We start from the raw sequence: 288358 nt of genomic DNA, 5'->3' as shown, positions 1-288358 counted from the left end.
ACTTACTATGTGTCAGAAATTATACTAACTACTTCACAGTATAGTATTTAATTCTCATGCTGAAGGGAATAGGTACTATTATTATCCCCATTTTACAATTAAAACAAAGACCCAGGAAGGTTAGTAACTTCCTCAAGATCACACAGATATTCAGTGGTAAGGACGGGATTCAGACTTTGCTTAACCACAGCCGAGCCCACAGTCCGCCAGGAGGTAAGGACAAGCACTGTCCAGAGCTCTGTGGAGTCCAGCACGCGGCGTAGCCTTCTTCCCCACTGAAACAGTCTGAAGAACAAAGGACTCTGAGTGCCTCATTGGCCAGCCCATCACAATGGTGATGGAAGACATGTGAAAGTGACTAGTAACAAAAAGTAAGTTATAGGACAACAGAGAATATACTGATCTCATTTGTGAAAAAAACAAGAACAGGTGTTTATAAGGTAAAGATATATATATAACAGATCAATATATGGCACATACATGCAATGTGACTATTAATAGATATTTCCACAGTAACAATTTCTGAAAAGATAAAAGAAAAATCTGTAGGTGCATAGAGTTGCCACAGAAGAGTGTTCAAAAGAGATGAGGGAGTGTTTGTTTTCTACTACACCTTCTGAGTTATTTAAGAATTATTTAATTCTTAAATAAGTCACCATACTGATTACACTAATATTTCAAAAGGAGGCCAAGGCTGAGATGATAGTAACTCCAGTAACTTTATCACAAAAGGGCACTGCTGGTGGTCCCCAAGGTACCCTGTTGGGAATCGCTTCCAAAGTAATTAGTTTTAAACTCTGTTTCCTTTATCTTGTTAGCCATTTATATCAATAAATATTAGCAAAAAAAATGAATAATTAGAAGCCATTAAATATCTATTTCAACTTGACTTCATTAATACCTTTCAAAGATTAAATGCATCCAATTAAAAAGATATACACAAATTGTCCCACCATAGGCTTTAAAATCTGTGAGCTTTTTAGCAGCCGACAGACAGCAAATACTTAACCAGTGAAAACTGATAAAGCTGTAATTTAATGGCTGATTCAAAAGGGAGAAGTTTTAAGATAATAACTTGATTCTTCTCTTTTCTCCGGTTATGCTAATTCCAGCAGGCTGTCTACGTGCTTAGGTGCCAACATTTCAGCACCAGGGCAGGCACAGGATTGTGAGGCACAGACAGTGCCTAGAAGAGGCTCAACTACAGATCTCGGCTCCTCTCTTGTTAACCGGCCATGTACTGAGATGGACCATCACAGAAGACCCTGTTTGCCAAAGAAGAGGTACTTGGACTGAATTTTTTACAAATGTAATATACCACGACTAATGTGACACCAAAATCTAGAATCTAAATGGAGGTCTATAGATGGTGAGTTTCAAATCGAAATGACTTGTAAGGCCACAACTTGTCGGAGAATGAAATATGCAGACGTTGAATTCTCAGTATCTTAGAATAGTGAAGTGGTTAAATAAATTAAGGAGCATTCGCAGATTAAAACACAAAGCAGGCATTCAATTCACGCAAAACAGGACATAAATCAATATTCCACCTCATCACAAAACCTGACATTGTGTGTTCCAGTGGTCATTCAACATCAGTGTCACAGACTGCTAAAGGCATGAGGTTCTCATGCATTATACACCCTGAGATTACTAGTCAAGCAAGGTGAGTTTGTTGCCCTTGTTAGCATGTCTAGAACCTATTTCTCCACCAGTCCTCGGAAGTATGTGGCATTTATTGCCCTGCTAATTATGACCAGTGTGCCCTGCTTTGCTGCATAACTTATATCATCGTAATTGCACAGAGTAATCTTTATGTCTCATGTCAACTAGTTCTGCTTGTTCTGTTCCAGGACCCCGAAGCAGTGGATACAACCCCTTCTTCGAGGAAGATGCTATATAATGTGGTGGTACTCGAGGATCAAATAAACCTGAGTTTGAATCCAAGCTCCACCACTTATTAGCCTTGGCAAGGTGTTGGATCTTCCTGAGACTCAGTTTTCTCATCTTTAAAGTAGGGCTGACTGTACACATGGTTTAATGGATTAAATGAGAATGTAAGATGACTGTAAAGTGCTTAATACAGTGTGTAGCAAATAGTAAGTGCTTAGCTTGATTTTGTTTTGAGAGAGAGTCAAGAAGGGGAAGAGAAAGAGAGAGGGGGAGAGTGAGAGAGAGAGAAAGAGAGAGAGAGAAACATCAATGTGAGAGCAGAACATCCATCAGCTGCCTCCTGCAGGATCCCCACCAAGGATGGAGCCCACAACGCAGGCATGTGCTCTGACTGGGAATAGAACCCGTAGCCCTTCAGTGTATAGGATGATACCCAACCAACTGAGCCACACTGCCCAGGGCCATAGCATGCTTTTCACAATAAAACAATCTCAGAATGGTGTTTCCTTTTACAGGGGGCATATAACCGTGACATAGTCACTTTGCACCAGATTGGGTTAAAATTCAAAAATCTTTAAATTAAATAAAATACACATGAGATTGAATCTGGGAAAATTTAATCAAATTAGTTTTCAATTTTCTGTGTTTACAGGGACGGAAACTGAATAAAGAAAAATCCATAGATCACACAAACAAAAGAAATCTGGTTTAAAACAACAACTTTGCCCCCTTCCAAAGCCTTTAGTCTGAGAAGTTTGCAAGCGATACTGATTTCAGTTTCATCATCAGCTGAAAGTGAATTCCCCAAGGAGAGGAAGGAATGAAGAGAAGAAAAGATATTTTAAAATGCACACAGCTCACTGTTGGCGTATGGGCAATGCTAGAGAGCGGATGCTCGGTGGTCAGCCCCTAATCACGAACAAGTCTTCCTTATTTTAGATAATTCTGCAAGAAGAAGGCAGTCCAAAATAGCCCACACTGAGGCACCTGGAAATTCACAGTGGAGCTCCCGGCTTTGCTCAGAATTCCTGGCTTCAGGAAAAGTAAACTATAGTCTGAGTAAATGATGCTGCCTTTCCCTCATTCATTCATTCCTTCTCTGTATGTACATTAAAAAAAATCCCATGTCCTAAACTGGCAGTCATGGGCTGAATCCACCTGAGAGATGTGTTTTGTTTGGCTTACAGAGCTGAAAAGAAAAAAAAATATTTTTAATTTGCCAACACTTAAAATGGAAAGATTTTACATAAAAGTTAGATCTCCGGCTCCTCTTAGAAATATCAGAGATTTGGCAATGCCAGGCCACCTGCCCAGTGGAGACCAATAAGGGCACTCTCCTGGGAGTGGGGCGTGTGCTCTCCAGTTCAACACACACACACACACACACACACACACACCCCGTTCTGACACCAGCCCATCACACTCATCTACGTTAGCCCCTGGCACTGGGAGATGTTTGTGTGCCCAGAGCCTTACTGGAACATCGAGAACATCAAGCTGGATGTGACAATCTCTTGTGAATAGCAACCAAGATGCCTATTAACCAAAACTGAAGTCATCACAGCAGAGAAACAAATTGCTTAGTAGGAAAACCCTAGACTGGCTGTTAAAATATATGGGTTTCCTTCCTAGGTTCAGTACTGTGTGAAATTAGGCAAATTACTATCTTTTCTAAATTTCTGTAGCCTCAACAAAAAGTGGAGAGGATAATGCCAGTGTCACAGTATGTTGTAGAACATAATTTCTGCTATTTTAAAGTCCTATGTAAAGGACAATAAGGTAGCTACAGAATACAGGGTGGGGCAAAGTAGGCTTACAATTGTCAGTATGCAAAACACAGAGTTTCTTCTTGAATTATTGTTTATTAATTATTGTATTATTTTCTATGCAAACAACTGTAAACTTACTTTTGCCCCACCCTATATAATACAAAAATACTCTAAGCAATAGTTCTCATAAGGATAAATGGAAAAGTTTTACTATAGTTGTTTTTAATGTTCTCACAAAAAGATTCTAATACATCAACCTGCTGATAATTTCACATTATTCTCTACATTTTGCCCATTCAAAATGCACACATTTAAGTGCCATAGCCACGGTTTAAAAGTATTTGCTAGTAAGAGAAATAAAAATTAAAGAAAAAAGTATATGCTTTTGTTTCTCATTATATTTCGTTTAATTATAGTTTGGGTCACAGATTGTAGTTTTCTGAAGGCTAATGGGAATCGGAGAAACTTAGCTCGGGTTTGGGATAAGGTGTGGATCAGTCACGTATATACTGCCTAGAATGTCACTAAGCCGTGTATGGATCTGATTGCACCCGTGAAATGCCTGTGCCCAAGTGGATTTCAAATAAAGCTTCCTAAAGGGACCAGAGCCTAGTAAACCTCTTCCTCCTGAAACCAGGCAGGATGGGGGATATGGCACTGAACAAGCTCCTCATACTGGCTTCCCTTAGTAAACCAAATAATTTCAAACACTGAGAGACACATACCTTAGCAGAGGCAAGGAGACAGCCAGATCAGAAAACTAAAGTTCCGAAGCAAACGAAATTCCTTACAGGTTTCCCTCATCAGGCCAAGAACCACAGTGCTAAACAGAGGGCTCGCTTCAGTAAATGGTTCACTAACCCTGTCAATCTTGGCACCTGCTCCACAAACAGCCAGTGTTGTAGGGTTAACCCCTAAGAAGCCGTGATATGACCTGGGGCCTAGAACGTGGCCTATTCACACTCCCCTCAAAAACAAATGGAAAAGGAGATTTTTATTCTTTGAGACTATGAACTAAGAAATACCAAGATCAAAGGTATTATCGTATCTCATTGGTAGCACTTACTACATCCTGCAAAGATGTGGTTGTTGTACTGTCTGTCTTCTAGCTGGACGACAAGGCCCAGGGCCTGGTATGTAATGAGAGCCTAACACATGGCTCTTACGTTGAACTAAACTGTCTCATTTTCTATTTTCTATCTTAGCAACACAAAAGAGCTACAAACCTCAAGGTACTTGATCTATCTAGGACCTTCTCTATTTTGACCTTGTGGTATGGTGGTAATATGCCTACCACAGCTGGGCAAAATGATAAATCCATTTGAAATATAAGACTTAGGGCAAGCTGTACACGGTGGAATATCCTAGATTCTGTAGACATATCAATAATGCAGTCATGGTATTCCACCACTGACAGAGCTCGGCCCTCAGAATTCAGTGCTGATTGGGAGGGGTTTCCCCAGTTCCACTCCTTGTCCCGCACTTCCTTCTCTTCACCCCAGGGGGCAGCCTAGTCTGCCTTCCCACAGGGTTGGAGGGGAAAGCACATTGGGGAGCTCAGCAGAGGAAGTGCTTAGTTTCTGCCTCTGGCACAACCTGACTCAAGTAACTAAAATCCCGTGTCTTGGTTTTCTCATCTGTAAAATGGGATAACAGTTCTTACTTTATAAGATTCTCGTGAAGACTAAATGAAGTAATGTATGTCCAGGGCTTGGCGCAGTGCCTGACCAGTGACCCAGTGAGTCTGAGGAAGGTGACGGTGTAAGCTGTCCAAGGTCGGCGTCCAGGCTCTGCAAGCGCAGGTCAGTGTTTCTCAGACCATTTCACTGAAGTCAGCCTACCTGTGGAGAGAAGTGAGAGTATGCCCTGGGGCCCGTGGGAGGCTTCAAAACCCATTCTCACATTTTATGTTAAAAATTCGTGTCTTTTTCATTTGTTCTCAAGCAAGTTTGTTTTTGCTTTAATGTAAAAATAATATGGCCCCTCCTAAATCTCTGAGAAAATTAAATCTCTAAGGAAATGTGCCATGATTAAATTGTGGCTTTGCCTTCACCTTGGCGCCTTCCCCAGACATTTGAAGGCAAGTGTGCCTCAACTTGCTACCCATGTGGAGCATCTTTCCATTAGCACAAATGATAGTGTGGGTCCAACTTGAGATATTGCAGCATCTCATTACAAATACATAAATCTCTGAGGCCCGGAGATGCTAAAGGACCAAATCACAGTGTGGGGAAGGATGTACCGAACCAGGGACCAGCCCTCTGGGCTCAGCCACCTTCCTCGTGAACATCATAAAATAGAGAACAATGCATTTGGGCATAAAGTTAGAACAGCCAGAGTTCTAAAATGGTCTTAAAGGAATTATAAGTGTTGTTGGCATCCGAAGGGGAAAGCATCTCTTAATGTCATAACATTTGGGAGAAGGGCCTGCCATCCCCTAAACCTAGGTAAGTAAATGAGGTAAGGCTTCCATGGTTTAGCCTGGGAAGGCAGAGAAGGAGTTTGCATCTGACGACTTCATAGAAGTCACATTAGCCAAATTTGTGTTTAAGTAAAACATAGTATATACAGACTGATCATCTGTGCAGACTGTATATGATACAGATTCGGACCGGTTGGCAGCCCTTGGATAGGAGTAGCTATTGCATAAACACTGCCTTTGTAAAACATCATCTAAATTCACACAAGCACTATATTAAAGGATAACTACTCTGTTTACTTTTTAAGTAAAATATTAGAGTGATTCTTAAGTAGAACTTTAAATAATATCCATGATATACAAAACTAAAAAAAAAAAAATGTATTTTCTAGTTTCTTTCCACAAGTGATGACCAGATACTGAACCTCTAGGGGGAGCTCCAGGCTTTTTCTCTATTCAACCTCATCTGTGTCTTCACTGACAGTCCTTGGGCCTCTCCACTTAGGAGAAGATGCTCCACCCTGCTCATCCCCAAAAAAAGGGTGTAAAGCTGTGGGCAGGTCTCCAGAGAAAAAGAGGCTCTGGGCAGACCATGGGGCCAATCTCTAATCCACAGCCCTATCCATGCACCAGGTGGCTATTCTTCTCTTTGGGGATAAAGCAGAGTTATTATCAAACCCAGTGCTTTCCTGGAGGATCCCCGCGGCGACTCCCTCAGACCCGTGGCAGCAGCAGTATGAGGATGGACTATGCATGTCCCAGCCAGCACTGGCTCCTCCTCCGACACATGACTATCGACGAGGACTTTCAACTCCAGTATTTGTGATTGTAGATTTATATAAATGTATATGACATTTTTTTACGTATTTATTTTACATATTTACACTAGTATTTCCCAAAGTGCATTTCCAAGAATACCGGTTTTATATTAAATTAACAAATGTTATGTAAATGAAGGGTTCCCTGTCAAAAAAAGTTTAGGAAACACTGGGCTAAACTAAGTTCAGAAGTGTTCTTTCCTGCAGGACCTCTCACAGTCGCTGATGCGGGGCGACTCTCCAAAAGAAGGGACAAGAAGTTTCCCAAACTTATTTGACCACAGAATCTTTTCTCCGGGCTTCTTCTTAGGACTACTGTCAGAACATTCTCTCAGAAACATCGCGGGTTGCTAGGACTGTCGTCAAGAAAAGAAACACAGATTTGAGTCTTCTTTTTAACAATTCATCCCAGTATATTTCAAACAAAAAGAGGGAGTTTGGTGTGAATTATCTGGATATTTACTTCAATCAGTCATTCTAATTGGTGTGTCTGAGTCTCTCTGGGGATCCTCTCTGCCTAACAGTTTCTGTCCTGGAGAACCTCAGTAGGCCAACAGCATACAACCCCAAAAGCAAATGACTATACCACTAACTGAGATTCCCCATGAAACCCTTCCATCGTAGATTCTCCCAGCACATTTAAAAATGATTCCACTCACAAAATAAAACAAGCATATTTGCCACTTTTCAGGAACACTGGCCTCCAGTAGGACACAGTCGCACACGGTTCTGCAGCACGAGCCTTGCTTTGACTTTCGCAGGCGTGTCTATAAAATTCACAGGAGGTTCGTTTTCAGTAGGACTCCAAACATCGGTTTCACTACTCCACCTTGCTGCTGTCACATTTATCCAAGAACAAGCTGCAAGAAATACAAACTGCAAGTCACGCCATCGTTCCCTGGGTGAGGAGTTCCGAGGCCAGGCCGCTCCTCCCAGACACCGTTTTCTGGAGCTGAGGTGGAAGGACAGGGGGCTGGGGCCACAGCACCAGGGTCTCCGGGGCCTTCTCCACATCATGGTCCTCAGGAGTCTCCCCTCAGATTCTCCCACAGGTGAGAGTCACTGCCCACCAGTGTTAACATAACAGAAGTAAAATATACCCCAAGAAATAGTAGAGTGTAAAAACCATTAAGAATGAGAAGTATAAGACTGTAGTTTCCCAAATAAGGTTATATACCCCCCAAAATATGTTTGAAAATAACAGAATTTCTGTTTATATTTTTATCTCAAAAATTAGATTTTCTTAATATTTAATATATTAAGAGCATAGGTCATTCGTCAGGATGAGACTAGTACATGTATACACTTCAGACAAAGAATATGCACACACGTTGTGCAGAGAGACATTTTCAAGATATTTTGCTGAAGGGGGCACAATTTAAAAGTTGGGAGACCACTGATACAGAGGAAAAGATGCCTCGGAAAGCATACGCCAGGGTAATTAGAAGGAAACATAGACAGATGTGAGCCCGCAGCCCAACGATGGTCGCCCACTGTCAGATACATGCCCAGATGAAACCAGACGTATTTCTGAAGCAGTTCCACACTGTTCTAAAGACAAATCTTCACATTCTGCTAAACTGTCATTGAGTAGCAAATAAACATTTGGACTAGGATAGCAGCTAAGGAAGAAACAAAACTTTAAAAAGTAAGTTTTTAATACTATTAGGATCGAGATCTGGGTTCTCTGCTCAAAAATATCAGCAACACATGAATTTTTGGTAGTTTTCCATCAAAACAAATATTAATCATGAGTAGCCTAAACATATTCACTTTTCACATTTAAAAGATAATGTGAATAAGTTATTTTTGAGTATCCAAACATTATGGACATGTGGCCAAACTTGGAACTTTGGTAATAATCCTTGTCTTTGTTTTGCCTGTTTTGGTATCAAGTAAATGTCTCCAGAGTCTTTTTTTTTTTTTTTTTTTTTTAATCCTCACCCAAGGACATTATTCCTCTATCTTCAGATAGAGAGGGAGGGAGAAAGCGAGAGAGAGAGAGAAACATCGATGTGATTGGTTGCCTCCTGCACAACCCCGACCAGGGCCAGGGACCGAACCACAGCCAAGGTACATGCCCTTGACAGGAATTGAACCCACGACGCTTTGGCCCATAGGACGATGCTCTAACCACTGAGAACACCGGTCAGGGCGTCTCCAGAGTCTTACATGCTGCCGAGCAGTCACTGCCACGTCAGATGGTTCAGCAGCTCGTCCTGCCACGAAGGAAACGTGAGGGCCTGGCTCTACTTCAACAGCAGACAACGTTCTCTGAACACCCTTCTGATCAGCAGGCCCAGGCCAGGAGCACAGCTCCAGCCTGATCATGTCCCAGACATCATGGCCTCTCCTTCTGTTTACACTGAAGAAAGACCAGGAGAGAGTACCTGGGAACTGAAACAGGACTCGGGGCTTGCAAAATTGCACCATGACCCACAAGATAAACAAACTGAGCCACACGGTGGCCTGCAGGACGAATGACCTACGCTCACTCAGACCACATCTTCTAAGCTAAAGCCACGGAATCACCCAGAAATACGTTACTGAAGATAATTAATGACCCTGGAGTTACTCTTATTTTAGAGACAAAGTCTCAGAGGATCAAGGTAACTAAATCAGTGTCAAACAACTTAAAAAGTGGGACCAGAACACAAATTCAGTTACTAACGACCATGATAAATCCCTTTCCATTTTTTTTCACAGACTTTAAAAAATAAGAACCTATGTCATGCTGTCTATCTAGAATGCTATAAAATACATTAGGAGCTAAGTCATTGTTCTGTGTACAGAAAACTAGAATTGCATTGAACTTGCCTTTTAAGAAAACGCTGTGGAGTTCTTTGGCCTGTGACACGTGACAACAGTGCCATTTCAGGATCTTCTGAACTCGCCGGGGTGTTGGCGCTGCTGGCGCTGCCGTCCCGCCTCCGCCTTGGGTCATTTGCAATGTCAGGCTTTGATAACTTAAACACAAAGTTCGCCAGACAAGTCTCAGCACTGATGACCAATCACAACGGTGCTGACTATGGAGGAAGGGGAGGGCCCTTCGTCGCACAGTCTGCTGGCCACGGACCCCTCGCAGCACGGCCCACCTGTCCCTCCAGGCACAATGCAGCCACAACAGCCATGCCCCGGGCAGATTTTCCACCAACTCAGACCTTTATTGCAACAACACTTCGGCATTCTACGGAAGTGACTGTGAGGGATGAGCCACCTTTAGTAGAAGAATTAGGTATCAATTCTCACCACATCTGGCCAAACACACTACCAGTGTTAATCCCTTCAAAGTAGCACTGGCGGCACTGAGAGACTGATCAGGCAGGACCCATGGATTCTTGCCCTGCCTTTGGATCCACACTGTTACTGGCCAGCGAAGTCCAGTCTGGCGGTGTGTGTGGGATCAGTGCAATGATATGTGTATGAGTGTTTTATTAACCTTAATGAGTGTGACAGGTGTTTTGTTTGGTTGCTTGGAGAGTATCCTCGGATATCGTCTTCTTCCCATGACCCTACTTTCTAGCTTTGCGGTGATATTTTCTTTGCAAGGAATGGTAGGAATCATTCCCACCGCTGGAATTACTGGATGGTGTAGTTGCTCTGCTTCCAACATTTTTATTTCTGCATCAGCCATGGAAGGACAGTGACTTCTGGTGGCATACCCTTGCGCTTTGTTTTATTTATGAAGCCTTTGCCCTTACATCTGTTTTTTGAACTGAATTTATCTGGGATGTGGACATCATTGGGCCAAATACACAAAAAAGGACTTTGAACTTTTAATTCGGACCAGCAAACTGCTCCAGTGCAACTCTAAAACAGATCTGGTGCTTGATATTGGAGCAGGGAAAGAAACACGTATCCTTTGTTTGTTTTTACAGAACTTTGGAATACGACAATGGATTTGTCTGCAGTATGATTAGCTGTTAGTATTTGTGCTTATACAAATAAGAAGTGCTACTCTTTCCTATTCCTTCAGCCTTTGAAAAATAACTTTTTCCCTTAAATTATATTACGGTGTTTTTAATTTATCAACTGTGGGAAAATAACCTCAGAACTGACAATCTTTCTTAAAAACAACGCAGTCATAGTAAAGAAGACATAAGACTTACTACAGAAATATTTTTCCAAGGAATTGGGAAAGAAAAATTGCCTGTATTCTCAACTCAGATGCACTTCAAGCAAAAAAAGTGATCCCAATGTTGAGTTTCTGAGTTTGCACTTCAAAAATTTGACATTACTTTAACGATTTCATCTAATGTTTGCTAAAATTCAATGATACAGAAGCTCACAACCTGCCTTACTATAGATGTGAAATGTGAACACCTGTTTGGATATTAGCATTGACTAAACTTTAGTGACCTAGACTGGCCACATTAATGTTCATAGTTGGATCTCCATTATCCCCAGAAAAAAAGAAAATCAGTAACTTTCTTTGAAAAAAAAATATTTAAAATGCCACAGTTTCAGTAGCGTAGTTACCATTATAAAATGCATTTGATGCTTATTAAAATTTTCCCAATTACTTTAAAAAATGTGGACAGAAGTCAACCTTTTAATCATCATTTTCATAGACCACAGTCTTTATTCAGTCAGAAGTGGTTTTAATGGGGCACTAACCAAAACCAGAAGCTTTCATTAGAGTTAACACTCTCAGTAACACCAAAGTTTTAACCTCACCTTACCAAGAGGTCAGATTCAATCAAATGCTTAAAAAGGCCTCCCCATACTATCACTTTACTAAAATAGTCACCTTTTCGATGGCTGGAGGTATTTGAAATGTGTGCCAGCGCTCAGGCAGAAGCAATGGCTCATGGAGAAACTCAGAGCATTTTGTTATACTGGACTATTAAGCACATTCATAGTTCATGAAATTTAATGATCTGTCTGTAATGATTTCTTTTTAAGTCAGCCAGAGGCTTTTAGGAGATCAAAACATGACCAAACGGCATCAACTAGTCTGTAAAGCTTAATGTTCGCGTTTAAAGTCTTACCACAAACATACAAATTCACTACAGACCTTCCCCAGCATGAACTGAAAGTCCCCCCTTAAATAAATTAAAATGCTTCCTGACCTACCAGGGATTTCTCTGAGGGGAAAGGATATATTCTTTCCAGGGGTACAAGATCAAAAATGTCACGGAAGAAGTCAGAATCGCTAACAGTATTCGTACAGAGGGCAGATACAAGACAGCACCCCTGAACATCGGGGCAATCATTTTTACCGGTGGGAGGAGAGAATTTCTTTTTTAAGGAAGGTTAACAGGAACTAGCTCTTTACTGCAGAGGCTAAGTGTGAGGGTCTAACACTGATGACTGATCACCACAGAAAGTGCAGAGTCAGTCCTGTCATCGCAGGCTTCCGTGCTTCCGTGTAAAGTGCTAGCTGGGGGGAAGCAGCCATCTACACTGCCAGCTGTCTGTTAACCAATAAATCCTCTAGTGCACACTTACACATTCCTTCCCCAAATGAGCAGCTAACCTGTCAAGGGACTACTGCAGTTTCTCTGCACGAAGCTCACTGGATCAGCATGTGACTACATCGATGACTCTTAATTTTATATGTGCACCCTCTCACATACCCACACACTTTAAAAAATGGACTAATGAGAAATAAAATGATCAAAAGGACAATAAAACAGAAGAGAAATAAAGCCCTCAACCACAAACTGAGAGAAATTCCTCGGTAAAATCTGATACCATTTAAATCTGATAGCATTTAAAGCAAGACTAAGCAGAGTCGTTACTCCAGAAATATAATTAATAAATGTAGGAAAGAAAAATATGGCAAGGAGAATTAATAGAAGAAGAAATGAAGGTCTGCTTCTGGCAAAGACCTACATCTGATTTTTTGGGAAACATTTTCTCTGAACTCAAGAAATGCTGAGTTTGCATCAAGCAATTCTAATTAAAAACTGTTACTTTATTTAAATGTCTTTGACACAAAACTTTTAATTCATAGCTCTTGATATCTTGTGTCTATGTCTCACTTTTCACCATAGTCTTTTTTTTCTCTTGTCCTTAATTGTGGTAGTTTTATTACCCTTCTGATTACAAAAGTAATGCAGGCTCAGTACAAAAAAAAATCAGAAAATATGAAAGATTATAAAAAGAAAATAAAGGTTGATACTACTCTCACAACCCAGAGTTAACCTGAAACACACAATATATAACATGTTATAGCTTTTTGTTTGTTTTTGTTTTGTTTTTTGTTCTTCAAAATCATTTTTGACCTAATACTAGGAAATGAGCCTGTGGCTCCCAATTGATTACTGTGGTCAAAACACTTTAGCCCAGCCCTGGCCGGTTTGGCTCAGCGGTTAGAGCGTCGACCTGCGGTCCTGAGAGACCCGGGTTCGGTTCCCGCTAAGGGCACATACTTTGGTTGCAGTTTGTCCCCGGCCCTGGTTGGTTGTGTGGGTGGCAGCCACTCGATGTGTCCCTTTCACATCGATGTTTCTCTCTCTCTCTCTGTTTCTCTCTCTCCCTCCCGCTCTACCTGAACAAAAAATGGAAAAATGTCCTCGGGTGAGGATTAAAAAAAAAAAAAAAAACACTTTAGCCCAGGTGTGAGAATATTTTTTATTTTAGTTTATAGTTATATCCTATTAATCCACCAAGGTATTTATATAAGATTTACTGTAACATTACATTAGTTAAAAACTGAAACTGTTGATGGAATTGTGCTTAAATTATAAACTTCCATACAATGGAATCATAGATAGTCATTAAAAAGACTAGCTATTCTAATATCTTTCTCAGCAGTTGCTAAAAGTTTAATCTTTTGATAAGTTTGGCTTAGAAAGAGGTTAAAGTTATTGTGAGTGATGTTCACCTTTAAAGAAATTTTTTCTTCATGCACCCATGACAAAACAAGTTACAGAATAGAGTGTATTCTAGAAATAGGTCTTGGTAACAATTTTTCCTTTTCCATCTTTATACCCTTCACTGTATATACTTTAAATTTTTTTAAAGCATTGATAAAAAGAAAAATTTTAATTAGGAAAAGGGTAAGTCAAGAACTGTGAAGGGTCTGACATTTTACACTACAAGCTAACAAGTTATTATGGCAGTTTCATGAATACTAACAGGAGACACAGGACTCCTGGGTCAGAGATAAAGAACTAGTACTCACAAAAATAGAAATAGCCAGAGTGTCAGCATTTTCTTATACCCATTCTCCAACCCCAATTCCCACAGGGCATTGCAAAGTAGGCTAGATGATACCCATACACCCTGGGTTGTTACAAGAGAATAAGCCTGAGCTTTAAGAATCTGAATTTCTTATACGAGGCAGTAGCATACCTATTATTTGCTCTGGAGGAAGACATCTCTATTTCCCAAGGCTGTTATGCAAACATGCTTAAAAACATAGACTGGAACGAAGGCAATCAGTTCCTCTGCTTTCCAGACATGCAGAAATGCAAGAAACTCATGGAAAATCAGTTCCCAGCAAAATATAGTTCACGCTTCCTCGTGGCTGCACATTGAATTGTATCAGTGTTCTAGGATACATTTAACTAAGGTCTTAGAACTTCTAGGTGTTTCTAAACCCTCCATTAACATTCTTGGACTTGTCCTACTATTTCTTTGAGATGAATCTAGAAATGGGATTGCTGAGTCAGACTGTCATATGCTTGTTGACAGCTTTTCTTATGTGTACCTCACACTGCCCTCCAGAAAGCTTTGTCACACCCTGCTCACATAGTAAAGGTTTGGTTTCCCCTAGCTTTCACTAGCATGGGATATTACCAATCTGGTCGATCTCTTCAAATCCAACAGGGGTAGTGACATCTTACTTTGTGTGTATTTGTTGATTACTAATAAAATGAAACATTTGTTTTATATTTATTAACCACGAATCTTTCTTCTTCTATAACTACTGACATCCATCAACTCATCATTTTTTAATGACTCATTTATCTCTGCCTTACTGGCTGGTAAGAATTCCAATGTATATATTAAGACCACTAGCTCCTTGTCTGTGGTAGCCCACTTCTTCTCATGGTACACTCCATTAATATTAAGAATTTTTATACAACAGAATAAATGTAGTGCATTAGCCACCCAAAGACATTTACCCTATACTTAAGGACAACCTGCTAGCCTGTAGATTACTCTGGGGGAAAGCTGGTGTAATTCCACAGCGATAGCATAAATACAAATCTGTTTATTTCTTCATTTGGGCAGCTCTGCCTTAATATATCATCAAAGGTCTGTGTTAAATAGCTTTAAAATAGTCCAGTGCAAATGCGAATTTTCACAGAAGTCCTTTTTTCTCTGCCTTGGAAAATTTTATAGGATTAAATTTGAAACTAATGATAAAAACAAAACACTGAGAAATGTTACAGTGAAAGTCATTATGCACTAACACCTAATTTCCCAGGCTATGTCATACAAAAGGTTGATAAATCTATATAATCAAACACTCTTGCTGTAAATATTATAAAACTTAAAGAAGTTACATAATGTGTTAAACTTGCTAGTGGTCTGCCTGGAAACTACTTTTAATTACCTTCCAAAATCTTGTCCATCAAGAAAAAATCATTTTTTGCACATCATAGCCAGAAAGTAGAGGACTATAACAGGAAAAATATATTCACATTTAAAGTACTTTTTAAAAAGTGGTTGCAACAATAAAATAAAGTTTTTTTAACTTGCTTTGTAACTGAAAGGAAAAAAAAGTTGTCAGGCAGCTGTATTCAAACAATTTATGAGAACAAATTTGGAAAGGTTTTTCTGTGAAGTGAAGGAACATGTTAAATCAGAACTCGGTTATGCATGTCAAATCTCAGATTTCTCAAGGACACCTTTGCACTGATTTCTGGTAGCTGGTGTGCATTAGGTTGTAGATATTTAAATATAATTTTTCAAAATAATTTCAAGGTCAGAATAAAAACTAAAATAACATAAGAGAGCCTTTCTCCAGGCTGCTGGTGTTTGGGGAAATCAGAGTTGAACTCAGTCCCTAGAGGGCTGAGAAACCAGCAGTCCCCGGTGCTCCAAGCTCATGAGGCACAAAGAGCACCTCACAGCACAGTGAGCGATGTCCATGGGCTCACGTCTACACTGTGCCCAAGGACCCAGCCCTGCCGGTGGCACCGAAAAGTGAAAGGTATTTTCACAACCAGATGTTGTCAATATTGTCTCCTCTCCAGGTCATAAAGACTCCAAGTGGCCAGTATTTGCACGATTTTTCTTCTTGACAATTATGTACTTATGTGGGGTCTGCTGATAACTACATATGATGTATCTGTGTATATATACATATATACAGGGTGGGGCAAAAGTAGGCTCACAGTTGTTCATATGGAAAATAATGCAATAATAAATAATAATACACAAATAAACTCTGTGAGAAATATTTTGTGGGGAAATGCTTCCAGGACTAACATAGTGGGTGGGAAAGGTGACTAGCCTCTCCCACTTAGAGGACTCTCTCTGACTTGGTCTTTGGGCTGCACTAACAAAATACCACAGATTGGATAGCTTACAAACAACAGACATTCCTGCTCACAGCTCTGGAGGCTGGAAGCCTGAGCTCAGGGAGCTGGCATGGTCAGGTAAGGGCTCTCCTCTGGGTGTAGACTTCTTGTGTCCTCGCCTGGTGGAAGGGGCGAGGGAGCTCTCTGGAGCCTCCTTCATAAGGGCACTAATCCCATTCATGAGAGCTCCACACCCAGGACTTAGGCACTTCCCATAGGCCCCACCATTAGAGGTTAGGATCTCAACATATGAGTTCTGGGTGAGGGGGACACAAACATTCATACTATCGCACTTTCTGGCACAGAAGAGGCATTTGTTGATGTGCTGTCTGGGCAGAGTGGCATGCGTGGCATGGCAGACCATAAGAGCCCGGCTGGTGTGACTCAATGGTTGAGCATTGACCCATGCACCAAGAGGTCGCCGGTTCGATTCCTGGTCAGGGCACATGCCCAGGTTGTGGGCCCAATCTCCAGTGGGGGGGCATGCAGGAGGTGGCCAATCGATGTTCTCTCTCATCGATGTTTTTATCTCTCTCTCTCTCTCTCTCTCCTCCTCCTCCTCTCTCTAAAATCAATAAAGAAAAAATATTAAAAAACTAAAAAGACAGATCATAAGAAGCCACTGCTAGCTCTTCTTGGGGTCCAGACCTTGGAAGCCCAACCGTGTGAAGTAGGATAAAGGTGAACTCTAAGGCACCCAGAATGTTGGTACCCCTTCTCCACTGTCACCAGGTACATGTGAGAGAGAAGAAATGTCAGAATGGAAGAAACAGGAAAGAATAAAGGGTCCTGGGAAGAATGTACCTCCAAAGTCACCGGAAATGATCCTCTGCTGTGCAACCCCCACACCCCCAGACCAGGTGTCCAGAAATCCCAGGCTGCCAACTCACACCGGCACCCACCCACAGCAGGATTCCTGGGTTGCACCTGCCCAGAAGAAAGACTAAAGTATGTTCCTAGCACAATTTCTTTTATTTGCAAAACTGGGATTTCTAGTAGCTAGGAGTGCCCTGGGTCCCTGTCGATGCGTAATGTCACACTTGCACTATTGTTCTGTTGTCAAAACGTACTTCTGTGAACTCACACCTCTACTAAAGGTAAGATGAAGAGTCCAGCCAGAAAGGCCTGGTGCTTTAAATCACTGAATTATTCATTTTACTTTACACTCATGACTTTTCATTGATGCATTAACTCACTGGCTCCTCATTTATGAGCAAGTTGTGGCCCACGGCCTAAAGAAACTTCTAACATAAGAAACTTTGAATTATGGAACAAACTGCCAGTTGATCAGGTGTTGTGAGCTTAGACAATTTAATTAGTTCAAAATAGTACAAATCACAAACAATGGCAAACAAAGTGGCTGCCAAGATCACTGCTACAGTTATGATGAATCTAAGAGCATAACACAGAAAGTTCCAAAACACGTCTGAAGTCAGCCCGTAAGAAACAGATCTCAGTAACATAATTGGCAACATGTTCAACACGCACACACACAGTTATCTTGCCAAAACGTGTGTGCATTGTGTTTTACTGTTGCATCCACCTCACCGAAGAACGCTGAACCCACCTGAAGTGGCTGCAGTCCTGAAAACGACCGTCACTCTGGTTGATTTGCTGGCAGAGCGAAGTAGAAGTGAGACCACTGAAAACTCTTAAGAACATTTGCTTCGTGCTTCCAACATTGTAACAATGTAATGTCATTATAAAATAGAAAGAGAAAAAGAATCAGGACACCTACTGAAAGTCAACAATGATGAATAATAAAAAATCCTCTCATAGGATCCAAATCACAAAGCAAGAAATTTGTATCACAAATATTTGGTGGGTTCCATTGACTAGTTATCCTCACAAAAACATAACAGGTACTTGCATTAGGGAAAGAAAAACCAACAGCAGCCCTAAATCCTTTGTCTTCCAAATAGCCTTTCGCGTTTAGTGGCTTGTTTCTGAAGATTTCAGAACACTCTGCAAACAGTCATGAGCTCCCTCGTCCAGGGCCGTCAGGGAAGGGCTCTGAGAGAGCAAAGCCTGGGCAAGGTGACCAGCAGGCGATGGTGCATCCGGACTGAAACCCTCACATCTGAGTTCCTGTCCTCCTGTTTCAACGTTCTCACTTAGGGAAAAATGTGTGCCTTGTTTCCATATTGTTTCCAAATGCACTCCCCCAAGAATTTTAAACATGAAATAAAAAGCCTCTTGTCACCAACTAAAAATCCAAGGACACACACACATACCAGAAAAGAAGGACTGTGGCCTAATTACTGCTGTGCCCACAGCCTCCACCACAGCGCCGGGCATACCATAGATATTCAGGAAATGCTTTTAAAAGAGATTAATCCAATTATGTGTGCACACAAAAATGCTATTCCTCTCATATCTAAATACATAATCAAATTGACCCACATCCATAAATCACACACTTGATTGCTTCAGATGAGAACTTTTGAGGTTTTCTTCCCAGAAGAATATTGAAAGTTTTCCCCTGCCTTAAATAGATGTCCAAACAGAGTAGCATCCTACGTAAGCTCACAGGGCTCCAATAACATTGCAGAATATGGGCCCTGAACTCTAAGTATTGACATATTATTTCACATCAATGTCTCTCAAAGACTGAAAAGAAATTTGTCACTGAAATCAGTCTAAAACATCACCTGGCACTTGAAGCATGAACAGAAAAGTCAAGGATTTGATCCCCAAGTTGGTGTAGACACTAGAAATTACTTTTTTTAAATAATGCAAATATCTCCAGACCATATTCAGAAGAGGAGACAGGGCCGAATAAAGGGAACGTGAAAGAAGCTGACTGGATCTTACACAAAGTAAAAGAGCATTTCTACCCCAGGCCAAGGAGCCTGGAGAACCGATTTCCAGTTAAACTAAAATTTGATCTCTGATTCTGTTTACAGAATGACATATATGTTTCTGTTCGGGTTCTCACCTCTGGGAAGTACAGAGTCAGTGAAACTGCTCACTGAGGTTCCCTTTGCCTGTCCTCTCCACACTCACACAGTCGCTTCCACGGTTGCCCATGTGACAAGGGCTCAGATGCCCTTGGATTTCTGGCACATTCTGCCCATCAGTCTCTTCCTGAGGAGAACTATGAGTCCTGGTTTCCTGAGCAGGGCTGCCAACCCCTCCACCTTGAGGACTGGAGGGGCATCCTGTTTGGAAACCGCATCACTCTGCATCTACGGAGGAAACGTGTGCACACCAGGTTGCAGGAGTGGGGTCCCGGCCTTCGAAAGAAAGGCCTATTTTTTAAAAACTGTTGTTAATAAATTTATTGAGATACAATTGACAATAAATTGCATGTATGTAAAGTATATAATTTGATCAATTTGAGCCATTTTAGATTTCTATCACTAGCGTATGAGAGTTCAAGTTCCTCCATGTCCATCCCAAAACATGGTATGTTTTGCCATTCAATACGTGTGTGGTGGCTTCTCACTGAAGTTTTAATTTGCATTTCCATAATAACTAATGATGTTGAGCACCTGTTCATGTGCTTATTTGCTATCCACATATCTTCTTTGATGAAGTTCAAATCTTTCACCCATTTTTTAAAATTGGGTGGGTTGCTACGAAGAAAGAAAACTACAGGCCAATATCCCTGATGAACATAGACGCCAAAATCCTGAACAAAATACTAGCAAATCGGATCCAGAAATACATCAAAAAAATTATTCACCATGACCAAGTGGGATTCATTCCAGGGATGCAAGGCTGGTACAATATTCGCAAATCAATAAACGTGATACACCACATAAACAAAATGAAGAATAAAAACCACATGATCATATCATAGATGCTGAAAAAGCATTCGACAAAATCCAGCATCCATTTCTGATAAAAACGCTCAGCAATGTAGGAATAGAGAGATCATATCTCAACATAATAAAGGCCATATATGAAAGACCTACAGCCAACATCATACTCAATGGACAGAAACTAAAAACATTTCCATTAAGAACAGGAACAAGACAGGGATGTCCACTTTCAGCCACTCTTATTTAACATTGTACTGGAAGTCTTAGCCACAGCAATCAGACATGAAGAAAAAATAAAAGGGATCCAAATTGGAAAGGAGGAAGTGAAACTGTCATTATTTGCAGATGACATGATATTGTACATAGAAAACCCTAAAGACTCCATCAAAAATCTATTAGACTTAATAAATGAATTTGGCAAAGTAGCAGGATACAAAATTAACGTCAAGAAATCGACGGCATTCTTGTACATCAATGATGAACTCACAGAAAGAGAAACTGAAAAAACAATCCCATTTACCATCTCGCCAAAAAAATTACGATACTTAGGAATAAACTTAACCAAAGAAGTAAAAGACCTATTTGCAGAAAACTACAGGTCATTGAAAAAAGAAATAGAGGAAGATATAAAAAAGTGGAAGCACATACCCTGTTCATGGATTGGAAGAATTAACATAATTAAAATGTCCATACTACCCAAAGCAATCTATAGATTCAATGCAATCCCCATCAAAATACCAATGACATATTTCATAGAACTAGAACAAATACTTCAAAAGTTCATATGGAACCAAAAAAGACCCCGAATAGCCACAGCAATCTTGAAAAAGAACAAAGTTGGAGGGATCACAATACCAGATATCAGGTTATACTACAAAGCGACTGTAACCAAAACAGCCTGGTACTGGCACAAGAACAGGCATATAGACCAGTGGAACAGAACTGAAAACCCAGAAATGGACCCAAGGCAATACGCTCAATTAATATTTGACAAAGGTGGCAAGAGCATACAGTGGAGTAAAGACAGCCTCTTTAATAAATGGTGTTGGGAAAATTGGACAGCTACATGCAAAAAAATGAAACTAGACCATCAACTTACACCATACACAAAAATAAACTCGAAATGGATAAAAGACTTAAATGTGACCCGTGAATCCATAAAAATTCTAGAAGAAAATGTAGGCAACAAAATTTCGGACATCATACGGAGCAGAATTTTCACTGATACATCACCTAAGGCAACAGAAATAAAGGAGAAAATGAACACATGGGACTACATCAAACTAAAAAGCTTCTGCACAGCAAAAGAAACAATCATCAAAATGGAAAGGCAACCCACTGTATGGGAGAACATCATTGCCAATGATGTATCAGATAAGGGGTTAATTTCCAATATATACAGGGTGCTCATACAACTCCACAAAAGGAAGACAAAGAACCCAATTAAAAAATGGGCAGAGGAGCTGAATAGACACCTCTCCAAACAGGACATACAAATGGCCAAGAGACATATGAAGAAATGCTCAACATCACTAATCATCAGAGAGATGCAAATTAAAACAACTATGAGGTATCACCTCACACCTGTCAGAATGGCCGCCATCAACAAATCATCAAACAACAAGTGTTGGCGAGGGTGTGGAGAAAAGGGGACTCTAATATACTGCTGGTGGGAATGCAGACTGGTGCAGCCGCTATGGAAAACAATATGGTGCTACCTCAAAAAATTAAAAATTGAACTTCCATTTGACCCAGTGATCCCACTGCTGGGAATATACCCTAAGAAGCCTGAAACACCAATCAGGAAGAATATATGTACCCCCATGTTCATAGCAGCACTATTTACAATAGCTAAGATCTGGAAACAGCCCAAGTGTCCACCAGTAGACGAATGGATCAAAAAGCTGTGGTACATATACACAATGGAATACTATGCAGCGGTAAGAAAGAAAGATCTCTTATCCTTTGAGACGACATGGAGGGACCTGGAAAGTATTATCCTAAGTGAAAGAAGCCAAGCAGAAAAAGACAAATACCACATGATCTCACTTATATACGGAATATAATGAACATAACAGTCTGAGGAATACAGTAGACCCAGACATATGGAAGTAGGGCACAGACTGACATCCCTCAGAAGAGGGGATGGGGGGTGGGGGGGTGGGAAGAGATAAACCACAGAACTTATATGCATGTATGCATGACCAATGGACATGGACAACTAAGCCGGTGACAGGGTGGGGGGGGGGTGGTGGGGGGGGGTGCCAATAGGGTAAAAAGGTAAAATATCTGTAACAAAAAAATAAATAAATAAAATTTAAAAAAAATAAAAAATAAAAAAATAAAAATAAAATAAAATAAAATTGGGTGGGTTGGTGGCTTATTGATGAGTTTTGAGAGTTCTTTCTATGTTCTGAATACACGTTCTTTATAAGACATATGCTCTGTGAATATTCTTTTCCAGTGCATAGATTTTTTTTTTTTGATTTTTTTTTAGTATCTTAATAGACATTAAATATACTGGTCAGAAGCAGCATCTTGGAGTCATCCATTTCCTGGAGACTTACCTACTGCAACTGCTAGAGTAACTGGTGGCATAACCACCAGAATGGAAGCTAGACTTTCAACTCAGCCTCTGAAACCTGAAGGAAATAGAGAGCTGAGGTCCACTCACAGCGGATCACTCCATGGCTGTGGGTTGCCGCCACTCCTGCTATCCAGCTGTGCTTTACTGTCATCAGAGCTGACTCTCTTTCCTATTCACATTCTGGTCATGCTTTGCACAAGTGAGAGATAAGGAAAAGTCATGGAGACCTACACCCAGCTACAAAGAGTAGAGGCATCACTCAGCTCCCTGGAAAAGGTGCTGTCTCTAAGTAGAAGGCTGTTTTGGCAAGCACAAAACCGATGGCTTAACTGATGGCACAGACTAACATTTCTTTACATAATACATCAGACAATAGAAGAAGGAGAAAAGAAAAATCTCTCTCCCTAGGCAAGTCCAAAGACCACAGGATGTTGACTGACAGGTACCTCAGCAGCCTGCCGTTTAGATTCTTTGCCATCAACCAATGACATCACTTCATAATCACTAACTGGTAAAACCCTAAAAGGATAGACATCATCTCTTGAAGACCCAAAATAAACTATATATTTCTTAAGATTGATTATGTTCCATTAGAGCAGTATGTGCTAAGTGAATCTATACATTGGGAAGATGGATAGATGGGTGAATGTGTGAAGTGAAGAACAAATGAACAGAAAGCATCCATGTTCAAGTCAGGGCACACCTAGAGCAGTGCTGTGCTGCAGGTGGGGTCAAAGGGAAGTCAAAAAAGGAAAGAGACACTATAGGGGAATGATATCTAGAAACAAAATTTACATCATAACTTTGTACAGAAATATGCTATTAATAATTACTGAAACACATTTCGGTGTCTTTCCTTCAAAATGAGTCCATTTCAACAGTCTCTTTGCTTACCGATCCAAAGCCTAAGTAGCCTTGGCTGGCCTTGAAAGATGACCTAGGCTTGGTCTTCCCATTGAAAGCTGTGAGGCATTTTTTCCCCTCAATCCACAGCTGGCAAATTGCAGTGTCTCAATATTTGAACCAGACATGAACAACTTTATACAGAATGAAATTTCAACTAAGCAAGTTCTCTGAACCCAAAGATTTCTTGCAAATTAGGCATATCCTACAAACCCACTCTTGATAAAGTTAATGGTGAGTTGTCTTAGACAGTCAAGACTGCGCATTTGAGGGCTGTGACAATGCTGAGTGCTGAATTTGTTATTTTAAACACGAGTTCTGGTTATTTTAAGCTGCTCCTGTCTTCTTGATGGCACTGTCTGGAAAGAACCTCAGAGCAAGTTTTCATTCTCTCATCAGTGTTTCTAGCAAAAATATTACTCACTTTATTTGTAAAAAAAATCCATTACCTAGAGTACTCTTAAATACATAGAGTGGAAGCCAACTACCCAACTTAAGTCATCAGTAATCAAAAGTTACTTAGGTTCTCCAGTATCTAGAGAAGTTAACATATAATTCATCTGTTGATGGATATGCAGCCACAAACCATTCAATAAACTGTGAATCTCTGCAATCAGATGAGGGCTCATCAGTCCTCAGTGAGATGCAGCAAACAGGAAAGGGCATTCTCACTGGGTGTCTCTGGCACTGGGGACCTATTTGGATGACTTAACAAGTTCCCCCAAAATCCAGGATCCTAAAATATGTTTTCTGCTAGGTGGAAAAGCTACATTTGAGCCATTCTGTTGGATTAAGTAAAGGCTTTGGAAGGAGGCAGAATTGGAATTTACACAGTTAGGGAAAACTTTTCCTGCATTTCTCATAAGGGGGGATTTCCCTATAATGACACACACCTACCTCACCCCATACCCTCACTCACTTGTCCATTCTTCTCTATTGCATTTCAGCAATAAACCTTCTAAAAGATGGAAACCCTAGTCATATTTTTTACATTATTTAAGTAAATTTTTGTTGGAGTATAACATATATACAGAGGCACACATGACACGTATATAGATAAATGAATTTGTATTGAGTAAACACATTCATGAAACCACCAGCCAGGTCAAGAAATTAAACATTACTGACACCCCTAAAGAATCCTTTGTGTCCTCTCTCACTCACCTCCCAAAAGCGACTTTAAATACCAGAGATGAGTTTTGCCTGTTCCCAAAATGCATGTGGATGGAATCAGTACTGCACTCCTACTGTGTCTGGTTTCTCTGGCTCCACACCGTGTCTGAGAGAGGACACGTGTTGTTGCTCGTGGCCTCAATGTGTTTAGTCTCTGCTGTGTACTATTTCCCTGTGTGAATACATCACAACTCATCCAACAGACTGCCGAGGGACATTCGAGACATTTCGAGCTTAGGGCTATGACAAATAATGCTACCATGAATGCATTTGTACAAGGTTTTGGGCACACATACACTCATTTCTGTAGGCTATATTCCTAACTAATTGCATTTTGACTACTTTTAAAGATAAATCAATGGAGTTCCCTGCCAGGAGACTGTTTATTTGTTAAGATCCCATCTATGAAATGATACAATGCAGCATCTTTTGTTCCTATTGATTGGTTCCAAAAATGGAACGAGGAAACATTGCTGCCCACAGAGAACTTGATCAGAACTGAGCTCAGCTGGAGGAGAAACGACATGGCCAGCCCAGTGGGCTCATTTAGCTAAGATGAGATTTTTGTGAAAGAGAACAGCACCTATTAGGAATAGAAATGAGCTGTGTGATGAGGCTAGATTTTATGGAAGGGACCAGACTTTCTGAGGGATACCTAGAGCATGAAATGAAAGCTTGGGTCCCACCTGCTGTCTGCCCAGTTAAACAATGAACCTGGGACAAGTGTGCAAGGCCAGAGGCCTATACAAGACAGAAACACCAGCCACACTGTTTTGTGCTGTGTTGGTTGTGTTGTTTTATTACCTTTTTCTTTTCTTTTTTTCTTCAGAAAGTCAGTAGGGAAAGGGAAAACTACCCCCAAGATGCCACTCTCGGAACACAGAGCCACTGCTGGCCAAAGCTGCCTGCAGAGTGATCGGGTGGGGGCTGCCCCATCCAGCAAACTAGTTTGAAGACAGACCATCACAGCAGAAGCCTCTGTGGTGGGTGTCAATGGCAGGTCACAGAAACATAAATTATTATCTATGTTAGGAAAAGAACGGCCCTCTCTGGATAAACTCAGAGAATGCACACATGCCTCCTCACGGCCACAGATGGGGTCCAGTGCCCACTCACGGACGGGAACACCTGTCCTGATTCTGGGGCCGGGCACAGAAGAGGCCTAAATTCCAGAGTTTTTCATTCAACAAAATATCATGCTAAAGTATTTATTGGGAATCTAATGTTTACCAAGCAGTTATGAGATTACCAGCACAGAGAGGCGCTTTTTCTGGGTAGAGGTCTCTCCTCTGAGAAACTTTCTATAGAACCTCACTTTTCAGAACACTTAGCCTTCAAGATTCTCTGCTGCAAAATGGGAAGGTTTCAAACCCTGCCTGTCACATCCCTTCCTGGAGATTCACAGTGTGTGTTAATAGATTAAAGGCTCTGAGGATTCTGCAATAAATAAGCATGTCTGATTTTCTTTAGCCTAACATTTGCCAAACTTCTCTGATTTTGGAATCCTTCTTCATGTAACACTGTGTTCCTGGACCACAAATAAGAAATTACATCAGTAAGAGCCATTTATTAAAAATACAATTACATTGAGTAAATCCAAATGCATGAAAGGAAGGCCTGGGTTGGCAGTTGTTTCCAAAGACTCACTGGGTAGCCTTTGCCTCATTTGTAAATAAGCAAGTCACCTTATGTTCCATTAAACTCAGTTTCCTTGCCTGTAAATTGTAGAGTACATGTTAACATACCTACTTTTAAGAGTCATTGCATCAGGTTAAGTTCTATAAATTTTTGAAAAATAAATACAAAAGCTACAGTCTCCCTTCATAAGAACTACTTCCCTAAAATAAGGCTCCATCGCCCTGGCCGGTTTGGCTCAGCGGTTAGAGCGTCGGCCTGCGGTCCAGAGAGACCCAGGTTTGGTTCCCGCTAAGGGCATGTACCTCGGTTGCAGTTTGTCCCTGGCCCTGGTTGGTCGTGCGGGGGGCAGCCACTCGATGTGTCCCTTTCACGTCGATGTTTCTCTCTGTCTCTTCCTCTCTCTCCCTCCTGCTCTATCTGAACAAAAAAATGAAAAAATGTTCTCAGGTGAGGATAAAAAATAAATAAATAAATAAATACGCCTCCATCATAATGATGTATGTACTTTTTTCCCATTAGAGATCATAATCCTTCAGTCTTACCAGCAAGTGAGGGAGATCTTGGCACTCAAAGCAGAATTGGCTTATTGAGAAGGATCACCTTCCCCACTGCCCTTTTTCTTGAATTAAAATGCCTTTATAGATGGGCTATAAAGCAAGACTTTATATGATGATGGGAATGTGGCTAGTGGCTTCCAACCTGGACAGTATAGTTCTAGACACTTCCCACTGTCAGGTCTTTTCTCTCTCTCTTCCCCAATTTGGATCCTTCTCAGATCATACAAAGCCCTGAGTCACCTAACTGTGGCATGTCAATCTGTAAAGGTGGCTTTGTAATTAGGGTTGATGAGAAAGTTGTTCAATTGATCTGAAGAGTGCTGAAGGGGGTTCTAACGAAGGAAAACCCCTGGTACAGGCACAGTGCTCCATTTCCTCATCATTGTTAACTTTGTTGGATTATATCCCTGCAGGCCGCTGCTAGAATGCAACTGTCATGGATGAGATGGTATAGAAAGACAGTCAGTGAAGAAAACCTTTGCTCTCCTAAATCATCAACTTCATGGCAGAGAACAGGGCTGTCAGGGAATGGCACATAAGATAGGTATGTTTTGTTGGACACAAATTATCAAGAGTATGGACCCTGGCCAGGATGGCTCAGTTGGTTGAGCTTCGTTCTGTGTACCAAAAGGTTGTTGGTTCGATTCCCAGTCTGGGCACATGCGGGCTCAATCCCCAGTGGGGAGCACACTGCAACCAGCCAGTCACAGTCCCACTCTCACATCTGTGTCTCTCTTTCTCTCTCTCTCTCTCTAAAACTCATTAAAAATAAAAATTAAGAAAGTATGGAGAACATATCACACAAAAAGGTAATGCAGTGGGAATGGTCAAGCAGCTAGGCAAGGGCCGAGGGCTGAGTGTGAGGTATTTGGGGAAAAACCAAATGAGAAGAGATAGAATGTTCTGGGGACAATTTTCGAACCACTTTGAAAATGTTTTCATATGATTTCATATACTTTTGCTTTATTGTCTCCACTAAGTAGTTTGGGGATCTCTAAATCTATTCACTTTTGTTCTCTCATCCCCAACCCCTAGTGGAGGGCATTAATCTCTTCCTTTCAATCACACTGCTTCCCAGGGCCAAGCGGTGAGGACATTCCCAGAGAATTGAAAACAATCTCTGTGTCAGGTGAGACCAAAACCTTAGGGAAGAAGGTGGTTTTAAGTCCCTTTAAACGGTGTGCAGTTCCACCAGAGTTTCATATTTGAAGAAGAAAAAAAAAATCTTTCTTTCTTAGGAATATTGTTCGTTTTTTTAAAATAAGTTGCTCCTTTTGATGACTAAAAATGATTACAGCTTTGGGAGAGTATCTTTGGAGTTAACGGTTTCTATATCAGGTTTTATGGCAGTTTTAACCTAACAATGCCAAGATAGTAATGTAGCTAGCTCACTTTTATAGTTCTTTGTATTTCAAGCAAACAGTCTAGGGAGAAGAAGAGAGACAGACGTATGTATGTATCAGAACAATAATCTCGAGTTCAAGACTTTTAAAACAGGCTTTGCATCAAAGTATATAAAGGATGCAGAATACATAGATGATCAGGGGAAATGAGATTTCATCCCACATTATAGCAAAATCTCACACTCAACTTTTTTTTAAAAACTGAAATCATTTAAAAGTCACTTTTCTTAACCAAGAGTTAAACCCACGAAACTTACACCACTGAAGCCAAAGCAGAAGGAAACAGCCAGAAAACAGCGCACACAGAATTTGGGCCAGTGTTCCAAGTCCTCCCTGACGGGCTGCATGTGGACTAATCAGGGAAGCCAGGAGGGCTCCTTTTTAGGAGAATTTTTAGAACATGATAAACTCCTTTGAAACCATCCAGCAAATCTCCTTAGAAGTCAAGGGACAACCCAAAGAACAGCAAAGCTGTCTCAGGCCTTTCTGTCGCATATGAACTGACACCAGACTGGAAAACATTTCCAGGATTGAGCGTTTACGTGGCAGAGTCAACCTTGGGCAAAAGCTGCGTCTCAAGCCCCCCATGGGCCAGTTCGGGGTTTGGTTCCTGTTCCCTCTCACTGTGTAGATTTATTACAGGCAGGTTACCAAGACACAGAAGTTTAATGTTCCTCTTGCCCTCCTCAACTTGCACCTGGGTTTGGTTTGATGAATCACTTTAATATACAAAAGGGTTGAAAAATCAAAATCAATGCATGCCAATCAATAGAGCTTTAGAAAGAATCCCTGTTGCTCAGCTTTGTTTGACTACAAAGGGAAATTCACTTGTGGTCCAGAAATGCACTAAGCAGAAAGACTAATAACCTAGATGCTAAGCTCTGATGGAACTAAAGTCGTTGCCAACTGGTCTTATCTCAAAGCAGAGTGAGCCAAGTGTCCCTGGGTGTTCTTTGTCTTCTAATTCCACATGGTGAAGTGCCAAGGAAGTGGGCAGTCAGACAGCTGACCCAGCCCACAGAGATGCTCATGGCTGGAAGACATTTGGAACTCAACTCTCCCGGCTCTAATCCCCTCTGTCTATCTTATTCCTATTCCAAGCTATCCCTGGGGGCATTTGGATATGAAGGAACATCTCGGAAGGGGGTCCGCCTGTTGTTCTGACTTGAGAGGCACAGCTAACAGATGGCCAGACCAGAAACATCATCCCCTGACTCTGACCACCACAGAGATGGAAACCCCCTAAGGGAACCCCTTATTGAAACAAGTCCTAGAAGACTTCTTTTTGAAAACAGGCAGTGTGTTATATGCTAGTTGCAGATATTGACAATTAGTGTGGCCACAAATATCAGATTATCTGGTAGCTATATCTAAGAGCATTTGTCAAGAGAAGGATAAAGGTTGACTTGGGGAGGGGAACATGGAAGTTAAAGGCCTAAAGCAAACAGAGCTCACCTCAGAGCATACCTGCATTCATCTGTTGGGAATAACAATAAAAAATTAAGCCAGTTTTGAGTTTTCCTGATAGCCACTGCCCTCTGACAGCCTGCCCCCAGGCATTTGGCTGCATAAGGAGGAAAGAAGAGTGACAAGTCTTCATTACATTAATTACGTTATTAATTATGGCAAGTTCTTATCCACACAGCTGTACATCCAGAGGGAAACATTGTTTATGAAAGTTAAGATCTGTGCTCTCTGTCTGGGCTATCCATGGCAAGAACCACTCACTGAGGAGAAACCAAATGTCATCATCTCTCTCTCAACGTTCTGCATGTCCCAAGAATGGCACAGGGACTTTGACCGACCTGTACACACCTGAAGTCCTCACTCTACTGCTCTCTGCTTCTTCTTCCTTCATGAGTTAGATCCTCCTTCTTTCCAGTTCCCTATGTCATTTCTTTATTTTTCTTTCCAATCGCTTTCTAAAATACTTCTCTAGTTAGAAGATGGGTAATTAGTACATGTGAATGTCTCCTATAAACAAAATGCTCATAATGCTCCCTGATTCCAGCTACACATCTGCTGCCACATCTGGACTCCCGAGGCTTGTAACCTGCCATCATGGACACGCTCCCAGCTGTGTGTCTGCTCTCCTTCCTCATGCTGACTCAGCGTTCCATTTCAGACCCCAAGGCAGGCATTCCCATTCCCGACTTCCTTGGTATCAGTAGCACTGACCAATAGAAAAATGATGTGAGCCGCATCTAAGTTTAAATTTTCTAATAGTCACATTCAAAAGGTAAAAAGAAATGGGTGAGATGAGCTTTAATAACATTTCATTTAGCCCAATCTATGCAAATATGAACATGTAATCAAGATAAGAAAATTATTAATGAGCTGCTTACTTTCCTTTTTCTATTAACTTTTCAGAATCTAATACATATTTTATGTTTACAGCACATCTCAATTTAGATGCTTATATTTTCGTTAGGAGAACTTGGTCTATATCTAGGTTTCATAAAATTTACAATGGAAAAGTAGATTCACATGCTCAAGCTGTTCCAAACAGCGTTAAAAGTTTTCTAATAACTGAATCAGTATCCATTTTTAAATTTAGGTTCATTCGAATTTTAAAAATCAGTTCTACCTGTAGCCATCCTCAGTGAGAGGCTGCTCCCATTAACTTCCAAATCAAATGGTGGTATTACATGTCTCCTTGTTCAAGAAGGATACTTCAATACACTTATAAAAGGCCCTTCTTCAAGGAAGCTCACAGCATCCTCTCCCTTCACCATCACCTCCTGACCTCCTAGCCATTCCCCTACATCTGCCAGCCCCTGGCTTCTGGTCCCTCACTGCCTGTCCACCTCAAGTCATTCCAGTCTCTGGATAATCTCAGTGTGGGGTGATGTCCCAACCAACACAAGGCCTTAGAGTTTGCTGACCCCTGAATTTCAATGACCTTCAATTCCTTTCCATTCTGGCAACCCACATCGGCAACAACCTTCTCGATTTTGTCATGGCCCCAAACCACTCTGTGCCTCAAAGCAAATGCTCACCCCAGTCCACATCCATGCTCCCCTAACCTCCTGGACCTTTCATTCCTGACTATACTGAAACACTCAGTTCCTGGAAACTTCCCTTTCCTCCCAGTCCACTGGCCAAACCCAGATCAAGGTTGCTGTCTGCCTTATCATCTACACCAGCATTTTCAATTGTGTGCCACAAGATTCTTCTAAACATGTGATACCTGACTATTTAGTCAGGCCACTGACCTCTTTGCCCTTAGACTGTCAAATTAAAAAATGACAACAGCCAGCACAACAATAGCTGTCCAGTGTGAATGAATCAAAATCATACATATTTTTTGTCAAATCGGCCAAAATTATATTTTTGGGTGTGCCGTAGAATTTTAGCAATTAGTTTGTGTGTGCCATGAGACGAGAAAGGTTGGAAATGGCTGATTCATAGGCAACGAAGTCCTCCTGGAGAAATCTGACGGGGCGGAGCTTACTGGTGGGAACACCAGGGCGAGGCGTGCCTGCGTCCGCGTGAGCCTGCCCTCCCCGAGTGGCGCCCAGAGGTTTTCCTAAACAAGACATCTGGTGCCAGTGATTAAGCTGTCCACCCAAACACTATTCAGGTCTGGTTTAAACAGTTTCCTTAATTGTGTTGTTGTTGTTTTAATCTGCTTTTTTCCTTCTTTTTAATAACCAATTAGTATGATTTGTTCTATTTTTTAGTTTACTGATGCATTTGGCTGATGTTTCTGCTTGTAAATAAACCTACTGTGATTCACCTACAGTATGCATTTTTGCTTTATCCCGTGTTTTGACAAATCCTGACAAAGTTAAAAAGGAATGTGAAGCCACCAACTGCCTCCACTTCAAACTTATCTTAAGAAGTTATCTTAAGAAGTCACTCTTGCTAATAACAACCCAAGAAAGGGGTACTTATAAAAATTAGTACATCTTTTTCGACAAAACTGTGTATAACATAGTGGAGAAAGTTACCCAAGGCCACAGGACTAGTAAGTGTCAGAGCTGTGGAGCAAACCCTTTAAGGATGGTAAGGGACCTACATGCCTGCGACTTGCTAGAAGCCTTTCTCTTCCTTTTCTACGACCTTGGAAGCACCAGGGCCCAGCTGTCCTTAACACATGGCCTATGATGAGAAAGTGGTAGTTAACAATCCATTGCCAGCCAAGCGTTTGCTGAGAGTCAGTAGATTACCTGAGTGGGGCCACCGCCCCTCCAGCCATTCTCCCAGTCAAACCCTCCCCTCCACCCAACCCGCATGGTGTTCAGCTCCAGATCACCTCCTCCAGGTATCACTCCAGTCTCCAGGGATGCTCCCTCCTCTGAACGCTGACAGTGGCCTTGAAGAAGTTAAATAGACAGATGGAGACTGCTAATTATTTTGGCCAGTACCAGGATCCCCATTTGAAACAGCTGGATCCTTTGTGGACGGCTGGTAACTTAAAAGAAGACATGGAGAAGTCTGGAGATTTTCTGGATGTCATGGTTCTCAGAGAAGAAGTCTCAGTTACAGTTCAAAAACTGGTTGTTCTGAACCAAGCTTAGATGAAGAAAGGGTGATAGAAAAGACAACAATCCTTTCCACATGCAGACCATCATAACCACCCACATCGCAGGAAAGAAGCGCTAGAACATGGCCTGGCAAGACAGAGAAATCAGCAGGTCCTGGTAACCTCAGCTTTTACTGAGTCAGCTTTCTGGGAGAACATTTCTATTATCTCTTTGTAGCCTGTTGTCCTTATGCACTGAAGTATCCCGGTCTTTCTATAAGTCTTGATACCAGGCTTCCTCCCCTGCACTCAGCATCAAAGGTCTGGGAGGTAACCATGACTACAGGACTTCTGCATATCACCTGAGGGAGATCCCACACTAAGTCAGGAGCTCCCAGTTGTAGCCACAGACCCTCCGGGGTCCCTGAGACCCTGTCAGCTGGCCCATGAGGTTAAAATGTTGCCATAATAATATTAAGACATCATTTGTTTCTGGGTCTTTGTTCTACATCTATGGGCTAGTACAACATACTTGTCACAAAGACCCAACACTCAGGGCCAGGGCTGAAACAACCTCCTTGAATCAGATTGGAAAAAAAAAATGGCGAGAGAGACAGTATCTTTGTCAAGTCTCTCTATTCATCTGGTCGAGACAGAAACACAGAAACCATGTCATATCACACAAAGAGGATTTAATATATATATATTATATCATATATATCATTTGTCTTCTTCACTGCTTTTGACATTTGCAAAAGCAATGGTGGGTCAAACTACTGGCATTCTAACACAGACCAAGGCCATGGCACTACACTGTACAGTGGTCAGTGCAGTCTTCCCCAGCGTGGACTCCCAGTTAAAAGAAAAAAAGAGTCAGTTTCACTTTAAAACCTCCTGGATGAATGGAATAGAACACAGAACCCAGAAATTGACCCAAAACATTATGCTCAGTTAATATTCGACAAAGGTGGCAAGAGCATACAATGGAGTAAAGACAGCCTCTTTAATAAATGGTGTTGGTAAAATTGTACAGCTACATGCAAAAATAAATAAAACTAGACCATCAACTTACACCATACAGAAGAATAAACTCAAAATGGATAAAAGACATAAATATGACCCGTGAATCCATAAAAATCCCAGAAGAAAATGTAGGCAACAAAATCTCAGACATCATACGCAGCAGAATTTTCACTGATACATCACCTAAGGCAACAGAAACAAAGGAGAAAATGAACACATGGCACTACATCAAACTCAAAAGCTTCTGCACAGCAAAAGAAACAATCATCAAAATGGAAAGGCAATCCACTGTATGGGAGAACATCATTGCCAATGATACATCAGATAAGGGGTTAATTTCCAAAGTATATAGAGTACTCATACAACTCAACAAAAGGAAGACAAAGAACCCAATTAAAAAATGGGCAGAGGAGCTGAATAGACACCTTTCCAAACCAAAAGACAGATGAAGAAATGCTCAACATCACTAATCAGAGAGATGCAAATTAAAACAACAATGAGGTATCACCTCACACCTGTCAGAATGGCCGTCATCAACAAATCATCAAACAAGTGTTGGCGAGGGTGTGGAGAAAAGGGGACTCTAGTACACTGCTGGTGGGAATGCAGACTGGTGCAGCCACTAAGGAAAACACTATGGTGTTACCTCAAAAAATTAAAAATTGAACTGTCATTTGACCCAGTGATCCCACTTCTAGGAATATACCCTAAGAAGCCTGAAACACCAATCAGAAAGAATATATGTATCCCCATGTTTGTAGCAGCACTATTTACAATAGCTAAGGTCTGGAAACAGCCCAAGTGTCCATCAGAAGACAAATGGATAAAAAAAGCTGTGGTACACATACACAATGGAGTACTATGCAGCTATAAGAAAGAAAAATCTCTTAGCCTTTGAGACGACATGAAGGGACCTGGAAAGTATTCTAAGCAAAACAAGCCAAGCAGAGAAAGACAAATATCACATGATCTCACTTATTTGTGGAATATAATGAACATAACAGTCTGAGGAATAGGGTAGCCCCAGAGACATGGAAGTAGGGTACAGACTGACAATACCAGAAGAGGGGAGGGGGAGAAACCACAGAACTTATATGCATGTTTGCATAAACAATGGACATGGACAACAAAGCTGGGGATGGGGTGGAGGGTGTCAATGGGGGAAAAAGGAGAAACATCTGTAATAAAAATAAATGAATAAAATTTAAAAAATAAAAATGAAACCTCCTGGATGAGTCAGTAAAAAATAGCCATTTTAGTAAATCTCAACCCTAAGTACACACCTATTTATTAAGCTCTGTGTCAAAGCCACACGTGCACCGAAGGCAGTTGGCTGTGCGAGGTCACCTCCAGGAAAGCACCTGTGCGGCTGTTCTCTCCGAACTACTGGTCTCGTCATGGTACACTGAACCACTCCTCTCACGAACTCTTTGTTATTTCATAAACATGTTATTTATGTTAAAATGTAATGGGTTTTGTCCTGGCCAGTTTGACTGAGTGGTTAGAGTGTCAGCCAGCAGAGAAGAGTTGCGGGCTCGAATCTGGTCAAGGACATGTACCTGGGTTGAGGTTTGGTCCCTGGCCCCAGTTGGGGTCCTGCAGGAGGCAGCCAATCAATATGTCTCCCTTGCATCGATGTTTCTCTCTCTCTCTCTCTTTTTCCCCCTCTCACTCTATCTGGAGATAAATGGAAGAGTGTCCTCGGGTGAGGATAAAAAAAATGTAATGGGTTTTATTATTGTTATTCTTAAAGAAGCAAATATTTCTCCATGTCTATTTGAATTTCTAATATAATAGAGATTGACAGAGAAAATAAAAGCTCTTTAGAACCCTCAATAACATTACTAGTATGAAGGGCACTGAGCCCAATGAGACCTGCTCTGTAAGGACAGGGTTCTGGTTAGCAGAGATGGCTTTGTCTGTTCATGAGGAAGGCCTGGGCAGGTTAGAAGACAGCACAAGCTGGAGCCACGCTGCAGGCCCGTCTTTAAACGAGGACACACTGTGCTTCACATTCGTATGGAAGCCTCCCGAGCACAAGGCCTTCGTGCCTCTCACCTGTCCTCTCAGCCAAGCACGAGCATCGTGTGGATAACCATAACTCCCATTCGTCTTTGTCCACTGAGTACCTAACAAATGGTCAAGACTTCAGATCACAGGTTGATTTGGATTAGAAAAATTTACCTCCTAAGGAGCTATGTTCCCCGGGAGATGGACCGCAGGGATCTGTTGTTTGCAGCAGCCCTTACATTGGCTGGGATAAAGCTTATTCTGCCTCTTTCTGAAAGGGCCACCTTCTTCGACCAAAAGGGATATGAGAAAAGGGGAGGACTCCCATCTAGTGGGCCAGACCAACCCAGTTTGACATTTGTATTCTAGTGCTGCAAGCAGACTCCCCACATCCCGAGGGCACTGTCAGTCCACCGCACACCGAAACAACTTAACATGTGCACAGCTGAGCTCAATCCTCTCACACTCACACGGCACCATCCTGTTTCAGTCATGTGGAACTCTCACGGGATTCTCACGACGCTACGGCAGAGAGGGTGGCCGTTGTCCCTTCCCATGAACCAGTGAGCAGACAGGAAAGAGAGATGAATTCACCCAGCTACTCGGCAAAACACTGGGAGCACGTCAGACCGGAGCCAGGTCTCCCACCCGCTCACACGTGCTCTTTCTGCTTCCCCATGGGCCCCAGACTCCTGCCGTCATTCTGGTTTTGAAAGGGTCAAGGAGAGGACCAGCAGCCATCTTTGCTCTCACATTTTTGTTTCTTGCTCTAATTCTTTGATTCAGAAGCAAGAGTACTTTGTTTTTAAATAAATTGCATCCCTACCTGGAATATTTTCATCTTTAAAAATGCTCATTAAGTCTGTGAGAGTCCTTATTGATAGCCCCATAAATCACAACTCTAGACAACTTGTCCAGAAGCCAGGGAAGGTCACTCTGTGGAACAGCAATGTAATTGCCTAGTGACATGTGTCAAAGTGCTTACGTCGTAACATACAGACACATATATTCAGGAAGGACATGTTCCGATATTTTCCAGATGGTTAGATACAGATCAAGTCTGGAGAGCATGTTCCAAAAATACTTTGCTGTTAGAAACTATGTAGGAGCTAAAAAACAAAGTACCCCACTATTTCAGGGCTTCGGGCCTGGGTTCACTCGTTTCGGAGTCTGGAGGAACCCGCCGGCCCAGAATAGCTGCGCGCAGAGCAGGAGGAAAGCCATCTGTGGGCGTCAGGGACGGGGTGCTTAGAGCTGCTTCACTTGACCTTGCTCCCAGACGGTGGTTGCACAGGGTATATTCTTACGAGGCCTCAGACAGTTGGGGTGCATAGCTTCAAGACTTCACGGGGATTTCAAGCAGGGTCAGATCTGCACCCGGATTTGAGAGCCCACTCTCAGGGCAGCCAGGTTGTGACTGGGGGGCCAGTGCTTTCCTCACTACAAACACGACTGCGCCTGTGCAGTGACTCGCCTGAGATGAACGCCCTGCGGCGCTCAGGACCCCCGAGACGCAGCCTAGCCGAGGTCCTCTGAAATCTGTGGTGCTTTCACTTCGTGAATGTTAGGAAGAGCCGGACTTGGGGCAGGGCTGGTTCTGCAAGTCCCAAGGTGGACAGAGTTTCCAGTGATCCCTTCGAGTCTTCACTTCTTGCTCATTTCCCCGCTCTAGGTTTTCTCTTCCAACCGTGCCCAAGGTCCATCAGACCAGGGCCTCCAACGAAGCCGATGCTGAGTTCCCGAGCCTCCGCGGCTGACGGCCCACGCTGGGCTGACAGGCGGGGCCCGGGAGGGCCACACTAGTTATGCCCCTATCGCACCATTCTCCCCAGCTGCAGGAAGCAGGGGCCCGCTCGGTAGTCTTAACATTTCCCAGAAGCTTTTAGAGATTGTTGATGCTGAGCTTTGCCTAAGCACAATTAGTATACAGACCTAGGTTAAAATTTCAACTACAGCCTCTGTCCGGAATTTGCACGGGCTACTTAACTCCCCAGAGCCTTGGCTTCCTCATCCGCAAATGGGGAATAAAACTACTCATTTGTGAAGATTAAGAGAGATGTTTTATGCAAAGTTCCCAGAACAGTCTAGTACATAAATGTATTTCCTTTGCCTCCTACACTCCCATCGAAAGGAAGGAAAGTCAGTCGATGTGGGAAAGCGGCAGGCTCTCCTAATGCTCTCTCTGGTCGTTTTGGTATGGACTATCCACACGACATTCACTTATCCAGAAAAAAGCTATTACACGTGGGCTCCTAAAAGTCAAGACTTACAGCCCCAGATATACCCCTTTCCTTGGGAAGGAGGAGGACAATGGCAGAAATCTGGAAAGATTCGCTCTCAACCACAGTTACACCAACGGCTCTGAGGCTGGCTGCACACTGAAGTCGTCTGGAGAGCCAGGGCAACATACCACAGTCGCTCCCAGATATTCTGATTCAATTGGTTGCGGTCTGGGCATCTGCATTTTAAAGACTATACACATGATTCAAGTATGTAAAGGACTGAGAGCCACTGGGATCCAACTGAAAAGCACCTAAGTTACCCCACAGGGAAATTCAACTTTAGCCTCTTCTCTGGGTGCCCATCACCTGTCAGAAGTTGACACATGACATTGATATGTTTGTCTCCTTGGGGCTGGCATTAACCCTAGCCAGCAATCACTAGAGGGAGCCTTGCTCTAGTCACTTATTCACATTTTGAATTTTAAATCCAGTCCCAAAGCCTCAACCACCTTCTGATCTTGTGTCAACAAATACAGCCTCCTCACTGTTCGTGGTGGACTGAGGCTGTGTGCATCTGACTTGTTCTTTCTGTTATGTTTGTCTTGGGAAATTTGGGGCTTCTACTATATGATCCTTCTTTTACCTGTAATTTATCTACTTGTCAATCCTGATTCTGAGAACAATAATTGGTTAAACTCTAAAACATGCAAGCAAAGAAGAAAGCATCTTTTATATTACTCTCACCTTGAGTGAGAATTAGGTTGCTTAAGGAAGGGTAAAGAATTTCCAGTTTTATTTTCTAGACTCCTGTTCAGAGATCCAGGCCAGGGCGATGGGGAGAAGGGTAGGGGGGCGGGGGCTTGTGGAAGGGCAGGAACAGCTGAAGGAAGAGAGCCTGTTAGGAAAAGAGTTTTCTGACATCCACGGTCTGTGTTTGCTCCTAGAGCCCAGGCTGGACCACCGCCCCTGGGTGAGAAGTGAGGAGGCAGCAGTGGGGTGAATGTCCCGGCTTCCGGAAGACGTGTCTCAGGAGATCCTGGTTACGTGAAATGACGAGGCTGTGCCCTCTCGCGTGCGGCCACCTTCTGGAGGAGGCACTTTTCCAGTCCCTCCTCGCTCCTTTGGGGAGCACGCATCACAACCCAGTGTACAGGTGAGGACACGGAGCCTCTGAGAGGAAGCCACGCACCCTCAACCGAGGTCCAATGCCAACCCATGTCTTCTAGTTGAGTGTTTTCCAGGCCCCACGCATGACTAAGAGGATGCTTTTTCCTTGGAAACACAAACCTCATTCACAGAAGGATCACAGCAGAAGCAAATGGAAATGGCTTCTATAAAATCACAGTAGAGAGCTGTCCCAGACTGCTGGGCTGGATTTCCAGGGTCTGGCTGAGTTCTCCAATCAGCTGACAGCCTCGCTAATCCCACTGGGCTTGCATGAGCTCGCTTCTACCCCAGCGAAATATACTCACTGTTTGCTCTCAGACTTAGTCAATAGACTTGCACGTGGGCTTCCTTCTCCTTCAGGCCCAGCTCACGTCTCTTACTGTTAGACACACACTCGGTCTTTCTAGCTGCGTCTGGCAGCATGGAGGCCCCTCTTCACCTGTTTATCTTTTTCTCCTGAATTCTCCTTCAACTGGCCTGCAACAGCTCTCTGCCTCTGCAGATAGCAAAGCTGTGTCATCCTGCCAGAGGGGGACAATGCGCCCACTTCTCTCATACCCGCTCTTGGATGTTAGACTGAGAGACAGAAAGGCCCCAGCAGGGCCCCCCAGGCCAACGAGCCTTCAGAGAAGTTACAGCTCTACTTTCTGGATGAGCCCTTCACCCACATCGATGGAGAGACTCGAGGAAGTAGAGACTCCATCACACTACCACCACCATCTCCACCTCTAGGAGGAAGAGAGAGGGTTGAAGCCAATAGTTCTTGGCCCTCATAGTGCATCAGAATCACTGGGCCCCACCCACAGAGATGCTGATTCAGTTGGTCTGGGACGGGACTCAGCCATCAGTACTTGTTTAAGGGTAACAGGGGTTTCTAATGTGAAGCCAGGCTTCAGGTCCACTGAACCAAACAATGGCAACCAAAGAAAACATACTCACTTGTAAGAAGGTGCCTCTGTGCTGCTGCCTCTAGAGGGCGCTAAACTAAAGTGGGCAGTTGTACAAGGGCAGAGGGTGCGGGGATTACATTACAGGAGAGCTGTTGAGAGACAAGTTGGCAACATCTGGGTAAAGGGGCCCTGAGGGTGTGCACAGGAGGAAATGGCCTGTGCAGTCTTGCCCAGGGGAGTGAGCTGTGTGCTGCAGACAGACAAGACACACACCTGGGTCTGAGAGCACAGGGCTCATGGTAGCCCGGAGACCTCTTATTTGGAGTTGTTATAAGCTGACTCAGGAGACAGATGTGAGCTAGCTATTCCAAAATAAGTCCTTTTCGACCACTGTTTTATTGACCTGAGGTTTTTCTAGAGTAGCAGCTATAACTACCATCCCTGAATTATTAAATCACAGTCAGTGGGACAATGCTTTTTCACCATTTTGTTCAAACTTGTTAGGTATAATGGCTCAGTTTTTGGTGGGAACTCAGTATCCCTGAATCATCAAGTGGCCTTCTCCTGTGGCTTTCGCTCCAGAGCTCAACACAGTGTCCTGGTGAGCTAGGCTGAGCGGCTCCTGGTGAGCTAGGGTGAGCACCTCCTGGGGAGCTGGGCCGAGCGGCTCCTGGTGAGCTGGGCTGAGCACCTCCTGGTGAGCTAGGCTGAGCGGCTCCTGGTGAGCTAGGGTGAGCACCTCCTGGGGAGCTGGGCTGAGCACCTCCTGGTGAGCTGGTGCGAAGCGGCTTCCTTGTGGATGTCTGGGCCAGAGGCACCTCCTGGTGAGCTAAGCTGAGCATCTCCTGGTGAGCTAGGCTGAGCACCTCCTGGTGAGCTAGGGTGAGCACCTCCTGGTGAGCTGGGCTGAGCACCTCCTGGTGAGCTAGGCTGAGCACCTCCTGGTGAGCTAGGGTGAGCAGCTCCGGGTGAGCAGCTCCTGGGGAGCTAGGGTGAGCACCTCCTGGGGAGCTAGGCTGAGCATCTCCTGGTGAGCTAGGCCGAGCGGCTCCTGGTGAGCTAGGCCGAGCGGCTCCTGGTGAGCTAGGCTGAGCACCTCCTGGGGAGCTAGGCTGAGCATCTCCTGGTGAGCTAGGGTGAGCGGCTCCTGGTGGGCTAGGCCGAGCACCTCCTGGTGAGCTAGGCCGAGCACCTCCTGGTGAGCTAGGCCGAGCACCTCCTGGTGAGCTAGGCTGAGCGGCATACCATTGAGCATTACAGGCCGAACAAACACAGGCCTAAGACCTGGGACAGAAGCAGGCCTAACAGCCACCAGGCTTCGTCCCCTCATCCCCACCTCAGCAGTCTAGATGTTATCATTCTGATGATAAACTCAAGGAAATGCTTTCCTAGGAAAAGAAGGGGAAAGAGAGGGTTTCTCCCAAAGGCCTAGGGTAGAGCTGGCCAAGTTCCCCACACGAGTCTTCCCAGCCTGGGGGCACTCCTAGGCTCACTGAGCCCTGACCCAAACAGCAACAAAAAGGAAGAGGAACTGCTTCATCGTCCTGAGGGAGAAGGAACAGAAGAGGTCCTGCCCTGGGGAGAAAGCAGTTCAGCCTCTTTGTATCTAAAGAAGAGCTCGACCATGAAACCAGGACCCAATTAATGTCCTGGTACCTGCCCCCAACACACACACTTCAAAATGCTCCTCCTGGTTGGGGGTAGGGGTGGGGGTGGTGGAGATAAGTCAGACAGGTGCCTGAGGTCTCTCTACGGAGGCCACAAACCCAAGTCGCCCAGCATCTGCCCTAAGGATCAAGGTACTTCTTGGCTTTCCTTATTCATAGGAGCAGTTCTGAAGCCTCTCATATTTCTTTACACAAATAAACTTTAGGTGATGGCTTCAGATTAGCCTATGGGTGTCCATAGGCTCTCAACCTCTTATTTCTATGCCTGTCTGCCCCACTGGACTACAAATACTGTGACTTTCATTCCTTTCACTTTTGGTATCCCTACTGCCTAGTGTGTAGGCCCTCACACACGAAAAGAGCTTAATACATGTGGAATACAAAAATAAATGAATGTGCCCTGGCCGGTTTGGCTCAGCGGTTAGAGCGTCGGCCTGCGGTACAGAGAGACCCGGGTTCGGTTCCCGCTAAGGGCATGTACCTTGGTTGCGGTTTGTCCCCGGCCCTGGTTGGTCGTGCGGGTGGCAGCCACTCGATGTGTCCCTTCACGTCGATGTTTCTCTCTCTCTCTCTCTCTTCCTCTCTCTCCCTCCCGCTCTATCTGAACAAAAAATGGAAAAATGTCCTCGAGTGAGGATAAAAAAAAACAAAACAAACAAAAAATAAATAAATAAATGAATGTTTCTCTGTTGCACCCCAAGTCCTGAAGTTACTCAGCTGGCCCACTTCTTCAGCCTCTGAATACTTGGACAAAGGTAAATCTTTCTCCAGCTTCCCTCACTCCAACGCTTTCCACATTTCATCCTCGGACCTGCTCTCTAAACCCTTCACTGTGCACCCATCAGATCCGGGCCTCATGGGGTAACCCCCAGATATTCATAAAGTCCTTTAGGCAAATTTGCTCCTGACCCTAAACATTAAATTATAAAATATTAGTCCTTTATTTATTTTCAAGAGAAATACAAATTAAAAGTATATAGTCTGGCCAGTATTGCTGGGTGGTTGAGTGTTGACCCATGCACCAAAAGGTCGCCGGTTCGATTCCCGGTCAGGGCGCATGCCCAGGTTGTGGGCCCGATCCCCAGGGGAGGCATGCAGGGGGCGGCCAATTGATGTTCTCTCTTATCGATGTTTCTATTTCTCTCTCCCTGTTCCTCTCTCTCTAAAATCGGTAAAGAAAAAACATTTTTTTTAAGTATATAAAAAATATATATCCTTGGTACATAAAGTTCTGTACTTCAAGCTCTTCAGAGAAGGGATTCTATAAAAGTTAAACAATTAGTCTCCTTCAAAGAACTGAGAAGGGTCTCTCCATGGTGTGTGACTTTGAGAAGTACTATAGCAATTCTCTGAAGTTTTTCTAGGAGCCTCAAAATCAAGAGAACCTCATTTTCTCTTTGTATGAAACAAGGCTCTCACCATTTCAGAAGTGGAAATAAATGACTCCTCCTTTACCAGCTGCCTCCTTCCTGTTTCACATGGGAGTCAGTGAACTAGTATTTCCTGAACACCTGTTAGGTACATACGGTATTTCTCTTTACCCACAATTCAACACTTAGCTCATATTATCTCCCAGTGAACATCAAATTCTTTGAGAAGAGCTGGGTTTTTCTCATAGTTCTCTCTGACTTTCCAAAGCTCAAGGCTAACTCTGAGTGGTTGTAAGATACATATTGAGGAATGCTGAGTCCTCCCCAAGCCTTAAATAAAAGACCCTCAACTTCCCAATTAATAATTTAATCACAAATAGCAAAATCGAAGGATATTAATTACATATGCTTGCAAGTATCATTAAAACATATTTGTGAGGCCAGGTTTATCACAGTCAAATTATACCAAAAAAATTATAAAATAGCCCTGGCCAGTTTTGCTCAGAGGTTAGAGCATCAGCTCGCGGACCAATGAGTCACAGGTTCAATTCTGATCAAGGGCACGTACCTCGGTTGTGGTTCATCCCCAGCCCTGGGATCGTGCGGGAGGCAACAGATCGATGTTTCTCTCTCACATCGACATTTCTCTCCCTCTCTTTCTTTCTTTCTCCCTCCCTCTCTCTGCCTCCCTCCCACTCTATCTGAAGATAAATAGAAAAATATCCTTGGTTGAGGATATTTTTTAAATTAAATTAAATTCAAATTTTAAATTTATAAAATAAATCAAAATAAACAGAATAATGCCAGCCCCTAGAATGTTTCAAATCAGTAATCACCCATTGGGGTCTATTAGATGTCAGATACACAGCTCAAGGTCTGGAGTGGAAGACTTAAAAAATTAATTTTAAAACAGTGTAGAAAGGGCTAATAAAGAGGTATGTGCAAGGTTTGTGAGGGACCCAACAAGAGAGACACATGGATCCTGAAAGAGCTGAGGAAGCCTCCATGAGGAACAGACCCCTGAGCCTGAGCACTTACTAGGCCAGATCTGGGGAGAAGGCACCTGTGTCAGACGGGGGATGGGGCTCTGCCAGGACCAGGATGCGTCCCTCACAGCTGGAGGAGGGAGCCTGGTAAGAGGTGAGGCTTCTGAGGTTTGGAATTCATCTTATAGCCAATAGAGAAGGGAACCTGTGGGGGCTTTAAGACAAGATGTCGTATAACAAGATTTGGTATCTTGGAAGATATATCTGGCAGAACTGAGGAGGATGAATCGAGAGGGAAGAATCAGGAGGAAACAGGCAGGAACAGCTCCTCCCTCCTTTCCTTCCTCCAGAACACAAGCACATTGTTCCCACGGGTGTCATAGTGTCACCGGGAAGCAGCACTGATGCCTTCTGAGAAACTCAGGCCCCACATGAACGTCCGCATTTCAACCCCCAGCACCTGGACCTTGACTTGGGACAACTGATACTGCGGAGGCAGCTGTCCTGCTTCCGTCCGGCTATGACTCGTGCATGAAACATTCTGGAACGGCATGACGGTTCTACTGGCTAACACCCGTGTTGAGTTCTCCCGTATCTCAACACCCCGAGGTTCTGATGTCTCCCCCAATTGTTTTAAAGTGATAATTTCTGTAGCAGCTCTCTTCATATTATCTGACAAGGTCAGAATTTAACTTCTTCCAGTGACAGAAAAGACATCTAAGGGCATTTGTCTCTGATCCTATAAACTGCGGCTCTGGACACTGGGGTGTGATGAAATATAATGACCAAAGTCATCCCCTGAAATGAATTCCGGAAGAGCTAGAACTCTGCTCCCCACTCCCTTCCAAGTGTGGAATGCCCTCCTTATCTTTTCTCTTGCATTCCTTTTATTTTCAGGAAGAGTGACTGAATTGATCTGCCATTTCTCCACACTCCCTGAAAGAAACCCAACTGCTCAAAGGCATTTTGAACCTTTTCCTATGTTAAATAATATCTCCCTGTGAAGCCAAAATAGATCCATCCCATTTCTAAGTTTAACTTCAAATGGGAAAAAAAGTAAGTCAGAATCAGGTCTTGCTGGAGAAAGGACGCTGAGTTTTCTACTCATGCAGCTGGAAAACGAGATGATGTGTCTCCTGTCGGACAGTGAGCATACGCAAGAGACAGCAGTGTCCCGTCTCAGAGCGCCAGGGTGCCTCGTCCTGCGGCTGGCTCCTCGTGACCCATCAGGCCTGTTGTTTCTGGTCTTCTCATCTGTCTTCCCCTCCACATCCCAAGCAGGGTTAAGTCACGCTCACCCCTGCATGGCACTGGCATAGTGATGGTCCACCACCATAAGGCCCCACATGGCAGGTACACTCAGTTAAATGAGGCCTATGGGCATTGTGCCAGCTGCTTCAGTTAGATATTACATAACTTACTCAACAACTCATTTTACATATGGAAAGGATATGATTCCCCTTTTGCATATAGAAAACTAAAATTCAAAAGGTTTATTCAAGTTACTCAAAGTTACCTATCCAAAAAGAGGCAGCAGCGATTTGAGCTCAGTGCTTATGACCCCAAACCCACATCCTTCCCACTCACCACGCTACCTCTCCAAAGGGATAAGCGGGCCAAGCCAGGGCTTCACGCTTGAGCTAGTTCTCCGAAGTCCAAGTAGTGTGTGTGGACTGATTCATTTGGCAAAAATACATTTTAAAGGAAATGTCTGTAGGCAAATTCAAACTTCCTGCACCATAAAATTTAAAAATAGATCTTTCCATTGGCAAAACAGTCTCCCATAAGACCAAGGTGGGAACTTTTCTGTTTTTTAGCAGAACTATAACTGACTCCTGGAGCATGTTACCTAACAGATGGTCCACAGACCAGCAGCAGCAGCTGGGAGCTTTTTAAAATTTCAGAATCTTGGGGTCACTCCACTGGAATTGACATTTTCAATGAAATCAGGTGATTTGTCTGTGAATTACAGTCAGAGAAGCTCCGCCCTACCCTTCTGAAACCTTTATAGCACGTCCCCCAACTGCCTCTACGTTATTTGTCCTACCACCCCACCTTCTCTCCTGGACTCCAGACAATCTTTCCATGCACAGGGTGTCTGTGACTTAGTATGAGTAGATTCTGTGGTGTCACACCTACGGTAGGTCTCCCTAAATGTGATCGACAGAATGAATACTTACACCAAGCTCAGAGCCACAATCGATCCATGATGTACTTTAGTAAACTGGTCCCCACCGTTTGAATCAGTAATTGAATCCAGTGGTCCAAAACCTGATGCACACTAGAATCACCTGAAAACTTTGAGAAAATACCGGTGCCCAGGCTCTACCTGAGCCCAACAGAATCAGATTGTAATGTGCAACAGGGCTGAGAGCTGGCCTAGCCCATCAGCTGTCGTGTCCTGTGCTTAGCAGGTGTTCAGTAAGTGCCTGTGGAATAAATGCATCCATTACCTTTGAAATCACATTATTTACTTATAGTAACATTTAATTTCACTGAGAATCCAGGGTTTTCAATGAAGTGACGTATCCCTCTGGAATTTTGTTCTCCCTAACCTAATCATAAAATGAATCCTCTTGTCTCTTATTAGAATATTGGGCATTCAGTAATGTTTAGAGACCTCACAGACCAAAAAAATAAAATATGGGATTTCTTCTCTGGAAGGAGAAGAGCTGGAGATGTAATAAAACGCCATCAAATGGTGGCCAGGGAGTCAAGCAGCACAGAAAGTGCTCAGTGAGCGCCTATTTTGAGCAGAACTACATCCAGTCACTTGCTGGGAAATTGCAAAGTGGAAGGGCCAGGAGGTGATTGTTTCCAGTGTGCCCTGTCATGTAAGCATAGACAAGGCAGTGCTAAGTATGGGTCCTTGTGCCTTGGATGTGTGAGCCGTAGTTTGGACTGAAAGAAGCAGGCAGGACTAGCCCAGCGCTGGTGAAGGATGAGGACAAGCATCAACCTTTGAGGAAGTCCCAAAAGTAGTACCTCACCAAAACCTTTACGGGGCTGGAACTTTCTACCTGTGTGTCTCAACAAGCCCTGAGCTAACACGCCAGGGAGGTGTGGCACAGGAGTCCAAGAAAACGGAACATCGGCATCAGCGCCCATGAGGGCGAGAGGGGGAAAGACTGAGAGAAGAGGCGGGACCACAGAGGAGCTGCGAGGTGAGGGCTGGCTCTCTGGAAACAAGGGGACAGCATGAGAAAATGGATAACCGGGGACGGAGGGAGAGTCACAGAGTGTTGCAGAGATTAGTGCAGCAAAACGAGAGTGAGCCGCTTACTTCCCCTGACAGTCTCCAAAGGGCAACTGTAAGCAAAAGCCAAAGGCTGCTTAGTTGGCCTGGAAACCTCTTATCTTAGACGTCACGAGACCAGTAGGCTTTGCAATCTGTACTTATTTTAAAATCAGTGGCTGTCCACATGCTAAATGCTAAAAATATGTCCACTCCCCCTTCTGCATTTTATAGACCTGAAAATATTGAAGTTATAAGGGTGTTTCCACCTCTGCCACCCACTTAGTGTCCATTCAGAGGTGAAATCGTTATAATTAATCCAAATGATCTTGACTTTCTCCTATCGTCTTCCAAATTCAGGAATGCAGAATATCCCCTTAAAAACACTTGTCAATTAATTATATCCTTGAGTTGAGCAAATCTTGGTTTCTTTTCTCTTCTTGAAATCGGAAAAAATCACTCCTTCCCTCCCTGAGGTGCATGCAGATGGGGTTCATTCCTCTTCCTGGATTTTCCACTCAACTCTACGTCTGAGGTCTCCAGATTGACTCAGTAACAAAAAAGGGAAACTTTTGTTTTTCTTGATTTTGTACAGCTCCAGCCTGGCACAGGGGACCTGACCTTTGCACAACCAAACGCGCTTGTTTGGCAGTAGCAATAGAAAAGCTTATTCCTCTTACACGGATGCCCCTCGACGTACAATGGGCTTCCATTCCTATGAATCCATCATAAGTTGGGAATGTCGTACATCAAAAATGCATTTAATACACTCAGCCTACCTGAAATGTGCTGAGAACCCTTACATTATCAGGATGTGACCCCCCTAGAAGTCTGGGAGCATCTATAATTGCCTGTCTCTTCTTCCCACCAGAAGCAGGAGACATAGACACAAAACAGCATCCAGAAAGTGCGGCAACACGGCACACTAGAGCATCGGTCATTTACCTTCACATTACCTTCACGGTGGGGGTAGTTCCTCTTCCTGGATTTGGAAACGATCAAATCCAAAACTCTAAGTTCAGTTTCCACTGGATGCATATAGCTTTCACACCCTCGTAAAGTCAAAAAAATCACAAGTTGAACCATTGTAAGTCAGGGACCATCGGTAGTAGCTACGAAGTCCTGTTCGTTAGAGGCCCTTGTTTCTTTACTGACCTGTCTCATATTATCCCGTTTTCCATGTCTGTTTCCAGCACAAAGTCCAATGGCGGCAGAACGATGTCACCTTTCGCCAGCCACATGGGGACTTTGATGCAGACACTTCAGGCAGAAGACAAGGCCTCCTTAGCATTGTAGCCCAATTTTGGATCCCAAATGGCAACGAGGAGCCTGTTTGCCAGCGCGAATTGAGATGGTGGGCTGTCGCGCACCGCTGGGCAGACAGGCTGCAGACGAGCGGGAAGAAATGCCGCGACCCGGCGGCCAGGCCTGCAGCACCCAGGGCCGTGTGTTTGCCAATCCCGTTCAAGAGGGAGCGCACGAAAGTCAACATCACCTGACAAAGTGTGCACTGGCCTGGTCTGCACACTCTGGATGCATGTCCCAGATCCGCTGCTGACCTCCTGGGAATTCCACAGTCTCTCTTTGCTTTGCTTCCTCCTGCAGGAGAACATTCTCTTGACAGCAGTGCTCCCGGGGAAGCCTGAGGATGAATGGGTTCATTTAAAAGCACTTAGGGCTCTTTGAAGGAAATGCACTCCATAAATCCCAAGCAATAGCGCCGTTATTGTCTGCATTACCTATGTACAGAAATAAAGTCTCTTAGATTATTGGATTTCTTGGACTGGATTTCAGTCCCTGCGAGGTATAAGTAAATTGCTATTAGTATGGCCAAGAAAACTGACCAATGCGGATATGCTATAGGTTGAATCTATCACTGAAGAGTTTGATGTGCTTTGTTAACATCATCTGATCAAATCTCTGGCATGGTGACAAAACACAATACAGTCGTCCCTCGTTTATCACGGTTAATCTGTTCCAGGCTCCAGCGGTGGCACCTGGAGTTGAAGGGTTCCTGGGGTGCTCGAATACATAGGCCTACAGTCCATACGTACAGTGATTTTAATTTTAATTGTAATACAGGGGTGTATAATTGACTCAGACAACGGAGTGCACGCTGTATCATTTTCACTGTCTCGATCAACTTTTTAAAGAATATATTTGGGAGAAAACGCAATGGAGTGAAGCCGCGAACGTCGAAGCGCGAAGTGGCGAGGGACGGCTGTGATGGTGGACGACCCCTCAGTGCAGACCAGACGGGGCCTCTTACTCTCATGCTGTGAGGCTAGTGGAGTCTGGAGCTCCGCCGCATGCCTCACTGGACCTTGTTCCTGGGCCCATCATTGTCCCCAGACACCTGAGTTAGTCCTGCGGCCAATGGACTCACCAAAAAATAACCTGACGGCTCAACATGAGCCCCACAGCAGCAGATACAGGACTTGTGTACCCTGGGCAGCAGGCAGCTACTGCAATGGCCTACAACACGTACATTCCCGGGTATGGAGGAGAATAAGAAACAAGAACAGACCTGTCTTTAACATGCTGTGTTGTTAACACAGTGCCAACAGTGGAACATGAACGTGTATGATGCAGTGTTGGCTGGGTAAGGACCGAGAATCCTGCAACCAGAGCGAGAAGCCCAGGTTCCGGCCCTGGCTCTGCTCACTGCCGGCTGGCAGCCTGGACGGGTCGCTTGACCTCTCGGTCTCCTCTCTGGTACAGGAAGGACGTGGACTGGACCATCTTCTCAGGTTCTTCCAGTTCTGACATTCTGTGGATTCATGACTCTAGTTTTAGAATTAGCACAACCTTTAGCCTTCTGAAATCCATATAACTTGTTGTCCTGAAGGTATTCAGCCACAGTAGTTGGGCATTTCTAGGGGTCGGGGCCACCTCGGGGGAAAGGATCAATGCAGCCTCCTGGGGGTGGGGAGGAGTCTACTCTGTCCTCTCTCCCACCTGGACCCAGGAAGGCAGGAGGGAAAACCCATCCAGGCACCATCTAGCATGAGGGTGCACAAGAGATCAACCTTTACAGCTTCCAATGGGACCCCACACTGAAGAGACCGAAGATACCAAGAGTTATGAACATGAACACAAAATCTGGGGGCCGAGTACACCGGAACCACAGGACACTTTCTGTTAGACAAAAGGAATGGAGTAGGACGCATTCTCCCATGGATTTGCCCTCTCAAAGTCTGGAGCTGCAGGAAGGAGGGCAGCCTCTCTGGGTGGGCAGAGGCTCTTTCACCCTCTGCTGGGGGAGTGGTGTGAGCAGGACAGACACCAGGACTCGGAGGGACCAGGGAAGACTGCTTTCTGAGGCAAGGCTCCCTTTTGGCCATGTTTGGTGTCAGGACGCAGGCCCTGGCCATCAGCCCCAGATTGGCATTGCTCAGGTTAGCTCCTGGTACACAGTGGTGTCAGCAAATGACACGTGACTCAGCAAAGCCTTAGTGTAGCGCTTCAGCATGACGCCTCCACAAAGTGAAACAACCATGGGGTCAAAACCCTCTAGTAAAAGCCCCGAGTCAGCTGGCCTCCTGCAAACTTTAGACTTGTAGTGGCTTTTCACCGTTCCTTCTCATTCTGAAAATGCTCCTGGACTTTTTATTTCAATCCAGAACGGAGGCCCTTTCTCATTGTTTCAGCATTTTGATTTTTTTAAGTTTTGTTTTAAATATTTTCACATTTAATTTTTTTTTTTAAATTTTTTTTCTCATGATCTTCCAAAGGGTATTCCCCTACTAATCCACCTGCACGTGGATGTGGATACATACCGCCTGTGGGTGAGTGAGCCCACGGGACTCAGAAGGACCAGATCCCTCCACCATCGCCACATGCCAGTGCAGAATCTGCCTCCAGCCCAGCCAACTACTTATTTTGCTCTAAGGATAACATTGTAAAACTTCAACCATCTTCCTTTCCCGAGGACACCCTGGATGGCTTTTCCAGAAAGTCCCAACCCAGCATTTATTTTCATTTCTGGGAGCTACAGGCTGAAGGGAAGAGCTGCGCTCACCATCAATTTCCCTTTGGAAACTCAACTCAACCTGATACAAGCTCATGATAATAACATGGACTTGACTGGCCAAAGTTATCCCTACACTGTTTTCTGGGGATGAATTGGGGTCAGCAGCACTTACCGAAATGTTGGTGCTCTGGGCTGGTCAGGCCAGCTCTCAGCCCGCCGGGCCTCCATGCCCTTCCGTCTTTCGGGGACTTTCAGCTCCCATCTCTCAAGTACTGGGGCCCCACCTGTCCGCGGAGGCCTCCACAGAGGCCTTCCCACATCCCAGCCACATCTGAACAAGGACCGAGAGAACCTGCCACTGACCTCGTGGTGTGAGGATGCTGCTCCCTTTCCGACTTCTCCTGGGTGTATTTTATAATTCAAACCTATTTCTAATATGGAATGAAAGGAAGGCTCTGTTGCTAATAAAAGTTTAGGCATTAGTAGCCACTGGAGTACTTGGAGTGGGCAGGAGAAGGGGCAGAGAAGCTTCCCAGGAGGAGGGGCCCAGGGTGTTCCCCGCTCATTTCTGTAGCTCAGTGCACACACGCAGACTGACCAGCAGCTGAATGGGGGCCCGGTTCTGAATGGTTCCCAAAAAGAACAACATGCAGTCATCACAGTTATTACGTTACTGACTTTAGTGTTCCACCCTCCAAAATGTGTCTTTGAACTCCTCTGTAAGATTTCTTGATGTGTAAATCCACGTATGTGTGTGTGTAGTACCGTGTGTGTGTGTGTAGTACCATGTGTATGTGTGCATGTGTAGTACCATGTGTGTGTGTGTGTGTGTAGTACCATGTGTGTGTGTGTGCCTGTGTGAGTATATATATGCATGGAGATGCAGAATTTCGCAATGTATAAAACTTAAGCTAAATTATTGTTGGGAATGATAACTAATTTACAGGTGAAGAAACGAGAGGCAAAAAATGCAAAGTGGCATCTTCAAGTTTTGAGGATGAGTCCCCGTGAAGGTGAGGTGGGTCCCCAATCCACACCCTCCAAGGCACGTTTGCACCCCCCCCCCACTCCTGACTCCTGCCCAGATGCTCAGTGTTTCTCAGAGGCTCACCAACATGCTTCAGTTTTGTTTGTTTTTTCACATGGGTCACAACTGGGATAGATTATTATTCGATTTGCAAATTATAAGATTAGAAATTATTAGTTTACTGAATTAGCTTACTCTCCATCGGTCCCTAAGGAAGGACAAGGAATACATTTAGACCTTTCAGCACCTGCTCAGGCTCCTTTATCCCCTACGCCTTAGTGGAGGCCCCAATGTGATGGCTTGTTTGATGTGTCAACTTGGGTGGGTCACAGTCCTAGTTATTCAAAGATTAATCCAGGTGTTGCTGTGAAGGCATTTTGGAGATGGAATTGAAGTCTCTAATCAACTGACTTTCAGTAAGGGAGGTTCTCCTGGTGAATCTGAGTGGGCTTGATCAACCAGTTGAAAGGTCTTCAAAGCAGGGCTGAGATTTTTCCCTCAACAAGAGAAATCCTGTGTACAGTAGTCTCAGCCCACGTCTGTGAATTCCAGCTCGCCCATGAACTTCCAGTCCTGGGGTTCTGCCCTACAGATTTCAGACTTGCTTTGCCAGCCCTATATTGGCCAATTCATTGTAATCAGTAGTGGATGGATGGATAGGCCGATACGGATAAGGATATAGATATATAGGTAGGTATACAAATATGTAAAGATCTCCTACTTGTTCTGCTTCTCTGGTTGAACTCTGACTAACATAGATTTGGGTACCAGGAGTGAGGTTTGAACACAGAAGACAAGGTTAAACTCTGACTGGCATACGCAGGTTTCCCTAACATCCACAGCTGTAAAACTTGAGACAAAACAAAAGCAAAGTTGAGAACAAAGGAGAGGAAAATAGCCTCATTATCATTCTCTGGGCTTGAAGCAAGGTTAGGATTGATTTGAATAAAAGCTAAGTGACATTGAAAGAAAAGGCAATTACAAATCCAACAGCTATTTTTTTCTAAGTCTCCAAATCCTAAAAATGTAGAGTGCCCTACCCCCAGGAAAAGAGTCTACCTCCATTAGAATGCCAGAGAATCCTATAATAACAAGTTGATGCCTAACAAGTTGAAACATCTCTCAACTGAAAAGAGAGGTGGTCACAATCTAGAAGTCTCCACCACCTGACAACTAGAGATCTGGGACTGAGTCACCCTGGCATCCATGCCTTTCCTACTATACTTCCATCCCTACAGCCTCCGGCCACGAGGTGTCAGGGCGAGAGTTCCTTATGTCTCTTCATGGTTCTCTCCTCCATTCCCATGAAGATGACCAAACCCACTGTCCCGAAAGTCACTCGGCTGACAGATTTTTATTGACACTTTCTCTATCCAGGCACTTCTCTGGGGCCAATGTTAAGTTCCTTTCCTTAAAAGCTAGCTTTGTGGTTACAGAAGAAAATATTTTTCTTTACTTTTATATATGTTTTACTTTGTTTCCTTGTCTTATCTTAATACATAAATAAGTAAATAATTTCTGAATCTTGTAAGGATTATGACTGAATGAAACTGGGTCATCGGGTGGAGGCGATGACAGGAGGTGAGAGAGCAGGACTCTGAGGGGCGTGGGCCTGGAGGGGCTGGAAGGAGCCAGCACGGAGCTGGAGTGTGGAGGGCCTGGGTGGACTGTGAAAGGAGACGCACATTTTTCTCCTCGCTCAAGAGGAGGACTCTCTCTGCCCTCCAGTCGGGGTTGGCCGTACCACCTGCTTTTCCGGGCAGGGCACAGGCAAGCCTGAGGCGGAGGCCTGAGGAGTGTGCCCGCGGGGCTCCCTCTCTCGCTTCTCCTGGACACCCCGGGACTGCCAGCGCGTAAACACGCAGGCCAGCCTGTGGGTGACAAGAGACACTTAGCCAGCTTCCCTCGTCCTGGTCAACAGTCCGACAACCACCAGAACCAGCAGCCCCGACCCATGAACCCACCTGAAGCCAGCGGAGCCCGCCAGACCCGGCGGAACCACCCCGCCCGTCCGCGGACTCATGAGCTCAGTGAGCGGTCGTTGTTTTGCAGCTGTCAAGCTGTGGAGTGTCCGGTAGACCCAAACACACCGATGCGTGGGGAAGGGTCCTCGCGTGTCCCATCTGAGGTGGGCCCGGGAACCGGGTAAACCCACTGTCTCTGTGGGCGCCCGGCTTCGCCCGCCCTCGGGGAGCGCCGCGTGGCTGCCGGCTCCCCCGGGAGGCGGGTCTCCGCGGGCGCTGGGTCCCCGGGTCTTGCCAGCAGAGGCCCTGGCGGTCTTTGGTCCCGAGGATCTTTTTAAGGGCTTTCGTTTCCCGAACAGCCTTGGGAGCTAGAGCCGGCGCTGCCCCTCGGGGCACAGGGTAGGCGTGCTCACTGCCCCGGGGAAAGAACCGAGCTCCCGGCACGACCCGGTGCCCGCGCGGCTGTCACCTGTCCCGTGTGTCACCTGCGAGAAGGGGGCTTGGGGAATGGGCGCGGGAAGCCGCGGATGATCTGGCCACCGCGGGTGCTGAGTCCTCCCGTCTTTCCTCTCACCCGAGCCGCGGTGCTAGGCTACCTTGTCACACTGCAAGAGGGCGAAATCTGAAACCTTTCACAGTTCTTGACACCAATTAATCATAACTCCTGTGTGTAAAACTATCAGCCAAACTCACGCAGGGGATGCTGCTGGGCGTCCGGGAAGGTCCACTCCTCTGCAAACCCCCAGAAAAGTACGCCGTGTGCCTGTTCCCAGGAGCTGCAGGGCAGTGACATCCTTCTGTGTCCTTCAAAGGACACAGGATACAGGCGGGAGCCAAATCCATTTTTTAAATCGTCAAAGAAAAAGGGCTAGATACAGCTAAATGAACACAGAGCTTTAAAAGCAAAGGAGAAATACACCTGGCCTCCACGTCCTGCCTTCTCCCCACCCCCAGCCCTGCGCATAAAGGAAGCCGACCTGGGCACCTGAGCGTCCGTGACAAACGCCATCCCAGGAGCACACCCATCAGAAATCAGTGAAGCCAGAGAACTGTTTTAGTCTTTATACAACAGCTCGAGAAGAACAAGCATAGTTCTTGCGCCACCGACTACGGACAGAACTTCCCAGGCGTCCTAGCATGTTCACACAGTTAACAGCTCCAATTTCATGGCTAGAGAGACTTATGTATTTGCTCCTAACCCCAGTGCCTTCAATTCAGCATTTCCACCAGGAAGCTGTGTCTGTAATTTAGCTCGTCCTCGTGGGTGTCAGATGAGCCATTGGTCTTAGACTAGAACGCGGGGAGGAGAAGCCGACACGGGAAAGATGCCGAAGCTCTCAGAGGAAGCACTGCAAGACCTCAAGGAGAGGCTGCCGAGATGTCCTTCGGATGAGCACTTACTTAACCAGAGCACCTCAGCCACGCTGAGCCCCTGAGCCGAGCTTCCAGAAAATGTTCTTGTCTTCTGTCTTTGGGTAAATATTTTGGGTCAAAATATCTTTTCCCCACAAGTCTCAGATTCTGCAAGATACAACCCATCTTCATGCTATACATTAGCCACAAGGTACTTGTTCCTCCAAGAATAGGCAGAATGGTGGTTTTCAACCCTAACTGCTCAATAGAAACACCTAGAAAGCTTTTTGTTTTTTTTTTTGTTTGTTTTTTTTTGTTTTTGTTTTTTTATCCTCACCCGAGGACATTTTTCCATTTTTTGTACAGACAGAGTGGGAGGGAGAGAGAGAGAGGGAAACATCGATGTGAAAGGGACACATCGAGTGGCTGCCACCCGCACGACCAACCAGGGCCGGGGACAAACTGCAACCAAGGTACATGCCCTTAGCGGGAACCGAACCCAGGTCTCTCCGGACCGCAGGCGGGCGCTCTAACCACTGAGCCAAACCGGCCAGGGTTATTTTTATTTTTTAATACAGATTTCCATAGGCCCACCACAGGCCAATTAAGTTAGCACCTCAGGGGGAGCCAGGAATAAAAACCTTGTTAAAGAGTAACATAAAGGTACCACTTTGGGCATATAAATGTAAATCAAATGGTCTTATCCTCAGATCTGTTCCATTATAGAGGGAGGATTAGGAGAGTTCTGAGATATTTACTTACTTAGCCAGAATTGGAGGTCAGAACTCATTCATTCACCCATTCTTCAATCACTATTAGTTGACCACCTGATAAATGCCAGGTGCTACCCTCAAGGAGTCGCAATTTACAGGGGAAGACAGACCAGAGAACCAACAAGTTTAGTCCTGGGAGGGGAAAGCGCAGAATGCCCCAAGAGCACCGTGGAGGGGCATCCCCCCTTCACCTGGGCAGCACGTGTCTTTCTTCCTCCGCCCGCCTCAGTCCGTGGCCTCCTCATCCTCAGCCTTGCACCCCAATCACGATGCACTGTGAACGTGGGGTCCAGGTTCCAAGGGGAACTTCATCATTTGCAACCATTTACCAAAGCCAGGGGGTGCCTTTAATAAATCTTACGAGCACCTGAATAACTTTTTCCTCTCTGATTTAAAACAGACAGTTCCAGAAAGAACAGGAAAAAACAACGGACATTCCTCAACCCCAAGGTTACATGGAAACTCGGACGTGACGCACTCCGAGTGCGTTTCAAGCTACAGCACAGGCTGATGAGTGGTCCTGGCACCAGGAACCCGGGGAAGCCAGTTCCACGGCAGAAGCTTCTGTGGAAAAATATCTGCCCGGAGCAGGGCCCCAAGGACCCCATGACCAGCCAGAGCCGGGGAAACAGGACCTCGCACACCTTGCACTACCCACACGGGGTGTGTTATTTGTTCTTAGGAGACAGGTAGTAACTGTCTTCAGCCACATTATCAGAAGTACACTTTCCCTTTTTGTTTTTCATGTGCTATTAAGCATCTTCACAAAAGACAGATGTCTTTTCTGGGAGTGCTGAATCCTACAGCATCTTTTTTTGATTTTCTGGACTAAACACGGCCATGTGAGCCCTTCAACCTGCACTGTGACAAGAAGGGGGCACTGGGTCAGCGCCAGGACTCGACGGCTGATGATTTTAGGAAAGTTATTTAACCTCTCTGGATGCTTCCATCCCTGCTCTGTAAGTCAGGGTGATGGTCACAGGGTTGTCACAGAGAGTGAATAAAATGATACAGGCAAAGCTCTTAGCTCAGGAAGAAGAGCTAGCAGTAACCCCACAACCCAAATCCACAGCTGGGAGGAGACATCATATAGCAACTTTGAATGTCTGGCTTCCTGCAGCAATGCCCTACATGTTTCTCCTCATCTAGTAAATAAATAACAAAGAAGCTTGCATTTAATAAACAGTATCTCCCAGATCGGCCCTGTGTGACGGACAGAGAAGAGACGCCGCGATCAGGACTCTCTCACACCGAGCCCAGCCTTCTCACACAAGCCGACCTGCACAATGTCTCTAATATCCTGTTGCTGCGGATCTATTGATACGCTTCCACGTTATCGCCTTTAAGCCAAGTTTTCTGAAAACTCTGGTAGACAAATGGAGAAAAATGTGACTTCCTCTCAAGTTACACAATGTTCTTTTTAAAAAAAATTTCAAAACCTTTTTGTAGAGTCAGGCCCACCAACATGAGCCGAGGGAGATGAGCAGGGAGGCGGGGGAAAGGTTGAGGTGATTCGCTAAGGACTCTTTAAGAAGCATCAGAGACAAGGAGAAGAGTCTGAATCAGGTACATCTGGGCACATGAATTGTCTGGGCTCAGGGGCAAGCCAAAGGGAACTGCCCCGAAATGTGGCAGTTTTAAACCATACGTGTTCGATGAGCCCCGATAGATGTTTGTGGATTACCATGGCCTTTTGTAAGTCCTGCACTGAGAACAGACTCCATGGTATTTGGAATAAGAGGAAAGGGCAGATAAACAAGATCAAGCACCCTTCAGGGTGGGCCATCCCAGGACACATGCTCGAATAATAAAACCCTTCCCAACACTGAAGAGCCATCCCTGGTCCCACCCGGGTCACCAAGTTTCCCTGCCACGTCTAGTCCTTGGTGCTCATTCTCCCCTCTGAACCCAGAGGGAGGGAGTCAGCAAATACTTGTAGTAAATATATGAACACTGGAACAACACATCCCACGAAGACAGAATTTGGTATAGCATCTGTTTACCTGGTTTTGCTCAATCTTAACAACAGAACCCTTTTGAAAAATAAGCTTTCCTTTTCTGATTATAATAGCAATACATGTTCGTTTTAGATGTTTAAAATAATATAGAAAATATATATAAAGAAGAAAAGAATTATCTACAATAGAATCACCGATGTTAACCTTATGGAACATATCTGCTGATCTTTTTTCTATGCATCTTTGCATTTTTAACATAAAACTGGGATGTTATTCAATAGCCTGCTTTTTTCACTAAACAACAGGGCATCAGCTATAATGGCTATATGGAATTGTATATGGGTAGCAGAAGGCAAAAATACACATGCAATGAACAAACCTGGCAGTGGGTACTTTGCCTTCTAAGTATGAGAATTACCTACTTTCTGCCAGTGGAGAAATTATACTATGGCCTTGTATTTGCAGAGACTGGTTGGAGAACTAGAAAGTCAAATCTAACTCTCCCAATCATGTTACCAAAGGGCATGAGCCAGAGGACACAAATCCTGTGTGAGTCGTTGGGTCTACCAGCAGGGGCGAAGGGCTTGGAGTGGAGAGGGAGAGCACTATGGTGGAGGCCCGGAGTGAGTAGGAGACATTGTCAGGAGTTGGCAATGCTGCTAACAGAACAGTAGCAGCCTCCCTAACCTCGGTCCAGGCTGCTGTACATCCAGGTGCCTCACAGAGTGGCCTGAAGAGACTCCAAGAAAAGAGGACGGGTGATGTGTCGGGCTGTCTAGCATGCTGGGAAATGGAACCTGAGGCTGAAGGGCCACAGCTCAGCACTGGAAGTGCCAAGTGGGTCTCAGCCCCTGGAAATTCATAAGAATCCCAGAGAGGATATGGGATTTTCCATAGACGGTCAGAGAGCTTGAGACAATTTCCCTTCAGTCTCAATGGATAGGGAAGCTCGGATGCCTTGAAGATTATATTAATGTCCTGTACTTTGTTTATCCGGTCTTCAACTATTGTTCATTTAGACTATATTTTTTTCAGTTTTACCAATGAAATAATGATAAACACTGTAGCAGAGACTGCTAACTAGTCACCAAAATTCACGTCCTCCTCCTCTTCCTGGGCACACGACTAGACTACACTTCTCAGCCTCCCTTGCCATTAGATGTGGTCACGTGACAGAGTTACAGCCAATAAAATGTGAGTGGCCCTGCCGTGATTTTAAGTTGTGGTGTGTTTCATACTTTCCCTTTCTGCTTCTGCCCCTTAGATGCAAAAAATTAGAAGGCCCTCGGGAATGATGGAGCCACAGATGGAAGGAGGCTGGATCCCTGAATTACATCATGGAGGAGAGCCTTCTGCCAGCCCTGAATCCCACTTTGAACAGTTTCATGAGGGACAAAGAGCCATTTTACATTTTTTGGCTTGTCTGGCACTGCATTATTAGTTTATCATAACTCTACAAACATCTTTAAACACAAATGCTTACACATCTATCTAATACTAGTCAGGACAGTACTAGTTCATGTTTAAGTTTGGAACATTTTAAGGCATTTGATAAAATATTGCCAAAATGAACCCAGAATTTTTCCTCTGATAATAATTTGAGGTCTATTCAATTCCTATAATGTAAATATATGTTTACATTGTTATATATATACTATATTATTTCTAGATGAATGGATCATTAGGGTCGCTGCTTCTTTACCCCTTTATTTTCCAATGTTTCAATAATGAACATTACTGTTATAATCAGGAACAAAGATAGAGCACACACACACACACACACACACACACACACACACACACACACAGAGTATCCAGGGACCCTCAGATCCCTGTGAGGTTGGATGCTGTCTGAACGGAGCACACTGGCTGGCCTCATCTCTGGAGGTCAATGCACAGCATGCAGGCACAGCTAAGCAGCAAGAAATATAGATTATAATGTCAATGCCTAACAGCTTCAAAAATGTGCTTGGCTGATTCCAGATGTTTTCAAAATCCAAACTGCATTTAGAAACCTTGATGGAGCATCAGAAGGGAACAGAACAGATGGAGTGGCAGTCCCCCTGAGCATTACTTGTTTTAGTTTCATTACACTTAAAAGAAATTTCTACCAACTCAGTATTTACCCAAAATACTTTATCTTTCATTTTATTACTTATCTGGTAAGTCTTCTTGTTCTTGAAGGACAAGCAACTTTCCTCCCAAGTCTGCAAAAGGGAGGCTGGGACAAGGGCACACGTTTTGCCCTGTGTCCCTCCATATGGAGCTGCCTCTGTGTGTGCTGTTCTTTTTTTGAAGTAAACTGTAGTTGGCATTCAATATTATATAAGTTTCAGGTGTACAACATAGTGATTTGACATTTCTATATCTTATGAAGTTCTCGCTATAGTAAGTCTGCTAAGCACCTGTCACTGTGCAAAGTGATCACACTACTATTGACTATATTCCCCTGCACCTTTTTCACCCATCCCTCTACCCAGCTCCCCTCTGGTAACCATCAGGTTGTTGTTTCTGAAACTGTTTTTGTTTTGTTTGTTCATTTGTTTTGATTTTTTAAAATTCCACGTATAAGTGAGATCATGGGGTATTTGTCTGTCTGACTTATTTCACTTGACATAATACTCTCTTAGTCCATCTATGTTGTCACAAATGGCAGGATTTCATTCTTTTTTATCACTGAGTAATATTCCATTGCATGTATGTACCACAGTTTTTTTATCCATCTATCAATGGACACCTAAGTTGCTTCCATATCTTGGCTATTGCAAATAATGCTGCAATGAACACAGGAGTGTGAATAGCTTTTCAAATTAGTGATTTGGATTTCTTCAGATAAATATCTAGAAGTGGGATTGCTGGATCATTCCATAGTTCTATTTTTAGCTTTCTGAGGAATCTCCATATTGTTTTCCACCATGGCTGCACCAATTTGCAGTCCCACCAATAGTGCACAAGGGTTCCCTTTTGTCCACAACATCACCAACACTTGTTATTTGTTGACTTTTTGATAACAGCCATTCTGACTAGTGTTTTTGAGGAACTCTCATGAATCAAATGTCCGAACAATGCAATACCACCAACAACACAAGGGCAAGAACCACTATTTATCAGATGACTGCTATGTGCCAAGCAATGCTCTAAATACTTTCCAGAATAGCTCATTTAATCTTCACAAGAATCCTACAAGGGAAATCCTCCAAGAACCACACATTTAACAGACGTGCAGAGAAGTAAAGCAACTTTGCCAGAACCACATAGCCAGTATGTGGCGGAGCTGGAGTTTGAACACAAGAAGTCACAGAGGAGGAATTAAGATCCAGAACAAAATGTAAGCATGCCGCTCAGGTACATGGTGGCTGTCCAGGACAGGAAGGAAGGTTGGCCAATGCCAGATAAACAGACAGGGAAGTGCAGTTCCACTGAGGAGGAAATCAGTCAGAACAGACAAGAGGATACGAACTTAAAAAAAAAACAACCACCAAGGAAGTCAAGCAAAGGCCACTAAATACACACTGAGGACAAACAAGTAGATAAAGTGACACAGACATGTATGAAGTCACAGGGCTGGGGGGCATAGTCAAGTCAGTCCAAGAAGCCATTCTGTGGTGAAAAGGGCCATGGAGAGGAAGGACGTGAGCATGTGAAGACCGGATGTAAGGGAGGTGAAAAGACAGAGACATCAATAACGGAGAGGTGGGACTGTCAGCCAAGAAGGAATGAAAATGCAGGGCTACAAATACCTCCACTCTGAAAAAAACAGCAGGCAAAGAAGCAGGAAGAGAATAATCTGCGAGGAAATTGCATCATTTCCTTTCCGCTGTTATTTTGACTTTGCATGATGCCCTCCTCAGCTACCCTGACAAACTGAGAAAGATGAACTCCTCCCTTAGGGCTCAACACTTTGGAGAATGAAACGGCCACTCGCCAGCCACCACTGTCCACTTGCACTGAGCTAGGTCAGGTGGTTGGTTTTCCACGTGTCCTCTGTTTTTTTCGGGATTCTTGCCAAGAATGAGGTGTTATTTCAGGTTAGTAGGTGCCATTTGAAAGGGCATTCTCCTCTTGCAGAACTACTGTGAATGCAAAATGAGGTCACAAATGTAAAGGACACATGGTCAGGGCTTGACACGTTGTATGTGCTCAATGAATGGTGGTCAAGAGGAGGACGCTGTCTCTCCTACTCAGTCAGTGGTTTTCCACTGTCAACAAGTCCAGGCAGCCTCGCTTGGCCCCAAAGCCCTCCACTCGCTCCCCTGCCCCTATCTTTTTATAATCTTAGTCGCAGAATTGATTCACTATATTTATATCTTGGCAGTGTTAGTCCTACTCAGAAATGTCACCAAGTCTCTGTAAAAGGACTTGAGTTAAATTACACGGGTCGCCCTCATCCCAGAGCTTAGTTGCGGATCCTGGAAGCTTGTCTACCGGCTCCCCTCTCAGGTCCAGGGGGGCGAGTGAGGAAACCTCGTCAGCTGCACCCTGAAACGTAGGTCAAGTTTGGAGGCGATGACAGTGCTGGTCCTTGAGAACAGCTTTCTGTCCAGACAGTGGCAGAACAGGAGACACCAGTGAATTCAAGATCAAAGGAATAAGAAAAAGAGCCAATGTCCTATGATGTCAACGAAGCTGGAATATTGTGTTTTAAAACAAATACCCGCAAGTAGTCAGGCTTAAAAATAAGCCAACAGCAGTGTGCACAGGGCCCTCCTGGAAAAACCTAAGGGGTCCTAGAGCAAACAAGAGGGAGACTGAGCCACCAGGAGCAGTCACTGCTCTAGCTCCAAGCCACAGCCAGCCAGCAGCAGAGAGTAACATTGGGTCATGTGTGCAGTCAGCCCTGGTCTCTGCAGTAAAACCAGATTGTCTCTACAGCACATGTGGTTTGCTTAAATGTTTCTGACTGGTGTATTCTGGGGGAGGGCAGTCTTAACGAAAGAATAGGTTTCCTACATACAGGGCAGGGCAAAAGTAGGTTTACAGTTGTGAGTACCCAAAACAGGGTTTATTCTCGTATTATTATTAATTACTGTATTATTTTCCATAGGAAAAACTGCAAGCCTACTTTTGCCTACCTGTATTTCAGGGCTCCGAAAGAAGTGTAGAACGAGGTATGTCTTTTTCTAACAACGATGGACAATTGTAATTTCAATAATGAGAAGCTGACATGGAGTTCTGTGCCCCGTGAGGTGGAGACACCAGGAGGGCTGCCAAGCCTGCCTTAGCAGACCCCAAAGGCCCCGCCAGGAAGCACACCGTCAGGCTTGGGCGGATGTGCTGGCCGGTGGGGCCTCAGGAGACCATGTCCAGAGCTGCGAAAGCCTGGGGAGAGGGTGGTTGTCTGTGGCCCTTGTGAATGTCCAGGGCTGCCCAGCCCCACTGGCTATCAGGGTGAGTTTTCTCTGATCCCTGACCCCCTGGTTGGGCCTAGGACCCAACTCACTCTGCTCTTCACGGTGGAAGCTTTGAGGGGACAGTGCCCATGTCCCAGCCCTAAGGGCAGCCGGTGCACCTGCATCACACCTTGCAGCCTAATAAAGAAGAGCCGCAAGTTCCTCAAAGCTGTTTGTGGCAGCGGTCAGGGAACTGCACTCCTTCCTGACCTGCGGCCCTGGTGTGCACTCCTTCTTGATTTTGGCTCTTGTCGATAGCCCTACCTGGCTGTTTGGACTTGGACCTCGGTAAGAGTCGGAATCCAAGCACCCTCTCCTGACGCTGGGTCCTCTCCCCTGGGCACGACGCAGAGAAGCACACTAGTTTGGGTTCTGGGAATACAACTCTGTGCTCTGGGTCAAGGCCACCTGGAAGTGCGGCTGGGCTGCCCTCGGCGAAACTGCGGGGCTCCCTCTGCATGCTTCTCTGGGGAGGACGACATGCACGGCCTCCCAGGAGGGCGTGCTCCAAACACTCGTCTGCCTTCTGATCATTACAATAAGCAGCTAGATCTCTCTCGCTAAAGAGAAAACAGCCAAGAGCTTTCAATGCCAAGTTCCATCCATAGAGCTGTCTAAGTATTGCTTTTACAAGAAGCAGAGCTGGGCGCATCTAACGAGGGTCCAATCAAGTGCATGTGATAAACCCAGCACGGGAACCAGACAGGAACTAGTGAAGAAGTGTCTCTGCTGTTCTTTGTTTATTCCTTAGAGTATCTTTTTAAATTGCAGCACTCAGTAATACTTACATAGCACAGCTGTTTTCCTTAGAGAAAAAATATTAATTGAAAAATATACAATTTTAATTTGAATCTCACATATTACAGTGCATTTCTAAGTATGCCAGTGGTAATAAACCTCTGTGTACTAGGAAGAACTGGGAAGCATATTAACAATACAGATGCTGAAGCCCAGGTGCTTGTTTTGTCAGCATCAATGACGTTTGAGAACCACGAGTCTGGTGTCTCAAAGTTTGAAGTGCATGCGAATCACCTGGAGATCTTATGTAAAAAGAGAGATTCTGGCAGTCCATCTGGGGTGAGGCCTGAGGCAGTGAGTCTAAGCTTTCAGGTGAGGCTGATGCTGCTGGCACATGTCACACCTTGAACAGAAGCTGGGACCACGGGACCAGACACACCCACGCACCTGTTGGCAGCTGGGCCGAAACTGGAGGTTAGGCACCTGAGATGAAATAACCAAACTCCTCAGGACTGGACCCCAAAGTCATGAAGTGATTAACAAAGATAATTTACATACTTCACCTCAGTAAGTCCACACATGAACTACACAAGATTGGTATTATTATATTAATTATTGAGGAGGAAACCAAGACTCAGAAAGTCATACAGTAACAAGTGGGTGTATTGGTTTTCTATTGCTGCTTTACAAATGACCACAAACTTAGTAGCTTAAAACATGACAACTTGATTACCTTTTGGCTCTAAAGGTCAGAAGTCCTACACTCAAGGCACAGGCCGGGCTGGGTTCCTTCAGGAACCCTAGGGCAGAATCTACTTTCTACTATGTGGGGTTGGGGGTTAGAAGATGGACAGTTTTTAACCTTGTGTTAAGCACTCTCAACCTTGTGTTAATGCATTCTCAGAATCTGGGGGGGGGGGGGGGGGGGGTGTAGCTGGCCCGCCCAGGTGTATTGGGTGCTTCATTTGCATGTGAATAAGGGTTTGTTATCTTTTGGCTTCAAGGTCTCTTCTCATAAAAAGTAAGAGACAAAGCTAGGGTGTATGCAGTAATGCCATCTCAAAAAAATAATTCACAGAAATCCATCTGTGACCTGGGGGTACCAATCTGCAAATAAATGGGACTGTGTCCAGAGACCTGGAGCATTTGCTACCTTGCAAAGCTCCCCCTCACTCCAAGCAGCATGTGCTTGTAGTTCCATGGCATTGCACCGATCCCTGCAGGCTGAGAGACGGCACTACTACAGCTTCCAGAGGCCACCTGCACTCCTCGGCCCACGGTCCTCAAAGCCAACATCTCTGACCCTTTTTCCTTATTACATGTCCAGGCACAGCTGGGAAAGCATCTCTGCTTTTATGGACTCATGTAATTACACTGGACCCCTCTGAATGATACAGGACACTCTCCTGTCTCAATATCTGTACCTTAATCAGACCAGCAAAGTCCCTTTTGCCATGAAAGGTGAGATAGTCCCCGTTTTCAGGGATTAGGATACAGTCACCTTTGAGGAGCCATTATTCTGCCTGCCACCATGGGAAAACCAAGATTTGGAGCCTGGCTTCATATTCAGAGCTGAGTCCAGAGCCCATGCTCCTCCCAGCACACACATCAGAACAGCAGCTAAATGGAATGTTGTTGCTGATGTTTTCTGGAGGCCAAACGAGGAATGGAGCATAAGCTTGGTGCAGCTGTGAGCAACCTGGACTCCATGATGACTTTATTTTATTTTTTTTATCCTCACCTGAGGGCATTTTTCCATTTTTTGTTCAGATAGAGTGGGAACGAGAGAGAGAGAGAGAGGGAGAGGGAGAGGGAGAGGGAGAGGGAGAGAGAGAGAGAGAGAGAGAGAGAGAGAGAAACATTGACGTGAAAGGGACACATCAAGTACTGGTGACAAACTGCAACCAAGGTATGCGCCCTTAGCAGGAACCAAACCCAGGTCTCTCTGGACCACAGGCTGATGCTCTAACCGCTGAGCCAAACTGGCCAGGACACTCCATGATCACTTTAAATGGAACGAATGGTGAAGTGGATTTTGTTCATTGCCATTTAGGCTGCATTCTCTTAGGCAGCGAAACGCAGTCCTGTGTTAACTACAGCGCCCTGGGATGATGCACGGACATCTAGCTGTGGCTCCTGGTCGCTCTTTAACCTGACTCATAAAGAAAATGGAAACCAAGGACCCTCCTTAAGATGCAGCAACAAATTCCTTACACTTCCAGCCAACCATTTTGAGGCAAGACTGGTAAGGGCGCCTTGACTGGCAGCCCCCATGCAGGGAGCCCTGAGGATGCCTGAGGGGCTATGACCACCACTCTCTGACACTCCCGTCGCCTGTCGCTGGGCACGTCTGTCTGCAGATTTAGCCTCAAGTTGAGGCAAAACTCATCCCACACTTTGTGAGTGCATTCAAACTAGGTTTTATTTTTAGGGTCACAATTCTATCCACAGAACTGGGACTTATAGTTATTAGACACATTGTCATCAGGACAGTGTGAGCAGAGAAATAGTCCGTATAGGGTTTTTAAACCCCTCTGTTACAGTTGAACTGTGTCCCCACAAAAAGAAATTGAAGTTCTAACCCACAGTACCTCGGAATATGTCCGTATTTGGAAATGGCCTCATTGCAGATATAATCAGTTAAGAGACGCATCTACAAACCTAGGAACCCCGAGAGTGCAGCAAACCCCAGAAGGCAGAATGGGCAGGGAAGGATTCACCACTACAGGTTCCAGAAGCCAACCCTGCTGGTACCTCAATGTGGGACTTCTGGCCTTCAGAACCATGAGAATAAATGGTGTTTTAAGCCCCCCTCCCACCCCCATGTGCGGTGCTTTGTCAGGGCAGCCCCAAGCACACTGAACCCATTCCTCAGAGTGTTGCTACAACTTCTATTCCTCATTGTACAGAACGGATGTATTTCTGAAACGGTGGATGAATATAGATTAAGCAAAGATTAGAATATGACTTGAACACTGGAGACGTAGTCCCAGAGAATGATTTTTTCAGGAAGTTTGAAAATGACTTTACAGACAGCATGGGCCCAGGAGACAGAGCGGCAGTTGCGGCGACACTCCAATGAGGACCCATTCGGGAGAGGACTGATCCAGTCTCTCCCATGGTCCCACACTGACCTTATCACAGAAACTACTTCCGAAGCAGTAACCTCAGAATGTCATGTCACTGCTGCACCCACTACACTGCTGATCGACCACTTCTGTAACCACGGTTTTAACCGCATTGAGACCTGCAATCCATCCACTCACCTGTCCACCCCATCCTTCACCTCCCACTCTCTCTGCTTCCTGGTGTTCTTAGGGAAATGACAAGTTGGCCGTGCCCAACAAGACCCTACTGGAGGCACGCTGCTTCCCTGCCCTTCCCGCACCAGCCACAGGGGAGCCCTCAGTGTCTCTGCTCCCCCCTCAGGCCTGCACAGAGCCTTTTACGCTGCTCCCTCTAAGACCACTCACCACCACCCCTGCATGCCCAGTCCCCTCTTCGTTGTCGCCTGCCCTCCGTCAGTACCTGCACAGACTGCCTAGCCCTCTCCCACTCCCTGGCAGGTCTGCCTATCACACACCTGTAGAGCTCCAGGCCACGGCTCACTTTTACTGCAGACGCAGGTGATGGATGTCCCTGCGGTATACTGAAAGCTCAAAACAAAAACGTCTTGTGTACTTTTGCTTATCACTGTATCCTTAGCACCCAGCGTAGTGCCTGTCACATGTAGGCACTCAAGGTTCAATGAAAGTTATTTTCACAACCACCTGCAAAGCAAATAATTCTTCTCATTTTACAAATGAGAAAAATGAAGCTCGGGTAAGTTAAATTACTTAAGTTGTAGATCATCAGAGACTCACCTGGTTGTCTGTACTATATTTCTCATAATACTGTCACAAAACATTCTGTAACACCATAAGATGTGGGGGCAGAGGTGGCATCCCCACGCCGCTAAACGCGGGTGAGTGGAGGAGTCCTGTGGGATGCCAGGGCGCCGAGGGCACCTCTACTGAGACTCACCACTCAGAAGTCCACTGACATACATCAAAAGCATAAGAATATTACTACCTTCTCAATATTAACAATTCATCACTTAGTAACTCTGGGTCTAGTAATTTTAATGAAATTTTAAGAAATGTAGAGATGAATTTATGATCAAGGATGTTCATCACAGAAATATGTTCAAACAGGTAACAAATTATGATATATCCTTATAATGAATTTGTATGCAGATGCTAAATATATATATTTTAAGAATATATATTTAAATGACATGAGGAAATAGTTAAATATAATGCTCAGTGAATAAAATGGCAGTAGACTAATAAAAAGAAACCAGTATGATCCCAGTTTTTTGTTTTGTTTTTTTTTTTATCCTCACCCGAGGACATTTTTCCATTTTTTGTTCAGGTAGAGTGGGAGGGGAGGAGAGGAACAGAGAAAGACAGAGAGAGAGAGAGAGAGAGAGAGAGAGAGAGAGAGAGAGAGAGAGAAACATCGACGTGAAAGGGACACATCGTGTGGCTGCCACCCACACAACCAACCAGGGCCGGGGACAAACTGCAACTGAGGTACATGCCCTTAGCGGGAACCGAACCCGGGTCTCTCGGGACCGCAGGCCGATGCTCTAATCGCTGAGCCAAACCAGCCAGGGTTGATCCCAGTTTTTATGGCAATGTTTCTGTCTACACTCAGTGAAGAAAAATAAAATAAAATACTGCAAAATTTAACCGGTTATCTCTGAGTACTATTACTATTATGGGCAATTTATATTTCCTTCCTTACACCTCATTGTAATTTTAACTGTTTACCATGAACATGTTGCTTCTATAATGAGGAAACATGTTATTAAAAAGTAACTATGTAATTTGCTTGAAAGGTTTTTCCTGTTTTATCAGTTTTTCAATTGCTACTTCTAAATTATTTCAGAAACAAAACTGCTAGTCTTGTGAAGAGTTTTCCTTCTTCAGGGTTAGATAGAGGAAGGCCGATGGAGAGTACATGGGACTGTTTCAGCTCCAACACAGAAAGGGCTTGCAAATCACCACTCCAGTCTCTGCAGTAAAAACAACTGGACAAATGGAAAATCAGTGACTTTTCTTGAACTCATCAGAGAACTGAGTTTGCAGGGCAAACTGTCCCCCGAAATGTGGGGAAACAGGCAGACCCAGAGCCACTTACCTGGAGCAGGGGTGCTGCAGCCCTAAGCTGGCAGGCCGCCCCTGGGGACCACACTTGTTTTTGGGAACTACCAGGAGCCCCACCAATTTCTCATGGTGAAGTTCACAGAAAAGACTCCTCCATGGCTCTGACAGGTGGAGAGAAGAGTAATGTTTGTGAAATGTGCCCAGGGCTTTTTCCATAACAGAGTCCTGCCTACTCCCCAGGGAAAAGACTTTACCAGAGCCTGCTCCTGAGCCATGGGAGAAAGGAGTAACTCTCACCCCTGCCCCTTCTAGCCTTCCTGTCCCACCTCAGAGGAATGGGAAAGCTATCCAAGAAGAAACATATGTGAAGGTCACAGGCGAGACCAGGCCCACTAAGAGACTTGAGATTTAGCCATAAAATTAAAGAATGCTTCCCTCCCACACACTTGACCACCACACCACCAGGGCCCCAGTGAAGTAGTGGATTGCCCCTGAAAGGGCTACAGGACACAGCTCTCTCTAAGAAGTACTAAGGGAAGGCCATCAAGAGAGGAAACAGAAACTAGGAGCCCAGAAGAATTTGAAACCTCTAGCACCAACCTCAGCTACAGCAAACATTAAGCACACACAGCCTAACTCCGAACCAGATTAACATGCATACTCACACTACAAGATTATCTAGCTCCTATTACCCAATTCAGCATGTCCAGTGTTTAGTTACATGGCATGCTAAAAGGCAAGCAAAACATATAGGTCAAGATCTGTAATCAAACAAGAAATCAGAGATGTCAAACAAATAGATCGAGACTCATGTATGATACAGATGTTACAATGCTCAGATACAGATTTTAAAATAACCTTATTAATATGTCAAGGGCTCTAATGAATAAAGCAGACAATACGCAAGAACAGATGGGTGAATATTCTAGGAAAGAAACAAAAGTAAATGCTAAAAATAAAAAACACTAAAACAGAAATAAACTGAAAACATGACACCTACATATATACATATTCAATCTGCACAAAACCAAACACAAAGAGAAGTATCTTGGAAGAAGTCAGAGGAGGGAGGAAAAATCATTTTACCTATAAAGGAACAAGAATAAGAGTAACCGTGGGCTTCTCTTCAGAACCATGCAAGCAAGACAGAGTGAAAGACTCAGGTGTGGAAAGAAAAAGCCCACCCAACTAGAATTCTGTATCTAGCAAAAGTATCCTTCAAAAGTGAAGGATAGAGACTTTCTCAGACAAGTAAAAACTGAGGGAATTCACTGCCAGAAGACTTACCTGCAAGGAAATATTAAAATGAAAACTATATAGGTCAGAAATTTGGATCTACATAAAATCAAGAAAGGATGAGTGTTGGAGAACACACAAATGAAGGTAAAATAAAATCTTTGATTTTTTAAAAAGCCTTAGCTGATCTCTTTAAAGTAACAGTAACAGTGTAGTAAGTGATTATAGCATATGGATAAGTGAAATGAGTGGCAGTAGTATCATAAGGAACGAGAGGGAAGAAGGGGGAATATTGTTGTAAGGTACCTTCACTACACATAAAGAAGTGTTATTTTGAAGATGGACTTACATTAGTTTACAATCTATATTGTAAACCTAGGCAATTGTTCACATTTTTAAAAGATAAATATAATTGAAAGTACATTGAGGCACCAGGGACCCAAGGTTGTAGGCCTCACCTTTCTGGGTCTGTTTCCTCATGTATGGAATGGCATGGTTAGATGAGATCATCTCTGATTCCCTTCCTGCTCTGAAATTATAAGACTAAAAAATATAAAATAAATAGAAAGCCTACCTTGTTCCTTTAAGAAAATCTACAAGAAGTGATATCTAAGAGCCTTCTGACAGGTATAAGGACTTTTACAATAACCCATTCTCTAACCTATTACTTCAGTGAGTTTGGGTTTCCATATTTCCATTCCAAGCTGCCGTTAGCCGGTTGATCTAGTAAGTATAATAAAATATTGGATCTGCTCATCTGGTTCAGCATTTCTCGATGCATTGTGCTGTAGTAAAAAACACACGAGGCTGAAAAGGCCATTTCACAGTATTGATTTCACTGCCAGACACAGCACAAGACATGTGCCTTTCAATCCAAAAGAGAAATCAACGGGGCTGCCTTCCTGCCTAAATAGAGCTCATGATTAGTTTGTGATTACCTCCCGATCTGTCAATAGACCTTCCTTCCCTGGCTTGCTGTCAATACACTTCTGATGTCAGTGCGCACATTTATGAACTATGACTTCCCTGTCAATCAACAAAGTTTTGCTTCTACATTACTGCTTACCTTGCACTGTTCAAAAAAGAAAAAGCCACTTTGGGCTTAGCCCAGAGAGCACTGTGGATATGATCTACCCCTTCTGAAATGAGATACCGATCTTGTTTCAGGTAAAGCTATTGAGAAAATATTCAGCCTCATCTCGACTACTGCTCTAATTCTTTGCAATAAAAATCCCCAATAAGCAGTATTCTACTCATAAGGCCAATTTCCAACTTTAAAACCATCTGCCTAGGGGCAGGCAGACACAAATGTTTTAGGCTTCACTGGATCCATACCTGTTCCAGCAGTTACTTGCGTTCTATTTTTGTCCTCCTGGGAAACAAAAGTGGCATGAAAATCAGTGTTTCATTCTGAAGGAAAAAAGGGCCGGATGACCAGACATCGATACATTCCTGAATTAGACCGTTCTCCAAAGCACACCTGGCTAAACAAATGCCAACAGGGACAAATGAGCTGAAGGAGGAGCAAATCACGCTGGTTAAAGACGTTTGGCTGAAGGGCAGCTCTACTTGTTAGAGTAAGAAAGAAGTCAGGAAAAATGTAGTCAATGACTCGGTTTTGAATTTTATCCAAGGGCTTCAGACAATGAGGAGTCCCTCAGGCCAGTTCAACTGACCAGAAGTAAAAACGAAGAGATTCAGACCAACAGCTATAGTCCTTTTCTAGGGCATTAGGATCCCCACCCCAAGGACTCAACCTCAGATGACAGCATGGGACTGTGGGACAGTTCAAGATCTAGAACTGATGGACTGGCTTGCATCACTCCATGGACATCAGGTTCTGTATAATTCAGATGCATTTGGGACAGAATGTAGTTTCTTAAGGGGAGAAATGTGACTTAAAACTGCTGTTCCTCATGTCAGAGGCCAATGGAGATACCAAGATCAAAGGTTCACATTTAAGAAAATGATTATTTTATTTTCTCTCATTTTGCCAGCTGATTGATGCCTACTGCCTCTCATCGCAAACCACACTTTAAAATGTTATTGTTGGCCACCTGGGTCTTTGTCAGAGGGTGAGAGAACTGGAAAATAAAACAAATAGAAAAGGAGTGTGTTTGTGGAACAGGAATGATCATTACCTTCCATCAGGAGCCACGGTTCAACCAGAGGCCTGGCTGAGCTGTTTGTCAGAATCCTACATGTTCGCCAGAGGCTGCATTAATAAAGAGAATTCTGTAAATCAATAGTTACATTTTCTCTTGATTGAGCACTTGAAAATTCAAGATACAGGGATTTTATTTTTTTTTAGATATTTTTTGAGATATTCTAACCTTTAATTTAAAAATAAACAAACTCTTTCCCAGAGATAACTTTTTTACCTTTTTTTCAAAGTAGCTCTTTAGTAAGATTTGCTGCAACACTGTAACGCATCTGCCGGGCACTGGAAAGGCGAGCGCACCACTGCTGAAAAACTGGAGCGTGGGGGGTCGACTCTGACAGTACTAATGGGAGTAGTGCCTCAAACGAAAATAATTAAGTCAACAAAAGAAATTATTCTCCTTAGATCAGTCTTGCAGACTGTGTAACGATGACAAAGAAAGAGCATAAAGAAGCTTCCGGTCTGTAAATGAAGAGAAACTAAGGGTAACTAGGCTTTGCTGCCTATAGCACTGCCACCTACTAGGACAGTGCCCACACCAGGGCATGAAAGAAAACTCCCCTTTAAAAGTCAGGGGGCAATTTTTATGAACTCTTTTGTGTATATGTGTGTGTATTTTGTGTATTTTGTGTGTGTGTGGGGGGGGGGAATAAACAGACAAATCAAAAGTAAAGTATCTTTGGAAAATTTAATTTGGACGTTTTCTTTCTCTTGCGGAAAACACTGAATGCCTCTACACATTTCGGGTCTGGCTCACAGAGGGCAGCAGTTTCCTGCAGTTATATGCTGTACCCAACTCTCTATAGAAAGATCAGACATTTTCCAACAGTGCTTTTGAGTGTTTCCATACAAATGCTTTAAAGTTTCCTTATAGTAAGTGGCAAGTAAAACCAAGTAAGGCTTTGTCTTCTCCTTTTCCTCCTTTTGGTACTGCCTTTTGGAGGAACAAGGAAGGCAGGCTTGTCACATCAGTGTTGGCACCCTGGGGACTGCTGCCGGGTCCTCGAAGGGGCACCCATGCCGCTGCGGCCGAGGCAGCCCTGCAGTGCGGAGCCCGAGATGGGTGAGTGCCAAGCAGCCGCGTCCCAGCGCGGGCTGTGGGCAACCTGGCCCTTCTTGGTGGCCCAGGGCCCTGCCTCCAGACGAACAAAGGAACTAGGACCCGATCGTGGCCAGAGGCCTCCCCTGCACTGCAGTACCACATTCACTTCTGCGGGCCTTACGTGTACACTAAAGGCGAAATGTAATTATTGAACAGAAAATGAGAAAAAAAACCTTTACTAATTCCCGTATCAAATCACTAGAATGAAAATAAAAGCATTTCTCTGATAAAACACATTTTCTATGTCAGATGAAAGCAATTCCCTTGCAAGATAATCTCAGTGATGTGTACTTGCCACTATTTATACAGCTTTGCCTGGTACACAAATTTCTTTAATTGCATCTGAGCAGCTTTGTCATTTTTCAAACTAGTAGTTACATTAGCTTAAAAAAGGGATAAGGCAGCCAAATTTAACTAATTTTGGTTGCAGAAAAACATCTCAGACATTAACCTTCATCTTCTCAAATGTTAAGAGCACATGATTAAAAGGTAATCAAACAGTTTCTTCTCTTAACAGGAAACTAAGCAGCTATAGTCATCAAATCTATCTCTAGTAAACACAGGGCTCTCATAAATATAAAATTAAATTCTTTTGAGGAATAGGTTTATGATTTTCGTTATGTGGGATTTACATTTAGTCACTGTATTCTGTAGTAAAAAAGTGTGGTCTTTGCTTCTCTATTTCCATACACAGGACTTTGTCGTCTCAGCAGGCTCTCACGCAGATGGCAGGCTGGGTTCCTGGTTTGGGACAGGGGAGGCAGCCAGAGGCCTGTGCTCTCAGAAGCCCTGCAGAAACTCCTGGAGCTGGGTGACGATCTCCGTGTCCACCGTTTCCATGAGGGACTGGAAGCCTTGCTCTCCCAGGAGCTCCTGCTGTGCCTTGAGCTTCTCGTAGGTGAACTGCTGCAGGGACACCGTGTGCACCGGGTCCTTCAGGGCCAGCTGTGGACAGAGAAGACCACACTGTGTCAAAGGCAAAACGAGTCCCTCTTACATGTGACTGTCTGAAATTCTTTATAATCTCTTCCACAGCCACACAAATGCCTCTGCCTGCCTTCTTACAAGAGACTAAAACAGCTTCACTGTGGAAAAGTTTGTCAAAGAAAATTCATTCAATTTGTCTAACCTCAATAACTAGGTCCTCTGACCATAAATTGCCTGATTAGCCCAATCTCCCAAGAGTGGAGGGCTCATCCATGTAAAGAATCAAAACCTGGTAGAAAGTACCCTAAAAGGAACAGAACGTGCCGAACAGCATTAAGCACAATTGTCCAGGGTTCCTCTTAGGAAAAGCAGGCGCTTACTGTGGTAGTGAGGCCCTCAGGACCATAGAAAATGCACCCTATCCCAGATTACTATGCTAGTCACATTCACGTATGTGCTTCTGGTTTAAAAAGAGAAAGAGAGAAAAAAATAATGAATAAAATAAACTAAAAAAAAAAACAAGCATGCAGTCCTCCTCTCCATTGGGATATTTGTAAAGCAAAATAAATACAATTAAATTTAAAATAGCCCATCATTCCACTCCTTAAAGATAACAATCAACAGAAAACATTCTGGCCTCTTTTTCCTGTGCCTGTGAGATGCACACACATACTTACACATCAGTACTGCTCTTTGCATTTATGTTACCACCACAACAATCTACTTCAATACATGAAAAGAATTTTAAATCTGTATCAATGTTTTTGTGTAGGCATGTTGAAATAATCATGGTATAGTTTAAACACAACTTTAAATATGACTCTGCTGAATAATCAATCACAAACATGTATCCATGTATCCATATTCCTATGTATACATCCTTTGCTCTACATTTCAGGGTATTTCTGTAGCATCTCTATCTCTATCTCTATCTCTATCTCAGCATTACTAGATTAAAGGGCATATACAACTTTATAACTATGACTTATATCAATTTTAAAAGGTATAAGAGTTTTCAGCATGTGGCACTGTTGTTACTATTAGTATTATCATTATTTAAGATCTTCGTAATTCAAGAATTAAAAAGTAACACACCAGCCCCAACTGGTTTTGCTCAATGGTCAGAGCATTGGCCTGAGGACCGAGGGGTCACAGGTTCAATTCCTGGTCAAGGACACATACCTGGGTTGCAGGTTTGACACCTAGTCCCAGTCAGAGTGGTGCGGGAGGCAACCAATTGATGTGTCTCTATCACATCAATGGCGTCCCCCCCACACACTTTGCACTCTATCTACAAAAATCAATGGAAAAATATCCTTGGGGAAGTGTTAACAACAACAACAAAAAAGCAATACACCACCATGGCTGGTTTGGCTCAGTGGTTGGAGCATTGGCCCACGGACCAGAGAGGCCTTGGTTTGGTTCCCACTAAGGGCACATACCTTGGTTGCAATTTGTCCCTAGCTAACAGTTGGGATCATGTGGGTGGTGGCCACTCGATGTCTCTCTCTCACATCAATGTTTCTCTCTCTCTTCCTTCTTCCTTCTCTCCCTCCCGCTCTATCTGAAGATAAATGCAAAAATGCCCTCAGGTGAAAAAAAAAGGCAATATACCATTGCTTTAAGCTGTACATTTTCTCATTATCAGTAAAGGCTTTATGTAAAGTGCCCAACATGGCTGGGTGGAAATTCTCTTTCCTACTGATACTCAATTTGATTCTAAACTGTACAGTTAATTTATCACATCTCCGCACTTTTATTTCCAACAGATTAATAAATAGGAAAAGTATCACTATACTGAACCCACAAGGTATGGCATAACGACACACCAGTATAGTATTTTTAAAAAGTGTACTGATCAGTCATATAAAGATTAAAAGCATTAATCTCTTAGAAGGAGAGTTGCAGGGAGGAAAAGAAAAAAACACACATAATCTCCAACTGCACACCTTGAAAAAGCTTAAAAACAAACTTTTTTTAAGTTTAAAAAAACCACATTAGCAAATAAATGTCTATTCTGGCTTGTGGTAGACATTGATTAATCACAGCTTTTAATACCATTTTGTGAAGAAATATCCTATGAAATAGGATTCTCTAGAGAAGAATCATTGTTACACATCCACTAAAAATCCAGATATCACCTATCACTGCCTACATCAATGCTGTCTTATACGATACAAAATACTGTAGATGTTAAACATGTTACTAACACTAGGACATCAAAAATAAAAAGATGTGCAAAAGAAAATCATTTATTTATAGGTATAAAAATTCATGCATTGATAATGGAGAAGCAGCAATATGATTAACCTTGTGGAATCAATACCATTGCTTCACAGTAAACTAGCTTATACATTAATGAATGAATCATTATAAAATTTTTATGTCATACAGTATTATAGTTACATTCATAATACACTGGAAACATTATTGTGTTTTTTAAAAGAACCACTCACCTGTGATGACAGGTCAGCTACTGCCTGTGCCCAGCCCAGGGTCACCTGGTAAAGGCTATAACGTGACCTGCAGTTGCTAGCTGCCCGTGCTGGGCTTGGGGGTGCCTGGGAGTGGTTATGATATTAATCGAGCTGGCTGCCACTAGTGCCGGGTTTGTGGACCTTTGAGAGATTTCAGGAGTCTGCAGGTGGGCTCAGGCCAGTGGCTTTTGTGCACTAGCTTCCAAAAGAGGCTCAGACTGGAGTGTGGATTGGATGTGGTACGGTCTCAGAGAATAACCAGGGTGAGGAGAGGGCAGAGCTAGCCAGATTGATTGTGACTCATTTGGCACCTGCTTACACCTGCAGACCATGTAGGGAAATTGCTCAACAACAACAAAAACAATGGTTCCTACAGGCACTTTATCCCAGAGAGAGCTGCTTCCAGTCTTCACCCTGAAGTCAGACAATTCAGTTTCTCTCCACATGGCCCTGGCACTTTTTGAGCAGCTGTCCCTTCTCTGGAGCTTAGATCAAGGGCTTGTGAGTGAGCCTGTGCTGAGGCCCTTTGAGAGGATGTTTAGATGTACAGCAGCCCTCTGTCTCACCAAGACTGTCCCAGCTGATTTTCACAGCCAGCTCAGCTGTTGTGGGCACTGGTGTTCTGGCCTAGGAGCCTGGTGTGCAGCTGGGACCCTTTGTTCCCCAGTGGCTCCACCACAACTGAGATATCCTACTGATTCTTAACCGCCATAAGTGAGTGTGGGACCAGCTCATTTTACATCTGCGACCCTCCTATCAGTTTTGACATGGCTTCTTTATATCCCTTAGTTATAGGACTTCTATTCAGCCAGTCTTCAGTTGGCTCTCAAGGGTGGTGGTTCTATAATTTAGTTGTAATTTTGATGTAGTCATGGGAAGAGGCAAGCACAGCATTTACCTACTCTGTCATCTGGATTTTAAGTCGCCAAAATTTAATGCCCTTTTGATTTTTTTTTTTTTTAAATCCTCACCCGAGGATATTTTTCCATTTTTTGTACAGATAGAGTGGGAGGGAGAGAGAGGAAGGGAGAGAGAGAGAGAAACATCGACGTGAAGGGTCACATCGAGTGGCTGCCACCCGCACGACCAACCAGGGCCGGGGACAAACTGCAACCGAAGTACGTGCCCTTAGCAGGAACCGAACCCGGGTCTCTCCGGACCGCAGGCCGACACTCTAACCGCTGAGCCAAACTGGCCAGGGCTGCCCTTTTGATTTCTGACTCCAGAATTCCAAATGTTTCTCTTAACAACAGAGTAAATAAAATCCAATTCTATAAATGACCTTTTTATTTTAGCCTGTTTTTCCTAACAGGTTATTGCTACAATATAACAGCAACATACATTTACACATTTGTCATTTAATTGGCACGTTATTAAATTCTCTTCAAAGCTGATCTGTTGATTTTCTTGGACTTTCTGGCTTAAATCATCATTCAATGACCACATGCTGACCCTTGAACAACACGGATTTGAACTGCGCAGTTCCACTTATACGCATATTTTCCCACAATGAATAGGTAGTACTGTATTTTTCTTCCTTATGATTTTATTATTTTCTTTTCTTTAGCTTACTTTATTGTAAGAATTCAGTATATAATACATATAACATACAAAATATGTGTTTATGTTATTGGTAAGGTGATCAGTAGTTAAGTTTTGGGATACTCAAAAGTTATACACAGATTTTCAACTGCACAGGGGCTGGCATTCCTAACCCTCACGTTGTTCAAGGGTCAACTGCAGTGACTTTTCTTTTTTGGCCAACATTTAAACCTGTGTTCACTTGTATGCACCCTGGCTATCTCTTTCTTCTTGTCCATGTGGCAGACTATCACCACACCTTTTGCTTTTCTTCCTAGGTATAGATCAGGGGTGGGGAATGTCCAGCCCACAGGCCGTGTGAGGCCCGCGAAATCAGTACCAGCTAACATCACACACCTCACAGTTCCAGCCATCACATTAGGGGTGAGTTAATTAACTGTTTGACCAAATATAGCAGGCTAATTTTTAAGTTGATAATTTTATGACCTGTGAATGATGTTATAAATATCCAAATAGCCCTTGGCAGAAAAAAGGTTTCCCATCCCTGGTATAGACAGACCACATTTTCCAGCAATGAAATATGAGTAGAAAACGATGTATCATTACCCAGACAGGTTCTTAAATCACTCCTACCCAATTCTTTCCCCCCCATCTTCCAGTTAGACAGAAACCAAAATAGCAGCATCTCAATATATCTGGGTCACCCTGAAAAACTGTTAGACACCCACTCCTAACCCTCTCTTTTTTGTGATTTTCCTGAGTAAGAGAAACTATTACATTAACCTTTGGTTCCAGGGGTCTGTTACAGAAAACGGTGCTCTCTGGCAGTCAGTTCCTTCACTGTCCAGTGGTATGTTTGTGTTTCATTTCAAATGGCTATTTAAAAATCATGTTAAAGACATTCTATTCTTATTTCAATAAGAAAATTTACCAGGAATAATGATAAATGCTGAATTTAGTGCTGGATTAAATTTGCTAATGGTAATTTACATCTTTCACATATGTAAGAGGGGGCAAAAGTAGGTTTACAGTTGTTCATATGGAAAATACAATAGTTAACAAATAATAATACAAGAATAAACTCTGGCCCTGGCCGGTTTGGCTCAGCAGTTAGAGCATTAGCCCGCAGACCACTGAGTCGCAGTTCCAACTCTGGTAAAGGTCACGTGTCTCGGTTGTGATTCATTCCTGGTCCTGGTTGGGGTCGTGTGGGAGGCAGCCACTTGATGTGTCCCTTTCACATCAATGTTTCTCTCTCTCTCTCTCTTTTCCTCTCTCTCCTTCCCACTCTATCTGAACAAAAGTAGAAAAATGTCCTTGGGTGAGGATAAGAAAAAGAATAAACTCTGTGTTTCACGTCCTCACGAGTGAAAACCTACTTTTGCCCCATCCTGTATTTTTATAAATTAAAAAATTTCCTATATTCTGTTTCCGTTTTATTCTTTTCCTGACAACTTCCACAGTTTTCTAGGTTCTAAAATAATGCTTGCATAGCATTATCTGTTCCTTAAAATTTAACAGTGCAAAGGGAGGAAAGGAAAAAGGGAGAAAGAAAAAGGAAAAAAGGGGGGAGTGTGGGAGAAAGATAAGTTGCTGGCAAAAGGATGTCATTAGTAAAATGAAATGAATACATAGTTTTAAAAACTGATAGTACATTGAAGTAAAACCACTTACAAAATGAGCAAATAAGACACATTACTAAGGGAGGATTTTCCCCCCATGGTTATAAATCTATTTCTGTGGGCCTAAGTTGTTTTTTATTTATTTTTTGGTATATTATATTTTATTTTAAAAAATCCATTCTGAGAATAAGTTTCCATTAGCTGAGAGCTGCATGTATAATCCCTGATGTTATGTTGTACGTGTTCTTATCACTAATGTTGCATATTTACTCCCCTGCCCCTTGATTGTGGAGGTCAGGGGAGCAGTAGAGTTTTGGCTCAGGTCCACCCCACAGTGGGCCCACTGGGATGCCCATCCTGTAGTTATTTCCCAGGTCCAGAATGCATAATTGGAATAGACATACTTAGCATCTGGCAGAATGTTTGCACTGAGTTCTAGGTTTCCTAAGATTGATGTTTTTCTTTTATTCACATCTTGAAATGACTTCTGAGTTTATTTAATTTTCATTCTTTCTTGTTTAATAATAAAATTACTTAAAGCTATGAATAATGTAGCTGTACCAATGTATTTTTATGTATAATACTTTCACTATATGGAGTATTTCACCTAATTCAAAATTGCAAACTTCTCCTTTAAAATATTATTTTAAAAACTTTACATGACCACCCTGGCCAGTTTGGCTCAGCAGTTAGAGCGTCGACCCACGGACCAATGACTTGTGGGTTCGATTCCTATCAAGGGCATGTACCTCGGTTGCCGTTTGTCCCCGACCCTGGTTGGGTCGGGTCATGTGACACGGAGGCAACCAGTCAATGTGGCTCGATCACATCGATGTTTCTCTCTGTCTCTCTCTCCCCCTCCCTCCCACTCTACCTGATGATAAATGGAAAAATATCCTTGGGTGAGGAATTAAAAAAGAAAAAAAAAAAAAAAACTTTACGTGACCAATATTTTTCTCAACTTTTGTTTAATTTCTAGTTTTACTTCACTTTAGTCAGAAATGATGACCTGTACTAATCCTACTCTGAAAAATGAGAGGTTTTCTCTGTAGGCCTAGAATATGCTCAGTTTTAATACATGTTTGTGAACATTTAAAAATGTATGTTATATTTATAGGGTAGAATTTTTATTAAATTTAATTTACTGATTATATTATTCAGATATGACATCACACACCCAACTAGGAGATCATCTTAGGGTCAACTAAGACTACCATAAAATATACTTAGCATCAGTTTATTCAGAAGGTCACTGGATGACATGGTATCACAAAACAGAAATGTATAGGAAAAGAGGATACATTTTGCACCATGAAGAATTTTATGATCACAGGTGCATTTTTAAATCCCTATTAAAATATGCTGCCTTTAGAAATTACCCTTTCAATGATTTATGAAAGCATTTCTACTACAAATTTTAGCGGTAAATTAAGGTCAATTTCCAGCAGTAGAATTATCTCCTTACATAAAATAATAAACTTTTTAATATATAACTAATTCATAAACAAGAAAAAGATACCCTCTTTTCATTCATCTTATCATCACCAAAGTAAAATTACTATGTAACATAGTGTAATAGGATATTTAAGAGTGTGTTATCAATGTTATTGAAATAGACAACAGTCTGCTAGTTATCTAAAGATGCTACTATTAGCAATTCCTTTGATCCTACAACTTTCTTCTCAGAAATACTATTCATATGTACCCATTCTGTGAGAAAATGTACCATAAAACCAAATACATGCCATAGTACACTAATCCATTTATATGTAGTTTACAGGTGATATAGAGAATGTTAGGACGATGAAGAGAAACAGCAAGAAAAAAATCAGATGAGATTTCTATTTGTAGTCTAAATGTCATCTTTGGATATGCTGAGTTTTGTGAATATCATTTACTTCTGCCTATAGCCTTCTTAAAGGGACTGAGACCTCTATACATCATAAGGGTGAGCCACTGATAGGAAATTCTTGTTTCTTTCTATCTCATTATTGTTCCAATTGCCTCTGTGATTTCAAGTGAAATCACTGAGCAAATCTTATGAGAATCTCAAGTTCTTGATAAAAGGCTCTAACAAGGTCAAGCTAGCAGGTAAAGGACTGAAAAGTATAAGTGCTATAAATAGAAAATGCTGAAAGAGAATTTATAAAGGCAAGAAAGGTAAATAATGATTCAGTCAGTGATCTCAATTTATTTCAAAAACTGGGATTATCATTTCATCAAACTGTAAACTATCAATAATTTATATATATGATAGAACATGAGAATGAAAACTTTCCATCATGACCATCTGCTGATAGAGCAAAATTATTAAGGAAATTACTATATTTTAAGACATGCACTAAGACTCACTATTTCTGGGAAGAGAAATACTGTTCTATGGCTGTTTAACCTAAATTTACTAGAGTACTTGGAATGATCTCAAACATGATTTAATAAACTACACTGTGCATTTACTTTAATAGGCAACTTGGCACAAAACAAAGGAACAACTCCCCAGCATTGCCTCCAATTCTAAATTACCAGTGGAAGTCAAATGGAAACTCTCAAAGAACAAAGCATTGTGATTAACAAAGATGGAACACTATGACAAGTATTTAGAAAACAACACAGTTAAAGCATTTCAAAATATCTGTCCATTTATTTACCTTTCATTGTTGGAGTTACTTAAGTCTCAGAAAACTAAGCCTATCAACATTTAGTTCACATAAAAATGGAGTAACCACAATCACCATGCCTACAATACCCTTGGGATTTAAGACCATAAGTGAGTTTGTACTAATCTCTGAAAATTACATTTGTCTTTTGTTCCAGGACTAAATTCAGTGAAATGAGAACAAGCAGTTTTAGAACCAATTACAAAACAATTAGTTAATACCGGTAAAGGCCAGCTCTTTCCTGAACAAAGGTCCCCTAAATCTCCAGTAGATAGCTTTTGTTAAACTAACTTACGGTTTTAAGAAATTTGTTACCACTAGCATCTAATTCTTCCTCATATTTTCTTCATTTGACTCTGAATCATGGTAGTACACTTCAGCTTTTGATGTAATGCCAGGTCTTTACTCATATCACACAGTTAGGCCGAGAGCACAAAGAAGCAATTGCTTTCAATGCACTGCTCCAAAAACAAGCTGGGATGTTATCCGATTGTCCTAAGACCTATTCTAAAGAAAAATAAACTTGCAATTCTTAGCATTAAGAGAGCTACAGTCTTATGCCTCTGACTTTCAAACAATACTGTTTTCCAATATGAATAACTCTTTCCCATGTTAGACTGAGATTTTTTAATAATTCTTTAATAAGTGTTCAGTTTATTTTAAAAATTATATAATGCTAAATTTTTAAGTAAAATATCTTCAGAAACATCAGTATTACAATGCATTGCTACAACTAAACTACAGAACAACCATCATTAAAAAACACCTGAAATCAAACTGAATGGAAGTCCTACAACAGAACTAAATAGAAGCCACATCAAGACTGGTAGGAGGGGCGGAGGCTCGAACGGGCTGGCCCCACACCCACATGTGGTGGATAAAAATCAGGAGGGATGCCCTGGCCGGTTTGGCTCAGCGGTTAGAGCGTCGGCCTGCGGTCCTGAGAGACCCGGGTTCGGTTCCCGCTAAGGGCGCGTACCTTGGTTGCAGTTTGTCCCCCGCCCTGGTCGGTTGCGCGGGTGGCAGCCACTCGATGTGTTCCTTTCACGTCGATGTTTCTCTCTCTCTCTCTGTTCCTCTCTCTCCCTCCCACTCTACCTGAAGGAATGTCCTCGGGTGAGGATAAAAAAATAAAAAAATAAAAAAATCAGGAGGGACACCTTGGCTGGGAAGATCCTTCCTGAGAATTGAGGGCTTACCGTCCCACACCAGGCCCCTCAGCTCAGGGTTCCAGTGCCAGGAAGAGAAGTCCCCATAACTTCTGGCTGTAAAAACCAGCGGGAATTGAGGCTGAGGCTGCAGAAGGCCCAGGCAGTTCTTACTCGACCCGCTCCAGCATGGGGGAGGCAGCTTGAAAGGCACCAGAGACATACGGGGAAGAACTGAGCTGTTTGGCATCCAGGCAAGGGCTGGAGAGGCAGCTTTCTCCTGAACAGCCCTGCTGGCAGAAGCCTTTGTTCCTTTGGTGAGCCTTCCCCTAGGAAGCCAGCAGACAGGTGCCATATCTGGACTCCAGTGACCAGGCTCACACTGTTTGCCCTGCCCTGGTCATTCCCTGAGGCCCTGCCCCACCCCACTTTTGGGCCCACCCCAGCTGTTTCCAGTGGCTTTACCACAGGAATAGCCTGTCTTGGATCCTGCTTTGGATTTTCCTAAATTCTTTCAAACAAGCAGCATCCGGCCTCAGCAAGCTCCATACCTCTCACTAAGTGACCCCAGACCCAGAACTAGGAGCCACCAGCCTTGGTTCACAAGTTAGTTTTGCCTGGTACCTCCAAGCCCAGCACAAGAAGCAGCCATTGGCAGATCACTTTGTAGCTTATGCCGGGTGGCCCAGAATAGAACACAGGCAGTGGCTGACCTTGCCCCAGAGCCAGGACACCCAGTGGACAGTGTCAGACCACAGCAAAACACCACCACCCTACCACCTCCACAAGTGACACACTCAAGGAGTGGACTCAGTGTGTACCAGAGCCTTGCTGAAGTAAGTCTTGCTCTGTGTGGTGTCCCCTGCACACCTGGTCCTCCAAGGCAGTCAGAGATCAGTGGTCAGTGAGCACAGCCGGTCCTTGCAGCTGAACAACCTGAGTAAATCCCTCCCGTTGACATGCCAACAGCAATCAAGGCTCAATTACAACAGAAGGGTATAAAGTCCACATGAGGGGTGTACCTCAAGGGCCCAGCTGGGTGACCAAGGAGGCTGTGCCACTGGACCTAACAAAACACCTACTATAATACGCCACCCTAGGAAGAAGCCCAGGAGACATAGCAACTCTACCTTATACATAGAAGCAATCACAGAGAAGCAGCCAAAATGAGAAGACAAATAAACATGCCCCAGATGAAAGAACAGAACAAACTCCAGGAAAAGAACTAAACGAAATGGAGATAAGCAATTTAACAGATGCGGAGTTCAAAACACTGGTTATAAGAATACTCAATGAGCTTAGTGAGGGCCTCAAGAGAATAAAAAAGGACCAGTCAGAAATTAAGGATGCTCAGTCAGAAATGAAGCAGGCACTAACTAAAATAAAGAATAATTTACAGGGAATCAATAGTAGAATAGGTAAAGCCAAGAAGCAAACCATTGCTTGATTTGGAATATAAGGAAGCAACAGCAAAAAGAAAAAAGAATCTGAAAAATGAGGATAGTGTAAGGAGCCTCTGGGACAACTTCAAGGGTACCAACATTCATAATATGGGGGTACCAGAAGGAGAAGAGAGAGAAGAAGAAATTGAAAACCTATTTGAAAAAATAATGACAGAAAAATTCCCTAACTTGGTGAAGGAAACAGACATACAAGTCCAGAAAGCACAGTCTCAAACAAGATAAACCCAAAGGGGTCCACACCAGAACACATCATAATCAAAATGCCAAAGGTTAAAGACAAAGAGAGAATCTCAAAAGGAGCAAGAGAAAAGCAGTTCATTACCTACAAAGGAGCTTCCATAAGGCTGTCAGTTGATTTCTCAAAAGAAACTTTGCAGGCCAGAAGGGAGTGTAAGAAATATTCAAAGTGATGAAAAGCAACAACCTACAACCAAGATTACTCTATCCTGCAAAGCTATCATTTAGAATTGATGGCCATATAAAGAGTTTCCCAGACAAGAAAAAGCTAAAGGAGTTCATCGCCACCAAACCAGTATTATATAAAATGTTGAAGGGTTTTCTTGAAGAAAAAGATAAAAAATATGAACAATAAAAAGGCAATAAACACATGTCTATCAACAATTGAATAAGCAGAACTCATAGATACAGAAACTTTTTGTTGATTGTCAGATGGGAGAAGAGTTGGGGGAATGGGTGAAAAGGTGAAGGAATTAAGAAGTATAAATTGGTTATTAGACTGATGAACCTCAAAGGGGACGGGAAGAGATAAACCAAAGAACTTACATATATATGCATAACCAATGGACACAGAAAATAGTGTGGGGAAGGCAGGAGGAGGGCTGGAGCAGGGAGGGGGGATCAATAGGGGAAAAAGGAGGAACATCTGTAATACATTCAACAACAAAGATAGCTATAAATAAATAAATAAATAAATAAATAAATAAATAAATAAATAGTTAATGGTTTTCCTTGACAGGTTTGCTTTTGAGAAGATGTACGCCAAATGCCCATATTTGAATAAACACATTTATCTGTCAGTGGTTCTTCTACAGTGTTGCATGAAAAAGGTAGCTAACTCAGCCCCCAACGCAATCACAAAAGTACTTTTCCTCAAGATAACCATTGTCATTGACTATTACCATTTTGAAACAGAAAACATTTTAGAAATGTGTACTCAAGAGCAGAGATTTAATCAAATCAATAATTTGTACTACTTTATCAAGGACATCCTTAAATTAAAATGGCTTTAAAAAACAAAAAACTAGCTCTTGCCAGTTTGGTTTGATCCCCAGCCCTGGTAGGTAGGGGTCACGCGGGAGGCAACCAATCAATGTGTCTCTCTCACATCAATGTCTCTCTCTCTCTCTCTCTCTCTCCCTCCCTCCCTCCCTCTCACGCTTTCTGAAGATAAATGAAAAAAATATCCTCTAGTGAGGATTAAACAAACGAAGAAAACCAGGTGTATGGCAGTGAAGAATATGCCAACTACCAGTACAGCTTGCTGCTGGCTGTCTTCACTGAGGCCCAAGGGTCAGCAGTTATACCCACCACAGGTACCAAACGTCGTTCTGGCACCACAGTGTAAATGTCCACACAATGAAAAACAGCTTAGCATTATTATGAAATAACAACAGTCGGGGAACACCTAGTTATTTGTGGACTACCCTTCAAAAACTGCTCTCAAGGGAAAAATAGGATGGTATGCCCTTTAATGGAATGTCATCAAGTGTGGCTATTTTTTTTAATCTCTTCAAAATAGGAATTTACTTATGTAGAACAATACTTTGAAAGAAGCAGAAGGGAGCCCAGCCGGTGTGGCTCAGTGGACTGGACATCGTTCCATGGACTGAGAGGTCCGAGTCTGATTCCCCGTCAGGACACATGCCCAGGTTGCGGGCTTGATTCCCTGTAGGGGGCGTGCAGGAGGCAGTTGATCAATGTTTCTTTCTCATATGTTTCTATTTCTCTCTCCCTTCCTCTCTCTCTAAAAAATCAATAAAAACATATTTTTAAAAACTAAAGAAGCAGAAAGGAAAAGAAGGAATGAAAGTAAGACAACCCGCCAAGAAGACAGTCTAAGGGTCACTGAAATGTTACCTAAGTTACTGAAAATAAGTTCTCCCAAACTAGGCCACATTCTTCATCTATAAACATGAGGACTTTATTTACTCTGAATCAATGCCGCATTGCTAAGGTTTCCATGTAAACACTGGCAAAGTTACTGAACTCTTTCTGATTAAGGTTTTTAGTAACAATGCAAGTAAATAATGAAGAAATAATGAGGCTGCCTGTTTTGTAATACTCAAGAACAATACTAAAGTCAGTAGGCAATTACTCTGAAAACTCAACTAAAAACAAAAACTCAGAAGCCATTGCTTTATTTGGGTCCAAGGGCATTTTCAATAGATTTTTCCTTTCAGTGTCTTTTGATTACTATTATGTAGCCTACTGTGAAAGATCTTAACCTCTAGATTTTAAACAATTTTTTGATTAATATTTTAGCTCTGGCTGCTTCGTAATCAATTGGAGTCTTCATTATACCTCAGTTGACTTATCTCAATTCATTATTTCCTATCCTCTTGGATTGTTTTAATGTCACTTGCATGCCACTCTGCAGGTTGTAAGAGCTGAATTACTCACTGCAACTGTGTATTTCTAAGATCTGGGGAAGTTTAACATTAATTTTGAGGGTTTCACTTGTAAGGGAAGCCATGTTAAATCTACAACTTGAGATATTTACTACGTTTTTACACCGCCAGCCTTAGGTAAAGTTATATGTCCTATGACAGTCTTTTGTATGTTTCAGCATCACCTAAAAGTGAAGATAAGGATGTATATTAACAGCAGTAAACAACAGAACTTAGAGAAGAAGGTAGAATCTGAGCAAAGCATAAATAGAAAAATAAATTAACCTTCCCATTTTAAGAAACTGGCTTTGTGATAAGCTAATAGTATTCAATAATTTTAAAAATACGTATTATTGATCAACATGCACCAGAAGACAGGTTCTGTGGGCAGATATTCAAGCTCACAGAAGAAATATTAATTACAAAGATCAATGCTCTGCACCCGGTAAGCATTCAAAAATGTATATGGAACAAATACAAAAGAAAAATTGTTAGTTTTTAAGATGCTACTCTACTGCCGTTGTGTGAGGTCAAAAGAAGGAGTTGTGTACATAAGGCAGGTAGGATTATAAAGTTCCTGACTAAGAGTAAACAGAGAACTGTTTTTAAAGCAACAAAGGAGTGTGAGGATTTGCACACATTTTTAATGAAATGGGCCTTAAGGTAATCAGATTTGGCTGAAAATATGTGACAACCAACATATAAATGACAGCAAATAGGTGATATGAATAACAGTACAATTGCGTCTTTGTAAAATGAGAAGCAATCATTTATAATTACTATTTTTCAAACTATTATTTAATAATATTTAAGAATTAAATTTTTTTTTTATCCTCACCCAAGGACATTTTTCCATTTTTTGTTCACATAGAGTAGAAAGGAGAGGGAGAGAGGGAGAGAGAGAGAGAGAGAGAGAGAGAGAGAGAGAGAAATATCAACGTGAAAGGGACACATCGAGTGGCTGCCACCCGCACAACCTAACCAGGGCCTAGGACAAACTGCAACTAAGGTACATGCCCTTAGCGGGAACTGAACCTGGGTCTCTTTGGACCGCAGGCCAACACTCTAACCTCTGAGCCAAACCTGTCAAGGCAAGAATTAAGTTTTAAAGATCTAGGAGGCAGAGGAACAAAAACAAATTACTATTTACAATGGTTTTATTAGATATCAATAAAAATATTCATGCCCTGTCCGGGTGCCTCAGTTGGAGCGTCATTCTGTGTACCAAAAGGTTGTGGGTTTGATTCCCGGTCAGGGCACATACCTAGGTTGCTGTTTGACCCCCCAGTATGGGTGTGTACAGGAGGCAATTAATCGATGTTTCTCTCTCTCATATTGATGGTTTTTTTTCTTTCTCTCTCCCTTCCTCTCTCTCTAAAATCAATAAAAAAATATGTCCTTGGGTGAGGATTAAAATAATAATAAAAATAAAGTATTCATAACAAACAATTTAGAACTATCCGATTTTCTTGTTAACAAATCAGCGTCTGAATAGGTTGGCTTTTTCCTATTACCTATCTGCAAACTTTAAAGATCACTATGTATGAAAGGCAGATGAGAACAATAAAATCATTTCAGCAATTCTAAAGGGGAAAAAATCAGAGAGCAAACCATAAAGTAAAAAATGTGAATACTTTTTTTGTTAATGACTATAAAGCGTTCAAGCCTATACTTTTGTAGTTTCATTGAAGCAGTAGCATAAAAAGTATCCATTAATATTATAAGAAAGTAAATCTGACAATCAGTATAATAGATTTTCAGGAGTCACCCATGATACTGTTATGAATTGAATATGTGAATATTTCACATTGTCCTTGAAGAAAGAACAGAAAAAGATGTTATCTGCTATTGTCATCAAAATAAAATTTGAACACTTTACAAATTAAGGATTAAATAAAAACAATTTTTATTTTCAATAAAAATTTGTCCCAATAAATTATTTTAGTAATGTGAAAATAATAGTTCTCTTTCAGAACTTTATTTTATTATTATTTTTAAAATATTTTTTCTTTATTGATTTTGGAGAGAAAAGAAAAGAGAGGGAGAGAGAGATAGAAACACTGATGAGAGATAACATCAATTGGTCACCTCCTGCAGGCCCCCCACTGGGAATGGGGCCCACAACGTGGGCATGTGTCCTGACTGGGAATCGAACCAGAGACCTCTTGGTGCTCAAACACTGAGCCACACCAGCTGGGCTCTTTCAGAATTTTAAAGAGGCTGCTCTGCTATAGCTTTTGCTTGCATTGTTTCTAAAGACAAGCTTGCTATCATTTTTCTCTCCTTTCCTCTCTACATAAATGAGTCTTTTCCCCCACTGACTACTCAGAAGATTTTCTCTTACACTGGATTTAAGTGGCAATGTGAATCTGGTATGCCTTGGTACAGTCTTCTTGTTTTCTGTGCTGGGAGTTCTCTGAGCTTCTTGGATCTGCGAGTCCATAGTTTGCACTAAATTTGGAGAATTATTTTTACTATTATTTCTTCACATATTTCTTTTAGTTCCCTCTTCTCTCATTTGGGAACTTCAATTACCTAAAGCTATCCTACAGTTCTTTTTTTCTTCCCAGTCTTTTTTCTCTTTTATTTTGCAGTTTCTACTGCTATGTGTTCAAGTTCACTACTCTTCCTTTTGGAATACCTAATCTACATCAATCCCACCAGATATTGTAGGAAATTAACATCTCTTGTCTAAAGTATGTATGATATGGGGATATTATAGTTTTTAATCTCTAGAAATCTTAGTCTTTCTTAAATACCTTCCAAGTGTCTACTTGACATACTCTTTTTCCTCTAGCTTCTTAACATCGAGAACACAATTATAAAAACAAAGATTTTTTCCCCTACCAATTCTATCCTGTGAGTCTTTTCTTGAGTAGTTACAATTAATTTCTCCCCCTCAGTCTAGATGATACAATCACTACTGCTATCCACTACCAAAGCAGCTACTAAAATGCAGGCACCAACTCTTAGGGACCACTTTAAGACAACAATAAGAGTGAGTAAATCAAACTTTCAATTATTTAACCTTGGAACCAAGCAGCTATATAGCTGCTAGGGAGATGATATCTAGCATATAAGCAAAGTGAAATGGATCAAACTTAAACACAGTTCTAAAGAAGGCAGTGTAGTATTAGCTGCATGCTGAGGAGCGACTATCATGAGCAGACCGAAAGAACAGTAACAGCTAGCACTCACATGATTACTAGGTACTCAGCATTATCCTATGACCGTTTACATATTAATTCTATTGTAAGGCAGATACTGTTTTTCTCATCTGCAAATGAGGAAAAAAGGCAAAGGAGACTAGAAGAGATTCCAAAAAAAGGGGGAGGGAGCTTATTTATGTATCTATTTTATATCCATGTGTCAAAATAGGTATTTAAAAATTCAAGATTATAAATACTTTAAAGGAAAGATATTGTACATGTTTCCTATTTTCTGTTCTTTTTTCTTACCAGATTCCTATAGTGAGAAGTAATGGTTTTCAAAACACTTTAGCAGTTAATTTAAAGGCATTTTTATGAAAGACTAATGCATCTCCAAAAACATTCACTGCAAAGTTCCAGGAAATAACCTGGAATGAAGTACCTCCAGTAAGTCTCCTCAAAACAGAAGAATAAGCATTACAACTTAAATAAGATTTGAAGGTCACATGATTTCTATGAGTAAAAGAACAAACCCTCTGCTCTGCTAAGACAAGAAACAATTAATGACTTCATATCAAAGAATAAAATTAATCTGTTTCAGGAATAAACTCCCAATTTCAAAACTCAGTTAGCTTACCTTAATTTTGCAGCAGGAACTAATGAATGGACTAACAGATATTTTCAAGTCTAGGACTATGATGATATATGGTTTCTCAAATTTTTAGCAGCTACTTTTGTAACTCACCACTTTTTTCCTCTTATCCTGTTCTGTGGGTGGTTCTTCATCTTCTGTTGCTTTTGGTTCTTCAAGATGAGACATCAACATACAGCTACAGTTAAAACAATGTATTAAACACAATTTTAAGTCTTTAACATACTAAAAACAAACCCTCAAAATCAATGAGAACATTAATGTGTCTATGAACCAAAATGTGAGGAACAGCTAAACGAATCAGATTTATAAGTGTAAAAAAAAACCAAAACTATTTACAAAAAGGGCGGCACCAAAGAAAATTAGAGTATTTTACTTGAACATTTAAGGTAGTAAACTCTAAGATAATTATTTATAAGTAACTTTTCAAAAATTAATTATTTATTTTTAATATTTTTTCTTTATTGATTTTAGAGAGAGGAAGGGAAAGGGAGAGAGAGATTGAAACAATGAGAGAGAACACTGATTAGCCTCCTCCTGTATGCTCCCCACTGGGGATCGGGCCCACAACCTGGGCATGTGCCCTGACCGGGAATCCAAACGGCGACCTCCTGGTGGATGGGTCGACACTTAACCACTGACCCACACCAGCCGGGCTATAGGCAACTTTGAACCAGATACCACTTGGCAAAGCAAGGTGTATGTACCCTTTATATCTTCCTAAAAAAAAATACCTACAAAAACTTGAAAGTAATACCTTCACCACTAAACTTCATCTGTAGATTATGTATGTTTCATAACAGTAGCAATAATTTAAAATATAACATCATTAAAGCACTATTGATTATATAACATCAACTCTGTGCTCCAAATAACATTATCATTAGGCTATGAGGAACTTGTCCCTGATTGCACCTCTACCTGGAGGGCAGTTATAAATCATTTCATTCTGATTATCTGCATCACTGCTCTTCATTAGCAGAGGTAACAGAATACAGTTTCCTCTTTAGTCAACACTGGTGCCAGGGAGACAAGAAGTGAATAGCGTGTAGGTGAATCAAGTTGATGGGAATGAGCCTCACTGTTCCCTAGTTTAGAATAATGGACTTCAGTAATTAATCAGAGTCATAGGTTCCTAATCAATAAACTGTGGCAAAGAAAGTTTGGTTTCCATTATATTTTGTAACAAGTACAGGGAAAGGACAATTCCTGACTCAGTGGTGTACATAACTTTTAATTCAGGATTAAGGACTGATGTTGACACAAGAAACCTGATCAGGTTCACTCTTACAGGGGATACGAATGTCCTATTTGTCCTATAACCCATGATTAAAAATAGTTCTGGACAACTGCCTATAACCTAGTCAGTGCATACTGGTGGATTAATTCAATTAAAAATGAGCAGAAGATCTTAATAGACATTTTCCAAAGAATACATACAGATAGCCTACAATTACATTAAAAGATGTTTAACATCACTAATCAACAGGGAAATGAAAATCAAAACCACAATGAAGTGTTGCTTCATGCCTGTTAGAACAGCTATTATCAAAGAGACAAGAAATAAGAAACATTGGCAGGATGTGGAGAAAGGGGAACCTGTGTACACTGCTGATGAGAATGTAAGTTGGTGAAACCCCTATGAAAACAGTATGGAGGTTCTTTAAAAAATTAAAAATAGAACTACCATATGATCTAGCAATTCTACTTCTGGGTATTTATAAAAAGAAAACAAAAATTGGTTTGTAATCATTAAAGTTTGAGGTTTCTGCTTCATCTGAATTCCCATGTTATCAAGAGATGTTACAAGCCACACATTTTATTTATATATGTTTAATAAGATTCAACAACGTTTTATCTGCTTTCTATATTTTTCAACAAAATATGATTCGAACAGCAATCTTTCCCATTTGCTATAGATGAAAAAGCAGGCTCAATACATTACTGAGGAAAACTCAAGGCAGTCTGGAATCTCATGAAGGCCTGCCTATCATTATATGAAACATGCCCGTTATCAATTGTAATAATAAAAGGAAAGTTGAAGCAATTCTACTAACTATAAAAGGACACAATGATTGATTAAAAAAAGAATTTCAAATTAATAGTTATATATGAAATTATCAACATTCCTGATAATATGATTTTAACTAGTCTCCCAAAGAATATAATTTTAACTATTCTCTTTGGAACCAGTCAAGTACCACGTGATCCTCTAATATCTTAAAGGTGCCAGCGAAGCTAAAACTGACAAATACAAAAACAGGATGCTTACCCAACCCCCTTTCCCCATAACTGGTCTGAAAAGCGAAGACACTGTTAGTTGAAAAAATAATATATAAAATTATCTTTAAAAAGGAATTCATAGCCCTGACCAGTTTGGCTCAGTGGTTAGAGTGTCAGCCCATGGACCAGAGAGGCCTGGGTTTGGTTCCCACTAAGTGCATGTACCTCGGTTGCAGTTTGTCCCTGGCCCCGGTTGGGGTCATGTGGGTGGCAACCAATCTCTCTCTCACATCGATGTTTCTCTCTCTCTCTTCTCCCCCTTCTCCCTTCCGCTCTATCTGAAGATAAATGCAAAAATATCCTCGGGTGAGGATTAAAAAAAAAGGAATTCATATGTTAAAAGACACTAGAATTTTTTTAAAAACATCAAATCATAAAATGACAATTTAGAACAAAGAAGCCCGATTTAGAATTTCACTATAACAAAATAAAATTGATCTTAAAATCAAACAATATCATAAGCAAAATAAAAAAATCTTTTTCTTTATAGAAGACAAAATGAAAACCATTGGTATACTGTTTTTATATGGTGATAGTGAACAAAATGCATGCAGGATATAATTAACCCCAAGTATTGTCCAAGTGCAATTAATTAAATGATCCACCTACTCTTTATAAGTTCCTGTTTCAGGATCTTCTGTCATGACATCATGAAGGCCCTCCACTGAGATGTTTATAATCCCACAGAATTTATCTTGGATAACACTAGAAGAAAAGAAGGGCAAAACAGTTTAAACTGGAGTATTTCAACAGGTTTTTTTGTCCCCCCCCCCCAATTATCCTCTTGACCACAAAGAGAAATTTTAGTTCTAAAATACAAAAGAAAACTTTGAAAATATATTTCTTAAAGCAGAAATTTTACCTTGCACATAACATAAAAATATCTTTCACTGATTATCAGTGTGCTTAAATACTAGAAGGGTAGATTAGATAGGAAGGAGATGCTTTAATATTCTTTAATTTATTGCAATAGTCTTGTGCTGATTTTATAACTAAAAAGGTAAAGATACAAAAGTGTTAAAGATTAAAAATCTATACTCTCCTAAAAACACTATCACGAAAAAGAAAAGATAAGCCACACACTAGAAAAAACATTTGTAAAACATGTACCTGACAAAGGACTTGGATCCTGAATACATAAAAACTGAAAATTCAGCAGGACAACTCAATTTAAAACGGGCAAATAGCCCTGGCCGGTTTGGCTCAGCGGTTAGAGGGTCGGCCTGCGGTCCTGAGAGACCCGGGTTCGGTTCCCGCTAAGGGCACGTACCTCGGTTGCAGTTTGTCCCCGGCCCTGGTCGGTTGTGCAGGTGGCAGCCACTCGATGTGTTCCTTTCACATCGATGTTTCTCTCTCTCTGTTCCTCTCTCTCCCTCCCACTCTACCTGAACAAAAAATGGAAAAATGTCCTCGGGTGAGGATAAAAAAAAAAACAAAAAACGGGGCAAATATTTTAACAAAGATTCCACCAAAGAATATATATAGATACTGTGTATCAGTACCTAAAAAGATGCTCTGTATCATTAGTTATCTGAGAAATACAAATCAAAACCACAATGAGAATTTAATTAAAAGTAAAATTAAGCCCTGGCCAGTTTTGCTCAGTGGTTAGAGCATCGGCTCGCGGACCAATGACTCATTGGTTCAATTCCAGTCACGGGCATATACCTTGGTTGCAGTTTGTCCCCAGCCCTGGTCAGGGTTGTGGGGGAGGCAACCAGTCGATGTGTCCCTCTCACATTGATGTTTCTCTCTCTCTCCCTCTCACCCACTCTGTCTGAAGATAAATGGAAAAAATACCCCTGGGTAAGGATTAAAAACAAAGTAAAATCAAGATAACTGATGAGACCAAGTGCTGGTGAGAATGAGAAACAACAGGACCTCCTATACATTGGTGGTAAGAATAAAAAATGGCATATCCATTTAGGAAAACATACAGGCAATTTTTATGAAGTTAAGCACTCTCCATATAACAAAGCAATCCCATTCCTAGATATTTACCCAAGACCAAAACAAGTATCCTCAGGTCTATATGTGAATATTTATGGTAGCTTTATTCATAAAAATCCAAAACTGCAAATGATCCAAATGTCTATCAACTAGTGAATGGATAAACAAACTGTGGGACACTTACTCGATGGAATAGTAGTCAGCAATAAAAAGGAACAAACTACAGACACATGAACCAATCTGGATAAATCTCATAAACATTACTCTAAGAAATAAAATAGACTCAAAAGGCTACATATTGTATGACTCTATTTATGTGACTTTCTGGAAAGGCAAAATTATTTATTTCATCAGTGGTTGCCAGGGAAAAAACACAGGGGAACTTTTTGGTGTGATGGGAATAGTCTATATCTTGAGTGTGGTAGTGATTACACACTGTACATTTGTCAAAACTGCACGCTTAAAAGGTTTTACCATATGTAAACTATACCTTAATAGACCTAACTTTAAAAAAGTGAAAGTATATACCCATCCACTGGCACACTAAAGTATACTATTTGATTTTAAAACTAACTGAATAAATGATAACTTTTGTCTCCAGGGAACTTATTATATCTATCAGAGACACAGTGTGTTTCTTATACTACATTAACATTCATAACTAATTTTTAAATGTTCAGTAAAGCGGTTCCCAAGGTCATCGCACTATGGGCCACATTCCCACCTTTATAAAGTCAAAACTCTTTGTACATTCAAGTGTGATCAGATTTTAGAAAACTAAATCACATGAGCAAATAATTACCAGTTGATAACATTTTAATATGTTTTAATCTGCATATAACACTCTAAGGTAGGAGTATATATTCTTGATCTTACTATATTTCCTTTATAAAAAACAAACAAACAAACAAACAAAAAACACTAAAAAAAACTTTAAAGAAACATGCATATGGTCTACCTTATTAGATCTTATTGAGAAACACCCTGAAATAAACATTTAAAAACCAAAAGTTGACACTGGAAGTTCAGCTGCTAACTGTGCAATCCTACCAACGCTAATGCATTCCTCTAGGCATCGGTCTCTGTCAGTGAAACGAAGGCTGCATCAGGAAGGGCAAACGAAGCCATCTCCCCTCCTCACTGCAGTGATTCACCACTGACCCAGCACAGCGTGCTGCGCAGGCAAGGCCCGGGCTGCTGTTGGGCGGAGCACATTCTGGACGGCTATCAGCCACTAATCTCAATTAGCTGAAAAAGACAAAAGCCCTCTAGACTACAGCTTCCAAGGCTCTTTACAGGGTTTTGTGTCAATATTATTTAGGAAGAATCCACTCAGGTGGCTGCCTTCTCTAACTGACATCACCTCCAAGCACCAAGAAATTTCTTAAGAAATCAATGGAATTTCTGAATGCTGTATATTTTCTCAAAAGACTGACTGAATTTTCCTAACAAATACCTAACAACCTGAGAGTGACCATGTTCTACACTATGTGGGTGAATGTTAATTACAAGGGAAAAGTGTTTTAGAAATAAAAATGGGTATAATTTGACAGCCAGCTTATTATTTTTTTTTTTTTTATCCTCACCCGAGGATATTTTTCCATTTTTTGTACAGATAGAGTGGGAGGGAGAGAGAGGAAGGGAGAGAGAGTGAGAAACATCGACGTGAAAGGGACACATCGAGTGGCTGCCACCCGCACGACCAACCAGGGCCGGGGACAAACTGCAACCGAGGTACATGCCCTTAGCGGGAACCGAACCCGGGTCTCTCCGGACCGCAGGCCAACGCTCTAACCGCTGAGCCAAACCGGCCAGGGCGACAGCCAGCTTATTTGATTATAGGTTTTACATAAAATTATCATACTGACCAATGTTGGTGCTATCCGCACAGGCACATATGTTTCTGAGGAGCAGGTAAGAAGTTATATCTTTGTTATATGTAATTATTAAAAAGTAATTAGCAATATGCTAAATTAACTAATTATACAGCAATTCTAGAACATTAGGCCTCAATTCAGACATGTTCATTCACAAGACACAGTCTTCAATGCTAAAAACAGATTTTGATAATCAGACTGCCTCACAAATAAAATAAACGTTGCACAATTCCTGACAAAAGCAGTAACTTTGCCCCTTTCTCATAAATAATAAGACTGTTTAGATGACACTGCCAGAACCAGAATAAATCTTAAAAAGTTCTGAAGAAAATTTAATGAGTTCAGGAACTTGAGATTTATATAAAGGCAAAAGACAGAATTAGTGAATGACTGACAAAAAAAGGTGTTAAAAAGTTAGAATAAAAAATAGATAATGACATTCACAGAAGCAGACTGAACACAGGCCAGAGGACATTGGTCCAACCTCTGCTCAGCCTGCCTACGCTAGTCAGGAAGACTATAGCCCTGAATAGTCCATGCTTATTCAGACTTGGAGAACTCAGTCATGTGATCACTGGAGTTCACCCGCCCCCTTCCCTCCTCTGCCTCCAGCTGTATTTCTAGCTCTACCAAGTGAAAAGCTTGGACAGAGGACTGTCTAGTAGGATAGAGGAAGGGAAATGAGGCAACCTTAGTCAGCTGTCAGTCATTCTTTTCACTGGAATGTGATATGCTGCACAGAAAAGGTCACAAGAGACAGAGTTCTACCTGGAGTCTGGGGGAGGGGGTTTACGTCCAGTAGACAGGAAAAGCCATGCTTACCCTGGAGTACCTATTAACCTGTTAACCGAGCAGCACGTATCAATACGTCAAACGTTGCATACAGTAAAAAGGGAATTCCCAGGGAATTCCCTGGTTAACAGGTTAAGTGCCAGAAGGGATGAGGCACAGACTGCAAATTCAGACAAGGGGAGAATAACTCCAGCCTAGAGTGGAAAGAATGCAAGCTGGCTTTGTATGGGAAGACTTGATTCTAGAGAAGGAGAAGGACTGAAGAAAAAGAGTGCAAAGGGATTCTGGGAATAGTAAAAGAAGTTATACAATGCTTACAAAGCATTCAAGTTCAAAAAGCACCAAAATTATGCACCTCAATTACCACTCATTAAGCAGTTTGGGAAAAGTATCCCCTAAAAAGCCACAAGAGGCTTGTACTTTCCTGGCATATAGAATGAATATTTAAAGAAAATAAGCATTAAGAAGTTATATATTCTTTTTCTCCTTTTACGAGTACTACAGATATGTTCCCTCCAAATGTATAAATGTAACATTTAAAAATGAAGCCTTTAAAAATCTATTTCATCCAGCTGGTATGGCTCAGTAGTTGAGCATCGACCCATGTACCAAGAGGTCGCCAGTTTAATTCCCAGTCAGGGCACATGCCCAGGTTGTGGGCCTGATCCCCGGTGGGGGGCATGCAGGAGGCGGTCTGTCAATGCTCCGTCTCATCGATGTTTCTACCTTCCTGTCCCTTACTCTCTCTTTAAAAATCAGTAAAAAAAAAAAAAAATTTTTTAATATATTTCTTTTACACATTAATTATGAAGTGTTGAATATTGAGCCTTTGCTCCACTTAGTCACAATACTCTCAACCATGTCTTTAACAATCTTGTTTTTTATAATATGTAATTTTTCTAAATAAAATACTTTAAAATGTGATCAGGCATTTAAAATGAAACAGAAGAAAGCTATAAACCTTCAGAAGAATGAAAATGAAAATGGGTTTGGAGGAAAAAGGATAAATAATAAAAGGTATGTACTTACATAATCTGATATATACTTTCCCTTTAAATATAACTAAGTATTACTTTCTGTTTCGTTTGTTTTTTTTAATTAAAAACACTGCAAGCATTTTGTTTTATATGTTATTGGAGTTATAAATAATACTTTGTTAGAATTCTTCTCTGTGTATCATTTTCTAATTGTCTTCTTATGTACATTCATTCAAATCTGGTGTCAGGTATAATGTGAAAAAGTGAAGGTAGCAAGAGAAACAATGTAATTTTAGATCTCATTCACACCAATGCTTACTACATGATATTATTTCACATTAACATAGCAATCTAGAGTCCTGAAAAGATTAGCTAAATTCCATGCTAGCTTCTGTAGTCCAGTAAAAAAACAAACAAACAAAAATACTCCAGAGCTAAACAAAACAAAAAATGTGATTACTGAATATTATAGACAAAACTTTACATCTTGGTGGAGTCCCATGAGCAGACTTCAAAAGACTAGCTCACAGATTAGTGATTAATAGGAGGTGTACTTACACCAGAATACCAATTAACTTATAAGGAAATGATTCGAAAAAGTGGTTACATTACCCAGGCCAACCAAACCTTCCTAATGAATAGATCACCATAGTTAAGTTCATTCATTTCAATCAACATTTTATGAGCCCATAAAGTGTGTCAGCCATCATTCCAGGCCTTGGGGATAAAAAGATGTCCACCCCCAGGGAACTCAAGAGTGGAAAGAAAGCTTCCAGTGTAGTGCACATGATTTTAAATGCACATAGGGAAGTGTGTTGCACTTTTGACCATTACCTGTTCCATGATTTAGAGGGTGAGGAACCTAAGAAACTCTGTGCTGCAAGCTTAGAAGCTCATTATGAACTAAAAGTCTGCAGGAAGGAAAAAGAAATTAAACAAATGGGATTTTTTTTTTTTGGTTTTAAATCAAGTTATGATATTCTGAATAGGTCACTGTCATTATCAGTTTCACAGGTATTTCAGACTCAATAAGTGGCACTCTAAAGTCAGAGTACTCTGCCACCTGGATGGAGCTAAAGAAGCACTGGCAGCCCTGGCCGGTTTGGCTCAGCGGTTAGAGCGTCGGCCTGCGGTCCTGAGAGAGCCGGGTTCGGTTCCCGCTAAGGGCACGTACCTCGGTTGCAGTTTGTCCCCGGCCCTGGTTGGGTTGTGCGGGTGGCAGCCACTCGATGTGCTCCTTTCACATCGATGTTTCTCTCTCTCTCTGTTCCTCTCTCTCCCTCCCACTCTACCTGAACAAAAAATGGAAAAATGTCCTCGGGTGAGGAAAAAAAAAGAAGTACTGGCAACTCCCGTCCTACTTCTCATCACTGGCCCCAGAGCCTTGACCATTCCACCTCCACTTGAAATCTTAGAATTTTCAAGTTAACTCATCTTTCACTGACTGCCCTAGGATAGATGCTTCTCCTTAAGGAAATCCCAATTTTGATAAGAACGTATTTTCATTTCACAATGTTAAATGGGATCCAACTGATTCTGTTTCTATATTACTGAGGGCTTCAAGGAAGCAAATGGGTGCTTTTTATTCCAGTCTCTTAAATTTCATTCTTTCTCCTTGATTTAAGAACTCTCAAGGGCTATCGTTCCTAACTCCTGTATCTGCTTAATCCCTTCCTGCTCTTCCAATGTTCTTCTCCATTTTCTGTTCACCTCCATTCACACTTCCTTAGTGAAGCCTTCCCGACTCACTCTTTAACCCCCTGTATGCAGTACTCTGTCCTTTGAATGTCCAGGACCTAAAACCTCTGCACTACTCATGTAGCATCTTTTACATAACCTTCTCCTAATGTCCCTTCATTTGTCATACCTGCTCTCCCCAAAATTGTAGGTAACTTGAGGCAGAGCCCATATGTTATGTAAACATTTTTATGTCCCACAGGTTACCATTATACATAATTTAAACATTCAATAAATAATCATGGGAATTAACGATCCCCAAAGTCCTTTATCATTTTCTTTCCACAATATTTTTACGTATTTCTTTTTATAATCCTTACTTAAAGATTATTTTTTTTAATTTACATTTATCTTCAGTCAGAGTGGAAGAGGGAGGGAGGGAGGGAGGGAGGGAGGGAGGGAGGGAGGGAGGGAGGGAAAGAGGGGGGGGAGAGAGAGAGAGAGAGAGAGAGAGAGAGAGAGAGAGAGACATCGATGTGAGAGAGACACATTAATTCGTTGCCATCCACACAACACCAACTGGGGCCAGGGGCAAACCACAACTGAAATACGTGCCTCTTGGCTGGAATGAAACCTGGGACTCTTCGGTCCACAGGCCGACACTCTAACCGCTGAGCCTCAGGGCTCCAGTCTTGTCTGCCTTTGTGTGTGTTTCTGTTTTTTGTTCATTTCGCAGACTCTCACCGCAACATGAAAGAACAAGAGACCTCTACCGAAGATGAGATAAATGAGGTACAGTTAAGCAAGTTAACAGAACTAGAATTCAGAGCCATGATCTTGAGGAAGCTCAACTGCATGTGTAAGGACATGAGCACCATGAGTAAAGACATAGAAATGTTGAAAATCAACCAGTTGGAAATTAAAAACCACCAAGAAGAAATGAAGAATGACACATCAGAAATAAAAAACACATTGGAAAGTCTAAATAGCAGAGTAGAGGAAGCTGAGGACCGGATCAGTGAATTAGAAGATAGGGTAGAAAAAAATCAACCAATCAGAAAACCAAAAGGAAAAAATAATTTAAAAAAAACAGGAAAACAGCTTAAGAGAACTGTGGGACAACTGGAAACGTAATAACATTTGCATCATAGGAGTCCCCGAAGAACAAGAAAATGAGCAAGGGTTAGAGAATATCTTTGAAGAAATAGTGACAGAAAACTTCCCTAAATTGGTGAAGGAGGAAGATATTCAAGTTCAAGAAGCACAGACAGCCTCAGGTAAGAAGAATCCAAACAAGCCCACACCAAGACACATAGTAATCAAAGTGCCAAAAATTCAAGACAAAGAGAGAACCTAAAAGCAGCAAGAGATAAGCAATAGGTTACCTACAAGGAAACCCCATAAGGCTTTCAGCTGACTTCTCAACAGAAACACTACAGGCCAGAAGGGAATGTCATGAGGTAATCAAGGTCATGAAAAACAAGAATCTGAATCCAAGACTACTCTACCCAGCAAGGCTATCATTCAAAATGGAAGGTCAAATAAAGAGCTTCTCAGAGAAAAAAGGCTAAGGGAATACATTAGCACAAAACCAACACTGCAAGAAATGTTAAAAGAACTGCTGTAATTAGCAGGAGAAATAGAAAGAAAAATATAACCACAACTAAACAAAAATGGTAATAAATAAGTACATATCAATAATCACCTTAAATGTAAATGGATTGAATGCTCCCATAAAAAGACACAGAGTAGCTGATTGGATAAGAAAACATGACTCATCTATATGTTGTTTACAAGAGACCACCTCACAACAAAAGACTCACATAGGTTGAAAGGGAAGGGATGGAAAAAAATCTTCCAAGCAAACAAAAAGGAAAAAACACCGGGGGTGTTAATACTCATATCTGATAAAATACATTTCAAAATGAAGGCCATAACTAGAGACAAAGAAGGCCACTACATAATATTGAAAGGATCTATCCACAGGAAGATATAACCTTGATAAACATATATGCACCCAATATAGGAGCACCAAAATATACTAAAATTCTTCTGGAGGACTTCAAAGGAGAAATCGATAGCAATACAATCATAGCAGGGGACTTCAACACCCCGCTGACATCACTGGATAGATCCTCTAGACAAAAAATTCGCACACACTCTAAATGAAGCACTAGACCAAATGGATTTAATAGATATGTACAGAGAATTACACCCACAAACTACAGAATTCACATTCTTCTCAAGTGCACATGGGACATTCTCAAAGATAGACCACATAATAGGACACAAACTAAGTCTCTACAAGTTCAAGAAGACTGAAATCATATCAAGCATCTTCTCAGATCACAATGGCATGAAACTAGAACTCAATTGCAACAAGAACATACAAAGACATTTGAACACATGTAAGCTAAATAGCATGTTATTAAATAACGAATGGGTTACCGAGAAGATCAAGGAAGAAATTAAAAACTGCCTGGAAACCAATAAAAATGAAGACACGTCAACATAAAGTCTATGGGATGTAGCGAAAGCAGTTCTGAGGGGGAAGTTCACAGCACTACAGGCCTACCTCAAAGAACAAGAAAAATCTCTAATAGACTATCTAATCTCACAACTTAAAGAACTAAAGAGCAAACAAAAAGAAAACCCCAGAGCAAGTAGAAGGAAGGAAATAGTAAAGATCAGAGCAGAAATAAACGACATAGAGTCCAAAAAAAACAATTCAAAGGATCGATGAAACAAAGAGCTGGTTTTTTGAAAAGATAAACAAGATTGATGGACCATTGGCTAGACTCACCAAGAAACAGAGAGAGAGAACCCAAATACACAAAATCAGAAATGAAAAAGGAGAAGTAACAACTGACACCACAGAAATACAAAAGATCGTTAACAACTACTATGAACAATTATATGGCAACAAATTCGACAATCTAAGCAAAATGGACAAATTTCTAGAAACACATAGTCTCCCAAAACTGGACCAGGAAGAGACAGAAAACTTGAACAGACCAATAACAACAGAAGAAATTGAAGATGTAATCAAGCCTCTCCCAGCAAACAAAAGCCCTGGCCCAGATAGCTTCACGGGGGAGTTTTACCAAACATTCAAAGAAGAACTAACACCCATTCTCCTCAAACTATTTCAAAAAATTCAAGAAGAAGGAAGCCTTCCAAACTCGTTTTATGAAGCCAGCATAATTCTAATTCCAAAACGAAAAAAAGACATTACAAAGAAAGAAAACTACAGGCCAATATCCCTGATGAACATAGACGCCAAAATCCTGAACAAAATACTAGCAAATCGGATTCAACAATACACCAAAAAAAACTATCCACCATGACCAAGTGGGATTCATCCCTGAGATGCAAGGCTGGTACAATATTTGCAAATCAATAAACGTGATACACCACATAAATAAAATGAAGAATAAAAACCACATGATCATATCAATGGATGCCAAAAAAGCCTTGAACAAAATCCAGCATCCATCTGATAAAAACGCTCAGCAATGTGGCAATAGAGGGATCATATCTCAACATAATAAAGGCCATATATGAAAGACCTACAGCAGACATCATACTCAATGGGCAAAAACTAAAAGGATTTCCCTTAAGAACAGGAACAAGGCAAGGATGTCCACTTTAGCCACTCTTATTTAACATAGTACTGGAAGTCTTAGCCACAGCAATCAGATAGGAAGAAAAAATAAAAGGGATCAAAATTGGAAAGGAGGAAGTGAAACTGTCATTATTTGCAGATGACATGGTACTATAAGTAGAAAACCCCAAAGACTCCATCAAAAATTTACTAGACTTAATAAATGAATTTGGCAAAGTAGCAGGATACAAAATTAACGTCAAGAAATCGATGGCATTCTTTTTTTTTTTTTTTTTTTTTTTTTTATCCTCACCCGAGGATATTTTTTCCATTTTTGGTACAGATAGAATGGGAGGGAGAGAGAGGAAGGGAGAGAGAGTGAGAAACATCGACGTGAAGGGACACATCGAGTGGCTGCCACCCGCACGACCAACCAGGGCCGGGGACAAACTGCAACCGAGGTACATGCCCTTAGCGGGAACCGAACCCGGGTCTCTCCAGACCGCAGGCCGACGCTCTAACCGCTGAGCCAAACCGGCCAGGGCCGATGGCATTCTTATACACCAAGGATGAACTCACAACAAGAGAAACTAAGAAAACAATCCCACTTACCATTGCGGCAAAAAAATTAAGATACCTAGGAATACACTTAACCAAAGCAATAAAAAACCTATTTGCAGAAAACTACAGGTCATTGAAAAAAGAAATAGAGGAAGATATAAAAAAGTGGAAGTACATACCCTGTTCATGGATTGGGAGAATTAACATCATTAAAATGTCCATACTACCCAAAGCAATCTATAGATTCAATGCAATCCCCATCAAAATACCAACAGCATACTTCACAGAATTAGAACAAGTACTTCAAAAGTTCATATGGAACCAAAAAAGACCTCAAATAGCCACAGCAATCTTGAAAAAGAACAACAAAGTTGGATGGATCACATTACCAGATTTCAGGTTATATTAGAAAGCCACTGTAATCAAAACAGCCTGGTACTGGCACAAGAACAGCATATAGACCAGTCGAACAGAACAGAAAACCCAGAAATGGACCCAAGGCAATATCCTCAATTAATATTTGACAAAGGTGGCAAGAGCAAACAGTGGAGTAAGTACAGCCTCTTTAATAAATGGTGTTGGAAAAATTGGACAGGTACATGCAGAAAAAATGAAACTAGACCATCAACTACACAAGAATAAACTCAAAATGAATAAAAGACTTAAATGTGACTCATGAATCCATAAAAATCCTAGAAGAAACTGTAGGCAACAAAATTTCAGACATCATACGCAGCAGAATTTTCATTGGTACATCACCTAAGGCAATAGAAACAAAGGAGAAAATGAACACATGGGACCACATCAAACTCAAAAGTTTCTGCACAGCGAAAGATAGAATCATCAAAACAGAAAGGCTACCCACTGTATGGGAGAGCATAATTGCCAATGATATAACAGATAAGGGGTTAATTTCCAATAATATATAGAATGCTCATACATCTCAACAAATGGAAGACAAAGAACCCAATTAAAAAATGGGCAGAGGAACTAAATAGACACCTCTCCAAACAGGACGTACAAATGGCTAAGAGACATATGAAGAAATGCTCAACATCACTAATCATCAGAGAGATGCAAATTAAAACAACAATGAGGTATCACCTCACAACTGTCAGAATGGCCGCCATCAACAAATCATCAAACAACAAGTATAGGTGAGGGTGTGGAGAAAAGGGGATTCTAGTACACTGCTGGTGGGAATGCAGACTGGTACAGCCACTATGGAAAACAATATGGTGTTACCTCAAGAAATTAAAAATTGAACTGCCATTTGACCCAGTGATCCCACTTCTAGGAATATACCCTAAGAAGCCTGAAACACCAATCAGGAAGAATATATGTACCCCCATGTTTGTAGCAGCACTATTTACAATAGCTAAGATGTGGAAACAGCCCAAGTGTCCACCAGTAGACGAATGGATAAAAAAACTGTGGTACATATACACAATGGAGTACTATGCAACTGTAAGAAAGAAAGACCTCTTATCCTTTGAGGCTCATGGAGGGACCTGGAAAGTATCATCCTAAGTGAAACAAGCCAAACAGAGAAAGACAAGTATCATATGATCTCACTATTTGTGGAATATAATGAACATAATAGTCTGAGCAATGGGGTAGTCCCAGCGACATGGAAGTGGGGTACAGACTAACAATCCCCAGAAGAGGGAGTGGTGGGGGAGAGATAAACCACAGAACTTATATGCATGTGTGCATGAACAATGGACATGGACAACAAAACTGGCGACAGGGCAGGGAGGGAGAGGGAGGGGGCATTAGTGGGGGAAAAAGGAAAAACATCTGTAACAAAAATTAATTAATAAAAAAAACAAATAAAAATAATAAAAATAATTTAAAAAAATAATAAAAAGCCAGGGGAAAAAAAGAAAAAAGAAAGAAAATAGCAACAGAAGACTTGATTGCCCTGGCCGGTTTGGCTCAGCGGTTGGAGCATCAACCTGCGGACCACAGAGTCCTGGGTTCGGTTCCCACTAGGGGCACATACTAAAAGAAAAAAAAAAAAAAGACTTAATTTAGCAATCTTATTACAAAATTTCTACCACATCAGAGGCTACAAAAGTGGTGACATTTACACTAAAATTAGTTTGTGTTTTTTCCCCCTCTAGATATTTTCCAGGACCAAGGCTTCAAAAACTTTTGTCACTTAAATGGAAAGATATATACTTTCTACATGGCAATTCTTTGCATGGTCATGGAAAAGTGTATTAATAAATCTAGCTCCCCTGACCAATACTGGCAGGGAAATGGAATAAAGAAAATTCATAGTGGAAATTCACTAAGTTACTTTAAAATGGAAGTTAAATTTTTTATACCCAACAATGATCCTTACAAAGGCTTTTATATTATAAACCATTCCCCTAAATAACTTTTTTGAATGCACATGCACAAGGGGAAAAACCCGTTATTAAGACAATAAAAATAACTGCAATGATTTCTGAGAAGAAACTACCATCTTATGTAATTTTCAAGAGAAAGACTATGCCTGAAGAAACAATGCCCAAAGAAGACATACCAAGGTTCCATTAAAAAAGGAGATGATCAAAGACTGGTACAGAACTCTTTGGAAAAGGCATTCAGCTAAAAAAGCCCAATCAATGCTTGTTTTGTATGCTTACAGAAGTCACTTGACAGATTGGTTCTTGTTTTGTAAAAAGATATAAGAATTTAGTAACCTCACCACTGTATATATTAGACATTGTTGAAAACAAAGCGATGCAATAAATAATTACAAGGTAATCGTGAATATATACCTTTGGGACAAAATTTTTAAAGCCAACTGTGCTCATATTAGTTATATGAAAAGGTTCTTGTGGCTTGGAGTTAAATTCCTAGGAAGTGCTATGTGTCACAAAGCGCAGACCAAAATGAAAATAATGTGCTCTGGAAAAGTGTTATGTGATCAAAAGGGGACTTGGTTGATGATAAACATACTGATGTCAAAAATTTATATGAAGCCCAGCCAGTGTGGCTCAGTGGATTGAGCATGATCTCATGGACTGAGAGGTCCCGGTGTGATACCCCTGGTCAGGGTTGTGGACTCCAGTCCCAGTGGGGGCATGCGGGAGGAAGCCAATCGATGTTTCTCACAATGATGTTGCTCTCGCTCTCTCTCTTAAAAAAAAATCAATAAAAACATTTAATACATTTATACGAAGAATTTGAATAAAACTGCATCATGAAATAAACGGGAAAAATCTGTCTAAATATTTTGAAGGGGTTTGGAAAGTCAGAACATGAAGAAGAAACTACACTAGAACTTAAAAAAATTTTGCTCTGCCCTGGCCGGTTTGGCTCAGCAGTTAGAGCATCGGCCTGCGGTCCAGAGAGACCCAGGTTCAGTTCCCGCTAAGGGCACGTACCTCGGTTGCAGTTTGCCCCGGTCCTGGTTGGGTTGTGCAGGTGGAAGCCACTTGATGTATCCCTTTCACGTTGAAGTTTCTCTCCCCCCCCCCCCCATCTAAACAGAAAAATGGAAAAATGTCCTTGGGTGAGGATAAAAAAAAATTTTTTTGCTCCATGGGATCACAAACAAAATATAAAGAAAATATAAACTTACTTATTAAGGCTAGAATTAGGGCTAGGAAATGGATATTATAGAAGGTATCGGGCAAAAAATATTAACTTTTCCCAAAGTCAATGACCCAAACTAACAACAAAGGGTTTATGTACATGTGCTGGAAACTCAAGAATATGAGAAGACATGGAGTGAAAAGGAAGGTAACATATGCACATATCCACACCATTCAGGATCAGAAAATGACTTCCTACTGAAATTTCCTACTATATCATCACATTGATGTCTCGAGAGTCAGGAGCAATGAAACAATGCCCATCTGAGCCAGCAGCAGGAATTCTGCACATTCCTCTCTTTCATGCTGTTTTCCCCATGATATGTCTCTTTAATCCACATAGCTTTCCATATTAAAAGCGTGTAGCCACAAGCGCCTACTAACTTCAGTAGTGATGACTAGAGGCAGAGGGCACTTAAAAAGAGCCCATCACCTTGTTAGTATTGTTCCATAACTAAACCTTAAGCATTAAGAAACTAGACAATAAACAATATGAGAAAATTGATACATATGCCTCCCACTTACTTACTTACTAAGGGATCATCAGTCAATCCAGTAACAGAAAAAAATAAAATAAAAATAAAATAAAGTTTTAATGAGAAATAAAATGGGTCTTATCAGGAGAAAAAAAAATTAAGTTCCTATTGAGTGGTAGATGCGTATAAATAAAGTCCAATCAGTAAGTAGAGCAGTTCTTTGTCTGGTTTCACATACTCCACTCTTTCCCCTGAGTCCAAAGCGGCGTGTTACAAGTCCACACATATGTTTTCTATTGTTTGGCTCAGTAATGGAAGAAAAGTAAAGGAGTGGGATCCTTAGAACAAGAAGTCCAACAGAACATGGGAAAGTGCATGTAGCACCCACTTGGTAGAAAGGCCCGGCATTAAGGCTGTTTTTCAGTCTTGCAAAAGATTCTCTGTTTTCTTCTACCATTTGTTACAACCCTTAAAAACAAATATGACAGATTTTACTATTATTGTTGTGGTGCAAGATAATTAAATAAAGCCCTAATTACATGTGGGCCCCGCTCCACCTTAAAGCTTAAACACCTGGATGCTTATATAACTCATAAGTTCAAGAAATGTGCATATACATGTTATGTTTGAATATTCTAATTTTTTGATTTGAGTGGTGGCTACACAGATGTATCTACGTCTATATGTGGTTTATACATTAATAAAAGTTTTTAAAGAATATCGTGCGTGGTCTTAAGGGTAAATATTTACCATGTATTAATATTGGTGTAGGTGATATCTGAATAAATTCTACTAAAACTACGAGGCTCTCTAAAAATTAAATATGTGAGGCAATAGGAAAAGAAGAGAATAAAAATCAGACTAACTTGCTGGTGGCCATGAGGCAGAGTAAAGGAACAAAGTAACCCTGGAACATAATGTATGAGAGAGTCAAGGACTCCACTGAGAGTAAGAAGTTGATGAAAAACGAAGAGGTATACAGAGATCCTCCTTCCCTACTTCTAAGTTTAAGACAATTCCCTCACTCGCCCGCAATATCTCCCCTTACCTCCTTCCAGCACTTAGCTCCCAGCCATCAATACAATGGCAGTCCCTCTCTTCCAGGAGACCACAAGACACTTCTGTCTTCCTTTGCCTCAAACTCCCACTGTATCACCTGTGACCTTCTATTTCCTGCTCACTCCTGTTGAAGTCTCTGTCCCATATACCACTGAAGTTCTCAGTAATAATCTGACACCAAATATCCCTGCTTCATTGCTTGGGGTTGGGAACACATTCCTAGTTATCTCAGAAGTAAGAGGTGCGTTTCTGAAATTCCATGATGGAATTCTAAATGTATTTAAAAGTTGTTAATATTATAAATAAATAGTAGTTGAGTTCTATACTTCTCATTTGTTAAAGGTGACATGGGGTATGAGGGTATGTGGAGGGACAACTTTTTGTGGGTATACCCTGTAACCTTAAACCACTTTTTATAAAATTCAATAGAAAAAAACAGAAACATGTTTAATACTGTCCTTCTGAAACAAAATCATTTTAAGTTGAACCCTACCTATTTTTGAATGCTTCTATCAAGCACCTTTAGGAAATGGTAAAGAAATACAGATATCTAAATAATAAGCTTCTTTAGTTATATTAACATTATTGGTGTCAACTTCACTGTGGAGCTGTTCAAAATGTGAAATAATGAAATACAAAAATTATAGCAGAAAATGTCTATGCACATATCACTTCAAATTAATTTTAATTTATTTAAAAACTGTAAATATCAAACAGTGAAATGCGACCTAGCTAACATTTATAAAAGAAATGGCTACTGACAAAAGCTGAAATGAGCACTTACTGAACACCACTGTGTACAACTATCGCTCCACAAAAAAATTGATATGAACAAGATTAAAGTTTTCTAGTTGAGCCTAAATGCATTAGAAATAATATAAAAACAAAACATTTTTGATAACATTTTTAAGTTACCTTCTTTAAATTGGGGGAAATTGACTTTAAGATCAAGATAAATACTTTGTTATATGGATTTTTTCCCAACTTCAAAAAGTCCTCTGTGCTGCTTCTAATCATCTTTAAGAAGATGTGATTTCGGTGGTGGGGAAGGGGGACATGGAGGCATTTTCAACTTATACTGTAAGTGTTTCTGTATTGTATGAATTCTTTTTTCCAATGAATATGTACTTTTAGTAATTAAAGAAAAACATAACTGAAGTGGTGGGGGGTTGGGAGGACACACAAAAAAAGGATATATATATTTTTATTTTTTTATCTTCACCCGAGGACATTTTTCCATTTTTTGTTCAGGTAGAGTGGGAGGGAGAGAGAGGAACAGAGAGAGAGAGAAACATCGATGTGAAAGGAACACATCGAGTGGCTGCCACCCACACAACCGACCAGGGCCGGGGACAAACTGCAACTGAGGTACGCGCCCTTAGCGGGAACCGAACCCGGGTCTCTCAGGACCGCAGGCCGACGCTCTAACCGCTGAGCCAAACCGGCCAGGGCAAAAAATGTATATTATTAAAAATGTCTTTTACAGTGAAACAAACACCACATGCTCTTCCACAATGAAACAATTTATGTAAGAACACATTTTTTAGAAATATATTCATGTTTTCTATTAAAATCACAATCAAGGACAAAGCTTTAAGCTACTCAGGAAAAATCAGAACACTGAAAACTCTCGGAGGGAGAGGGTTGCAGCTTTAATTTCTCTGCAACTTCTAGTATATTTCAAAACCACTTCTAAGCTCCTTTCTGCTTTCCTCTCAAGTATCTATGGCAGTGGTTCTCAAAGTATGGTCCCCAGACCAGCAGCAGCAGCAAAATTGTTAACATGCAAATTCACAGGTCCCATTCCAGACCTACTGAATCAAGAATTCTGGAAGCAGTGGAGACAGCAATCTCTGTTTTAACAAGGCTTCCATGTGATTGAGTTTGAGAAACACTGTATGTATAATGGGTTACATAGCACCTTCTTAAAATTATTTCAGTTTCACAATACAAACTCAATAATGATCACTTGCTTTAAATACTCACAGATTAACAGACTTATAGATACAGAGAACTTTTTGTTGGTTGCCAGATGGGGAGGTGGGGGGTTGGGGGCAAAAGAGAAAAGGTGAAGGGATTAAGAAGTATAAATTGGTTTTTATACTGATGAACCTTAAAAGGAAGGGGGGAGGGGGACAGGAAGCGATAAACCAAAAAACATATATGCATATATGCGTAACCAATGGACAAAGACAATAGTGTGGGGAAGGCAGGAGGGGAGCGGAAGCAGGGAGAAGGGGTCAATGGAGGGGCGGGGGAGTGAGAACATCTGTAAAACATTCAACAATAAAGATAAGTTTAAAAAATAAAAATAAAATAAATAAATACATTGTTTCAGTCTAATTTCATAGGGACAGTATTAACTTTTAATGACTTAAAAAACCCAGAAGTTTTGTAGGGAGAGAAAGAATAGTACACACATGAAATACATAATGTGTAAGAGGAAATTTTTAATACATATTTGTGGGTCAGGCCACTATTAACAGATTGAGTATGGGCACTTACTATACCTAACAGTCTGGAGAGTGCTACACAAGTATAAATTTATGCTAACAGAGATAAACATCACATCATCTCCATGACTTCAATTTTCATCTATCTATAATAAAGATTCTTAGTCAAGGCTACTAACATCTCCTGGGGGCTCCTTTTTATTTTCTAATTTTTTATCTTCACCCGAGGACATTTTTCCATTTTTTGTTCAGATAGAGTGGGAGGGAGAGAGAAACACTGACATGAAAGGGACACATCGAGTGGCTGCCACCCACACAACCCAACCAGGACCTGGGACAAATTGCAACCGAGGTACGTGCCCTTAGTGGGAACCGAACCTGGGTCTCTCTGGACCGCACGCCTACGCTCTGACCACTGAACCAATTTGGCCAGGGCCCTGAGGGCTCTTTAATCTTACTCTTCCTCACTTACCTGTCTTCCAAAATCACTGGCCCAAATGGTTATTGTTACTGTTCAGAGTGCATCATATATTTCCAGTGTACTGGACAGATGAAAGGTTGAAATTCACCTTTACCAGACAGATCTCTTTCCTTACCTTCTGCTTGTTGGATATTTCCACTTGGAGATCCAATAAGAATCTCAAATTCAATATATCTAAAACTGAACTCATAATTTTGTCTCCACTCAGAGCCCTGCCCCTCTTGCTTCCTTTGCTCAGTGGATGCAACATAAAGCAGCCTAGCAAAGCACCTAACATTTTTATTTTTTATTTTTCCCTCACCTACTGCCCCTCAGCCAATCGCCAAGGCAGTTCATCTCACTTCCAAATTAGCTCTAGAATCCATCCTCTCTGCCCTGCATTAGTGATGCAGATTCTTGACCAATTACTCCTTCCCTAGTCTTGTTGCTCCTTTCAGAAAGAGCATTTTCTAAAAAATAAATTTGATTATGTCACTTCATTGCTTAAAATCCTGCCATGGCTCCCTGCTGCCCTAGGAAAAACATAAAATTACATCCTTCATCATCGGGTCTCTTTCTGATATGATGTTACCTCTACCTACTACTCCACTCTCTTCATTGGCCTACTTCCTATTTGTCCTTCATGGTCCAGTTTCAGTGTTGCTTCTCTCATAAAGCCACCTCTCACCTCCGTATATGTTTTGCCCTATAGCACTCCAAGTGTAGTACTTACAATTCTGTGCAGTAATCATGTGTTCCCCCCTCTAGATTTTAAGCTCTACCTAGAATAGAAACCACTTTTATATTGTTCATAATTATAACCCTAGCACCTAGGCAGCAGTGTAGCATGAAATTAAGAACATGGGCTTTGAAGTCAGACAGACTTAAAAAGTATCATAAGCTGTGAGCATGTGGGAGTTTCTCAAACTCACTCTGCCTAGGTTTCCTTACCTGTCTGTCAAACAGATAGAACTACCTTATAAGGCTTTTTAAAGTTTAAAGGTGATATCTGAAGTATTTAGCAGAATGCTTTGTACACAGAAATGTCAGTTATTATTATTATTACTTAATACAGTGCCTATCAAAGAAAATATTTGCTGAATAAATACAATATTCACAAGTTATTAAAATGTTATTTATTAATGCTAAGCTTATATAATTCATTATATTTCCAAATAAAGCTTACAATTCTAAAAGGAGGCTTCAGTTTTATTTATGTCTGTGGCACTGAAGTTTTCTTACAGCCACTATTCAGTTGAATTATAAAGCAGAGTGTTCAAAGAGAATGACCTGTGCCTCACTTTCGGGAGCAATTTGCTTATGAAGTTGAATCTGCTCCAAACCAGGGCTTTCAAGAGAATTTGGGCAAGTTACATTATACCTTGCAGACTGATAAAAGCTGTAGTATTCAAGTCTATTTTCCCCTGAGTTTTCTGGTGTCTTTAGTTTTTGTTTAAATTGAACAACTTTGTAGATCAAAAACACGATTAAAACACAAGCTAAGATAAAAAAAGCTAGCAAAATGTCAAAAGCCTCATTTAACCTTTCAACTTCTTGTGTGCAAATTAGAGATGTTTTCCCTGACACTGACGCAGCATCGATTGGTAGAGCGCTGTTTTTTTCCAAGTTCAAGTTAACGGAAGAAGTAAGCCGTATCTGCACAGGCAACACTGCAGTAGTCTCTAGTGGATTAGCAAGGGTATTCTCTTGAAAAAATCTACTGGAAGGTGAAGTATGAATTTGTTCCCCGAAAGTAATGCTCTCAGTATTTTCCAAATGTTTCCCATTTGTGGTTACTTTATGCCAGGCCATCATTAACGCAGTGGTCTTGTGATGAATAGGAAGAGATTTTATAGCCCAAGCTCTGGATACGTTTGTCGAAGAGGTAACGCAATCTGTCAAGTCAGTCCACTTAATATAATGCAATGCTCTGCCGCGTATGGATGGGGGTTTTGACAATAGATGTTTAGGGTAATGGCTGAAGATGCTAGCCAGTCACGAAGGCCCAATAGTTTGCAGTTACATTCCCAAGGATTAGAATTTGCCTGAAGATGAGTCAATGAAGACAATGGCTTAAGGACCTTTGGATGTAAGTCTGTAAGATTATTAAATGACAGATTAAGGATCTTCATAGATGCTCCTATATTCTCAAATGTATCATCATCAATGCTGATTATTCTGTCTAACTTAAGGTAAATTAAATTCTTTAACAAGCTAAATGTGTCGGATTTAAATTTTCTAAATCACTATCACTTAAGATCAAATGTTTAACATTATTAAATCCACTAAACCCATCCCTAGTAATGTTTTTAATTCTTGAATTATTTAGAAGCAAATATTCCAAGTTGAAGAGTCCTTTAAATGCAAAGGGCTGACCCTAGCCAGTTTGACTCAGCAGTTAGAGCGACAGCCTGCAGTCCAGAGAGACCCAGGTTCGGTTCCCGCTAAGGGCACGTATCTCGGTTGCAGTTTGTCCCCAGCCCTAGTTGGATTGTGCGGGTGGCAACCACCCGATGTGTCCCTTTCATGTAGATGTTTCTCTCTCTCTCTACCTCTCACTCTATCTGAACAAAAAGAAAAGGAAAAATGTACTCGGGTGAGGATTAAAAAGAAAAAAATGCAAAGGGCTGTATTGATTCAATACAATTTTGAGACAAAGAAAGTCTTTAAAGATTCTCAAGTACTTCAAAAGCATCTGATGGTACTTTTGTTAAATTCTTAACTTCTAGATACAAACAATCCAAATTTCCAAGATATTGAAAGCCTGCGTCTGATATCCTCGAAATTTTATTGTTTGATAAATCAAGTATCCGAACAGCAAACGTACCAACAAAGGTACCACTCACAAGGACAGTGAGGTGATTTCTTTGTAACTTTAAGTACTGAACTGAAATTAGATCATTAAATACTCCTCTTGGAAAAAAGGATACTTGACTAGACAGTAAATAAAAATTACAAAGATTGGAAAGCCCCTCAAATATTCCAGGATCCATTTCATATAATTATTACTTATAGAAAATAGAGGTGCCTCAAATGAACAAAAGCTTTTGGATATACATATACAATGCCAGCATTATCCAAATATAATGGTATAAGAGAATAAAGTCCTGTTAATTCACTTTCATTTACAGGAGATAAATTATTTCCAGTCAGATACAGAAAAACTGTACTTTCACAAAAATTCCTAGGAATACTTATAAGGCCTAAGTTATGGTACTTAGTATGTCTCCCAGTGCAGAGCTGGCAAACGGACAAACGTCCAAGTATCTCTTTATGGAATAATTAATACAAGATTACAGGTAACAAGAAGTAAGAGTAGTAGGCAAGGCAGAGAAAAACGCAATCCACACATAGCCCTGTTATTGTTTTTTCTGTTCATATCAGAATGGGCGATAAAAAGAAAAGATAAAACTTTAAATCATCAAAAAGTTCTTAAAATGAAAGTTTTATAATACCAGAAATTCTGTATTCTATTTCATATTTATTAGAATCAGCCAATAATACTAAGTACTGATAAATCATACTATGATAGCATAAAATAATGAGTTTGGAATATACTCTAGAATTATTAGCACCTCCAGGCCATTAACCCACTGTTTCACAAAATAATAACTCAAATTTCATGAACTGTAAAATAATATGTTTGCTAAGTTCATTTAAAATATTACAACTGACCATAACAAAGGTGATATATGATGATGCAAGAATACTGGTCTTTGGATATAATATGTCTCTTTATCAACTTAAAGTCTAATATTAATGAAATAACATTATAACTTATAAAACTACAAATTCATTAGAAAACAAACTCTACTGAAAATACAGTTTTTCACAAATCAAAGTATTTTCTGTTTCAGCAAAAAGTTCATATTTAAATAAACAGTCTTACCAAGAACAGGAAATTTATATTATTAACACTCAGCCGATTCAAGTAAAGGTTTTCTTTCTAAATCTGAGGAGAGAAATTTCTAAACTCCATTTCTTTCTGTGGCACAGTTGATCTCTACTCCTCCACCTTTATTTTTTTTTTTTAAGTCACAGTTTGCTCAGGAAACACCACTTTTTACATTGGTTCCTCACAGTGTATAAAACAGAGGTTGCCATGGATACAGGAAACAGAGAGACAGGAAGTAATTTTATCTGTGTTTCAAAAGTATTGTTGAAAGGAAATCTCAGGAACTTATTTTTCAAAATGCAGTTAATTTGAATTTTCCTAATGCACACACCTAAATACGGCATAATTTTAAAAATCAGTGTTTTTTTAAAGAGGAAAAAAACCTGAAAATTTTAAATGTTCAGAATGAACAAACACTCTATACATCAATGAAAGATAGCTACTGAGTGAAAAAAGCAAGTTGAAATAAGATGTAAATAGAGTAATAATATTTTTGTGAATTTTTAAATGCATAAAATACTTATTTGTTCTGAATGCATATTAGAAACGTCCATTCTGTTTTATTCCTGTAAAAAACAGGTAGCAAAATACACAAACAATTTAGAATAGTGAACGCAAATGTTACACTATCCTCTATGCTCTTCTATTTTAATTTTTCAAAATAAAATTGGGGAGTATAAAAATAATTAAAAATTACTAATTAGTGCCTTAATACAAGTTGCAGCAAAATAGATTTACAGTTTTAAGTATGCAAAACACAGTTTATTCTTGTATTATTATTTAGAAATTATTGTATTATTTTCCATACAAATAACTGTAAACCTTTTGCCCCACCCTATATGTTAAGGTATATGCCTTTAGGTGTATAATGATATCAAGCTGCATACAAAATTACTAACAAAAGTTATCTTTTGCCAAGAAAAGTTCAGGAGAGTGAAAGAGGCCCCTGAATAACATTTTACTATATATGCATCTGAGTACGTTTTGAATCTTTTAGGATAAATGTGTATAAGTTAGTATAGTATAATATAATATAATATAATATAATATAATATAATATAATATAATATAATATAATATAATATAATATAATATAATATAATTTTTTAATCCTCCCTGGAGGTCACAGTTTCACTGATTTTAGAGAAAGAGGAAGTGAAGGAGGGAGAAGGAGAAGAAGAGAAGGGGAGAGGGAGAGCGAGAGAGAAACATTGATGTGAGAGAGTAACATCAACTGGTTGCCTCCCATATGCACCCCAACCAGGATGGAATCTGAAACCTAGTTATGTGCCCTGAGTGGAAATCAAACCCACGACCTTCTGGTACACAGGACAATGCTCCAACTGAGCCACACGGGCCAGGACTGATCTTATGGATCTTAAAAGTTACTTATGGACCCAAATACCAACATTTAAAATGGGGTTTACAATTAAAAATAGTCCAGCCCTGGACGATTTGGCTCAGCAGTTAGAGTGTCAGCCTGCAGACCAAAGAGTCATGGGTTCAATTCCAGTCAAGGGCACATACCTTGGTTGTGTTTGGTCCCCGGCCCTGGTCAGAGTGGTGCAGGAGGCAATTAGTCGATGTGTTTCTTTTATATCGATGTTTGTTTCTCTCTCTCTCTCTCTCTCTCTCTCTCTCTCTCTCTCTCTCTCTTTCTCTCCCTTCCTCCCTCCCATTCTGTCTGAAAATAAATGGAAAAATATCCTTAGGTAAGGAATAAAAATTTTTTAAAAAGTCCATTAACAGTAAATAAATATTATCATTTTGCTCAATGTAGGGTGAAATTTTACTAAGAAGCAGCATCTCGGTACGGATTTCTATTCAGTTTCAAGGAAAAAAATATTAACTGCACAGTGGAGAAATCAGACATCTTGACCAGGAGTAGCATCACTAGTGAGAAGCAGGTGGACACCATATGCTACCCCAGATGTGATATTTCAAGGAGGACAGAAGACACTGATGTAATATTCCAACCAGAAATGTATAATAATCTAATGTATTATAATCTAATAATGAGGAAACACCCCGATGAGGAACATTTTATTCTGTTGTGACAGAAGGAGTGAGGGATGAATGCAGGGAAGGAAGGGGAAAGGAAGAGAAGGATACAGAGAAAAGGACTGTATTCTTTAAAAATGTTACCCATTACAGAGAAGGACTCAGAAAATGACATTACAGAGTAAAGCACCACCAGATCCTAGACTGAAATTAGGGGGAAAGGCCATGATTTATGCAACTTACATGCAAATGGTTCAGAAAATAAAGAATGGCTTGATCATCTTGTCTATCAACTGCACACATGAAGTAGAGGGAAAAATGTTTTCCCGTGGCTTCTGCTGTCTGGACTGCAGGGGACATAAGACCTTGATACACATTCATAATTTTTCAGTGGTAACAGGAATAGGGCAACTTTAGTTGGTAATGTGACTTCTAATACCAGCTCAATCTACTAACAAAAACCCATTTATAAAATGAGACCTACACAATGTATGAGAATCTGTTATTTGAAATTATCAATTACCCGCCCTGGCCGGTTTGGCTCAGCGGTTAGAGCGTTGGCCTGCGGTCTGGAGAGACCCGGGTTCAGTTCCCGCTAAGGGCGCGGACCTCGGTTGCAGTTTGTCCCCGGCCCTGGTTGGTCGTGCGGGTGGCAGCCACTCGATGTGTTCCTTTCACATTGATGTCTCTCTCTCTCTCTCTCTCTGTTCCTCTCTCTCCCTCCCACTCTACCTGAACAAAAAAAAAAAAAATGGAAAAATGTCCTCGGGTGAGGATAAAAAAAAAAAAAGAAAGAAATTATCCATTACCCTAATCGATTCCATTAGAAGAGGTACTTCTAATAATAACTGAGGCTGATTAATCACTTAGAAATAATGTCTTAAAGTCTCCCTTTCGTTTTTTTAGAGAGAGAAGAAGAAAGAGAGAGAGAGAGAGAGATGGAAATGTCAGTGAGAGAGAACACTAACTGGCCGGCTCCTACGTGCCTCCCACTGGGGATCAGGCCCACAGGCTGGGCATGTGCCCTGAACAGGAATCGAACTGGCAGCTTTTTGGTGCATGGATTAAGGCTCAACCACTTAGCCACACTGGCCAGGCTCTCATCCTTATTTTTAATCATGGCAGATAATAAGTATAAAAAAATCTGTCCACTAATGACTTTCATTCCAAAATTAACCATCATTATAATAGAAACAATAAATGACACAAAATTTTTTTTTATCATTTATTGAATGCTTACTATTAAATGCTTTGGAAAGTTTAAAAATTATACTCTATTTGAAAGGCTGGTGCATATCATATTTTTTAAATTGTGGAATTATAGAATACTATAAATTGTTTATTATTTATTACAGTAAACTAATATTTATAAAGACAAAGTAACTTCCTAAGTATATAAATAAAAATAAATTCCAAATTCCACAGTCTCACATTACCTCTTTTCTAAATTTATAAAAATATATTTAATGCTCAAATAACTAACAAATTTAAATGACACATCCTTTTCACTGTAATACATTTAAATTCATTCCACACTTTTTTTTTTGGAAAGGGTATTAACAGGAAGGTATACAGAATTCACATATAAAATGAATTTAATAAACAGATTAAAAGTATGCCTAAAGTAGGCCCATTCAAAGAGCTCCTAATTTGCGACAATACTACAGATCACAGTATATACAAACACTCCCCTCTTTAGGACTGCTAAATGTGAACATGTTTTTATGGTATGCTAATATGGCAAAACTGAAGAATAAGGTATCCCAAATAGCACTCTAAAGAGTAACCAAAAACTACAGGACACTGAAAAAAGAAACAGAGGAAGATACAAAAAAGTGGAAGCAGCCCAGCCCATGAGGCTCAGTGGTTGAGTGTCAACCCATGCACCAAGAGGTCGCCAGATTCAATTCCCTCAGGGCATATGCCCAAGTTGTGGGCCCAATCCCCAGAGCGGGGCATGCAGGAAGCAGCCAATCGACGTTCTCTCTCATCCATGTTTCCATCTCTCTCTGCCTCTCCCTCTCCCTTCATCTCTCTAAAATCCATAAAGAAAAAAAAGTAGAAACATATAACATGTTCATGGATTGGAAGAATCAACACCATTAAAATGTCCATACTACCCAAAACAATCTATAGAGTCAATGCAATCCCTATTAAAGTACCAATAGCATATTTCACAGATCTAGAACAAATACACCAAAAGTATATATGGAACCAAAATAGACCCTAAATAGCCACAGTAATCTTGAAAATGAAAAACAAAGTGGGAGGGATCACAATACCAGATATCAAGTTATACTACAATGCCATTGTAATCAAAACAACCTGGTACTGACACAAGAGCAGGCATATAGATCAATGGAACAGAACAGAGAACATAGAAATCAACCCAAGACTTATGCACAATTAATATTCGACAACAGAGGCAAGAGCATACAATGGAGAAAAGATAGTCTCTTCAATAAATGGTGTTGGGAAAATTGAACAGGTACATGCAAAAAAAAAAAAAAAATGAAACTAGACCACCAACTTACACTATACACAAGAATAAACTCAAAATGGACTTAAATGTAACTCGTGAAACAACTTACACTATACACAAGAATAAACTCAAAATGGACTTAAATGTAACTCGTGAAACCATAAAAATCCTAGAAGAAAATATAAGAAGCAAAATCTCAGACATTACATGTAGCAGAATTTTCACTGCTACATTGCCCAGGGCAAGAAAAACAAAGAAAAAAAATAATATGTGGACTACATAAAACTACAAAGCTTCTGCATGACTAAAGAAAACAGCATCAGCCCTGGCCGGTTTTGCTCAGTGGTTAGAGCGTCCGCCTGCGGTCCGGAGAGACCCGGGTTCGGTTCCCGCTAAGGGCACGTACCTCGGTTGCAGTTTGTCCCCGGCCCTGGTTGGTCGTGCGGGTGGCAGCCATTCGATGTGTCCCTTTCACATCGATGTTTCCCTCTCTCTCTCTTCCTCTCTCTCCCTCCCACTCTGTCTGTACAAAAAATGGAAAAATGTCCTCGGATGAGGATAAAAAAAAAAAAAGAAAACAGCATCAAAAGGAAAAGGAGCCCACTCTCTAGAAGCATACATTTGCCAATGATACATCGAATAAGGGGTTAATATGCAAAAAATCCAATTAAAATGGGCAGAGGACCTGAATAGACACTTCTCCAAATAGAACATGCAAATGGCCAAGAGACATATGAAAAAATGCCCAACATCTCTAATCATCAGAGAGATGCAAATTAAAATGACTATGAGATATCACCTTACACCTGCCAGAATGGCTGCCATCAACAAATCTTCAAACAAGTGCTGGCGAGGGTGTGGAGAAAAGGGGACTCTAGTACACTGCTAGTGGGAATACAGACTGGTGCAGCCACTATGGAAAACAATATGGTGTTTCCATTAAAAATGGAACTGCCATTTGATCCAGTGATCCCACTTCTAGGAATATATCCTAAGAAGCCTGAAACACCAATCAGAAAGAATATATGCACCCCTCTGTTCATAGCAGAGCTATTTACAACAGCTAAGATCTGGAAACAACCCAAGTGTCTATCAGTAGATGAGTGGATATAAAAGCTGTTGTACATTTACACAATGGAGTACTATGCAGCTGTAAGAAAGAAAGATCTCTTACCCTTTGAGACAAGGAGGGACCTGGAAAGTATTATGCTGAGTGAATTAAGCCAGTCAGAGAAAGACAAGTACCACATGATCTCACTTATTTATGGAATATCACGAACATAATAAGCTGTGGATCAAAATAGATCCAGAGACATGTAAGTAGAGAACAGACTGACAAACCTTAGAGGGAAGGGGAATGGGGGGATGAGAAGAGATAAACCAAAGAACTTCTATGCATATAAGCACAACCAATGAACACAGAAAATAGTCTGGGGAAAGCAGGAGGGAGGTGGAATCAGGGAAGAGGAGGTCAATGGGGGAAAAGGCAGGGGGACATCTGTAATACTTTCAACAATAAAGATAAAAACAAAAATTAAAAAAAAAAGAAGTTAGCTATATAAGAATACTTATTGTAGGATTCTATTCATATAAAACTCTAAAATGCAAACTAATCTACAGTAACAAAAAGCAGATGGGTGTTTGCTTGAGGAAGCCAGCAGTGGGAAGGAGAGAGATTACAAAGAAGCGCGAGGAGACGTTTGAGGTCTTGCATATTTTCACTGTCTTGATTGTGATCGTTTCATGGGTATATACATATATCAGAATTCATTAAGTTGTACCGTACAAGTATGTGTATTTTAGGTATGCCAATTATACCTTCATAAAGCTATTTAAAACAAACAAAAAAGGACAGCCAAAAAGTATGCTATATTTCCTACCAAAACTGACAAATTGAAAGATTAAATTAGCTTAATTTTTTAGATATAAACATTCTTTAGAAGTTGAGAAAATGTTGTTTAGTTGGGAGAAAAAGCAACACACAATTATTACAGCATAGGTATTTATTAAATTCATGTAATTCTTCATTTAATAAAGTTACTGTGTACCTAGTATGGGTTAGACATGGTATAAGAACAAGAGATGGTTAATACACAATGTATTAATTATGCTTTTTATTTTCTGTATGCTGATACTTTAACAAATGGAACCTTGCTAACCCTGAAAAGACTACCCCTCTTAAGGTTACTCAATACCTAGTGATAGTAAATAACTGATTTTTGAGCACATATTTCATATGCAAGTCAACTGATCCAGATCCCAAACCCCAACTACCTCTTTTATAAGGCTTTTATACTCCAGGCCACAATCTCCCTGTACTAACCACCTTAGAGCCAGGCATCAGACAACGTATGATAGCCCTTACACCCTCGAACCTGCTGAAATTATTCAAACTAGCCAATCCTACACCTGTGTGCCCAAGCTTTCCTATTCCTTCTCATGGAAACCACAATAAAGGCTCTTGCCCACATTTTCCCTTCACTCACTCTGGCCCCTGACCAACCCTGATGTTTCTGTGTGGTTCTGACTGGTGTGGTATGCTCCCTCTTCTTCGGAATTATAAGCAACAAACTACTTTCAATATCAACTGTCCCTTGATCTGCTGGCTTCACCATATCTGAAAAATAATAAAACCTACATTTTAAAGCACTCAGAACCTATTATTGAGGCATTCACAGCCCAGCTGGTGTGGCTCAGTAGCTCAGCGTCGACCCACACACCAAGAGGCATTCACATTTAGTAATATTTACTGAACAGAAAATTGAACGAATAAGCAAAGAATGAATGTGGACAGCAAACAAGCAAACACTAGATTCAAAATTAAAGACCTGAATCCTAGCATTTTTCAATATGTAACCAGTTGGGCAAAATGGATTTGCTCATTCTATTTCTACAGACAAAAATGCTTAACATCTGTACTGGGATCAAGTCCCTTCAAAATCAAGGTCAAATGCCAAATGCAAAGTTTCTGCTGCCAGAAAGTACCCAATCTTTACCATTAAGCTCTACCGGTCCATGTATATACGTAACCCTTGCTTTGTACTTTTCTAATACTGTGACTTCATCCACCATCCACCATCCTTTCAAGTATACAACACTTTTGTGCACTCTGCTAATGAGAACTATGAATTTCCCAAGAGCAATGTCCATGCCTAATAGTTCTCTGTATCCACACAATACTTACTTGGTACAACTTTTTATACACAGCAGGTTCTCAATATATATATATTTTAATGGAACCACATATAATTGAAACCAAATTTACCAATCACATGTAAAAACTGATATAACAGTAGTTACAATAACATGAATGCCTCTGCTGTCTCCCAACACTTACCTATATGACCATAGCAATTATCTTTGCAAAATCACTATGGACAGCTCTCAAGACCAGATCAACCAAATATATCAATAGGGGAAATATCAATATCAACAGGAGGAAAAATGCCACAAAGAGTAAGTAAAAGTATGTCTATGTTTTTTTAAAGATTCTATTATCATTGCACCATATTTATCCTCAGGGAATTTAGATGAGCTATTCCTAATTCAAACAAACTAGGATGATGTCAACCACCATGAAGGTAAAAAGATTCTCCAAAGACACTAAGACATTAAGAAAAAAAATTCTCCAAAGACACTAGTGAGTACTGTGATTGCCTGCTCTACAAATTTTTCCCCTATAGTTGTTATCTGACAATCCAAAGTAACATTTACATTACAATAACTCTGTTGAGTAAAAGCATCCAAAGAAAGTCCACAGAGATCTAAAAGTAGTCATTCCCTTTGAGACAATGGCCTTGATCTATGGGATCTTTTCTGTGGGAATACCAATCAGGAGAAAGTCCTTTTCTGTCTCTGCCACCAAACCTATTTTCTCTTCCTCTCTACTACTAAAAATGGGACAGACATACTTAGACCTAAAATGTTTGGGATCCAGAATCTGCAAAGCTGGCTTTTATAGAGTGCCTTCACAGAATTCCTTTCGGCTTTTCCAAATAGAAATATGCAACATTACTTAAAAAGAATATTCTTAAATGAAAACTTAAAACAACCACCAGAGAAAAATAACTAAGTCTGTGTCTAAGCACAAATTTACTTAACTGAAAAATTCAGCTAGAATAACAGAGAGACCGGTAACATACCAGAAATTCAATTCTCCAGAGCAACAGATTACTTACTACCTTTATAACTGTTAAATCCCAGGAAAGAAACTCTATTTGTCAGTATATGTACAGAGAATTTCAGTGTCTCTATGAAAATGACAGTGACACGTGGCAGAATCAGCCTGATAGTGAAAAAATAATGCCGGGTAATAATTTAAGAACAAGTTTCCTTTGCTAAATACATCATTTTTTTTTTTCAAACATAAAATGTATTTTCTTCATACAGTATAAAAGGTGATCTAGTAATACCAACTGTAGCAGCTTCTAGAGCAGTAATAAAAGTAGTATGTACTGAGTTCTTAAAATGAATTATTTAAAAGCAACTAACACATGGGTCTATTAGTTAGAGCTAATATTAATAATAGGAAGAAAGCAAATAGGAGGCCAGACGTTATAAGCATGGTCATCTGGACAATTTCACCAGGAAGCTGCAACTTCACAATCCCAGGGAACCAGTGGTCCATTCACTGCAAATCACAGGGGAAGGGATAGAACGAAAGAAAGATGGGTGCATGCACAGTGAGCTGGGGTAATGTAGGGAAGGTGCTTGCCTGTCAGTCTAACCTGGAGAAAAGATCATTGGCTAGGCAGGTAGAGCCACTGTAAGCTCCTGAAATCCTGAAGGGTTAATTGCTTAAGTTCCTAGTTATAACCCCCTAGCAAAGAGTTCTCTCTCTCTTGTCTCCTTGCCCACTGTTGTGCTCTCATGCTGGGTGACCCACACTTGCCCGTGTGCTAGCCTGCATGTGGCCTTAAGCAGTCGCATGACCCATGGCCATGCAGACTTCACACTCAATGGACTGCAGCTGGAAACACAAGCTAAGCTAGCCAGATGCTGGACTGGATTGCGCTTTAATATGGAACAGAGACTCTGGGCAGTGGCCTTAATCCTAGCCCTGCTGAAGACAATACTGGACTTTTTCCATGTTGAGATGGAGGGGGATGGGATCTTGGAAGGGAATCCCGTTTATTTTGCATAAGTTTTCCACAATACATCATCCTCCTGTGGAAGCCTCAGAAAATTCTCTTCCCCGCAGCACCACAAGAACTCCACTTCCACCAGTAATAGGTTGGGACACAGAAGGCACCCCACTGATAACATTATATAAAAGAAACTAACATTCATTGAGTTCTTAGCTTGAATTATCTTCATAACAATCCTATTTTTATAGGTACTATTATTAACCTCATTTTAAAGTTGAGTAAACAGATGTAAAGAAATTAAAAACAGATGTAATCACTGTTAAAAAGTAATAGAACCTGGTAGTAAAATTCTTAAAACATTAGGTGGTATATATTTACTGATTATTGTCAGGGGCTCCCAAATAGGCACAGGGTAATCAATTAACTAATAGTCAAAAGTCTTTGTGTCAAGTTAAGAGTATCAAAGGTCAGTAAGGGTAGGGCAGAACCAGTTAAAAGCTGTATCTACCACAATAAGATACCATTTCACAACCACTAGCATAGCTATAGTAAAAAAATAATAATACAAGTGTTGACAAGGACATGGAAAAATTAGAACGATTATGCCTGGCCAGTGTGGCTCAGTGGTTGAGCGTAAACCCAGGCACCCAGAAGTCACCAGTTCTATTCCTGGTCAGGGCACATGCCCAAGTTGTGGGCCCGATCCCCAGTGAGGGGCATGCAGGAGATAGCCGATCTATGTTCTCTCTCATCAATGTTTCTCTCTCTTTCTCCCTTCCTCTCTCTAAAAATCAATAAAGAAAAAAAAATTTAAACATATTTGTGTCTCATGAAAAAAGAAAAGAAAAATTAGAACCATTATACACTACTGGTAGAAATGTGAAATGGTATAACCACTTTGAAAAACAGTCTGGCACTTGCTCAAAAGGTAAAATAGAGTCACCATATGACCCAGCAATACCCAAGAGAAAGGAAAACACACATCTACATGAAAACTTAATACACAAATAATAGCAGCATTACTAATAACAGCCAAAAAGTAGAAAAAACTCAAATGTCCATCATCTGATGAATGGATAAACAAAATGTGATATATCTGTACAAGAGAACATTATTCAGCAACAAAAATAAAATACTGATACATGGTACAAAATGGATGAACCTTGAAAACATGTTAAATGAGAGAAGCCAGTCACAAAAGACCACATATTGTCTGACTGCATTTGTAGGAAAAGTCTGGAACAGGCACATCTACAGAAAATGAAGTAGATTCGTGACTGCCTAGGGCTAGGGGAGAATTAGAGAATGATGACTATCATATGGTTTTTGGGTGGATAACAAAATGTTCTAAAACTGACTATGGTGATAGATGCACAACTCTGTGGATATACTAAAAACTACTGTGTACACTTTAAATGAGTAGATTGTGGGGGTCTGTGAATTATATCTCAATAAGGCTGTTTAGCACACATGCACACAAAGATATTTCAAAAATATTTTTCTTGTGAAAGACAAGAAATTGAGAACTAATTTTACTGTACAAAACTACTAAAATATTAGGTTAAGAATTTACAGATAAAAGACAAAACCATAAGTGTTAAATAAGAAAACATGACCTACGTGTAAAAGACACATACTCTAAAAGGATGAAAACAAAATTATATCATGAGAATTATGAAGAGGTACTAAGTGTCCAATCCAAGATGGTTTAGTAAATCTGATACCCAAGAGATTTTATTAAAAGGCAATTTTTCTTGGAAAGCAAGGTATTATACCGCCAAAAACTCTGCTGTTTTGTCAATCTCTTTTTGAATTATTAAACTAGCTTATGTTAAATATTACACATTGGTGACTTCTTTAAATCTAAAAAAAAAAAGAAAAATTTTAAATTCTTAAAACATTTGATACCAGAAAATACTTATTCATATCTGAAATTCTTGAAACTACATTATTTAAAAAATGTGTCTTTGAAGATGGAGGAGGAATTGCTATTTTAGAGAACAGATCAAAGGAAAGTATGATTATTCTCATCTACAAGTAATAATTTTTGCTTACTCTATACCTTTGGGGAAAAACTCTTTGGAAAACATTAAAAGAGGTATATGTAAGTAAATAATGTTCTTTTAATATAAAAATTAGCTGAAGAAAACTTTACTCCCTCAATGTGGAAATAGCATAGACCATAAAAAAGGAAGAAAATTCAAGCTTGGTATTATAGATAAAAAAATAAAAATCAGTCCAGCCAGTGTGGCTCAGTGGTTGAACATCAACCCATGCACCAAGAGGTTGCTGGTTCAATTCCCAGTCAGGACACATGCCCAGGTTGTGGGCCCGACTCCTAGTGGGGGGCATGCAGGATGCGGCCAATTAACGTTCTCTCTCATCAATGTTTCTATCTCTCTCTTCCTCTCTAAAATCAATAAAGGAAAAAAAAAGAAAAAGAAAAAGAAATAATAAAACAAAAGAACACAAGACAGCTGTACTGCACAATTAAAAAAAAAAAAAAAGATTGCACTATGTTCAGAAAGTGACCAAGAAGATATAACAAGACCATATAGAGTAGACATAAGCTAACTCATGTATCATTAAGTTGATGATAATGCACAATACTATAAAGCATCATCAAACAGAATGTGACATTCCTTAAAACATACATGGTTAAAACATTTTTTAAAATGAATTAATAAATAGGTATACAGATACTCAAAATGTACTGAATTTAAATTGAATGCACGTACAAAGACTTAAGCTTTTAGAACTTTGCACTAAAGTAACTGAATGATAGATGGATGAAAGAGAGAAGAAGTAAGGAAGAAAACAATAAAATAAAAACAGCTAACCTCATCTATCCAGACAGTTTGACATTATATATCGTAAACTCATTTAATCTTTACAATATCCTCATCAGAAAGATACTATCAGTATCCCCATTTTAAAAACAAGGAAACTTAGGAACAGGGAAGTTAAGTTACTTGGCCACAGTCATTCACAAGTGAATGGCACTAGGATTGGAGTGTGGTTATACAGTCTACAATCTTTTATCAAATTTCTGAACCAGAAGTAGTGGATGAGGGTAAAAGAGTTTAACAGTTTCCCAAATGGTGATTCTTTAGAGCAATGATTCTAAACTAGAGGTGGGAGGTCCTACTGACACATCTAGAGGGTGGAGGCCAGCGGAAGCTGCTAAGTATCCTACAATGCACAGGATCACCAGACAACAAATAATCATTTGGCCCCAAATTTCACTACTCTTAGGGTTGAGCAATCCTTCTGTAAAACAGTGTATTTCTGCATTTAAAAATCCATTAGAATGATAGGAGAAGAAAATAACATTTCCCAATTTAGCCTAATTAAGAAAATCATTATCAACATTACTCTCTAGACCTGCTTATTATAGGCAAGGGAAATGTTATACTGAGAAGTCTAAAAGAAACACAGAAACAGGAAATTACTGCTACATGAGATATTAACCAGGAAACATCACTGGGGATGTGGAAGGGAGAACTTTCCCCAAATTCCAACAACTATGTAGTTGTAAGTAGAAGGATAATAACAGGAAATGATAAAACTTCTGACTTCAATGTCAACATTACTTTCCACTAAAGTATGTAAATATAAATTTTCCTAAGTTATATCATGAGCCAGTGACTATATGGCAAACTTCTATAGCAATTAACTTTTTTTTAATGATTGTTATAGTTTCTGTATCTATCAATACTACTTTAGTCAGCAATCCAATAAGAACATTATTAAATCATTATTAAATCATTATTCTTTAAAATTCTATAACCACATTATTCAGGCCTTTCTTGGTACCCTTAAAATGACATGAATTCACTATTGTTCAATAGATTTTTAATACTTACTTCATTTTAAAAACAAAAATAAGATCTATTCTTCCTAATACAAAATTATATCCTCACAACCTTTAAAGATTTAAAGAGAATGTCAAGTCTTAATAAAGTCTGCCCATCAATTTATATAGGTTGACATGCCTCAGTCTAAGTATTCCTTAGACTTGCAGAAGCCTTATATTTTCCTTATAAAAGCTATTTCCACAACTAATATATATAAAATACTTTTGAACCACATTTACATAAAATCAAATAATGAAGCAAATAGTATTCTCATAAAAAATGTAAGCAAATGCTTTAGTTATAATAGATCTTCCTATACTTCTTAACCTATATCATTTCTAGTTTACCTTCAATAATCTCTACTTTATATTAGAGAATACTATGCTTTATTAATTTTAACATTTTTTCATTCATTAATTTATTCAAGAGATATTTACAGAGTGTTGACTACCATCAAAGACCAAGTTCTTTAACATATCCATTTTAAATGCCTGAATAATTCTCAAGTCACTGTTTTTCCACTAAGAAAAAGAGAAATAGCAAGAAGTTAAAATGCAGGTAGCTCAGGTTTGGTTTCCAAAATAAATAAGATGCCACTCAATTTCACAGTGAGGAAATATGCAAGTCACATGCAAGTCCACCTGAGAAGTAGCACCACTTGGTAGGTAAAAGAGCGGGCACTGGCTTCACACTGCCTAAGGTCAGAATTTGCTATATGCCATACCACATGCCAGACCCTAGGCAATTTCCTTAATAGTTGTAAGCTATTTATTTGCTCTATAAAAAAAGAAGATAATCATGCCTATACCTTGGGACTGTCTTAAAATCAAATGATACAAATTCCTTAGTAAAATATAAAGAAGTGCTCAATAATTATTAATTATTGTCATGGTATGAGGACAAAACAATCGCCTATGTTCTTAATCCAAATCACCATACTAGAAATAAATAATACATACATTTTTATAAAGAATTTCTGAAGCTAACTGGATTCATTTTCATTGACCGCCAGGATGCATGTGCTGCAAAAATTCCCTCAGACATCAAGATCTAACATATTATCATTATTCTTCTCAGTGTCAAGCTTAAGGCTACAACCTTTATGCCTTTAAAAACAAAGGCACCAAAATGGGGGCACATAATGCTAACTCCACAAAGACAGGAATAAAAACAAAAACAGGTTCTTTCTTAAATTTCCAAATCAAAGAATTTTGTATTTGCTTTATAATAATGAGAATTTTAACAAAGTTCATAAAGTATAATGACTTCATCTATGTCAGAAAGAAAAATAAACTTGCAAGCTTCTTTATATATAAAACCCCAAAAAATTAAAACTAGGTAACATAATTTTGAATTACCAGCAGGATGATATATCTTATAAAATGCTACTGACATTGAAAATATTTTATATATAATATATCTATATAAGAAGAGGACCTAAAGCAAGTGTAAAAAAATCTAGTTATTATTTTAAAAATGGAAATTCAGACAAGAATAAAATAAACTGGTAAAATGAATATGACCATTAAACTGCAGTGCCTATCACTCCCATTCACATAGTTTGAGATCTAGACTAACACTTGCGACATCATTATCTACTAACAAAATTAGCATACATATACATTAAACAATGCCGAGAAACACACAGAAATACCAAATGGCCAAAACAGTGGTAATATTCTAATGCTTTAAAGAAACAAATTAAAACAACAACGACGAAACAAGTCTCCTCACCTATTATCAGATGGCAGAAGAGAAAGCAAAGCCAAAGCTGAAAGTTTTCTTCTTTCAGGCTGAGTAATGTTGTCCATGCGATCAACCCACATTTCAATCATATTTCCCAAAAGCTGGTCCATCTGAAAGGAAGACCAAGAGGCATCTCAAAATATGTGAAACACTATTCACTTTTGGATAAGTATATTATAGGCTAAATCCTCAAGAGGCATGGTTAAAATTCAATTGCAGCAAGCACAGAATTAGAATACCAGAATTTGGGGCAAGCCTTGAGCTGAAAAGGAATAATTTAAGCAAATCAGAATTTGACTTCGATTAATCTTCAGAGCCAATTAATTCTGAGAACTAAATTGACTTGTTCAATTCAGTTAGGCTAAGGTGTCGAGTTGTTTGTTCAAATATCAGTCTAGATGCTGTTGTAAAAGTATGTTATAGGTCTGACTAACATTTACAATGTGTTGACTTCAAGGAAGTAAGCCTCCATAATGTGGATTGGACTTCATTCAATCAGCTGAAAGTCTTCAGAGCAAAAACTAAGGTTTGCTAGAAAAAAAGAAATCCTGCTTTAAGACTATCCATCAATAGATGAACAGACAAAGAAAATATGGTGTGTGTACACACACACACAGGAATATTATTCAGATATAAAAAAGAATGACATCATGCCATTTGCGACAATATGGATGAACCTAGAGTATTATGTTAAATGAAAAGTTGGACAGAGAAAAACAAATACCATAGGATTTCAATCATATGTAGACTCTAAAAAACAAAACAAATGAACAAAATGAAACAAACGCATAGATACAAAATTATGATTGCAGGGGGGAAGAACGTGGGGGCTGGGGCAGAAAGGGGATTAAGAAGTACAAACTCCGCCCTGGCCAGTTTGGCTCAGCGGTTAGAGCGTCGGCCTGCGGTCCAGAGAGACCCGGGTTTGGTTCCCGCTAAGGGCACATACTTCGGTTGCAGTTTGTCCCCGGCCCTGGTTGGTCGTGCGGGTGGCAGCCACTCGATGTGTCCCTTCAAGTCGATGTTTCTCTCTCTCTCTCCCTCTCACTCTCTCTCTCCCTCCCACTCTATCTGTACAAAAAATGGAAAAATATCCTCGGGTGAGGATAAAAAAAAAGAAGTACAAACTCCTAGTTAAAACAATAAGTCACAGGACCCTGGCCAGTTTGGCGCCACAGTTAGAGCGTTGGCCTGCGGTCCAGAAAGACCTGGGTTCAGTTCCCGCCAAGAGCACTTACCTTGGTAGCAGTTTGTCCCCGGCCCTGGTTGGGTCGTGTGGGTGGCAACCACTCGATGTGTTCCTTTCATGTCAATATTTTTCTCTCTCTCTCTCCCTCCCACTCTATCTGAACAAAAAAATATCGAAAAATGTCCTCAGGGAGGGAGGGAGGGAGGGAGGGAAGGAAGGAAGGAAGGAAGGAAGGAAGGAAGGAAGGAAGGAAGGAAATAAGTCACAGGGATATAATGTACAGCACAGGAAATACAGTCAATATCATAATAACTGTATGGTGACGGATAGTTACTAGACTTATTGTGGTGATCACTTTGTAAGGTATATAAATAATGAATCACTATGTTGTACACCTAAAACTAATATAATATTTCAACTATAATAAAAATAAAATTTTAAAAAGAATATTATATAGAAATCCTGAGTTTTCAGTCTGCTCTACAAAATTAGAATTTGCCAATCCCTACAATTATATAAGCCAATTCCTTAAAATCTCTCTCGTATACATGAACACACACACATATTCTCATTCTCATTCTCATTCTCTCTCTCTCTCTCTACCTACCTACCTATCTATATACACAAACACAACCACAGCTCTATTGTTCTGGAGAACCCTGACTGATAGAGTTAAAATATATAAAGTAAGATACAACCAACTGTACTGATCATGCAGATTGAAAGTGGACCTCAGGATTTATTTATAAACACTTATCCACTTCTAATTCATTTTAAAAATTGCATTTAATATCAAAATCTCTATCTTATGGATTTGATAACATAAAAATCAACCTTAATTCCTCACACTTGTTTACTTCTGTGCTTCTATATTTTTTCTAAAAAATGCACATTTTTTAAAATAATAAAAAGTCAAGAAAACACTAATTAACTCAAGACAATTATTTACACTTAAGTTCCCCAAACTGTATACTGTGTCATAAGATGCCACAGTGAACTCACAGAATATTTAAAACTGAGAGAAATTTAAAACTGTCAGATACTGCAAGAATTACTAGCCCAAGACAGTTCCCAGTTTTAACATTATACTTCTTTCAATGCTTTCTTATCTCTGCAAAGTACTACCCTCAAATCAAATAGAACAGAAAATGACAGTGGAGGTGTCCAATCTGATTCCAAAGTTTGAGAATTTAGGCTAGTGCCCAATAAACATACATATTCCATTAGTCAGCAATTGTGGGTATTTAAGAATAAAATAAAGATATGATTCTTTATTATTTTTGTGTATTATTTTTCAATAGTTATTGAATTATTAGAACATAAATAAACATTAACTGGTTTGGACCTAACCTCTAAATAAAAGAAACTGTTAGATACTTTTTTTTTGGCCTATAAGCACTTTGAAAATGTTATTAAGGGCACAACCATAAACCACGACAGTTTTGTAACTTCAGATTTATACCATGATGTCTTCAATTCATATTTAATTTGGAAACAAATGGTACAGATTCTCTGTAGATTTACTGCATGCAACTAATATCTAGAAGGCCAGACTTACAAAAACAAATCATAACCACTATGAAAATAAATATCAAGTTATTAAAGTGTAATATATACAACTGAAGCTACAGTAATATTGCTGGTTGAAAAAAGATACAATCACACCTCACACCTGTCAGAATGGCCGTCATCAACAAATCATCAAACAACAAGTATAGGTGAGGGTGTGGAGAAAAGGGGACTCTTGTACACTGCTGGTGGGAATGTAGACTGGTGCAGCCACTATGGAAAACAATATGGTGTTACCTCAAGAAATTAAAAATTCAACTGCCATTTGACCCAGTGATCCCACTTCTAGGAATATACCCTAAGAAGCCTGAAACACCAATCAGGAAGAATATATGTACCCCCATGTTTATAGCAGCACTATTTACAATAGCTAAGATGTGGAAACAGCCCAAGTGTCCACCAGTAGACGAATGGATAAAAAAGCTGTGGTACATATACACAATGGAGTACTATGCAGCTGTAAGAAAGATCTCTTATCCTTTGAGACTACATGGAGGGACCTAGAAAGTATTATCCTAAGCGAAACAAGCCAAACAGAGAAAGACAAGTGTCATATGATCTCACTTATTTGTGGAATATAATGAACATAACAGTCTGAGGAATGGGGTAGTCCCAGAGACGTGGAAGTGGGGTACAGACTGACAATCCCCAGAAGAGGGAGTGGTGGGGGAGAGATAAACCACAGAACTTATATGCATGTATGCATGAACAATGGACATGGACAACAAAGCTGGGGACAGGGCAGGGAGGGAGGGGGAGGGGAAATCAGTGGGGGGAAAAGGAGAAACATCTGTAACAAAAATAAATTAATTAATAAAAAAAAGAAAAAAGATACAATCAGTAAAAATAGATTATCTCTATAGTCTAATTTTATTTATAACTTACATTTATTTACTATAAAAATATTTAAAGCATATAACAACAGTAAGTTTGAGGGGACTTAATTAAATAAGCAATTAGAATACAAGGTGTTAGCAATCTTTTTCTGTAAAAGACCAGATAAAATATGTAAGTCTGTGTGGGCCAATAAGGTCTCAGTTGCAACTATTTAATTCCCCAGATCAGTCATAAATAATATGCAAACAAACGGGCATGAATTTGTTCCAATATAAAATTTCATACAACTTTCACATGTCCTAAAATATTAGTTATTTCAATTTTTTTCAATCACTAGAAAATGTAAAAACCGTTCTTAACTCATAGGCTTTATAAAAACAAGCAGCAGGCTGAATCTGACCCATAGGCCACAGTCTGCTGACCCTGGGAATACATGAGCAGGGCCAGAGCTAGGATACAGCAAATACCCCTGATGATAAATGCATAGTTCCCAATATTATAAGAACACCTGAAAAAGATCTTAGGGCGTTAGGACTAAATTACCCAGGAGTTTCTTTTTAAGGTAGAATCGAAAAAGATTAGGAACCAAGTAAAGAAAAGTAAGAGGCCAGGAGGAAGAGTTCTAGGTAGAGGGAATAGCCTATATATGAGGGCTCTGAAGCAAGAGGGAAAAAGGTGTTTCTAAGAAAGTGAACAATGTTCTGAGCACTGAAAGGCTCAGAGAGTTTTAAAAGGAGGCAAAGAGATAAGGATAAAGAATAATAAATCAGATTATGGTAGACCTGTGTAAACAAATCTGTATTAGACAGTTTCGGCTTAATCCCAAATCTAAAAGAAAGACACCAAGAGATCTGAAACAAGAAAATGATAAAAAAAACTCAACTTGGTTTCTCTGAAGTAAATAGTAAGGGTGCAAAAACAGAAACAGGACAACTGTAACAAATGTTGATGAGCATTTACAGCAAATCATGAAGCAACAAAAAATTCTGCATTATTTTCAGATAACTAATTTCTAAAATCAAAATATTCCTTAAGCACGTAATGAAAAGATGGTGGGATTTCAGTATTTTGATAATGTCGCCAAATTCTACCCAGGCAGGTGCAGATACAAACTAATCATGCTGATAGCAATTAAATAATTACCTACTATAGCCCTGGCCGGTTTGGCTCAGCGGTTAGAGCATCGGCCTGCGGTCCCGAGAGACCCGGGTTCGGTTCCCGCTAAGGGCATGTGCCTCGGTTGCAGTTTGTCCCCGGCCCTGGTTGGTCGTGTGGGTGGCAGCCACTCGATGTGTCCCTTTCACATCGATGTTTCTCTCTCTCTCTCTCTTCCTCGCTCTCCCTCCCACTCTACCTGAACAAATGTCCTCGGGTGAGGATAAAAAAAAAATAAAATAAAATAATAATTACCTACTATAGAAAGAAAGAACTTTATTTCCAACTGGTTCTATCACTTTGTAAATTATAAAAACATCTTTTATAAGAATAAAGTAATTTTTTAGCATTATATCCCCTGTAAAGCAGAATAAAATGTTTAGGTAACTGCTATTCAAAAACTAAAATCTTTTTCTTTTTCTTTATTGATTTTAGAGAGAGAGGAATAGAGAAGGAGAGAGACAGAAACATCGATGACAGAGAACATCGATTGGCTGCCTCCTGCACGCCCCCCACTGGGGATCAGGCCCACAACCTGGGCATGTGCCCCAACCGGAAATTGAACTGGTGACCTCTTGATGTATGGGTTGACACTCAACCACTAAGCCACACCAGCTGGGTTAAAATGTTATTTTTATGTAAGATTTCATGAAACAGTTGATTCATTGTGTAGAAACAAAAAAGGACCTTCAATCTCTCTAGAATTTGAAAGATGTATACAGTTGTTAAGTCAAATACTTAGGACTGATTATGAAAACAATCTTATGGTCTAAGAGGCATGTCTTCAGGACAGTCATCTTCTTAGGGTGCAGAATTTGAAAAATTTGGAGTAAGCTACCAAAGTGTTTCACTGTCCCCCAAATGTATAAAGTCTAATTTAAAGAATATTGTCAGAAAGAATAAGATGACAATGTTTCTGGAAAACAAGGACTTACTTAAGCAATAGTGGAATTCAGTCTTAGTTTTGTAGAAAGATAAATATTACTCAAATTCAGCAGCAAACACTTGATTGCACCTTTATAATAAAGTTATTTACCCTAGAAGCATAATGACATGGTGAAAACAACTTTAGTACTGAACATATGCATTTGCTGGCTCCCTCTGAAATCCAACTAAAGGGGAATAAACAAATAACCCCAAAAGGTCTATAAAGAGAAGGTATTACAATGGGTAATGATGGCCGCAAGTTTTCAGATGATGAAAGAGTGGTAAGTGACTTGGCAGAATAGAAAAGCCTGAAACCAAACTGCCTGCCAGGGGAGTAACAATCTAAAGCAAGCAGATTTAGTTCTCAGAACCCTATAATCATCAAGCAGCAAAGACAGAGGTGTGGCAGAAATCAAAACAGAAAAACTGGCCTAGCTGGTGTGGCTCAGTGGTTGAGCATTGACCCATGCACCAAGAGGTCGCCAGTTCGATTCCAGGTCAGGGCACATGCCCAGGTTGTGGGCCAAATCCTCGGGGGGGACATGCAGGAAGCGGCCAACTAATGTTCTCTCTCATGGATGTTTCTCTCTCTCTCTACCTCTCCCTTCTTCTACCTCTAAAATCAATTTTTAAAAAATTATAAAAGAAAAACTGTCTGAAAGTCTGTATAAGGAACAATCAGAGCCTTCTAGATCCCCTTCCCACTCCTGAAGGAATCCAAAGAAACAGTATCTGGAAAAATGAAATCACAACAGCTCCCACTCAAGACACCAAGAAGAGAGAAAGGCAAGGTGAGGTACAAATTAAAACCAGATGCTTTCAATGAAAACCTGGCTCCTAATGGCAAAACACCATCATCCCAAAAGTGCTTTTTTTCCCCATCCTGAGTTCCACAATACTTGTTTATACCAAGGAAAAGGCTACCCCTCAGAAGAAAAGGGAACACCAAGAAGAAAAAAAGTGTCTACAAATACTGTCATTTTCCTGTAAGTTTCCCTCACAGCTCTAAATTATAAATTAGGTGATCAACATAAAATCTTCTTCATTCATTCAATATAAACAAATGACTGCAAGACATTGGCTAGTAAATGCTTAGCGGAAAAACTATTCTAATGGTGACTTCTGAATGAAGTCCTGAATGAATCCAGGTCCTTTTCTGAAGATATAAAATCAATCTATTAACTTGGCTTCCTCTACTACCTCCCAACTGTTTCCAAGTATTTAAGAGAGACAAACCTTTACCCCAAAATACTTGCTTGCTTCAAAGCTATCTGGATACACTGGAACTCATTTATCTAGAGACCTATTTAATTCCTGCACATACTTTTGATGTTCTTTAACTGTACTCACAGTTAAAAGTAGCCATTTGAACTCAAATAATATTTCATTCACTTTCATTCCCCTAGTCTCTACACTCAAACATGATGGCTTGACAATTTTTGTCAAATTCTTTGTGGAAAACACTTCCTCTTCACAATGAAAAGTGAAAAAAGAAAAGGTAAGACATATTCCATGAAAAGCCTGTGGTCTAAATACAGTGTCAGAAACAGGTCTGAACCAATGATAACAGCTCTCTCCTCAATCCTTCAGAGTGCCAATGGACTTGGAGTAGTACTAGCATCTAACAGTCATCATTTCGTTATATTATGATATTTAGCCCAATGGAGGTGGCCTATTCTCAAGTATTCTTTTAAATGATTACCTGAGATAAGAAAATAATTCCCCCAAATTTTCCATATGATGACTTTCAAATGCACAGCACCTAAAGAACTATCCATTAGTTACTCAGTCCTGTAAGTTTATTATTTTGGGTAAAAAGTTGATGTTAGGTATAGGACTGCACAGAAGCAAATTTCCTTTAAAATTGTATAAACGGTAAGGCTATATTTTACTATCTTTTCCATTCATGTAAATATACACTTTGCTAGGTGACCCATTTCCAGACTCAATTCATGCTGTTACTAACAATTACTTGACGTAAAAGGATATTTAAAATATTTAAAAATCAAAAGTAAATATAAATTTTTAAATGTAAGGTCTTATTTTTATATAAATAGATATTGAAACACAGCTTATCAAGCTATATAAATGGTAAAACAAATCATTATCAAATCATTTTAATAATTTCTGCTTTTCCAACATGTGAGGATATAGTAAGAAGTCTACAACTTAGGAAAGAGCCTCTACCAAAATACAACCATGCTGGCACCCTGATCCTGGACTTCCCAGCCTCCAGAGCTTGCATCATCAACTACAGTACCCACCCCTGAAGATACATGAAACCAACGGAGAAATATGGTGCATTTCCCCAACTCCACCATCTCCTAGCTTTGTGACCTGGAGATCATAGCAAAACGGAGAAGACAGGCAAGTTAAGCAATTCTGCAGTTCAGTCTGGAGGACTACTCAGTTGACCAGTGGATGAAAGACTGCAAGTGATGGTAATCCAGTGAGAGGACGTGGGCTAGTCAGTAGCAATGGAGATAAAGAGGAGAAGATTTAGTGTGCTAGTTTACAAATACACAGGAGATGAAGGAATAAGTTAAATAACACCAAGACATACCTCAGACAAAGCTCTTTGGTATAACTGGACAAATATATGAAAACTGAGAAGCAGAAACATGATGTGTTGACCGGTAGTGAAAACTACTCTTTGATTTTTCAAATCTTAGAAATGAATCAACATTTCCACAATAATTTTGGGCACATCATCAGATCTCTTGCAAAAGTACTTCATGTTTTGAAAATAACTGTACACCAAAAGGCTGTGGGTTCAATTCCTGGTCAAGGCACATGCCTAGGTTACAGGTGCAGTCCCCAGTCAGGGAACCTGCAGAAGGCAACCAATTAATGTGTCTCTCTTACACTGATGTTTCTCTCTCTCCCCATTCCCCTCTCTCTAAATATTAATGAAAAATGGTCCTTGGGTGAGGATTAGAAAAACAATTAACTTATTTCACACTCACAAAAAATAATTTCTAAATCATTTGTTGATATTTAAAAATTAAAAGTATGATCTTTTATTTAATGCTGCTAACACTAATTGAATAACAGTATAGATTTTACAATTTAAAAAGACATCAAATATTTTCAACAATTTCCTCCCTAAGTATATAGTCACTAGGCAACCTGTAGTCTCAATAAGAAGTAATGTCTCTTAAGGTTCTCATAAATCACCTCTTATCTTCCACTGAACTTACCGCAATTACATTAAAAGCTTTCCTAGCCCTTCTAAACACTGTTTGGAATATTTATTGTCCATAAAAATCATCCAAGTCATTTAATTGTTCATCTAAAGGTCATATTTAGTTGGTTTAATTTTACTTCACTTTCAATAAACTGAGTTTTAAAACCATCATTGCCCAAATTCAGGATACAACAAAATGAATCAACCTAAAAACTCAATGTACTTTTCATTTGTCTTCAAAAAGAGTTCACCATAACTGCACAATTTTTCCTGTAATTAATTTGTTTTAGTTGAGTATGCTACATTTCATAATTTGTAATATCTTCCTATTGTTTCATAATTTTCTTTCTTATGTTTTATATGCCTGATTACTTTTTTGTGATTTATTAAAATAATAATACTTTGCAATACAATAGGCAAATTCTAACAGACCTAATATGTCAACACTGGTAGACCTAACCATTAAACAAAGAACAACAAATAAATAAAAGTATATAGATTGAAAAGTCGTAAGCAAAACTGTCTCACCTTGCATACAATATAAATGTATATGACAAAATTCTAAGGACACTAAAATAAAACTACTAGTAAGTTTACTAATAAGGTCACAGGATACTTGCTCAATATAGAAAAATCAATTTCATTTCTCTTTACTACCAATGAACAACTGGAAACTGAAATTCTCAAAACACCATTTATAATAGCATTAAAACCTAGAACTATCTAGGATAAATTTAACAAAATATGTGCAAGACACATAATGAAAACTATAAAACATTACTGAGAACACTAAAACACCACCTCAATAAATGTATATCCATGTTTACAGATTAGACAACTCAATCTTACTAAGATAAAAATTCTCCCTAAATTAATCTATAATATAAATATAAACTCATTAAAAATCCCAACAGAAATTTTCCAGTTTTTTCCATAGATGTTGGCAGGCTAATTCTAACATTGCTACGGAAATGTAATGGACCAAAGTAGAATAGCCAAACCTATTTTAAACAGAAACAAAGGTAGAGGACCTATTTCAAGACCTACTATAACCAAAAAAGACAGTGTGATAGTATAAAAATAAACATCCAGATCAATGAAAAAGAGAAGAGTTGGAAAAAAAGATCCACACATATAGGGGTGGGCAAAAGTAGGTTTACAGTTGTGAGTAAATGAAACATTTTATTCTTGTATTATTTATTATTGTATTATTTGTATGATTACTATTATTTCATATCCTTACTTATGATTTACCTTTTAAGTAATAATGGCTGGTAATTTAACATCTTTTGCTTACCCCTTATAAATGGTCTATTTATTTTTGACAAAAGTGTCAAGGACAGTCAATGGGGAAAAAGTTTTTCATATAAATCATGCTAGAATAACCTATAATATACAAACAAATGTATGTGTATGAGCATACATATGTATTTATATATGTGTATATGTATATATGTTATATATATGTACAAAAAATACATAATAACCATTGAATCTTATCTCTCATCATATACAAAAAATTAACTCAAAATGAACCAGTGACCACAAAAGCTAAAACTATAAAAACTTCCAGAAAGCAGGAGAAAACCTTCATAACCTTTGGGTAGGCAGACTTCTTAGATCAGACACAAATGTATGAACCATAAAAGACAAAAAGTGCCCTGGCCGGTTTGGCTCAGCGGTTAGAGCATCAGCCTGCGGTCCCTGAGAGACGCGGGTTTGGTTCCCGCTAAGGGCATGTACCTTGGTTGCAGTTTGTCCCTGGCCCTGGTCGGTCGTGCAGGTGGCAGCCACTCGATGTGTCCCTTTCACATCGATGTTTCTCTCTCTCTCTCTCTCTCTCTCTCTCTTCCTCTCTCTCCCTCCCACTCTACCTGAACAACAAAAAAATGTCCTCGGGTGAGGATAAAAAAAAAAAGACAAAAAGTGATAATCTAGTAAACTGATAAACAGCTTCTGATCTCAAATATACATTAATAAAAAAAAAAATGAAAAGGGAAGTTGAAGATGGGGAAATAGTCACAAAACATATACTAACAAAGTCTTGAATCGAGAAGACTGTTCTAGAAGACTGTGTAAGGAACTTGAACAACTCAAGAGAAAGACACATAAACTTTAAAAATTGGCAAAAGATTTTATTTTATTTTATTTTATTTTGTGGTACGTGCCCCTAATGGGAACCAAACCCAGGACTCTCGGGTCCGCAGGCCGACGCTCAACCACTGAGCCAAACTGGCCAGGGCGGCAAAAGATTTTAAACACACAGAAACTACACATATGACTAATAAACACAAAAAAAGATATGGAAAGTCTTTAGTAATCAAGAGAGTTCCAATTAAACCACAATGAGATTTCCATCAGAAATTCATTAGAATGGTAAAATAAAAAAGACTGACACTGACAATCAGGTGCTAGTGAGGATTAAGGAACAACTAAAACTGACACATTAATGATAGGAGAAAAATTCTATCACCACTTTTAAAAACTCTAACCATAACAAGCATTGGCAACAATGTGGAGAAACTGGAACCCTTTCCACACTGGAGGAGGAAATTTAAAATGGTATAGCTGCTGTGGAAAACACTATAACGTTTCCTCAAAAAATTAAAAATAGAATCATCATATGATCCAGCAATTCCACTTTTGGATATATACCCAGAAGAAGTGAAAGCAGGTCTCAAAGAGATATCTTTATATCCATGTTCATAGCAGCTTTACTCAAATGTGGGAACAACCCAAGTGTCCACTGTCTGAAGAATGGATAAGCAGAATGTGGTGCATACATATAATATATACAAACAACATCATTCATTCTTAAAAAGGAAGGAAATTCTGACGTATTTCTACTGACATGGGTGAACTTTCAACACATAATGCTAAGTAATATTAGTCCCCCAAAAAACAAAAGAAATAACAAGAAAAACTAACTACTGTATGATTGCTCTTATCTCAGGTAGTTAGAGTAATCGAAATCAGACAGAAAGTAGAATGGTGGTTACCAGAAGCTGGGGAAACAGAAGAATGGGGAAGTTACTGCTTAATGGGTACATAGGTTAAAGTTTTATAAAAGTGAGTTGTGAAGATGGAAGGTAGTGATGATTATACATTATGAATATATTTAATACCACTGATCTGTATACTTAAAAATGGCTAAGAGGAAGAAGAAAAAAGATTTTCAAAAATGATTATGAGGATAAATTTTATGTTATATGCATTTTATCACAATAAAAAAAAATACTCAGGAAAATTTTTAACATAGTTGATAGCTTTTGTTTTTCTTTCCACAGCACTCTGGACATATCTTAACATAGTACTTATATTAATTTGAAATTGCCTGTTTAAGTGCACCCTCCCTTAAAAGAGTACTATTAGCTTGTCAAAGCCAGGATTTGCAGGGTCAGGTGGAGAAGTGCTTGTTATATATAGGCTAAGTAGAAGGTAGTAGAATGTGGTCACTGAGATACCAGGCTCTGAGTTAGGCTGCTGGGGTTGTATACCAGCTTTATCATTCACCAGCTGTGCAAACTTAAGCAAGTCACTAAAGCTCTCTAACCCTCACATTTCCCATGAGATGAAAATATAAATAATCTCATTGTGTGGATTTAAAATAAGACACAAAATGTATACTACTGTTAAATATATTATTATAAAATCACTCAACAAATTTTGTTGAACTCATTTGAATAAATTCTTAACCGTTTTAACATTAACCCATCACAGTTAAATTTAATAAAGCTAATGAAAAGTCTCTCCTGTGAGGAGGAAAAATGGTGGCAGACTGAATGGATGCTACACAGACCGTATCCCAGGATCAATCTGGAATTACAACCACAATAAAGACAAATCATCAGGAAAAAAACAACTGAAAAGCAGCTGGAGAGAACCCATATATCCAGGGACAGAAAGAGGACACCAAATCGAGCCTGGCAGAGACTGAGGAGGCATGAGAGGGTGGGCTGGGAGCCCATGGAGAGCAGCAGAGGGCTGTTTTAGATGACAGTGGTTCCCACTCAGAAAGTGAGGGTTTTCAAAAGCACCAAATCAGCTACAGCCACTCACCTTGGGTTCTAACAGAAGGAGAGTGGACTGGACTAGAACTGCGTGGACAGAGCCCGGGTTTCCTGGCCCAGGAGGGAGTTGGAGGGGAGAACACCAGGAGTTTTGTGCTGAATCACTCCATGACAGGACAGTAGCCATCTTACTTAACAAGCCCCTTCCCAGAGCCCAGGGGGAAAGCAACAGCCCCTCCTTCAGGAATTCAACACCCCCAGGCCAGCCACAGAAATGCAAATAAGGGTGCATTAACATACGCTCTTATAAGAGTCTGATAGCAAGCAAGTGCCCCACCCTCTGGACATCCTCTTACACCTGAGGGATTTTATTCATTCAGCTGAGGGCTACAAATCTAGGCTCATCAAGTAACTGCGACTAATAACCCAGGCAAAAGCTGTAGAATAACTGAACCTTTCCTTGGCCTGCAAATATACCCAGGAAAGTAAGACAGTGGTGTTTAACGTGGATCCTCCCACACTCATTCAAACCCAGTAGAGGAAGCCACAACCAGCAGAACACCAACACCCACAGGAAAAATTTGGCAGGCTCCAAAATGCACTATGTCAGCCAAAATGGTGAAAATAAAGAAAAAAATCCTAAATGAAAGAACAAGAACATTCTACAGGAGAAGAGACCAAAGAAATGAAATTAAGCAAGATATCAGAGGTAGAGTTCAAAATAATAATTATGAGGAAACAACATCATGAGTAAACAGCTTGACAGCATGAGTAAAGATATAGAAACATTGAAAAGCAACAAATTAGAAATGAAGAATGACATAACAGAAAAAAGAGAACACATTGGAAGCAGAGTAGAGGAAGTCGAGGATCGGATCAGTGAATTAGAAGACAGAGTATAAAAAAAAAAATCACACAATCAGAGAACAAAAAAGAAAAAACAATTAAAAAACAGGAAGACAGCTTAAAAGAACTGTGGGAACACATGAAACATGACAATATCCACATCATAGGAGTGCCAGATGAAGAAAATGAGCAAGGGTTACAAAATATATTTGAAGAAATAGTGACAGAAAACTTCCCTAACTTGGTGAAGAAAAAAGGCATAAAAGTTCAAGAAGCACAGAGAGCTCTAAGTAAGAGGAACCCAAAGAAGCCCACACCAAGACACATAATAATTAAAATGCCAAAAATTAAAGACAGAGAGAATCCTAAAGGCAGCAAGAGATAAGCAACAGATTACCGACAAAGGAACCTCCATAAGGAGGTCAGCTGAATTCTAAATAGAAATACTACAGGCCAGAAGGGAATGGCATGAAGTAAACAAGGTCATGAAAAACAAGAATCTGAAGCCACTACTATTCTATCTAGCAAGGCTATCATTCAAAATAGAAGATGAAAAAAAGAGCTTCCCAGACAAACAGAAAAAGAAAGGCTAAGGGAATATATTAGCACCAAATCAGCACTCCAAAAATGTTAAAAGGACTGCTATAATAAGGAGAAGAAATAGGAAGAGACACATAACCATAATAAACAAAAATGGCAACAAATAAGTACACATCAATAATAACCTTAAATGTAAATGGATTAAACATTCCAATCAAAAGACACAGACTACCAGAATGGTTAAGAAAACATAAATCATATAATATGTTGTTTACAAGAGACCCACCTTACACAAAAAGACTCACATAGGTTGAAACTGAAGGGATGGAAAAAAATTTTCCAAGCAAACGAAAAGGAAAAAAAAGCTGGGATAGCAATATTCGTATCCAATAAAACAGACTGCAAAATGAAGGCCATAACTAGAGACAAAGAAGGCCATTACATAATATTGAAAGGTCTACCCAACAGGAGGATATAACCTTGGTAAACATATATGCACCCAATATAGGAACACGAAAATACATTAAAAAACTTCTGGAGGACTTCAAAGGAGAAATCAACAGCAATACATTCATAACAGAGGACTTCAACACCCCACTGACATCACTGGATAGATCCTCTAGATAAAATTTAATAAGGCAACATATACTATAAATGATGCACTACATCAAATGGGTTTAATAGCTATCTATAGAGAATTATATCCCCAAATTGTATAATTCACATTCTTTTCAAGTGCACATGAAACATTCTCAAAGACAGACCACATGTTAGGACACAAACTAAGTCTCTACAAGTTCAAGAAGACTGAAATCATATCAAACATCTTCTCAGAACACAATGGCATAAACCTAGAAATCAATTACAGTAAAAACATTCAAACACATGGAAGCTAAATAGCATATTATTAAACAGCAAATGGGTTACCAAGGAGATCAAGGAAGAAATTAAAAACTTCCTGGAAACCAATGAAAATGAACACAAAAATCTATAGAACACAGCTAAAACAGTCCTGAGAGGGAAGTTCATAGCACTATAGGCCTACCTCAAGAAACAAGAAACATTTCTAATTGACTTTCTAACCCTACAACTTAAAGAACTAGAAAGTAAACAAACAGAAAAACCCAGAGCATGTAGAAGGAAAGAAATAATAAAGGTCAGAGCAGAAGTAAACAACATAGAAACTAAAAAAAAAAACAATTCTAAAGATAAAACAAAGAGGTGGTTGTTTGAAAAGATAAACAAGATTGATGGACCCTTGGCCAGACTCATCAAGAAACAAAGAGAGGACCCAAATAAACAAAATCAGAATCGAAAACGAAGAAGTAAAAACTGACACCACAGAAGTACAAAGGATTGTTTAAAAATACTATGAATAAGCCCTGGCAGGTACTGCTCAACTGTTACAGCATCGGCCCGTGGACCAGAGACTCCTGGGTTCGGTTCCCGCTAAGGGCATGTACCTCGGTTGCAGTTTGTCCCCAGACCTGGTTGGGGTTGTGTGGGTGGCAACCAATTGATGTGTCCCTCTCACATGGATGTTTCTCTCTATCTCTTCCTCCTTCTCTCCCTCCCACTCTATCTGAAGATAAATGCAAAAATGCCCTCGGGTGAGGATTAAAAAAAATACTATAAATAATTATACACCAACAAATTGGACAATTGAAGCAAAATGGGCAAATTTCTACAATCACAGTCTTCCAAAACTGAACCGAGAAAAGACAGAAAACTTGAACAGACCTATAACAACTAAGGAAATTGAAGATGTAATCAAGAGACTCCCAGAAAACAAAAGCCCAGGCCCAGACACCTTCATGAGAGAGTTTTATCAAACACTGAAAGAAGATCTAACGTCCATTCTCCTCAAACAATTCCAAAAAATTCAAGAGTAAGGAAGACTTCCAAACTCATTTTATGAGGCCAGCATAATTCTAATTCCAAAACCAGATAAAGACACTACAAAGAAAGAAAACTACAAGCCAATATCCCTGATGAACATAGATGCCAAAATCCTTAACAAAATATTAGGAAATTGGATCTGGTAATTAATTAAAAAAATTATTCACCATGACTTTAGTGGGATTCAATACAGGGATGCAAGGCTGGTACAATATTCGCAAATCAATAAATCTGATACACCACATAAAGAAATGAAAGATAGCCCTGGTCGGTTTGGCTCAGCGGTTAGAGCGTCGGCCTGTGGTCTGGAGAGACCCGGGTTCGGTTCCCGCTAAGGGCACGTACTTCGGTTGCAGTTTGTCCCCGGCCCTGGTTGGTCGTGAGGGTGGCAGCCACTCGATGTGTCCCTTTCACGTCGATGTTTCTCTCTCTGTTCCTCTCTCTCCCTCCCACTCTACCTGAACAAAAAATGGAAAAATGTCCTCGGGTGAGGATAAAAAAAATAAATTAAAAAAAAAGAAAAAAAAAGAAAAAAAAGAAATGAAAGATAAAAACCATATGATCATATCAATAGATGCTGAAAAAACATTTGATAAAATCCAGCACCCATTTCTGAAAAAAACACTAAGCAATGTGTGAACGGAGTAACCATATCTCAATATAATAAAGGCTATATATGAAAAACCTACAGCCAACATCATAGTCAATGGCAGAAACTACAAGTATTTCCCTTAAGAACAGGAACAAGAGAGAAATGCCCACTTTTGCCAATCTTATTTAACATAGTACTAGAAGCAATCAGACATGAAGAAAAAATAAAAAGGGAACCATACTGGAAAGGACAAAGTAAACTGTCATTATTTGCACATGACATGATATTGTACACAGAAAATCCTAAAGGCTCCATCAAAAATCTACCAGATTTAATAAATTAATTTGGCCAAGTAGCAGGACGTAAATTAACATCAGGAAAACAACAGCATTCTTATACACCAATAATGAACTCACAGAAAGAGAAACTAAAAAAAATTCCATTTGCCATTACAGCAAAAAAAAAAAAAAAAAATAAGATGCCTAGGAATAAAGTTAACCATAGAAGTAAAGGACCTATTCTAAGAAAACTGTAAGACATTGAAAAAAGAAATAAAGGAAAATATTAAGAAGTGGAAGCATTTATCTTGTTCATGGATTGGAAGAATTAACATCATTGAAATGTCCATACTACCCAATGCAATCCCCATCAAAATACCAATGACATATTTCACAGAAAGAGAACAAATACTCCAAAAGTATAGGGAACCAAAAAAGACCCTGAATAGCCACAGCAATCTTGTAAAGAAACACAAAGTAGAAGGGATCACAATACCATATATCAAGTTATACTACAAAGCCATTGTAATCAAAACAGCCTGGTACTGGCACAAGAACAGGCATATAGATCAATGAAACAGAACAAAGAACCCAGAAATTGACCCAAGACATTATGCTCAATTAATATCTGACAAAGGTGGCAAGAGCATATGGAGTAAAGACAGCCTCTTTAATAAATGGTGTTGGGAAAACTGTAGAGCTACATGCAAATAAATGAAGCTAGACCACCAACTTACACCATACACAAGAATAAACTCAAAATGATAAAAGACTTAAACATGACTCATGAATCCATAAGAATCCTAGAAGAAAATGTAGGCAACAAAATTTCAGACATCACAGGCAGAAGAATTTTCACTGATACAACGCCTAAGGCAAGAGAAACAAAGGAAAAAATTAACACGTGGGACTACATCACACTTTAAAGCTTCTTTCTGCACATCAAAAGAAACACCATCAAAATGGAAAGGGAACCTACTATATGGGAGAACATTAATTGCCAAAAATACATCAGATAAGGGGTTAATCTCCAAAATATATAGAGTATGCATACGACTCAATAAAAGCAGAGAATCCAATTAAAAAATGGGCAGAGGACCTAAGACACCTCTCCAAACAGTACAAATGGCCAAGAGACATGAAAAAAATGCTCAATGTCACTAACCATCAGAGAGATGCAAATTAAAACAACAATGAGGTATCACCTCACACCTATCAGAATGGCCGCTGTTAACAAATCATCAAACAACAAGTGCTGCCGAGGGTGTGGAGAAAAGGGGACTCTAGTACACTGCTGGTGGGAATGCAGACTGGTGCAGACTCTATGGAAAACAATATGGTGTTTCCTCAAAAAATTAAAAATTGATCTGCCATTTGACCCAGTGATCTCACTTTTAGGAATATATCCTAAGAAGCCTGAAACACCAATCAGAAAAAATATATGTAACCCCATGTTCACAGCATCACTATTTACAATTGCTAAAATCTGGAATCAGCCCAAGTGTCCATGAATAGATGAATAGCTGTGGTACATATATACAATGGAATACTATGCAGATGTAAGAAAGAAAGACCTCCTATGCTTTGAGATGACATGGAGGGAACTAGAGAGTATTATGCTAAGTGAAATAAGCCAATCAGAGAAAGAGAAATATCACATGATCTCACTTATTTGTGGATTATAATGAACAAAATCAACTCAGAGACATAGAAGTCGGGTACAGACCGGCAAACCTCAGAAGAGGGAGGGAGGGAGGGAAGAGATAAATCAAAGAACTTATATGCATATGTGCATAACCTATGGACACAGACAACAATGCAATGGGTTAGGGGAGGGTGTTGGTGGGATCGGGAGAAGGGTGTCAATGGGGGAAAAAGTAAAAACATCTGTAACAAAAATAAATCAGTTAAAAAAAACTTTCCTGTCTAATCATCAAAAAAAAGGGCCAGTATCTCTAATTAGATTAGTCTAATTCTAGAAAAACTATATACATTCTAAATATACACTTCCTTACTCTTGATTTCCTTAAAGTGGAAATATATTTGTTTCAGTCCAGAAACCAAAAGATTTCATAAATTGCCTACATTCTAGAGATATCAGTCAAGTACATACCACCGTCTACAGTTTATAAGTCTTAACAGACTAATGACTTAAAACATAAAAACCACATTTTAATATAATGTATACAGTCTCCACCAACTTACTTAAGAACCTTTTCCATACTTATTATAGTGATTGGTTTCAGTTGTAGTATTTTTTTAATAAGCCTTGGAGAAAAAGGTCATTTACCACAATAATGATAATGAAAACTCACTGCATGGCATTAAGAACAAGTTAATTAAGAAATAAAATAAAAACTTTACATGACTGTATATATCTGTTTCATTTTATGTATGCCTATCACTAAAATAAAATTGCCCATTTTGAAAAGAAATATGTTTCAACTGCCATTCACAGATTCTTTTTCTTCTCCCAAATTATAGGTACAATGTAAGCTATTAAAGATTTAAACTATAAAAGTTTAACTACAATAAGACTTTTATAGAATTATTTCACCAAATTTCCAATCTTTATCTGAATAAGGACTTCCTTCAATTAAAAAAAAAAAACGATTCATACCTCCTGATTAAATTTATGTGCCATCTCAGTAAGAAGTGAAGAAAAGAAACTAGTGTTTTGTAGCAGGACTCGACCCATAACTCCAAGATATGTTGACATCACTACAGGATACCTCTGTACAATTAAAATACAGCACATGTAAAACTGAGTTAAGGTACAGTACATACAACTGTAAATAATCACTGACATAGTAACAATCAACAAGGATATGAAATAACACTATTCTCCTTCATATTGCTTCTTTACACTGAACTGTCAATACTGTCTAACTCTAACTTACTAAATATATATATATATATATATATATGTTATATAAGGTAATATATATGTATTACATATATAGGGTGTCCCCAAAGACCTCTACTGAATAATTAGAAATGCCAATCGGTTAAATATGAAAAAAAAGAAATATCAATTGAGCTTTAAAGTGATTTTTTTGGTACATCTGTATATTTATATAGAAATATATATAACGTGTGTGTGTGTGTATATATATATACATACATATATATATATATAATAAAGAGAAAAGAACAGACAAAGGATATTTACCAATGGCATATTTATATATTTATATTACTTTAAATGTTCTTAATATACATAGTTATATGAATCTATTTAAGAGCTGGACTTAGAACATATGAGTGAGAGATGAGATATCAAAAGAAGCTTATCCTTTCCTATGTGGAAAAATAATAAGCAAAGCTGTATGAATACCTAAAATTTACTTCAAAATAAATATTTTAAAAAGCTTTCCTTTTACATAAGACAATGAAGAAATAATTTTCCAATGAAGAGGGAAAATAATTAAAACTAGAACTGTAAGGGTCCAATACTGTCCTTCCAAGCTTAATAAAAAAAAAAAAAAAATCTTACCTCCCCTTCTATAATACCTCTGAAAACACAGGGTAGAATTGGTTGAAACATTTGTGGACCTAATACTGGGTTCACTTTAAGGGCATTTTCCACAACCTAAAAATCAGAAAAACACATTGGTAAAAGTTAATAATAAAAGTCATTGCTTCCTGCAAAACACAGGTAAAGAAAACGAGAAGCAACCAACCGATGTGTCTCTCTCACATCAGTGTTTTTCTCTCTCTTTCTCCCCTCCCACCCTTCCACTCTCTCTAAAAATCAATGGAAAAATATCTTCAGGTGAGGATTAACCACAAAAAAAAGTGAACAGTTAAAATTCAAGTATTTTTAGAATATAATTATACTCATCAAGGTAAGTTGTTCTAAGTCACACAATATAATAAAGCCTATTTTTTGCCCTTAACTATCTGTTCCTAAAGTAGGCATACTGTCTTTCTATCCAATTTTCATAACATTGTAATTTTCTGCTTCAAAGCACAAAGAAGTTGCTTTCAGATACCGTCAAAAATTAGTATAACAGTGCCATTTAGTCAAAAATATATTAAAAATGTTATACAGCATACTATATTAAGAAAAAGAATCTCAGAAGTATTAAAAATAATAAGCTAATATTAAAAACTATTATTATAGCTTTAATGGAACTCTGAGATTAGGAAAATGCCAAACATTTTGAGAGAGCTCTTAGCTTTCTCAAAAATTTTAAAGTATAAGCATAAATGCACCAGAGTCCTAAAATATTCTTTATATATATAAAAAAAAAATAGCTTATTCATGATAAATAGTATTTAACATCTATTTAATAAATAATAAGATACTGTTTGAGATTTTAAATCAATATATAGGTTTGACTATAGTAATTTTTTTTAAAATGTTTTTGATTTTTTTTTTTTTTAAGAAAGAGAGGAAGGAAGAGAGAAACAGAAACATAGATCGGCTGCCTTCTGCACACCCCCTACTGGGGATCGAGCTCTAAAACCAGGCATGTGCCCTGACTGAGAATTGAACCAGGACCTCTCAGTCCATGGGACAATGCTCAATCCATTGAGCCACACTGTGATTAAATACATTTCTTAAAATGAACCTCTTTGGGAAAACACTTCTCATTTCACTGGGAGAAAATTAAAATAGTTTTTAGGATCTACAGCCATGCAATGGTTTTCACACAATAAATGCTCCTTTGTTTATGACAGTAACACTTTACCTAAGCAGTTCTCCTATTTCACTTAGAATACAGCTAAGAAATTAAAAACAAAAAAAGGAGTACTTTTAACAGCTTCACCCTCTGGCTTAGTCCATACATAAAGTGTGTGTGTGTGTATGTGTGTGTGTGTACACAAATATACCTGTAAAAATATATTTAAATATATATATTTATGTTTATATGTAAAAATATACATTTGATAGTATTTATATATTTAATAAAAATGTACAACTCAAAACCTGTTAGTTCTTAATTATATACAGTTATATACAATATATAAATATAATTAATCTGTAAAGCTATAATGCATAAAGACTCAGAGTTTGTATGGTTATTTTTGTTTTGTTTTTTAATTGAAGTATAACTGACATACAACATATTAGTTTTAGGTGTACAACACAGTGATTTGATATTGGTTCTTAATTACACACAATCCATATAAATTTGGCATTCTGATAGTCAACTTAAATTAAATAACCAACTTATAATATGAAAATTTTATCCCAAAAGCAGGCTAACAAACTAGAGGGGTGAGAAGTAGCAAATGTCACCAGCCTTTGGATAATTCATAAAAGTTTTAAAAAGCCTTGCTATACAAAAGGAGGTCTCAGGATGAGGGGGACCATTTTAGAAATGCGGCATCTACATTTTAACAACACCCTCAGGGGATCTGTACTCACAGACAAATTTGAGACCTTTGGTCTAGAAGTATTAAACCGACTGAATACTGCTAAAAAGAAGTTACTGTCTAGAATTACTCTTCTCCTCCTTGTCAATCATCCAAACTGAAATGAGGGTCCAATTTCACAAAATATAGTTGGAAAACTTATAATGCTATTATGAACTTGTAACAATAATTTAAAAAATGACAATACCTTGAGCACTTGAACTTGACCTTCTGTAGTAATGTCCCTTAGCAGCTCACAAAAGGACTGACACAGACCTACTGCATATGTCTGAAATTCAATCAAAAGTAAAATATACATATGAATATATCTAAAATATTAAAAAAACACATAAAATTCAGTTTGAAATTCATTATAATCTATTTGAGAATTATATACTAAATTTTCTATTATAACTCTAGGAAAAGTTTGAAGAATAAAAATATAACTTATTCCCTATATGATTTTTATAGAAATATGAGGATCTATTTATTCAAAAGCACAGTTTCTGTGTTTAAAACCTAATTCACTGAACTGTATCCCATTTGCCCTGCAATGGGTAATGCTTATAAAATACTTCCCCCACTTAAAGTAATATAGATCAGTCATTTAAATTTTGAAAAAGTACCTCTTCGTTTCAAATGAGAAACAAAATAACTGTATAAATTTTTACAATGCAAAAATTCCAACATACCTGTAAAAATTCTGTTGATGATAAAAAGATATAACCGTTGATGATCTTAAAGCAGGTTCTGAGATTTTCTGAACTTTGTTCTGCCAAAATAATAAATATTTCTTTAAAAAGGACAAACTCGCCCTGGCCTGTTTGGCTCATCGGTTAGAGCATCGGCCCACGGACCGAGGGATCTCGGGTTCGAATGCCAGTCAAGGGCACGTACCTAGGTTGCAGGTTTGATGCCCTAGGGTCATGTGAGAGGCAACTAGTTGATGTGTCTCTCTCACATGGAAGTTTCTCTCTCTTTCTCCCTTCCTCCCTCCCTCCCACTCTATCTAAAAAGCAATGGAAAAATATCCTCTGGGGAGGATCAAAATAGTAATAATAAAAAGTAAACAAAATAAAAAAGACAAACTAATTTATTGTTCATAGTTTAAATAAAGCAATTTCTTTAAAATTAAGTTATACTTCTTTACAAATTTTAGTTCTGAGTGCTATTCAGAATACTTGTATATAGATAATTAGCCAAAAAGTGGCCTCAACCTATAACTTAATGCTTTCCCATATACCTTCCACTAATTAAATCAACTCAGAAAAGAATATTAAGTTCCCTTTTTTTCCCCTTTCAGAAAAGAGCTACATAGCCAAATAATCCAATCTTTCAAATCAAACTGAATTTCTAGTGCTAGCATGGTGAACACCATGCAATTGAATAGCTTTACCTTCATATTTGACACTGCTAAATGGGTTCACACAATAAACATTATGCTACTCTACTTATGAAAAGAATCCCCATTATACTCCAAAAAATTATATTGTGTTTAGATATTTTCAATCTTTGGGTTTTGTCCTGCTTCTAACCTATAAAAACCTACATATAAAAAATGTTCTTAATGAAGTAAATACCAGAACAGCACAGGAGAAGGATACTGTTGTTAGCTATTTCTTTTCAAGTGCAAAGTAGAAAACTATTTTGTTAATTTTGAGATGATCAAATGTTCATGTCTTATCACACACAATAATAATACAATACAGATTGTATATATATAATTAGAGATCAAAACGACCCCAAAATATCATCTATATCTAAAACCTGTTGTTCTTTGTTACTAATATTTATAAAGTTTATTCACTTATGATAGGATAGACTAAAAAAATGTTCTGACAAAATATTGGCCTAGGGCCTGGGTTCTTATCTAACTCATATTCTAACAAAGAGAGAAGACATTCTATTCAGATGAGAATTTCCCATAGACTCTCACAACTAAATGACAATCTTATTTCTAGCTCAAAATGTATTTTAAAGGCATTAGTTCACAAATTTTAGGACTTAACAGATTATTTTAAAATAAGGAAGTGGAGGGGACAGGGACTGACCAACTTGTTACCATGCTAATGAAAGACATAAAAAGAAATAACAAAGGCTATCATCTAAGTATTTTTTGCAACAAAAGACAAAAATCTCAGGACAAAGAGGTAGGTCTTTACATCAAATAAAGTTATCCTTATGAAAAATTCACACTGTCTCTTTCTTCTCAGGTAAAACAAGGAGAACAAGTCTGGACTTACTAACATTGTTTCACAGACCAACACTAAACAACAGATTATTTGGCAATCCCTGTGAAGGATTCATATTTCAGTGAAAACTTAGGATGGCTATATTCCAGGCATGTCAGGGAATCTAATTTCTAAATCACTGTCACCTAAAATTTTATCATGATCTATGATGAAAAAAAAAAACAATACTTAAAACAGGCTAAATTTTAAAACCATAGCACCCATCTCTTACAAATATTTTTAAAATTATTCCTAGATCAATGATGCCTCTAGCATGCCTAGGGTAGCTTTTACTAAATTTTCTAGGGCATGCTGTCCATCATCAGTAAATATTATAGTCCTAAAATTAACAAATGTATCTATTTTGAGGTACACTAAACAATGTTAGTTATATCTATGAGTTCCTAGTGACATAAAGAAAAATTATTGTCTGGTTCTTGTATCAGAACCATGCAAGGCATCTGTATTTATTTTTAGACATGTGAATAATTATAAGTTCTCAACCAGGAGCAATTTTTCCTCTCTGGGGACATCTAGCAATGATTCGGAACTTTGGTTATTAAAACTGGCACCTCCTGATGTGGAGAAAAGGGAACCCTTGTGCACTGTAGGTGGGAACAAAGACTGGCGCAGCCACAGTGGAAAAGAGTATGGAGGTTCCTCAAAAGATTAAAATCGGACCTGTAGTTTGACCAAGTGACCCAACTCTCACACTATATTCTAAGAATCCCAAAACACCAATCAGAAAGAATATATGCACCCCTATGTTCATAGTAGCATTATTTATAATAGCCAAGATCTGGAAAGAGTAGAAGTGCCCATCATTAGATTAGTGGATAAAGGTGTGGTATATTTACACAAGGGAATACTATGCAGCCGTAAAAAAGAAGGAAATCTTACCCTTTAAAACAGCGTGGATAGACCTGGAGAGTGTTACGCTAAGTGAAATAAGCCAGTCAGAGAAAGACAAGTACCATATGATCTCATGTGTGAAATCTAATGAACAAAAAATAAACTGACATGGAATCTAATAATCAAAAATTAAACTGACAAACAAAATAGAACCAGATGTATTGATACATGGAAGAGTCTGACAGAGGTCAGAGAGGTGGGGGGGACTGGATAAAAGAAGGTGAAGAGAGTAGCCAAAGAACATACATTCACAGCCCATGGTCACAGACAACACAGTGGTGAAGGTCACGGGAGAGGTGACCAGAGCTAGGTGGAGGTGGGTAAAGAGGAGAGGGGAATACCGGGACATCTGTAAAAGTGTAAACAATAAAAAAACAAAACAACAACAAAATACTAGCACCTCCTGGCCAGTTAGCTCCATTAGTTAGAGTGTTGTCCCAGTGTGTACCAGGTTGCGGGTTTGATCCCAGGTCAGGGCACATACAAGAATCAACCAATGGCCCTAGTGGGTTTGGCTCAGCAGTTAGAGCATTGGCCTGAGTTCCAGAGACCAGGGTTCGGTTCCCACTAACGGCAGGTATCTCGGTTACAGTTTGTCCCTGGCACCAGTTGGAATCACGCGGGTGGCAGCCACTCAGTGTCTCTCTCTCACATTGATGTTTCTCTCTCTTCCTCCCTCTCTCCCTCCTGCTCTATCTGAAAATAAACACATACAAAAAAAGAATCAAGCAATGAATGCATAAATAAGTGGAACAAACTGAAGTTTCTCTCTATGTGTCTCCCCCCTTTCTTTCTCTCTCTAAATTAAAAACAAAAACAAAACAAAACTGGCACTAATGGGCTGAGGTTGAGGATGCTTAATATAAGCTTCCTACAGTGCACTACATAATCCCACATAACAAAGTATTATGTGGCCCAGCTGGTATGGCTCAGTGGTGGAGCATCGACCCATGCACTAAGAGGTCGCAGTTGGATTCCCACTCAGGGCATATGCCAGGGTTGCAGGCTCCATTCCCAGAAGGGGGCATGCAGGAGGCAGCTGATACATGTTTCACTCTCATTGATGTTTCTACCTCTTTCTCCCTCTAACAATCAATGAAAACGTATTTAAAAAAAAAATTATCTGGCCCAAAATGTTAAGTGTCCATACTGAAAACCTCTGATTTAAGTGACTGAATTTTTTTCTTCCACAGACTGAGAGAGCTCTGAGGCAAATCTGTGGTCCGTTAAATTTTCTAGTTATGCTGTGCATAAGGGATTTATATCTATCAGTCTAATTATAATTTATACTTTACTCCTTCCTCTTTATATTTTGAACCTATCTTTAATTTATACTTTCTTTCCTTTTTGTTACTACTCATGTGAGGATATTTTCCCACTGATTTTTAGATAGAGGGAGGGAGAGATACAGAAACAGAATGAGAGAGATCGACTGGTTGCCTCCCCCATGACCTCGACCAGAGCCAGGGATAAAATCTGCAACCCAGGCATGTGCCCTTGATGGGGAATCAAACCTGGACCCTTTGGTCCACAGGCCAATGCTCCAACCACTGAGCCAAACTGGTCAGGGCTTTAATTTATATTTTAAATGTTACATTTGCTTTATCCTTTTAAATTTCTGAGGAGGGAGAGGGACAGAAACATCCATGTGAGAGAAAAACACTGGTTGCCTCCCGTAGGCACCCTGACAGGGAATTGAACCTGCCACCTAAATATGTGCCCTCACCAGGAATCAAACCTGCAATCTTGATGTCTGGACGCCTTTCCAACCAATGGAGCCACCCAGATGGAGTAAACGGTCGTTTTTTAACCAGTTATAATTTTGTTCTAGTCCACATTTGTTGATCTGTCAAAAGTGAGTCTGCACTTCTCTGGTGTATCATTATACCTCAGTAATGTTTTTTGCCTCTAATAAAACTACTCACTCTAAAGTGCTTAGGAAAAAAAACAATCTTTAGATATTGCCCAAATAAATATGGCTTTTTCTCAGCATTTTCCTACATAAACACTGTCTCCTGACAACATTAAAACTATTCAGTTAGTATACTCAAAGTCCTAATGAAGGAATTAAAGATGCTTCATGGATGAGTACTGAAGAATGGAGATTCTAAGTGGAAAAAACGTAAATAATCTTTACATTTTTAAAAATAAAGAACTTTTAAAAATGGTAGTATATTACAGATTATGGGGGGGTGGGGGGACCAGTAAATAGCACTGAATAGAATCACTAAATATTCCATTAGTTTAAATGTGAATCTGCACTAATAAAATTTCCCACAAAACAACTTTATAAACAAAATATTATTTTTAATTTAAGATATTACAGATTTATGAGTGGTGGCTGACATATAACAGAAAAGCATTAATTTTCTATCATTATTTATCATTAGATTGGCAAAAAAGAATCTTATTAGATCTCATCCAAGGTGGCCTAAAAGGGACTAAAAGTCTACTCCTAGCACACTGTCCAGTTCTACAGTTTCATGTACCAAAAGCATTGCTTCAGTAACAGTAAGCTTCATGATTTCACAGCTCATACATTAAGTAATACTTCAACAAACAATACTGATTTTTCCAGTATTTAATACTTTTCATTGTTTTTGGTTCATATTATAGTTCCTTAGCTAAATCAGAAATATGTACAAAGCTCATTTGTGAAAAACTAATAGCACAAAATCATGTTGTAAAAGAAGCTGGATAAAACCAAGGTATATATGGAAGCAGCCGTACAGTATAACCTTTTAAATACCACACAGAACTGCTTTCAGAAATAAATTTTACCAAAGTTCAAACTTAATATGTAATTAGTCTCCTAAGAACCTTTTTTGTTTTTATTTAGTAATTTACTAAATTTACTGTTTGATCTCTAATAAACAGAAATGATGCTTAAAACTTATATAGAGCCCAGATGGTGTGGCTCAGTGGTTGAGCTTCGACCCATGCACCAAGAGGTCGCCGGTTCGATTCCCAGTCAGGGCACATGCCCAGGTTGTGGGCTAAATCCTCAGTGGGGGGCATGCAGGAGGCAGCCAATTGACGTTCTCGCTGATTGATATTTCTATCTCTCCCTCTCTCTTCCTCTCTCTTCCTCTCTCTCTCAAATCAATAAAGAAAAAAAAAATTTTTTAAACTTATATAGAAAAAATCTAGAGGCTATTAAAAACTCTATCCAACTTATTTTTCAATATGAGGAACTTTATTAAAAACAGATAATCTATAATGCCCCAAATTATGGCTACATTCAAAAGAATAATAAGTTTATACTTTAATACTTACCAAGAAGTGGTGACATATTCTGAAAGATACGAAGCAACTCTGGTGTAATGCATGGGCTGTTTTCCAAAGTCACTAACCTAGGGGGAAAAAGATTAAATCACTTTCTGTAACCATTAAAGCTATTAACAGTACAACTTAAATATTTTAAAAATTGTCCCATATAAAGAAAGAAAAACCAAAGAACATATGCATATATGGATAAATAAAGGACATAAACAACAATGCTGAGGGTGGGGGGATGGAGCAGGAATGGGAGGAGGATGTCAATGGGGAAAAAAGGAGAAACATCTGTAGCAAAAATAAATTAATTAAATAAAAAAATAATAGCCTGGCCGGTGTGGCTCAGTGGTTGGGCCTCGACCCATGCACCAACAGGTCACCAGTTTGATTCCCCGTCAGGGCACATGCCCGGGTTGTAGGCCAAATCCCCAACAGGGGGCATGCAAGAGGCGGCCAATCAATGTTCTCTCTCATCGATGTTTCTGTCTCTCTCTCTCTCCCTTCTTCTCTCTCTAAAATCAATAAAGGAAAAAAATAAATTAAAAAAATGAATAAATAAATGTGAATAAATAAATAAATGCTTTATTGTCACTTTGATTAAATAGGTAATCAATATTGACTCTTGGGAAAAAAATAGACAATGTAAGAAGTCATAAAATTATCTCTTAAAAAAATAACCAAATTCATCAAAATTAAAAAACTACCTATAAATCACATAATATTATTTCAATATACATGGCAAAAACAGTAAAGAAAGTGACTACATACTAAAATACGAATAACTAGAAAGATACAGCAAAAGCATGATTATTATGAGTGATATGGGAAAGATACAAATTATTTCACTGTTTTTATTTTCTTGATACATTCTTGTCATGTGTAATTGATGTGTCCCTGCAATGAGATACTGGACTAATTAATTAGTTAGAAAAATAAAATGAATATTAAACTTAATTAACATGAGCTTAGTAAAATAAATATGTACAAGCCAACCTCACTCACAGTAATAGCAATCTCAAAAAACTCAATGTATAAAAAGTAAATTATGGAGGTTTGAATAAATGGCAGCGGGGTGAATGGAAGCTACACAAACCATCTCCCAGGACCAAACTGGATTGAAAACGAAAATAAAGACAAATCGTCAGGAAGAGGCAACTGAAAGACACCTTGGAGGACCACATAACCAGGGACACCGACTCAATCCTGGTAGGCTTGTGAGGACGCGAGAGGGGGCCGGGAGCCCACGGTCCGCAGCGCCCTGGGCTGAGACCAGCGGACTTGGCTGGGAACAGGGGACTCGGCTGGAAGCTACTGCCACCTCGGCTGTGTCCTGCAAACTCAACTGAGTGCTACGCACTCGGATGGCACCGCAAGGACTCGGCTAGGACCAGGGGACTCAGCTGGAAGCTACTGCCACCACGGCTGTGTCCTGCAAACTCGGCTGAGCGCTACGCACTCGGCTGGTGCCGCAAGAACTCGGCTGGGACCAGGGGACTCGGCTGGAGGCTGCTGCTGAATCAGCTGCATCCTGCGATAGCGGGTAGGTTCTGTGGCTTCAGCTAAGTGCTACACCCTCGTCTGAGTCCTGCGAACTCGGCTGGTGCCACAGCCTCGGCCGCCCTTGGCTGGAAGCAGTGCCCTTGGGTTAAAAATCCCAGGCGGCTCCACGAGGCAGAGTCTGGACAGAGGCTAAATTGGCAGCAGCCACTCACATTGGGCCCCAGCAGAGGGAAGGCAGACTGGACTGGAACTATGTGGGGAACCCGGGTTTTGGAGGGTGCTCAGAGCTTTTGCTGAGTGCAGTCACTCAGGAATATGATCATCTTACTCCTTCCCAGGGCCCTGAGGAGAGACTGCGGCCCCTCCCTCAGAGACTCAACCCCACCTGGTGGCCATTGGAATGCTAATTGAGGCCCATTAACAACCAGCATCTGCCCCACCCTCGGAAATCCTCTTACACTGAGCACCTCAGGGAGTTTTTCAGGCAACAAAGAAACCAAGGTTCTTCAGGTGACCTCTACTAATAGCCTCCAGGCAAAAAAAAGCTAGATGATAACTACCATTCCCTGGGCTAGCAACACAAACCAGGAAAGCTAAGACTTGACAGTGGTGTTTAAAGGGGGGTCTTCCCTGCCTCATCCAAACTCAGGAGAGGGAGCCACAAACAGCAGAACACCAACACCCACAGGGAAAATTTGGCAGATTCCAAAGCCCACTGTGATAGCCAAAATGGTGAAAAATAGAAACAAAAGCCAAATGAAAGAACAAGAGCCCTCTACCGAAGATGAGATAAATGAGGTGCAGTTAAGCAAGTTAACAAAACTAGAATTCAGAGCCATGATCTTGAGGAAGCTCAACAGCATGTGTAAGGACATGAGCACCATGAGTAAAGACATAGAAATGTTGAAAATCAACCAGTTGGAAATTAAAAACCACCAAAAAGAAATGAAGAATGACATATCAGAAATAAAAAACACACTGTAAAGTCTAAATAGCAGAGTAGAGGAAACTGAGGACCGGATCAGTGAATTAGAAGATAGGGTAGAAAAAAATCAACCAATCAGAAAACCAAAAGGAAAAAATAATTTAAAAAAACCAGGGAAACAGCTTAAGAGAACAATGGGACAACTGGAAACGTAATAACATTCGCATCATAGGAGTCCCCGAAGAAGAAAGTGAGCAAGGGTTAGAGAATATATTTGAAGAAATAGTGACAGAAAACTTCCCTAATTTGGTGAAGGAGGAAGGTATTCAAGTTCAAGAAGAACAGAGAGCCCCAGGTAAGAAGAACCCAAACAAGCCCACACCAAGACACATAGTAATCAAAGTGCCAAAAATTCAAGACAAAGAGAGAATCCTAAAAGCAGCAAGAGAGAAGCAACAGGTTACCTACAAAAGAAACCCCATAAGGCTCTAAGCTGACTTCTGACAAGAAACACTACAGGCCAGAAGAGAATGGCATAAAGTATTCAAAGTAATGAATAACAAGGATCTGAATCCAAGAATACTCTACGCAGCAAGGCTATCATTCAAAATAGAAGGTCAAATAAAAAGCTTCCCAGACAACAAAAGGCTAAGGGAATACATTAGCACCAAACCAGCACTACAAGAAATGTTAAAAGGACTGCTTAATTAGCAGGAGAAATGGGAAGAAAAATAGAACTACACTAAACAAAAATGGCAATAAATAAGTACATATCAATAATCACCTTAAATGTAAATGGATTGAATGCTCCCATAAAAAGACACAGAGTAGCTGATTGGATAAGAAAGCATGAGTCATCTACATGTTGTTTGCAAGAGACCCACCTCACAACAAAAGACTCACATAGGTTGAAAGTGAAGGGATGGAAAAAAATCTTCCAACCAAACGAAAAGGAAAAAAAAGCAGGGGTAGCAATACTCATAACTGATAAAATAGATTTCAAAATGAAGGCCATAACTAGAGACAAAGAAGGCCACTACATAATATTGAAAGGATCTATCCACAGGAAGATATAACCTTGATAAACATATATGCACCCAATACAGGAGCACCAAAATATACTAAAATTCTTCTGGAGGACTTCAAAGGAGAAATCGATAGCAATACAATCATAGCAGGGGACTTCAACACCCAGCTGACATCACTGGATAGATCCTCTAGACAAAAAATTAGCAAGGAAACAGAGACTCTAAATGAAGCACTAGAACAAATGAATTTAATAGATATCTACAGAGAATTACACCCCCAAACTACAGAATTACATTCTTCTCAAGTGCACATGGGACATTCTCAAAGATAGACCACATGTTAGGGCACAAACTAAGTCTCTACAAGTTCAAGAAGACTGAAATCCTATCAAGTCAAGTATCTTCTCAGATCACAATGGCATGAAACTAGAAATCAGTTGCAAGAAGAACACACAAAGACATTTGAACACATGGAAGCTAAATAGCATGTTTGTTATTAAACAATGAATGGGTCACAGAGGAGATCAAGGAAGAAACCAAAAACTTCCTAAAAACCAATGAAAATGAAGACACAACAACACAAAATCTATCGGATGCAACAAAAGCAGTTCTGAGAGGGAAGTTCATAGCACTACAGGCCTACCTCAAAAAACAAGAAAAATCTCTAATAGACTATCTAACCTCACAACTTAAAGAACTAAAGAGCAAACAAAAAGAAAACCCCAGAGCAAGTAGAAGGAAGGAAATAGTAAAGATCAGAGCAGAAATAAATGACATAGAGACCAGGAAAACAATTCAAAGGATCAATGAAACAAAGAGCTGGTTTTCGAAAAGATAAACAAGATTGATGGACCCTTAGCTAGACTCACCAAGAAACAGAGAGAGAGAACCCAAATATACAAAATCAGAAATGAAAGAGAAGTAACAACTGACACCACAGAAATACAAAAGATCGTTAACAACTACTATGAACAATTATATGGCAACAAATTCGACAATCTAAGCAAAATGGACAAATTTCTAGAAACACATAGTCTCCCAAAACTGGACCAGGAAGAGATACAAAACTTGAACAGACCAATAACAACAGAAGAAATTGAAGATGTAATCAAGCCTCTCCCAGCAAACAAACGCCCTGGCCCGGATAGCTTCACGGGGGAGTTTTACCAAACATTCAAAGAAGAACTAACACCCATTCTCCTCAAACTATTTCAAAAAATTCAAAAAGAAGGAAGCCTTTCAAACTCGTTTTATGAAGCCAGCATAATTCTAATTCCAAAACCAGAAAAAAACACTACAAAGAAAGAAAAATACAGGCCAATATCCCTGATGAACATAGATGCCAAAATCCCGAACAAAACACTAGCAAATCGGATCCAGCAATACACCAAAAAATTTATCCACCATGACCAATTGGGATGCATCCCTGAGATGCAAGGCTGGTACAATATTCGCAAATCAATAAACGTGATACACCACATAAATATAATGAAGAATAAAAACCACATGATCATATCAATAGATGCTGAAAAAGCCTTCAACAAAATCCAGCATCCATTTCTGATAAAAACGCTCAGCAATGTGGGAATAGAGGGATCATATCTAGACATAATAAAGGCCATATATGAAAGACCTACAGCCAACATCATACTCAATGGGCAAAACCTAAAAGCATTTCCCTTAAGAACAGGAACAAAGCAAGGATGCCCACTTTCGCCACTCTTATTTAACATAGTACTGGAAGTCTTAGCCACAGCAATCAGACAGGAAGAAAAAATAAAAGGGATCCAAATTGGAAAGGAGGAAGTGAAACTGTCATTATTTGTATATGACATGATACTATACGCAGAAAACCCCAAAGACTCCATCAAAAGTTTACTAGACTTAATAAATGAATTTGGTAAAGTAGCAGGATACAAAATTAAAGTCAAGAAATCGATGGCATTCCTATACACCAATGATGAACTCACAGAAAGAGAAACTAAGAAAACAATCCCATTTACCATTGCGGCAAAAAAATTAAGATACCTAGGAATAAACTTAACCAAAGAAATAAAGGACCTATTCTCAGAAAACTACAGGTCATTGAAAAAAGAAATAGAGGAAGATATCAAAAAGTGGAAGCACATACCCTGTTCATGGATTGGGAGAATTAACATCATTAAAATGTCCATACTACCCAAGGCAATCTAGAGATTCAATGCAATCCCCATCAAAATACCAATGGCATACTTCACAGAATTAGAACAAGTACTTAAAAAGTTCATATGGAACCAAAAAAACCTCGAGTAGCCACAACAATCTTGAAAAAGAAGAACAAAGTTGGAGGGATCACATTACCAGATTTCAGGTTATACTAGAAAGCCACTGTAATCAAAACAGCCTGGTACTGGCACAAGAACAGCATATAGACCAGTGGAACAGAACAGAGAACCCAGAAATGGACCCAAAATATTATGCTCAGTTAATATTCGACGAAAGTGGCAAGTGCATACAGTGGAGTAAGGACAGCCTCTTTAATAAATGGTGCTGGGAAAATTGGACAGCTACATGCAGAAAAATGAAACTAGACCATCAATTTACACCCTACACAAGAATAAACTCAAAATGAATAAAAGACTTAAATGTGACTCATGAATCCATAAAAATCCTAGAAGAAACTGTAGGCAACAAAATTTCAGACATCGTACACAGCAGAATTTTCACTGACACATTACCTAAGGCAATAGAAACAAAGGAGAAAATGAACACATGGGACTACATCAAACTAAAAAGCTTCTGCACAGCGAAAGACAAAATCATCAAAACGGAAAGGCTACCCACTGTATGAAAGAGCATAATTGCCAATGATATATCAGATAAGGGGTTAATTTCCAATATATATAGAGTGCTCACACAACTCCACAAAAGGAAGACAAAGAACCCAATTAAAAAATGGGCAGAGGAACTAAATAGACACCTCTCCAAACAGGACATACAAATGGCTAAGAGACATATGAAGAAATGCTCAACATCACTAATCATCAGAGAGATGCAAATTAAAACAACAATGAGGTATCACCTCACAACTGTCGGAATGGCCGCCATCAACAAGTGTTGGCGAGGGTGTGGAGAAAAGGGGACTCTAGTGCACTGCTGACTGGTGTAACCACTATGGAAAACAATATGGTGTTACCTCAAAAAATTAAAAATTGAACTTCCATTTGACCCAGTGATCCCACTTCTAGGAATATACACTAAGAAGCCTGAAACACCAATCCGAAAGAATATATGTACCCCATGTTTGTAGCAGCACTATTTATAATAGCTAAGATCTGGAAATAGCTCAAGTGTCCATCAGTAGACAAATGGATTAAAAAGCAGTGGTACATATACACGATGGAGAACTACGTAGCTATAAGAAAGATAGATCTCTTATCATTTGAGACAACATGGAGGGACCTGGAAAGTATCATCTTAAGTGAAACAAGCCAGAGAAAGACAAGTTTCATATGATCTCACTTATTTGTGGAATATAATGAACATAGTCTGAGGAATGGGGTAGTCCCAGAGACGTGGAAGTGAGGTACAGACTGACAATCCTCAGAGAGGGGGTGGTGGGGGAGAGACAAACCACAGAATTTATATGCATGTATGCATGAACAGTGGATATGGACAACAAACTGGGGATAGGGCAGGGAGGGAGGGGGCGGGGGGGATCAGTGGGGGGAAAAGGAGAAACATGTGTAACAAAAATTAATCAATAAAAAAAAAAAGGAAAAAAAAAAGAAAATTATGTATGAGTTGTGGTTTATAACAGAAGTGTACAATTGGTTTACCTCTTGAAACTACCACCAAGAAATGATTGTCACAATATTTGTAAGAAAAGGGAAAGAAGATCCTATTTAAAATCACATATTCACTATAAAAACTCTTCTTCAATTATAAATCGAAAGGAACTTCCTTTACCTCTTAAGAGAGTACCTACCAAACACTCAGATAACACATCTAGTGATGATGTGATGAATCTCGTCTCTTGAAAGACAGAAACATGCCTCAAAGAGCATCCTCTATTATCCCATCTACCTTCATATCTATTGAGTGTATGTTTGGAGGGCCTCTTGTAGAAACTCTTAATATGATAAACCAAGTAAGTTAATAAAAGATACAAGAGCAGGCCCAGCCGACGTGGCTCAGTGGCTGAACATCGCCCCATGAACCAAGAGGTCGCCGGTTCAACTCCCTGTCAGGGCACATGCCAAGGTTGTGGGCCAAATCCCCAGTGGGGGTCATGCAAAAGGCAGCCAATTTGTGTTCTCTCTCATCGATGTTTCTATCTCTCTCTCCTTCTCCCTTTCTCTCTCTCTAAAAAGCAATAAAGAAAAAAAATTAAAAATACAACAGTAAGAGCAGAAAAGTTAAATAGTCTTTATTCACACAAGCTATGCCTGACAGAAAAGAGAGGGAAAAAGAACTCATAAACAAATTATTCAAATTACTGGGAGAGTACAGTAAGGTTGCTGATTATATCAATATACTTTGTCTTCCTCTTCTTCTCACCAGAAGCAGAAGACACAACGGGCATTTTGTAAACATGGTAAGATATGAAAACACAATATTCAAAAATGCAAGCAACACAGGACACTATAAAGTATCAGTTATTTACCCTCATAATCTACTGTCTAGCATCATGAGAGAGTAGCAAAATTCAAAGGAAGGTTTCTGGTGAATACGTATCATTTTCATATCATCATAAAGTTGAAAAATCTTAAGCTGAACCATTATAAGTCGGAAACCATCTGTACAAAAATCACCTGAATTTCTATACATCGAAACAAATACTTATGATTCAAATGTATGTTAGTAGATTCATAGATACAAAATCTAGCATCATAAAGATATCAATTCTCTCTAAATTATTACACAGAATCAATAAAATTTCAATTCAATTCCCTACAGGGCTTTTCCTGGAAATCAGGCAAGCTTATCCTAAAACAATATAGAAGACAAAAAATAAATTCTCCAAAAAGCAAAAAAGTATGCGGAAGGGTAGATATAGAAGATACTAGCTTTACCAAATATTATGATGTACTATAAACCACTGTAATTAATAATGTAAACAAAAAAGAAAGCACAAGAAACAGACTTTTTTTAACATATGCCATGAAGCTCCAATGGTCAGTAAAGAAAGGTGGGCTACTCAGTATTTGGTGGTGAACCTCTACCTCACAAAAAATACAGAAATTAATTTCAAGACATATATAGGGAAGTAAAACTTTACAAGACATCAGGAGAACATATTTATGGTTTCAGGTTAGAGGAAGATCAAAGAAAAATACAAGTAAATATGCCTACAATAAATTAGCAATTACTCTATATCAAAAGATGCCTCCAAAAACCTAAAATGTAAGTCACGTACTGAGAGAAGATTGTTTGCAACAGATATAACTGACATAGAAATAATATCCAAAAAAGTCATATCCAAAAGAAGTTAATAAGAGAAAAATGGACAGAACACATGGGCAAGCATTTCACTGAACAAGATAAAAACATTGGTAATAAACTTGACTATAAAAATACAAAAGAGCCCTGGCCGGTTTGGCTCAGCGGTTAGAGCGTCGGCCTGCGGTCTGGGGAGACCCGGGTTCGGTTCCCGCTAAGGGCACGTACTTCGGTTGCAGTTTGTCCCCGGCCCTGGTTGGTCGTGCGGGTGGCAGCCACTCGATGTGTCCCTTCACGTCGATGTTTCTCTCTCTCTCTCTCTCCTTCCTCTCTCTCCCTCCCACTCTATCTGTACAAAAAATGGAAAAATATCCTCGGGTGAGGATAAAAAAAAAATAAAAAAAAAAAAAAATACAAAAGATATGCAACTTGATAAGCAAACAGGAAAATATAAATTTTACCAAAACAAGGTACAAATTACCTCCAGCAGATTAGCAAAATTTTAACTCTGACATACCATGTACAGGCAAAGCTATAGAGCAATGATTACAGGAGTTGTCAAGTTAGCATAATCACTTTGGAAAATAATAATTATCTGGTAAAGTAGAATATGTATAGATGTATATACCTCTGGCCAAGGAATTCCATTTCTAAGCAGAAATGTATATAGTACACAAGTTCTCATACATTTGTAGTAGGAGTCATGTACAAGAATGTTGAGTCACATCATTTGAATATCAAACAAAATGCCAAATGGGTAAATGAATTCTGTTACGTTCACACCATTGAACTCATCAATATGTATAAATCTCCAAACAAGGAGCCAAAAAGCAAGTTAGAACACATCTAATACAATTTATATAAAGTTAAAATATAGTATTTAAGATACACACACACGATTTTAAAAACATTAAATCATAAGAAACCTAAGTAATGAAAACAAAAACATTAGTGCAGTGTGTCATCCCTGGCATGAAAACTAGAGGACTCCAGAAACATGCCACACCATGGGCTTCAGACATCCTCACTGTTCCATTTCTTAACCAGGGTACAAAATGCAAAATTTCATTTTTGTAAGTAATAAATAATTACAAATAATATGAACTCCAATTTTTTCATATCTATGAACTGTTTTACAAATTTTAAATGACAAAATCAAAGATGGGTGGGGAGAGGATGACAGGAGAAACCAGACACCCACAAAATGAAGTATTTTCCAGGCACACAAGAAATGGTAGCTCTACACACCTTGCCCAGATCAACAATAACAGAATTTGACTAAATGTTTAAAACCAAAATTCCAGAAAAGATTTTTTAAAATGTATCCTGTTCCCCTTTAAAATAACCAAGAAACCATAAGAAAAACTACAACCCACTCATAGGATTTCACTGAGAAAAAAAAATGAAGAGCATATTCTCTATTCCAGAAGATGTTCAAAAAATTCTCTTTGTCAATGGGTCCACATTAAGATTCTACGTGAAGTTGTTTCCTCCCCCCCACTGTCATAATCTTACTAAAAAGCCCATTCAGGTCATTGTCACTCTTACTTCCTATGTTAGTTTCCATAGTATAAATCATGCTATTAAAAAGAAAAAAAATAATCTTGAAAAATTTGAACAGCTTGAAAATAAAATGACGTGGTATGTTAACTCCAGATAAAACATAACAACTTGGAAAAAAGAGGAAGTGCGGCAAACAAAATTGAAGCACTAAAATTTTTACCATAAAAGAAAGGGAAAAAATGGCCATTTTGATGAATAATTAGACAAGTTATATGTACCAACATCTCTGACTACAAAAATGTAAAATTAAATGTCACCCTTCCACAAAATATAGAAAAAAGAGAAAAAGTAAAAAGACAGATATATCAATTCAACAAATAAATGTAAGAGTGTCAAAATTCTTTTGAAGTAAAGAATTTGGTTATGTTAAAATGCAAAATATAAAAATTTGCTTACTGTAGAAGACACAACTAAATTTCATACAGGAAAGCTAAATGTAAAAGATTTAAAAAAGTTAAGACAAATCTAAGCAAAATAAACCATATGACAAAATTAATATCAGATGAAATTTAAATGCAAAAGAATTAAAAGATGGAAAATTAATCATTGCATACATATTACGTCACATACTTCATAAAAACATTTTAAATTTTAAATACTACATTAAATCTTTTAATAATATACAAAAGTATTTTATAAAATTTACAGATCAAAAATGCTAGACATAAAAAAACATCACTGACACAAAGAAAATTGAATGGGATACTTTAATTATTCAATGTCAAGACGAAAAAACAAAATAATAATGTGAACTACTGTAAATTAACAAACTACAAGTTGAAAAGAACGGATATATACAATTCTACATCTTTAATACCATCATTACTATTTATGTGAATATATTACAAAAATAGAGCCCAAAAGTCATTAAAAGTTACATTAAGCTTTAAAATTGTACAAGTGACACCTTGTATTTACAATGCAATAAATCCCCACCTGAATCATATACTTTATTATCAGCAAAAAATAAACAATGTTAGGTCAAAGAGGTCATTTAAAAAACTGTAATGCTCTAACCAAAATAAAAGAATAGAAGATTACCTAATCAAAAATGAAGAGAACTAGGCAGTTATACTCCAAGACAAATTCACAACTTTAAGCGTTTTAGCACTTAAAAACAACACTGGTAATAAACTAACCATTTGTCTTTAAAGTTTTAAGAAAATATACCTACAACTAAGTATAGCAAGTAAAAAATCTGAAGCAGAAACAAAATAATGAGAGGAGAAAAACAGTAGAATTAATAGATCTAACATGTAGTTCTTCCATACTAATAAGAAAAAGCTCTAACAAAGGTACTTTCAAAAGAGATGAAACAAAAATAAAACTAAGATAAAGCAATTTTTTTATTAGTATCTTAAGGGCTCAATGTCAAAATTAACATTGAAAATCAAAACCAAAATTAATATGGATAAACTAACAAATAAGAAACAACCTGAAAATGTTATAAAAACTGTGACTGGCCCTGGCTGGTTTGGCTCAGCAGTTAGCGCGTCGGACCGCAGACTGGAGAGTCCTGGGTTCAGTTCCCGCTAAGGGCATGTACCTTGGTTGCAGTTTGTCCCCAGCCCCTGTTGATGTTTCTCTCTTGCTTCCTCCCTCTCTCCCTCCTGCTCTATCTGAAGAAGATAAACGCAAAAATGTCCTCGGATGAGGGTTAAAAAAACAAACCGTGACTGACTTCCCAGCCCTGCCATGAGTTCATTTCTAGTTCTCATTATTAATGAATTTTCAAATGATCCAAAGAATAGCATTACTGAGAACATTCTAGTATGAAGAAAATGATTTTTAAAAATTGGTAAATTGTTAAAATAAATATAACCTTGATATAAAATCAGAGAGCATGACAAATGTGGATTATAGATCCAAGTTATTTATAAGTAAAGGAAAAACTAAAATCAGCTAAAGTATTAGAAAACAGAGTTATACAATATATTAAAGTATAAATCACCCTAGCAAGTAAAGTTCATCTCCGGAAATAAAAATTTTCTAAAGAGAGAGTTTAAAAAAAAAAAAAAAAGAAAAGAAGAAGACGACGAGGGTGGCGAAGAGAAGAAGACGAGCTCCTGAAGATGGCAAAAAAGCCATCAAATTAGATTTTTAATGATGAAGAATATATTACATTTAATGGTATATAGCTGAATCTGGTTGTTTACTAATATTTATTACTACATTCTATTTTTTTAAACTGTTCATGCAATTTTTTCATTTAAATTCTATTTTAAAATATTTTATATATTACATTCTTATATTAGAAAAGTAAAGTTTACTTAGCTAAATCTTAGAATGTACGTTAAATGACAAGTACAAACTTAAAGCAAGTAGAAAGAGGAGATAAATCTAAGAACAAAAGTTGAAGTTAATAAATAAGAAACAAACATGCAACAAAGAAAATCTCAGCCAAAGTTTGGTTCTCTAAGAACACTAATAACACTGACAAATCTCTCTAGCAAGAATGATGGGGGGTGAGGCATTAAAAAAAATATATATCACTTAATAAGTCTGAAGTTTCATTTTATATATGCGACCAACCACAAATATCAACTGGTACTGGTTATCCCCTAAAGAATTCAAACTCCCATTCTCCAATACAACACTTTTAGACCTTTGCTTCCCACAAACCTCAAGTATCTTCATACACTCCTAGTCCAGCCCATAACACTCAGCTGATGATTACATTTCATATTTTGATGAGAAAATAGAAGCTAACTGATGGGACACCTACCTATCTCATTCTACTACAATACAGAAATCATCGTCATGCCTCCAATTAAAACACATAAAGTGCTGCCCAGCCCGGTGTGGCTCAGTGGATTCCAGGTAAGGGCACATGCCCCAGTTGTGGCCTCAATCCCCAGTAGAGGGCATGCAGGAGGCAGCCAATCGATGTTTCTCTCTCACATCAATGTTGTTAAAAAATATATATCACCCCTCTACTCGCACTGAATGACCTTCTTGCCTCTGTCAATTATCTTTTTTTTTTTTTTCCTTTTTACTGAATTTATTGGGATGACACTGGTTAACAGAATCACACAGATTACAGGTACACACTTCCACAATTGCCTCCTTCGATTATCTTTCTCTGGCACCTCATCCATCCCTCTAGATTGCACTTGCATTCCCCACAACAGCCAAAGGCTGCAGATTTCTACACTCCTCTTCATAGTAAAGCTGTTAAACAAGTTGTCAGTCTACACCTACTTAACTCCCATTCATGCTTCAATCTTCTCCAAGTCTATTGTCTATTCTTAGTACTCCACTAAAACCCCTCCTAACATCTATCTCTATGTGGCCAAATTCACTTCTATGTATTGCTCTTACTAAGAAAATCAACACATTTGAAATAACTGACCACTTCCACTTTTAGGAAATATTCTCTTCTTGCCTTGGTGTTCCTCCTATATTAGTAGATAGCACTTCTCTGTCATCTTTGATGACTCCTTGTGTGACCTCTAAATGTTATATATTCTTTAGAATTTTTCCCTGAGCTGAATGTTCTCTATCTGTCCTCTCTTCCTAAGCCAATTCACTAATTGTTAGGCTTTAAATATCATATACAAAATACTAACCACCTTACAAACATTATCTCATGTAAAGTATGAATTGTATTTCCTCACTGTATAGATAAGAAAACAGAGGCCAATGGAAGATGATTACAAACCTAACACAGTGATAAAATTGGGGGTTGGAACCTGTATCTCATTCCAGACGAGTTCTAACCCACTCAGAAAAATATATGAAGAAATGTGTACCTTGATTTTTTAAAGACTCTCAGCTTAATAAATTTGGTAAATTGTTTTTAAAGCATTATAATGATTTAATTTTGCTTACATATAACTAAAGGCAAAAAAAAAAAAAAAGGAAATTACCATTAGTAGAGCAATGCACTTTTATTATTACCTATCTATATAATCCTTAAAAACATATATACCTTTATTAAACCACATTAATATACTAAGTCTGCAACAAAAGTATCTGAGTCTCTCTTTACTATAACTAATATTTAAAATTTTTCTACCAGTCAATATCATAGAGTATCTATACATTTACAGGAAAGTACTTGTGCCAGAGATTAATGTTTTAATTTGTAATCTAGAGTAGGGGTTGGCAAACTACAGCTCAAGACCAAAAACACATTCTATTTCTGTAAATGATGCTTTATTGGAGCATAGCCATGTTCACTTGTTTACATACTGTTTATGACAGCTTTTGCTCTAAAACAGCAGAGTTGAATAGTTAGAACAGAAAGTGACTGGGAAGCCTAAAATAATTACTGTCTGGTTCTTTACAAAGTAAAATTGCCAACCTCTAATCTAGAGTAATCCATTCTGTACAAATAAAAATACATGAATATAAAAGTTTCTAACACATGCTTATCAGACCATCCAGAAGTCATTTAACTTAAAACAACCTAGAAAAAAATATAAGAAACACAAACTGAAAATAAATTCCTACCTAGTTACGTTTTAAAATTGTACATCTAGTATTCTGATACAGCCCAATGATATATAATTTGCACCAAAGAAAATTTCTAAGAATCAAAAAATTGTTCCTAGAAAGTTAAGCAAAACTAAGAAAATAAGGGAGGGAGAGAAGAAAGGGAAGAGGTCCCAGTGTTAATTTTTTTCTATGGTTAATTTCTGTCATTTGCTTTTTAAATTCCAGTATCAGTTATATATTGAAAAATTTAAACCTTTCCTGTATTATAAACTACATTTTAAATAGACTGCTGGGCCCTGGCCGGTTTGGCTCAGCGGTTAGAGCGTCAGCCTGCGGTACAGAGAAATAGACTGCTGGAATTTTCACCGACACATCACCGAGAGCAAGAGAAACAAAAAAAAAAATTAATAAATGAGACTACATTAAACTATAAAGCTGAATAATAAACCAGCATTAAAATGAAAAGGGAACCCACTCTTTGGGAGAACCTATTTGCCAATGATATATCAGATAAAGGGTAAATATCCAAAATATATAAAGTACTCATATAGCTCAACAGAAGAAAGACAAACAATCCAATTAAAAAATGGGCAGAGGACTTAAATAGACACTTCTCCAAACAGGACATGCAAATGACCAGGAGACATACGAAAAAATGCTCAACATCTCTAATCATCAGAGAGATGCAAATTAAAACGACTATGAGATATTACCTCACACCTGCCAGAATGGTTGCCATCAACAAATCTTCAAACAAGTGCTGGTGAGAATGTGGAGAAAAGGGGACTCTAGTATACTGCTGGTGAGAATGCAGACTGGTGCAGCCACTATGAAAAACAATATGGTGTTTTCTCAAAAAATTAAAAATCGATCTGCCATTTCACCCAGTGATCACACTTCTAGGAATATATCCTACAAAGCCTGAAACACCAATCAGAAAGAATACCCCTATGTTAACAGCAGCACTATTTACAATTGCTAAGATCTGGAAAACAGCCCAAGTGCCCATTAGTAGATGAGTGGATAAAAAAGCTGTAGTATATATATATATACAGTGGAATACTATGCAGCTGTAAGAAAGAAAGATCTCTTACCCTTTGAGACAACATGGAGGGATTTGCAGAGTATTATGCTAAGCAAAATAAGCCAGTCAGAGAAAGACAAGTACCACATAATCTCAGTTATCTGTGAAATATCATGAATAAAATAAGCTGATGATCAAAATAGATCCAGAGACATGGAAGTAGGGAACAGACTGACAAACCTCAGAGGGAAGGGGGATAGAATTAGGGGGTGAGGGGAGGCAAGAAGAGATAAACCAAAGAACTTATATGCATAACCATTGGACACAAACAATAGTGTAGGGAAGGCAGGAGGGAGGTGAGAGCAGGAGGAGGGGGGGTCAACGGTGGGAAAAAGGGGGAACATCTGTAATACTTTCAACAATAAAGATTAAAAAGAAAAGAAAATACACTGACTGTATTGTACATGTGTATTGAAAAAAATCCATATATGTTAACCTATGCAGTTTAAATCCACGTTGTTTAAAAGTCAGTTGTACTTATCTCCAAAATCAAGTTGTGTACATTAAATATGTATAGCATTTTTATGTTATACCTCAAATACATTGTTGTTGGTTTTTTTTGGCTAAAAAAAGACTGCTGCCATCAGTAAAATAAGCTTAATAAACCAAAATGATTTTCTAGCACAGTTCTTTATAGTGTGTGGCACTGAGCTGCACAGAAAAAGGTTTTAGTGGGATTTTTTTAGCCTCTTTTAAACACTACTACTGCTCACTTAGTAAAATAATAAATCAAGACTAAGTAGTACTAATATTTGGGGCTAAGGTACAATACTACTTACTACTGGGTAAGGTAGGAAGAGGTTGAAAATAACTCCACAATCCTCCCAAAATTTCATTTAACACACTGAAAGTTTTAAGTAAATTTATAGTTTTGAAAATGTATCAAGATCCAAATTTTACATTCCAAATTCCGAAAGAAGAAATGCAGCTGAGTTCTTAGTGAAACGTCCTTAAACTTTGACTAGTGTAAGCCTACCCTAAGTGACAGCTGCCAAGAAAAGATGGAGTGATTACACTACCCTCTTTGGGGGAACTGATATTATGTCTTTGTTGTTAAATGTTGAGTTTTTATACCCTGTTACATGACCTTTGCTTTAATGGTATGAAAGTAGGGAAGGTCCAGAAAAAAATAAATATATCCATGGTATCAAGTTTTTCCTCTTACCATAATTCTAAACCATCTTCCAGAAGATAAACATGTGGAGGCTGGGAAACATCTGTACTCAGTTGAATAACTGGGAGCAGGAAAGGGTACAGGTTCTTGCTGTCTGCTCCTAATCCCTATGGGAAGTATAAATAAAACTTAACATAAGACACTCTAAGGTCCCAACCCCCACCCCTTTAAAAAAAAAAAAAAAAAAATCACCTAACATATATAAAAGCCCTAAAAACAATTTATAAAAAATAAATCAATCAGATTTTAAAGGACAGCCCTAATCATAAGCATTACTTAAATGAAGTTAGTTCGATTTACAATTAGAAAGCAAATAGAAAAAAATTCTATTCAATTGTCTAATGGTAGCAAAACCATATATACCAAGGCTACACACATCTGTTCATTTAAAGAGATACCACACATAAATATTTATTTTTCCATCTCTGACTATTAAAGAGGTGTTAACACTGAAATACTAAATTCTATAAATGATCTATCCTAAATAATCTAAGATGAACCCAACCTAAATGTTCATCAGTAAGAAAATTAAATTATGGTGCATTAATATTCTAGAATACTGAGTAGCCATGAAAAAGGATTAGACATGGAATGAAAACAATTTCAAAATAAGTATAAAATGAATTAAAAAGGTACAGAAGCGTGTATAACAATTCCACATGCCAAAAATTTTTTAAATAGCCACATTTCTGAATATGCAGATATATGCACAAAAATGTTTCTTGAGAGAAAACAGAAAAAACTATCAACACTAGGTAAATATGGAAAGGGAAAAAGAATGTTGAAAGAGAGAAAAGGAGTTTGGGGTTTTTTTTTTGGACTTCTCTGTAAGTTTTAAAAAAAATATGTACATCATGTTAGTTTAATGCAAGTATTTTGCTAATATTTTTAAAGAGCCAAAAATAAAAAGATAGAAGAAGAAAGGATATTATATCTAAAATTATAGTTTGTCTAATAACTGTCTTATGAAAGTTAACTCAGTATATCACACTAAATCTCACTCTGAGAAAACAAAAAGGATGGAAAGTCCATTTCTTTCCATAATAATCTCCATAATCTGATAAACACAGAAAAGAAATCAAATAAACTATCTAACACGACCCTACTTAGGAAATGCTCCAAATGTCAATATAGTTTGTAGCAAATTACAATGCAACAAAACATATAGGTATTCATCCTTTTTTGAACTAAAGAGACATCTTTATTTTTAAAAATATGTATTCTGCTTTTGATAACACAGTTATACTAAATTCAACCTTTATCAGAACATAGATATTTCAGTGGAAATACATAAAGCTTATCCTTAAATATGTTAAGTATAAGGTTGGCCCTTTCTATACTAAAAATAAGATGAAAGACCTTATTAAAGATTTTTCCAAAAAGCATTATAAAAAATGTCACATTTAATAAAGTACTGGTGTATCAGGCCTTAAAATTAAAATTTCACTCTCCATAGCTCAATCTTTAACAGAACAAAAAAGAAAAAACATTAAGAAAAACTGTTCAAGTTAATATTGATTGTCAAACAGACTTAAAATTTCCTAAGAAAATTAGAATCTATCCACTTAGGGCACATCCCAATGAGCACAATATGCTAGCATTAGCAAAACTAAAGGAAGCAACTGCTAAACATATAAGACACTCTCTGTCAAATCCTAATGAGATTCACCTTTATAATTTGGACACCTGAAATACATGAACAATCCCAGATATGCAGTTTTATGTAAATGTGAACATTCTTTTGGTCCACGGTTATAACTACAAGACATTGTCTACGACGCTGTCAAGCTCAAAAATAAATTAATCAGCTAGTAATAAAATGATCAGAAATGCTTAAAGGGGGAAAATCATGTTGTATTATAATTGTCTAAAATGTAAGGGGAAATTCGGTGACAGGTACAAGGGAATCTCTCTCTACTATTTTTGCCTCTGCATGTGAATCTATAATTTTTTTTTTAAGTTAAAGGGAAAAACTGGAATTTCCCAGGGATTGCCTTTGGCTCTTTTCTCATGTCTCATGTACAGTAGGTCCTCAAATAATGCTGTTTCATTATAACATTGATGAAATGCTTAGGAACTTAACTCTTATTTATATCTATTAGCCCATAGTAAAATTGGTTTCATCATAAGTCATTTCACTTAAAGTTGCAGAACCTATCAACATTAAGCGAGGACTTACAATACATGCTGATAATGTCCAAATCTACTATCTCCAACCCAAATCTCTGAACACTCTGTATGACTATAGGACATGATCACTCAGAAGGCATCTCAAAATCTTAAGTTTACCACTGAACCAACTCACTGACTTCCTAAAAGAGCTGCTCTAACTGCTATTCCTAACTCACATGACATGAACCACTATTTTTCTAGTAATAAATTATATTACAACCACCTCCTGGTTCCTCTTCCTTCTCACCTCACTTAAATAATCCTTAATTCTCTCTCTCTCTCTCTTTTAATATTTTTCAAATCTTGCCCCTTCTCATGGCTATACTTCAGGTCATGATTTCTTTCATGGGTAAAAAAGAGGTTCCCAATACTTTCCTTGACCTTAGTTTTACCCCATTCCAAATCAGAGTTCACAATGGTACCCTGATTACCTTTCTAAAATAAAAATAACACTCCTCTGAGCTTCAAGATATGTTCTTTACATTTACCTAACCAGGCCCCAACACCCAAGCTCTGTACTTTATGTTCCAGCTATACCAAATGACTCAGCAATAGAAATAACTACATTACTATCTGGAGAAAACTGGCAGCTTTAACCCATGTATTTATTACTGTTCTCTGCCAAGATCCCCTAAAAAATACAGAAGGATATGTTTTTAAAGACCTATAATTGTAAGTACAAAGATAGCATAAGAGAGTAAAATACCTCATTTTTGAAGCCTGTAAAGGACAAGTGGTTACTGACTTAGCAGACTCAGCAAACCGAATCTCAAAGCCAGTAGTGAAAAAAGGGGAAGAAACAGCCTGATTTACATTAGAAAAACTCCAAGAATCAGGAACTGATAGCACCAAATCTTTTGGCAAGAGTGAGGTTGAAAGGGAGGTATTAAAAATAAGAGGTCTTCTAGTAAGTGTTTAAAAAACAGTCTGATACCAAATATCCACACGCACAAACAACTAACTGGGTCTCCCCTGAACCAGCATAAAGCTGGCTGTTTATTTTATTTATTTTCTGGTAAGGTGAAAGAAGTGGTCTCAAGACAGGGAGACATCAGGTAATCAAGAGCAGGAATAAAATAAAATGGGGATGTAACATGTAACAGGCATAAGACTTAAGAATCTTTCATTGAAAAAGAGCTCAAAATCATGGACAATTCCCCTACAAAACAACCCAACTACATCATCCTAAGAGAAAAATCCACAATCAGCAAGCTTCTCATACATACACAACCGTTCCAATCAGCTTTTAGTTCCCACTCCTAAAATTATACAGACAAAATGCTGATATAGTTCTTGAAGTCAGGTGATGGTTACCTAAGGATTCATTACACTGTTCTTCTTTCTTTTGTGCATGCTTCAAATTTTTCACACGTACACATACAAAAAGCCAATGACCAAGGATCAATTGATATGATTAAAATATCTAATATGAAAAATAGAGAACAACACAAACAGAAAACAGCACCTTGAAAAAGAAAGAGACCATGCACTGAGATGAAAATTTGGAAAATATTTCATTAATGTCCTTGGTAGAATCAAGAAACAAAAATGAAATGCTTTAAAATGATTATTCAAACAAAACAAAAAAGTCATAGACTTGAGTTCAGGAGATTCTCAAGAAAATAGAGCAAAAGGATAAAGAAAAGAAAAACCAGGGCAGAACACTAAGAAAATTGGAAGACTGGTTTACTCATTTATCATCTAAGTCATAAAAAGCTCAAAATAAAAACAAGAAGGGGAGAAAACCATAAAACACAAAAACATTACCTAAGCCCAAGAACATGAGTTTCCAATTTGAAATATCCAAGTGTCCAGAACAATGGGATAAAAATACACCCACATCACCATAAAATTTAAAACAAAAACTGAGAAAATCACAAGAATTGCCAAAAAGGGAATTGAGGGATGACACATTCAAGAATCAGGTATTCTGTCAGAATGGCCGCCATCAACAAATCATCAAACAACAAGTGTTGGCGAGGGTGTGGAGAAAAGGGGACTCTAATACACTGCTGGTGGGAATGCAGACTGGTGCAGCAGCTATGGAAAACAATATGGTGCTACCTCAAAAAATTAAAAATTGAACTTCCATTTGACCCAGTGATCCCACTGCTGGGAATATACCCTAAGAAGCCTGAAACACCAATCAGGAAGAATATATGTACCCCCATGTTCATAGCAGCACTATTTACAATAGCTAAGATCTGGAAACAGCCCAAGTGTCCACCAGTAGACGAATGGATAAAAAAGCAGTGGTACATATACACAATGGAGTACTATGCAGCGGTAAGAAAGAAAGATCTCTTATCCTTTGAGACGACATGGAGGGACCTGGAAAGTATTATCCTAAGTGAAAGAAGCCAAGCAGAAAAAGACAAATACCACATGATTTCACTTATATACAGAATATAATGAACATAACAGTCTGAGGAATACAGTAGACCCAGACACATGGAAGTAGGGCACAGACTAACATCCCTCAGAAGAGGGGATGGGGGGTGGGGGAGTGGGAAGAGATAAACCACAGAACTTATATGCATGTATGCATGACCAATGGACATGGACAACTAAGCCGGGGACAGGGTGGAGGAGGGGTGGGGTGGGGGGTGCCAATGGGGTAAAAAGGTAAAATGTCTGTAACAAAAAATTAAATAAAAATTCATAAAAAAAAAAAGAATCAGGTATTAAAATAAAATACCTCAGCATTCCTAAGAGCAACTCTAAAAGCTAAAAAACAAAGAAAAAATAATTCCAAAATTTTGAGGGTGGTGGGAATCTAGACTTTTATACCCAGCTATACTACTAACCAATGTGAAAACAAAATAAAGACATTTCGACATGCAAAAGTCTCAAGAAATTTACCTCCTGTGTACCTTTTCCAGAAAGCCACAGGCATTCATGGGCTCCATTAGAAAGAGGAAGTAATACAATAAAGACAAGTTGAGAAAACAGGCATTCCCCCAGGAAAGGATAGGCAAGAAGAATCATTTTGATACAGTGAAAGTAGATCAAGTTCTAAGAGCTGTGCACAAACATAAAGTAAAACCAGTCCAGACTAAAGCAAGTAAGATCTTCCAGATTTCAAAATGATAAAAGTATCAAAATACCTGATATGTCTGAACATACTGAGGGAATGTTTAGATAACAGATGAAGAGTTATGGGTTCAATTACATAGAAAACTAAATGTAATAGGCAGAATTCTAAGATGACCACCACACATTCTTGACCTGGATATACACACCCCATTCCCCAGTTATTCAAATGCTAATCTACATACTACTGTGATGGAATTCTACAGATGTGATTGAGGTCCCAAATCAAGTGACCTTAAATTAAAAATTATCTAGGTAAGCCTGACCTAACCACATAGCCCTTTAAAAGAGTTTTTCCTGCCCTGGCCTGTTTGGCTCAGCAACTGAAGCATCGGCCCACAGACCAATGTGCCTCGCGTTCAATACCAGTCAAGGGCACATACCTAAATTACAATTTGTCCCCGGCTCTGGTCGTGTCGTGCGGGAGGCAATCAATCAATCAATGTGATGTGTCTCTCTCACATCAATGTTTCTCTCCCTCTATCTCTCTCCCTCCCTTCTACTCTGATGATAAATAGAAAAATATCCTCGGGAGAACAAAAAAAAAAAGAGTTTTTTCTGGCAGACTACATAAGGAGAAGTCAGAGATTCAAAGCCTCAAGGTATTTGACATGCAAGAATCTCTCAAAATATGTGGCTGGAATCCAGGGACTAAGATGGGCTCCAGCTGACAGCCAGCAAGTAATCTGGTACTTCTATCCTACATAACAAGAAATTGAATTCTGCCAATAAGCTGAGTAAGTATAGAAGCATTCTTCCCCAAGGCCCCAAGAGGAGAACTTAACCTGGCAGACCCCTTAATTTCACCTGTCAGACCCTATATCGAAGATAAAGACAGCATGTACTGAAAATCAATAGACCTACAGAACTACAAGTTAATAAACGGATGTTCTTTTAAGCCACTAAATTTATGGTTATGTGCTATACTATACTAGAAAACTTATAAACTAGGCAAACAAAATTATTAATACAAGAATGGCGATTAGGAGAATGAATAGTTATATAAGAAAGAAAATTAATCATAACATAATGATATATGCCTTCATTAATTAATCTTTGTACAGTCACACAAATAAAAACACTAGTGACATGACTTAAATTACAATATAACTATATTGGGAGAATGGGGAAATAGAAGTTACCTAGAGACTGAAAGAATTAAATTTTCATCCTCTATAAGGGAAGTCAAAAGAGAATGCCTACAAGTTTTAAATAAAGAATGACCAATATAAGTATGTTATTTAGACTTAGAGAGATAGAAAGCCTAAGAGACTGGGTTATAAGTGTTGAAAATGGATTCCTTCATCAAAATGAAAGTGGAGATACTGCTACTTTTCAGAAAAAGTCTTCAAGAACTGACTCCTTAACCTACCTAACATATAAAACTGATCAACACACAAGCCTAAAAAGATGGAACAAAAAGCACCACATTCTCTCATGCCTACAGGGCTTTATATGTGCTGACCAATTTGTTTAAAATATCCTTACCTGCACTACCATCTTATTAACACCTTTTGTTTAACACTATTTAACACCGACACCATTTGGGCACAACCTCTGTCAGGAAGCCTTCCCTGATGTCCCTTACCCTCAAATCTGAGAATTGTAACCCACCGTGTGCCCACATAACACCATGTTCCTATTGCTAAAAGAGGACTTAACTCTTTAGTCTTCACCTAGACAGCCACATCCACAAAGAATTTGTCCTATTTATTAGGGTATCCCAGTGCTTAGTACCATGCATTGCATATTGCAGGTGTTTAAAAATGTTTATTGTATGAAATAAATACCTACTTACTAATCTTCTCAAATGACTGAAAAACTTATTTTAAGTTACAACTGTAATATTAAACATTACATGCTTTTTCCCAAGAAGGGTAGATGACTTCTTGGCTGAAACCTGGCTCCCTTGGCCTATACAAATACACAGGGTGCTTAAGTGTGATGATTAAAGGAAAAGGCTCTGCACACACTAACTTCCATCAAGGGTACTCTGGCTTCCTAACAGGTCCTGGGGCAACACTGCCCGAAGAGCACTGGAAGCTGTTTTTATTTTTCATACCTCCCTCAAAATACCCTCAAAGTGAACGTAAAAACACATAATGCAAAAGATTGGGGGGGGGGGGTCACTCTTTATTCTGTAACTTAAAAGAGCAATCTCAGGCTAGTCACAAACCCACCTCTTAGCCTCTGTATCCTCATCAATAAAAGAGATAATCTTTCAGGATAATCATAAAAATTAAAGGGTAGACAGAAAGAAATGGTAGGCCAGACATTTCCTAAAGAGAAGCTGTACTTAAAAAAAACTTTTATCACTGTTCATCTATCTAAAACTGGCTTAAACAAAAATTTATAAATGTAAAACTCATCCATAAATATTTACGAAATGAATGAGTTTAATCTTTCAAAAAAGTGTCAGGGTGCCTGAGAAAGGTTTTTCTAAACTAAGAGTAGAAAAGATATTTTTAAAAACTTATCAGAACATTTTAATATTTTTTTAATTTTTTTTTTTTTTTAATCCTCACCCGAGGACATTTTTCCATTTTTTGCTCACATAGAGTGGGAGAGGGAGAGAGAGAGAGAGAGAGAGAGAGAGAAAACATCGACGTGAAAGGGATACTTCGAGTGGCTGCCACCCACACGACCAACCAGGGCTGGGGATAAACTGCAACCGAGGTACATGCCCTTAGCAGGAACCGAACCCGGGTCTCTCTGGACTGCAGGCCGACACTCTAACCGCTGAGCCAAACCAGCTAGGGCCAACTTATCAGAACATTTTAGAGCAGTAACTCTCAATTTAGAGAGAGATCTCCCAAACTTTGAGAAATCTATCAAACTTTGGAGCAAAGGAAATAAAGAGCAATTCAGTATCCATATCGCCAGAGATAGTCTAACATTAATCTCTCTGTCTACTCTCACCATCAGACTACAATTCACTTTTTTGCAGTTCAAATGAGAACTAGAGTGCCATTCTTTCTCTCTGAAGTTTAGGCTCCTCGCTACCTGCTGCACATCCCAACACTTCAAAGTCAAGATGTCTGAAATCAAATTCACTCTTCCCTCAAAAGCAACTCACCTGGTTCTTCTAACTTCCCAATTTATAAAAGGAAAAATTTTTATTTTAAATTAAGAAAAGGAGTGAAAATGGAGAGTAAGTTTATGCAGAAAAGCCCTGAATACCAAGGAAGCTACCTGCAAGGTACCATGGACTGCACAAGTTGTGTGTCTACTATCAGTGGGGACCACTATATCTAATGAAATAAACCATCTTTCAAAAAGTAAAAAAAAATTTTCAAATGTCAAAAATGTCCAAAGTAAACATACAAAAGTTGTTTTTTTAAACTGCTTAGATGACACATGAAACATAAAATGTGAGTCTTTCACTACCATTAACATAAACCACATAAAAGCAATGAAAAATTTTAAAGAAAAAAAATACTAAGCTAAGAAATAGTGGAGAAATATCTTACCTGAACAAGATGAATAAGCGTTGTCAGAATAGCACATCTCAACATATTGTGTTCTTCACTCTGCTTCCAAAGAAGAGGCAAATATTGCACCAGGCATCCTACATATGGCCGTATCTACCACAATAGAAGGGAAAGAAAAGAATTCTATTAATAAAGAAGACAACTTACTTCAAGAAGCACTGAAAAACCTGTTTAAGTTGCAGACAACAAATATTTAATATTTTACCACATGTAATAAAGTAAGCATATATCCTTTTAAAGATAAATCAGACATTACATAGAGGCACAGAGCCCTATGATTAAGAAAAAAATTTTTTTAATCCTCACCCGAGGACATGTTTTTGATTTTAGATGGGGAGATAGGGAAGGGTGAAAGAGAGAGATACACTGATGTCAGAGTGAAACATCAATTGGTTGCCTTCCACACGCATTCTGACCAGGGATCAAACCTGCAACCTTTCAGTGTACAGGAGAACACTTGAACCAATTGAACCACACCAGCCAGGACTATGGTAGATATTTTTAAACAATTACCAAATGTACTGTACAAAATAAAATTTAGGAATATAAAATAACATATCTAAGACAGTTATTTCTTTAGAGTTTAATAGAAAAATGTTGATACATCCTAATTTCTTTTTAATAAAGCATAGACATTTTTTTTTTAAATAAGGTATTTTGTTTTGTTTTGTTTTTTTCCCATTGATTTTAGAGAGAGGAAGGGAGAGACAGAGAGAGAAATATCAATCGGTTGTCTTCTGTTAGCGCCCCGACCAGGGATTGAACCCGCAACCCGGGTATGTGTCCTGACGGGAAATCAAATCCTGCTGCCTTTTGATACACGAGACAACACTCCAACCAACTGAGCCACACCAGCCAGGGCTATCTGATTCTTTCTTAATAAAACAGCTTACTTAACTGGAAATACATTGTTTTAAAACAGGCAGCACTTATTCATTCAACAATTATTTGATGGCATTTTCCAAGTATCAGGCCCTGAGCATAAGGCACCAGAAAAAAAAAGGATATAAAAGTACACCTACAAACCCTTACAAAGAAAACAGGTAAGTGCAATAGTGAAGGTGTACATGAGGTATAGCGGAAACATGGAAGAAGAAAATCCTTTAGAAAGGATAAATGGTTAAGCCCACCATGAATTAAGTTAACCAGTTTTTAAAATATACCCTGAAGCACACACAGCTTGACAATGAGCTTCTTGGAAAATAAAATGGATCTACACTGGAGCTGGATAGTGCTCTAGCTCTAGGCTTATGGTCACAGAATTGAGAATTACCCTGGATGACCTTGGTGATAAAACAAATAGTAGACCTTCACAGATTCAATACTATTTATTTCAATCCCATGGATTAAAATTAAAACTTGCTCCCAAAAAGAGTGAGCATTTCTTTATTTTGCTTATAAAAGAGCATACACTAAAAGGGTAGCAAAAACTGCAGAATGTGCCCTGGCTGGTTTGGCTCAGCAGATGGAGCGTTAGCCTGCAGATCAGAGAGTCCTGGGTTCGTTTCCGGCTACGGGCACGTACCAAAAAAACAAAACAAAACAAAACTAAACTGCAGAATGTGTGCAGAATGTGCAGACACCCCATCCCAGAGTGGAATGTACAGAAAAATAAGTATTTGTTCAGCCCTGGTTGAGTGTGGTCCCATGCACATAGAGGTCTCTGGTTCTATTCCAGGCCAAGGAACATACCCAGGTTGTGGGTTTGATCCCACATTGCGGGTGTGTGCAGAAGGCAACCAATAAGCATTTCTCCCTCCCCCTCTTTCTCTCTCTCTCTCTCTCCCCACCTCTCCTTTTCTCTCTCTCTAAAATCAATAAAAACATTTTTTTTAAATATATTTTAAATATTTGTTTAAATACTTCAGTGAGATAAAATTAAATATTTAGAGATTATTTATATACATTAGATTATTTTCAAATTTGAAATCAAACTATTATAATAGATAATATGTGCTGACAACTTAATTTTGCTAAGAGCACTATCTCAAAGAACACTCCAATTAGCTTATAAAAGCTACCAATGCCCTGGCCGGTTTGGCTCAGCGGTTAGAGCGTCGGCCTGTGGTCCGGAGAGACCCGGGTTCAGTTCCCGCTGGGGGCACGTACTTCAGTTGCAGTTTGTCCCCGGCCCTGGTTGGTCGTGCGGGTGGCAGCCACTCGATGTGTCCCTTTGCGTCGATGTTTCTCTCTCTCTCTCCCTTCCTCTCTCTCCCTCCCTCTCTATCTGTACAAAAAATGGAAAAATATCCTCGGGTGAGGATAAAAAAAAAATAAAATAAAAAATAAAAGCTACCAATTAATATGTAAAAACACAGGTTTCAAAATACCTAATTCATTCATACTCATCTATAAACAGCATATAACCACATGTTCTAATAGTAAGAAAAACCAATTTTAGTTTTAAACAAATAGAATACTTTCAAGGAATGGCAGAAAGGAAGAATATGCTATGAATTATAGATAAGAGTAGATAATAAAACCAAAGTACCTAGTTACATATGAAAGTCATAAAATATTTATATCCCAATCTTAGCTGTTCATTAGAATATATGATATTCTAAATTAAAACTAATGCTTCAAAACAATTATTTCAGAAATCACCTATAGAGTCACTGTTGCAAAAGTTCAAAAATGGGCTGGTGATTAGAGAACATAGTGTTGACACAAGAGTCTAACACACACCCCTTGGGTAGCACGAGGAAGGTTAAAAAGTATCTCATTGACGCAACTGAGGAAATCTGAATGTGGACTTAGTATTAGACAACGGTACTGAATCAGTGTTAAATTCCCTCACTCTAATCATGGTTTTGATTAAGGAGATGAAGAAGTCTAATATTTTGGAGTGAAGTATCATGAAGTTTGCAACGAAAATTCAAATGGTTTAATTTTTAAAAATCTGTATATAGACATATATAAAAAAAGCAAGTGGTAAAATGTTAGTATCTGATGAAACTAGGTAAAGGATATAGAGGTAATGATTTATTCTAACTTTTCTGATTTTTCTGATAGGTCAAATAGCAATTATTTGTATAATATTTAAAAAAACAGCCCTGGCCGGTTTGGCTCAGCGGTTAGAGCGTCGGCCTGCGGTCCTGAGAGACCCGGGTTCGGTTCCCGCTATGGGCGCGTACCTCGGTTGCAGTTTGTCCCCGGCCCTGGTCAGTCGTGCGGGTGGCAGCCACTCGATGTGTTCCTTTCACATCGATGTTTCTCTCTCTCTCTGTTCCACATAGGCCCTGGCCGGTTTGGTTCAACAGTTAAGAGTGTCAGCCTGTGGTCCAGAGACCTGGGTTTGGTTCCCGCTAAGGGCACATACCACGGCTGCAGTTTGGCCCTGGCCCTGGTTCGGTCGTGCAGGAGGCAGACACTCGATGTGTCCCTTTCATGTCAATGTTTCTCTCTTTCTCTTTCTCTCTCTCTCTCTCTCGCTCTCGCTCTCTCTTCCTCTCTCTCCCTCCCACTCTGAACAAAATATGGAAAAATCCTCGGGTAAGGATAAAAAAATAAAATTTAATTAATTAATTAATTAATTAAAAAACACATAGATTTAAGAATGTTTTATAACCCTGGCCAGTTTGGCTGAGTGGTTGGAGCATTGGCCCACAGACCAAAGAGTCATGGGTTCGATTTCGGTCAAGGGCACATACCTTGGTTGTGGTTTGGTCTCCAACCCTGGTCGCATTGTGTGGGGGGCAACTAACCAGTGTCTCTCTCTCACTTCAATGTTTCTCTCTCTCTCTCTCTCTTCCCTCCCACTCTATCTGAAGATAGATGGAAAAATATCCTCGGGTGAGGATTAAAAATATTAAAAAAGGAATGTTTTATAGACACTGAGCTAAATAATAATAACCCTATAATAGAAACTGAACAATCAGCATAAAACAATTGAGATAAAAAGATTATGAGTATTATAGTCTTAGGAGTTAGTTCATCACCTATAGGAAGATACCCACTTTCATTCATAACACAATACTAAAAACATGAAAATCATGTATGTGATAGTATAACAAATATTGTAACAAAGGGTTACATCCACTGGGGCAATTTAAAAGTTCCTAATGACACCTCATTAAGATAACATTTTCAAAAGAATATTTAATATTTCAAATAGGCCCTTAAATTTTACTCTTTTCCTTCAGAAATGCAGAAGTTCAAAAACTGTCTGCCTGACATCACACCTGATAATTATATATTTTATCTGACTATGTATTTATGAGATCCCTATACTGGCATAACTTAAGGTTTTCAACTACTATTTCAAAAAGTAGAGGAAATATAATCTTCAAATAATTACATGCTATGGTATAAAGATGGTGATTTCACTGAAACGTCAAAGTTAAACTATTAAGTATCTGGAAGCAGTGTTGTAAGATGGTTCAAAACATGCACAACCTAATGGACGAAAATCAAATTTAGTATAGGAAAGACAGCTGACTACAGAAACAATGATGTTAGTCAAAAGTTAACAGGAAAAAAGTTAAACAACTAGACCACTAAAAACATTCTTTGGAACCACTTACTTCCTATCCAAGTTCTGAAAACAAAAAGTACTACTGACTGACTATATCTTGTTATTTATTGATGATATAATCACCTGAGCTACTTAAGCTATTGGTGTTCTGAAAGATGAGTATGAATAGAAACACAAAAGCATTTTAAATTTACTAAGCAAGAGAAATTTCAAAGTTTTGGAGACTAAGGTTTAGTTAGAGGTTTGGGGAGATGAAGGTAAGAAAATTCATTTCTACAAAAAAAAAATCTTCCTTAAAAATGTCTATTAGCAGATGATATCTAAAGAGGATTATAAAAATATTGGGAAATTTTTAGAAATTGGCAAATCTTGTTTCTATAATAATTTTTTTTGTTTTTTTCCTGTACGTGCCCCTAGCAGAAACCAAACCCAGGACTCTCTGGTCCGCAGGCCGACGCTCCAACCACTGAGCTAAATCGGCCAGGGCTCTATAATAAATTTTTAAACAAACAATAACTTATTGTAGTTGTATAGTGATCTAAACTATACTGGACATTTCTAATAATTTCATACTCATGAAACATTGTGAATTAGGTGAGCACAGAATTATCTTTACCCTTTACACATGAGGACACAGGTTAAACACCTTGCCCAAGCTACTAAACTTATTGGGGTGATCACTTCATATGGTTTATAAATGTCTAAACACTATGTTGTATACCAGACGCTAATATATTATATGTTAACTGCAATTGAAAAATAAAAATAAAAATAAAAACAAACACGTTGTCCAAACTAAATAGCAGACACAGGGACTTGAAATGAGTTTAAAACACAGTTTCAATGACCAAACTCTTTCAATATCATTTTTAAACCCCACAACAAAATGATGTAATTAATGTAATTAGAACCCTACAAGCTAAGAAAATTGTTAAGATATTACTACTTTTAAGCACCAGGACTCAAATCTGTTCAAAATGATTACAAATGACTCAAAACTGCTACTGGAATTATCTAATGTTGAGCCTGAATGCTAGCAATACCACTAAAATGTCTGAACTTTAAGTTCCTTAAAGTCTCAAATTGTCTGAGATAAATCCTAATCTCCTACGCAAAGGTTTCTGTGAGGATTAAATGAAAAATACATGTAAATTACTTGGCACACAAGTTGGTAACTTGCCATTACACAGTAATTGAGAGCAATTCTCATCAGCTGCTTTGGAATTAATAAAGAGGCTCAAGGCATCAGAGTTCACTAATAAATCCAGAAACAGACTCCCAAGTCTAAGGATTCCAACTCTGTTTATCCTTCCCTGATATCTCACAGATCTGTACAGTGCTTTTCCAACAAGAATATGGTGAACTAGCATATAAGAAATTATAAGATAATTATAGTGTGGTTTCCTGGATTATCAATTTTTCATAAATAGAAGTGACAGAAAACGCTAAATAATTTGAAAGTTAAATAAAAAGTCAATTGTTAAAATCTTTATATATTTTTATATTAAGTCAAATATGGATATAATGTACAGTATATCATAAAACACACTTAATTTTTAAGGTAAATATAATAGCCTTCCTAGAATATTGGCAGCATTTGCTGAAAGACACTTGTACCTAAACCCTCAAACACAATGAATTTTAAAAATTGTTATTTAGCCCTGGCCGGTTTGGCTCAGCGATTAGAGCATCAACTGAGATCCAGAGAAACCCAAGCTGGGTTCCCATAAGGGCATGTACCTCGGTTGCAGTTTGTCCCCAGCCCTGGTTGGGTCGTGTGGGTGGCAACCACTCAATGTGTCCCTTTCACGTCGATGTTTCTCTCTCTCTCTCTCTCTCTCTCTCTCTCTCTCTCTCTTCCCCTCTCTCCCTCCCACTCTATCTGAACAAAAAATGGAAAAAAAATGTCAAGTGAGGATAAAAAAAAAAAAAATTTTTTTATTTAACTATAAACTGGATCTGATAAGAGATATAAAATTCTAATTTCTAAACACCTCTATATTGCTGATCCAATTTTTAAATATTTAAATTTTAATTTTCTTAAGTCATTTATTAAAAACTTGAGTAAACATGTTAAATTTTGAATAACACATAACAGATACCACAACCTATAAGTTAGGAGCATTTTAATCAATGTTCTAACTTTTAAACAATGTACTAAAAGAAATTAATAAATTCTACATATACTCTACTTACCTCCCTGACATTTACTTTCATGGTTTAAGACAAACTTACCTGCACGTTGACTCTTTCAATCACACAAGAAAGGACATGTAAAACATGCATCTTTGTGTCACATTCTGTAACTTGCTGCAGTAACTGAAAAAGTAGTGTGAACATCGTTTCCAAATACTGCAGGTCAAAAGGGGAAAAAAAGTTTCAAAATAGAAACATAAGACCTTTATATATAGACAGACAGAAAAGAAATAATGTCAAAGCAATAAATAAAAGACAAAAGATAAAACCTTATCATTACCTAAACAACTTCAAGTTATTCAAATTGCCAATTTTAGGGAATTTTTTCTTCATTGCTCCTAACTGTGTGTTTTAGAATTTCATTCATCCACAATGTTTTCAGAAGAAAACTGTCTAAATAGTGTATTTAAATTTAATACTGCTAATTACACTGTTCAAAGTGCCTTGTCACTGCTCTTCCATATATGCCTGCTGTTGTGCAAGGTCTACTCATTAGAGCAAAAGGATCATCACTATGGCACTCACAGACCAGCTGCCTGATGTGGCTTTATCATATGCTGCATAGAGATATCACTTTTTTAGATACATTCTTGTAACTCCTTATTCAGAATATCCTTATTCAGAAATAGAAAACAAATATCCTATGTCTGGCCATTAAAGCCCATATTATAAAAATTACAGATCTTAGCTATTGTAAATAGTGCTGCTACAAACATGGGGGTACATATATTCTTCCTGATTGGTGTTTCAGGCTTCTTAGGGTATATTCCTAGAAGTGGGATCACTGGGTCAAATGGAAGTTCAATTTTTAATTTTTTGAGGTAACACCATATTGTTTTCCATAGTGGTTGCACCAGTCTGCATTCCCACCAGCAGTGTACTAGAGTCCCCTTTTCTCCACACCCTCGCCAACACCTGTATTTTGATGATTCGTTAATGGCTGCCATTCTGACAGGTGTGAGGTGATACTTCATTGTTGTTTTAATTTGCATCTCTCTGATGATTAGTGATGTTGAGCATTTCTTCATGTCTCTTAGCCATTTGTATGTCCTGTTCGGAGAGGTGTCTATTTAGTTCCTCTGCCCATTTTTTAATTGGGTTCTTTGTCTTCCTTTTGTGGAGTTGTATGAGCACTCTATATATATCGGAAATTAACCCCTTATCTGATATATCATTGGCAATTATGCTCTCCCATACAGTGGGTAGCCTTTCCATTTTGATGATTGTATCTTTCACTGTGCAACAGCCCAAGTGTCCATCAGTAGACGAATGGATAAAAAAGCTGTGGTACATATACACAATGAAGTACTACACAGCTGTAAGAAAGAAATATCTCTTATCCTTTGAGACTACATGGAGGGACCTGGAAAGTATCATCCTAAGTAAAACAAGCCAAACAGAGAAAGACAAGTATCATATAATCTCACTTAGTGGTGGAATATAATGAACATAGCAGTCTGAGGAATGGGGTAGTCCCAGAGATGTGGAAGTGGGGCACAGACTGACAATCCCCAGAAGAGGGGGTGGTGGGGGAGAGATAAACCACAGAACTTATATGCATGAACAATGGACATGAACAACAAAGCTGGGGACAGGGCAGGGAGGGAGGAGGAGGGGGGAATTAGTGGGAGAAAAAGGAGAAACATCTGTAACAAAAATTAATTAATAAAAAAATAAATAAATAAAAATACAAAAAAAAAAAAAATTATAGCAAGAACTAACAAATAACAGAACACCAGATACATAAAACAAATATTTGTTCTCAGATATTTGGTCCATTTTTAATCAAATTTCCTAAACACATTTCTTTCATCCAAAAATATCTAGTGACTCTTTTTTATCTACATAATCCTCAGCTAATATTTTTCCATTTATCTGCAGACAGAGTGGGGGAGGGGTGAGAGAGAGAGAGAAAGAGAGAAATAGCGATGTGAGAGAAATTGGTTGCCTCACGCATTGCCCCGACCAGGGCCCGGGACTGAACCGCAACTGAAGTACATGCCCTTGACCGGAATCGAACCGTGACTCTTTAGTCCTCGGCCTGATGTGCTAACCGCTAAGCCAAACTGTCTAGGGCTAGTGACTCTTTTAATAAAGAAAAATCTCTGCTCTACAAGTTTCCCCCACAAGAAATATAGATATTTTATCACATAATTTTCTTTTATATGGCCAATATTCACAAGCTATTTGTTGATTTTTTTTTAAATTAAATTTATTGCGGTGACATTCATTAATAAGATTATATAGGTTCCAAGTGAGATTTCTATGATACACGCATAATCTGTATGTTGCATTGTGTTCCCACCACCCAAAGTCATCTTCTATCACCATATATTTGGCTCCCTTTAGGCTTTATTATCCCAACCCCCCTTCTATCTGGTAGCTGCCATACTGTTGTTGTCTGGGTCTATGAGTTTCAGTTTTATATACCACATATGAGAGAAATCACATGGTTCTTAGCTTTATCTGACTGACTTATTTTGCATAGCATAATGTTCTCAAGGTTCATCCATGTTGTCACAAAAGGCAATATTTCATCTTTTCCTATGGCTGAGTATTATTCCATAGCATGTATGTACCACATCTTCTTTATCCAGTCATATACTGAAAGACACTTTGGCTGTTTCCATGTCTTGGCCACCCGTGAACAGTGCTGCAATGAACGTAGAGGGCCATATATCTTTGCAAATAAATGTTTCAAGTTTTTTGGATAGATACCCAGAAGAGGGATTGCTGGGAAATATGGTTATTTTATTCTTAATTTTTTTGAGGAACTGCCGTACTTTTTTTCCATACTGTCTATACCAGTTTACATTCCTACCAGCTGTGAATGAGGGTTCCTTTTTCCCCACAATCTCTCCAACCCATTAATATGTGTCTTATTGATAACAGCCATTCTAACAGGTGTGAGGTGGCATATCACTGTAGTTTTTATTTACATTTCCTTAGTAGCTAGTGAAGTTGAGCATCTTTTCATATATCTGTTGGCCATTTGTATGTCTTCTTGGGAAAAGTGTCTGTTTAGGTCCTCTGCCCATTTGTTCATTGAATTGTTTGTTTGTTTGGTGTTGAGTTGTATGAGTTCTTATTTTGGGTATTAACCCCTCTGTTGGAGCTGCTGTTTACAAATATCATCTCCCATTTGGTCGGCTGCTATTTTGTTTTGTTGATGGCTTCTTCTGCTGTGCAGGCGCTTTTTTGTGTGACATAGTCCCAATTGTTTATTTTTGCCTTCACTTCCGTTGCCTTTGAGGTCAAATTTATAAAATCTTCTCAAAGATAAAGGTCCATGAGTTTAGTACCTAAGTTTTCTTCTATGAAAATTACTCTTTAAGATCTTATATTTAGGTCTTTGATACATTTTGATTTCATTTTTGTATATGGGGACAAACTGTAGTCTATTTTCAATCTTTTGCATGTGGCTTTCTAATTTTCCTAGCGCCATTTATTGAAGAGACGTTCTTTTCTCCACTGTGTTTTTGGCTCCTTTGTCAAAAATTATTTGCCCATAAACATGTGGTTTCATTTCTGGGCTCTCAATTCTGTTTCATTAGTCTGTGTGTGTTTTTCTGCCAATTACATGCTGTCTTGATTATTATTGCAAAGTCAGGTGGTGTGATAACTCTGGCTTCCTTCTTTTTTCCCAGGATTGCTTCAGCTATTTGGGGTCTTTTGTGGTTCCATAAAATCTGAGTATTTTTTTAGTCCAGTTCTTTAAAAAATGACATTGAGATTTTGATGGGGATTACATTAAATGAGTATATTGCTTTGGGTAATATGGCCATTTTAACTATATTGATTTTTCCAATCCATGAATACAGAATATCTTTCTATTTCATTGTGTGTTTTTCAAACTTTTAATTATGCTTTGTATCTTTCAATACATAGGTGAGTCATATCCTTTGTTAAGTTTATTCCTAGGTATTTTATTCTTTATGCTGAAATTGCAAAAGGAACTGTTTTTTATTTCTTTCATTTCTTGAAATTTCATTGTTAATATATAGAAAAGCAGTGCATTTTTTACACATTGACTTTGCATCCTGTAATTTTACTGTATTTGTTTATAATAGTTTTTTGGTGGAAACTTTAAGGTTTGCTATATACAGAATAATGTCATCTGCAAAGTGACACTTTTACTTCTTCCTTCCCAATTTGGATGCCCTTCTACTTCTTTCTCTTGCTGACTGCTCTGGCTAGGCCTTCTGGAACTCTGTTGAATAAGAGCGGTGCAAGTGGGTATTCTTGTCTTACTTCTGATTTTAGAGGAAAAGCTTTCAGTTTCTCACCATTGAGTATATTAGCTGAGGGTTTGTCACATATGGCCTTTATTATATTGAGATACTTTCCTTCTATACCCATTTTATTGAGTGTTTTAATCATAAATGGATGTTGTATCTTATCAAAAGCTTTTTCTGCATCTATTGACAAGATCGTATGATTTATTTTTTGCCTATACTTCAGAACAAACTCTACTGCTCCAATTTTACTTATATATTTAACAAGTGCTTACTGAACACCAATTATATAAACACACCACACTGGGTGTTTTAAAGAATTAAAGATAAGTAAGGCTTAATATTCTGTTTTTCAAGTAATTTACAATCTACTGTAAAATAGACATATATACACAAAAAATACGGGGAGGGGAGGATAAACTAAGGAGTAAAAATGACAAACATAAAATGAAATAACTAGATTCTTTATAACTGTGACAAAAGAAAAAGTTCAGAAATCAACTCCAAAATAGATGACAAAATAGCTAAACAAACAACAACAAACAACAGAATAAAAGTAAACTGATTCAAATAAAAGTTACCAATAATAGTCACCTTCAAAATAATCAAATATACTTTTAAATTTTGCTTTAATAAATGATCCATATATATAATTCCAGCTACAGAATAACACTTAATATTCAAAACACATAGCAGGAATTGTTTTAAAACCTAGAAATAAATATTCTTACCGGCAGAAACTGATCCGTTCTAAACTCAAAATCATCAACAGGTAAAGAGCAGTTAAGGAATACTCAGAATATATGACAATTATATTTATCAAATATATATACAAACCAACAATAATAAACTCATCAAAAATCACATTTTAAACTACCTCATAAGTTAACAAAATAATTAACAATTTCAAAAGTGTTAAAATTCTTCGCAATGAAGTATTTTAATTATTTTAAGGATATTTAACTTCAGAGTTGTAGCTGTTTCAATACGGACCTAAAAGAAAATATATCATAAATTTTAAAATAATTCTGGAACTACTAAACATCATTTATATCAAATGACAAAAAATTTAAACCAAATAACTTTCTTTACGTCTCTTGTTAATATTAAAGTTACGAAACACATTAACAACTAGAAATAAAAGGACACTCTCCTTGTTTACCAAGAGCTAAAAATACAAAGTACACAGAATATTAAGAAAACAAAGGAACATTTAAAATATGACAAATAAAAATAAGAACAAAAATTAGCTCTTCCTGAGCTATTAAACAAACAAAATCAGAAAGTACTCAACCACATATAAACAGAATGAATATTGCAGTGATTCATAAGTAATAGAAGAAACAAATCAGAACTTGAATTTATAGAAAAAAAAGTTGGAGAACGTGAAAAAACATTGGTAGAAGAGTCTAACAATTCCTAGAACACTAGTTGTTCAATAAATACATGATAAATAAATACAAGAAAACAAGATAAAACAAGAAATCCTCTCTTAACAAGACTCTAAACGTGACTTTTCACAGAATAAATTCAGACCTTCTGAAGGAAAATGAAACCCTAGATATACAGAACTGGATCTAGATTGTAAACATAGCCTGAGAGTCTAGGCTATATAACTCCAGCTGAAACCTCAGAAAACTCCTGAAAAGACAAAAAGCTAATTCCATATTGGGGCAAACAAGTGCCATCAAGATGTCAGAAACTTTGGAAGGATCCTAGAAAGCATGAGGGCAACAGAGAAATGAACAAGAAGAAGCCACAGATCAATATCATTTCCAAAGAACACTGCTACAAAAATAAGAGTATTCAGCCACTTCTGTGCCCCCATCAGTGAGAATGAGCCGTGGGATACGTGTCAGGATGGTTGATTTGAGTTCTTGATCTGGACTAGCCTAATAATACCTGACCACTTCTACAGCCTGCTCTTAATTCCTCACACTAAAACAGTAAGCATGGTAACAATGCCAAAAAGCAGCGGCACTTTCTCAGTGACTTAAGGCCACCAGAAAATGTAAATAGGTAGACATAAAAAAAAATAATCTTGATAGTAAGTAATCTGCTAAAGAGAAATCGATTAATGGTGTCATACTCTTTTATCCCTATTTCCTAATTCTTTCAATAAACATTTTCTAAGACTGACTCCATGCTAGGCATAAGAGAAAGTGGTATGAATAATATTTACAAATTGGTACCATTGCTACTCGGTACTACTTGTAGTGCTTTTTGTGCAGGTCTGCAACAAAGTCAAGATCACTCAATAGCACAATTTGATGTATTTCTTCTGAAATACACATGTAAATAAGTTTCCTGAAAGGATAATAAGCACCTTTAATTTATTTATCTTATTTTAAGAAAAAATATTCTAAAGCTCATTTTCATATAATATGGATAGCAGACATATCAGTATAAACCCAAAGCTGACAACTGGAAACTCGCTAAATTAAAGTTTCCTTTCTTCCTGGTTTTAAAATGGCTTCATATTTTGCTTTCAAACATAGATTTTACAAAATATTTCCTTTGGAAATTACATTCACTGAACATAAGTGAATTCAAAATTCCTACTGTGAAAACACAGACTAGGCCAGAATCAAAACCTACATCAGTGTTTTGGAGACACAAGGGTGAACAAATGAAAAAACAAAATCACAACTTTCAAACAGAAAGACGGACAGAACTGGGAGAACCATAAAAGGCACAAGAGGGGAAAGATAAAAAAATGTCAATGTACCTTTGTACCTGCTCAGATCCCAGCTGTACCTCCCACAGTGCATTTAGGATTTACTGTAGTCATGTACAGGCCACTGAAAGTCCCATTAACTGCCTTACTACCTTCAAAATTTACTATTTCTGTGCTGGGAGTCAACCTGCCCGTGAAGATGGCCACTTCTTTGCTTGATAGACAACAGCTGCAGCACACCCCACCTCCACACTATAAACCTTCTGGAACTGTGAACCACAGTTATTTTACATAGCCTCTCACAAGGCTGAAAAAGTACACAAACACGATTTTTTTTAGTAGCTTACTGCATGTTTTATTGAAGGGTGCCACAAATAACCTAAGTAACCCTTTTTAAAATTTACTTGTAATTTCCAAAATATAATTGGCTGTGAACCTTGCAGCCTTAAGAAGCCCAATATATATATCAAAAATACTGGTTAAAAAATCAGCTGGGATTTAGGCAGAAAAGGTTCCTCTCACCTAAAACTTAGTCATTCTTTTTACACTGTGTCTCAAACCTGAAACTTTCCATAAGCACTGCATCTGCTAAGAAACATATTCTAAGAGAAATGGAACATTGTAGACATTTTCTTAAAATGGATTTTTCAGTAAAGCATTTAACATAGTTGTCCTTATACAAAACATAATGAAAATGGAACCTTACTTTACATCATGTTCAAAAATACATTGTAGATGAAATAAAAAACCAAAGGTATTGAAAATGAATATATTAAACAAGAAACAATAATAATAAAAAAAATGAAATCAATAAATCTGTACTAAAATTAAAAATCTGAGCTCAACAAAAAAACAGGAGAGTGTAAAGATATAGACAGATTCAACAACATTTGTAATATTTCTTAAATAAAATATTTAAATATATATGAAAAATTAGTACAATGAAAATATGGAAAACTGGGTGGTGAGAATATAAGTGGCTTGTTATATCACTAAATTTTTCTTGATATAATTCTTAATCTTTAAAAAGTAAAAAATTAAAAGCCTACCCTTTCTAAAGATAAGTCAGAAAGAGGCTTAAAAGTAAAAAGTTTCAAAGTACCAATGATCTTAAACCCAATCAAATTTTCCAATATTTATTCAAAAGTTTCCAAATACTACAATATAATAAATGTTTGTTCATTATGCCTAGATCAATTTTTGGTTTACAAAATTTGGATACCTCACACTAATATTAAAGTCAAATTGCTAAACACTGAGGAAAAATTAGAATATTTCAAATAACCAAAGAAAAATTCACTCAATTTGCATTATATTCCCCAAGATCAAACAATAATGTTAAACTTTCATGAAACTATCAGAGAAAGAGATGTACTATACCCAGTATCCGCTGATATTACAACATTTATGGAGCACTATTCTAAAAAAGAAATAAACCATTTGCAATTTGAAGTTTAAAATAGGTTAAACTTATAAAAATAACTCTTTTAAGACATTTAAACAGCATACCACTAAGTCTTGGTCTCGAAGCAAGTTACAAATGGCCTCATATAACATGGGTCTTAAGTCAGACTTGAATTTCACAGAAATCCACTGACCGATGAGCCAAATCACCCTGCGTCGCAATGGCTTATACCTAGATTAAAAAAAAAAAAAAAAATCATGAAATTAAAATGTTAACTATTTTAAGAAATCTTTTTAACTAGGCATATTTCATCATTTAAAACTAAAATGTAATATAAAGCAATCTACATTTTTCTATAAAAGTTTTATCAAATATTAATTGAGCATGTCTTGGGTCAATTTCCAGCGTCTCTATTCTGTTCCACTGATCTATATGCCTGTTCTTGTGCCAGTACCAGGCTGTTTTGATTATAATGGCTTTGTAGTATAACCTGATATGCAGTATTGTGATCCCTCCTACTTTGTTCTTCTTTTTCAAGATTGTTGTGGCTATTTGGGGTCTTTTTTGGTTCCATATAAACTTTTGAAGTATTTGTTCTAGTTCTGTGAAATATGTCATTGGTATTTTAATGGGGATTGCATTGAATCTACAGATTGCTTTGGGTAGTATGGACATTTTAATGATGTTAATTCTTCCAATCCATGAATAAGGTATGTGCTTCCACTTTTTCATATCTTCCTCTATTTCTTTTTTCAATGTCCTTAGTTTTCTGCAAATAGGTCCTTTACTTCTTTTTTTTTTTTCTTATCCTCACCCGAGGACATTTTTGCATTTATCTTCAGATAGAGAGGGAGGGAGAGAAGGAGGGAGTGAGAGAGAGAGAAACATCAATGTGAGAAAGACACATTGACTGGCTACCACCTCACAACCCCAACCTGGAACAGGGACAAACTGCAACCGAGGTACTTGCCCTTAGCGGGAACCAACCCGGGACTCTCTGGCCCACAGGCTGATGCCCCAACCACTGAGCCAGACAGGGCAGGGCAGTCCTTTACTTCTTTGGTTAAGGTTATTCCTAGGTACCTTGATTTTTTTGCCACAATGGTAAATGGGATTTTTTTTAAGTTTCTCTTTCTGTGAGTTCATCATTGGTGTATAAGAATGCTGTTGTTTTCTTGATGTTAATTTTGTATCCTGCTACTTTGCCAAATTTGTTTATTAAATCTAGTAGATTTTTGATGGAGTCTTTAGGGTTTTCCATGTACAATATCATGTCATCTGCAAATAATGACAGTTTCACTTCCTCCTTTTCAATTTGGATCCCTTTTTAATTTTTCTTCATGTCTAATTGCTGTGGCCAAGACTTCCAGTATTATGTTAAATAAGTATGATGAAACTGGGCAACCCTGTTTTGTTCCTATTCTTCAGGGAAATGCTTTTAGTTTTTGCCCACTGAGTATGATGTTGGCTGTAGGGTTTTTCATATATGACCTTTATTATGTCAAGATATGATCCCTCTATTCCTACATTGCGGAGTGTTTTTATCAGAAATGGATGCCAGATTTTGTCAAATGCTTTTGATGTGTCTATTGATATGATCATATGGTTTTTATCTTTCATTTTGTTTATGTGGTATATGACATTTATTGATTTGTGAATACTGTACTGGCCTTGCATAGTACACTGCTGGTGGGAATACAGACTGGTGCAACCACTATGGAAAAAAATATGGTGTTACCTCAAAAAATTATAAATTGAACTGCCATTTGACCCAGTGATCCCACTTCTAGGAATATATCCTAAGAAGCCTGAAACGCCCATCAGAAAGAATATATGTACCACTATGTTCATAGCAGCACTATTTACAATTGGTAATATCTGGAAACAGCCCAAGTGTCCATCAATAGATGAGTGGATAAAAAAGCTGTGATACATACACACAATGGAACACTATGCAGCTGTAAGAAAGAAAGATTTCTTATCCTTTGAGATGACACAGAATGATCTGGAGAGCATTATGCTAAGCGAAATAAGACAATCAGAGAAAGACAAATACCATATGATCTTCACTTATTTGTGGAATATGATTAATCAAATAGACCCAGAGACATAGAAAGGAGTGTGATTCAGACTGACAAACCTCAGAGGAGGGGGGCAGAGGGGACAGATGAGATAAACCAAAGAACTTATATGCATGTATGCGTAACCAATGGACATAGACAACAATGCTGGGGGGGTGGGGAGGGATGAGATGGGGAGACAGGTATCTGGCGGGGGAGAAACACCTGTAACAAAAATAAATTAATAAAAATTGAGAAAAATAAATGCTTTAAAGCTACCTCTAAATGTACCACAGTACAAATCCTAACAATAAAGTTCTGATCTAAAAAATTAAAACTTCATAAGAAGATATACTACAAATCAGATTATTTTGTTTTAAAGAATTATAATCTAGATATGGACATAAAACACAAGTCCAGCCCTGGCCAGTGTGGCTCAATGGTTAGAGTGTCGGTCCGTAGACAATGAGTCGTGGGTTCGAGTCTGGTCAAGGGCACGCACCTCGGTTGCTATTTGTCCCTAGCCCTGGTTGGGGTTGTGCAAGGAGGCAGCCACTCGATGTGTCCCTCTCACATCAATGTTTCTTTTTCTGTCTTCCTCTCTTTCCCTCCAATTCTATCTGAACAAAAATGGAAAAATGTCCTAGGGGGAGGATAAAAAGAACAAGTCCAGAGGGTTTAAAAATGGTGGCAGAGTAGGTGGATCTTTTTTGTACCTCCTCCCAGAACCAAAGTGGAAATAAAACTACACTGGAGAACATTCACCCTGAATTACCAACTGAAGACTAGCTGAAGACGAGACTTTTTATTTGTTTCTGGTTTTGTTTTTTGTTTTTTTTTAATCCTCACCCAAGGACCTTTTTTTGATATTTTGTTCAGATAGAGTGGGAGGGAGAGAGAGAGAGAAACATCGATGTGAAAGGGACACATCGAGTGGTCGCCACCCACATGACCCAACCAGGGCCGGGGACAAACTGCAACCAAGGCATGTGCCCCCAGTGGGAACCAAACCCGGGTCTCTCCAGACCGCAGGCCAACACTCTAACCACAGAGCCAAACCAGCCAGGGCTGTTTTGTTTTTTAAATGTTTTTATTGCCCAGCTGATGTAGCTCAGTGGTTGAGTGCTGACCCATGCACCAACAGGTCACCAGTCCAATTCCTGGTCAGAGCACATGCCCAGGTTGTGGGCCAGATCCACAGTGGGGGCATTCAGGAGGTGGTCAATCAATGTTCTCTCTCATCAATGTTTCTGTCTCTCTCACTCTCCCTTCCTCTCTAAAATCAATAAAGAAAAAAATATATAAATAAATATGTTTTCATTGCTTTTTTTAGAGAGATAGATAGAAATATCAATGTGAGAGAGCGATATCTATCAGCTGCCTCCTGCATGTCCCATAACAGGGATCAAGTCCGCAACCCAATCATGTGCTCTGAACAGGAATCGAACCAGGACCTTTCAGTCCATGGGACAATGCTCAATCCTCTGAGCCACACCAGCTGGGCTGAAGAGGAGACTTTTAACAAGTAAGGGAATAAACTACCTAGAGACCATTGGGATGGGAGGGGCCGCAAGAGGGGGGCATGGATATATGGAACAGACCGCCAAATGTCAGAGGGGACAGGGTGTGGGGGTACTGGATAAAGGTGAAGATAAATGGATTAACTGAAGAACATATATGCATAGCCCATGGACATAAATAACAGTGTGGAGAAGTCCAAGGCAGGGAGGGTGAGGGTTGGGTGGAGGTGGGCAAGGGGTGGAAATGGGGGACATCTACAATAGTGTCAACAGTGTAAAATTTAAATTTAAAAAATAAAAATATACAACTGAATTAAAAAAACAAAAATAAGTCAATTTCTGTTCCTCAAGCAACCAAAACCGTTATTCCAAACAGGTATATACCAGCTAATGTCCCAAATCATAAGGATAGTGAGGCCCAATGAGTAATAATAAAAAGAGCTCCAATATTCAGTTTTCCAATTTTAATTCTGTTAATCTAATAAATATTATTTTTCTAACATTGTGAGAGATTTCTAGGCTTACAGAAAATATTCATATAAAGTTACACTGATTTCAGCTAAACTCTCTAATTTTTTAAGAGGTGGCTCACTGCAAAATGTGACTCAGATTATAAAAAAATTATTTATATTTTCAAAGTTGTAGAACATCTGTAATAACATGTACATACATTTCTTTTCTATGGTCATCTTTGCTAAAGAAAATGACAGTTCCTTAGGCAGTGAGAAAAACCAAAAAGCTATAATCAATTGTATCTAAGAATTCCATGCCAAAGTCTCTTCTTGATATTATATAAATTTTAGTGGCAAGATAGTTATTTCTTGGTGTAAATGGAAAAAGCTCATGAATATACAATTTTTTTTATCCTCACCGGAGGACATTTTTCCACTTTTGTTCAGATAGAGTGGGAGGGAGAGAGAGGAAGAAAGAGAGAGAGAGAAACATCGATGTGAAAGGGACACATCGAGTGGCTGCCTCTCACACAACCCCAATCAGGGCTCAGGACAAACCACAACCAAGTTACGTGCCCTTAGTGGGAACCGAACCCGGGTCTCTCTGGACCGTGGGCTGATGCCCTAACCACTGAGCAAAACCGGCCAGGGCTATACATTTTTAAAGAAATTACAATCTTATAAGATGATCAAGCACACAGAAAGAATTACTCATTAATGCTGCAAAATTGTATGTAAATATCCCTGCCCTCCAAAAGTTTATCACATATCTAAAAGAATTAAAGAATGCAAAGCTCGCCCTGGCCGGTTTGGCTCAGCGGTTGGAGCATCGGCCTGCGGTCCGGAGAGACCCGGGTTCGGTTCCCGCTAAGGGCACGTACTTCGGTTGCACTTTGTCCCCGGCCCTGCTTGGTCGTGCGGGTGGCAGCCACTCGATGTGTCCCTTCATGTCGATGTTTCTCTCTCTCTCTCCCTTCCTCTCTCTCTCCCTCCCACTCTATCTGTACAAAAAAAAAAAAAAAAATGGAAAAATATCCTCGGGTGAGGATAAAAAAAAAGAATGCAAAGCTCTATTCTAGGATTTCAGAAAAGAAAAAGAGAACGTTGGGTAGAGGGAAATGGGATTTAAACAGCCTTTAAGATTACTATTTAGAATTAATATTCTAATTACTAATTAGAATATTCTAATTCAATGTTAGAATTAATTTTCTGGGCAAAAAAACTGAAAAAATGCCATTTTAATAGATATGTACGGAACAAAGTCACAGATGTGGAAGTAGAGACTTTTGTTGAGTTAAGGAAGGAACCACAGAGTCATCAATTTTGGACTGAGATCCTTTAAGAATACCACATTCAACACTCAATTACAGACATAAAGAATGAAACTCAGAAAGGTCAAATCCCAAAATCACAGTCACTTCTGGACAGAGTTAAGATTAGGAGTCAGTCTGTTCCTCCAAGTATGGTCCTTGGACCAGCAGCATCATTATCCTGGAAGCATGACAGAAATCACACAAAAATGACCCAAACCTCAATCTATAAGCTAAACCAGAACCTGAAATTTAATAAGATCACCAGATGATTCATATACACATTAAAGTTTGAGAAATACTGATCCAAATCAGCTCTATCCAAAAGAAATATACTACAAGCCAATATGTAATTCTAAATTTTTCGATACCACACTAAAATAAAGAGGTGAAGTTTTAATAGTATTTTTATTTATCTCAATATAGCCAAAATATTATCATTTCAAGATGTAACCAATACATATTTTATACTGCTGCAGTACAAAATTTTAGTTAATTAACATCAATTTCCTCAGATGTAGTAAGTACATTTTAAGTGCTCAGTAGCCACATATATTAGCTACTGTACTAGACACTGCAGGTGTAGACTAAGTAGCCTCTTAAGTAGCCTCTATGGTTTGTGGATGGACAATCAAACTGCACATCTGTCTCCCTACTGAAGACTTTCTCTATATCAAAGGCTCTCTAGCTCCCTGGGGCAGAGTCACAATCCATCTTATTCACCACTGGCTCTATAGGAAATGGCAAATTAAATGTGCTGAAAACATCTGTTGACTGAATAAATGATCAAATAACTGAATGAATAAATAAGTAGCCATTTACTGATCAAAATTACTTTTAAAGCATCTCCAGATCTACAATTCTACAGGTGTGAATATTTATAAAATGATTCATATATGGATAGCTTCTATTCATTCATTAATGTAGTCAAGAAATGTTACCTGATCTATGACTATATTCTAGACATTCTGATAGACACATCTACAAAAACAAATCAACAGAACTGGAGATTTCAAAACAAGAAAAAACTCTCTTAGAATCCTTTTTTAAGTCTATAATATTAAGCTAAGAAAAAATTTATAAAACTATAAAAGACCTCTTCCCTTCAATTTTGCTCACTTAGTACCCAAAATTAAAATAATTAGGCAAATACGTTGTGTATCCAAATGTAGTTTACCATTGTGTCTCCACATCCCACTATACCCTCTCCCAAAAGACTTGTAGCATGCTTTGTGTGATCCCATCCTTTCCTGAATGTTCCTATGGTTAGGCTACTTCTGACACTAGACTTAGCTAGGTCTCCAAATGGCTTCCTTTTGTACACATTTTCTTTCTACAATTCAGAGACCTCCATCTTCCCTAGCCTTTGTGTAAAATTTCATACAAACTATCATATTCCTATACAAACTATCTTATCTAACATTAAATACTTCATAAATATTGCAATTCACATTTTAAATAAAATAACATAACAGTTTTGCTTATTTTTCACGTACATAAGATCCACAAGTCTTATTCCTTTCTACACTAGATACTATCAGCTAAGTCATACCATGACTTTTTTAAAACAATTTTTCTGCTTTATCTTCATTAGAAAATCACTATGTAAAATAAGTGTATAATAAACAAAGCTTTATACTTGCCTATTGTGAATGACTTGTAACTCTGGAAGAAGTTGGTTTTTAAACCACTGATCAAAATCAACACTGTCAAACAGCTCATAAGCTGCTAATCCAACAGCATTATACACTAAGAAGAAGATTTGAGAAAAAAAAAAATTAAATATCAGATACTAAGCCAAATGCTAAGTGTCCTTAAAAAAAACTGAGTGTTAGGAACTACTTTGAAACACGTGATATATTAATAAAAGGAAATGTAAAATCGTAAAAATTATTTGAATAGACATTTTAGAAACATTCTGTTTTTCCTAAATACTCCTTAGTGCTTTCAAACAGATAATTACCTTCATTTAAAAACAGTCAAGTCAAAGTATAAAAATTATACAAGTATCAGCTTCCAAATGGGTACAGTGTTTTATGATCTGGCCCCTACTTACCCTCTCTTTAGCCTCATCCCTCACAAACCCCTTTAACTTCTGTTTCAATTAAACTAAAATACTCCCAGTTCAAAACATAATTGTGCTTGCTCCTTTTCCCTCTTGAACATACTCCTGCTTCTGTCTGGAACTGTCCACCCATGCCACCCACTCCCCTGCTAACTCACACTTTTTCTTGTGTTCTCATATTATACTTCTTTAGAAGTCATTCGCAAGGCACATCAGAACTATCTGTGGTTTTCCACAGTACTACCTGGTTACCACCTACTTCAGCATTAACCAACTGGTCCTATATTATAATCATTTGTCTGCTTGCTTGGTTATCTTCCCACCAGACAGTTCCTGTATTTTAGGTACCCTTATATCCTAACTCCCAGCACAACACCTGGCACAAAACAGAAACACTACCTACTGAAGAAATAAATGTTTCTGTATTACTTTAGTTTAACATACCAGCATCTTTGATTAATAGTGCATTCATATCTTCCACATTAGTGGGCCCTGAAAAAATAAGTATCAGTAATAGTAAATAAAATTAGTTATTAATATTTTATTTAAACTTAATTTGTTAGCTTCTTGATTCAGTTAAGCACAATATATTTTATAATATTAAATATACATATAGATCTAAAGAAAAAGTCTAAGTTTTATTATTACCATTAGAGAACACAGGTACATGTAAAGCCATATTATAATAAACATAACATAAAACATATTTGTAAAATGTTTTATCAAGCAACATTGTAGAAAAATATATGCCACAAACTGCTATTATATTATATCCTGATTATACAAGAAAATTTTAAAGATGGAAAAAAAAAGTCCCACAACAACAACAACAACAAAACAAGAATGGGCAATTCACACAATACACTCTGAACATAACAAACCAGGTTATGAAAGTGACACCAAAATGAAAAGTGCAAATGTGGAAACGTGAGAATCATTAGCTGGCAGTCTCTGTACCACTATCCAGAAAGGAGAATACCATGGTTAACACATGAAAACAGTTTACTTGATAAGTACATTTCCTGAGAATAGAAAGATTTCTAGGCAAGTTTATCAAAGCACTTTTCTGTTGTTAATATGAATTCTTAAGCTTACTAGTCTAATAAGATAGAATAAGTACAGCCCTGAATAAGCAAACTGCTCCAGAACTAGAAAGAGAACTAAACTCTGAAATCATTAAAAACCTTACCAGCATAGTGTAACTTAAATAGCTTATCCACTTTCCTACAGTGGTTTAAAAAAAATAAATAAATGGGTAAGAGAAAACAGAAATAATGTTCTAAACTCAACAGAAAAGGTAAGTGAAGCAATATAAATATCATCAAATTTTAAAATCTGCAATCCTGCATTAAGTAATTAGTGAATAACTGTACACTAGAAATCAAATATATTTTCATTTCCATATGAAAATACAATTAACACTCAAATCATCTTAAAAATTACCACAGTAAAACTTGGCTGATAGCTCACTTTTTCCTCCTTGGTTTGCAATTTAAGCAGGAACATTCTACTAGTTTTTTTTTGGGGGGGGGGGCAAAAGCCTTAAAAAGGGAGCTATCCTCTAACTACTACAAACAAAGTCAGGAAATCTCCTTCCCCACAGAGATGATCTTGCTGTTGTTTACTTACATCACCACCTATTCAATCCTTGATCCCTTACAATACGATTCCTAGCCCAATCAATCAAATAATCTATTATCTCAGAAGATCCTGCTGCCTTCTTTCCTCTTACAGCACTGGACACTTCTGACAACATGCCCTTCTCCAGGATTTACCCTCATACATCTCTTTATATCTCTGCAATTTCTTACCTGGCTTTTTTGCAGGGGCTTCACGTCCTCATATCCCTAAAGATAAAAATCTCAGGTTCTGTCTTTGAACCTCTTTTCTTCTCCCAAGGCTCCCTATACACACTCCAAAAGTAAAGCTCAATATCCAACCACTAATAACTGCTTTGCCTGTCATTAACACTCTCAAGTTCAGGATCATTTCAGATCACTTTCTCCTGGCCAGCACAGTCCATTAGTTGCCAAAAGTCAATGGATCAACAAATAGTTACTGAGCATGCCAGGCACTGGGAATAATGTGTGAACAAAACAGATATGATGACTGTCCCACATCCCTGGAATTTACAGCATAGCAGAAAAGTCAGATATGACAAATCCCTGTTAATAGTTAAATAATTGATTTCTTGTGTATAAAGTAAAATAATGAAATGCTAAAAATTTTACTTCATCATTCTTTTTTTTATTGTTGACACTTTAAAACATTGTCCTCCATTTCCCCGCCTTTGTCCACCTCCACCCAGCCCCTGCCACCTGTCCCCCAGCCTTCACCACTTTGTCATCCATGTCCATGGGCTATGTGTTCTTCGGCTACTCTCTTCCCCTTCTTTTATCTGGTCTCCCCCACACACCCCTCCCTCTGACCTCTGTCAAAATGTTCCATGTATCCATGCCTCTAGTTCTGTTTTGTTCATCAGTTTATTTTGTTCATTAGATTCCACATATAAGTGAAATCACATGGTATTTGTCCTTCTCTGACTGGCTTATTTCACTTAGTATAATAATCTCCACTTCTCATCATTCTCTCTTAAATCCAATACCTTCTTTCATTTCCTACTGCCACCATTCTGAGGGTAACGTTTATTATTTTAACGTTTTCTCACACTACTTGTCACAACATGCTCCAGATGGACTATTTCCCCAAGCAATAAAGTTGACTGACTGCGTATGTTAGTATATTTACAACACAAAAATCTATCATATCCAAGGCCTATCTTAAATATGTGAATTGTCCATTCTTGTTCCCATCCCGAAGGCCACCCCTCCAGAAAAGAACACACTCAGTCTTTCCAAGTTCCTATCAAAATATGATCTAGGAAATTAGGCACTGCACATAGTAGGCACTCAAAAACTATTTTAATTAAACATTAATCAATCAATAAATCAAAGTATCAAAAATATACCTCACCTTGAAGTGTTTGCATCATTTCTAGAAGTACAGGAGTAAGAGTCTGATTATATTCATGGAATATATCTATAAATAGTACTTCTGTGCAAGGCTGAAGGGAAAAAATTTTTTTAACAAACACAATGGCATATTATACTGATTAATTCTGTAATAAAGCAGAGAATACTCATTCTTAAGACCCTAAACCTATGAAAATGTTTCCAATTCTATGTTGTTGTTTTTTAAGTCTATTATTTTTTGTAATTTATAATTTACAAAGTACAATAATTCATAACATACAAAAAGTTTATTTCACTATTTCAACCATTTAGTATTATGCACTCAAAAATGTAAAACTACAGAGAGGAAAAAACTTACATTTTTTATTAATAATTCTTTAAATTAAAGCAATCTGGAAACATATTCATTTATAGATTCAGTACTATAAATGACTGTACAGTTAATTAATAAAAAATAATAAATAAATAAAAAAAAATTAAAAATAAATAAATTTTAAAAAATTTAAAAATTTTAAAAAAATGACTATACAGGAATTAATATGTTAAAAATTATATATTTTCTTAATAATGACAAAAGCAACAACAATTTGTGAGTTAAATGCACCACATACAGTATTATTTCTAATAGACACAAACATTAACAAAAGTCACAGTGCGAGCTACATAAAATGAACAATTCATTTTGGTTTTTAAAGTACTAGATCACCAGATGTTTCATAAGATGAAGAAAATTATAATCAAATGTTGAAGGTACATGTTTTATGTTTAAAAAAGTCATATATGCATACTAACATGTGACAGATGAAATAATGTCATCTCAGACATTTGCTTCAAAATAATCCAAGTAGGGAGGGAGGATGTACTCATATGAAACAGGATTATTCATGAGTTGATAACTGATAAACTAGGTTTTAGTTATAGAGGGTTCATTAATATTGTTCTATTTTTTAATATAAAATTTTCCATAAGAAAAAGTTTTAAAAAATGTTAAAGCAGTAAATTTTTAAAAATATTTTTAATCACTAGCCATGGCTGGATAACTCAGTTGGTTAGAGTGTTGTCCTGATACGTCAAGGTTGCAGGTTCAATCCCTGGTCAGGGCTCATATAAGAATTAAAACAAATAAAGGCATAAATAAGTGGAACAACAAATCGACATTTTTCTCTCTCTCCCTTTCTTTCTCTAAAATCAATAAATAAAAAAATTTTTAAATTTTAGAACACTAATAATTTCTCTGATTCACAATCTTTCTGGTTTTCTATGTAAGCTTACAAAACTGAAAACATAACATACATTTTTAGAAAAATCATTGCAAATTATGTACATACAAGTCTTTATAATAAGGCTACATTTGATAAATCTCCCTCAAATGTTGGCCATATCAATAAATGCATGTTTAAAAAACATTCTATAATAAAAGGAATGGGCTGGTCTCTGAAATCAATTACACTAGAGGTAAAAGAAATAAAGTATCAACAAAATTTTTATAATTATGAAATATTTCAGAGAAAATAAAAAACGATTATAGCCAAAAATAGCTTTCACTTTCAAAAACATTTCCCATCTTTGTAATGACAATTATTTCCCAATCAACTGACTGCAAAATGAAGGGAAATTCAGTTTGCAAACCGCCAATTTAACAAAAAAAAATTTTTCAGATTAAAGTTCATCCCTTTATTAAGGGTATCAATGTGAAACAGGCTCTTCCATGAGATCAGAAGAAAAGCATTTCAAGGATCCACTCACAGAAGACTGCGATGTGGCAAGGTAGTTTATTTGTGATGTAATATAAAAAGAGTTCTCCTGGCTTCCCAATGTCCCATCTCCCTCCATCCTGCCATGGAAAAAGTCCAATCTTGTTATCAAAAAGGCCAAGGCAAAGACCAGTGCCCAGAGTTTCTGCTTCATCGTCTTTGGGAGCCCACGCATTCTGTCACGGGCCCCAAGTAGCCAGTAGACACACAGGGTCAGGGGCACTACTTTGATTTTGCACCACAAATAGAGCTTGCCACCAGACATCCTCTCTTGTGGGTCCCTGGGAATACCTCTCCTTGCGACACCTCAAGAACCCCATTTTCACCAGCAACACTCAAATATAGATTATTGTTATTATGAATAGTTTCTTATCTCTCTGACATACTGCTTGGAATCTTCAATAAAATATCATTCTCTACTATAGAAGTATCAAGCTTTTTCCCTATTAATTTTTCATTCAAACAATACTTACCCTCAAACTGTATTTCCAAGAATCTCCTCCTGTTTCTTCCACTGCTGCAATTAAAATGACAAATAATGCTCTTAAGAAATGCAATAATGATGTTTTAAAAATCTCAGTTTGGAAAACAAAGGTTTTAAATAATATCAGTTTAATATTTCTGTGAATTGTTTTAAACATAACACTGAGAGCAAATCCTTGGAGACACAAGGTCTAACAGATTTATTTTCTATAATATACAGATTCTATCTGTGTATATTACAGTCATCTATGGAGAGTTTTCATCCACAAGCATTCTCATTTTCATTACAAACTCTGTATAGAGTAAATCTCAAAGTACCTGTCACTTCCAGAATACCTGCTGTTACCTGATACACTATCACTACAATCCTGAGAATCATTTCATGTTATACAATAACCATGTTTTACAAATTAAAACAATTAGTCACATTTTCCATAAATTTCCTCCATTTAAAGTAAAATATACTTCAAGGACTTTTAAAAATCTGGGGATTCAGTGTTTCATGTTACAATATTATATATTCTGCATAAAGAAAGCAATATGAAAACACTAAGATTTTAGCTAAGAGAAAAGGCAAAAACAAAAAGGAATAAACTGTACAGTGTAGTATTATATTTTTTATGAACAAAAATTACTTCTAAAAGACAAAGAAAGAAGGTAAGTCTTCCAAAATGTATAAGAAGTTCTTAAAATATTAGGAAACAAATGTATATAACAACACAAAGACACTCAGTCAAAAGATGAGCAGAGGCTAAAATCTAGCCTATGTCTGACCATAACCAAAGTAATTCACATACAGGTACTACTTTATGTACTCAATTCCTTAATTTTCTCTAGTGAGGGCCTTGATAGATTTATTCTATCTACTACTAAAATTCAAATAGACAAAAAGATCTGTTCAGACCTTTTTTTTTTTCAGTACGTGCCCCTAGTGGGAACCAAACCTGGGACTCTGGTCTGCAGGTCGATGCTCCAACCACTGAGCCAAACCGGCCAGGGCTGTTCAGAACATTTTAATCATCAAAAAATTAATCTTATATTAACATTTAAACAGATAACGCATTCAGCAATTCATACAATTTTCATCTCCAAACTTCTTTCTGGGGCAAATATTTCTACCAAAAAAATATAATATAGAATGAAACACACAGTAGAAACTGACAGGCAGTTAATTTTATATTTTTGTTTAAAACTACATGACACATCCATAATAAAATCTTTCTGGGAAAAAAGTCTATATATATGAACAACTCACTTATTTTCTGCTTCTCAATCTGTTCTAATGGCTAGCAAAAAGGGGATGATAAGCTAATTTTTAAAAACCAAAATTCTCAGATCAAAAGCTCTTTATTAAAAAACAATCTTAGCCCTGGCCGGTTTGGCTCAGCGGTTAGAGCGTCCGCCTGCGGTCCGGAGAGACACGGGTTCGGTTCCCGCTGGGGGCATGTACCTCGGTTGAAGTTTGTCCCCGGCCCTGGTTAGTCGTGCGGGTGGCAGCCACTCGATGTGTCCCTTTCACATCAATGTTTCCCTCTCTCTCTCTTCCTCTCTCTCCCTCCTACTCTGTCTGTACAAAAAATGGAAAAATGTCCTCGGATGAGGATTAAAAAAAAAAAACAGTCTTATACTATAATTCAAACAGATGATATCTATTTATGAAAGGGGAGAAAAACCACGTGAAAATTAAAAAACTGATTCGTACTAAAGCCTTCTGGGTCTTCTTCCCACATTGTCAGTTCTTCTTCAGTTAACAGAAAATAATGAGAGACTAATCTTCTACAAATCTCCGTCAAAGTGGGATATGTGAAGAATGCCATCTTAATCTTATGAGCTTCAAGGGTTTCAGGGCTGCTATCTAGAAAAATAAAATTTCCAAGTTAATTGTACAGACAAACATTCTACCCAAGTTGAATTATGTAACATAAATAAATTTAAAAATACACTCTTGGGGAAAAAGACACAGTGATGTATAATTTTACATTTTTATTATGAACAAATCACAAAGACACTCTTTTTTGTTCATACCACATACGAGTCTTGTTTCTTTCTTACCGCTATAACGTGTACATTACCATGCTATATTATCACACCATACTGAAGTGACTTATATGTCTCTCTCACCTACAAGATTTTCTCATTCACCTCATCTGAGTACCAACATGCACATGAGTGAATTCCAAATAATGTAACAATTTAACCTGTCTAGAAGCAACCTCACTTTATATGAAGTCACAGAAAATTTTAATTATATAAATACACCCTACAACATTAGCTGCAGTGGTTATTGTAGTACTGTAATCTTATAAGTCCCTGGGCTTCCACTGATCTTCTATTGTGCTATAAAAGACGGTTAATACATGTATTATATGGTTTTTAAAAGCTGGCATTCTCATAATAAGACTCTAATCCTTATCATTATTTTATGTCACAGCAACATTTTATTTTTCAGACTTAAATGAATTTCAAAGAAATTACATAAAAATAGCATTTAATTCACACTTCAATCACAATAAGAAAATGAAAAGAAATAAACTACCTGTAAAGCATTACCTTCAAAATTTTTGGATGGTTTATAAGCATAATTTTTGACAATCATCTTTATCAGATTCATGCACTGGACAATGAATCGTTCAAATGTAACCCCTTCACCAACTTCTGTAAATACATAGCTTACAGAAAATTCCAGTGATCTCTGAATTAGAGGAGTAAATGAAAAGGGATGCTGATCCAAGAAGTCCAGAAGCTATAAAGAAAAAAAATTAAAATGTATTTCACCGAAGTTAATATAGAAATATAATCATCCATAAGTGTATCTTATAACTTTGCTAGTAAACGTCTGGCAAGTTTTTAACCTTGGTGAGAAATATGCTTACATGCAATTTCACATGTAATATATATGCAATGTATGTGTAATACATACATAATATACTTCTTGAGTTACATCATATAATATGGATTACATCAAGATATCTCATAATTAGCACTTTCTATTATTTCTAGAGCAGGATCCAAAATAGACCCATTTCATACTTAATTTGTTAATAATGGGCAAATATAATACAAAAGGTGTAAGTATATTAAAAAACGGGCCTTTGAAAAGTACAGTAAGCTCTCACTTAACATCATCAATACAAGTTCTCAGAAATGACAAATAACAAAACCAACTTTAACAAAGGTTAATTGATATAAATGAGAATTAAGTTCCTACAACATCTCATCATCATAAATGAGACAACACTGAACAAAATGTTATTCGAGGACCTGCTATAATAGATAAAAGCAAAAAAAAAAAAAAATGATTCTGCATTTCTTGCATGAACTATACTTTAATGCATTAAATAGTTGATGAGGGAGATTTCTTCTTTATAGAAGAATTCCAGCTAATAAATGCAAAAGGAATAATAGAATGCCATCATTTTGTAACCCCTCATCAAACAGTGGATCTAGGTCATGATCATCAATGGCTGCAAAAATCAATAGGGGAAAGACTGTTGAGAAATTTTATGAAGAATAGCTCACTCATTGATTTTAGACAACCAGACATTGTTAACCTCCTGATGTGATGCAACAAGAAATACACAACACTACTTGTAAAGTATTCTTGCCATCCCCCTTTTCCAAACAAAAAAAAGGCTGAATGTTACCAACTCTCTATATCTAACTACAAATTTATAAGAAATCTGGGGAAGGTAAGAGGTATAGAGACAAATAAACATGTTAGATAACACATCAGGATGCAAGCAACTGATTCCAAAACATGGAAAACGCTACAGAAAACGGTCTGTTACTTCAACAAATATATAGCACAAGGGGGGTGATAACTGACACTACTGAATCCTGACTCAAACAAATCAACTATAAAAAACTTCATGAGAGAAATCTGAAAACTGACTAAATACTCAAATAATATTAAGAAGTCAGCCCTGGCCGGTTTGGCTCAGCAGTTAGATTGTTGGCCTGCGGTCTGGAGAGACCCGGGTTCAGTTCCTGCTAAGGGCATGTACCTCGGTTGCAGTTTATCCCCGGCCCTGGTTGGGTCACGTGGGTGGCAACCACTCGATGTGTCCCTTTCATGTCGATGTGTCTGTCTGTCTGTCTGTCTGTCTGTCTGTCTGTCTCCCTCCCTCCCTCCCACTCTATCTGAACAAAATATCAAAAAATGTCCTCAGGTGAGGATTAAAAAATAAAATAAAAAAAAAGAAGTCATTGCTAATTTTTAAATATCTAAGTGTTAAGATTGTGTTTTTTAAATCCCTTATCACTTAAAAAACACACACTCAAATATTTACATATAATACTAAATACTATATAGTAACTGGATTTGCTTTAAAACCACCAGCACGGCCTGGCCTGTGTGGCTCAATGGGAGCATCGACTAATGCACAAAGAGGTCTCCAGTTCAAGTCCCAGTCAGGACACATGCCCAGGTTGTGGGCCTGATCCCCAGTGGGGGCACACAAGAGGCAGCCAATCGATGTTCTTTCTCATCAATGTTTCTCTCTCTCTCTCTCTCTCTCTCTCTCTCTCTCTTTCTCTCTCTCTCTCTCCCCCCTCACTTCCTCTCTCTCTAAAATCAATAAAGGAAAAAAAAAACACAAAAATCTAAAATAACCAGCAAAGGCAGGGAAGAGGAGAAAGCATACAGATAAAACAGAATTGACCATGACCATATGCTGATAATTGCTACAGCTGAAGGTGTTCAATTCTATTTGGAGACATATTTGAAATGTCCCAATTTTAAAAGCTTCTAATAAAGTTACAGAGATCATATATAGAAATTTCATAAATAAAATTATTTATGAACACTGTACAACTCCACTGACAATCCACATCATCTTCTTTTACTTTGCTTTGTATTTTTTTGTTTTTAACTAAAAGAATCTGAGTCAATTTTATAGTGGATCTTGGGAGATTAGGGCTTTTGCTGTTGAGGCTACATGAAAGTTGGTAATGAAGACAACTAAAACTACAGGTAACTGTTACATAACCACAAAAATAAAAACAGCTATTTTCTACTCCTTTTCTCCCCTCCCAAGGTACAGTCAACTTCAACCCTATTAATGAACCCTTCAGTGAAAATGATTAAAATAGGCTAAAGATCCAGATATGGCCACCTGTCTTCAACTACTTGCTTAAGAGCAATGAAAGTCTCAAACCTGGTCTTCCTGATTGCTATAACTCAATTCTTTGCACTTGTCCCAACCCTAGAAGGTCAAAATTTCATAAAGTTTTACAAAACTTACAGACATTTACACACACTGCCTAGCACAGTGCACCCATATTGTAATATTCAAAAGATGTTGCCCTGGCCAGTTTGGCTCAGCGGTTAGAGCGTCAGCCCATGGACCAGAGTCCTGGGTTTGGTTCCGCTAGGGACACGTACTTTAGTTGCAGTTCGTCCCCGGCTCTGGTTGGGGTCATGTGGGTGGCAATCAGTCGATGTGCCTCTCTCACGTTAATGTTTCTCTCTCTCTCTCTTCCTCCCATCCTCCTTCTCTCCCACTCTATCTGGATAGAGGATAAATGCAAAAAGGTCCTCAGGTAAGGATAAAAACAAACAAACAAAAAAGATGTTTAATTTGATGATGACCGGTCATTTTGAATATAATGATTTCCTGGTGTTATATTGCCTGCTACATCTTATCTACGTCCTGCTCATCTACACTGGTTTTCCCAATAGAGAATTATGAACTTTAGAGGAGTCAACTTCTCTAATACTTATTAGGGTAGATTTTTTTATATCAAGGTGACTCATACAGCATAACCTATGATATATAAATTTAATTATTATAGGCTTCAAGATATAAGATTTTTTTCAGTTTTCCTATAGACAGAAAATAAGTTATTTTACACTAAAGTCAAAATGTATGCTCATAAAAATATAATTTTCCTCACTAAATTTGCATATGTGTATTTTATTTGAGAAAACATAATTAGGAAAAAAAGAAAACTTACCACTTTAGTAAAAAGAATAATGGTCTTTTCCAGTCTATCTCTACATACATTATCTGTACCTATACTTCTACCTGTTAAAAATACATTTCAAATATTAATACAAGTTTATAATATTCTATAAATTCACAACTAAGATAATGACAGAAATTTTACAAAAATAGTCATGTATTTTGCATATTCTGCATTATGAATTCAGTATTGTGTATTCCCAACTCTAAACAAATTAACCATAAAAACAAAATTTTTATAAAGCAATATACCAAGATTTACACTTAACAGATACAGTAAACCTCAGTATCACATTTCGCAAAACTAACCCTATACTACAAATTGAAACAATCAGTACTCCCTAAAAGTGAGTACACTAAGATATCTTCTCAAGGTAGTAAGTCATCAAAAATACACACATATGCCCGGCCGGTGTGGCTCAGAGAATTGAGCCTTGTCCCGTGGACTAAGAGGTTCCTGTTTGATTCCCGGTCAGGGCATATGCCCAGGTTGGGGGCTCAATCCCCAGTAAGGAAGCAGGGGGGTGCAGGAGGCAGCCAATCGATTTCTCTCTCACATCAATGTTTCTAGCTCTCTCACTAGAAAAAATCATTAAAAAAATATAAATTTTTTTTAAATACACACATATAAAAACACACACTATATAGGATATATATACCTGTGTGTGCATACAGGATATGCATTTGTGTGTGTGTGTGCATTCTAAGAAAAGATGTTTGCAATCATAGGGAAGAGAAAAGGATAACAGACTACCAGTATACTACAACAGATATAAATGTTAAATTCTTTTTTGTGAAGTAGTGGATTAGAAAGGGTCTTAAAGGTAAGCCAATAAAGGTTAATGAACAAAGCATTTACAAAATGAAAGTACCATTGAAGGAAATTTGTATCATACAGGTATGTAAAATGTACTAAAAGAAACAGAATCTATAAGTCTGAAGAGCATTTGCATAGAATCTATACAATGAATATCTGTTAAACATATGACTATTGTTGATGTCTACGGGAAATAGGGTAGTAGCAGTAGAAGGAATGAACACAAAATACACAATTTTTTTCTTAAAGTTTTCCTCAATACTCAAAACAAGACATGTATGAAAATAAAACTGAGATTCAAACTTAACTTCACAGATTTATCAAGACACAAGATTTTAGCCTCTCTCCAGATTTGCAAGTGCAGAGTAAAAGCTATTAACAAATAAGGATTCCACAGTAAGAAGTACTATCATGGAAGTACTTACTGCAATCCAGAAATTGTTTTAGACGGTCAAATATTCCATGTAGAAAACCCTAGAAAAGAATATATTTTTTAAGTGTCTCAATTTATTCTGTAATCAGCATTTACCTTATGCTTTTACAAGGATACTAAAGCATATCGAATCATTTTGAAAAGTTAAAATTAAGTAAAGTAAAAAACATTCCACTATTATAAACAAATCTTCAAAAAGAAAGAAATTATAGTAAGTCAGTCTCTGTCTCTATCTCTGTCTCTGTCTCTCTCTTATAACCAAGCCAGCTACCAGGTGACTAAAGACAACCTGCACAGTGTGGATATACTTAATATACAAAGGGACCATTCGCATCCTGGGGATGGCAGGTAGGGGTGAAGAGGAACAGGACTAGGGACAGCATGAGATTTCATCACGATATTCAGAACAATGTGCAATTTAAAACTAATGACTGTTTATTCTGAAGTTTTCCATTTAATATATTCAGACCACATTTGCCTTCAGGTAACTGCAGCCATGGACTGGGGGGTGGGGCGCTACTGGATTATATCTCTTCAGTGTCTCATTTCAGTTACCTAAATCACTTTGCAATAAAATATTATTAAGCATATTTCACAAATACTCTCTATTCTCCTCACTGTTTTTTTTCTTCACAGCCCTTATAATGCCCTGACATTATTATCTGTCTCCTCCCACTAGAATGTAAACTCTTTGAGAACCAGAACTTTGCTTTGTTTATTACTCTATCCCAGAATCCAGGAACAGTATTTAACAGTAAGTAGTCAATATATGAATAGATGGTACCAAGCATCTTAAGCAGAGGTTCTTAATTTCAAGTGTTAAATATATTAGCCTTCAGAAAAGACAAGCATTACCTTTTACCATATGGATCCAATAAACTGTTCTTTTTTAATATATATCTTAAAACGTATTATAAAAATTTTACAGATTAAATATAAAGGGATAACAACTTGATTGAAATATTTGAGAATTTAAACACTGATACAAATTCTCTGTATCAATAAATTTTGGCATATAAACATTATAAAAGATGTCACATGTCCTTTTAGCAAATGAGATGGTCTACGTTTCTGTTAAAAAATACTGTAAAATGAAGGCCTTCTGGACAAATGACTAACTAGAAGAGACTGCTATGTTTCCTTTTTGTCCTTAGAAATACATTGTTCATTAATTGATTCTTGAGTTTGAGACAATTCAACTAGGATATCACTATCCGAAGACTTGGAGGCTAAGATTTCACAAAATAATTTCAGCAACATTACTAAGTAAGGTCCAGAATGCTGCTCTCACTCTGAGAGCATCCATCCTCTAATTCATCTAAAATGCTTTAAACATCTTTCTCTGTCAATTTTCTTCTGACAATTTGGGTAGAAAATAAAAAATTCTGAATTCTAAAACTGTGTTAAACAAAAGCTGAATGTAGAGTAAAAAGACAGCGTTTCCTGTCTCTTTTATACTTTCTTAAAAGATGATGCAATACAATAGACAACACAGTATGAAAACTGCAGGACGACAATTTCACGATTGCTTCATACATCAAGTAATTCCATCAATCTTCTATTTTCATACTATTTTGGTCTTTTTAAAAGCACAGTTGAGAATAACTGATAAGTAATGATAAGCAACAACAAAATAATTCCGTTTGGTGAAAATAGCAAAATGTTCAATATGGGAAGAACAAGATCACGGAGATCTCCTATGTATCTGAAATTTATACAAGGGTCCAATGGTCATATATAGTAACGATAGAATAGAAAGAATTTTATTCCACTTTCTTTTAATTTGTTTATTTTCTATGTTTTTTTGTTTTTGTTTTTGTTTTTTTGAGAGAGAGAGAGGAACGGAAAGAGAGATAGAAACGTCACCGGCTGCCTCCTGCAAGCCCCTCACTGGGGATTGAGCCCGAAACCGGGCATGTGCCCTGACCAGAAATTAAACTGGGACTTCTCAGACCATGGGACAATGCTCTCAGCCAGTGTGGCTCAGTGGATTAAGCTACGACCCATGGACTGAGAGGTCCCAATTCAATTCCAGTCAGGGCACATGCCTGGGTTTTGGGCTCAATTCCCAGTGGGGGATCTACAGGAGGCAGCCAACCAATTTTTCTCTCTCACATCAATGTTTCGCTCTCTAAAAAAAATAGATAAAAACATATTTAAAAATAATAATAAAATGAAAGCAGTTTATCAGTCAGTATCCTCCAAAGAAAGTAGAAAATTATATATAGGCCATCAATTTTGATAAGGCTGATTCATCAAGAGAATCAGAAATTTATAGAAATACAGACAGCTGACTAATCTGTAGTCCAAATGAACTAACTTGACTGTTACAAAATAGTAGAATAAGAATTCAAATTAAAATAACCATTAAATGGTAATTTACAGAGCAGACATTAATTAGTTGATGAACTCATTACAAAAATCATTATCGCCCTGGCCGGTTTGGCTCAGCGGTTAGAGCATCAGCCTGCGGTCCGGAGAGACCCGGGTTCAGTTCCCGCTAAGGGCATGTACCTCGGTTGCAGTTTGTCCCCGGCCCTGGTTGGTCGTGCGGGTGGCAGCCACTCGATGTGTCCCTTTCATGTCGATGTTTCTCTCTCTCTCTCTCTCCCTCCCACTCTATCTGTGCAAAAAACGGAAAAGAATGTCCTCGGGTGAGGATTAAAAAAAAAAATCATTATCTCCCTTAATCCTTGCAACATCCAATGAGGTAGGTACTATTATTTTCTCTCCATATTACAAAAAACAAGTATCAAGGAAGATAATAAGCCAGAGATCATGCTATCAAGAAAAGGCCAAATTAAAATTCAAATCCAAATGTATCTGCCTTCAAAAACTAAAATCTTACAACTATCATATAGTAGTTAATTATCTTTTCAGTTCCATGTTATTGCCCGGCCGGTTGGCTCAGTGGTTGAGCACTGACCCATGCACCAAGAGGCCACCGGTTTGATTCCCAGTCAGTGCAGATGTCCAGGTTGTGGGCCCAATCCCCAGTGGTGGCATGCAGGAAGCGGCCAATTAATGTTCTCTCTCATCAATATTTCTATCTCTGTCTCTATAATCAATCAAGAAAAATAATTTTTTAAAGGTCCGTGTTATTTTTAAGATCTACATTATTTAAAAAGATGTCCTTAACTTGTTAAAATTCTACCCTCAATCAACATACATTAAATGCTATAATACAGCATTTACAACTGAGTAAAGGCTAACATATAGTTTCTACAGACAGAACAAAGACTCTCAAGGGAAAGCCAAAGGTTCACAAAATACTAAAAGATCCAATGAAAACTACTATTCCAGTTTATAAGAATGTGATTTGCATCAATTCATTTTTACGAAAAAAAAATTGACAAACATAATATTTTAAAATTATTATAATTTTATAATACTCAGCATAATATCATATATAATAATTACTGAACCTCCTGACATAATGTTTCTACCATATTATATGTTCATTTATTTAACAAATAACCAATGACCATTTACTGTATGAAAGAGACTGTTCCAAGCTGTAGGGTAAACACTAAATAAAACAAAGTTTCTGCTTTCATGGAACTTACATTCTAGTGAGAGAATTAAGGGGGAGCTATAAAACTGGTTTCTGACTATTGTTTTTTGGCAGTATGGCAATAAGTGTAAATATTTAAAATGCATCAATAATATTGTGGCTGGTTTTGGATATATCTTCTGGCAAATGGGTAATATATATCAATGTTGTAAATGTGCATAAACTTTAACCATTTCCCTTTCTAGGAATTTATCCTAAAGAGATTAGAAAAGTACACAATGACCTATGTACCCAAATATTTATTCTAACATCACTTATCAACAATTAATAACTGGAAACAATGCGGCCGTTGTGGCTCAGTGGATTGAGCATTGTCCCATGGACTGAGAGGTGCCGGTCCAATTCCTAGTCAGGGCACATGCCCGGGTTAGAGGCTCAATCCTCAGTGGGGGGTGCACAGGAGGTAGCCAATTGATGTTTCTCTCTCCCACTGATGTTTCTCTCTCTCTCTCCCTTTCTCTCTCTCTCTCTCTAAAAAAAAAAAATCAATGAAAACATATTTTAAAAAAAAACTGGAAATCTATATGCCCATTAATAGACAACTAGTCAAATAAATCATAGGAAGCCTATTTTAATTTTATCATTTTTTAAAAGTTAATCTACCAATAATAATCATATAGATTTACCAATCATTAAAGACATGACATATAATAGTGCTGACATGAGAAAAATATTCATAATATACTAAGTTTTAAAAAACAGTAAATAACAAAACAGGTTTGTCCTCCTTACATATATAATCAAGGAAGAGGGAAAGTGATATAAAAGAATATGCATAAGCCATGTCAGGTTTGCTCAGTGGTTAGAGCATCAGCCTGCGGACTGAAGGATCTTGGATTCCATTCCCAGTCAAGGGAACATATCTGGGTTGCAGTTTTGATCCCTGACCCCGGTCAGGGTTGTGTGGGAGGCAACCAACTGACGTGTCTCTCTCACATGGATATTTCTCTCCCTCCCTCCGTCCCTCCCTTCCACTCTATCTAAAAATCATTGGAAAAATCTCCTCAGCTGAGAATTTACAACAAAAACTTAAATAAGCTCAGCCGGTGTGGCTTAATGGTTGAGCACCAAGAGGTCGCTGGCTTGATTCCCAGTCAGGGCATATGCTCAGGTTGTGAGCCCGATCCCCAGTGCGGGCGTGCAGGAGGCAGCCAATCAATGTTCTTGCTCATGGATGTTTCTATCTCTCTCTCCCTCTCCCTTCCTCTTTCTCTAAAATCAATAAAGAAAAAATATATACTTTTTAAAAATAAATAAGCATGTAATACTTTTATAGAACAAAACAGTCATCAGATTATAATAATGTATATTAGCCATGTTTAACTTCTTTTAACAACTGAACCATTATTTCAATCAAAATCTTACCAATATACTCCCAAGTCCCTGCAAAAAGAGTGCTCTGGTCAAATCTAGAGTAGACCCAAAGACCCAATTAGATGCACTTTTTGCAAAATTTCTGTGTGGTCCACTAAATCAATCCACAGAAAGCAACATTTTAGCTGACCTAAACTCAGTGTGAAAACTAATATATATCTGAGTAAGAATAATACAATTGCATATGTAGTTATATATTTTTGCATACAGAAAAGTAGATGACACTATACCAAATACATCATCACTATTTGGGTTTATCAATGAGATTTTCCCCTCTTGTATATATATATATTTGTAATTGATTGCAAAGAGAATGTATAAATATACAATGAAAAGAAAAAAATCATTTTAAATATATAAAAACAAACAAAGGAAAATATCAAGACTATAAATAACTATGACACACCTGAAAATGTTATAATACCATCAAATTCACAGTTCACTTGAATTAAAATTGAAAAGAACACTCTATATGTACCATGACACCTTGAAAACTATCTTAGGCCTATTTTCTCTCCTTCAAAGAACAGCTGCTTTGATGTAGTGAAAACAAACCCCAAGTCTAAAAGTATAATTAACACAAAATAATTTTTAACAAAAACTTACAGATTGTCACGTAATAAAAACATTTAAATGAATGCCAAGTAAAAAAAATAAGCTTCTAATTTTTCAGGAATATACCAAACATTTTTCCAGTCACAAAAAAATCAATCACTTCTTTCACTTACCATCACCTCCATATTCTTATGAGGTTCCACAAATCCATTAACAGTTAACTTACGCAGCACTGAAAAGTAAAATCAAGCTTTACTTGCATCTAATTTTTTCATATTTTATCCTACTAAAATCATGATCATAATAATAAAAAATTCAGAAACACAAAACCTCATCAAACTTGGGGGTTATAATCCTTACATTTAACAGATTCAAAAAGGTAACCTCTAATCATTGCTCGGTTTACTAAGTGGGAAAGATGGAACTAAAGCCAAGTTCTTCTGACTCAAAAGCATTGTTCTCATCATAACTATTTATGTTTCTAAAACTATATTGCAAAATTTAGCTTAATTTCTATAACTGTCAGTACTTCTCACCTGCAATAATCCCTTATCGGTTGAAATTGAGAAGGTTACCTTTCTGTATTCCATAAACTTTAAACTATGCCTTAAAAGTGATCAGAACGCTTCATTCAGTCTTAGGGTACATTAATGAAAATACAGGATCTCCTAAAAGGGATATAAAAATTACTCTATTTCCAAATATGGAATAGACTATAGTGCTAAATTTTAAGCATCACATTTTATGAATAAATTGGTGTACATAAGGGAGACTAGAAGGATAATAGATCTGAAGTAAGATCTAGATTTAAATCATAGCTCAAATGTCTATAACTATATTGTTTTGGGAAACTTTTCTCAAGCTCACATTCCTTATCTGTAAAATGTGGCTAATAAGTCCTACCTCATAGGATTATTAAAGAATTTAGTAGTACCATATATGTAAAACACTTAGCACAATTCAGTAACTGAATGGCAGCATACGAGACTACAAAATTTAAAGTCACTTCATTTTGAGAAAACAACTTTACATACAGCATTTCTATCTATGTCAGCGTTCATGAGGTGAAGTCTAAAGCAGCATATTAAGAATCAGTTTAGAATGCACCTATCTACAAGACCAACAATTTCATACATCAATTATGTACACTCAAAAGCTACTACATCCTAACAGAAGTAAATTGGGTTCAAACTTATCCTTTATTCTGGATGTGTCCTTTCGTACCAAAGGACCTTGGCCCATACTACCTGGGAGGGTCCTTTTTTCCTGCCTTCAATGCCTAGTTAACTTTGATTTTATGATTTTGATTCAAACTTCACTTTGTCAGGGAAGTCTTTTCTGACCACATTATCATTATCCTAACTATCAGTAAGGCCCCTGCCACAGATGTCATTTTACATGTATTTGTGTGGTCATTTCATTATGTGTGTCTCCCCAGTGCCAACTACCTGCCTATAAATTTGTTGAATAATAAATGTCTAAAACATACTAAATGCAAATAGGTGTAAACTCAGAGATTATATGTAACAAAAACTCCAGTCCTAAGACTTTCTTACATCATAACAGGATACAAATGTATAGCTGGAGAGAACAAGTGTTTTAAAGAAAAATGTGATGGGATTTTTTTTCCCCAGCTCAAATGCCTTAGAAATGCTAATGTGTACCTATAACCTTGAGATGGGAAGGTACTGAAAAGCTTACAGCAGGCTAATATAGAGTAGGGCTATAATCTTTTTATAGGAGTTAAGCTCTGAAATCAGTAAAGCAAGACAAGTCTATAATCAAAAGAACTCATGAAAATCCCTTAATCATTAAATTCAGAAATTACAACTTTATTATATTACCTTGTATCAGTTTCTGATTCTTTCTGAGTTTACATCTTTCTCTAAAGCATTTGTATTTCTTCCTCAAGAATGTTGACAAAACCATACTTGTATAACCACCTGTACAATGGATTTTATTTGTTAACAGTCCTTTAAATTCATTCACTTTTGTGCACAAGGTTCACCAAAATGTGCTGAGGGTTTGGGTTTTGTGCATCCACTGTCTGGTTAATATAAGTAACAGTAGTGCCAAGAGTATGATGGCATCTTAAGGTACTAGAGTAGGTATGATAAAAGGCCTTGTGAATAAAACAAAAGGATGCTAAATGAGCTATAGTAAAAGAAAACTAAAGTCTGCTTGAGATCAAACTAAGAAACACAAACTAAAAGAGCCTTAGCAATAAGAACAGAAGGAGAGAGACTAGACCACAAAGAGAACAAACCAAGCGAGTGTTTTAAAAAGATATGGAAATAGCCCAAGTGTCCATCAATAGATGAGTGGATAAAAAAGCTGTGGTACATTTAACAACGAAATACTATATGGCTGTAAGAAAGATCTCTTACTCTTTGAGACAACATGGAGAGACCTGGAGAGTATTATGCTAAGCAAAATAAGCTAATCAGAGAGAGACAAATATCACATGGTCTCACTTATTTGTGGAATATAATGAACAAAACAGACCCAGAGACATAGAAGTAGGGTACAGACTGACAAATCTCAGAAGCAGGGGACAGGGGGGAGGGAATAGATAAACCAAAGAACTTATATGGACTTATGCATAACCATGGACATAGACAACAATCTGGGTGGAGGGTAGGGCAGGATCAGGAGGAGGGTGTCATTGAATGAAAAAGGAGAAACATCTGTAACAAAAATAAATGAATAAAAAATAAGTAAAATAAAAAGGAAAGGAATCTCAAAATACATGAAAGATAAAAAACTCAGCTCAGGGAAAGTAACAATGGAGATTTTTGCTAAGAGAATGCTTTATCCTGGCCAGGTAGCTCAGTTGGTTGAAGCACCGTCCCGACACCAAAAGATTGTGGGTTCAATTCCTGGCCAGGGCACATACCTAGGTTGCGGGTTCAAATCCCAGTCAGGAACATATAGGAGGCAACCGATTGGTGTTTCTCTCTCATATTGATGTTTTTCTCTCTCTCCCTTGCTCTCTCTCTAAAAAAAAAAAATCAATAAAAACATATCCTTGGGCAAAGATTAAAAAAGAAAGAGAGAATGAGAGAATGCCTACATGCAAAGCACAGGAAAACACAGGCCAAGATGATACCGCATCAGGTACTGTCTAAAATCTAAGTGAGCCTGAGGTACAAGCAAGCAAGACGGAACCTGAGCTCTCAGGGCGGGAAAAGCTGGGACAAAGAGCTCAACTAAGACTTTTGGATAAGCGAGTTGGCATGACAATAGGGTAGGAGCTCTTAACATTCCATACATGAGAAATATAAAGTAGAAGAAAAGGAAAGTACAAGTACTTGAAAGGCATGTATTCAGAGCCATGAGACAACAATAATGTGAACAAAACCATTGCACACTTTCATCAATTAGAGTAAAGGAAGAGCTACTGTCATAAAAAAAACACACACACATTTCAAATACGCTCTTGTCTCTGAGGGAGACATTAACTTCTATTCTCTCAGTGAGACTAGGAACAGAAAATCCATCCAGAAGAACTATTTGGTGACTATTCTGAAGTATGTCATTTCAAAAATGAACACATGAAGTTTAACGGTACCTTTCAAAGATAGCAGGGTTCGTTCCAGTGAATTTAGAACTACAGCTTCATTGCCAGAAGAAACTTGTTGAAGGAATGTGTCTGTGTGGTGATTCCACAGAGAGCAGGCAAAATTATAAATTCCAGAAGCTAACTGCAAAGAAATATCAACAAATTTGTTCACATTATAGATTTCAGTAACCAATTAGACTTACATGGTAATACATTTCAGTTTTTAAATTGAACATTTTCAATGAGATTTGAAATAGTCAAGAGTCACCTATCACAATGTTTCAAACTTTTTAAGCCAAAATGCACAGTAGCGAATATAGTTTATACATTGGCCGCTGCTATGAACACACACACACACCCCTAAAATACTAATTTCCTGAAACAATACTAAGCCAGATGCCTACATATAGTCTGATATTCTCCTTTTCCTTTTTTTTAAATTTTTTTTCTTTATTGAGACGGAGAGGGAGAGAGACAGAAACACCAGTGAGAGAGAACATCAATTGGCCACCTCCTGCATGCCCCTCACTGAGGATTTGGCCCACAACCTGGGCATGTGCTCTGAACAGGAATAGAACCGCAACCTCTTAGTGCCTGGGTCGACGCTCAATTACCGAGCCACACCAGCCAGGCTTGTCTGATATTTTCTATTTATACTCCCCCCACCCCCAAATATGGAATGCTTCACGAATTGCGTGTCATCACCCTTGCACAGGGGCTAGGCTAATCTTCTCTGTATCGTTCCAATTTTATTATATGTGCTGCCTAAGCAAGCACTCTATTTACGCTTTTTATCTTCTGCTTACTGATGGCAATACTCGGTTTTTAAAACAAGAACTTATGGACTGTCACTGAGTATATCAGATAAGTAATTATACTTAAAAATACGAAGGAGTCTAATTTCTGTGTCTTACAAGTTTTACCCATACTGTTTTTGGGCATTTGGAGCCAGAAACATAAAATCCACACTGCTTCTCAGGCTGCTTTTCTAACATGTACTGCTATGGGCTGCAGTTAGCCTCTGCCTCCCAGGCTGAGGCAGAGCCATCTTCCAGTGGCAGCTTCAGTTTTTTTCCACAAGGTCTATGACTAATCTAGCTGAGTCTACATGACCATGTTATTGATCTGAAAATCAGATGAAAGTACATATGACTAGTTAGTATTAACATATTTCAGAACATTTTCTTACTCATGACGTAAGCCTATCATTTCAACTAATAAAACATTATATTTATAATAATGTTCAATATCAGAAACCAGTAAGAAATGCAGTTCTGTAAGTATAACAATATTTCTATGGAAAAAAACTAATTCCATTTTCATTATTTTAATTAAGTAATTTTAATAGTCTGTGCTTACACATGTAAGGAAACAGCTTTGACACATCATCCCAGTGACTGCACGTATCTACACAGTCCACACAGGCACAGGCCTGAGCCTCAGCTAGTCTGAGTACTGGCAGAGCATACTGCGATCCTCCTGGAACACAAGAGGATGAAAGGCAGGCAAGAAACTGCTAAACTTATCTCCTGCTCACTTTCCTAGCTCCTCTGTTAGGTTCTTATGAGACAGTTTCTCCTCATGTCCTGGGTTCTGATAAGGTGTAAGGCCTTCTTTCCCAACCCCCTCAGAATAGAGCTGCAGAAAATAAAACCACTTAGTTACAGTCTAGAATTGGCTCCTCAGCAATTGGGCCTCCCACAATGTATACCATAGTCATTCAGCCCTATTGCTTTGTTCATTGTTTTCTTTATTGAGTCTGACATGTAGTGATATATAGATATAGATATAGATATAGATATAGATATAGATATAGATATAGATATAGATATAGATACATAGATACAGATATATAGATATAGATGGATAGAGACAGAGATAGAGATAAAGATATACGTGAAAAACATACATTATTTATACCTTAAATTTCCTTTCTTTCATAGACTTTGTATTGTTATTTTAATTGTACTTAATGTCAAATTTTTATATTTAGGTTTGAACGCAAAGCATAGTATTTTATAGAAAATGAATTCATTTTTGTGTCAAATCAAACTCAGTTTTGCTACTGCAAAACAATTTTCTCTCAACTATTGTTTTTGTAATTTGTGACCCCTGAAAAGAAATTACCTTACTGTGGAAGGAAAACAGGATATAAAAATTGTTGGGACACATGGAAAAACAGACAGCAGTTTTAAGTGTATACTGCACTACTTTGCAATAGCAACTAGCTCAACCATGAGCTTACTTTTTTTAAAATGTAGAACACTAATTTAGTAGATGAAGACCATCTTGGCATTACAGTAAACATTTATTTAAAGAAAAATGTTCCTGTATTTCAGATTACCAAAATAATAGGGGCCACTTCATTAATTAGCAAAATTGCTTTTTATAATAATGTCTTCCCACATACACTACCTTCAATTAAACTACACATCTTATACCTCAAGCCCATCAGACAAAATTGCCCGCCTAGTCTACACTATGCTCCATATTTCCAGGTTCAACTACTCTATTCCAAAATGAAAGGTACTGAGCTGAATTTTTTTCCAGGTATATTGAGTTTTGCATATCTTCCCAAACCTCCTGTTTTTCAAAGTTTAACACTATATTACACTTGGAAATCTAACAAATATCTAAAAACAAGTCTCCTTTTCTATTGTTTATTCACTTAACAAACAGTTACAGAGAAATACCACCTGGATGCATTCTTCTGGGCTTGGTAGTAGGGCTATAATAAAGCTACAGTCCTCCCTCATAAAACTCAGTGTAATAGATCTCAGAATGGTAAGTTAAGAATTGTAACTTAGGTCCAGCCGGTGTGGCTCAGTGGTTGAACACTGACCCATGCACCAAGAGGTCGCCAGTTCGAGTCCCAGTCAGGACACATGCCCATGTTGTCGGCGTGATCTCCAGTGGGGGTCATGCAGGACGCAGCCAATCCATGTTCTGTCATCAATGTTTCTCTCTCTCTCCCTCTCTCTCTCTCTCTCTCACTTCCTCTCTCTAAAATCAATGAAGAGGAAAAAAATTTTTTTATAAATTTTAACTCAGTACAATGTAATAAAAACTGTGCTAAAAGTAAGTACAAGATGCTAGGTAGACCTATATATTATTCTATATGGAGAGGAAATAGCCCCACACTATATGAAAACACAATAAGAAAGCTGAAGTGGTCTCAAAGCTAACTCAAACAAACTATCCAGAATAAGGTCCCTGATTAGGTAAAATCTAGATATTACCTTGGCAAAATATAAATACCTGAAAACCAAGATACCACATTAGGAGTGCACAACTTGACAAATTCAAACTAAATATTAAGACTTCTATAGAAGGGTAATAAAAAGTAAATGTACCACAGATTTTTTTTTTTTTTTTTATCCTCACCCGAGGACATTTTTCCATTTTTTGTACAGATAGAGTGGGAGGGAGAGAGAGGAAGGGAGAGAGAGAGAGAAACATCGACGTGAAGGGACACATCGAGTGGCTGCCACCCGCACGACCAACCAGGGCCGGGGACAAACTGCAACCGAAGTACGTGCCCTTAGTGGGAACCGAACCCGGGTCTCTCTGGACCGCAGGCCAACGCTCTAACCGCTGAGCCAAACTGGCCAGGGCTGTACCACAGATTATTCTAGATATTTAACTTTTATACGAAAAGCTTCCAATATAAAAGCAAATGGAAAAACGTAGATGTGATATAAACATAGGTTGAAATGATGTAATTTGATAAAAGGGGCCACAAACCAAGGAATGTGAGTGGTCTCCAGAAGCTAGAAAGGCAAGGAAGTAGACTGTCCCCTTAAAGCCACCAGAAAAAACACAGCCATCGTGACAGCTTGATTTTAGACTTCTGACTTAAGAACTAAATAAATCTAATGATGCAGATGACTGTCAAAGAGAACTTAGAAAACTGAAGTTCGAATCCATTATTTTTTTGAAACATGTTTTTACTGATTTGAGAGAGAGAAAAAGGTAGACAGAGAGAAAGAGAGAGAAACATCGATGAGAGAGAAACATCAACATGGATCAGCTCCCTTCTGCACACACCTCCCTGGGGATCGAGCCTCCAACCTGGACACAGGTTCTGACCAGGAATCTAACTGGCAACTCTTGGTACATGGGTCAACTCTCAACCACTGAGCCATGCCAGCTGGGATAAATCTATTATTTTTGGATCAAGGCACGCCAGATTGCTTAAAGAGGAAGAAAATATTTTAATGGCTTGTCAACAAATATATAAGGAAGAATGACTTCAAAAGAAAGGCAGGAAGACATAAGAAGAATTAACCCTACAGAAAATGAACTAGAGATAAAACTCCTCTGAATCAAAGGAAGACATTGCCCTCTGAAAAGTGAAAAAGGTGCAGTCAAGAATAATTTCTTCCCAAAATATTTTATGTTTATGTCATTATTCCATACATATTTGAAATATCAAGCTTCTACGTATTTTAATAACAATTAAGTCACAGGATTAAAGGAAGATGTATTTCACGGGGGGGGGGGGGGGGCGGCGCAAAGGGAACTAATGTACTGCCCTGGCTGGTGTGGTTCACTTGGTTGGGCATCACCCCATGCACCAAAAGGTGGCCAGTTCAATTCCTGGCTGGGGCACATGCCTGGGTTGCAGGTTCAATCCCCAGTGGAGGGTGTGCGGGAGGTAGCTGATCAGTGTTTCTCTCTCACATCAATGTTTCTCTCTCTCCCTTCCCCTCTAAAATCAATAATAAAAAAAGGGGGAGCCCTGGCCGGTTTGGCTCAGCGGTTAGAGCGTCGGCCTGCGGTCGGGAGAGGCCCAGGTTCGGTTCCCGCTGGGGGCATGTATCTCGGTTGCAGTTTGTCCCCGGCCCTGGTTGGTCGTGCAGGTGGCAGCCACTCAATGTGTCCCTTTCACGTCGATGTTTCTCTCTCTCTCCCTCCCACTCTATCTGTGCAAAGAATGGAAAAATGTCCTCGGGTGAGGATTAAAAAAAAAAAAAGTGGGGGGGTGGGAATGGACAAAATAAAGATAAGAAATATCAACAAGAAATTCATAAAAAGACTTGAGAGAATAACCTGTGCATTTCTTTAGTCCTAATTAGATATAAAGCAAAAGTGACAAGAATTTCAAAAGCAACCTTTTTTTTTTAAATCCTCACCGGAGGATATTTTCTCAAATATCTTCAGATAGAGTGGGACAGAGGAGAGCAAAAGAGAGAAACATCAATGTGAGAGGGATACATCAATTGGTTGCCTCCCACATGATCCCAACCAGGGCCGGGAACAAACCGCAACCGAAGTACATGCCCTTGGCTGGAACCGAATCCGCAACTCTTTGGTCCACAGACCGACGCTATAACTGCTAAGCCAAACTGGCCAGGGCTTCAAAAGCAACCTTTAACAAAAAAAACTTCTCACTCAGCATCCTCAGTAAACATAAAATTCACTATTTAAAATCACTGGGTTAAAAATAAAGAGGACATGCCCTGGCCGGTTTGGCTCAGCGGATAGAGCATTGGCCTGTGGTCCAGAGAGACCTGGGTTCGGTTCCAGCTAAGGGTACGTACCTCGGTTGCAGTTTGTACCCAGCCCTGGTTGGGTCGTGCGCGTGGCAACCACTCAATGTGTCCCTTTCACATCAATGTTTCTCTCTCTCTCTCTCTCCCCCTCCCACTCTACCTGAACAAAAAATGGAAAAGTGTCCTTGGGTGAGGATAAAAAAAAATAAAATAAAAAAATAAAGAGGACATAATTGGTCCTGGCTTAAACTTAGTGTATATAAGAATCACCTGGGGCCTGGCCTGTGTGGCTCAGTGGACTGAGTATCCGCCTATGGACTGAGAGGTCCTGGTTCAATTACTGGTCCGAGCACATGCCAAAGTTGCAGGCTGGATCCCCAGCACGGGGAGTGAAGGAGGCAGCTGATCGATGTTATCTCTTGTCACATCAATGTTTCTAACTCTCTTTCCTTCCCTCTCTCTCTCTAAAAAAATCAATAAAACTATATTTAAAAAAAGAATCACCTGCGGCTCTGGCCAGTTTGGTTCAATGGTTAAAGCATCAGATGAAAGGGTCGTGGGTTCTCACAGGTTCAATTCCCAGTCAAGGGCTTGAACCTGGGTTGCAAGTTTGATCCCTAGCCCCAGTCAGGCTCGTACAGGAGGCAACCAACTGAGGTGTCTCTCTGTTGTTGATGTTTCTCTCTCTCCCTCAAAAAACAAAAACAAAAAAAAACAATCAATGGAAAAATATCCTCAGGTGAGGATAAAAAAAAAAAAGGATCACCTGGGGAGTCAAATGCACATTCCCAAGCTCTATCCTCAAAATAAGGATTCCAAAGAAATCAAGAACACTGTTAAAAATACTTTGAGACTCACCAGTGTTACACGGTGCAGTCTAAAATGTGAGGTTAAACAAAAGGAAAATCGCTGTTTTGGTAGGTCGACAGTCAAATAAAAAAGTACCAAAGCAACTGAACGGAGAAAGGAAAGTCTTTTCAACTAATGATGCTAAAACACCCAATAAAACTACTGCCCCCACAATTATGTCAGACCCTTCCCACATCTGCCCTACATTCACCCATTTCCTTTACCACCGCTTCATTTAAGAGCTTTATCACTTCAGCCTGGCCCATGTGGCTCAGTAGACTGAGTGTCATCTCATGGACTGAGAAGTCCTGGTTCGTTTCCCAGTGAGGGCACATGCCCGGGTTGCGGGCTCAATCCCCAATAGGGGGCATGCAGGAAGCATCCAATTGATGTTTCTCTCTCACATCGATGTTTCTATCTCTCTCTCTAAAAAAAAATCAACTAAAACATTTTTTTTTTTTTTTAAAAAAGAGCTTTACCATTTCATCTGAACTACCTCAATGGCCTTAAACCAGTCTCTTTGCCTTCACACTGTTCTCCACCAACCAATTCCCCTCTCTGGCAGTGAAGTGCTCTTATGGTCAGATCACCATCCAGCTTAAAATCTTTCAGATATTACTTATTATTTTCAACCTTTTGAGGTCCATCAGAAAAAATTCAGACTCTTACAATAAAATATTTAGGTAAAAATTATAAATGTTTTTACAATCAAACCTGGGTTTTCGAAAGTCTCCCATCTAGAACAATTCACTTCTCAACCTAACAACCCTTTCATACTGATACCTGCATGATCAGTCATGCATCTCCCAGGAGACAAAGAAGAGAATACATGAGTATGAGTCAGTTTACAGCTATTAACAGCTCAGGAAAATTGTGCTGTGAATACCTTCATGGGTTTTTTGCTTTTGTTGATGCTTATTATTATTATTACATTTTCATTTTCTACTGTACATTTCCTTTCCTTTTTGTTAAATTTTCATTTACATTTCATGCCCTTTTTGTTTTTAAAGTGTTTATTTATAGATTAAACAGTACATTAGACAATTCTGTATATAAGAACATTTAAAACTGGGAATAATTTTGGGGATCTGGAACAAACTAATTCAATTCACATTATTTCTAGTGGGAAAAAGTGCTTTGGTTTTTGAACAGCCTTCTGGAATGAATTAAGTTCGAGAACCAGGGTTCCACTGAATATAAGCAGCATGGTTTTCATAATCAGATTATGTTAAGTTACTTACATCATAAAACAGTTTTCTATCAGCAGCCAGACGTTTAGAGGCCAAAGTCTTGGTAACATGATAGAAGGTAAGTAATGCTCTGTGCTGTCGAAGATCATCTTGGACTTTCACAGACTCTATAAGAGTGGGAATCAGTTCAGGCCACTGTCTGGGACAGTCCAATCGAGCAACTTTTGCAATCAGCACTGCAATCTGAGTTGCGATCTGGAGGGGAAAAAATAATCATCAGAAATAAACACATGTAATCAAAGTAATGGATAAGAAATGCATTCATATTTGAAAGTTACCTTTTTTGTTAATTATACATATGACCCAAATGAATAAAATATTCACAAAACAACTGCTTACGATAGTGGTTCTCAAAGTGTGATCTATGAAATTCAGGGTGGAGGGAGCCAAAATCCTTCTAGGATCCAGGAGGCCTTCCCTTTCTCACTAACAAATTTTCTTCAAATAACTTCAACTAAAATAATATATTGCAATGGAGAAAATAAAGAAGCAGATATAAAAATGTAGATGCCTTCTTTTAAAATAGTCAGACACTAAAGAAATATGCAAAAATGCAGAACAATGCAATTCTTCTCATTAAATTATCTATTGTTTTGAGAAATAGCTAGCAACCTAGGCATGTGCCCTGACCAGGAATCAAATCGGGACCTCTCAGTCTATGGGACAATGCTCAATCCACTGAGCCACACCAGCCAGGCAGGGCTATCGTTCATTTTTTAAAATTCTATTTATGTTAACAAGTAATGGTTTTATTATTTTTAACTAAAAAATAAATATTTACAATTGTTTTCATTTTAATTTCTAATTCAGTAAAATATCAACTTTATACAAGCCTTTGGCAGTTACAAGGAACTTCTAAGATCACAAAGTTTGACAATCACTGACTGACCTAAGAATAGAAATGAACATCAAATATTAGGTATTTAAATAATAATATTTGTTCAGATCAGTCTTTCTCAAATGCTGGCTGACAGAACATCTAACCAATGGTTTACCTCTCTATCACCCAAACCTTTCCTAATCACCTCCTGCCCCAATCCTCTCCATCTTCCCCCATCTCTGTAAGGAACCGAAAGCAAAAAACTGGGATAATATAAATAAATTAAGATAAAGCCGCATTGGATACATGACCAAATATAGTGTGCTTTGTATCCATAAGCTAAACTTATTTGATTATTTGATTCTTAGGAGAAATATCTCACTATTAAAAAAAAAAAGAGTGTACAGTTTACTATCTATCCCCAACATAGTGAGAACTAAAAATGTGATGGGTGAAAAAAATAGACAAAAACCCGAATTCATCCTATTGTTTACATAAAGAAGGGAGGGATGATCTAAATCATTAAATTTAACTTCTATGCAGTTAAGACTACAAATATAGAGACATTTGCTTTCAAAGTTAGCTCAAAATCTGAGGAAGTTTAAAAAGTATACAAGTATATCTTAAAATGACTTCTGAGTTCTAAAACATTAATATCCAAATCTAACCAAAATTCTTAACAGCTAGAAATGAAACGCAAAAGTAAAAACCAACAGAAGTGTATATAAACATCACAAATGGACATTATGTAATAAGATTTTATTTTTAATGCCAAGAAACAAAATTAGTTTGGAAAAGAAGCAAAAACCAAAGTAAGAGGAAGAATAATTAGCATTCATTTTCTCACTAACCTGGTTTATTGGTTCATTGAAGTTGGTGATTAGCCCTGCACGCAACGTAGACTTCTCCTCCTCTGAGAGAGCACTAAAAAAGGATATATTTATTATGCAAGAGAATGCTACCTAACAGTAAATGAAAGTAAGCACTACTGTGAATTTTAAAAACAAAAGGCCTTTTAAACAAGGTGTCTCTGATTGTTTTTAGTAAATAAATAAAATTATTGCCATTACTTGTACGTTGGCACATCAAGTAATTTAAAAGCATAATACTCCTTCACAATTGAATAAATAGGAAGCATAAAATAGTAAGCCACAGAAAATAAGACAAATCCACAGTAATGAATGTGATTTTTTTTCCTTTTTTCATCACCATTTATCCCCCATACCCTGCTCCATCCTCACCTACCCATCCTTGCCCCTACAATCATCACACTGTTGTCTATGTCCATGAATCCTTTCTCTTTTTCTCTTTTTTGCTCAATGCCTCCACCTACCCCAACACACCCCTCCCCCCAAAGCTGTCTGTCTGCTCTCTATGAGTCTATCTCTATTTTGCTTCTTAGTTCAATGTGTTCATTAGATTCCACATATGAGTGAAATCATATGGTACTTACCTTTCTCTGATAGGCTTATTTATTTAGCATAGTGAATGTGATATTTTGATGTTTGCTTTTACTGATGTATACAAATAGTTGTAAACAATTAATGGTTGGCAAAAAAAAAAAAAAAAAATGTGTAAGTAATAATTAGTCTTCCACTGACTTCTTTTATGAAATCTGACTGAGGTTATTCTATGAGGAGAGTGATCAGGAATCAAAGGATGTTTGGGATGGAAGTCTTACTAGAAATCAACTAATTTAAAAATCTTTCATTTTACATATTTATAAAGGATAAATTCAAAACTAATATTTTTTACTACAAATGGAAGGAAACTAAACAGCAAAAGGACAGGGATAGAGAATATTCACTGCATAAGATTGTATACATTTTGCTTTTTGAACTACATGAATGTTTAGTTTATACATAATTTAAATTTTAAATCTCTCATTTTAAGGTTTTCTATTCTGACAGATGAATCGTCCCAATAAAATTAGCTATAAAAGTTGTAGAGAATTAAAAACAAGTTTTAAGACATCTGCTGAGGTGAACTGTGTTCCTGCAAAAAGATTATGTTCAAGTGCTAATCTCAAGAATCTGACTGTGACCTTACTTGGAAACTGGGGTTTTACAGATCTCATCAAGTTAAAATGAGATTAGGGTTAATACTGGATTAGGGTGGCCCTAATCCAGGGACTGGTGCCCTTTATAAGGAGAAGAAATTTGGACAGAGACACAAAGGAGACATTGAGAAGTCTACGTGATGATGGAGGCAGACATCGGAGTGCGCAGCTTCAAGATAAGGAGCACCAAGGAAGCAGACTACAACCGGAGCTAAAAATATACAAGGAATGATTCTGCCCTAAAGCCTTCAGAGAGAGCACAGCTCTGCCAAGCACCTTAATTTTAGACTTCTAGCCTCCTGAACTGTGGAGAATACACTTCTACCATTTAACTTACCCAGTTCATGGTAGTTTGTTACAACAGCCCTAGGGAACTAATACAGCATCTAAAAACAATGCAGGCAGCCAGGATTTAAGAGGCCCGCTGTGAGGTATTTGCCCACAAGAAATCAAGCTGAAAGTAGAAGCTAACAGACTAAAGAGCTAAGGAGAGTTCTCACAGTGCTGGAAAGACAAAAACTGAAGTTGAGAGCCCACCAAGGCAATTATTTGGTAAACCCCCAAAAGCTTGCAGTAGAAACTCCAGGAAGGCTAAAAGTAAGGGGGGATAAAGAGTAAACTAGCCACAGACCACCCTCAACTAGATCATGGTTGAAGTCATATTGTATTTGCTTGCCTGGAGAAAATTAAATTCTCTCTGGAGAAAGGTAACAGAATTCAAGCCTCTCCAATTTCCCCTATCCAACGTTCAGCACTCAATGAAAATTTATAAGGCATACTAAAAAAAAAAAAAAAAAACAGGAAAAAAAGACAAATCAAAATACAAATAGAATCAGGAGAAACAGACACTGTAATTATTAAAATTTTTTAAATGATTACATTCAAGAAAATAGGTAAAAGATGGAGAAAACTGAAATCTGTTTTTGTTTTTGTTTTGTTTTGTTTTAAAATACCAAAGGGGAAGCCTAGAACTGATAAACACAATAAGTGAAATAAAGGGTAAGTGAAAAATAGTTCACTGGGAAAAAAATCCAGACTGAAGCATAATGAGAAAAACAGAACTTTTGCTTTTGAGAGTGTCCATTTACAGTGTACAATTTAAAAAGTACTAAGGCTCGGCCAGAATGGTTCAGTAGTTGAGTATCAACCCATGCACCAAGAGGTCGCCGGTTCAATTCCTGGTCAGGGCACATGCCCAGGTTGTGGGTCCAATCCCCAGTGGGGGGCATGCAGGAGGCAGCCAATCGATATTCTCGCTCATCAATGTTTCTATCCCTCTCTCCCTCTCCCTTCCTCTCTCTCTAAAATAAAGAAAGGGAAAAAAAGAGTACTAAGGGCCTGGGTGGCTCAGTTGGTTGAACATCATTCTATAAAACAAAAGATTGCGGGTTCGATCCCCAGTCAGGGCAAGTATGAGAGACAACCGATTAAGGTTTTTCTCTCACATCAGTGTTTATTTTTTCCTCTCTCTCTCTCTCTCTCTCTCTCTCTCTCTCTTTCTCCCCCACCCCCTTCTTTTCTCTAAAATCAATACACATATCCTAGGGCAAGAATTTAAATAAAACAAAATATATACTAAAGGCAGTTCTTCAGGCAAAAGACAAATGGACCCAGGTGGAAGCCTGGCAAACACTGAAAGAAATGAAAACACTAGAAAGGTACATTTAAATTAATAATGCTGGCAAAACAGTATAAAATAGATTCTTGTGGAGTTTAAAGCATGTGTAGAATTAAAGTACTCAACAAGAGCATAAAAGACAGGAAGGCATAAATGAAGTTAAAGTATTATAAAGTTCTTTCATTATCTGGAAAAAAGTAAAGTACTAATCTAAAGTTAGTCTCTAATAAGTCAAGGATTCATGTTATAATCACTAGGAAAATCACTTGAGTAATAAAAGTGTCCTAATCTTGCAGAAAGAAAAACAGAGTAACAACTAGTTCAAAGGTAGGTAAGAAAGAAAATGGCGGGAGGGAGAGAAGGACAGATATCAGACAGAAACAAAGAGAGGATGGTAGACTTAAACTCCAACTTAAATAGCAGATAGTAGACTTAACCCCAACTTTATCAGTAATTACATTAAATGTTAATGGACATAATACTAAACTTAAGAGACATTTATTAGATTGGATAAAAACAAAACCCAACTATTTGATACTTATATAAGAAACATTATGAATGGAACACAAAGAAATATTACAAGAAGGAGCAGAGCCCTGGCCAGTTGCTAAGTGGTTAGAGCATCGACCAGCAGACCAATGAGTTGCAGGTTCAATTCCAGCCAAGGGCACATACCTAGGTTGCGGTTCATCCCCGGCCCTGTTCGGGTCGTGTGGGAGGCAACCAGTTGATGTGGCTCTATCACATCAATGTTTTTCTCTGTCTATCCCTCCCTTCCACTCTATCTGATGATAGGTGGAAAAGTATCCTTGAGTGAAGAATAAAAAGAAGCAGAGAAAGACATACCATGCAACCGTAAGATGGCTGGTATGGCTCTATTAAAATCAGAAAAACTAGACTTTAGGCCAAAACACATTGCTAGAGATAAGAGGAACATTTCATAATTAAGACAAGGTCTATTCAGGAGATAATAACCCTGAACTTTGATCCTATAATATAGTCTCAATAGATAGAAAGCAAAAAATAAGAATGAAACAAAGAAATATGTGAATCCAAATCATATTTGAAGATAAACACAGACCTCTCAGTAAATAATGGTAAAAGCACAAAATCAGTAAGGATATAGAAGACTTATAGCATAATTAATAAATCTGACCTAAGGTATATTAAAAAAACAACAACATTATAATCCACAATGGCAAAACCCACATTCCTTTCAAATGCACACAAAATGTTTATATCATATGCTGGGATCATAAAAGAAGACAGCACATTTTAAAGAATGAAATCAGTAACAAAACAGTAACTAAAAAGCCTCACATGTTTAGAAATTAGGCTATATACTTCTAATTGACCCATGGGTCTAAAAAGAAGTCGCAGGAGAAATTTTAAAATCTTTCTAACTGAATAGTAATGAAAATACTACATATCAAGGCTTGTGAAACTAAACCAAAGCCACGATTAATAAGAAAAGCCTCAATGCTTTAAATACACATTTAAGAAGAAAAACTGAAAATCAATTACCTAAGCTTTCATCTCAAAAAGCTAGAAAAAGAACAGCAAGTTAAATCTAAAAAAGTAACAGAAAATACAACATCTTGTACAATAACTACAACAAAGATAACCAAATAAGCCAGTATAACAAAACAGAGAATCAGAAACAGATCCATACACATAAAGTGCCTGATTTATAACAAAGGAACCACTGAAATGTGATAGGGAAAGAATACACAGTGCTGCCTCTACTTCACATACAAACCTTACACAGAAATCACTTCCAGATAGATCATACACCTAAATGTGAAAAATAAAACAAAGCTTCTAGCAGAAAACACAGAATATTTTCATGACCTTGGGTTGAGCAAAAATTTTGTAAATAGGCCCCGAAAGAATTATAAAAGAAACGTAGCTAGATTGAACTTCATTAATATTCAGAGCTTCTCTTCCTCAAAAACACCATTGAGAAAGTAAAATAGCAAAGTGGAAGAAGACACTTTCAATATGTAGTCAACAAAGGACTTATATACAACCCTGGCCGGTTTTGCTCAGCAGTTAGAGTGTCGACCTGCAGACCAGAATCCCAGGTCCGGTCCCCACTCACAGTTTGTCCCCGGCTCCGGTTGGGGTCATGTGGGTGGCAATCACTCGATGTGTCTCTCTCACACTGATATTTCTCTCTTCTTCCCTCTCTCCCTCCTGCTCTATCTGAAGATAATAAATGCAAAAATGTCCTCAGTGAGGATAAAAAAAAAAAAAAAAAAGGACATATACAAAACATGTACAAAGTCCCAGAAATCAGTAAGATAACCCAATTTTCTGTTTTATGTGCAAATGACAGGCCCTTCACAAAAGACATCCAAATGAAAAAGGTACTCATTCGTCATTAGGAAAATACAAAAATTACCAAGCACACCAGCGTGACTAAAATGAAAGGCTAAGTGCTGATAACAATGTGGAGTAAATGCCAATATGAATATACTGCTGGGGGGACAGTAAATTGGTACAACCTGTTTAGAAAACTACCTGCCGGTATCTACTAAAGTTAAGTATACATCTGACCATAAAATGCACATTTATGTGCAACAAGACATACAAAAGAGTTTTCAAGGAAGCATTATTTTTAACAGTCAATAACTAGAAACAACCTTAATGCCATCAACAGCAGAACAAGTAGATTATTGTGGTATGTTCCTAAAATGAAATGTTGTACTCCCATATAAATCCATGCAACTACATGGTTAAATCTCACAAATACAGAATAAAATCCAGATACAAAAAGAGAACACACTATATGATTTCCACTTATATGAAGTTCAGAAACAGGTAAAACTAACCTATGGTGAAAGATGTCACATCGTACTTACCTGGGGGCATGGGGGTGGAATAGGTGAGTGTGAGGGGGAGGGCAGAGGTTTCTGGGGTGCTAGTAATGTTCTATCTAGCTCTTAATGGTACCTATAATGGGTGTGTTCACATTAAAAACATTCAAACTGCACCTGTCATTTGAGCACTTTTTAAGTATGTTATTATATATAGGGTAAAAGTAGGTTTACAGTTGTTTGTATAAAAAAATATAAATAGCCCTGGCCAGTTTGGCTCAGCGGTTAGAGCGTCGACCTGCAGTCCTGAGAGACCCGGGTTTGGTTCCCGCTAAGGGCATGTACCTCCGTTGCAGTTTGTCCCTGGCCCTGGTTGGTCGTGCGGGTGGCAGCCACTCGATGTGTCCCTTTCACATCGATGTTTCTCTCTCTCTCTTCCTCTCTCTCCCTCCCACTCTATCTGAACAAAAAATGGAAAAAAATGTCCTCGGGTGAGGATAAAAAAAAATATATATATATATATAAATAAATAATTCAATAATAAATAATAATACAAGAATAAACTATAAACCTACTTTTGCCAACCCCTGTATTATATACTTTGACAAAAGTTTTTCAAACCTTAATAGTGACTTAATAAGAAAACAAGATTAAGATAAACATTTGGGTGAAGAGTCAAAGCCCAATGAAAGTCTATGCTCTTGCCCTGGCCAGTTTGGCTCAGCGGTTGAGCGTTGGCCTGCGTATCAGAGAGTCTGGGTTCAGTTCCTGCTAGGGGCACAAACCATAAAAAAAAAAAGAAGAAAGTCTATGCTCTTCCCTTGGAAATGAGCTCTCTAATCCTTTCATAACTGCTGTATTTTCCAACTTTAATAGCTGTTTTCTATTATCTGGCTTCTGAAATGTTTTCTGCTATAATATTTTGCTTCAAGCTTGAAATTCAAGTTTTCTCCTAAGCCAAGGAGCCAGGTTCAACAGTTTTCATAATTTTAATTAAGAGAATACAACATAATGATTAGCTACTGAAGGCGGTAGAAAAGAGAGAGACCATGCAAAAATATACACATATTAAAGAAAATAAGCCATTAACATGAAGGAAACTTTAGCAATTCTCCAATAATATTTAACATTCCATCTTTAGTTCTATGCACATGCAATCATTAGATGAATTCAGACTCTATCTCAAGCAAAAAGTGGATAATATCTAATTAATTAGGACTCAATTAAAGTTGCACTGTATATATGTTTAAATTAATCCTCATTCTGTAAAAATAGTGGTAAGAGTAGGAACTATATAACATGAAACTTAGATAAGAATCCAAACAAGCAGATTTCAAGTGTTAATTAGAATATCAGTTTCATTGCTAATCTTTGTTCCCTTGCTCCCTTTCTCAGTAATTTATTTTATTTTATTTTATTATTATTTTTTAAAATATGTTTTTATTGATTTTTTTTTAGAGAGAGGAAGGGAGAGATAGAAACATCGATGTGAGAGAGAAACACTAATTGGTTGCCTCCTCCCGCCCCCTACTGGGGATCAAGCAAAGCAATCTGGACATATGCCCTGACCGGAAATCAAACTGGGACCTCTTGGTCCATGGGATGATGCTCAATCCATTGAGCCACACTGGCTGGAATTATTTTTTATATTGAGAGAGAGAGGAAAGCAGAGGAAGAAAGAGAAACATCCATGTGAGAGTGTAACATTGATTAGCTGCCTCCTGTACAGCCCTTACCAGGGATCAAGCCAGCAACCCAGGCATGTGCTCTGACTGGGAATCAAACCAGCAACCCCTCAATGCACCGGAACGACATCCAACCAACTTAGCCACACCAGCCAGGGCTATTAGTACATTCTTAACATCCTTTCTCCCTAAGTACATTCATCTCTTTTCCAGCTTGTATCTCAATATATACTAAGCTTGGGATTTAACTTCCTAATACCATATAAAACCACCATTAATTTTTTAAATTTAAAGCAAATTCGTTTCTAATTATTTATGTAAAAGTACAACCTGAAAAATTTAATCATAATTTACTCTCCCTTACAGTCATTATACATGACTATTTATATTCATTGTAACCACACTCCATATATATCAGTGAAAAAATCCACTTTAGGAAACATCTAAAAGTTAACTGGACATAGCAGTAGAAAAGTCTGTGCTGCACTGTTTCCAGTAACTCAATAATACAGTTTCTCATCATTAAATACTCTGTATCTCTCAAATTATGAGAAGAGATGGGTTTGTTTCATACTACTGTATCTTAAGTACAGCCTTAAAATATTCTAGTTGCTTCCAATATTATCCAAGGACATATTTTATATGTACTTTGAAGTACTCACACGAGTTCTTTTTAAGGCCTTATAAATATCAGCGATACAATGCCATCTACTGGAGAATAAAGGCTATGTTACTTCTTCAGCAACATTCACTCTTTTCTAGGAAATAAATTCCAGGGTCTTGTCTGCATTATCTTTCCATCAATTACATAACATGTAATTAATTATTAAGAGAAGTATGTTCAGCCCTGGCTTGTGTTGTTCAGCGGCTAGAGCATCTTCCTGCATACCAAAAGGTCTCAGTGTTCAATTCCCAGTCAAGGGCACGTACCTGGGTTGCATGTTCGATCCCCCAGCCCATGTTGGGGCACATGTGGGAGGCAACCAATCAATATGTCTCTCACATCGATGTTTCTCTCGCTCTCTCCTCCCTCTCTTCCACTCTCTCTAAAAATCAAGAGAAAAATACTGTCGGGTAATGATTAACAAAAAAATATGTTCACTTAACCCCCTACAAAGCAGTTGCAACTGAATCTCATAAGATTAAAAATGTATACTGTCCCAATCCCACCAAAAAGGAAATTATGCAGAAGACACTGGAATTAACATCTAGTTGGCTGAGAAATGACCTGAGATTTCCTTCTCAATGACTTGTCAAAATCCTAACCGCACACTTCTTTTAAAAAAAAAGTTTTTAAACATGACTCATTCAGCTCAGCCTTTGTTTTGTGCCCATAAAATCAAAGATCCTTGAAAGCAAGAAATTAAGAAATCCACACATCTCCCTACCTGAAATAAAAAAATTTTTTTTTAAGTCATGGAAAAAGCAATAATACGGATATAGATTTGTAATTAACTATGTAGAACACTTCTTCTTTAGTAATATATATATTTTTCTTTTAAGTGTCAAAAATTTCCATGTCACCCTAGCACAGGGACCATACTAATCATCTCAGCATTGTTCCAATTTTAGTATATGGGCTGTGGAATTAAGCACAAACTTATTCTTTTGCATAAAAAAATGAAGATTAACAGGTACATTCCAATACCTCCCTGAATTTGAAAAGGTCTACTACACTGGGAGGAGGAGAGTGATGAAACTTACTGAGGTGCTACACGTCTCCAATAACGATCAATTCCATTTTTAAAGTACAGCACAGCAAGCCACCTTACATTTACATCCAGAGTGTGGTTTGTGAAAATATTCTGTAAATAAAGAACATGGTGTTAGAATAAACATATAATAGGTTTAAAATATAATTAATACACCCACAAGGAAATATGAATATTTTTTAATTAAATGTTTCATTTAAATTATATTACTACAGACATCATACTGTTATTTTCTAAGTACCTATAGCTCTAGAACTCATATATGAAACAATACCTGCTCAGTAGAATGTTAATTGTTTAAGCTGAATAATGGATAGGTGAAGATTCATTACATTATTCGATTCTTAAGTATGTTCGAAAATTTTCCTAATAAACATAAAACAAAATGAACCTCATTTTATATTACAACCTACATACACACACAACTAAAATAAACACCATCTAAATTAAGAAATAAAAATAGACCATCACAGCATAGATTCTAAGGAGTAAAACCCCTTGGATTATTAATACATGCTATAAATTATTTCAAAGTATTTTCATTAAAGTAAGTATATTTACATATTAAGTTTGATAGCAGAATATATTTAAGTTATATAAAAGCAGATGTGCTATGAATAATTTCAACTCAAAATTAACCATTACTTAAAAAAGGTACTCCCTGTGTTAATACAGATAATCCTCACTTTGCACAGTACTGGGAGACCGTAAAACTGATTGTACAAGCTAAACCATGCAACATAATCTTAATACTCAAAAAGAAAATTACAATTGTCCTGTGATCTTTAAATTATTTATTAAAAAAGTTATAAACATTATCAAAAATGTATAATGACAGTTATAAATGTATATGGAAATAAAAAGAATAGTAAAAGTAATATTTACTCTGTAATTTAAAACATCACAGGACTTCCAGTCAAGATGGCAGGGTAGGTAAATGCGGTACTCGAATTCTCCCACAACCACATCAAAATTACAACTAAATTACAGAACAATCATCATTCAGAACTGCCTGAAATCTAATTGAATGGAAATCCTACAACTAGGGAATTAAAGAAGAGGCCAACTTGAGACTGGCAGGAGGGTAGGAGGGGCAGAAATGAGGATGGACGAGCTGGTCCCACACCCATCTGTGGTGGTTCAAAATCAGAAGGATTATCTTGGCTGTGGAGTTCCCCCCAGAGAAGAGAGGGGTCCTAGCCCCATGCCAGTTCCCCAAGCTCAGGGTCAGGTGCCAGGAAAAGAAGTCCCCATAACTTCTGACTATAAAAACCAGCAGGGTCTATGGCTAAGAGACGGAGAGCTGCTAGAGTCCCAGGCAGTTCTTCTTAAAGGGCCCGCGCAGGCTTACTTGGACTCACTCCTTCTGACTTCCAGTACTGGGGCAGTGACTTGAATTGCCTGGCATAGGGGCAAGAGCTGGAGGTGGGCAGCTTTCTCCCAGACTAAAGTGATGGCAGAGGCCACCATTCCTTTCCTGAGACTCCTCCCCTACATCCCACAGAACTGGCAGGCAGGTACCATATCTGAGTTGCCATCAACCTGGCGCACAGTTTGCCCAATCCTGATGCTTCCCTCAGACTCCGCCCCACCCAACTTGGGAGCCCACCCAAGCCATTTCCAGTGGGTTTTCAATACAAATGTCCTCTCTTGCTTCAGACTTTCCTAAAATCTCTCAAACAAGTAGCATCTGGCCTCTGCATATCTCATACCTCTTGCTAAGTTGCCCTAGCGGCAGCCAGACTTGGTTCTCAGCTTGGCCTCTCCTGGGCACTTCCAAGTCCAGTACAAGTAGCAGCCATCTGCAGATGGCTTTGTAGCTCATGCTGGGTGGGCCCAGGAAAGGCACAGGCAGTAGCTGACGTTGAACCTCCCAGAAGGCCTAAGAGCCAATGCACCTGGTGGACAGTTTCAGACCATGACAATTACAACCCTACCACCTCCAGGAGTGACACACTCAAGGGTGGGCCTGGTGAGCACCAAAGCCCCGCTGAAGCAAGTCCTGCTCTGAAGGGTTGACTCCTGCACAGCAGCTCCTCTGCTGTAGTCACAGCTGGTCCTCACAGACAATCAGCCTAGGGATCAATCCCTCTCAGTAACACCAACAACAATCAAGGCTCAACTAAAAAGGGACAGTGCACACAGCCCACACAGGGGCACGCTTGGAGCACCAAGCTCAGGTGACTGGGGAGGCTGCGTCACTGGGCCCTATAGGACATCTACTCCACAAGACCATTCTACCAAGTCCAGGAGACACAATAGCTCTATGTAATACATAGAAACAAATATAAAGCAGCCAAATGCAAAGACAAAGAAAAAGGTCCCAAATGAAATAGAAAAGCCCTGGCCAGTATGGCTCAGTGCTTAGAGCACTGGCCAACACACTGAAGAGTCATGGGTTCAATTACCAGTCAAGGTCACGTACCTGGGTTTCAGGTTCAATCTCAGCCCAAGTCCGGGGGCATGTGTCTCTCTAACAAAGATGCAACACCACCACCCCCCCCCCACTTTCCACTCTAAAAATCAACAAAAAAAATATCCTTAAGTGAGGATTAACAACAACAAAAAAAAAGACTGAGGGTATGAAGTGTCAAGGAAAAAAAAATGTTATGGTCCAAACTGAATGGCATGACCTGGCCAGCACTGCTCAGTGTAACCACGAATTTGTGAGCATCAGCCCACGAATTGAAGGGTCATGGGTTTGATTCCCCGTCAAGAGCACATACCTGGGTTGCAGGTTCAATCCCCAGCCCCAGATGGGACATGTGTAGGAGGCAACAAAACGATTATGTCTCTTTCACATCATTTCTCCTATTCTCTCTCTCTACCCCTCCCTCTCTCCCTCCCTCCCTTCCACTCTCTCTAAAAACACAAACACACACACACATACACACACAAAAAATCAATGTAAAAAATATTCTCAGGTGATGATGAATCAAAACAAAAAACAAAAAACTAAATGGCACATTTGAGGAATGAGGAATCCAGAAAGGTAAGAGAAAAAGACAGTAACAAAGGGAGAAGGGAGGGAGAGAAGGATCTCCAGAAAAAGAACTAAATGAAATGGAGGCAAGAAAACTATCTGACACAGAGTTCAAAACAACTGTTATAAGGATATTTAAGGAATTTAGTGAGAACTTCAGTAGCATGAAAAAGGACATAGAAATCATAAAAAGAAAAGCAGTCAGAAATGAAGAATACACTAACTGAAGTGAAGAATAACTTACAGGGGAATCAAAAGTAGAGTAGATGTAGCTGAGAATCAAATCAGCAACTTGGAATATAAGAAGGCAAAAAACACCCAATCAGAACAGCAGTAAGAAAAAAAAGAGTTTTTAAAAAATGAGGACATGTAGGTAAACGCGGTATCGTGTCCTCCCACAACCACATCAAAGTTACAACTAAACTACAGAACCATCATCATTCAAAACCGCCTGAAATCAAGCTGAAGGGAAGTCGTACAACTACAGAATTAAAGCAGCAGCCGCATCAAGACTGTTAGGAGGGGCGGCGGAGGCGGAGCAACGGGCTGGTCCCACACCCACGTGTGGCGGATAAAAATCAGGAGGCTCCTGTGGCTGGAAAGGTCCTCCCTGAGGACTGAGGGGTCCCCGTCCCACACCAGGTGCCCCGCCCAGGGTTCCAGTGCCAGGAAGAGAAGTCCCCATAACTTCTGGCTGGAAAAAACCAGCGGGAACTGAGGCTCAGGGAAGCTGAAGCGGCTGGAGCCCCAGGCAGCTCCCTAAAGGGCCCGCACACGGACTTGTCGGACTCTCTCCCTCTAAGCTTGGAGGGGAGGCACCTCGAGGGGCACCAGAGACATACAGGGAAGAACTGAGCTGTTTGGCACTGGAGCGAGGGCTGGAGAGGGGGCTTTCTCCGGGACAAACGTGCTGTCAGAGGCCTTTGTCCCTTTGGTGAGCCCTTCCCTGGGGTGGCAGACAGAAGCCATATCTGGGACTCAAGCAACCTGGCTCACACTGGTAGCCCCGCCCTGCTGACTCCCTGAGGCCCGGCCCCACCCCACCCAACTTTCAGGCCCACCCAAACTGTTGCCAGTTGCTTGACCATAGGATTGGCCTGTCTTGGATCCTGCTTCAGGTTTTCCTAAATTCTTTCAAACAAGCAGCATCTGGTCTCAGCTAGCCCCATACCTCTCGTTAAGTAATACACTGAAACAAACACAGAGAGGCAGCCAAAATGAGGAGGCAAAGAAACAGGTCCCAAATGAAAGAACAGAACAAAACCCCAATAAAAGAACTAAGCAAAAGGGAGATAAGCAACCTAACAGATACTGAGTTCAAAATACTGCTTATAAAGATGCTCAATGAACTTAGTGAGAACCTCAGTGAACTTAGGGAGGGCCTCAAGAGCATAAAAAAGGACCAGTTAGAAATCATGGATACACAGTTAGAATTGAAGGAGGCATTAACTGAAATAAAGAATAATTTACACAGCTTCAATAATAGAGTACGTAAATCCAAGGAGCAAACCATCGATTTGGAATATAAGGAAGCAAAAAATGCTCAATCAGAACAGCAAAAAGAAAAAAGAATCCAAAAAAATGAGGATAGTGGAAGGAGCCTCTGGTGCAACTTCAAGCTTGCCAACATTCACATCTTGGGGGTGCCAGAAGGAGAAGAGCGAGAACAAGAAATCGAAAACCTGTTTGAAACAATAATGGCAGAAAACTTTCCTAACTTGGTGAAGGAAACAGACATACAAGTCCAGGAAGCACAGAGAGTCTCAAACAAGATGAACCCCAAGAGGCCCACACCAAGACACATCATCATCAAAATGCAAAAGGTTCAAGACAAAGAGAGAATCTTAAAAGCAGCAAGAGAAAGGCAGCTAGTTACCTACAAGGGAGTTCCCATTAGGCTGTCAGCTGATTTCTCAGAAGAAACTTTGCAGGCCAGAAGGGAATGGCAAGAAATATTCACAGTGATGAAAATCAAGAACCTACAACCAAGATTACTCTATCCTGCAAAGCTGTCATTTAGAATCGATGAACATATAAAAACTTTCCCAGACAAAAAAAAGTTAAAGGAGTTCATCACTTCCAAACCGTTATTATATGAAATGATGAAAGGTCTTTTTGAAGAAAAAGATAAAATGTATGAACAAACAAAATGGCAATGAATACATATCTATCAACAATGGAATCTACAAACAAAATGAACAGGTAGAACAGAAACATTCTCATAGATACAAAGAACATTTTGTTGGTTGCCAGTTGGGAGGGGGGTTGGGGAATGGGTGAAAAAGGTGAAGGGATTAAGAAGCACAAATTCAATGCTAGACTGACAAACCTCAAAGGGAAAGGGGTTGGGGGGGGGTGGGAAGAAACAAACCAAAGAACTTATATGCATAACCAATGGTCACAGACAATAGTGTGGGAAAAGGTGAGGGGGGGGGACAAGAGTGGGTCAATGGGGGAAAAATGTGGAACATCTGTAATACATTTTACACCCAACAATAAAGATTTGAGGAAAAAAAAAATTGAGGACAGCAGTGCCTGGCTGGTATGACTCAGTGGATTGAGCATTGTCCCAGGGACTGAGAGGTCCCGGTTTGAATCCCAGTCAGGGCACATGTCCAGGTTGCGTGCTCGGTCCCCAGAAGGGGGTGTGCAGGAGGCAGCCAGTGTTTCTCTGTCACTGATGTTTCTCTCTCTCTTAAAAAAAAAACAATATATTTAAAGTAATACACTGTTTTGTTTTTAATCCTTACCTGAGGATATTTTTCCATTTATCTTCAGATAGAGTGGGAGGGAGGGAGAGAGAGAATCATCAGTGTGAGAGAGACACATCGTGTCTCCTGCACGACCGTGACCAGAGCCAGGGACAAACCACAATCGAGGTACATGCCTTTGGCCAGAATCAAACTCAAGACTCTTTGTACTGTGGGCTGACACTCTAACTGCTGAGCAAACTGGCCATGGCAAAAAAAATTTTTAATGAAGATAGTATAAGATGTCTATAGGACAACTTCAAGTGTACCAACATTCACATCAACGGGAGCCAGAAGAACTGAAAAAGAAATTGAAAACCCATTTGAAAAAATAATGACAGAAAACTTCCCTAACCTCATGAAGGAAATAGACATACAAGTGCAGAAAGCACAGAGAGACCCAAATAAGATGAACCCAAAGAGGCCCACACTAAGCCACATCATAACTAAAATGCAAAAGGTTAACGACAAAGAGAGAATCTTAAAAGCAGCAAGAGAAAAACAGTTAGTTACCTACAGGAGAGCTCTCATAAGACTGTCAGCTGATTTCTCAACAGAAACTTTGCAGGTTTGAATGGAGTGGCAAGAAATATTAAAAGTGATGAAAAGCAAGGACCTACAACCAAGATTACTCTACCCAGCAAAGCTATCATTTAGAATCAAAGGATGTATAAAGAGCTTCCCAGATAAGAAAAAGCTTAAAGGAGTTCATCACCAAACCAGTATTACATGAAATGTTAAAGGGTCTTCTTTTTTTAAAAAAAAATATGTTTTTATTGATTTTTTTTTTTAGAGAGAGGAATGGAGAGAGAGTCAGAAACATTGATGTGAGAGAGAAACATTGATTGGCTGCCTCCTGCACGCCCCCTACTGGGTACCGAGCCTGAAATCCGGGCATGTGCCCTGACCGGAAATCGAACTGGCACCTCTCAGTCCATGGGACAATACTCAATCGACTGAGCCACAATGAAAAAAAAAAAAGATAAAAAATATAAACAATAAAATGACAATAAATACAAAAACACTTAAAATAAAAAATTTTAAATAAATAAAATAAAACATCACAAACATTGAGAATTAAAGTATTTTATTTCTTTGTAAAAAACTTATCTAGAATAGTGGGTGGACAAAGGTAGAAATATGTTAAGGAATATGTTAACTGACTGAAACTGCACTGCATCTTAGACCAAAAACAACTCCAATCCACAGAAGTGACCTCTTAAACAGAGCCTTGTGTAGGAAAAACTCATAAACAAAAATAATAATGCAGAAGTGTGTTCTTTACTATAGAAAAATATTATGTTATGTATTAATTAGAAAACAGGCGTGCATACCACAATCCCATTTTTAGAAAACTATGTACACATACACACACACACATACAAAAGATTACAAAGATAGCTGTGTAATGCAATTTATTCCTAAATACCCATGATATTAGTCAGACCCTTCATTTTGGGTCTCCTTTGCTAGGGAACAAATGGACTTCTCTCAACACATTAATCACATTCAGTTTTAATACTTCACATGTCTACCTCCCACCCTAGACCAGGTCATGCCTTATGCCTGAAGTCTAGCACAGAATCCAGCATGGCAGAACCTTCATTAAAATCTATTGAGCAAAAGACAGAGTAAAGGGAAGTAATGTGGGAATACTGTGAAAGTCAGTGGATCTCAGCCTGTCTCAGCTACACTTTGGGAACCAAGAAATGTCAAGCTGCAGGCATCAATCCAAGTAGAAATATTTCATACATATTTTGAATAATAGAACTGGAACACAAGCCTAACATTAGGCATACAAATTCAGGAATTCCAAACTAGAATGAAGAGCCAGGGTAATCTAACAGACTAAATGTGCCAAGACAAGGAAAAAAGGAAGGATTAAATTAAACTCAACCGTTTTTAATCTATTGTAAATATAATCTATTCCATCTAAAAAAAATTGTACTGCCCTGGCCAGTTTTGCTCAGTGGTTAGAACATCAGCTCGAGGACCAATGAGTCAAGGGCATGTACCTCGGTTGCAGTTTGTCCCCGGCCCTGGTCAGGGTCATGCTCGAGGCAACCATTCAATGTGTCCCTCTCACATCGATGTTTCTTTCTATATCTCCCTCTCTCTTCCTCCCACTCTATCTGAAGATAAATAGAAAAATATCCTCAGGTGAGGGTTGAAAAAAAAAATTATACTGCCCTAACCGGTTTGGTTCAGTAGTTGGACTGTCAGCCCATGGACCAAATGGCTGCAGGTTCGATTCCCAGTCAAGGGCAGCAGGTTCGATCCCTGATACTTGTCAGGATTTGCAGGAGGCAACCAATCAATGTGGCTCTCTGACGTTGATGTTGCGCGCGCTCTCTCGCTCTCTCCCTTCCTCCCACTTTATCTTTAAAAAAAAAAGGAATAAGGCAAGTCCTCAACACAAAAAGACATTATTTCATTCTGGCACTGAGAAAACAATATTGATTAACTAACCAAAAGCTTTCAACTCCCAGAAAGGTTTAGTTAAAACATATACTGCTAGTTAAACTATTTTGCTATTTCCTATAACACCCAGAGAAAAAGTGCAGAAACATCAAGAAAATAAAAATTTTTAATTTGGAAAAGAAAACAATGTTTTAAAATGAAACACACTGAGCAAGGTAGACTTGACTCTGATGCTGCAGTGGGGTGACCTGAACAACTCTGACAACATAAATTAATTGGGGCATGAATGAAGACAGAACAGGGAAGTGTACTACCTACAGCCCTGAGGTCAGCATTAACATGCTAAAGTAGAAAATCAGCAGTGTAATCTTCTAAGCAGATACTACCACTACCCTGCTCGGTTATTTATTCACTCACCAACAAACATTTTCTAAATGTTTCCAAAGAGCTATGCTCTGAATTAGTAAATGGCAGTGCAGTGGTAGGCAAGCATGTGGATCAGTTCACTAAGTAAACCACCAATACAAGTAAGTTTTTAAACAATTAATATAACAGTGTCTGAACAACTTACCAGCAACACTGAATAGAAACCTGGCTGTGTTTCCCACTGTTTCAACTGCTCCTCAGCTGGTTTTAATACAGCAGTGTCCTGACTGGTGGCCTGTGTTAAGACCTGAAGAACAACACTGCTGGCACTATTGAGATCCATGGAAACCTGGCAATGATAAATTAACATACCTGAATGTACATTGTACACAAAAAATTAACAGAAACATAAATGGAGAAGAAGCTTCATGTTCTGAATTACTCCTATACTTCAATCATTATTACCCACTCCTTCATGTTTCTGCGTACTTCTATCTTTTCTATGTAGCACCCATACACTTAAAATTGCCATAGTTCAATTCAAGCCAGCTAAAATTAAAATAAAATTCAAGTTATAAAATAATAGCCAAAATCTGAACATATACTATATACCAAGTATTATATTAAGGCTTTATTCATTTGTTTTTTCCTAATAATAATTCTATGTGGAAGGTAGAAAAGTAAAGGATCAGAAACTTTACCTTGCCAAGGTCACAATCTATTTTTATTTCTCTTTATTATGTTTCACTTTTTCCATCACCATTTTTCCACCCATACCCTCTTCCCCCTCCCCAAACACAGTCACAATCTATTAAGTGGCAGTATTGGACCTGAATACCAAAGCCACACTATTTATTAGCATCTAATACTGCCTCCCTTCACTGACAGGACATCTAAAGAATCTCTATAGTCCAGGAGCTCAACAAAACACATGATATACACTTAATAAATATTTGCTGAGTAAAGAAAAGTGACCAATTTTGAACAATCAAGTACTTCATAATAAACCACATGACATCTAATACAGATGTTTCATTACCAGCCACTGTTCTAGAATATAGCACAGAACAAAACAGTGTCCCATACTTCGTGCAGCTTACATTCTAGTAGAAGAAGAAAGATCTATTTAAAAAAAGAAAGCAGCAGCAGCAGCCTTGGCCGGTTTGGCTTAGCGGTTGGTGCGTCAGCCTGCGGTACAGAGAGACCCGGGTTCGGTTCCCGCTAAGGGCACATACCTCGGTGGCAGTTTGTCCCCGGCCCTGGTTGGTCGTACAGGTGGCAGCCACTCGATGTGTCCCTTCACATCAATGTTTCTCTCTTCCTCTCTCTCCCTCCCACTCTCTCTGAACAAACAAATGTCCTGGGGTGAGGATTAAAAAAAAGCAGCAGCAGCAGCCCTGGCCTGTCTAACTTAGTGGTTGGAACATAGACCTGGGGACCAATGACTCATGGGTTCGATTTCAGTCAGTCCCCAGCCCTGGTCAGGGTCATGCAGGAGGCAATCAGTCGATGTGTCCCTCTCACATTAATGCTTCTCTCTTTCCCTCTCTCCCACTCTCTCACTGTATCTAAAGATGAATAGAAAAAAAATACATATATCCTCGGGTAAGGATTAAAACAAAAAAAGAAAAGAAAAAGACATGAAGTAGTGATATGAAGAAAGTAAGAACATGTTAAAGACTGCCTATAATTTAAAAATGTGTCACTTTAGCTTGGTTGTTCAGGACACGCTTCTCTGAAGTGACACAGGAGACTTGAAGGGCAAGAGACGTCCAGCACGCAGAGCACTGGAAAGTGAAAACAAAGCCTTAAGATTAGAAACAGCCTGACCGGTGTAGCTCAGTAGACTGAGCATCAGCCTATGGACTGAGAGGTCACAGTTCAATTCCCAGTCAGGGCGCATGCCCCAGTTTCAGGCTAGATCCCCGGTGTGGGGTGTGCAAGAGGCAGCTGATGGATGTATCTCTCTCACATGGGTGTTTCTATCTCTCTCTCCCTTCCTCTCTCTCTCTAAAAATTCAGTGAAAATATATTAAAAAAAAAAAGAAACAATTAAAAAAGATTAGAGCCCTGGCCAGTTTGGCTCAGCAGTTAGAGCATCGGCCTGCGGTCCAGAGAGACCCGGGTTCGGTTCCCGCTAAGGGCATGTACCTCGGTTGCAGTTTGTCCCCAGCCCTGGTTGGGTTGTGTGGGTAGCAGCCCCTCGATGTGTCCCTTTCACATCGAGGTTTCTCTCTCTCTCTCCCCCTCCCACTCTATCTAAACAAAAAAATGTCCTCAAGTGAGGATTAAAAAAAAAAGATTAGAAACAAACTTAAGAAGGTCAGTATGACTGACACTTGAGAAAAGTGGGAAGTAGAACAAGATGAGGTTAGAGAAGTAGGCAGGAACAGTTCCTGGACAACCATGTAGGTGAAAATAAAGTATCTGGACTTTGATATATATTGGAAGTTAGAAAGAATTTATGGATATATTAATATGAATATAATAACAAAGGCTCTACCAGAACTCATCCCCATTGCTCAAAAAAAAAAAAAGACATACAGTGAAGTAAAGACAGCCTCTTTAATAAATGGTGTTGGGAAAATTGGACAGCTACATGCAAAAAAATGAAACTAGATCATCAACTTACACCATATACAAGAACAAACTCAAGCCCTGGCCGGTTTGGTTCAGCGGTTAGAGCGCCCGCCTGCGGTCCGGAGAGACCGGGTTCGGTTCCCGCTAAGGGCATATACCTTGGTTGCAGTTTGTCCCCGGCCCTGGTTGGTCGTGCGGGTGGCAGCCACTCGATGTGCCCCTTTCACATTGATGTTTCTCTCTCTCTCTCTTCCTCTCTCCCCCTCCCACTCTTTCTGTACAAAAAATGGAAAAATGTCCTCGGGTGAGGATAAAAAAAAAGAATAAACTCAAAATGGATAAAAGACTTAAATGTGACTCATGAATCCATAAAAGTCCTAGAAGAAACTGTAGGCAACAAAATTTCAGACATCATACACAGCAGAATTTTCACTGATACATCACCTAAGGCAACAGAAACAAAGGAGAAAATGAACACATGGGACTACATCAAACTCAAAAGCTTCTGCACAGCAAAAGATACAATCATCAAAATGGAAAGGCAACCCACTGTATGGGAGAGTATAAATGCCAATGATATATCAGATAAGGGGTTAATTTCCAATATTTATAGAGTGCTCATACAACTCAACAAAAGGAAGACAAAGAACCCAATTTAAAAATGGGTAGAGGAACTAAATAGACACCTCTCCAAACAGGACATACAAATGGCTAAGAGACATATGATGAAATGCTCAACATCACTAATAATCAGAGATGCAAATTAAAACAACAATGAGGTATCACCTCACACCTGACAGAATGGCCGCCATCAACAAATCATCAAACAACAAGTGTTGGTGAGGGTGTGGAGAAATGGGGACTCTAGTACACTGCTGGTGAGAATGCAGACTGGTGCAGCCACTATGGAAAACAATATGGTGTTACCTCAAAAAAATAAAAAATTGAACTTCCATTTGACCCAGTGATCCCACTTCTAGGAATATACCCTAAGAAGCCTGAAACACCAATCAGAAAGAATATATGGCCCTGGCCGGTTTGGCTCAGCGGTTAGAGCGTCGCCTGCGGTCCTGACAGACCCGGGTTCGGTTCCCGCAAAGGGCACGTACCTCGGTTGCAGTTTGTCCCCGGCCCTGGTCGGTCGTGCGGGTGGCAGCCACTCGATGTGTTCCTTTCACGTCGATGTTTCTCTCTCTCTCTCTCTCTCTCTCTCTCTCTGTTCCTCTCTCCCCCTCCCTTCCCACTCTACCTGAACAAAAAAATGGGAAAATGTCCTCGGGTGAGGATAAAATAAAAAAGAAAGAAAGAATATATGTACCCCCATGTTCATAGCAGCACTATTTACAATAGCTAAGATCTGGAAACAGCCCAAATGTCCATCAGTAGACGAATGGATAAAAAAGCTGTGGTACATAAACACAATGGAGTACTATGCAGCTGTAAGAAAGAAAGACCTCTTATCCTTTGAGATGACATGGAGGGTCCTGGAAAGTATTATCCTAAGTAAAACAAGCCAAACAGAGAAAGACAAGTATCATATGATCTCAGTTATTTGTGGAATGTAATGAACATAACAGTCTGAGGAATGGGGTAGTCTGAGAGATGTGGAAGTGGGGTACAGAATGACAATCCCCAGAGGTGGGAGTGGTGGGGGAGAGATAAACCACAGAACTTACATGCATGTGTGCATGAACAATAAACATGGACAGCCCTGGCCAGTTTGGCTCAGCGGTTAGAGCGTCGGCCTGCGGTCCGGAGAGACCCGGGTTCGGTTCCCGCTAAGGGCACGTACCTCGGTTGCAGTTTGTCCCCAGCCCTGGTTGGTCATGCAGGTAGCAGCCACTCGATGTGTCCCTTCACGTCGATGTTTCTCTCTCTCTCTCCCTTACTCTCTCTCCCTCCCACTCTATCTGTACAAAAAATGGAAAAATATCCTCGAGTGAGGATTAAAAAAAAAAAAAAAAAAACATGGACAACAAATCTGGGGACAGGGAACAGAGGGAGGGGGAGGGGAAATCAGTGGGGGAAAAGGGAGAAACATCTGTAACAAAAATTGATTGATTTAAATAAAAAAGAAAAAAAAAGCCATGTTCCTGTTTTGAGCTACTATGTGAAAAACAGAATCACTGACTATTGCCCATCCCCAAGAGCAGTTTTCACCTAGAGCAAAGACTGTAAGGAATACTCAACATACACATGCTCCTTCACTTTCACATTTCTCTGGACCTTTGTAGCAAGGCTATCCTTAAGTCCAGGTACTTGTATCCTTATGACCCACTCACCTTCACCATTGACCTGTTCTAATGGAAGCTACTGGACTTCCATCCCTACCTGCTTCACCCAAGTCCTCCCTACAAGTATATGATCTATCCCCTCCTCCCCAGTTTTTTATCCTTCATCCCGAGAAGCTCATCCAGTGTGGGAGAGAAAGCTCAGATCACATATTTTTAAAGAACCAATTTTGTGCCAAGCACTCTGGTAACTGTTTAGATAGTAAGAATCAGAAAGGGTCTCTTTCTCTACCCAAATCATGAAGGATTATAAGGTGGGAAGCAGATAGAAATAGTCTGATCATTAAAATAAATTATGAAAAATAAGTTTCAAAAGTAACAGTTGGAACCCAGACCATATTTCCCTCCATAGAAACACTACTATGAGTGGTTCAGCTAATGGGGGAAAAGGCTTTTAAGTCTGAGAAACAAATCATCTCTCATAACTTCTACTGGAAACATTTCCAAGCACTAATTAACTTATAAGGGAAGCTCTAAGCAGCAATCAGTTCCTAAATTGCAGATTAAATGCATCATCAAAAATAACATAATTCAGGAATGACAGGCCTATAATCGATTATTAAAAATACCACATTACTAAAGCATACTGGATGTTTTAAAGATCCCAAACAAGCCTATAAGGGCAAATCTTGCATGTGGAGTAATATCAACCATTTCATGGAGGAGGAACTTACAGATATAGGACAGCAGCCCAGGTCATGTAGCCAACTAGTACACGGCAAAGGGTGGTCCGATAACCAGGTTTCTACAATCCCAGCTCTTCCTAACACACAAAATAGCCTCACCACACTACTCTACTCCCAAACACCCCAAACCTACCATGCTCTTCCACAATAGGTTCCTAGAGAAACTGTCAAAAAGATTTCTGAATCCATTAGACACCTAAAAGGATTACATTAAATATTCATACAGTGTTCAACTTGGAATTCTCTTGAAAGGACAGTAATGGCAACAAAGAACAGAGGGAGAAGTGTATGGAGTCATTCAAAAGTAACAGTGTAGAAATAAACTTCATTTAGGCTAAAAGATAGATGACTACCTGTAGTCAGTTAGAGGGCAGTACACCTGAAAAACTAACCTTCCATACCTTTTGTTTTTAATGTAATAGGGTTTCTACTGTTACTTGTACCTACTAGTGAAGCAGACACAACCAGTCTCCAAGAAAGCTAAGAACTGAGAGTGATAAAGAAAGATGGAGGGGCGCCCAGCCGGTGTGGTTCAGTGGATAGAGCATCATCCCATGGACTTAGAGGTCCTGGTTCGATTCCTGGTCAAGGCACATGCCTGGGTTGAGGGCTCAATTCCCAGTAGGGGGCATGCAAGAGGCAGCCAATAGATGTTTCTCTCTCACATCGACGTTTCTATCTCTTTCTCTCCCTTCCTCTCTCTCTCAAAGATAAAAAAAAAAAAAAATCAGTAGAAACACTAAAAAAAAGAAAGATGGATGGAGGGGGAAGAAAAAGAATGGGAGTGGGGATAGAAGGAAGGCAAAAACAAAGGAGGCAGGGTGAAGACAGAAGAAGAGAGTAAGACAGATGCTAACTTGTGGGAATGGCTAAATGTATTTCTCAAAGGACTTGCCAGGATCTTCACAGAGTTCATCACCTGGTAGACCTGAAGACCAGGGAAGCTAGTCTCTCATAACAGAAGGGCTGTTATGGCTCCTCTGTACAGAGGTCTATGTGTAGTAAAAAAAAAAAAGTCCTCGCCCTGGCCAGTTTGGCTCAGCGGTTAGAGCGTCGGCCTGCGGTACAGAGAGACCCGGGTTCGGTTCCCGCTAAGGGCATGTACCTCGGTTGCAGTTTGTCCCCGGCCCTGGTTGGGTCGTGTGGGTGGCAGCCACTCGATGTGTCGCTTTCACGTCGATGTTTCTCTCTCTCTCTCTTCCTCTCTCTCCTTCCCACTCTGTCTGAACAAAAAATGCAAAAATGTCCTCGGGTGAGGATAAAAAAAAAAAAAAAATCCTCTACATGTTAAAGGAATGTATCCTTTTCCTTTCAGTGTTCCTATCAATTACTAACACATTTAGCACAACCAAGCAAACAGCAAGATATAAATTAGATTCAGATTTCAAATTAATAATGTAAACATTGAGGTTGTTTAGATTTTTTCATTAATTTGTATAGTTTCAAAATCATGAGAGAGGAAACAGCTTTTTTATTAGCTCTTAACTGTGTTACAGAAGAAAATTATTCAAAATCTAAATTCTTCTCTACGAACAATAGAAATGGAGAAGGTGAACATTGAAAGGGCAGGCATTTTGCCCTTCTCTTTAAAGTATTTCACAAGTGAGAGTACAATTTATTCATTAGTGGATTTATTCTATTCATTAAAGTCTATAAAAGTCTAAATGAACTAGCAATAAATAAAAGAACATAAAAATACTGATACCCTGAGCAACTGGAGTCTCTAGGCCTGTATCTGTAAGACAGTTCCCAAATTCTAAAAAACCCAAAGTTGAAAGACATACACACGTGCCTGTAGTTGAGAACTATTACAATAAAGAAATAGACAAGGAAAACTCAGCACCTCTGCCTGCCACCAACAGACAGACATCGAGACCTGCAGTGACTCCAATTTCAGCCACGATGATTTTCTTTAGACTACTACATTATCTGAGTTTGTCCTTAGTTTTAGAAGATGCCACACAAACAATAACCCCACCCAACTATAAAATGTTAAAGCAGTAAGTAAACTGAATTAGAAAAAGTTATAAGATTACAATAAAAATGAATGAAAAAGAATTTCAATATCAAATAAGGTTCCCCGAGTGAAATAACTTATTAAGGCATGGGTCAGTAATGAATGCTAAGCCCAGCTGGTGTGGCTCAGTCATCGCCCATGCACCAAGAGGTCACCAGTTCAATTCCCAGTCAGGGAACATGCCCGAGTTGTGGGCCAAATCCCCAGTGTGGGGCATGCAGGAGGCAGCCAATCGATGTTCTCTCTCATCGATGTTTCTATCACTCTCTCCCTCTCCACTCCTCTCCCTCTCACATCAATAAAGGAAAAAAATTTTTAAAAAGGAAGCATACAGCTTCACATCTAAAATACCAAAAATGATCAGCCTTCCTCTAATCAAGACTCTAGACCCAATTACCAGTTTAAAAGAAACAGAAATAGAGTCTCCTCTTTCTCACAATACTTCTGGAAAGGTAGCATGAAGAGCTACTCAGCCCCTCTCCTCAACGTAACAACCACACCTGGTAAAAATTATAAAAAGCAACCACTTAGCCCTGGCCAGTTTGGTTCAATGGGTAGAGCATCCACCCAGGGACCAAAACGTCACAGGTTCGATTTCAGTCAAGGGCACAGACCTCGGTTGTGGTTTGGTCCCCAGCCCTCGTCAGGGTCATGCAGGAGGCAACCAATCCACGTGTCTCTCTCACATTGATGTTTCTCTCTCTCTTTCTCCCTCCTACTCTATCTGAAGATCAATGAAAAAATATTCTCAATGAGGATTTAAAAAAAAAAGCAACCATTTAACATCTCTGAAAAGTGTGATTAAGAACATAATGGAGGAACCTTTATGCAAGAAATACTAGTAAATCTTGGTAAGAGCAACAAGAATCTGTAGCATTTAAGCCATGAACTCATTCCCATCGCACAGTGCTACAGAAGCTCTACTCCATGCAGAGGTAGCCAAGAACACAGGGGTCCCTCTCAACCCAGTTTTTGTTTTTGTTTTTTCCTGTTTTAGACTATATTTATTGAGTCGATTCTATGTGAAGGCTCATGTTGTTTCCACTTGAAAAGTTCAAAACAGGACTCAATTTTACACTTTACTATCTCTACCTTAAATTATGTATTATGTCTGGAATTTGTGTCTCAGTGAAGAAGGTGATTTTAGAGGTTTCTTGGCAAGCTGGGTAATTGATTAGAGCTGTTAGGGATGGAAACGAAAGTCTGGGACTATTTATTCCCCCCCAAAAAAGTCAGTGAATCACATTTTTGAAGTTAATACATTAAGTCATCTGTCAAATAGTAATGCTCATAATTCCCCATATGTTAGTTCTGTTCCCTGGGATGGATCTTCCTTATTTTCTCTGCTATTTCAAATCTTGCGAGTACCCTGATGTTTGAGACTTAGTTCATGTCCAATTCCTTCTTTAAACCTTCTCTGAGTCATGCTATAGACTGGAGGATAAACTGACACCATATTGCTAAAGCCGGGTCCTTAAATTCTAACAGCTCATTTCAGCACTCTGCAAAGAACAGCAATTGGACAAGTAATATTGCATACCCCTAATCTGAGTTCTAGATCCATACTGACTTCTGAGCCTTAGTACTTTCATCTATAAAATGGGAAAATTTAAAGTATATAACTCAAAGGATTCTTATGATCAACCCAGTTCTTAATCTAGGGCTACAGTTTCTTCCCAAGAGGGGCAGGCAGCCATTATTTCCCGTGCATGCTAGCCATGTTGCCACACTATATCAGGAAGTTTAGCTGAGAGATCTAGGGCTCTCTTCTTCCACCCAGGCACCCCTCATGGAGCAGATGTTCTACCTTAAGCACATCAGGTCAAAAACAGTGGACCTCAATCATGCCTACCCCAGCTTGCTCAAACGGCAGCAGTTCAACACCAAGAATAGTAACAGTTGGAGACTTAAATACTCTTACTTTCAATAATGGCTAGAAAAACTAGGAAGAAAACCAACAAGGAAATAATAGTCTTGAACAACATTATACACAAACTAGACCTAACAGATTAATTTAGAGAACATTCCACTCAACAGTAGAATGTACACATTCTTCTCAATGTATATGGAAAATCCTCCAGGATAGACCATGTGTTAGACCACAAAAAAGCCTCAACAAATTTAAAAGAATTGAAATTATACAAATGTGTTCTCTGATCATAATCAAAAACAGTAATATGAGAAATCCACTCATTTTCAGATTTCAAAACTGACTGCAAAGTTAGTCATCAAGACAATGTTGGTGACTGGCATAAGGATAGATATACATGTCAATGAAACAGATTTGAAAGTCTAAAAACAAAATCTTACAGATGTAAGACTGATTTTCAACAAGGGTACCAAGGCAATTCCATGGACAAAGCATAGTCTTTTCAACAAAGGGTGTTGGAACATCTGGATATCCACATGGGCCTCCTCTTGACACCACACACAAAAATTAACTCCAAACTTTAAGAGGTAACACTGTGTAAAACTCTTAGAAGAAAATCTAGGAGTAAAGCTTCATTCATGACTTCATACCCACTGGCACGGCTATAATAAAATTTAAAAAAACATGTAATAAGAGGTACTGATTTGCATGTGGAAAAATTGGAACCTTAATGCATTGCTGGTGGGAATATAAAAGGGTATAGCCACTTTGGAAAAAAATCTGTTCAGTTTTTAAAATGTTAAACATACAGTTACTCTGTCTCAAAAATTGCACCTCTAGGTACATACCCAAGAGAATTAAGACATAATGTCTATACAAAAAATTGTGTACAAATTTTCACAACAGCATTATATAATTATTTTCCAAAGTTGAGCCAACTCAAATGTCCATCATCTGATGAATGGGTAAATAACATGTGGTATTTCCATATAATGGAATATCATTTAGCAATAAAAAGAAAGAAATCCTTTTTCATATGTGCTGCAGCATAAATTAACCTAGGTGAAAGAAGACAGTCACAAAAAAAACCACATGTTGTATGATTCCATCTTTATAAAATGTCAAAATTAAAAAAATTTATAAAAACAAAAAGGAGAGCCCTGGCAGGGTAGCTCAGTTGGTTGAAGCATCACCCCATACACCAAATGGTTGCAGGTTTGATTCTCAGTCAGGGCACATACATAGGTTGCGAATTCAGTCCCAGGTCGGCACATGAACGGGAGGCAACGACTGATGTTTCTCTCTCACATCAATTTATTTTTCTTCCCACCCCCTCCTCTCTCTTTAAAATCAATATACACATCCTCAGGTGAGGATTAAAAAAAGAGGGTGGCCCTGGCCAGTTGCTCAGTGGTTAGAGCGTCAGCCTGTGGACCAGAGAATCCCAGGTTTGGTTCCTGCTAGGGGCAAGTACCTCAGTTGCAGTTTGTCCCTAGTCCCAGGTGGGGTCGTGTGGGTGGCAGCCACTTGGTGTGTCTCTCTCACATAGATGTTTCTCTCTCTTCCTCCCTCTCTCCCTCCGGCTCTACCTGATGATAAATGCAAGAATGTCCTCAGATGAGGATAAAAAAAAAAAAAAAAAGAGGCGGGAGTAGATAAGTGATTGCCTAGGGCTGGGAGATCAGAGAAAATGTGGAGTGACTGCTGATGGTAATGTGGTTTCTTTTGTGATAATAAAAATGTTCTAAAATTGACTGTAGTGATGGCTACACAACTCTGTGGATATACTAAGAACCACTGAATTGTATACTTCCAGTAAGTGAATTATATGGTCTGTGCATTGTATCTTAATAAAGCTGTTAATTTTTTTAAGTGCTTTGACCATATAATTCACTTACTGAAAATACCAAATGTTATTTACTCATTCATCAGATGATGGACATTTGAGTTGGATCAACTTTGGAAAATAATTATATAATGCTGCTGTGAAAATTTGTACACAATTTTTTGTGTAGACACTATGTCTTTTTTTTAAAAAAAATTTTTTTTTTTATCCTCACCCGAGGATATATTTTCATTTCTTGTTCAGATAGAGCAGGAGGGAGAGAGAAGAAGAGAGAGATAGAAACATCAATGTGAAAGAGACACATCGAGTGGCTGCCACCCGCACGACCCTAGGTGGGTCGGGGACAAACTGCAACCGAGGCACATGCCCTTAGCGGGAACCGAACCCGGGTCTCTCTGGACTGCAGACCAACCCTCTAACCGCTGAGCCAAACTGGCCAGGGCGACATTATGTCTTAATTCTCTTGGGTATGTACCTAGAGGTGCAATTTTTGAGACAGAGTAACTGTATGTTTAACATTTTAAAAACTGAACAGATTTTTTTCCAAAGTGGCTATACCCTTTTATATTCCCACCAGCAATGCATTAAGGTTCCAATTTTTCCACATGCAAATCAGTACCTCTTATTACATGTTTTTTTAAATTTTATTATAGCCGTGCCAGTGGGTATGAAGTCATGAATGAAGCTTTACTCCTAGATTTTCTTCTAAGAGTTTTACACAGTGTTACCTCTTAAAGTTTGGAGTTAATTTTTGTGTGTGGTGTCAAGAGGAGGCCCATGTGGATATCCAGATGTTCCAACACCCTTTGTTGAAAAGACTATGCTTTGTCCATGGAATTGCCTTGGTACCCTTGTTGAAAATCAGTCTTACATCTGTAAGATTTTGTTTTTAGACTTTCAAATCTGTTTCATTGACATGTATATCTATCCTTATGCCAGTCACCAACATTGTCTTGATGACTAACTTTGCAGTCAGTTTTGAAATCTGAAAATGAATGGATTTCTCATACTACAAAGTCAGCAAGAGAAAAGAAAAAGAGATTGAAGAAACAAAAAACACTTGGCTGGAGTATCAGCAACAGTAACTGATTCAAAAGCAAGAAAGAGCATTTATTCAAGAAATTAAAGCAAGATTAAAGACACAGACTTTGGACATTAGCCAAGGTTCCAGAGATGCCAGTACTATTCAAATCCATACTACACAGTTTGGATTCATTTCAGTTCCTCAACAGAGATCATTTGGCGATTTGGACAGGAAAATTATTCTGTGTGTGCATTATAGGTTGTTTAGCATCCCTGTACATTATACATATATAATACTTTCTAGGGACTGTTTTGACTAAAGATACTTCCATATATCTCCAAATACCCTCACGTTAAAGAACCACCAGGGCTACTAAAGCATTCCCTACCAGACTTCATGACGATGGTCAAAGATTTATCTATTTTGGAATAAAAGATATGAAATAGCCCTGGCCGGTTTGGCTCAGCGGTTGGAGCGTCGGCCTGCGGTACAGAGAGACCCAGGTTCAGTTCCCACTAGGGGCACGTACCTCGGTTGCAGTTTGTCCCCGGCCCTGGTTGGTCGTGTGGGTGGCAGCCACTCGATGTGTCCCTTCACATCGATGTTTCTCTCTCTCTCTCTTCCTCTCTCTCCCTCCCACTCTATCTGAACAAAAAATGGAAAAATGTCCTCGGGTGAGGATAAAAAAAAAACAAAAACAAAGCCCTGGCCAGTTTGGCTCAGCGGTTAAAGCGTCGGCCTGCGGTCCGGAGAGACCCGGGTTCGGTTCCCGCTAAGGGCACGTACTTCGGTTGCAGTTTGTCCCCCCCGGCCCTGGTTGGTCGTGCGGGTGGCAGCCACTCGATGTGTCCTTTCACGTCGATGTTTCTCCCTCTCTCTCTTCCTCTCTCCCCCTCCCACTCTATCTGTACAAAAAATGGAAAAATATCCTCGGGTGAGGATAAAAAAAAAAAAAATTTTTTTTAAAAAAGATATGAAATAAAAAATATATACAACGAGGACAGAAGTTATTTATTTGCTTTTTCTTCTCTACTCCTACAATATGTCATCTACCCAAGAGTTTCAAAGGACCTACAAACTCCCACAAGGTGGTAGAAGCCAAAAGATTAAATCCTTCTACCATTCAGTGCTTTAAAAAAATCTTAGTCTGTTTCACAACTAGAGGGATATTTATAGTGTCAAATAAAAAATATTATAGCCCTGGCCGGTTTGGCTCAGCGGTTAGAGCGTCCGCCTGCGGTCCGGAGAGACCCGGGTTCGGTTCCCGCTAAGGGCACGTACCTCGGTTGCAGTTTGTCCCCGGCCCTGGTTGGTCGTGCGGGTGGCAGCCACTCGATGTGTCCCTTTCACATCGATGTTTCCCTCTCTCTCTCTTCCTCTCTCTCCCTCCTACTCTGTCTGTACAAAAAATGGAAAAATGTCCTCGGATGAGGATTAAAAAAAAAAAAAAAAAAAAAAAAAAAATAAAAAAACATTATATAGCCCTGACCAGTTTTGCTCGGTGGTTAGAATGTGGGCCCATGGCCCTGGCCAGTTTGGCTCAGCGGTTAGAGTGTCGGCCTGCAGTCCGGAGAGACCCGGGTTCGGTTCCCACTAGGGGCATGTACTTTGGTTGCAGTTTGTCCCCGGCCCTGGTTGGTGGTGCGGGTGGCAGCCACTCGATGTGTCCCTTCACGTTGAGGTTTCTCTCTCTCTCTCCCTTCCTCTCTCTCCCTCCCACTCTATCTGCACAAAAAATGGAAAAATATCCTCGGGTGAGGATAAAAAAAAAAAAAAAGAATGTGGGCCCATGGGCCAAAGAGTCACGGGTTCAATTTTGGTCAAGGGCATGTACCTATGTTACAGATTTGATCCCTGGACCCGATCGTGGTCTCTCTCTCATAGATGTTTCTCTCTCTCTCTTTCCCCCTCCCTCCCACTCTAAAAATCAATGGAGCCCTAGCCGGTTTGGCTCAGAGGTTAGAGCATCAGCCAAAGGACCAAAAGAGAGTTGTGGGTATGATTCTAGTCAAGGACATGTACCTCGGTTGCAGTTGGGTCCCCGGCCCTGGTCAGAGTCGTGTGGCAGGCAACCAATCGATGTTTCTCTCACACATCGATGTTTCTCTCTCTCTTTCCCTCACACTATTTCTGAAGATAAATGGAAAAGTATCCTCAGGTGAGGATTAAAAAATAAAATAAAATAATAATAAAATTCAGTACAACCACCATAGTTTGTTTAAAACAAAAACAGTAGTTTTAAATAGTTAAGTCTGAGAAAAATAAAACCAACTAAAAAGTTCTAATTTATTACTTTCCTTTAAGCTTCACATATACACAATACACTTCCATCATATAAAAGGAAAACAACATAGTATTTGTTAGAATATAGTGTCTATAATTTCATTTCTTTTTTAGTTTTAGTTACATATTTTACTATTACTATTTTCAATATTATTTTGTATTAGTTTCAGGTGCACAGCATAGTTTAAATTCATTTCTGACAGTTTCCACACCAACTTGTTTCTTTACCGGATAACCCACTACTAGATCTACTATTCCTAAGAATGTAAAAATAAACTGAGTAATCTGCAGTGCCACCTGATGGTAAGAAGTACATGCTACACCTCAAAGAGTATACGTATTCCAAGCATCCTTTTCCCTTCAAGGACAGAGAAACAGGATGACAATGGAATTCTCAGTCACCACTTGGCCAGGACAACCATCTAGAAATACAGCAAAGATTTTCAGGGTCCAAGAAGTTAGATCAATAAATGCTGCTAAAGAACTCCTGAGGGAAAGAAACGAATGGGAGCCTAAAGAGTAATGTAACACAAAACAGATGGGATTCAAAACATGAAAATGAAATCCTCACCACAAGGCAAGACATGACAAGCAAAAAACTTCCTTACAGCACTGTCTCTACTTCTGTAGTTAAATACCGAATCATTAAAAATACTCTACATAGCCCTGGCCAGTTTGGCTCAGCGGTTAGAGCATCCGCCTGCGGTCCTGAGAGACCCGGGTTCGGTTCCCGCTAAGGGCACGTACCTCGGTTGCAGTTTGTCCCCGGCCCTGGTTGGTCGTGCGGGTGGCAGCCACTCGATGTGTCCCTTTCACATCGATGTTTCCTTCTCTCTCTCTTCCTCTCTCTCCCTCTCACTCTATCTGTACAAAAAATGGAAAAATGTCCTCGGATGAGGATTAAAAAGAAAAAAAAAAAAAAAAATACTCTACATAAAAAGACAATGTGGTCTGAACGGTGTGGCTCAGTGGTTGAGCGTAGGTAGACCCATGCCCCAAGAGGTCACCAGTTCGATTCCCAGTCAGGACACATGCCCAGGTTGTGAGCCAAATCCCAGAGGGGGGCATGCAAGAGGCAGCCAATCAATGTTCTCTCTCATCGATGTTTCTATCTCTCTCTCTCACTTCCTCTCTCTCTAACATCAATAAAGAAAAAATAATTAAAAAGACAATGTACCCTGGCCGGTTTGGCTCAGTGGATAAAGCGTCGGCCTGCGGTCCAGAGAGACCCGGGTTCAGTTCCCGCTAAGGGCAAGTACCTCGGTTGCAGTTTGTCCCCGGCCCTGGTTGGTCGTGCGGGTGGCAGCCACTCGATGTGTTCCTTTCACATCAATGTTTCTCTCTCTCCCTCCCTCTCTCTCTCTCTCTCTCTCCTCTTCCTCTCTCTCCCTCCCACTCTATCTGTACAAAAAAATGGAAAAGTGTCCTCGGGTGAGGATTAAAAAAAAAAAAAAGACAATGTGAGATGAAGACCTGAATGTGTTTTGAGCTTTACACAAACTAATTATAATTGAATTTAAGAAAATGTAATAATGGAAGCAATGTTGTAGCATAAAGGAGACTGAGAAACTAGAACAAGAACAGGCAGAGTAATATTAGGAAAAGGATGAAATCACTGGATGAAAAAAGAATTGCAGTATTCCACATTTAAGAGAAGAACAGCCCTGGCCAGTTTGGCTCAGCGGTTAGAGCGTCAGCCCGCGGTCCAGAGAGACCGGGGTTCAGTTCCTGCTAAGGGCACGTACCTCAGTTGCAGTTTGTCCCCGGCCCTGGCTGGGCCTTGTGGGTGGCAACCACTCAGTGTGTCCCTTTCACGTCGATGTTTCTCTCTCTCTCTCTCCTCCCAATGTATCTAAACAAAAAATGGAAAAAGGTCCTCAGGGGAGGATAAAAAAAAAAAGAGAGAGAAGAACAAATATGGCCAAATACAATCCATCAAGAAAATGACATTAATAACTTAAAAGCTCCATTTTACCTCCAGGGAAGAACAGGTATTGGGCAAATAAAAGTTAGAGAGTAGCCTTTTAGTAAAATGTATACGCAATATAGTATTTACCATGTACTACTGAAGCACAGGGATTAGAGAAGACGTTATTTTTTTCCAAAGATGGTTAAATTCCTGCAAGTCAACTCATGCCCAAAGCCCAAGTCTATAAAAAAAAAAAAAAAAAGAATAGGAGGCAGAAAACATACTCTTGAAGAATTATGAATAGGAAACATTACAATATCGCTAAACTGCCTGGAGTCAAACCCAAACTAGAGAAAGACAATGTGTCCAAGACAAAAAAGAAATTAATTTCTATGAAGACCAAGGAAGAGTTCAAAGATAATCAAAATAGAAAAGCTATCATATTAGAAAGTTTAAAGAAAGCAACATTTCATCATTTTGAGAAATCAAATTCTTAGTGCAGCTAGCCAAAAAAAGTTACACTGAATCTGAGCAAGCTTCTAGACTGCTACCAATGGTAGTTGGAGGGGAAATGGGTAGAGGTAAGATGAAATAAGCCAGTCAGAGAAAAACAAATACCATATGATACCACTTACATGTGGAATCTAAAGAACAAAATAAACAAACGTAACTGAAACAGATTTATATAGAGAGAACAAAGTGATGGAGGCCAGAAGGAAGAGGTGTTCAGGGGCAAGGCAAAATAAGGTGATGGGATTAAGAAGTTGCAATTTGGTAGTTACAAAATAGGCATGGGATGTAGGTAAAACATAGGGGATATAGTTAACAATATTGTAGTAATTGTAGTGGGCACCTGAATTATAGAGGGAACACTTTGTAACCTGTACAAATGTCTAGCTGCTGTTCTGCACATCTGAAACTAACACAAAATAGTATTGACTTAAAACTGTAAAAAAAAACAAAAAAAAACTTTAAAGCCAATAAAAATGTATATGTTCTTTAAGTCCACTGCAAGAAACTTATTCTACATGTGTACTCTTACCAATATACAAAAATATAAGCAAAAAGATGTATATCACAGCACTGAAGAGCAAAAAACAAATATTTATACATACAACTTAAATACCCACAGGTTAAATAAAATGTTAGAAATAACCAAAAGAAGTAAGAGTGACAATGAGCTGATAATTGTTAAAGCTGGGTAGTGGATAGACAGGGGTTCAGCAGACAATTCTGTCTACTTTTGTGTCTGTTTTTGAAAATGGTAGCTAATAGGCCATGATGCAAAGGTTACTAATGTTGCTGTTCACCACTGACATCACCTCCCCTGGAAATGTGTAACTGCACTAGATAATAAAGCACTCCTTCCTCCACTCTACTGTTCTACCTAGTACATACTTCAACTATTACATCTATTTCCTTATTTACTTGTGTTGCAGCTACAAAATCATGAGCTGCATAAAGGCAAGAATTTTTGTCTTATTCATCTAGATATGCCAGCACCCAGTACAGTGTCAGGGATATAGCAAATGCTCAGTCAATGTTTGATAAACTAAACAAAGCAATAATGTTATTGTGATTTCTAACAGTGGAAAACTGCCTTTTAGAAAAAGTGAAACAGAAATATGTCAAAGAAACAATAATCTTTCTGAAGGAACAAGAATTATATCACAGTAAAAAAAAGAAATAGCTAGCCCTGGCTGGTGTGGCTCAGCAGTTAGAGCATCAGCCTGAGGATCAAAGCGTGGAGGGTTTGATTCCTGGTCAAGAGCACATACCTTGGTTGTAGGCTTGATCCCTGGCCCCAGCCGTGCAGGAGGAGCCCAATCAATGTGTCTCTCTCACATTGATGTTTCTCTCTCTCTCCCTCCCACTCTATTTAAAAATATCAATGGAAAAGTATCTTTGAGTGAGGATTTAAAAAAGAAAGAAAGAAAACTGTCTACAAAAGATACAATAATAAACAGTATATGCTGAATGGCTAAAAAAGATGATGAAGAAATAAGTGAATAAACAGTCAATTCAGTATCTTCCTCTACTGAAATGGGGCATATCAAGACAACAAAATTTAACAATACTTTTCACTGGGAATATCTGATGCCTTTTCTAATCCTGTGCTCTCCAATCAGCTTTCTGGTATTTACTTGGTTTATCATTAGACGTTTCTACTTTCATTCGTTCAACAAATATTTATTGAACACCTACAAATGTCAGACATTATTCCAGGCACATGAGGTACATCAATAAACCACACAAAAAAAAATCCCTGCCCTATGGAATATGCAGGCATACCTCAGAAATATTGCAGGTTCAGACTTTGTAAAAACGCTCAAGATTCCGAATTAAAAAAACAGCAGCAACAACAAAAATGTAGATCAACCAAAGGAAATAATTTAAAAAAAAATTTAAAAATTAAAAAAAAGAAAAGAAATATTGCAGGTTCAGTTCTAGACCACTACAATAAAGCAAGTCATAATCTTTTTGATGGTGGAGGGTCTTGCCTTTGATTTGTATTTAAAAAATAAAAAAGTAACACCTGTGAAGTGCAGCAAGGCAAGTCATAATAAAATGAGGTGTGCCTGTACTACAGTGGGGGCAGGGGGAAATGTATGGGTTAATTATATACTATGTAAGAAGGCAGTACACAGAGCCAGGGGGCAGCTGGGAAAGAAGTTCCATCCAATAAACTCAACTATTTGTGTCTCACTCAGGAGTTTTTAGTGAAATGACAGTATAAGTGTCTTCGTATACACGAGAGTCCCCCCTGACTGAACACTTCTTAATAGGAAAAGTTAAGGAGTTTATCCTAAATAATAGTGACCCCTGTACCAGCAGAGTGCCAGTGGTGAGGCCCCAACTAGTGTCATCATCAACCTCTTTGAAACAAAAAAAATACATATTTGTATAAAAACTTCTAAAGAACAGCAATTATGCTTATTGGTTTTCAAGTTCCTTCTCTGGTATAAAACAAAGAAATAGGAAGGAAAGCTTGATTTTGAGCCAAATACGTGTGTGTGTGTGTGTGTGTGTGTGTGTGTGTGTGTGTGTTATGACCAGAGTAATAGCACAGCCTAAATTTAATAAACTATAACCAATCAGATTTATGTTTAGTCAAAACCTTTTGCTAAATGTTAAAGGATCATCAGTCCTGTCCTAATATATACATCTTTGACTGGTAGTTTCCAATTACCAGCCTGGGACATCACTATCAGTAACTCAGTCTTAGAAGAATATCACTGTTTTGAGAGTTTAGTCTCAGGAGTCACTGCATTCATAAACATTACTTCATTAAAACATGTATAGGCTGTATGCCCAGTAATGGTCCCACAATTAGAAACTACTCTACATTAAAACATTTTGAATCATTAAAAAAATTTTTCTATTACCATGAAAGTATACATTATGGTTCTCTAAACAGTAAATATATCTAATTTAAGCATTTTGTTTTACTGACCAAGAAACTATGTCCCAGAATGGTTAAGGAGATAAACTGCAACTTCTCTAAGATCACAGGTTCACTAGTAACATTTCCAAAACCTAGAATTCAAGTCTCCTGTTCTAACCCAACATTCTCTACTGGCTACAAAATTTTTCTTTTTGAACATAGTGCTGTCCATTGATACCTCAAATGAAATTAACTGTTTCTTGGGTTGGTTTTATTTTAGCTTTGGACCTAAGAACCAAAATATGGCATCAAGATTGTAGTTTATCTTCCTGATAAATTATACTACATCAAAACTGAAGACCAAAATTAACAGAGTCAATGAAAACACCATATACAAAGTTAACAAGGTGAAGATTAGGAGAAAAAAATTTAAATGACTGAAACAGACAAAGGATCATTATACAGAATACACAAGAAACCCTTGTGAATCAATACAAGAAATACAAAAAAAAAACTGGACAAAGGACATAGATAATTCACAGATGGAAAAAGCTAAATGATTAATAAATATCAGAAGAGATACTACCTCACTGGTTATCAGGAATCTCTTAAAAATTGAGATATTACTTTATAATCATTTACCTGGCAAAAATTACAAATTCCAGAAATATTCAGTGCTGGCAAGAATGTATAGAAATGGAAACCCTTATGCATTGTGGCTAGGAGCATAAATTGGTACAACCACCCTGGAAAGCAATTTTGCCATTGCTAATGATATTAAGTGTGTGTGTGTGTATGTGTATGTGTCCTATGACCAAGTTATATCCTGTGACCCAGCAGTTCCACACTCGGTGCTAAAACCAAAGAAACTCCTGCACAGGTGTATAAGGAGACAAAGATAAGGGTGTTCATCTGTAGTAGAATCGATATGTAAAATGTATCTTGCCTTTCCCTTGCATTTGTTCCCTCTAGCTGGAAAACTCCTGCCTCCAGATAACTGCATGTCTTGCTCTTTAACCTTAATGCACTCTCTGCTCAAGTTGTCAACTAATTAGTTTTCCTTGACTTCTCAAACTAAAATAGCTCACCCTTCAGCCGTGGATGGTTTTGCTCAGGGATTAGAGCTTCAGCCTGTAGATCAAAGAGTCTCGGCTTCGATTTCTAGTCAAGGGCATGTACCTCAGTTGCAGGTTTGAGCCCTGGCCCTGATTGCTTAGGAAGCAACCTTCCAATCAATGTGTCTCTCTCATATCAATGTTTCTCTCCCCTCTTCCCCTGCCCTACTCTATCTCGGGTGAGGATAAAAAATAAACAAATAAAATAAAATAAAATAGCTCACCCTTCAACCCAGAATCTCCCTGGTCTAGATATACTTCTTAATTTTTGTAAATAACACTTTTAACTATCTGACATTCTAATATATATGTGTTTATTGTCTAGACTCCCATTTAGAATTTAAGGTCCAGAGACCACGGATCTGTTCAAAGGCATATCACTAGAATCTAGAACAGTAACTGGCACATATGAAAAATGATGAATATTTGTTAAATAAATGAATTCAATGACTAAATACCAATCTCTGCTTCCAGTTGTGTAAAGGCACAAAAATGAATCCAAGTCTCTGACTTTTCAAGCCCACTCGCTCTAACCTCCAGAGTCCATTGCATCTTTTCAACTCTGGTAATTCAGCTTGCATTCAACAATGAAACAGCTTCTACTGGCAGGCACTACTCTGACAATAAGAGTAAGAGAGTCTCTGCATTCAAGTCTAGAAAGCAAAAAAAAGACAATTACAATATAGTATAAGAACTATAATAAGCTGTTAAGGAAAAATGTAACAGGCCTAACTCACCATATGAAGGTTGGGGAAGGCTTCCTAGGAGGGATCAAGATAGTATTTGTGCTGAGTAGGACTTATCCTGGGGAGCACAACATGAGTGTTTGTCAGACAGTTGTATATTCTAGAAGACACACAACATATAAATGTCTTAATTTTAAAAAGCATCCTAAGCCTTTTGAAGAATTGTAAATGTTTAGCATGACAGAAAAATAAGAGGCAGGAAACAGCAGAAGGTGAAGGTGAAAGCAAAAGCAAGCAAGGCCCAAATCACTAAGGTTCTTATTTCCCAGGCTCGGTAGTTTGGATTTAAATCTGAAACTGCATAAGTAGACTGCAGAACAGCACAATCTGCCTACAGAAAAATGAAAGGTGGAAAAGGACGGTAATGCATTTTTGGAAGCAAGGAAATTATTTAGAAGGTTTACACAAACGTCTGGAAAATAATGATAACCTGAACCAAGGTAGTAACCACAGAGAAAAGGTAGATGAAGTACAACAAGATTTGATAAATAATTAGATTGTTAAACAGGGGGAGGGAAGGATTAAGATTTTACACATCTCCAACTAAGTGTTACATGAAGGATCATAGGAAGGAGGAAGAGAAGTAACTTCAGAAAGGGTGAGATATATAATTTCTTTTTAAATATACTTTTTATTGATTTTTTTTTTTTTTTTAGAGAGAGGAAGGGAGAGAGAGAGAAACATTGATGTGAGAAACATCAATCTGCTGCCTCCTGCACGCCCCCCACTGGGATGGAGCCCACAACCCAGGCATGTGCCCTTGGGACTTGAATTGGGACTTCTCAGTCCATAGGAGGACGATTCAATCCACTGAACCACACTGGCCAGGTAGACATAATATAATTTTTAACATGAGTTTAAGGTAGCTTAAGACAACAACAGTATGTCTGAGTTAAACAGTGATATGTACTAAAGAGACTAAAGGTGTGCGAGTCATCAAAATAGAGATAACAGTTGAAGTCATCAGGTATAAGACCATTCAAGGAAATCAGGAGAGGCAGAAGATAGTACCTCAAGTAAAACAAATATCTCAATGGTCAGAGAAGACAGAAAAATAAACCAAGGAAAGACTGGTCAAGACATAAGAGAAAAATAAGGAGACTATAGTGTTGCATTTTAAAGTCCTAGTCAAAATATCAAGTGATTTAAAAGATTCCAGTACATTTCTAAACAAAGAGATCAATGGTGACCGTCACCCCCATTAAATTCAGTAACTGCAGTGGATTGCCAGACTTCAATATATGGGGGGGGGGGGTAATAAGTGGAGAAAATAAATATAGACAACTTTCAAGAAATTTAAAGAAATAATTACTACAGATGAAACTGAAGATGAATCTAGAGTGAGGAAAGTGTATTTAAGATGACTGTATTTAAATCCTGATAAGTTAGTGTCAGTCCATAGTAAAACAGGAATTAACCAAGTGTCATGGACCAAATTCCATTTCCCCAAAATTCATATGTTGGAGCCCTCATCCCAGTATCCTTAGTATTAGAGATAAAATTTCTGAAGAAGTGATTAAGTTAAAATGAGGCCATCATCCAACAGGGCTGGTGTTCTAATATTTTCTTTTTTTTAAAGATACCAGTGTACAAAGGTATGACCATGTAAAGGCAGAATGAGGGTCTCCATCTGTAAATCAAGAAGCGAGGCCTCAGAGGAAACCAATCCCATTGGAACCTTTATCTTAGACTTCAAGCCTCCCTAACTGTAAGAAAATAAATTTCTGTTGTTTAAGTCACCCTATCTGAACTATTTTGTCATGGCAACCCTAGCAAACTAATATACCAAGGAAACATTGTCACTGAGAAAAAAAAACTCAGAGCACAATAAGATATGGACAGATAGAGGAAGACATGTTTGTGGGTGAAACCGGGCAAAAAGCAATGAAGTTCTCACCAATGTCTTTCATTTCCTCTGTGAAGTAGAAAGCAACATTATCCGGGGAAAAGTAAAAAGGGAAGGAGATGGGAGGAAACAGAAGTAGTTACTGAAGACACACAAAATTATTGGCTGGGCTGCCTGCCTATCATTCAATAAATGTTTGTTGTTGAATAAATGCTTTAGTTCAGTTTTAATAATCTGGCAGTAACTAGCAAATGAAAAGCACTAGAATGAGTCAGAACCTGGGTTTTAAATCTAGATTTATGTGACCTCATACAAGTCACTTACCTTGCTGGGCCTTAGTTTCTACAACCAGATATATCACACTAAATAATCAGCATAAGTTCATCTAAAATTGCCCTGGCCGGTTTGGCTCAGCGGTTAGAGCGTCGGCCTGCGGTCCTGAGAGACCTGGGTTCGGTTCCCGCTAAGGGGGCGTACCTCAGTTGCAGTTTGTCCCCGGCCCTGGTCGGTTGTGCGGGTGGCAGCCACTCGATGTGCTCCTTTCACATCGATGTTTCTCTCTCTCTCTCTGTTCCTCTCTCTCCCTCCCACTCTACCTGAACAAAAAATGGAAAAATGTCCTCGGGTGAGGATGAAAAAAAAAAAAGATCATCTAAAATTAAAATAAATGATGCTGCCCTGGCTGGTTTGGCTCAGTGGTAGAGTGTCGGCCCAAAGACCAATGAGTCGTGGGTTTGATTCCAGCCAAGAGCACATACCTCAATTGTGGGTAATCCTCGGCCCTGGTCGGGGTCGTGCGGGAGGCAACCAGTAGATGTGTCCCTCTCACGTCAATGTTTCTCTCTCTCTCTCCCTTTCTCTCCCTCTATCTCCCCTCTATCTGAAGATAAATAGAAAAATATCTTCGGGTGAGGATTAAAAAAATAATAATAAAATAAACGATGCTTATAATTTTAATGCAGTTTTATGCATGACCTCAGTTTCTTTACCAACAAAAGTAGTGTGTCTCAAACTTTTAAGTACATTCATATCGCCCCAGGTGATGTGGCTCAGTGGATTGAGCATCATCCCATGGACTGAGAGGTCCAGGTTCAATTCCCCATCAGGTTCAATGCTCGGGTTGCTTGCTCCATCCCTAGTAGGGTGCGTGAAGAAAGCCGTTCGATGTTTTTATCTCTCCCTCCCTTCCTCTCTCTCTAAAAAAAATCAATAAAAACATATTTTTTTTTTAAAAGCACATTCTTATGTACAGAGCTCGTTAAAATGCAGATTATGATTCAGTAAATCTGGGGGTAAGGGCAAGATTGTGCATTTTTAACAAGTTCTCAGGTGAGTCACAAGAATGTAGAATACTGATCTAGTTCAAGCTCTACAAAGCTTATAATTGCAAGCTTATCTGTAATCAGCCTGATATTTAGAAAATCAAACAAAGGCACTCCAGACTCACACCTGCACTAAGTGTGCCTTGCTATTTCCTGAAACGGTCCCCATTCGGTACAGATAGAAAAAGAAAGGAATGAATACTATTGCCAGCAACAATACGAAATTAAGAAAAGCCCAAGATTAAATACAAACACACATACATATACATACATACAACACAAAGATTAAAATCTATCTAATCAAACATATTATCTCCAAAAATATAATTTTTTTTTTCCCTGAGAAAATACACGTATTTATCTTTGGAAGAACTTTTAGCATCTCGGCCTGTATTATTTTGCCTTCTGGTTTAATCTGAATGCAAACCCATTCACAATATCACATAACCTAGAGAGTTTTATATTAATTACCAAGTAATCTTCCCATATTTGTTTAGAACCTCCAATCATACTACCATAACCAAAAATTCATTTTTGGTGAGAATTATCTTCTGCTTTAGGAAGTCTAACTAGGACAGGGCAGTCCAGCTGCCCTAGAGCTATAACATATAGCCACAAAACATTGCTATAATTAAACTGTTTCTACTATTCCCTGTGCTAGGTGAGGTGGGGGGAGAGGGGATATTCCACAACCCTATCACTGCCAATAAGGAGAGATTTTCATTTTAATTTCATAGAAGTCTTCCTCAGTGACTAAAGATGTAAGAAAAGGTATCATGCAATGAATGTCTTATATTATTGAGTCACTCTGTCCTTAACTTGAAAACTTTGTACTAAGAAGAGGTTTGAAATAACATGAAAATGGAGGAGTGAACTCCCTTTCCAAGGGAAAAAAAAAGGTAAGGCTGCAAAATGCTCTTCCTTAATCCCTTCTGGAGAATAACCAAATTTCAAGGACACTACTGCACTACAAGTGAGCTCCTTTAAAGTGTGGTGGGAAGGGATTGTCAATTGCAATGTTGGCACTCCCAGAAAATTTGCCAGTCCTAGCTGTTTAGTCAAGTCATTCGAAATAATACTTCCCTCAATCACCAAGTCACACAAAAAACGAAAGAAAATGACAAATGCAATGGACCTCAAATAGTTTTCCTGAATCACAAAGATCCCCAGATATAAAGCTGCAGAAGTCGCTGAGCTTGAGCATTGGCAGCCATACCTCAGCAAGCAGGTCCTCTCTAAAAATGTGTAACTTCCTTCACTTGTTCATTAAGAGCTACCAAGGGTCTAATGTTTAATTAAGGCTTTCCCAGCATTGCTCTTTGCAGCAGTGTCGTGTGTGCAATGACAATATACAGTGGTTTTATACCAAAGACGACCACGGTCTCTAGCCCTCAAGGGCAAATGCACCACCCTCGCCCGCAACCGCAGCCACAATGGGCACCCTACGCTCTCCTTATCTTGGCACCCAATGTCTGCCTTCCTGCACCCCGATTCCTCCGTGACCATGCTTCCCACCCTGGTCTGACTGGGACAGCCCCGAGCTCCCACAGGTTCCTAGGGTTACGCGAAGAGCCAAGCCTGCAGGCCCTCGCCGCGCCACTGCTATCCCTCATCTCCCAGTAGCTCCACGTTCCTCCCTGGTCACACCGGTCTCCGCTGCCCAACCCACTCCTCCCTTCCACTCGCGTGCGCCCTGGGCCTCTCAGGCCAGGGCCTCACCTCTTGGTTCGGTCCGGAATAACCCGGCTCTCCCGCTTCCACTCCCCAGCACGAATCAGCGTCGGCTGGTCCGGCGCCCCACGCTTCCAGTCCACACGCCGCCGCCTACTGATGCCGAAAGCCGCTTCTAGGAACGCGCCATGTTCAGCGTCGCAGCTCCAAACGTTGCGGGCGCTCGAATACTGCGTCACAGATTCCCACAGCGCGTAGAAGAGGCAAAGACAGGAGGTGATAGGACAACAGAGGAAGAGGAGGGAGGGGCTTTCTCTTCGAAACCGAAGGCGCCGGTCGTCTAAAAATCAGCAGTATGCGCTTGCGCAGTATAGAGAGCCGGGAGTCTGGACTCAGCGGGGTCTGTAACCATAGAAACCATAGGTCCGGGTTGTCCTGCTCAGGGAAATAACAGTTGTCTCCTCGGTTGTTTGAAGTTAAAATCAGAAACATTTTCCTTTCCTTATTCTAGATATCAGCTGCTTAACTGCATTGCTTTACGGGACTGTCTCTGCAAAGAAGAGTTATTAAAATAATTCTGTCATCAGTCAACCCTCCAACGAATATTTATTTTTTTAAGGTCCTATACTTCTTGGGCGCTCTATTCCAGAACGATAGCAAGGGTGGAAAGATTAAAAAGGAAGTCCAGTTCTCCCTGCTTATGCTACTATCTAGCTTAGTGACCTAAGTTTTCTTTTCTTTAGAATGAAGTTGTGAGGAAATAGTTGAGTGTTCATAAAGATTAATAATAGATAACATTTATTGAGCATTTAGTATATGCCAAATACAGTCCTAAAATGTTTACATAAATCATGTATTTTAATCCTCATATCAACCCTATGAGGTGCTTTTTTTTGTTTGTTTAATCCTCACCCAAGGACATTTTTCCATTTTATGTTCAGATAGAGTGGGAGGGGGAGAGAGAGAGAGAGAAGCATCAATGTGAAAAGGACACATCAAGTGGCCGCCACCCCCACGACCCAACCAGGGCCAGGGACAAACTGCAACCAAGGTACGTGCCCTTAGCGGGAACCGAACCCCGTCTCTTTGGACCGCAGGCCAACGCTCTAACCGCTGAGCCAAACCGGCCAGGGCTGAGGTGCTTTTTATTATGCCCATTTTACAGATAAAGAAACTAAAGCACAGAGAAGTCAGGTAACCTAACTAAGGTCACACAGCTAGTAAATGGCAATGTTTTGAACCAGACAATCATAAGTTCTGCAATATAAAGATGTTCATCACACAGGGCTGTTTTTATTTACTTATTTATTTTCATCCTACCCACACAGGGCTGTTTTTAAAAGTAAATATACAAAATTCACCTAAATGTCCAAGAAAGAAATGATTAAATCATGGAGCATACATATGTAATAAAATACAAGTTGGCCATTAAAAATTATGTGGCCCTGGCCGGTTTGGCTCAGTGGTTGGAGCGTCGGCCTGTGGTCCTGAGAGGCCCGGGTTCGGTTCCTGCTGAGGGCGCGTACCTGGGTTGCAGTTTGTCCCCGGCCCTGGTCAGTTGTGCGGGTGGCAGCCACTCGATGTGTTCCTTTCGCATCAATGTTTCTCTCTCTCTCTCTGTTCCTCTCTCTCCCTCCCACTCTACCTGAACAAAAAATGGAAAAATGTCCTCGGGTGAGGATTAAAAAAAAATTATGTGAACATGCTCAGCCGATGTGGCTCAATAATTGAGCACTGACCCCATGCACCAAGAGGTTGCCAGTTCAATTACCAGTCAGGGCATGTGGAGGGCATGCCAGGCGATGTTCTCTCTCGTCAATGTTTCTATCTCTCTTCCTTCTTCTTTCTAAAATCAATAAAGAAAAAAAAATTATAAAAATTGTGTGGATATGTATTTGTTGACATGTTAACACATTCACAATGTATTGGGGAAACAGGAGGTTATATTTGGGATGGTCCCATTTTTAAAAATAAATATATGCCACAATGCTAACAGAGTTTGTCACTAGTTGAATGATATTGTGGGGGTTATTTGTTTTTGTTTCTTGGTGCTTTTTCCCTTAACTGTATCTTCTGATTGTACTGAAAGGCAAGGTAGTACTTCTCAAATCACATGGGGATGTTGTTAAAATATACATCCTGATTCAGTTGGTCTGAGGTAGGGCTTGAAATTCTTCATTTCTAATGAATTTCAAGCTAATACCAATGCTGCTGGTCCATAGACCACATGTTGAATAACAAGTCTATAAGGAATATGTGATAAAGAAAGAAAAATAGCCTAATTTGAATTAAAATAAAAAAATTGGTCTAGAACAATAAATGTTTTCTATTTAAGATAAAGGATCCTTTGGAAATATAAGAAAAGCTGTAACTTAGAAAAATGCACAGACAAAAAATTTTGCCTACATAAATTTTAAGATCCCAAATTAAGAATTAGCCCAGCCGTTGTGGCTCAGTGGTTGAGCATCTACCCATGCACAGAGGTTGCCAGTTCGATTCCCGGTCAGGGTACATGCCCAGGTTGTAAGCCTAATCCCCAGTAGGGGGCATGTAGGAGGCGGCCAGTGGATGTTCTCTCTCAACAGTGTTTTCTGTCTCTTTCTCCCTCTCCTTTCCTCTCTCTCTAAAAAGCAATTTAAAAAAAAAAAATTTAAAAGAATCACTTGGAGCCCAGCCGGTGTGGCTCAGCGGTTGAGCGTCGACCCTGCACCAAGAGGTCGTCAGTTTGATTCCCAGTCAGGGCACATGCCCAGGTTGTGGGCCTGATCCCCAGTGGGGGGTGTGCAGGAGGCGGCCAGTCGATATTCTCTCTCATCGATGTTTCTATCTCTCTCTCCCTCTCCCTTCCTCTTTCTCTAAAATCAATAAAGAAACAAATTTTTTAAAAATAGAATTACTTGGAGCCCAGGTGGTGTGGCTCAGTGGAATGAGCTATGTCCCATGGACTGAGAGGTCCAGATTCAATTCCTGGTCAGGGCACATGCCTGGGGTTG

General features: G+C 38.8%; 2 protein-coding genes, 2 non-coding genes and 1 pseudogene across 6 annotated transcripts; 1 reads left to right on the top strand and 4 right to left on the bottom strand.

Moving 5' to 3' along the window:
* The first annotated feature begins 9848 nt into the window (after positions 1-9848).
* LOC118642831 lies at positions 9849-10613 on the top strand (annotated as a pseudogene).
* Positions 10614-74428: 63815 nt separating this feature from the next.
* IPO11 (importin 11) lies at positions 74429-285578 on the bottom strand. Of its 3 annotated transcripts, none has more exons than XM_036279398.1 (30): positions 285414-285578; positions 258980-259123; positions 250247-250347; positions 241213-241285; positions 239533-239736; positions 231957-232089; positions 228559-228617; positions 222875-222923; positions 221625-221695; positions 218220-218412; positions 217372-217524; positions 215660-215703; positions 213434-213524; positions 210905-210952; positions 210039-210144; positions 203158-203284; positions 199931-199964; positions 199703-199743; positions 194776-194892; positions 188046-188159; positions 179302-179417; positions 162176-162252; positions 156449-156528; positions 155965-156045; positions 153889-153984; positions 153013-153126; positions 133352-133473; positions 95429-95524; positions 92630-92714; positions 74429-75217 (listed from the first exon to the last, which is right to left on the bottom strand). In XM_036279398.1, the coding sequence occupies exons 2-30, from the start codon at positions 259115-259117 to the stop codon at positions 75053-75055; spliced, it is 2928 nt and encodes a 975-aa protein (XP_036135291.1). In that variant the 5' UTR covers positions 259118-259123; positions 285414-285578; the 3' UTR covers positions 74429-75052. The 3 variants fall into 3 exon arrangements, with proteins under 3 accessions (XP_036135291.1, XP_036135292.1, XP_036135293.1); XM_036279399.1 differs by lacking the exon at positions 285414-285578 and adding an exon at positions 280315-280325; XM_036279400.1 differs by lacking the exons at positions 153889-153984; positions 285414-285578.
* Positions 115504-117745, bottom strand: LRRC70 (leucine rich repeat containing 70). Its single transcript, XM_036279401.1, is given in 6 exon segments — positions 115504-116247; positions 116250-116522; positions 116525-116666; positions 116917-117298; positions 117300-117577; positions 117579-117745. Coding segments are annotated over 6 exon segments (1863 nt in total). The 5' UTR covers positions 117675-117745; the 3' UTR covers positions 115504-115555.
* Positions 232616-232724, bottom strand: LOC118642971. Its single transcript, XR_004961878.1, has one exon. It is a non-coding gene; the product is annotated as a U6 spliceosomal RNA (small nuclear RNA).
* On the bottom strand, positions 250032-250138 carry LOC118642990. The gene has a single exon (XR_004961895.1). It is a non-coding gene; the product is annotated as a U6 spliceosomal RNA (small nuclear RNA).
* Positions 285579-288358: the final 2780 nt, after the last annotated feature.

The sequence above is a fragment of the Molossus molossus genome, unplaced genomic scaffold, assembly GCF_014108415.1.
Source record: "Molossus molossus isolate mMolMol1 unplaced genomic scaffold, mMolMol1.p scaffold_m16_p_3, whole genome shotgun sequence".
Taxonomy (NCBI): Eukaryota; Metazoa; Chordata; class Mammalia; order Chiroptera; family Molossidae; genus Molossus; species Molossus molossus.
This window is presented reverse-complemented; position numbering and strand designations above follow the sequence as displayed.

Excerpts from the sequence above, each read along its gene's own strand:
- IPO11 (XM_036279398.1), bottom strand. The coding sequence starts at position 259,117 with ATGGATCTCAATAGTGCCAGCAGTGTTGTTCTTCAGGTCTTAACACAG. Across the intron at positions 153,127-153,888 it reads GAGGTATTATAGAAGGGGAG|AGGTATCCTGTAGTGATGTC; the intron begins GTAAGATTTTTT and ends TTAATTGTACAG. Across the intron at positions 133,474-153,012 it reads CACATAAATTTAATCAGGAG|ATGGACCAGCTTTTGGGAAA; the intron begins GTATGAATCGTT and ends TCTTCCTTTCAG.